The sequence below is a fragment of the Haemaphysalis longicornis genome, unplaced genomic scaffold, assembly GCF_048455015.1.
Source record: "Haemaphysalis longicornis isolate Haplotype H1 unplaced genomic scaffold, Haemaphysalis longicornis Haplotype H1 scaffold_10, whole genome shotgun sequence".
Lineage (NCBI taxonomy): Eukaryota > Metazoa > Arthropoda > Arachnida > Ixodida > Ixodidae > Haemaphysalis > Haemaphysalis longicornis.
This window is the reverse complement of record NW_027526204.1, coordinates 87268192-87554489: the sequence shown is the minus strand read 5'-3', so window position 1 is coordinate 87554489 and position 286298 is coordinate 87268192. Positions and strand designations below refer to the sequence as shown.

At 47.3% G+C, this 286298-nt stretch overlaps 9 protein-coding genes across 16 annotated transcripts in view; 3 read left to right on the top strand and 6 right to left on the bottom strand.

Annotated features, from left to right (window-relative positions):
- Foxp (forkhead box transcription factor P) overlaps positions 1 to 124960 on the top strand; it is a 440616-nt gene extending 315656 nt beyond the window's left edge. For 4 of the 7 annotated variants that reach the window (XM_077690065.1, XM_077690062.1, XM_077690059.1 and 1 more), the window contains 14 exons: positions 40877 to 41023; positions 96092 to 96409; positions 102257 to 102430; positions 102918 to 103086; positions 108223 to 108739; positions 109322 to 109505; positions 111058 to 111307; positions 112007 to 112084; positions 112205 to 112281; positions 112763 to 112864; positions 113504 to 113637; positions 116775 to 116880; positions 117999 to 118273; positions 118854 to 124960. In XM_077690065.1, the coding sequence (XP_077546191.1) occupies positions 40889 to 41023; positions 96092 to 96409; positions 102257 to 102430; positions 102918 to 103086; positions 108223 to 108739; positions 109322 to 109505; positions 111058 to 111307; positions 112007 to 112084; positions 112205 to 112281; positions 112763 to 112864; positions 113504 to 113637; positions 116775 to 116880; positions 117999 to 118273; positions 118854 to 119112 (2778 nt within the window). In that variant the 5' untranslated portion in view covers positions 40877 to 40888 and the 3' untranslated portion in view covers positions 119113 to 124960. Of the gene's footprint in view, positions 1 to 12446; positions 13141 to 40876; positions 41024 to 96091; positions 96410 to 102256; positions 102431 to 102917; positions 103087 to 108222; positions 108740 to 109321; positions 109506 to 111057; positions 111308 to 112006; positions 112085 to 112204; positions 112282 to 112762; positions 112865 to 113503; positions 113638 to 116774; positions 116881 to 117998; positions 118274 to 118853 lie in introns of those variants that run through there. The other 3 variants (XM_077690064.1, XM_077690060.1, XM_077690061.1) reach the window with 3 other exon arrangements.
- Positions 124961 to 129559: 4599 nt separating this feature from the next.
- Positions 129560 to 145447, bottom strand: LOC144158882 (glutathione S-transferase class-mu 26 kDa isozyme 47-like). The gene is made up of 6 exons (XM_077690057.1): positions 145321 to 145447; positions 143464 to 143545; positions 141790 to 141890; positions 136028 to 136123; positions 134658 to 134768; positions 129560 to 129716 (listed from the first exon to the last, which is right to left on the bottom strand). Exons 2-6 carry the CDS (start codon positions 143492 to 143494, stop codon positions 129612 to 129614), a joined length of 444 nt encoding a protein of 147 aa, XP_077546183.1. The 5' UTR covers positions 143495 to 143545; positions 145321 to 145447; the 3' UTR covers positions 129560 to 129611.
- Positions 145448 to 156671: 11224 nt separating this feature from the next.
- Tim9a (translocase of inner membrane 9) lies at positions 156672 to 157248 on the top strand. The gene has a single exon (XM_077690058.1). It carries the CDS (start codon positions 156704 to 156706, stop codon positions 156983 to 156985), a length of 282 nt encoding a protein of 93 aa, XP_077546184.1. The 5' UTR covers positions 156672 to 156703; the 3' UTR covers positions 156986 to 157248.
- Positions 157249 to 158419: 1171 nt separating this feature from the next.
- LOC144158881 (glutathione S-transferase Mu 1-like) lies at positions 158420 to 172073 on the bottom strand. The gene is made up of 7 exons (XM_077690056.1): positions 171906 to 172073; positions 167105 to 167245; positions 165580 to 165661; positions 163270 to 163370; positions 162868 to 162963; positions 160677 to 160787; positions 158420 to 158598 (listed from the first exon to the last, which is right to left on the bottom strand). Exons 1-7 carry the CDS (start codon positions 171939 to 171941, stop codon positions 158494 to 158496), a joined length of 672 nt encoding a protein of 223 aa, XP_077546182.1. The 5' UTR covers positions 171942 to 172073; the 3' UTR covers positions 158420 to 158493.
- Positions 172074 to 176420: 4347 nt separating this feature from the next.
- Positions 176421 to 186061, bottom strand: LOC144158880 (ethylmalonyl-CoA decarboxylase-like). Its single transcript, XM_077690055.1, has 4 exons — positions 185733 to 186061; positions 184387 to 184573; positions 180895 to 181079; positions 176421 to 177594 (listed from the first exon to the last, which is right to left on the bottom strand). Exons 1-4 carry the CDS (start codon positions 185884 to 185886, stop codon positions 177284 to 177286), a joined length of 837 nt encoding a protein of 278 aa, XP_077546181.1. The 5' UTR covers positions 185887 to 186061; the 3' UTR covers positions 176421 to 177283.
- Positions 186062 to 187924: 1863 nt separating this feature from the next.
- LOC144158878 (ethylmalonyl-CoA decarboxylase-like) lies at positions 187925 to 196104 on the bottom strand. The gene is made up of 5 exons (XM_077690053.1): positions 195750 to 196104; positions 194060 to 194302; positions 193076 to 193149; positions 191223 to 191447; positions 187925 to 188200 (listed from the first exon to the last, which is right to left on the bottom strand). Exons 1-5 carry the CDS (start codon positions 195946 to 195948, stop codon positions 188066 to 188068), a joined length of 876 nt encoding a protein of 291 aa, XP_077546179.1. The 5' UTR covers positions 195949 to 196104; the 3' UTR covers positions 187925 to 188065.
- An 85-nt stretch (positions 196105 to 196189) lies between these two features.
- Positions 196190 to 209172, top strand: Caly (ubiquitin carboxyl-terminal hydrolase calypso). Its single transcript, XM_077690052.1, has 9 exons — positions 196190 to 196390; positions 196452 to 196536; positions 196645 to 196774; positions 196842 to 196961; positions 197857 to 198105; positions 202495 to 202635; positions 205018 to 205249; positions 205845 to 206011; positions 206725 to 209172. Exons 1-9 carry the CDS (start codon positions 196333 to 196335, stop codon positions 206908 to 206910), a joined length of 1368 nt encoding a protein of 455 aa, XP_077546178.1. The 5' UTR covers positions 196190 to 196332; the 3' UTR covers positions 206911 to 209172.
- LOC144158879 (uncharacterized) lies at positions 208821 to 213138 on the bottom strand. 2 transcript variants are annotated; one of them, XR_013320193.1, is made up of 2 exons: positions 212674 to 213138; positions 208821 to 209123 (listed from the first exon to the last, which is right to left on the bottom strand). XR_013320193.1 is itself a non-coding variant. In XM_077690054.1 (2 exons), exons 1-2 carry the CDS (start codon positions 213123 to 213125, stop codon positions 209099 to 209101), a joined length of 423 nt encoding a protein of 140 aa, XP_077546180.1. In that variant the 5' UTR covers positions 213126 to 213138; the 3' UTR covers positions 208821 to 209098. The 2 variants fall into 2 exon arrangements, 1 of the variants encoding a protein (XP_077546180.1); XM_077690054.1 differs by having other exon boundaries at positions 212728 to 213138.
- Positions 213139 to 215313: 2175 nt separating this feature from the next.
- Stan (Protocadherin-like wing polarity protein stan) lies at positions 215314 to 279562 on the bottom strand. Its single transcript, XM_077691582.1, has 32 exons — positions 275734 to 279562; positions 272168 to 272393; positions 267630 to 267829; positions 266325 to 266468; positions 263567 to 263741; positions 262047 to 262172; positions 260895 to 261069; positions 260016 to 260220; positions 258898 to 259007; positions 257161 to 257325; positions 254765 to 254919; positions 252147 to 252313; positions 250502 to 250648; positions 249747 to 249848; positions 248357 to 248519; positions 247500 to 247762; positions 245751 to 245934; positions 243822 to 243923; positions 241534 to 242037; positions 240086 to 240265; positions 236083 to 236182; positions 235196 to 235363; positions 230483 to 230603; positions 222612 to 222830; positions 219614 to 219834; positions 218406 to 218472; positions 218183 to 218262; positions 216720 to 216888; positions 216532 to 216627; positions 216079 to 216238; positions 215790 to 215960; positions 215314 to 215336 (listed from the first exon to the last, which is right to left on the bottom strand). Exons 1-32 carry the CDS (start codon positions 278971 to 278973, stop codon positions 215314 to 215316), a joined length of 8328 nt encoding a protein of 2775 aa, XP_077547708.1. The 5' UTR covers positions 278974 to 279562.
- Between the last annotated feature and the right edge of the window lie 6736 nt (positions 279563 to 286298).

Here is a 286298-nt window from a genome sequence, read left to right as displayed (position 1 = left end):
CGGGTCTCCCCTTCCCTCCAATAAAAGCTTCAATCAATCAATCAATCAATCAATCAATCAATCAATCAACCAACCAATAATCAACCAATCAATCAATCCCCATTTCTGTCACCCCTTCCACCTCTACACTCCTACCATCACCAATCAATTCCCCTATAAGCAGGCGCACCAGTGACATTACTAGCTGATCCGACATTGGAGGGACAGACAGACGGACAGACATACGACAGTGAGTGAGTGAGTGAGTGAGTGAGTGAGTGAGTGAGTGAGTGAGTGAGTGAGTGAATAAATTCTGACAAACATTTACCCGTTTGGTAACCCAAGAAGGACTATCGCCGTTAAAATTGTGACTCCCCGTGGCGTTAATTATCCCACTTGTTTACTGCCGCGTCGTGTCTGGGTATTTCACTTCGCATTCCTCTCTACATCCACGTTGGTTACACCACACCATTCGGAACTGAGAACTCCGCTCTGAGACTAGTTACGAACATAAGTAGCCAGGCAATGCTCGAATCACTTCACAGGCATGCCGGCTGCACTTCGCTCCACTATTCCAGAGTCAGCGTTCTCCGTCACTTCGGTGCACCTCTTCTACTCACGTGTTGTCCCGAGCCGCGCGTGTTCGGTCAACAGCGGATTTTTTTTTTCTCATGGGACGTCTAGCGTTTCATACTGATGTATATATACTAGAGGGAAAATTGGCGCTGCAATCGCGGGCCGTCGTGGGCACCGCCATTGCAGCTAGCGACGTTCCTCGCCTGCTTGGCTTGGCTAGCTACATGGCTTCTTTTTTTGTATCGAAGCCAAAATCAACGTAAAAAGGTAGCACGTTTTTCTTGTTCATCTTGCATAAAGCTTGTAAATAATCACTGACAAATAAACCTTCTTATAGCTTCAATAATAACAAAACAGAGAATAATGTTTTGCAGTAATATTGTAGCTTTTTTGCAACCAGAGACAACTTCTAAGCCTGTTCATGAGCCATGCCAAGGACAAGTGGAACTGCCTGCCCAGTACATGACGGAACGGTCGCTGAAGCGTGGCTCCCCTAGAGAGTGGCGCGAGATTTCCCTCTAGTATATATTGTAGTATGAAACTCAATAATGGGGCATACAAGGCTGTTATCAAGCCACCCTTGTCCTAAGCCGTTCCAGCAGTATTCCAAAGCCATCGTGAAACTGGCAGCCCAAGTGTGTCTGTTTATTTAGAACTGGGTCCTTCACAGTTTCATTGAGCTAATTAGCCGAAAAGGACTCGGCTAAATCGGACATCACAAGCAAACGTATTTTTGCTTCTTGCATTCGTTTGGACTGCGCCCCGCGGTCAATCGAGTTGTGTGTCGAGCGCTCATTTTGAAACTTCGCGTATAGTCGAGTTCAACCACTTGTATTCGGGGCAGTTCATTTTTTTCCCCCTAGCGGTCTCGTAATTTATTGTTGACGTCGGCTGTATGTGCACAGCTCGAGCAACGTACCGATAAGAAGATAACAGTCGAAATTAGCTTTGCCTGAAAAAGGAGAAAAAATAACGAAAACAGGCTGCGCATTGTTTTATTTCTAGGAGGCTAACAATTTACGGGACGCTCAAGTTGCGTAGACCGAGCGATTCGCTGTTTGTTCGAGCCCGTTATCACAGTCGCTGCATCTGGTAAGTGCATCGTTGACCCGGTTGATAATTCCTTGCGCTTCGTTTCAATTACGTCGTATTGTTATTTTTATTTGTTACCTGTTGGATGAAAACCGTTTCTTAAAGGGGTCAACAAATCAAAATACGGCGTTCTCTATTTTGCAAGAATCAGCCTTTGGTAGTTCGCTAACCCGATTGCACCGGCACAAGGCAATTTTTACCCACAGAACAACAACTACAAATTTTCAAAATTCGCGCTACACGACGGCGCCAGTGACGTAATAGGATAAATACTAAAAACAGTTATCAGTCTGACAACTGCACGTTGACATTGAGTGACACAATCAAACGGAACTGCAGGTCCATTACAATCGTTGTCATCTTTCTTTGGGGTGACTGTGGTCGATGGCCGACGAACAAGATCCTGTGACGTCACTGTGACACGGCGAGAAAGGGGCTTGCGCGTCCCCATTGCTTCAGCGTCCCCATTGCTTCCCTAAGGACATTGACGAAAAGACTTCTAGCAATTTCAGAAAAAAAACAAAAAAAACAGCAGAGCTGGTTTTCTGTGAAATAGTTCTTCGAGGACTCAGTGCTTCTTCCGACTGATATCAACATTGCTCGTTTTTTGCTACAGCTTCTGAACGCTAAAAAGAGGCAGGCGTTGCAGTGAAGACCAGGACGACGTCGGGGTGACCCCAAGAACGGAAGTCCTAGTTTTATGATATGGTGTAAATCTAAATGTACTTGCACTACCAGCTTTATCCTTTGTATGTGGGATCAGTGCTTCCCAAAATTTAGGAAAACAAGCAAAACATTTTTTCTTCTGGAATTCAAAATTTTAATTACCTGATGACCTAATTAGATGCCATGCCTGTAAGTCACTAATACTTGCACCGCAAGCTCAGTTTTGTGTTTGTTGGCTCATAGGGTCCAAATATTGGGTTAAACAGACTGAAAAAAAAAGTTTTTGCTATGAATAAAAAAATCAGGGTTGAAAGGGATATTGCGTCACCGTTGCGCGAACCTTGAAAGCTTGTCAATATTTCTTCCGTTCTTTGTTAGTCAAGCAAGGTCTCGTGCGGCGGGATTGAGATTAAGAGTTGCCAAGGGCTAGTTCTTTCAAATTTAACCAAGTTAATATGTTGTCTTCATTGCCGATTTGACTGTTCTGTTAATCACTCTACACCGGGGAAGAAGATGCAGCAAACATTTCTCGGGCCTTCTAGAGCAAATGAATAAAAATCATAGATCCGTCCGTCCAGCGACGACGATAAGCTTTCTCGTGAGGGATTCTTTGGTTGTCGTCTGAGTTTGCACTTTAAATCGCAGACGGTTTGGACTTCCACTCGTTGAGCTTTGAATCTGACTCATACACACGCAGTTCGGACTTTTGATCGGAGGGGCTTTAAATTTGACACTTCGCCATTTGATTTTGCACGAAGGAAGCTTCGCGTTCAACCGTCGTCGTCGTTGGACGGAGAGCGCATGATTTCTCAGTCTAATTTTGCACGTCCATCATCATCATCATATTCAGCAGCAGCAGCAGCAGCCTATCAACGCCCACTACAGGGCAAATGCCTCTCCCATTGATATCCAATTACCCCGGTCCTGTGCTAACTGCGACCAATTTCTCCCCGCAAGCTTCTTGATCTCATCTGCCCATCTAAGTCTCTCCCGTCCCCTGCAACGCTTGTCTTCTCCATGGATCCACTTTGTTACCCTCAATGACCAACGATTGTCTTGCCTTCGCATTACATGCCCTGCCCACGTCCATTTCTTCTTCTTAATTTCTACTAATATATCCTTAACACGCGTTTATTCCCTGACCCACTCCGCTCTCTTCTTGTTTTTTAATGTTACACCTATCATCTTCCGTTCCATTGCCCGCTGAGTCGTCCTTAATTTAAGTTGAACCCTCTTAGTGAGCCTCCAAGTTTCTGCCCCGTATACGTGAGTAGGTGAGCACGTCCATGCACCCCTCTCCAGTTCCAAACCGCTTCGACCGTGTCGGAATGGCGCATTAGGATATACTTCTCATAGACGTCTCAGATAGACGTTTCATAGACGTCTCAGATAGACGCCTCAGAACGTGAGAGACCCAGGTTTGATTGCGACCACTGGAAGAAGCATTTTCGTCTTTCGCTTCACCCATGACCACCATCATCGTCCGAGAAAGTTGGCTTTTCTGCAGCGCGTTTTCGACGCGGCATACGCAACCAGTGATGCATAGAAAGATTCGCTCTAAAAAGACAGCTATGACGAGATGGACTATAGGGCAGAACCAGTCGGACAGACTCGTTTCCGAAGCAAAGACGTCACGTGTTTCATCCTTTACGTCAACTCTCCACGCTTCGCCAATGTCCGTTGTTGAGCAACGTTCCGCAGATAAGCAGTATTTTTCGTACGTCCTCACCCCACCGCGTTTCCCCTCGTTACGCGTTTCGAGAGGCTTAGTCAGTGCGTGCGCGATGCGTCGTAATCTTTTCCGAAAAACGCAGTCGCTTCCTGGTGATGTGACCCTGACCTATCCCGCTTGCCTTACTTCACCTTGGTAGCGCGGGCTCCGCCGTATGGTCGGTCACATGTCCTCATATCAAACACGGGGAGTATTCATCCTTATCGATTCCGCGCGATCCAGATAACTACATCTGCTCGAGGGAGCAACGCACCCTCGCGATATCGTCGAATGAAGGTCGATCGGAAAGCCTGAGGCCGTGTCGGAAATCTGGTCGTAGCTTGTGTGATTCTAAAGTGAGTCCCGTTAGAGATGTGCAGCTGGCGCTGTGCCGTTGAAGGCTCGCGACCTTTGAACTGTGATGGAAACACCTAATCGGCTCAATAAAGGACACCGGTCGGCTGTCGCTCTTTGCATACTTGCATGCGAATTTATGAACTCTATAACCGTTGTTTTAGGAATGGACATACAGTGCTCGTAATGGAATGATGCGCGCATATACGCATTTTCATCTAGACGAACCTCTTCTATTTCCGCATGTTAAAATTCTCAATGTAGTTTCTAAATTGGGTACTAGTGAGGCGGGTCGCATTGGTCTTCCGTGCAAGTTAACCGTATTGAAACAGTAACGAATTACACGCGAGCAAAAAATTAGCAGTGGCTTAGCTCGGCTATGCCAGGATATACGTAGATTGAGGTAACGTTCAGCAATCCATTCCATTTTTAATCCAATCCTTCCTTTGTGCAATCCTTCCTAATCCAATCCTTCCCGGAATCTTCCTTTGAGGTCACCCGGCACGACCGCAGCCCAGCTTAAACCACTCCCGCCCCGTTTCCCTCGGCCCTCTCGTAGTCTTCCCTTTCTCTCTGGCGGGGTCCTGTCGCAATAACCACACCTCCGCTTCTCTCTCACTATTTCGCTCCTTTCAACCGACCGTTGGCCCACTCTGCTTTCCTCCTTCCAGCCTCGCTCTAAACAACCTCTCCCCCCCCTCCTTCTCTCCAACTCAATCTCTATCTATAAAATAGTGTGCCAGAGATGAACCCTGATGCCTTGAAAAAGACAAGTCCCCTTGCCGAAACGTTGGCAGAGATCTGAGGCCGCTACCTTCTCCAAGGTATTATTTCTATCTGGCGACCATCTTCAAAGTCCCCTCGTTCCCTATATATATATATATATATATATATATATATATATATATATATATATATATATATTGCAGGAAAATATTTCTTGGACACCGGCAAGTCGTAGCAAAAAAAAGAGAAAGACACACGTCGAAAAAAAAAAAAGGTTTAACGTTTCGGCCGAGGGACCGGCCTTCTGACGAAGGCCGGTCCCTCGGCCGAAACGTTAAACCTTTTCTTTTTTCGACGTGTGTCTTTCTCTTTTTTTTTGCTATATATATATATATATATATATATATATATATATATATATATATATATATATATATATATATATATATATATATATATAGTAATAAGAGTTGGCAGGCAAGAAAACCTCGGAAAGCAAAGCGGAGGATGTTGTAGATCATTGAAACAGATAAAGAATTTGGAAAGAAAGAAAGAAAGCGGAGAAAAATGCCAGCCAGGTGGGATCCGAACCCACGAAGTGGTCGCATAGCTTTGAACCCTCTTAAGCTTCCTATGGCCATAGGAAGCTTAAGAGGGTTCAACGCTAAGAGGGTTCAACGCTAAGAACGCTTAAGAGGGTTCAACGGCGGTTTTTGCATTCTATCGGTGTCTCTACGTAATCATACACGCGATAGCGCGTGTAACCGATGACTACATGCTCTGGTACTGTTTCTGTGGCGAACACAATCTGCACATTCTCTGATGATTTTCCCAGTCTACAGGCGGATTTGGCAGGCGCTCTGACTCGTAAGGCACAAGGATTTCAGGGTCAGAGAGCTCCTTAGGTATACTCCCCTGATTACGCCCACTCCACAATTGCTCGGTCGTGGTTCATAGGCCTGACTGTCACGCCAGCAACGGAGGAGATTTTTAGGAGACGCCGTGTAGCGTCAGCGTTGCAACTGTCAATGGCGAGCGGGTTGAGGCGATAATTTGGAAGTACTGGTAGCACGCCATCCGGAGCCAGTCTCTAATCCTTCCTTGATAGTAATGGGTTTGTAGAGAGTGATATCGTTCGAGGAGTCGACAGGTTTAATCACCACAACAATACCATGCCTCAAGGGACTTGCGATTGTGCTGACATCAAGTGGCCTGTAGACACGCTGAGAGCCACGGCAGCGCTTTGAAGGAATCACACGCTCAAATGGCTTTGACTTATCTAGTGAAAGAACGGTTTCATTGCCGTATACAGATGAGCGTTGCAGATGATGAGTCGGAAAGACCAGACATGTCGTCTGCGTCATCTGGCAGAGGTTGTTCGGATGGTATCACCATCGGACGCACTTGTCCCGGCAGAAGCGAGGACACAGAGGACCCAAGGTCAGAACAGGGGTGACTGGTAGCTTGCGGTGGGCCTGACGTGGCTACAAACAGCGGTGCGGCCGGAGGTTCCGGCTCCATGACAGGGCCTGGCGGTTGATCAGGCGGTTGACCAATGCACGGCGTGGAGGGCGGCAAGCCCGGTGCCGTGCCCCTCGCGGGGAGCACATCTGACGCTCAAAACACTAGATAACCAGAGATCTGATTCGACTAAAACCCAGGAAGAAGAAAACACAGTAAGAGACGATCGATGTGAGCAAGGCGTTGCCTCTTCATCTTCTACTACGAAGGGCTACTGCAATGCTTATGTATGCGAAGTATACGCAGCATGCATTGGGGTCAAAACTTATGCAGAGGGCATGCTAACTTAAGTTAAAAGACAAGGTGGAGTTGAGCCGGATGTAAGATGCAGAAAACGAAAGCAGGTTCACCACCATAATAATAGATTGTCTGCATATAGCAGATTGCCTGCCTCCGCGGAAGGCACAGGAAGGTTGAAGCAAAGAACTCGGTGGAGGAATGACGCCAGAAAATTGTGAGTCAAAGAATGTATTGGCACGACATAGGATACCAAAGGCTATGCCAGTGAAGGGATGACGTCAGCACATTTGGAGACGATGAATTATTTCGTATGACGCAGGATATGAAAGACCGTGGGGGAGTGCTTCAACCTTACACTGAATTTTTATCGCTGATGTTGTTGTAGTTGATGATGGTGATGATTATAGTGACGATTATGATTATGGTAGTGAGACAATGACGATTACTATGATGATGTCATGATAAGGCAGCCTAGGTGGAGATGATGATGACGACCAGGGTGATGATGATGTGGGATGTAGACGAGATGCCTGCGGCCCAAACATCGAGGAATTGCGAAAAGTATCCACACAAAACTGCTCAGAGGAGCAAACGACCAACTCGACGCCGGTTCGCTGGAGCGCGCGAGTTTGAGAAATCCACTTGCTTTGTGGCCCGCATATCTTATACAACCAAATAAATATATAGGTGATTGATAATTAAACTTTTGGACGGAGTTCGCGCCGCGGGACACAGCGAAATGTAGAGTGAGGTACTGCTTCAACACGCGTGATTCGACAATTCGGCCGTTAGCTCAGGTCAGTTGTCTAGATGCAAGCATTCTGGGAAAAAATAGCGGATTAATCGGTCGCGTTCCTGCAAATGCCGTTAGAACAACCAACTCGTGACAATAATCAATCAATCAATCAATCAATCAATCAATCAATCAATCAATCAATCGTTTATTAACGTGTCCAGGAACAGCCGGAGGGCCTTTGTGCTGGCGCACGAAGAAAAAAAAAAGCCGGCAATATAAGATGCCCACACCACACAAGTAATGCAATTAAAGGACAGCGATGCTGACACACACGCACACAAAAATTACACACTGTCGTACACCAGAATATACATGCACCTACAGAAAACACAAACACACACACATACACACAAAAATAAGTACAGTGCCTTGCAGTAAGGCATGTGACACCACGCCTGTGGTCGTCATACACAGATAATTTCAAAATATACATAAATGTTAACAAAGTTTGGTTGCACGGAAACGGAGTGAATCAAGATAGCTTATGTGTAAGCAAAAGGAGCATAGAAGGAATATACATGTAGAGAAAACCAGACATTGAATAAGGGGAATATAATAATAATAATAATAATAATAATAATAATAATAATAATAATAATAATAATAATAATAATAATAATAATAATAATAATCAATCAATCAATCAATCAATCATGTTTATTTACGTGCCCAGGAACAGCCAGAGGCCTGAGTGCTGGCGCACGGATAGTTATATGAAAACAAAATACAAGAAACATATTGCAAGAAACAAACAAGCGACAAGACACACACATATTGAAGTAGCGAAAATTACAAAAATAAAGCACAGGCGGAGCCTGGGTACAGGTAAAAAAGAAAAAAGAAGATGCCTTTGTGGCTCAGCTTATTGTAATGAATACACAACAAGCAGAGAACAAAGTTTGACAGTAAGACGACAAAAACAATGACAAGAGTATTGAGACAAATGATAAGACAAGCATGATAAGTAAACAGTTTCAAAAACAGGCAACTATGTTGGTTAAACAGAACCGCAGAGAAACCAAATTTCAGCAATAAAAAAAAAGAAAAACGAACGACAGAGATATCATAGATGTTTAACATACTGTGTTCAACAGCGCAGTACGGTAAATTGTAAAGGAGCTTTGAAAGATGTCAAGGCGTTCAGAGAAGCGGTTGTAGCAATTCTGTATTCTGCGCACTGGAGAATGATTGGAGTTGCGCGCAGCGGTCAAGAAAGGGCGATGCGACCTGGTGGGCCTCTGTGGAACACTAAACTCTAAACAGTTAAGCAGGTCCGCGCAAGAAAGGTCACCATGAACAACTTTGTGAAGAAATGTAAGGTCTGCACGCATACGTCTGCAGGCCAACGAAGGAATGGAAGGAACTATGGGTAAGTCAGAATCAGGACCCCGACTGTGATTGTGATGACGGTGCTTAAATATGGATAAAAACTTCTTCTGAACACGTTCTATTAATTCACTACTAGATTTGGAAATGCCGTTCCAGGCAACAGAAGCATATTCTAACTGGGGGATACATATTGCATTGTATAGCATTAGAAATGGATCCGGAGAAGAGAATTCCTTTGTAATCCGACACACATTTCCAAGACTTCGGAGCGCTCGCCGGGTGATGAGCCTAATATGAGAAGAAAAAGAGAGGGTACTGTCGAAAAGAACTCCGAGGTCCCTAATCTCCTCAACCCTTTGCAAAGGAGCTCCCTCTATACTGTAGGAAAACAGTAGACGATGGGTTTTCCGGCTGTACGTGACAACCTTTGTTTTAGCTGGATTTAAAATTAGACAGTTTTTGCTGCACCAGACCGATAATTCCGACACATCCCTCTGCAAGGCACAGCAGTCCTGAAAACTGCTAATGTGCCTAAATAGTTTTACATCATCAGCATAGAGAAGAAATGAAGATTTTGTTAACACTGTTGACACATCATTGATAAAGATAGAATACAATAGTGGACCCAGCACAGAACCCTGAGGTACGCCACTCGTTGCAGTGTAAACACTAGACCTTTTGAAGTTTACATCTACGTAAAAGGACCGGTCAAGGAGATAGTTGGACAACAAGGCAACAAGGCTTGCATCAACACCGGACATAGTAAGCTTGTTAATTAATAATTTATGGTTCACTACATCAAACGCCTTACTGAGGTCAAAATAGATAACATCCAACTGGCCGTTTTCACAAACTGCCGCCGAAGCCTGAGTCATGAAGCTTGCAAGATTTGTAACCGTCGATCGACCCGAGAAAAAGCCGTGCTGATTTGGTATCAGAACGTTCTTGACGCAGGCAGCAAGAACGTTGTGCAGAGCTGACTCAAAGAGTTTTGAGGCGACACAAAGGAGTGAGATTGGGCGATAGTTGGTAACGGCTGACTTATCACCAGACTTAAATATTGGAAAAATTCGAGCAATCTTCCATGCACGAGGAAATTTGCCGAAAAGTAAACAGTTATTATAAATGGAAGTTAAGACAGGCACAAAAATGTTGCCATAAACCTTCAATAATAATAATAATAATGCTGCAGAGGTGGGATGTCAACAGGAACAACAAAATTCGGAATCAAGTAAAATATGCGATGCCTTGTGTTCATTTGGCACAAAAGCACAACGTCCAGTAATATAGTTAGTAGCTTAGGGTCCCACATTCCTAGTTAACTCAAACACTTCGTTACTGTGACAACAACCCTAATAACAGCGTAAGTGAGGGTGGTTAGCAGATGTTATAACTCGTCCTCTCGCACCTAGAGAAAAAGTTCCAGCGGATGGTTTATTCCTGCATGTTGCCAGTGCATGGATTCACTGGGTTGCCAGTGCCAAATGGATTGTCAGCGCCAAATGCACTGGGTTGTCGTGGCCGATGGCCTCCCTCAAAGCTCACAAGAGGCGCCATATTTAAGCCACAGCGTGTCGTCATTGCTAAAAGCGATGAAGCGATGAAAGTGGCTTACATGCAAACTGGCGGAGAGGAACCCTGAACAATGCGCTGTTCGTGCACTCCGTATGCAAAACGACAATCATACCTTACAATACTTTGGAGTGCATACATACAGCATCAAATCTCTGAAGTCAAGCTGTAGAAGCTTGAGTTTGCGTTACCTCCCGACTCACGCTTTGGCGATCCCAGTGTGCTCAATGTCGAGAACAATTGCGCTAAGTTATCAGGTATCGGGTATCAGGTATCGAATGTGCATTCAGCATTACTTTTACGTGTAGAAACGCCTCGATGAGATTCGGTAATGCTGCAGTCTCTGCCGCGCACGCGCGGTTATGTGATCCTGTCGACTGCGCCAGTTATGGCCCCGCCAACTTTATCCAATGATAAGATGGTGGCTGTGGGTACGAACTGCGTACAGAACGACGATTTAGCGTTGCCTGGGTAACATATACTGAAATTTCCGCTCAGTCCACAAACGAAGCTCTCTAGAGAGAGGTATTCTAAACCGCAGTGGATTTGACGAGTGACCTGTGTCCGAAAAGCGTCTTGAACTCTGCCTGTCGTCTGTTGGGAACTGTAGTATCTTCTCTCTCTCTCTCTCTCTCTCGTTCCATTTCTTTCACGCATTGTTGCAAGGAGGACCCGGCCAATGTCAGAGTGGTTTAATGTTATTATTATGTCATCCTGTGTACGTGGTGGGACATAGCTTTAAGGGATGCTCGGGGACGATTTAACTTCTGCGTTTTCCGGTCTTTGTGCGTGTGTGGTCTATATAGTGCGGTGATGGATATTCTTAGCGCTTTTATTGAGCGCTTGCTCCACGTCGCGGCCGTCGACTTCCATCACACCCCAGTCGGCTGCGTAGGCTCAGCGGGCCAACGACAGCCTTCGGCTGCCTAGTTGTTTACTCAGGCCGTGTCGAAAAGACACTGGAGGGGGTGGCCAGGGAGAGGAGGTGGGCGGCTGGGCGATGTTTGTGCGCGCTCGCGTCGGCCCGAGTGAGATACCGGCAGACACATAACAAGAAGAAATGAAATTGCTTTCGCTCACTTTTTTTTTCTCTCGGTTTGTGAGCGTTTCAGAGGGTCGGCCGGGCGAGCCAAAGCCGGAACGGACAGCGTCAGCGGCCATTTCTGCAATGTTCGTCTTTTGTTTCCGGTGTTGCGAGCGGCCTTTTCGCTTGCCCCCACCCCATCTATTCCTCTCACCATTGTTTGTCCAACCTCCTCGCAACGCAGCATATCGAGGTTGCCGCTTTTTCGAAGGGTGGAAGGAGACCTGTGTGTGCGAGGGCGTCGTTCCAGAGATGCAAAATAACAGAATCAGAGCCAGAAAAGGAGGGACGGGAGAGGTGGAAGCGGTGTGGGTACGAAGAGGGCGGTAATAGAGTTGGAACTGTACGTGAGAAGTTGCGGAGGGAACGGCCCGAGCAGGCGCGCCGGGTGCGAGGGAAGTTCAGCGCGTGTCCCAGCGTTGTGTGGCGCCTGCCGCGTCCGCCTGCGATCCCGCTAAATTTAGCGAGGTTGTTTACTAAACAGCTTCTCCTCGCCCATCGCTTGCCTCGACGGCTATCCCCTCTCGCCAACGGTGTTTCTCGGCCGCTGCTGTTGCCGCAGCTTGAGTGCCGTCTCTCCGCGCAACCTCCCTTCCCGTTCCCTTGTCCTCGCATTTTTTTTCTTCTTCCATCTCTCCTCCTCTCCGCTGCAGCCGCCGCCGCCGCCGGCGAAGCCATCCTCTCCTCTCGCTCGACGGTCGCGCGCGTGTGTTCCCTTCTTTCGCGCGGACGCTCGATTCTTCTGTCGTTCCACGCGCGGTTCTGTTTGTCTGTATGTGCACGTAAACAAGTTTCTCTCTGGCGAAGTGCATGCGCCGACGCGCTCCCTACAGACAGAGCTCGTTTGAACGCCCGTCTGCCCCGCATCGGTGTGCGAGTCGACGTCGCTTGCGGCGGTGTCGTCTGCTAGCAACGCCTGCCGTGCGTGCGTGCGATCGTCTGCGTGCGCCTGTTCGTGTCGTCTGCTACGGCGACCCGGGCCCGCTTCGCGCCGGCTCGGAGAAGACCCGCTGCCCGGCTGACATCGTTCTCTTCAGGCTGTGTCTTCGCTTGGCGGATGCAATGAACTGACTGGATTATTTTCTTCCGTCAACCGTGCATGAAGTTTCGCGGCGTTTGGCGGCTGCTTCGCGTTTCGTTTTCGCCTCATCGGGACCATCTGGGACTACGGTTGCTACGGGCAGTGGATTGTGCACACACCTCCTCCTCGCCCTCTGTTTCACAGCATCTGGTGTCACCTGTTCCGAGCATATGACTTCGGCTGGTACCGTTACTTCTGGCGCGTGTGTGTGATTACCGCCCGGTGTCTGCACCATTCTCCTGGTGGTTTTTCCCCTCTCTTTTTTTTTTTTTTTTTTTTGTCGTCTGCACCGCGTTGGATGCCCGTGACACATTTTTCATGAAGAAGAAGGATATCACCGGCTTGCGCTGGCAACCTTGGTGATTTTGAGGGCCCCTTTCGAGCCCTCGGCCTACCCAGCCAAAATGACTTTGGTGAGTGCGTTCGAAAAGTTCTGCTTCGTTTACGCGTTCGTGCTTTTTTTAGCGTTTTGCGATTAGATTTAGAGCGACCGCAAATAGCTAAGCGACAACCGGTGCGCTCGCTCTCAAGGCAAACAGTTTCTTTCTTTCGCTTTGCTCTTTTTGGTGTCCAACCGGCGTTTAAACTTTCCCCGTCTACGACGAGGTTAACAGTAACGATTTAGAAAATTTTATTTGAAGGAGGTCTGCCCCATCATGGCTTCGTGGAGCGCTCATTTCACCCCGTTCTACCCCATTTAGATAGCGACGAATCAGCCATGTTTAGCCTGGTAACCTCGTTAGCACGATGTCGGCGGCAGGTGCGGCCGTTTTGTTCGTATAAGAATAACCCCTGTAATCTGAAGTCATATTCAGATTCAGATCGTCTTCAGTTAATCCGTTAGGCGTGTACGTCCATGGCAAGAAAATCACTCGTAATTACTGTTCAAGGAGTGATATTTAGTTATATATTCATTTATTCATTTATTTATGTTAATTGACGTTGCAATGATCTCGTAACGATTCGTACACTCGTTTATCTTTTCCGCCATGCTAGTATGGATACCCTCGTACACTCTCGCTTCAGGTGCTCACCGTTCGCAATATCGAATTTATGTCCTCTAATCAGCGTTCCTGCCGAAGAAAAAAAAAAAGGTGGGGGGAGTAGTTTTTCACTCCTTTTGTTAGTCCACCTTTTAGACCAAAATTGCACCTTTCCTACTACCTTTTAACGTAGCGGGCTGATGCTTTCATTTTTGGGCAACTTCGGGGTGGTTGCGTTTGCTGAAAACGAGCCACCGAAACTGGCCCAACTCTGTCTTTGCTGTTCAGTTATCTCACCCACTGAAAATAATGCCACGGAAGAAAATGTTTAGCCGAATGTCGCATAGGTGAAAGGATATATAATGAAATTCGGTTAATTGGAACATTTCAAGGCGGATAATAGCTACGAGGTGTGGTCTTGTATTTTGCCGGGTACTTCGTGGCCGGTGTTATCCCAAACGAGAGAGTCGCGGGGCCGACGTTTGGCAGCATAAAGTTGCATCGCGAAACATTTTATTTCAAGGGATTACAATACACACTTCTTTGATTTGTGGACGGCCCTTGCACTATTCTTGTTTTTTTTTTCTCTTATACGAAGTTTGTTTGACCACATTACCCGACATAAAGACAGAATTTCATTAGGGCTAAATTTGGCGGACACAAATAGGTTCATGGTGATGGTTATAATCCAAAATCCATCCTACCCCTAACTTCATAATATATATATATATATATATATATATATATATATATATATATATATATATATATATATATATATATATATATATATATATAGGTGTAGTAATTTCAATAGTTAAGCTCGACCGCTTTCAGCTCGATGAGCACGTCAGCATAATCATACGTTGTTCTTCTAATTAAAATTGACCACTGTTGTCGATCTCGTATTAACGTGTCCGTTGTTAAAAAATCCGCCACAGGTTTCGGGAAATGTTGATGGCGCTATGCTTAATATCAATTTCCAACCGGGCAAACTCTCGACTGGTTATGCAGTGCATTTGTAATACAAGTTCTCTTTACTCCTGCTGCGAGACTGGCTTTGGAGCCGTTGGAAACTCGCACACAGCTACGAGTGTACAAGCCCTGAGATCGCCCTACCTCTAGATCGCCCATTGGTAACAATTGCGCAGAACAACACTCATGACGTTGCGTTTTTTTTTTAAATTTTTAAATCACGTTTTCCTATATTCCTATACGACATATGAACGCAGGTAAAAAAAGGAAAACACCGGTTCTTCTTTCGTCTTGCCTCGCATGAAACGTCTGAGCAGCCGACATAACCTATTCGCCATATTTCCTCGTGCAAGCAAAGCGCCGAAGGTGCAAGACTGCATAAATTTTGTCGCCTCACGGCGCGAGCAAAGCGAAACTTCAATGCACGTGTCGAGCACTGCTGTGGTGGTGAAACCGACACCTCAAGGTGAACTCGTTACGGTAGCTCTTCTTCATACAACTCTAAGCTACGCGCGAACTCTGTCGGCTTTCGACCTATTTCACTGAGCAACGCAAAAGGAACGTAAGCCAGGGGTGATGGTGGTGACGTCATCAGCGACTGAAGTCTAAATAGTTTTGGGCGTGCTTTTTCCCGTCGCCTATGGCCGTAGGATTGCCCAGTCTGCGGTTTCAAAGGTGAACATAGTGTATGCAGTTGTAAACGACTGTTTTTGAGCAAAAATGTCTCGTACTCTCGGCCGCGTGTCGCCCGCGTGTTGCTCACTAGCTGTTTAGAGCTACTAGTAACGTCCGTCGCACTATCTTGCTGGTGCAAAGTGTCCTGGTTGTTAGTCGGTACACCCTTACGAAACTTGGTGAATTCCTGCCCGGATTTGTGAGTCTAAAAAAATACAGAGGCTCCTTCGACTGGTTTTTTGTCTTTTTCTTTTTTTTGAAATTCCCGCCTCTTTGTGGCCGCCGGCATGACAGCGCCCTCTGTGAGAGCTCCGGCTTTGTTGGAACCAAAATGGCGCGCGTGAGGACTCGGGAGAAAGGTTGATCGATCTGATACTGTAACCGGGTTAGAATCGGCGCCATTCGGTAGGGATTAATCGATTGCGCTTTCTTTTTTTTTTTCGAGGAGAGGTTACAACCAGGTCATAACGCGCCGAAACTGCGCCTTGGGTTATGAGGCGCGACTTTCGGTTGGCTTGCCGGTTAATTTATGACAGATGGGAATCTTGCTCGAAAACTTTATACGCACGGAACATTTTGCTGCATTACACTCCATCGGTAGTGGAACTTCTTTAGCTACTGGGCCAGCGTGACCGGACTTTTTTTTCTTTGTTCTTTTTAATAGGGTGGCAACTAATTCGAATCCTTCCATTTCCGAGCACTGCTTGCACCGTGCACAGAGTGGCATGTCAATATAGGTGATGAGGGAACGGATGGTTGCTTTGCAAATTCGTAATGAGCTCAAGGAAAACTTGATTGAGGATGCGGGGAGGATTTAAACGGACGAACTGAAGCCCTCCCGGGTACTTCGTCTATCGATGTTGAAGCTTTGACACATGATCCGGGAGACCTTGTGGAACATTTCAGGATAAAGCGGCTATACTACTGGGGGCTGCAGCGGTACCTTGTGTATGATAATTTCGAATCGTTACCAGTCAGAATAAGCTTGGTAGGAGTAGCATGGGGTCAACACTGATTACATTTAGTTGCGCATTTCGTGATACGTACAGTCTTCGTCAGAAGTTTCTATAGGCCACGCCAAAAGTTTCCGGGCCACAAATAATTCCTTAATGTTTTAAGTGTGACTGAAATATTTTACAGCAGTAATTAAAGAAGGTGCCCTCGCCAAAAGGCTCGCGCAGCTAATTTCAGTTTCACCAAGGGGTAAGCTTTCGTATCAAAGTTTTGAAACGTTATAGTCCATGGGCTATAACGTTTGGAACGGCCTAGAAACTTTTAACAAAGATGGAACATGTGTATTTGAATTGCGGCAGAGCAGTCGTACCCACCCATTTCTGCTAACATGGTCGGCGTTTTTCGGGAGGCTTAATTTTGAAAACCGGCGTATCGTTCTCAGCGGAATATCTTAATTGTTTTCATGTACATGTAGTGATGCATTTTTTTGGTCCGCCTGCTTTTGCGGTTAAAAACTTTACTTGGTTGCGCATTTATTACTATTATTATTATTTTTTAGTGCTTCATAAACTGGTCCGTTGCGTAACTGCTTCCCACATGGAGTCTTTATCGTATTGCTGAACTGCCGATGCAGCTCTCTAGGAACAATACACCATATCTTTACCCGAAAACATTGATTGGTTTTTTGCTTCCGAGGTTAATTAAAACCGCATTCTTTCCACGTGATGGCGTGTACAAATGTTTGTCTTATCGCGGCATCATTCGGAGATACCTGTCGCATTTGAATGCAATCAGAGGTCTCTGTAGTCTGGCGTACGCTTGTTCCAAATATTTCATATATAGTTCTGCACAGGCCATTGCTGAAAAAACAGTTGTTGTTATCGGCGTTTTGTGGCTTTTACTTCGCTCGGAGCTAGCAAACATTTGACGGCTCACTAAGCGTACGTTTTTCCCCAGCACTGCAGGAACGGATATGGCCTCCCGGTATTAATATCCCAGCTGCATATATGTACTGCGTGGACATACTGCCCGCACTGTGCACAGATGTTCTACCAGGTTTCTTTTTTTTTTCTTTTCGCTGTTCCACCTTGTTGCGGATATGTGGCTGTTTGATTTTTTATAGCCTTCTTTTTTATCTAGTGTTACAAAAAATCCTCGCCAGCTGACACAGGCCGGCATCTGCTCGTAAACTGGGCCGGTTGGTCGCGTCGACTTCACGGGGAGTGATCAGGTTGACGCGCGGCCTTCTGATTGGCTGGTTTGATGTGACGTCGCTGGTCTCGGCACCTGAATGGTAGCAAACTATGCACTGGCAGCAGTGGTAGCGAGGGGGAAGAAGCCAACGGGCATGGTCGCGAATGCGAGCTGTACATCGTCCTAGTATACGGTGACCGCAGAACATATCTACGCTTAGTTGAGCATAAAAGAAAATAAGGCCGACTTGTGCCTGGGAAGGATTCGAACCAGGGGCTTCCGGAATACTACACGAGCGCGCATCCTAAACACCACCGCAGCTCGAAGTCTGTATAGCTGACGAAATAGAAGCCTGGTGACTGTTTTGTTGCCTTGGGCGTACAAACGTGTGTTCGAGACATGTTCTGAGGCCTACATGAGTAATTTCAGCAAGCTAATTACAGAGGTAGCAATTAGGGGAGTAGCAAAACACGTGCGCGGTAGTAGTCCTGTTTTGGCTGGTGATTTGAACGTGAGTATGGCCCGAATCAGTTACTAAAAGATGAATAAAAATACGCCAGGAAAAAAAAAAGGAGTGTTAATAATAAGATGACATGTTCGGGAATTGGACACTACGCTTTCCCGATCGCTGCACCACGAGGAACGCTTAGGAGGCCTGGTAATTTTGTTTTCGGTAAATTCGGATATAGAACGCGGCGGAAACATTACCGTTCCCCCCGTCCAAAGATTTCTTACACGCGGACTGTGCGACTTGAAATGCTATTAACCCTCAAGCTGGTACATATGTGACTCAAACGAAGTACTGTGACGTCAGGCCGTCTCGCATGAGCACTAAGCGCGCGAATTTTCCCCCCAAAGCTCGCGCTCTGACATGCTTTCTCTAGACTGACGACAAGGAAGCTGGAAGTTTGTATCTTTGAGTGATTCAAATGGAATAAAAAGAAGCTATACGCTTGCCTGACTGCCACGAAGCGAGTTTGGATAATAAATCTCTGTCGTATACAAAATACAATGTTCGTTTTCTTGCAAGGTTGCTTATTTTCCCAAAACAAACGATACAGGAGCTTGCTATACTTAACGCACCGAAGTTGGCGCTCACTTCGTGTTTCAAATTGACATCTGATTTGCAGGCACTTTCTGTGTTTTTTTTTTCTCTTGCATATAACACCGCGCCTATACTCTCGTCGCAGTAATTGGTTTTGTAGAGGGCGGTGCAAATAGCGCCGCCTCCGCCAAGTTGTGGCGTCGTCCCGGGAGAGGGGGAGAAAGCGGGAAAGTTGGCAATGTTTTGCAGATTTCTAACAGAGATTTCTAACCGGCTTTGGAATGGTTTCAAGTGGAAGTGTAACGTCGACGGGCAACCTAAATTAACGAAATGTTCATAATTATACCGGGCAAGGCGGCAGACATGAAGCCGTTGCATCGGTTCCACGCAAAACATTGCACAGCCTCACGTAGCTGCGACAGAGGGAGAGCCATTTTTTGTATATTCCGGACAACGCAGTAAAACGTCTGCACTACGTGTACGGGAAGGGCTTAGCAAACTTTCATAATTGTTTTTTTTTCATTAAATTTCACCACAAATCTGGTAACTCAGCTCCAAATTCTTTCTTCTGTGAGCCGAATCCGTCAGCGGTGTGCTTTGAGCCGTATACAAGCAGCGACGTACAGCACAGGGCGACGTCACTTGAATCGGTAGAGAAACAACACAAAACGAACAAACAAGAGTGCCTGTTTGTCGCGTAGGAGTTCGCTCTCATTTTCTCCCACTAGGCAAGGGGGCCGCACGCAGTCAAGAGAGACAGTTGACATTACGGAGTGGAAAGGTGAGATAGGACAAAGTGACTCCCATTCCATACCCGCTAGGTCCAATTAAATCCCCCACCTTGCAGTGTGCAGTCACCGTATGGTCTGAGAGCTCGGGAGTAGAGGTGTGAACGGTGGAAACTAAAACAACAAAAGCATTAAAAAACAGGTTTTATTCCTTTTTTTTTCCCTTTCAACCAGGATAACGTTGAAAAAAAATAAAAAAAACAGTTGCCGTTTCTACAGGGAAATTCGTTGTGATCCGACCAACCTGCAGTGAGGGAAACTCTATTTGAAATCAGTGCCTTGACGTGAAATTGTGCGCAGATTTTAAGTGCAGAGCACTTTAGGAGCTCGCCTTGTCGCCCTAGCTCGCTCGCTCGACCAAGGCGGCGTCCCGGGGTAACGCTGTTGTTCGCGGCGTACCCCAGAGGTTTCGAAAGCCAAGCGGTTTATATGGTCATAAGCGTTCGAAACTCGTGAAACGCTGGCGCTTGTCATACATCTTCCCGTTGTTTAGCGCAAAGAAAACTATAGATACATTTGAGAAAAAATATACGTAATTAACCGACAGCGCCCGCGTTCCTTTATAGTAAAGGACGCCCGTTGGGTTGATTTTTACGATGTTGCAGTGGAACGCCGGCACGTGCGGGGAGAAAAGCACAAAGAGAACAGAACTCCCGCTGGCGCAGTTTCAGGCAGGGGGCGCGCGACCACTGCGAAGGCGGGAAATTTGAAATGCAGCTGTGAGCGGGTAACGGCGCTGCAGCCCATTTTTGGAGTGGAAGCTCTGCTAGGGATTTTGTGATGCAGAGTGTTACAGTTGTATTCTTTTCAGTGTTAATGGGAAAATTTATAGGAAACTTAAGTCTCTTAAGGGATTTGAAGGTGAACGCCGCATATTATCGAACACTTCTTCACTGCTGCATCGTGTTTGCGGTGCCGTCACGTACGCCTGTCATGCGGCACGCAACCGGGTAATTCTTGTTCCATCCTGGCGCGGTATAGGGTTAGTGTTACAGTTACCACACCTGACTGCGGCTCTCGTCGACCCGGGTTCGAATCCCATTGGAGCCCAAATAAGTTTCGATGTGCATTTTACTTATTTTCTTTCTACAGCTAGGGCGCGTAATGTGGTTTTATTCGTGTGTATAGTCGTCAGCCACTACGGTCACTTTTCGCGTTTGATGAGACATCTAAGGCTTTCACCTTAAAGGGACCCTGCAACACTTTCGGTAAACGCTTTCACTCTTTCCTTCGCGTCTGGAAACACTGCGAAAGCTTTAGTTATCGCCAGCGCGGAGCCGCACTGCGTGATTTGCTCGTCGCACCAGATACGCCTTCCATGTCTGCTTTGCTTTTGTGGCTTTATTTTTAAAGCTGCTATCGAAAAGCGTCTATTGCTGCAACTGCAGGAAAACCGGCCAACAGCCGCTACATGGCATCAGTGGCGTAATTCTGGCCGTCGAAGAACGTCAAGACCGAGAAAGAGAGAAAAACCTTTTGAGCGAGTTTACAAGTTATATGATAGGCATAGAACAGTAATTTTTGGCTGAAGTACTTTGCGACCCCCCAATCTAAGTACTGGGTGTGTTGTGCGACTACGTTCTGCAAGCATTTAAGATTTCGAAAAAAAAAAAAAAACAAGTTGAAGAAAGTGTTGCAGGGTCCCTTTAAGCCACCGCCGAGATACACGACTCAACTATAACTATTGAGGGGGGCCTTCTAGTTTCGTTTGATCGTGTCACTTCAATGCTAACGGGCAGTTCACACTGATGCCTACGTTTTTAGTACGGACCCGTATTACGTAACTCGTGCCGAAATTACGACACGGTAGCGCGAAATTTGAACGTTTTCAACATTTCTTGCGTTTTTCTTCAGTGACAAAAAAGTCTTTCTCGGCTAGTCTGGAGCTGAGTGGGTTACCAAAGGCTGTGTTCTTTCAAACTGAACAAATTTGCATGGCCCCTTTAAATGAGAGGTGCCGCAGTGCGTGTAAACATAACCTCGGGCCATCTGGGTCTGTGCGAAGAAACAAGTGACATCAACCTCAGTGCAGTCATTACGGCTACAAAGGAAAGCTGTACAGCTTCCTCCGAAACTTCGCAGTTGAAGAAAAATTTGTCCTGGTCCAGGATGGCTGCATTAAGGTGGATGTCACGTTTTTCTTAGCAGATACTTACTCCACCTTGGGGACTCTGATCCATCTGGGTCTGTATACTATTTCTCCTTCATTGCCTGTTATCGTGTGACAGAGAAGACAGCGATACTGAGAAAGCCACGAGCCGAGGCCAACAAACAACGGTCGCGGAATAATATAGAAGATAGGCTGCGTCCTTGCATATAGGGAGTGTCACTGCACGTACATCTTGTTTTCCACAGTACATGCCGTGAACAATGCGCTTATATACTTTTTTTACGCGGCTACTGGACAAATCACGTTAGCCATGATTGTACGTGGAAATGGATTTTAATGCGGAGTCCCGATCCTTGCACGAGAATGGCTATTTGGTGGCACCGTGTTCATTGTCTTTTAAAGCGAAAGCTTTCTTAGTGGGGCCGGTGGCAAGACCTGTCGGAAAACTATTGCATTTCCCCATAGACCGGTTGGCCGACCGAAAAGCTCTGATAAGATCTCTGCACACACGGCGGGCGCGTGTCAGAACGGTTACTTAAAAATCGCTAAAAAGAAACGGTTCTAGATGAGACAATACAAGCATCGAGCATGAAGAAGGAGGAGTACAATATACCCCTATCTCATAAACCACGTACCTGTATACTTTTCGATCGTTCGTAGATGTACGAATTGCGCGAAAAATCGTCGCATGGTTTCGTTCCTCGTTTGCGATTTTTTGGGTCTTTGGAGGTTTACCGATCAATTGGACGCGCTTTCAGCGAAGTTTGGACGCATTTTTGACGCAGTTTTGATGTGAGAACGCACACACGCACGTACGCACGCATAAATATATATATATATATATATATATATATATATATATATATATATATATATATACCGTAGAGCGAACATATATATATATATATATATAAATAGGGAGCAATAAAACTTGGAAGGTGGTAGAAAGCAAACTTCGCACAAGGTAGAAACCACGATTGTTGCCCTGATGCCCTGATTGTTGCAAATTGTTGCCCTGACGAAGGCAAGTCTCGTTGCTGAAACGTTGGCAACACAATCGTGGTTTCTACCTTGTTCGAAGTTTTTCTTATATATATATATATATATATATATATATATATATATATATATATATATATATATATATATATATATATATATATATATATATATATATATATATACAGAAAGAAATGCCGGCAGTCTACAACGCCAAAGAAGGCATAGGGGAATGGTTAGCGTTATTGACGTTACATTATTATATTTTTTATTAATTACGGGAGAAAGAAAGAAAAACACGCGCCCAGAGTGGGGACCGAACCCACGCCTTTCGATTCGAAAGTAAGGTAAGTAGAGGCAGATACACACGAGAAAAACATTTAAAAAATAAAAGTTTACGGACGTTTCAGGAAGAGGACTTGCTTTCTTCAGAGTACTCTTGTTTAATGTATTTGTTTAATATATTCTATATGACGCAGTTTTGATGTGAGAACGCACGCGTGCATAAATATATAACGTATGTGTGTGCTCACTATGGTAGCAGCCAGGGGAGAGACACGAAGAAATAATGTAGGGTATACAGTGCATATGTTTTAAACGTGTGTAATGTTGTCACACAGCGGCACAATGCGGGCGTCTTCGCAGGAAGCGCAGGATGGCGCCGTGTCCGCCGCGGTAGCGCTAGCGCGAACTGATCACATCTCGTCTCAGGAGATGCCTCCGCCTTCATTTTTTTCCGCCGCCTTCGCAGCTGGCCGTACTACGTCTGGCGTCTTCCCATCTCTGAGCAGCAGCAGCACTTTGCTGTTCGCATTGTTTGAATCGCACCAGACATCCAGACGTCTCTCTCTCTCGCTCTCTCCGCTTCTCTGTCGACGTCCTTCGAGGTTCGCATCGCAGTCAGTTGACGCAGCCCCGGCTGCGTTTCTTGGTGGAGTGGGAGAAAAAAATTGCGTCCAAGATGGGGCGCGTCATTCAGTCTGTCGCATCGCGTTCATTGTAAGATTTGGCGTCGTTTTTCGCGGTTTGCGAAATATCCGTTACGTTCGTCTGCCGTCCCGTCGTCAACAGAGACTTAAGTGACAGCAAACGCCCGTAATATCCTTCTTGGCGGCAACAAGCTAAAAGCAAAAAAAAAAAAACCAGCGTGTAGCTCGTCTTACCCTTTTACGTGAATTCAGAAAAGGTGCGTTATGACCATGGTAGCGTTACGTTATTGTAGGGATCTTAACATTGCTATGCTTATTCGGGTAGGAAGAAGATAGAGAGGTGCTGACCAGCGTCTTGGGTGTGAGAGTCTTCTTTGCGGATTGCCCCAGCATCAGAGTCTTCGTTGTCCAAATGATCCTTTTTGATTGGCTTAGTCTGGCTGACGTCACTGAAAGGGCTGGGACTACCGATCGACCAGTGCGGATTGGCCGAGGCTGAGTGACGTCACTGAAAGGACCCGACGTTGGTACCGAACGAGCCATTCTGATTGGCGGAGGTTGACCTGACGTCACTAAAAAAGCTGCGAGGTTGCGACTGGCTGCGCAGGAATAACGGTAACTGGAAGCAAACTATACGGGGTCTTCGAAACAGAACAGCAAATAATATAACGCAGGAAGGAAAAAAAGAAACTTTTAAGAGATTCTACGCTTGTTTGCATTCCTGTGCGGTTACTGCGTGTGTTAAGTAAGTATGCCGAGGATAAAAAAGAAGGTAACTATAAGCGTCAATATACGGGTTATTGATAATACTTGCCCGACTTCTGTTATGGCAACTGTTTGTTACAAATCGATGGATGTTCTTGTTAATAACAACAGCAACAAAAAATAGAATCATACAAAGGCTATGCTGGGTATCTGAAAAAATCTACAATTTGCGGTGGAGTTTAACCCGAAATCAGGGTTTTCGCGTAAGCTGGAAGCCATGCGGAGCTCTCTTGACTCGTAGTTTCATCCTGCGAATTTCCAGCAGTGTTGCTTATGGTTATTATTTTTTTTTACTTTCCGGACGACGCTCGTCCGAATAACCGTTCTATCCCATGAATAGGTGACGTGGCCTTGCGACTTTTTGAGAGTGATCGCATTGCTGTACGCTCAAAGACAGTCCCGTGGTTCAACTTCACCACAGCGCACGTCAGTGACCAATCCGTGCCCAAAGCAAAGCAAACTGGGTGAATTACAGCAACGTACCGTCGACCGCAAAAGTTTACGGACCACGAAAGTAGCAACTCTGGGTTAGCCCGGGGCATTCTGCGCGGTATATTTGCAATACGTTAATAATTATACGACATCTCACTAGGATATCACGGTTTGTGGGCTGCTACCGAAAGAGATATAACCTGAAATTGCCATTGTCGTGGTCCGTAAACTTTTGCTCATGGCTGTACGAACCGTTTGACTTCAAAATGTGATCTGCGCTGCGGCACTGGGCAGTGCAATACGTCATGCTTGCATCGCGTACTGACGTGGTGCAGACCGAACCTTCTCGAGTCAAATCGTGTGATCGACCTCGTCGTTCACCGAAATTTCATCGTTGGCTGCATGCACGGATTGTTCGGTGAAGCTGAACCACGAAATTGTCTTACAGCGCACTGGTTGGCCGCCCATCGTTTGTGCGCACCGTCGAACCTTGTTTTCACGAACACAACCGGACATCGCGAATTCCGAGACATAACAAGCAAACTTGAATTTCCCTCCCCCCGCACGCATGGTCGCCTATATATGCTTTGTGGAATTTGCGATAACCGCATTTTACGAATTCCCCGGAGTAACGAACAAACTCGGATTCCCCCCTCACACATTCCTCCCTTACACTTACCACACACATATCCTAAGCACACCGGATTTCCCCCTACACACACCGTGTCTGCTTTCCTGATTTTGCGAGGTTCCCTACGCAACGAAAGGATTCGTTTCCGGCCGCGGCTTCCGCTTTTCTGATTGAGGCGAAAAGCGAAAGCGCCTCTGTGTTCGAGATTTAGGCGCACGTTAAAGATCCCCAGGTGGTCAAAATTAATCAGGAGCCCTCCACAACAGCGCGCCTCATCGCCTGAGTAGCGTCGGCGCGTTAAACCCCAAAACCAATCGATCAATCAATCCATCAATCAAATCAATCAATCAATCAATCAATCAATCAATCAATCAATCAATCAATCAATCAATCAATCAATCAATCAATCAATCAATCAATCAATCAATCAATCAATCAATCAATCAAAGAATTCGCGCCCCGGTGCCCCTTTTCAATGGAGGTTCAACTGTAGTACATAGATTGCCTGTCGTTGTGGGGATCCTGTATCGTCGACGCTTCAGTTGCCGCTTTGTGGACTTGCATCATTGTTTTACACCGACGTCCGTCCGTCTATACTCGTACGCGCGACACGAAAAGAGTTCTCCAGTTTATCACGAGTGCCCTGTAGCTTTCAATCTATAAATGTATAAATGTAGGTATCCTTTAAAAAAAATCATACTGCAATGGGCCGATAAGACGACTTTATGATTACGCTGAGTTTCATTTACTTGTCGTGATTAGCTACTTCACGGTGCAGTTGTAAACGTTACAGAATTTCCGTCTGCTGTCAATACACAGTCGTCGACGGAGGGGGTATGGTTACAGGAAACTGCCGTAACTCTTGATTTATCGAAGCTGTGCAAAAGCAAAGTGAAAGACAATTATCCGCTAAAACGACCCTATCGTTCGCCGAGTTTCACTTACTTGTAACTACTTGTTAGTTCAGAGTGTATAGTTTCAAACGTTACTAAAGTCCCGTCTGCTGTCAGTATGCATGGTAGTCTACGGTTGGTGTATGGTTAGAGAAAACGGCTGTAACTATTGTTTTTGGCAAAACTGCCACGAAACAAGTAATATCACAATTAGCGTCTCAGACGAGTCGTAACATTAGGCCGAGTTTCATTTATACTTCTCGCAATCACGTAGTTGACTGCGGAGTTGTAAATGTGGAATTCCTATCTGCTGCCCGTACATGAGCTTCTACGGGAAGGGAAACCGATAGTGCCGCGCTTGCCGCTGGAATAAAACCACTTTTTCCGAGTTTTATTCAGCTAATTAGTTAGGAAGTGCGCTCAGTCGGAAATTACAAGCAAACGTGTTTTGTTTCGTGCATAGATGCGTCGACCGAGGTGAAACACGCCACAGCTCGACTCCTCCTCCTCTTTCACAGAATGGGAGGGCTGATTAATTCCAGGGGCGAAACCCCTTCGGGGCTCGGGCTGTCGGCGTCTCATGTCGTCGTCGTCTCATGTCGCCGCAGTATCGTGTAGTCACGGTACTAAAAAAAAAACGGGACACTCGTTTTCCAACGCCTCGCGCTACAACGCTTCGTGCTTCAAAGACACGAGACTTGCAGCAAAGCTGTATACCTCCACCGCCCCAACGGTTTCATCTCCGTGGGCAAAAACGCCAAGGCGCCAAGAATACACTTATGCAGTGCATGCTTCGCCCCTGCCCAGGTTTCATGTTAGTGGAGATGGTCCGGAATTTCTTTTAGTAATAGCTGCAGGAGGCCCGTCGGGGTTGACCACGACAGTAAACGTGTAATCCTAGGGTGAGACCGCATTATCGCGTACTCGGCGCCTATTTTTTTATTATTAGATTTTTCACACGAATAAGGTATTGCGCTGTATGTCCGAACCAAGGAGGTTAAACTTTTTTTTTAACCTCCTTGGTCCGAACAGGTTATAAACGGCTGTTCTCTAACTAGCGCGCTTTCCGCGGCGTTTACCCTACTTCCGTGGTCAGTTAGTAATACGAATTCCGAGATGGTCACCACCGGAAGACAATCCTTCTGAAGAAAAAAAAAAAGTTTAGACCTTCCCCCTCTGTGAAGATCGAAGACCACCCAAGCTGTATTGAAGAATAACTAGGCTATATTGAGTTGTATGGTGACTTACAATATTGATAGTATAAAGACGCGTACAGGGAACTTCCTTGCAGTTAATTCTAAACTAATGCTCATGTAACTTGCGGATAGTTTTAATAAAATCAGAGTTACGGCGGCTTTCTGTAACAATGCTCTCTCCGTATACGGCGATGTATTGACAGCAGACGGGAATTCTGTCACGTCTATAACTTTGCTGTGATCTAACTGCGACAAATGAAGCTTGCGCAATGATACAGCACTCTTGGCGGTCGATTTTATTACGATTTCTTTCCAAAATAACCACATTAGGTTGACAGCTACGGAGCATTTTAGATGCGAAGGCATTTCATTCACTCCCCTTGTCCCTGCATCCATCCGGCGTTGTCGGCGTCCACCCTCCCCCATTCTCCTCGCCGCGCCAGCTGCGCTCTCCGCCGCTCACCCCCTCTCCTCTCCGATAGCGAACACTCTCTCGCGAGGGGCATTGGAGTGGATTCGATTGGATTGGCTTGGCTTGGCTTGGCTTGGCTTGGCTAAGCTTGGATTGGATTGGATTGGATTGGATTGGATTGGAACTCTGCGATGCTTCGCATCACCTCAGGGTTCCCCTCGGGAAGATGGTGTAATTTTTTACACAAGCTTCGGAACGAGCGCGTGCAATTTTCAGTCGACGCGAACCGAAAGACGCGGGCAATTTTTTGTCAGAACCTAGCGTGAGACAGCTTCGCTGTAAAGCGACTGCTTTTTCTCGGAAGGCGAGGTGATATTTTAAGACATTGTCGCGCGCAAATTGCTTGTCGTAGCGCAGCAAAGCGGATGATTTGCGTCACGTTCGCCTAAGCATACGAACTATTTCCTCGATTGCTTGGCAAGCGAAACCACTATCCTTTTCTTTAGCATCTCTAAGCGTTTGCGGTAGTTCGCGTGACGAAGCTTGGCGTTCGGGAAGAGCACGAGGAAATTTTCTGATGAGGCCGCTTGGACCCTGTAGAGTACAGTAGCGTGGCCGGAAGATTCAGCCGTTTGGATGCGTGTTCACTTTGTGCCCGGAAGGAACTTGTTCGCCTTATATGTTGAAAAATGTGGATGTGGTCGACCAAGTCGCTCCTACCCTTGTTGCAGCGTCAGTGCAGCTTTTCTTGATTCGAGCAGGAACGAGGAATATATTCGGCGACGTTGTGTGAACCTTTCACATGCATTGAATCAGCTCGCGTGCTGCCCTAATATCGAAAGATGCGGGACTTCTTAAGGTTGTTTCTTGGTAGGGTGACCGTTGTTTAAGCTAAGAGAGCTTTCCATTATTATTATTATTATTATTATTATTATTATTATTATTATTATTATTATTATTATTATTATTATTATTATTATTATTATAATATTAATAATTATTATTATTATTATTATTATTATTATTATTATTATTAAAGTTTTGGGGTATTACTTGCAGAAGATAAGCCGGAGAACTGCCTGGTAAGTGCCTGGAATTAGGAAATCGGGGAATATTGGCCCTTGGTCGAACATGAGAGAGGCAGTGTCGCATGCGATGTCGTCGGAGCAGCGACTATTGCTAGTTGAAAACTTTTTTTTATGCCGCAAAGGGTACCGGGATGCGTTGAACTTATTCGTTCACATTACAGTTCGTTAACTTGTTTGAAAAAAGAAAGCACTCGCTGACAAAAAATGAACAAAAAAAAAGGTAAGGTTTGATTCAAACACGTGAAAACACGGCGCGTTGAAGCTTTCGGCCGCCCAGGGCTTTCGGAAGCTAAAACCTTACGTTTCATCATTCTGTCCCTCCAGTTTTTATGCCCTGCTTATGCATGCATCGAGCAGCAACTGTTGACCGTCCTCGGCCAATTACAGCCCGCGAAACAGTACACTCAGTGCCGGTTTATCTGGGCCACCCACCTCCCTGCCTACGTTCGGCGATGGAGCGCCTTTTGAATCTCCGCCGAAGGAGTTAAACGTTCCCAGCCTGTTCCTCTGGCATCAGCCAGTCGCGAGGCAAGTTCGTAGAGAGAGGGACAAAGCGGCGGACACATGCGGAAACTGCATCGAGCTGCCGCCAGCGAGAGGCGATATTCCGGTAAGAAAAAAAAACGGAAAAGATCCCGCGCGATATCTTCTCACAGGCGTAGAGGGGTTGACGAGAGCGAGAGGGGGAGGAGAAATATATTCTCATAGGTGGCGAGGGTGAGGGAGAGAAGAGAGAGAGGGAGGGGTAGAGGAGAGATAAGTGTAAAGTCCGCCGTTGGCCCGCTTCCTCGTCTCTCCACTGCCGCTTCGCCTTCCCCCCGCCCTCCCGCTGTAAGATGGCGTCACCGCTGCCGCGCTCGGCCTGTGACGTCAATGAAGTCCCGTTTCGGATTGGAAGAGGAGAGGGTGACGGGAGGAGGATGAGGAGGAGAGGCCGGGGAGCACGCAGACGCGCGCGCTTTGAGGAAGTGCGACGGCGTCGTCGGCACGTGTGTATAGCTGGCTTCGCCGCTGCGCTCCCGAGCGCTGCGGCGAACACGACTTCTGCGTCCCAGTCCCGGCGTTCGGCGCCTTCTGACCTTCGCGGCTCACGGGCGCACGCGCTGCCCTTACTGTCGTGCTCTCCTCTCTCTTTTCTCTCTCTTGATTGGTCACGCCATCACTCCCCATGCTTAATAGATGCGTTTAAAATGTTGACGACGATGACGGGATCGCCGCACTGGGGTAGTCCTTTAGCGGGAGTAGCTAGCGTTCTTGCGTGTATTTTTAGCCTACGCCGTACACCATGCCTCGTGGGTGAAGAGGAGGAAGGGAAGCGCTACGGCTTTCTAGTCTATGCGGTGACGCCCTTACGAACTTTCTCTCGAACGCGCGCGCGAAGTCATCCACGTGCGCTTCCAAGGTGGAATGGGAAGGCTGGCATTGTGAGGACCGTGATCGGGCTTTGCGTTGAGAGAGTGGTATGGTAACAGGCGGTTTCAGGGACAGAAAATGGGTATTGGAGAAGTCTGTAGCTCTCAGCGTCTTCGCCTGTTGTCTGCGAATTGGCTGGAGCTAGAAATTACCAGTAGAAACAAAAGTTGGAGGTGCTATAGTTACTAGAGTGAATTTCCAGCCAGAATCTCTATTGCGTTTACAATGATGCCATAAGATATTTTAACCTGCTGGCTTGTCCTTGCTGGCTTGGCAGTGATTCTCGTTGTCTTGCCTCTGCTCGTGTGTAGCGTGTTTTTTCACTGTTTTTTTTTTCCCTCTAACATGATGACCCAACAGGCCCAGACTTCCACTTTGCTACGACCTGGTTTCTTGCTTACATCGCCAAAGGTTGCCTTGCCCACTTCGTGTTATGGTGGACTCGCCTGTTCACATTCCTGTGGGACTCGCATACTCGGCATATCGAGTAACTGAATCCGCGCAGCCTGCCGCAGGACGTGTGAAAGTGAACTTCGAGCGGCGCAAGCGCGTCTGACCGGTGCGCCGTTAGGTCGGCTCTTCGTGCTTCGGCAGGCTTTTCGAAGCATAGTTTTCTCAGTACAACTGTCCGTGGCGCCGATGGCAGACCGTCTTCTCCCTCAGTGGCACGCGCCGTGTGGCCAGGCCAACAGGCGGGGAACAGCATCGGGAAGCACGGAGGGGGATACGAGAGGCGCACATCCGAAGCCGCGGTGGTTCTCACGGCAAGGCTGGTGCTATGAAATCTTGGAGCTACCAATACAAAGCGTTCGTACATGAAACATGAAACAACGAGTCTGCTTGGCGCTCTCTTCCCACCCTCCGTGCACGGCGCGCAATGAATAAATAGCCTTGTATCTTGTAAGCCGACCTCGTAAGCGTCTCGCGGGAATGCGGCGCTAACCTGTCGACCGTCTGTCCGTGTGTCGCAGCGGCGCCCCGGGGTTCCAGCAAATCAAGACCAAGACAGCAAAAACAAAATGGTGGGTGGGTGATTTCCGCGCCCGGCGCCCGCCATAACCGTAAGAAGCAAGCTTCGGATATGTTACTGAGCTTTCTACCTTCACGCTCTGCTACGGAGGCTGCGGTGGTGGGCAGCTGGGATATACGATTACACTAGACGTTATATAAGATAACGCAGAACACACAGATGCCGAAAGGCGTTTGTTTCTAACAGTTCCCGCTCCAATACCGCCATTTTTGCGAGTTCTTCGACAGCTCTCAGCAGTGCGACACCGTGCTTTGCTTCGATCCGATCGTGCGGCCCATAGTTGTGCCAGCCTTCTTCGTGGTTCGCTTGCTGTGTTTCTCTGCACGTGGCATTTGCGCCTGGGTACTAAAGTACCTGATTTCTGAAGCCTTATTCGCCGGCTTGAAAGTTGGTGCGTCGCCACCATTCTGGTGAGAAGGACTCATTCCAAAATTTTGATCATTGCCTCGTGCATATTGGTTACGCGTTCACGGAAGCAAACTGCCTTTCCACACTTCTTTATTTTGGCAGGGCTCCCTTCACGATATCGTTCCGCCACTTTAAATTAGGTCGTCATCAATAATGTCATGTATTGAACGGATGTAACAAGCGCAATGGACGTCAACGGGAAGCGGTGGCGACTTTCCTACAGTGAATACAAATACTACTAACGGTGTTCCATGCCGCAGCCCTCCCGTCTTTCGCGTTGCTACAGTACTATTAGTGCTCAGTGCCCTAAATTCACTTGCAATCATTCAAGTAAGCATTTCGAATGCGTGTACATGTGAGCAAGCTTCGCGCGACATGCCTGTGAGTTATCCACAGCATGCCAATCACGCTGGTATGATGGTACGCAAAGACAATGGCAAGATAGCTCGCCACAAACTGGAACAAAACGGAAAGAGCAGACAACAACGTAATAGCTGCTTCATCTCACGTCGAGCAAGAACAAACTATTAAAACATGCTAACATACACATACTACAACAAATAATAGTATCCCTCTAATTATTGTGCAACAAGGGGCAGTGTGACTCTCTCTCTCTCTCTCTCTCTCTCTCTCTCTCTCTCTCTCTCTCTCTCTCTCTCTCTCTCTCTCTCTCTCTCTCTCTCTCTCTCTCTCTCGCTCTCAACGATCCCCAGTTAAAGATCCCCAGATGGTCAAAATTAATCCGGAGCCCTCCACTACGGCGCGCCTCATCGCCTGCGCTGCGTAAGTGCGTTAAACCCTACAATCAATCGATTACAGAAAATTCGACTTAAAAAATGGCGTCTTCTTTACCACCAGATTTTTTTTTTTGTCTTCTCGTGGACATCGAAACTGCACATGCATGGCGAAGGCCCAGAGAACGCTTTGGATCGCTGCGGGATCTTGTCCGTTTCTCGTTATGTTTCCGGAGATTTCATCCAAGGTCGTCTAGCAACGAGTTTGGGATGCTGGCGAGCCGACTGAGGCGTTCGCTTCTAAGCTCGGCGGTCTCAGTTCGATTCCTGCCGCGGTATTTCGGGCGGGCGCGTATATAGTGTAAATGCGCTCACCGGCACGGCGTTAGCCAGAGCAGCAGCAAATGACCGCCGCTCTTTAGGGACGCTGCAGCAAGAAGACGATCCAAACTCCGTGCACTTGCGTTCCCATTTTTCTTATTTTTTCCGCAGCCCTAACACTGCTACTGTTGTATTTTCGTTTCAAGTGCAATAACCGACATATCCACCGAGCCGGCAAAATACCCAGACAAATACGTCACTTATACACTGGGAACGCTGTTTTGACGGAGATGCAACAGATATACGCCTATATGTATACATTTTCCACGGTCAGGTGCTATCAGCGTAGCTGTCAGGCGTTGAAATTGTTCGAAGAGACAGCGGAGAGGCGGCAAAGCAGTCTAGCCACGCGTCTGAAGAGACAGGATCGCTTGCATTCTTCTCCTTTTCTTGTTTCTGTTTCTGTAAACTATTTATCTCTCTCTCTCTCATTCACACCCTCTTTTTTGTTTTTCTGCAACACATTTCATTTCGACCGTCTGCGTTTCGTGCGTCTAACAAGCGGAAAGAAAGAAAGAAAGAGAGCAGTCGACTGCTCTAAACAGCTATCTGTATATATATATATATATATATATATATATATATATATATATATATATATATATATATATATATATATATATATATATATATTGCAAATAAATACCACAACGAGCGGGGAGGCAACTTAACAAATGCAGATCGCAGACGCTCGTTCATCATAAAACGCGCATAAAATGCGCGTTTGTTTGTTCTCATTCTTTGGTTTGACGTTATTGCCTTTGTTGGCTGCTGGACGTCGCGAGACGCACAGCACGCCCGCCTTCGCGAGACCGCGTTCATGATCGAGATACACTGTATAAACTTCGCTGTTTGGGAAAAAGGCGTCGCGTCCCGTCTTGTGTAGGTAAGCGAAAATAGATTAACGTCTTGGATTGCGGCGCTGTTTGTGTCTTTTCCTGCCTACTGCCTGCCTGCGTTTGAACCCTTGCAGTGCTGTTCACTTGGATTAAAAGTCGTAGTTTGGAGCGGTTTGTTTTTGCGTGAAGCACAAGAGAACACGAAAAAAGGCGGGGAGATTTCGTTAGGATGATCCACTGATGACGTCACCTGAGGTTCTGAGGTCGTAGATGATGTTTTCTTGGCGAGCTGAAAGCGGTCGTGAAAATGTTGCAGGACCAGCCATGTACAGCCTTCGCTGTTTCTTTCAAATATTCAAATTTTGTGGTGTTTTTACGCGCCGTCGCTATATCCGCGCTATGAGGCTCGCTGTTTAAGGCTACGGATTAATTTAGACCGCCTGGTGGGATCTTTAACGTGCGCCGATGTCGCGACAAATTAGCGTTTACATTTTTAACAGAGGAGCTGTGTAAGCTTGTGCTTGGTCAGGTGGCGTTCGCAAAAAAAAAAAAATGCCAAGAGAAAACACCGAGCGCAAGTCAGCGAGCGCCTCGTGTAGAGGGACCGGCGTTGTCCGGGTTTGCGCGGGAGCTTGCGCCACGTGAGAAGCTCGTGAAAAATACAAAGAAAAAATACCGAGCCCATGTGAGCGTGCGGCTCGTGAGGAGCGCTCCCGGTGTCGTCCAACTCGACCTTCGGGAACACGCTGCCCAGCGGTCGTGGCGTGATCTCTCGCGTGCTGTTCTTCCTCGCCAGTTCACGTGCGTTCGCTCCTTAAGTGGGGAGCACAGGCGCCGAGTTCGCGAAGCCTGTTGCCGCGGGTTTTAGCGCGGGCTGACGCGGTCCACTTTGGGGGAGATGTGAAAGCTAACAAGTGAAGTGATCCGGGCCTTTCCGTCATGGAGAACTTTCAAGGGCAAGTCCGGAAATCCGTGTGAGGTGCTACATCCGGGTCTCCGACGAAGGGAGAGGGGCTGCCAGCTCTGCTCTTTCTCTTGCTTTGCACCGTGAGTGCAAGCTGGGCCAATTTTTTTTAATTGCAATAGCATGCGTGCAATATTTTTACCTCTACTCGGGAGCGTGACCAACAAAATCGTGCTCATCAGTAAGAAAGGCGCTATAATTTTAGAGCCGCGATAAATCTTCGAGTCAATCACGTTCAGCCGGTTCGGATTAACGCAGCCGCAAGTGTTCAGGCACTTGCTAATTCATTTTTCAGTGCAAATATTCGTTACTGAGCTTTATTTTGCTTTATTTTCTTATATATCACGCATCTTCTTTCGGCAAAGGCTTCAAGGGGTCATCTGAATAAATAGACCAATAAATGAATGTTGGCGTACTACCGGAAACTTATCTACGCCGTTGCTATTCAAAAATGTCGCAGTCCTAGAGGCACATCATAAGTGCACGTAAAGCATGCGGTAAACAGGTAGCTCTGAGAGCGGAAAATGGATTACCTCTGTAGGTCAAGGGATCCTGAAGACTTCAGTTAAATCAAAAGAGAACAGGCGCCAGAAAGAAACACGCGCGAAGCATCTCTAAATGTCATTTAACAGTGCGAAGAAATTTATTACGATGCATCGCATGACGACCGTACCAAGGTGCTCGCAGTGTCCGGGCATGACACCGCGTAAGGAGTTTTTGAAGAAACGCTACAAACACTACTTCTAGGAAGAACCAAGACTCCTGTTGCTTGTTTCGCTGTTTTGGCACGTGATGGCTTCTTAATTTCTTCGTGACTTTCGCTTAGCGGCGAAACCCCTTAGTGCCTCGGGCTGTCAGCGTCTCATGTCGTCGTAGTATCATGTAGTCACGGTACTAAAACACCGGGACATTCGTTTTCCAACGCCTCGCGCTAGAACGTAACGCGTACTTAAAAGAACACACCGGGACACTCGTTTTCCAATACCTCGCGCTAGAACGTTTCATCTCCGTGGCAAAAATGCGTACTTAAAAGAAGACAGCTATGCACTCATTTTCCAACGCCTCGCGCGAGGACGCTTCGTGCTTCAAAGACAGGAGACTTACAGCAAAGCTGTATACCTCCACCGCCCCAATGGTTTCATCTCCGTGGGCAAAAACGCCAAGGCGCCCAGAATACACGCACACACTGCATGTTTCGCCCCCTCCTCCGGTTTCACGTTAGTGGAGGTGGCCCGGGATTTTTCCTCCGCAGCATAAGTGAAGGGCTGTCTCAGGCACTGTTTTTTTTTTTGTGATTGAGGAAGAAATCAAAGCTTCTTTCCTCAGAGAAGGACGGTTCACACGTGAAGCTTTCCCCCACGCGAACCGAGTCAGAGTCCGAAATCCCAACTGCTTCGATCGTGTCGGAATGACGTAACCGGATAGACGTCGGCTTCGTAACTCGAGGGATACAGGCTCGATTCCTACCACAGGAACCGTTCTTTTTTTGTTGTTGTTGTTGAGGGTCATTTCTTTGTGAAGTGTCATTGTCATTTCTTTATGAAACGAACAGACAATCGAACGAACGAACGAACGAACGAACGAACAAGCAAGCAAGCAAGCAAGCAAGCAAGCAACGGTGTGGCGGTTGTTTAGCAGCACACGCGCCACTCGCAATCGGTCTCTGGCGACTTGAGGAGGAACGGCGCTTTCGCGTATCCCGCAGCTCTGCAGGATGCCTAGCGCTGGCTTCCTCAGGCAGGCACGTGACCCAATTCCTGCCCGTCAAGAGGCTCGCCGCCGCGGCGAGCAGATCGAGTGTTGCGAGTTGAAGCACAGTGTAGCCCCTCTCCGCCCGTGCGTCGCCGATATACGCGTGTGCCCAGATAAAGGGAAGGCGGTGCAGCACACCCTCTCCCTCTTCCCCCACCGACTATTCCGTCGCCGCGTGTACCTTTAACTTCCCCGTGCGTTTCGTATGTCCTGTTCTCCGCCTGCTCCGCTTCTCTCACGCGTCGTCTCTCTATTTTTTTTTTGTCTTCTCGTTGTTATCTTTCTCAATATCTTCTTTTTTTCCCACTGCGCCGGTCGCGTAGGGGACGTTTTTGTTTTTCTCCCTCTTCATTTTCCCCGCTCTCGCCGCTAAAACAGCCTCTGCTCTCGGCGTCGACAGCGTCGTCGGTCTTTTTTTCTCTCTTTCTTTTCGCTGCGCCCCCCTTTTTTTGCCGTTATTTTTGCGTTCGAAGGCACGTGTGGCCCGTTCTCAGCGTGAGCAGGCAAGTGTGCAGGCAGTTGTTGATGCCTCTCCTCCTCCTGCTCCTCCTCCTCCTCCCAAACTACCGCGCTGTCACATCGCGGCGCCGCGGTCGGGGTTTTGGCGTCGTCCACGGACTGTCTCGCTGGTTACACTGACGACGCTGGATATGCGTTAAGAGTTCTCCAACGTATTTGTTCTTCGGTTGTTGGTCGTCACACACGTGGCTTCCTTGTCGGAGTCGCCTGATTTGGCGTACCGTTGTGGCGGTGGCAGCGGTCACTGACCGTTATCTGCTTAGCCTTCTTCACGGCCGCCGGATGAGAGAGTGCGCCTTTCATCCAGCGGCCGTGCCTTCTTGTCCTGTTCCGGACTCCAGTCGGGGGATTGGGGTTTTGGGATATCGAAGCTGATTTGCCCACTGTCAAGAATTTGGTACGGGTTTGACGACTGTGCTTTGCAAATGCGACGCATAATCCAACTTGTAGCTGCGATTATGACAGAGCCGTGATGATATTGTGTTCCATGCTGATGATGAAGTTGCGTAGTAGAGATGATATGAGCGAGGAATGGTAAGAACACGGGTTCCGGTCCTAATGGACGAGTGATAACGGTGCTGTGCGAGACAAGCACGACGCGATTACTTTGAAGATTGCATATCGCGCCTGGTGGGAGGAGGTTATAATGGAAGAATGTTTCTGGCAGAGACGTTGTTGGAGGTGGACGTACTCCTTCACCCGCTATCACCGCACATTTATCGAGCCACAAATTAAAAAATTCCCCGCATTTCCCCGAGGGGAAGAATGTGAAAGTGCGAATGCACGAGTTGAATTTGCGCGGTTCGTTAATGTTCGCGAAAGAGAGATCACACACACACACACAACTACAAAGAAAGAAAGATGCATTTATTCACAGACACCTATTTGTGTTGTCGTTGTACTTGATTGCTAGAGCGGATCTCAGCTTTGAAATTTCGTGTCAGTACTCCTTTAAGCAGGTGCATTAGCCCTTCTCACGCCCGATTCTTGGCCAATCCCCCACGTGGGTATGTGCCATGTCAGCGGCCAGGCTGCGCGCGCCCATCTCCACGTGCGCGGACATCGCCGGTGGACGCAGGTTCAGGGTCGCTTAAGAAGTGCATTGCACTTAAAACATTTTTCGATGAAATCGGTCTCTTTTTAGTCTCTACGATCACGAGAAATCACCTTGGCGTTAATCTTCAGCATAGTTTACAGAAAACTAGCTCTCGGCACCGGGATCTTTCTTTTCGCAGCATCTAAGCAAAAAAATAGCAGTAAAACTGGTGTTATCTAATCCTGTATTTGATGTACAATTAAAAGAAAACGCCAGGAGTGTTTGGTAGTAGTTTTTATTTGAGCTAAACGAACAACAAGGGGTACAATCTTCCAAGAAGTAAAAGAGGAAGAAGGGATGTATACACGAATGAATTTGCCCTGTGGTTGCTCCACACTACCCAAATACCCGCGTGGCGCATTTTACATTTGTTGCTCAAGGTAGTTTACAATATATACAACGCTGTGTCTAAAGGTACGTCGGACGTACCCGCAAAATTTCTTAAAGATACGTCGGACGTACCCGCAATATTTCTTCAAGATACGTCGGACGTACCCGCAAAATTTCTTAAAGATACGTCGGACGTACCCGCAAGATTTTTTAAAGATACGTCGGACGTACAGGGCCCAGAGTGGCTCGAAAGCGGCGTTGCTCGAAACTATCGTGGTTATCTCGAACCATCGACGGCAAAACCATCACGCGTTTGATGTATATAAGCCGAGAATCTAACGATGCCTAACCTGACGCAGAATGTATTTTTTACCTCGTGTTCTCTAGTTGGACCTTGAAGGGGCGGTTAGAGCCTTCGCTGAGGTCAGAGATCGAATGCGGACCACTACGGGTTCTCGCAAGAGGGAAACAAAATCATGTGCGACGCGAGTATCTTTCTTTTTTTTTTCCCTCATATGTTTCTGTTTAAAGCCCTAACCACATTGGACGCGAAATCACGCGTCGCGCGAGCGTCGGCTTCGTTCGACGTCAGCGCGCGGGCCTGCAGGAGACCGGCGAGGTCGCGCGCCAGTCGCTGCGACGGCGGGCGTTGCTGGACACGTATGCCATCCTGTTGAAGTCGTTTATGAGCAGTTATTATCGCTTCTTGAACTGCAATTGTCAAGACTTTAGCTTTACCAAAAAAAAAAAAAATCCCTTGGCGTCTTTATTTATTGCTAGTTGGCGGGCAAATATTGAAATGCTGCGAAATGTATCTCGAGCCATCACGGTCAAATCAGAACAAAATAAGATAGAATGATAAACGAAGACGCACCTCGCACAACTGCTTTAGTTGCTACTTGATTTAACCTTCATGTTGCGTACCTAGTCCGACTGCACGTTCATGAATTCAAGTTGTAAGCAAAACAAATTTCAGAGCTGCCTTGATAGTGAGGTTACCGTCGATCGTCATTTGTAGGTTGAAAGGTAGGGTACTCTGGCACCCTGTCTGTACCATGTAAAAAAAAACTGATCAAACCCTCGCCGCAAAAAAAAAAAAAAAAAAAGCTTTTCCTTGGATTCGAACCATGGACTTTCAAAACAGGAGCCCGGCTCTTAACCGCTCGACCACGGGAGCAGACGAGGAGGTGAGAAGAATTCGGTGTACCAACTGAGGCTGCCCACGAATAGTGTCGGGTGTGCTTTCTTTTGGTCGTGTTTGAGAGATTTGAGCAGCGGTAACGCTTGCTTCTTGCGCACCGCTCTTGGAGCCGAGGACAGTAATGCTAGTGCTACAAGCGATGTAACCACAGCTCCCTTATTTGAGCCAAAAAAAGCTATCACACATCCCCGGTCTCCCCTGCGCAAGCCACGGGAGCTACGAATGGAATGGAATACGCCAGAATTCTGGCGTTGATAACGCTTGCTCGTCACGCACCGATCTTGCTGACAATTAAGCCACATTATGCTAATACTGGATGCGATGTAACCAGAGCTCCCTCATTTAACTCACACAAAGCTATCGCAGATCCCCGATCTCCCTGATGAAAGCCGAACAAGCCACAAATGGATGAGCGCTTGCGAACAGAAATAGTTTACAATTTGTCTCAAGGCAACCGATTACCGTAAGTTAAAAAGAAATTGATTGTTTTCTGCTGAAAGGAACGACCCCAAACCACGCGAAGACGGACGCTGCCGCTCGCTTTCCGATGCTCTCTCGCGCTGCGTCGACGCCGCTATCCGGCGAGCGTAGACATCGGCGTCGCTCGAGTTTCAGCTCGCGTCGCCATGCATTTCTGGCGACGCGACGTCGACGCGAGAAAACGCTGAACGTATGCTGCATGTTTGGGCCGAGTGAAACCGAATACACCGACGTACTTAAAAAAGTTTTTCCGGATACGTCCGAGGTATCTTTAAAAAATCTTGCGGGTACGTCCGACGTATCTTTAAGAAATCTTGCGGGTACGTCCGACGTATCTTTAAGAAATTTTGCGGGTACGTCCGACGTATCTTTAAGAAATGCTTCGGGTATGTCCGACGTATCTTTAAGAAATTTTGCGGGTACGTCCGACGTACCTTTAGACACAGCGTATATACAAACGTACCCCCCGAGGTGCCTTAATTTGCAGTCATATCTGCTCGGGCTGAGATATGTGAAGAACTTATCCGTGAGAATGCTGCGACGCAGTACAGATCCACGGCTACTCGGCATAAAATGGTTGAACGCCGCGGTACATAGCATTCTGTGGGTATTACAGCCTAATAAGGTACGGAACCTCAGCCAGTTTCGTTGTGAGTAGCAACGCCCTTGTCAGTGTACAGTAAACTCCCGCCATAACGAAATCACTTTACTCGAACTATCGCTTCATTGGAAGTTCCCAAGGTCTCACCTGCGCTGCGAGAAGTGAAAATTGTCGCCGCTTTTATCAAGGTGCCCCGCTTACAACGATGTCAGTTTCCCATCCCCATGAGTGTTCACTGTAAGTTGTCTCTGTGTGCCCGCCGTGCACGCCTGTCGTGCAATGAAGCCCACTTGCTGAGCAGCGCCCGTTCCGTTCTTTTGTTGCGTGTGCAGGAAGATGACCGCATGATGGACCATGAAGCAGAGCTCGAGGCAGCCATCAACCTCTCTACGGGCCAGGCGACGGCTGCTGTGCGCGCGGCCAGCGCCACGCCGACCACCAACGGCGTGCCTCACGAGGACGCCGACATCACTGCTCAGGTGAGGCCCTAGTGGCGGGAAATTTGAATACGACGGGCCGGGTGAAGGGCGATGGTTGGTAGCAGCGGAAGTGACGAGGACAGAGACAAGGCGAGGCAGACATCGTCGATTGGTTCTTTGTGGTCCTCGTGTCTGCGTCTTTGTCGTTTGCGGCTGGTTCCTGCAATGCGTCGAACGCTAACTAGCCCGATCATGTATACTCGGTTACAACTTAAGAACGACAACGAAAGTCGCCTCTGCGTCTCGTCAGCGCGCCGGATGTTTCTCTGCGAGGCGCAAAGACCGCCTTAACGCCAGTATTTTGAACGTGGCACGAGTCGTTTTCATGATTTTACGCCCTTATTCTGGTTATAAATTACTGCAGCGACAAAAAAAAAAAAAACTAGGCGAAAAAAAGTAGGCAATTACACGCGTTAACCGCAATCTCCTTTCAGAACGCCCGCGCGCGTTGTCGTCCGGGTCCGTCGCCTCCGCGCAGTGATACAACACCTGAGCTATTGCTGTTCTTAAACTTGCACACGAGTATACAAGGACAAGTTCGAATAGCAAGCTGGATTAGCTAGTGCATAACGCACAAACAAGAGGTCGCCCTGGCGAGTTGTGATGTTGTAGAGCAGTGGTTCTCAGTTATGTCTGCCCTGAGGACCCCTTTTGGGCTTGCGAAAGTGACGGGGGACCCCACGATGAAGCATATGGCGTTCGGTGTCATAATTCCAAACAATTTGTACTTGGCACCTTACGTCGCCCACACACTTATCCAATGCCCGGCTTTTCTGTTTGACGTTAATGACGCTGCGCCTCATAATGGTAAACAATTTGCTCTTACATTTAAAAATATTCGAAACACCGATATAGTGCCTTTTCCGTGTCTGTTCCCCCCCCCCCCCCCTCATAGCTGGTGTTTCGTGCAAAAAGTGGATGTTAAAATATGTGTTACTCAGAAAAACTAAGCGTACATGTAATGCGGCGAAGCCACGTTTTTGCAGTGCAAGAAAGTTCCGGCAAACTCGAGAAGAGAATGGAGGGGGAAAAGTTTTGAGGGAGGCTTGCGTACCCTCAAATGTTCTCACGGACCCCCTGACCCCCATTGGAGGTTCACAGTTGTAGAGGGGAAAAAAAGCTTACGAAAGGCTTGCAATCTCCGCCCGCAATGCCTGGGTCGCCAGGAACCGCGCATATACAGGTGAATTCGTGCTCGGTGGCCCACGCGACTATGATTTGTGGTTTGAGCGACAGTTTGAGCGATAGTGTGATAGTGCTGCTGAGTCGTTGGGCAAGCCGGGCAGTGGAATGGGACCGCCCTCTGCACTCTATCCGCACGCTCCGCACGGACCGCACTCTATCCGCACGGTCCGCACTCTATCCGCACGGTCCGCACGGACCGCACTCTATCCGCACGCAAAGAACGCTTCCTTTAGGCGCAGCTTTAATGCAGCGCTGCACCCGGCGAGGTCTAGTCATCCGTGAAGTCCGCGGGAAGAGCAGGATAGAGCGAAAAATGCAGCGCTGCCGTCGACGTCCGTCCGCATCCATTTTCTGGGTCGCCCGCCGAGCGAACGAGAGCGACGACGTAGAAGTCTTCCGCTTAGCGTCGCCCGACGCCGACGACGTCGGGGTTACTACGTGGACGCAGGTCTAGCACCCGTCACGGCTGTAGCGCCAGCGTTCGCCTTGCTCACAGCGGTCTCGCCGGAGCGGCCACGAGGAGCGGCGTTTCCAATCTCCCTCGCTGCGCATCCTCCTCTCTCATCTTCTTCTCTTTTCTCCGAAACGCCACCGTACCGTGAAGGCCTGACAGTCGCTCGATAAATGCGAGTTCGCGATTTAAAACTCTTCTTTGAATAGCTGAGAAACAGAGCTCACCAACAGAAAAAGAAGCGCGCGTTGTCTAAAAGGCTCGCCAAGCGAGCAAAGCGGATTAATGTGGCCAGCAGGCTTTCTCTGCTATGAGGTGTTGCCGTGCAGTCTGACGTCGCGCGGCTGCAACAACGTCGCCTCCTCCGTCGTGGCCGCCGCCGCCGCTGTCAGCTGAGGTATGAACGAGCCCCGGCGGCCGAGTAGGCTTGTCCGGCTGCTCGCAGCTAGCCTTGGACGCTCGACGAGAGGTGCGGTCCAAGGTCGCCTCCGCGCTTACGTCGGCCGACGGCAAGTCCGACGACGCCCAAGAACGTCGACGTCGCTCGCCTCCCAGGCCCACACCGCGCGCTTCTCCCTCTCTCCACTCCCTCTGCCCACGTGTGTTGCCTTTCATGAGCGCCGCCTCTTAACGCCGGCAACCCTTTTTTATTCTGGGTCACAACTCAAACGCTGTAGTATATTCTCGTATGAGCCACGTTACTTGCGAGAATACAGGGCCGGGGTTGCCTTTTGGGAAGCGGGAACGCGCAATGCGAACTTGAGTTGCGTCGCATTTCATCTTATTGCTTGGTTGCCCCTACAGGTTTCCGTGACTCGCTTTGCGAAGCTCGGTGGAGCTAATGCATTTGTGCACGTGTGATTCACGCAGGTCGCGGGGCAACACCTGCGAGATGAGAAGGCCGCAGGGCCAGGCTGTCGCGCCGCCAGCGAATAGTGACGCCACGTTATTGGCACACGCGCGGTCAGCGCCTTGATCTTCTAGTGCTTGACCGTTTGAAGCAGCGACAGTCTATTCCGGGAACGAAACAACGTTGTGTCTGCCTGTTTTCCTAGTTGGTGGTGTTGCGGAAAACCAGCGAGCAGTGAAACAAATTCAGTTTTCAGCAACAAATAGCTGTACGGTCCCACTTATCTCGATTCCGTGAGATGTTTGTGAAGTAACATCAGTATTAAAATTGCAGATCCATTCACTCCCCATGCATTAATAGCAGTGTCGTCCTGTGCGTGGTGACGTGTCATTTTACATCTAATTCCAATTAGGTCGGGCTCGGGAGTAGTACCAATGGCTGAAAGCAACTTTTTTTGTGGCATGTACTGTTTTAGAGTACACTCTAAAATGCGTACTGGGTGGTGGCTCATTTGGTGAAGTCATTGTTCGGTCGGCATTTTTCCAAAACTTGCCGAGAATAAATGGGCCCTGCGGAGGGGGGGAATGTTTTTCGGGTATGCATTTACTCCATCGTGAAGAGAACTTAATACAGGATGGACGAAATTTACTCTAAACGATGGCCGGACCTTTGGGAACAAAGTAGTCCCATTCTTTTTTTTGAGCTGATGAACGGCACTATTGCCTGACAAAATTGCTTAATTCACACCGGATACGTATAGAGAAATCTAAACGGAATAATGGATAGCCGAAGTTCGCAAACTACGATACCTCAAGCCGTTTTCCTGTGTGAAGACACAGGGCTTCCACCGAACGAAGCTGGTGCCGTCTTACGCCGAACAGGACGCAGAACAACTTCGGACGCGTGTTGCCTCATCATCCGCTGATTCATATTTTATCTCGCAGTTCCTTAGTCTAGCCTCAATTATGCAGTTACCCTTTCTTAATATAGCGTGTTCATTCGGTAAGCTGTGTTGGAACACCCTTTTTTTCTTTGCCGAACAGCTAACATAGTTTCCGAGCTCCGCGAACGCGTGTTCGAGACTGTGCGTGTATTCGTGTCATTTTTACACAGCAAGAGAACTTTCTTGGTGGGTCACACATGATACATGAGCGGAAAATCATACTGTCACAGACGTACTTCTTTTTCCAACCACAAAGTCTGGACGCTCGATCCATACAAAGGTCCTTGCAAAAAGATCACAGCGATTAACTTGACTGAAGAAAGTCGCGCTGCAGAATGCGTTAAAAGAAAATAATATGCGATCACGTGAACACCGTATGAACCTAGCAACGGTTGCAAGAAGTAGGTATGTTTGTAAAAGCGCGAAATTTTTTGGGCTGTCACTTATAAGACAGCAATATTTTGTAGCAGTTTACATTTCATGTCTACTTTACAATACGTGGAACATGATAATAAACATTTTAATTGGGTTTTTGTTTACGAGAAAAGGTCAGGTTATGGTAACTTTTAAGTAATGTGTTCACCTACGCTTTCTCTTTGGTGCAGCCGCTGCAAGCATTGTTTGCATTTCATTTAGAATTACGTTCGCGCTTGTTCAGCGAAATGTCATCGCTGAATAAAAACGCAAATTTTCAACACCCTTTTCCTATCCTCCTGGAAAAGTGCAAGAAATTGCGTTGGGGGCTAAATCTTGTGATGAACTAGAGCTGTTTTAAGCAAAAAATAAAAAGAAAACATGCTCAATGTTACCACCTGTACAAGGCGAAGTGAAATACACAAATCACGGTAGCTTTATGAGGCTTAACTGTTTTATTGCGAGAAATGAGTTCCGCAAATTGAGCCCCGCACCAAGAAAAGCGCTCCTGGGCGCAGTGTCCTGTGTCCTGTTTTGCTCGAAAGGAGATAAACTTTCCATCAAAACAGGACGCAGTACACACAGCCGTATCCTGTTTGCCATTCTTGGTTTGTTGTCGTCTGAGTGCGCTGTTATGCATTACCGGCTAAGCTAGACTCGGCCCTGCGGGGTGGCGAGACAGAATCACCGTAAACACACTGCCGGACAATTCCCTCAATTAAGACGCAATGCCGGTGGGTTTAAAAGCGGCATCGGAACCGAAAGCTCCATCTCTGGACGGTTTTTGTGTTCGTCGCGATAAATAGATGTGCGGTCGGCGTCTTAGTGGCCGTCACCTGTTTGGGCTGTTGATCCGCTGCTGCTTCTGCTAAGAATGATGATAATTATTATAATGATTATCATATGGTTGGCACTCGTATTAACACGGTGTCTCGAGCTATTTCTCATGTTTAGCTAATAGCTAACGGTGACATTTTTTCACGCTGAAGCGCTGACGGCGGCAGTGCCTTTAACGGCAGCCCGCAAGGCTTCGCACTCTCCCCAACTGAGTTCAAAACGTGGACGCCTTGGGCAGTCCCAGCATCCACCGGATAACCGCTGCAGACGTTGTTTCTTCACCCCTTCTCCTTACACACACAGCACGCGCCTCTGCGTACACCATCCCATAGAGTTTCTTAGTAAGTATTCTAGAGAGGAAACTGCTCCTGGTAATCCATGTCGTCTGGGGGTTTGTGGGAAGACCCCCCTTTTGGCTTGGGCTTGGCATGACAATTGGATTCTTAAGCGGTTTTGGGGATTTGTTTTATTCACTACGCATTAACACATCTACAAGCCACGAGGAAGCCGAAATCCTTCCTGTTCTGTGGTAGCGGTGTTCGGTGAAAAGGAAGGCAGTGCGGGATCGCACCTGACGTTGCTCATGCCGCAGTCGAATGACGTATGACTGAGCGGGTAATATGCCGCCGCGAAATCTGTAGCCGAAAAAAAAAAAGAAATAAAACGTGCTTCGGCGAACACAAGATACGACAGATACGGGGGCCTGTATCCGTCCTATCTTGTCATCGTCCACAACTGTTTAACGCCACGTTTCCTTTTTTTTTTCTTGTTAAACTGTAGCTGACGGTCGGTGCACCGGTTCACCACGAAGGCGACGCTCAAAAAACTTTCCAAACTCTTCAAACAAATTTTTTGTTTGAAATAATGGCACAATTAATAAAATGAGAGTCTCTGATGAGTCCCCCCCCCTCCCAAAAAAAAAAAAAAATTAACATTGTTCGTAACTACCACCTTGGCCTGCAGAATAGCAGGCACAACCGTTCCGGCAAAAAATACGTTTTACTTCCTTCTTCCTTAGTTCTAAAACAGCATCTTTTATTTTCCACTTACATAATTGTACACTACTCATTGCGTTTTTGTGGCACTTTGTTTAAATTTGCGGTCACTAAAACGTTTCAATCCAAGCCAGTGATGAAACTAAGGCGAGCGCATGATGTAATGGCGGTTCATGACGACACAGACGGCCTTGATGTGAGCCCATAGACGCTAGCGCCAGATTCCTGTCTAGTGTATACAGCAAGAAACACTGTGCACCATCCTGCCCCCTTCGGAGTTTTGTTATTTCCGCCGCCACTGGCTACTAATCAGCCCTTCCCTTCCGCTGCTTGTTTTCAAGCGCGACAAGCGCTTGCCACACACACACGCGCGTGCTCAGCCTGTGTATTCTGTGTGCCTTGTTTACCGAGCCATCGTTGCCGCCGCCGGAAGTGGGCAGGAAGTGCGATAACTACGCCCTCCTCCGCCTTCTTCCCCGCTCCCTCTTCCTGCATTGCCCTCACTAGGTTTTTTATTGTCTGCCACTCGACACGTGCTTTGCTTGAACGCTGCTGTAGCTTAGAAAAATTCATGTAATATGACGCATGCTGGCTCGAAGCGAGAACAAAAACCTCGTTATGATGAAGTACTTGGAACGTGAAATGGACTTGCGTCTGAATCGCAAAGATGGCGGTGGTTTTTAAGCTACGAAGAACTTTATTGCAAATAAATTCGGCCTATCCGAAACTGACGAATATTCGTCAATTTCGTTTATGTTCTTTGTAGTTTCGCTCGGGTTTCGTTTAGGCAGAGGTCCGTATACACATGCGTTTGTAGCCTCGCTTCGCCTTACGCGGACCAGAGTTGGGGGGAATTTCGGTGGTGGATGAGAGGGAGAGAGAGGAGGCAGAAAGAGGCGTTGACTGGCGGGGCGTGCCGAATGGCGGTCGTCATTCCACGTGATTTGATGCGAATCAAGCAAATACGCGGCCACTTCGGCGCAGAATTGTTACTGTAGCCCAGAAAAACGTCCTACTCTACAGGTATTTAGTCGAGACCTTGCACAATTCTATGCTAATTCAGGCCCTACCGTTCTAGACCCTCGCCCTCACGTAACATTTTCAAACACGTTTACCCAACCGACACTACGTCTTAAAAGGTGATGTAACGCTTATCTGTAGCACGCCGTCAGTGGGAACCGCGTAGAGGTCACTCGATTTGTATCCCGGAACCAAAGAAAGAAAGTTGGAAGAAAATGCAAGAATGAAGTAAACTTGGCCAGTAGGCAGACAGCGTCTTGGCAATCGCTCTCTGCATAACTCGTTCGCTTATGGGTCCGTTTCGCTCCACAATGGTTGGGGGGGCGCGGGTGCACTATGCATTCCCAAGTGCTCTTCTTTTACCTTTAGTTTTCTATCTGTCTTGTCTATCTGTCGCAATACGCGGGCTTTTCCCTTTTCGGCGAGTCTATCGTTTGCTACAACTCCGCTGCTACCCTGCGAGTCCGACACGTCGCGAATCTGCAACCAGTCTAAAAAAAAAGTAGGCTTAGCGCGAGCGAGCGCGCGTGTGTGTTGGCAGCGTTCCTCCGAAGAACCGCCGACCGGATTTGTAGTTCCGTTATCTACCGGCTCCGCTTTCACAACTTCATTTCTTCTCTGCGCTCATGCCTTTGTCCTCGAACCACTCGCCGGACGTGCGAATAGCGGCGTACCCGTCGCATTCGGCTTCCAGGAAAAAAGAATTAACATCGTCGTCTGCCGGCCGTCACGCTGCTTACACGACTTCTTCCTTCTTCCCCTCCGGCAAACAAGAAATTGACAAATGAATAGGAAAAGAAAGCGCTGCTAAGTCTCAAGGATGCTTACGCAAGTATTTATTAGACGCAAAACTCGCTCCACTTGGCATTCTGCGCTCTTTTTCTGTTTTTTTTTTCTTTTTTCTTCCCGACTATCGCGACGGGAGACGAACTATCGCTGTTGGGTTGTTCGTTCAGCTTGCTTCTTTTGTTTGTTCGCGCGCAACTCTCTTGGAACGCTTCCCAGTGGCAGAGGTCGACGGAAGTCTACGGGCGTGACTGTTGCGAAGGGGAAAAAAAAATTGCGGTTGCGTTACTTACTCGCACAAACGCACCACCAAGCGCAGACTGTCCATTGGCTGAATTAGAAATTAGTTGCCCCCCTTTTTTTTCCCGTTACTCGTTCGAATAATCCGAGCGTGGTTGCGCAACTTTTGGCTAACTTCGTTGCCTTTATTTCCCCGGTGGCGTGAATACGCTTATACTGCCCTAGTTTATGCACACAACGTGCGTTTGCCGGCCGCGGGTTCGTCCCAGTCGCGAGGTGTAGCGATAGTGCAACAAGCAGGTTAGCGTATTGATTAGTGCGCCGTCAGGTACAAGCAGGCCGTAACTAGAAACCAGCTCAACGAGATTTCAATGTCAGATGTGGGCACCGGCACTTTTTTGTTGTTTTTATGTTGTTCACATTTTGGGCTGCAGCGCCGCTGAATTTTGATCGCCACGTGCCACAGGGTGGGGAATTACTTTTCCGTTCCTGGTGATGTAGCTTCTCTTTAATCTCGCATACGTGCTTTGTTACCCGTTCTGTTACCTTTTATTATTAAAAGAAATAGGTGTGGATATCTCGAGTCGTAAACTTGGGGCATTTGAATCGGTTGAAAAGCGGTCCGTGCCACCCGGGGACAGACACAAAGTGGGAGAGAGAGAATGGTCTTTAATGAAGTCTGGAGATGTGAGCCAGGCTATAAGATGCCTAGCTCGCTAGGCCAAATGAATGTTGGGATAGTGATAATGATTATGGCGATGGTATTGAACAATTTTATGCGCACGGGTGCGTCAGAAACTTTACGGACGTTTCGTAACATTTTTTTCCCCGGTTTTAGCTTTTTTTTCTTCAAAAATTCAAATATTTTACTTTTTGTACCTGGGATATAAGCACGTCGTAGTGTTGGACGGCGGATTAATTTAGACCAGCCAGGAACTTCTTAACGTGCGCCAAAATCTCGACACACGGGCGTTGGGGGTTGGTTTCGGGAGCACTAACGAACACCGCAGGCTGGGACTGTGTGAAAGTGGAGCCCGAATGTCAACCTCCGACTCATACGACGTTGCAAAAACTAAGTCTACGCGTCCTACCAACGCCGCGGCGCACCAACGTGATCGATATGGTCACCGGCGAGCAACGGTGATTCCAGGGTGTCGTATAATTCTTGTTAGCGCGAAAAATTGTCGCATCGAATAATACGTCTTGAGCGAGGAAAGCCTAAAGGGGCGAGAAGGGCTGGTTCATTCGAACCTTCCCAGCAGAAACCACAACGACTAAAAATTAAGCCTTGTATCTGCTTGCGTCGCTGCAAATTTCGTCGGAAGACGATAGTTCCCCTTTCAAGTAACTGCCTCTCATCACCTTCCTCCCATCCCTCACGTCTTTCTCCTCCTCTCTCACTCTTCTTATGGTGAATGCAACGAACGTTTGTTCATTTAAATTCAAATTTCCCGCGCCTGGCACCTTTTTTTTCTGTTGCGCTTGGAGAGCTCGAGCCGACATGTTCTGGTGTAGAATTTGCTCTTATCCCTCCGCTCTTCGGCGATGTTTCTAACGCGCTTTCTTTGTCACATGCTGTCGTGAAAACCAATCCAACGGACACACTTACTTAAAAATAAAACGAGGGCACACTCTGTTATGGGCTTACATTTTGTCTGGAATATGAATGGGATTTCCTTTGCGCTGAATAATGTGGATATGTACGAGTCACGCAAGAGTTTCAGTAGCTTAAAAACGGTACCCGCCGCGCCGGCTCAGTGGCTAAGGCGTTGCGCTGCTGAACACGTGGACGCGAGTTCGATTCCCGGCCACGGCGGCCGCTTTTCTGATGGAGGCGAAAAAAAAAAAAAAAACGCCCTTGTGTGTTCGAGATTTCGGCGCACGCTAAAGAACCACAGGTAGTCAAAATTAATCCGGAGCCCTCCACTACGGTGCGCCTCGTAGACTGCGTTGTGTCGGCCCGTAAAACCCTACAATCAATCAATCGAAGCTTAAAATGACTCTGCCTATACATACTCCGTGTTGAAGCATTCTCTCACTTTGCCTGGCCGGATGAATCGAGACACATAGAGACGGACGGACGGACGGACGGACGGACGGACGGACAGACAGACAGACAGACAGACAGACAGACAGACAGACAGACAGACAGACAGACAGACAGACAGACAGACAGACGGACGGACGGACGGACAGACAGACAGACAGACAGACAGACAGACAGACAGACAGACAGACAGACAGACAGACAGACAGACAGACAGACAGACAGACAGACAGACGGACGGACGGACGGACGGACGGACGGACGGAAGGACGGACGGACGGACGGACGGACGGAGGCGACAATGTTTTCGCGTTTATGTGGCTGCAAGAAATATTTTCGTAAAGAAAAACGAAAAAGGAGTACTGTGCCGTGCACCGCAGTCGCCTGATATCGTCGTTGAAACTGACGGTACATTCTGCGAAACAGGCTTACGTTGCACTGATGACCTCTGTTTGGGCTACTTTGTCGTAAATTTGCAATTTTCGGCTGCCTCTGAGCAAAAAACAAAACAAAAACAAAACAAAAAACAATGAACACATGAAAATTCCGCGAAGAGTTAGTTGATCGCGGTGTTGGAACGCAGTCGTTTTCTGAGAGTCAACTTTGACGACAATGAACTTTTTCATCCGTTAATTTTTAATATGATCAGGACCTGTTCTGGGCTATGTGGCGCATGCGCAGTTGCATCTTCCTGTCGACTGCACCAATTATAGGGCCACTGATAAAATGGCAGCTAAGAAGTTTTAAAAGGTCTACAGGGAGCGAATTTTCTGCATACTTGCGCGATTCCGCTCGTCCAAGACGTCGACGGCATTAAATAAAGTCGCAAAAGCCATTTAACATTCAAAACACCGCGAGCGAGCGTCCATGCCTCCTGCAGTTTGGTTGGAAGCAGCTGCCCTTAAGGCAACCTTAGCCGTACGTTTAACCTGCGCATTATTTGTGTTTTAAAACGTTGCACCGTCTCACCCGTAGTTATCCGGCTGAAGAACGTTGCCATTTGGAGCGACGCGCGATGTCTCCCTGCTGTACTCTTTTTCTTTCCTGGTAATTGTTTGCGTGTTTTCCAAGAAGCGTGCTCCGAGAGTCGCGGTTCGACCAAGTTTTGCCGCTCTTTCTTTCGTGGCGCGTGAAACGTTTTTGCATCGGAGCTGCTTAGAAAATAGCACCCCAGCATTTTTGCGAGCTTCGACCGAGGCAAGCCTCAGCCCTCCTCTTCACTTCAGAGCATCCTCTCCTTTCGCCCTCCTGCTCGCCTCCGGCGATTCAGACTGATACCAGGTGGCGCATGTTGCCGCTGGAAAGCGGTGTATATAGTAATGCATATGTGTTTTGTAATGAAGCCGACTTAAAGAAGATTGGGGTAGGCTTGGTTTTTGTAAGCCGGCTTTTTCGCATTGTGTGTTGCACAGTGAAGCCTACTCATGTAGAAAAAAAAAAAAAAAAGCGGCAATGGGCGACAATGCAGAGGAAGGAGACCACCGACGAAGATCGGGCCAGGTAGGCCAAGCGTAAGCGAGATGGCCGTCGGGACCCCGGATGCCGCGAAGCGGGAAATTCAAAACGTCGGCGGGGCTACAAATGCTACACTTTCGCGATGGCGCGGTTTGAGCGGGAGTTTGTGGCCAATCAATAACCCACAAACAACTCCGCTGCTCATCCACCTTCTCAGAGTAGAGTGGCGCTAAATTCTTTCTCCATCTCCAAATATATTTTATTGTTGTAGTTGCCATTTTTTGCTTCACGTGTTGCACAGCTGATCGCCGCGGGGACGTGGAGCTGATGCCTTATCTTTCGATGAAAAATGAAAGTAGAAAGAAAAAGCGAGAACAGCGGAAAATAAGCCGAGAGTTGCGCTGGACTTTTTATAACAAAATGTACATAATCGTCATTTTTTCCTATTCGGGCACTCTGCCGGCCCGGATGCGTTCTCTTGTTGTAAGGCGACTGAGAGTTCTCTCAGGGTGTCAAAAATTTATCTACAGTTTCATGAAGTAGTATTTTGGGGTATGTCTCAATATATATTGTTTATTTGAGCAACAGTATAGCCGAGTGCTTCTGATAATGTCTTCCTCAGAAATACACTGAGAAAAACTAGGGTATGGCCTTTGCGCGCATTCGCTGCCGCTCTGCGTTTCATTTAACGCGAAGGAGAAAAGAAGAGCCGAACAAGTTTCGGAGTTCCGACCTTTCTCCCGTTTTGCATCGGCATAAATTTCAAGGTTGACTTCTCGGAAAAAAGAAGCCGAGGAGTAGATCACTCGCGGTCAGTAGCCACTTGATACAGCCCTATAACAGACAGTGGCTTTTGTGTTTTTAGTATGCGCTTCAGACGCGCGAGAAGTTGAAGCGCGACATCTGTGTCTGTGTATCAGGCCGTAAAGGAGCTTCGGACTTCTTTCGAAGCGCTGCGCGTTTTTCTGGGCGCCAGCTCATTAGTAGTCCGGTTTGAGCTTTGAGGCTGGCGCAACTGAGCTCGCCCTGGCGTGGGGCATGTGCATATTGTAGGCGTAATCGAATATAGGGCTGGAGCTGAATTTTTAGAACAGACCGCAACGTGCTCACAAGGCGTGGAGCGAGAAAGATATAGATGGAAAGGGATGGTGAAAGCTCGTAAAGCTAGTAGAGCCGTGAAGCTCGCGGAAATTGGGACGAAAACTCGGGAGAAGCATTTGGTTCCTTTCCGTTGCGGAGATGGAGGGGGTGGATTACATAATGTGAATATCGCGTATTGTTAACTCTGGGAGAATTATGACTCTTGTGGGGTAATGTCGGGTGCTCTGTCTTCCTAAGGCGTGAAGTTTGGACCTGAGGTTTAGAAACATGGCGCTATGCACGTGGATGGACGCTGCCTCGTGGGGGATTCGCTAGAAGGCACAAACTGGCCTATAAGGCGCGAGGTTTGAACAACGATATAAAAATATGGCGCTGTGCACGTGGTTGGGCGCTGGATCGCGAGTGCTTCACTGCAATACAAAAGCTTTCCTAAACTCAGCTGAGAGCGTTGTCGTCTTGCGTTGTCGCGACCTCATAAAATCACAAAATTACACTCGGAAATATTGCGCAGCAGCATTGAACTCAGCAACATTTTGCAGAAAACTTGGCAATAGAACTCAGAGAAAAATAATTCTCTCAGATTTACACATCACAAGAATCGCTCACGTTCCCCGAATGTTTTTTTTTTTTTCCTCGCCACCTTCGGCAGCTTTGCTCCTGAGACAGGCCTCGCGAATATAATCTACCCGGGGCATACCACTGCTACATGTGCAACCAAGAACCTATCCTTTGTTATCAGGATCTGCAAGATTTGTGTGCTCCTTCCCTGTAATAAAGGAACCGTGACACGCTTTTTTCAACATTTTTGAAATCCTAAATGCTTGCAGAACGTAGCTAAGCAACACATCCAGTACTTTGTTTAAGGGATCGCGAAGTACCTCAGCCAAAAATTACCGCTCTATGCCCATCAGATAACTTGGAAACGTGCTCAAAAGATTTTTCGCTATTTCCCAATCTTGACGTTCTTCGACCGCTTGAATTACGTCAATAGAGTGATGTAGCGGCTACTGGCCGGATTCATTTTAGCTGTAGCAATAAACAGATTTCATAACCACTTTAGAAAATACAGAGCAAAAACTGGAGGCGTGTCTGCTGTGACGACAAATCACGCAATGCCGCTCCGTGCTGGCGATAACTATAGCTTTCGCAGTGCTTCCTGACGCGAGGGAAAGAGTAAAAACGTTTATCGAAATGTTGCAGAGCCCTTTAACGGGAACACACCTTGTTTACGCGTAGTTGGAAGTCCTTAATGAAAGAAGATAAACGCAATTTCTTTCTCGAAGAAAAAAAAATTTCCCGTGTGAAGAATCTTTATCCACTTCACGGGCCGTTTTTATTTTCGCTTCTCGTGCGGGAGGGGCTGCTTTTCGGGAACTATTGTTTCTTTTTCGCGGAGCACCACCCCACAGTGACAGCAGGCATGACGGACAGCTCGCGGGAACCCGTTATTACTAGCACGCCGCAGCCCGCCTACGATATGAAGCTCGCGCGCAGGCGGCGCGTCGTGCGACAACCGAATCGGACTGGGAACTCTCCGTGGTCCCCGCCCTCTTCAGGGAGCGAGGACGCTTTGCTATGCGTCTCGTGTTCGACGTCAAACAGCGACGACAAACCTCGCCCGCTAGTGAAGCGCTGGCCCGTCGCGGAGTCCCTAGGCACGCTTAGGGAGACGTACGTGAAACAAGCCGGTGACGCTGCCGTGAGCGCTCATTTGTCCTTCCGATGGCGGTCACACGCGTGCCGGGTGGTTGTCGTTCTGTTGTTCACTGCCTTGTATACATGGGCGTTGTTTCGTTTGTCGGACACGCACGATTCGTCCGTCCGTCTTTTTACTCTTCCTATCTCTCTCTCTCTCTCTTTTTTTTCTTTATCTCTTTCTACCGAGCCCCCTTTTGCCCTCTTTTTTGGAGAGCTCTCTCTCTCTCTCTCTCTCTCTCTCTCTCTCTCTCTCTCTCTCTCTCTCTCTCTCTCTCTCTCTCTCTCTCTCTCTCTCTCTCTCTCTCTCTCTCTCTCTCTCTCTCTCTCTCTCTCTCTCTCTCTCTCTCTCTCTCTCTCTCTCTCTCTCGCCCGGACGGCGTATACTAACCGCGCCCATTCGTCTGCCGTCGGGATGCTCTTTGGCGGTCGAGGTTCGAACCTCCAAACTGCGCAATGCGCTTCTGTAGGTGGAAAGAGGCCGGAGGGTTTAAAACGCGGGCTTGATTAGTGGCCGACGTTGAATACAAAAAAGTCGTTTCTCTAGTCAAAAGTACGTCGAAGGAGACAGAATACAGTTTTGTTCAGTTTGAAAGAACTTGACTTTGGTAACTCGCTCGGCTCCATTTCCAGCCATAAAGGAGGTTCCTTTTTAACTGAAAAAAGGCAAGAAGTATTGAAAAACTGATTTCAAATTTCGTGCTGCAGTGACGTAATATGGGCAGGAGTGGCGTAATAGGGTCAGCACTAAAAGATAGTTATTGGTGTGCTAACGGCGCGTTAGTGTTCAAGTGGTGCGATCGAACGAAAGTAGAGGCCCCACTACAATCGCTCGGTCATGTTTCCTGGCGGTGGCTCGACTCGGCAGCAGCTAATCGCGCGAACACGACTCTGTGACGTCATAGAAAAGTGTCGGAAAGTGCCTGAGGGGTCGTTACTGCTTCATCCGTTTTCCGTAATACTATTTGTTCGAGGTTTGCCATAAAACTGGCAGCATTGTTATCGTGGCAAAGTACTCGTTTTTTTTTTAATGAACGGAACTTGTATTTTGTCTTCATGGCTGCTTTAAGGACCTAGCTTTAAGCCGACGATTAATACACGACGTGACGAGTCATATACCAGTCAGCTTTGGTTCGGCCAGTCGTCTCTCTCTCTCTCTCTCTCTCTCTCTCTCTCTCTCTCTCTCTCTCTCTCTCTCTCTCTCTCTCTCTCTCTCTCTCTCTCTCTCTCTCTCTCTCTCTCTCTGGTAAGTGACGCGACCGCTACGTACGCGACTAGGCAAAACACGGCATCAGAATACCGAATTTTGTTTTCATGCTCTCTCTCCCTGCCGCTTGTGTTCCCCCACGCTGCTGGCAAAAGCGAAGCAACGACGCGTTTTCGGGGCCCACCCATGCTCATTCGGCCGGTTTGGTCTGTTTCTTTTTCGTCCCGCGATGTTTTATTGTTCTACCCTTCTTTCGTTTGTGGCGCTTCTAACGTCGTATACCACCGTGTTTTTAACCGCGCCCGCCTCCACCCCCCCTCCTACTCGACAAAACCGGTGCCATTGCTCATTTCTGGACAGGACCATTCCGCCTCTGATTCATATGCACCCCGCTGTCCGCTGGGCGTACGTTGCGGCGTTCACGGTCGACACGTGGATGCGCTCAGCCGAGCGTCGCCTTACTTTGCTTTCGCTTTTGTTCTTACGTGACAAAAATAGAAGAGAAAATTCCTCTTGCCCACTGTCCGCTGCCTTTTTCTCTGCTATCATCTACAATTTAAACAAGATCAGTGGCACCATACCTTCAAGATATCCGCATTACTCGTTTTGCCCGCGTCGGATAGGTATTACCCCTTCCGCTTTCCGAAACGTTCCATCATAGTGTCTATGTCTCTTCTATTTGAATTTTCGCGAAAAATTCGTCAGCGACAACGCTGACGAATTTCTGATGGTTGCTGGTTACGTGATGAGATTTCGTTACGGCCTAAAATTTGCTTTGTAGCTTTCAAGTCCACTTGATCTGGCAGTGCAAGCATTCAAGCTTCACCGCAAGTGTCCTCTGCCGCTTCCGTAAAAATGAAGTCGTAAAACTAATATTCCTTGCCTATTAGAGCGAGATGTAGCCTTGTTCTTCGCGAACACTACAAGACATCAATGTGTGCTGGGGATTACTGCTTGTCGGGTCATCTTTCTTTAATTTGAGCCGGCATCTCTTTTATCTACGTATTTACGCACTCTTGTGCCCATTTCCCCGGCGTTAACTCGCTCCTGCGAAGCGTACTACCCCACAAGCAATGCTATAGTGCGGAGAAGCTAGATTTACAGGCCACGCTCGGGACAGAATTTTTCCGGCTGATATAAACTGGCTTGAAACTGTGTGGCCTAACCAGGAAAACCACACCATAACACTTGGAGACGACTGGTATACCGTCCGCTCGGAAATAAGGAAGAAAGTGCGATAGGAGGAGGGAGAAAAGGTATAGGGGGGACGTGAGTAACATTGTCGTTGCAAGAACGGAAACATTTGTTCTGCAAAGGGCTGACTGTGCTTCCCCCCTGCGTCGGCGTTTACACTGCGCTCCATTGTAAGCAGAACTTCATTGTTGCGTTTAGTTTTCGCGTTGCTGGCTCCTTCGTTTGTTTCGCGTGACTTTTTAAGCCGCGCCGCGCTGCGATTTATAAATGTATCCATTTGAATCGCCCCTAAGCATCTGCAAGAGAATGGCGTTTGCCGCAAGCGCCTTAGCCATTGTGTCTGCGTGCGTGTTTCCGTCGATGTGATCATTTCGTTGGTATTTAAGTTACGGTGGGCGAGTAGACTAACAGAATTAACTCCCGTGTGGAGGGGTAGGGTTGATGGATGGTAGCTGTATCGACGAATAACAAACGAGTAATGATAGTTGGTCTTACAGGGCAGCACGTCTTTTACAATTATCTGAAAATTTCCATGTTCAGCTGAAAAGAATGCGAAGCTCGCGCTTCTAAGGGCATAACTGCGCAAAAAAAAAAATGCCTGAACTCTCTGTTGTTTAACTCTCAGTGCCTGGGGCACCAAGGGAAGAATTCGAACTATACAAAAAAAAATGATGCTCGCGTAACGAACGAAAGGGAACGGCAACAACTGCCTGCGCGTTTAATATTGAGAGCATCGTGAATAAATTGGAATGGCTCTGAGCAAGTTAGGTTGCATAATTACCAAAGGAACGGGGGAGCTATTAAAGCAAAATATCCGTTCGGAGTACGTTGCGAATCCTACGATGTCATGAACTGGTTATTTAAATCCAGCAGTTATTGGTTAGTTCATGACTCGATCGATCGATTGATCGATCAATCAATCAATCAATCAATCAATCAATCAATCAATCAATCAATCAATCAATCAATCAATCAATCAATCAATCAATGGATGGATGGATGGAACTGAGGAGTCATTAAACCGAAATATCGGTTCGGACTCGGATGTCATGAATCATGAGTTGCTTAATTAAACCAAGCGGTCCTGGCTAATACATCAATCAATCTGCGAATCAATTGATAAACCGACCAAACTATTATAAATAAAGCAATCGTTGGATGGCTGAAGTGGTAGAATAATTATGGATCGATTAACTGAGTACTTGATTGATTGATTGATTGATTGATTGATTGATTGATTGATTGATTGATTGATTGATTGATTGATTGATTAAATGCTTGAAACAACCGACACACTAACGAATCGCGTGAACTCGATAAGTGGCTCAGACCATACCATCTTTAGAGCGCCCAATTCCGGTTGATGGCATCGCACGTGTACACGTCGGTTCCCCCTCCGGGGGGGGGGGGGGGGGGGGTTAGTCGTCGGGGTCGTCAACGGTACTCCGTTTGTTCAGCGCGCCGGCCGGCTTCTCCGCGTGCCGGCGACGACAACTGGGCCGCCGAGACTCCTCGGTGTTTGAATGATGCATCGGGCTCGTCCATCGGGAGCGCTGTTTGCATTGTCTACGCATACCTATCGATTGCACGCGCGAACCGTGCAGGCCCGCCACGCAGGCGAAGACACGTGTGCCCGCTGTGCACTACTTATCTTGTTTTCTACCTTCTCCTTTCTCTTTTTCTCCCTGGTTGCTGGGACGACTGTGTCTCTGTCCCGCTGTCCCAACTTTGCATTTTGTGCGCGCCTCTGTTCGTATTCCCTATTGCTTACGTCTTCCCTTCCTCCATACCTTCTTTTTTTTTTAATTGTTCATGCCGTTTTGTCGTAGGGAAGGGTACCAGCATTTGCTGCCTCTCGTGTGTTTACCCGCTCATTTGCTCAAGTTGAATTTTTTTTTTGTTTTTGACAGGTCTCTGGCATTTGTTGAAGGCCCCCTCAGGTTCTGCGATGTCTTTTGTCCATCGTTGAGACTGTGGCTGCCCGGAAAAAATAAGGCGAGAACGGAACTCGGCTACAAACACGATACAGTCGAACACGGATATATCGAACTCCAAGGGGATCGCGAAATAGTTCGATATATGAAAAATTCGATATAAAAAATATGGGCTCTGAGACCTCACCTATGGCGGGCGATCACTTACTGATCGTTGCATTCACGAATGATAACTAATTCCGCACTGACGACGGAACAGGACGCTTTATTTCCGTGAAAAAAAATCATTGATCTTGGCCTGCTTCTTCGTCCTGGAAATGAAATTAAAGACGCTGGTCTCGATCTTCTCGAGGCTGCACAACTAGAAAATTTCAGCAGTACGCTGCGCCTTCACACACCATGCACAACACGCACGCAAAAGAAGAACAGCGCGCACGTACCACAAGAACTTTGAAGGTAACAATTCCAAGGCTCTCTGAACGGACTCCAACAAAGCGCTCGTGATGGTCATCTCCGAGAGAAACAGTGATCTCCGAAAGGTGCAGGACAACTCGCCAAACAGCAGCAACAGCACCAAAATGCAAAAGTAGGAGGCCGCCAACGCCTTCGTTCCCTCTTCCCTTTCCCGAGACGACATCGGGGGAAGACAGACACAGAGAGAGAGAGAGAGAGAGAGAGAAAACCCCTTTTCGGCAAGCCGAGGAACGTACGCAGCCGCAAATAAATAAATAAATAAATAAATAAATAAATAAATAAATAAATAAATAAATAAATAAATAAATAAATAAATAAATAAATAAATAAATAAAGGACGTGCGCAGTCGGGGCACCCCTACCTCGCACTGTCACATTTTCCGAGCGTTCGGGCTTCTGTACCTACAGAGATTTAGCATACCGGGCTCCGTCCGCAAACGTACGGCAGCCGGTAGCGGGGCCCGACTGGGCAAGCGCAAATTCGTTCATGTAGGGGGGATTAGTTCTGCGAGCCAGTCTTCGCCATGCCCGCGCATTCCTCCACATCCTCCTCAACCTCAATCGGGGGTGCAGCGACCACCGAAGAGCAACTTCCAGCTCGCGCGGCGTTCGATATACCCAATGTCGGGAAAAATACGGTTCGATATAAACGAACGAATTCCTATACTTTTACACAGAATTTTCAAGGGGATAATTTATGAGTTCGATATAGACAATAATTCGATATACCCGTGTTCGATATATCCGTGTTCGACTGTATGCGTTTTCCCGCTGCGATTGGCTGGTGGAACGAGAAGACGAGGAATGGTTACTTTCACTTCAGCGGAGTAGGTTTGAATAGGGCGCTAAGTATATGGAGAGAGAGAGAAAATGACATTTATTGAAAATTTCCGGCGGGGAGGTGGGTCAGGCCACGCAGGGCTTCGCCACCCCCTGTCTATGTACTAAGCAGACACCGAAGCTATGCCTGGGCACCGGTTCAGGCTACTCGGCGAGTCCCCTCCCGAAGGAGGGTCTCCTTTTCGCCTTTGCCGGGCCAGAGCAGCCTCGAGCCGCTGGACTGCCAGCAGTTGCCGCTCGTATTCGGGCGAGCTCACGAGTCCTATAATGTCCGGTGGTAGCTCTTTTGGGCTCCCCACTGCACTGTGTCTTTCACATCCCCACATGATGTGGGCCAGATCTGCAGTCACCAACGCGCACACACTGCACACTGCACTTTCGTAAGTTCCAGGGCACACGTGGCGCGCGAGCGCTGGAGTCAGCACGGATCCAGTCTGTAGTTGACGGAGGAGGACGGCTTCGCCCCTCTTGAGCCTCGGGTGAGGTGGGGGCAGGGCGCGTCTTCCCGCACGATGCCAGTGAAGGATGTCCCCGTAGTTGGTCAGGGGCTCCATGATCTCCGCCGCAGACGATGGGCAGGGGGGCACCGCACGGTGCGCGAGCTCGCGTGCGATGGCGTCCGCCTCCTCGTTGCGGTTAACGGTGCCACCCGCAATGCCCCCCACGTGTGCGGGGAACCAACGGATGTGCGTTGTAGTCTCCTTGCGCTCGGGGAGCAGGCTCGCTGCAGTCCCGCACACGGCGTAAGTATATGGAAAGTTATTTGGCTGAATGACGAACCAGTCTTCTCGAACCGCATACTTTTGGCACGTGCGCCAGCAACCCTTTGATTTTTAATTCAATCTCCCTGTAAACCTTAAAACACGACTATCGGAAACTTCCCAATGTTTTTTAAAGATTACCCCCCCCCCCCTCCCCGCCTAAAGAAAAATGAGACCACGAAGGCTTAGTCGTGCCACCCCCTTCCACGTTTCCCGCTACGTACAGTCTTTGTCAGAATTTTCCAGGCCACGCCAAAGATACGGGCAATAAGAATTCAAAGCAAAACGCGAACGCGAACCTGTGACCGAATCTTTTGACGACAGTAAAAACGAAAGGTGTTTTCTCCATCTTTCTGGCATAAAACGTTTCTGCTTTGCACGAGAGGTAAACTTGTACACTGAAATTTTTGTGGCGTGTGCCCTTTTGACATGCCCTAAAAAATGTTAACACTGTACATCGTGATAGAACTGCTTTGTTAGTTTCATTTTGTCAAACGGCGAGGTCGCTTCCACGCATATTGTTAAAGGAAAACAGTATTTCCTGTCAACTTCTCCGCTTAAATAACACGGGACAGTGTTTTTTGCTGGGACGAGTACTCACGATCCTGTCGACAGTAGGGGAAACACTTGAGATGCAGGAAAGTGCGTACGAAAAGGGCATCGTTGGGACGAAGTTCTTTCCCGTGGTTCTTTCCCTTTAGGGAAGGAACCAACCACGCTGACAAAACGAATGCTTTGTCCATAAATTTGAGGGGGGGGGGGGGGGGCGGGAGCGACAAAAAGAAACATACATGGAGACGACCTGTATATAAGGAAGAAGCAAAAGGAAGTAAGACACGACGGAAAAACGCGGGCGTGGTTGAGGGAAAGCACAGCGCATCGTACTTAGACGCCGCGGGATTCGCTTCGGTCGCATTTCGAGACGCTGCCAACAGAGGGCGGGTTGTTTGCCTCTCTGCGAAAGGCGCGCCGTAGTTTGAAAGGCACGTGGTCGGAAAGCGTCGTTGACGGTGGCTGGTGCGTCTCAAGCCATTTCTTGGTTTGTCGTGAGCTTTTTCCCCGTGCGCGGGCTGAGTTCGGCCCGTCCCGTGTGCAGCGGTGCGTGTTACCGTGGACAATGTGTCGGGCAGTTCCTTCGACCGCCGATGTGACGTGGGCATACGCTTCCCAGAGTAGCCCAGAGACGGATACCGCTCGGGAGTGGCGGCGCCAAATTCAATTTTAGGATGAAACTTGCATCGACATCAGGAGGTCAGCGAGCGGTCGGACGCGACGACAACCAGATTACAGACAAGACGATGAACCATGCCGCCAACAGGACTTCGGTACACGTTGAACGCCGACGCGGAAGTTTGTCTTGCGTTGTTTGTGAAGACTGTGGTGGCCTGCGAGAAAACAGGACCTTCTTGATCTTGGATCGGATGGTTTGGTAGCAAGAGAAGCGTTACTGTTAGGCGGCTGTAGTAAGGTTTAAGAACGTCGTAAAGCGGAAGAAAGGCAGTTTGTGGGTGTCGTTTTTTTTTGTCAGTGACTCCGCGACGACTGTTTCAGAAGAGGAAATGACGCTCGCTACCGCCGTGGTTGCCTAGTCGATGTTTCGATTAGTGGGGTGGCCAGAAGGGAATTTAGTTATGCCAGCGAGACGTGCGAAGGGGCAGAGAACATTTCGGGACTTTTGGTGGATGCACCGTCCGCGTTGACCTGGGATCTGGGAAGTCGACTAGGACCTAACGTAAGTTGGTAATTTCTTCCCCTTCGGTGAGATGCGTTGCAATCCACGCTTGTACTGTGCCCTCTGGTTTGCTTATATTTAAACGCAGCCTCTTTGCCTTACGCCTGGAAAACAAGCGTTAAGGGGTACGTACACTTTCTCCCGCATTTTCTAGTATGTAATACAAATATAGTTTCTATATTGGTAATGGATGCCAGAAACGACGTTGCGCACATCACGCGCTATATGTACAGGAAAAAGTGTTCGCGCCTCTAACAAAACTACTGTAATATATATATATATATATATATGTACTTCGGAAAGAAAACCTCGGAAAGCAAAGGGGAGGATGTGGTAGGTCATTGAAACAGATAAAGAATTTGGAAAGTGGAGAAAAAATTCCCGCCAGGTAGGATATATATATATATATATATATATATATATATATATATATATATATATATATATATATATATATATATATATATATATATATATATATATATATATATATATATATATATATATATATATATATATATATGCAAACGTACACAGTTGCTGCAATATGTGTATCAGAGTGCAGCGAGCCCGCGCGCTCTTCGTCGCCCGGGAGTCGCGGCACGTGCGGAGGGCACAGCGTCCTTCAACTCCCCTATATACGGGCCAGAAGCCTGACAGCTAGATGACGCTTGCCAGTGTTTCCTGGCGTGCGCATCTAGCGCAGTATGATTTGTGCAACAAAAAAACAAAGGCAGTTGTATGTGAGGGCGAAATCTGTACATACCAACAGCTCACCCGCCGTGCGAAACCAAAAATAAGTCTGTTCTTTTTTGTTTTGTTTCTAACGAAAACTCGAGAAAAACATGTCGGTCGTCTTTCTATCGTATACCGATCGCTGTTGGCTACATTTCTGTACTTCTCTTTGTAAAGTGCGCAGGTAATCAAGCGTATCTGTCATTCGCTGCATCGTATACGTTTGGGTGTTACCTGGCGCTGGTCATCGAGAGGCGTTCACCCTAAGCAATCGCCGCATGGGGGCTTCACTGAAACGCCCTAGAACTGCCAATCAGCGTGGCTGAATGCACGGATTTGGCGAATCATGAGGCCCATCATGCGATTAGATTTATAAGTAGAACGTGCGCTGGGACAACAGCGCGAGGCGTGCATGTGCGCGGTTGTCCCAGCGCAGATTCTTTTTCACCGGTTAGTCGTCATGCACTTGTCATTATCAGAATTGAAGTAAAAGGCTGGTTAAAGATGAGGTGCCAATACGCACGTAAGTGCAGAGGTCACAAAGCATCGCCATAATGATGATGATGAAAAACCGCTTATCATACTCATCGTCATCGCTGTAAACCTGGTCTTTTCAGGGGGGTCGGCATGGGTAGTGTGAGAGGGTTTGATGTGTTTCTGGGTATCAACGAGGTCAGACAGATATCGTACAAGGAAAAGCGTTTCGGTACGATATACATGCAAAGGGATGCGATATATACACGGGGAGAGGGATATTAGCAACGTCAAACGTACTTTGGATTGCCAAAGCATCATCGAAAACTCAATTTCGCATCAGCTGTGCACGCCCTGCGCCTGTGCGCCATTAAGGGACTATGGCAGTAGGTTCCCGCGTGTCTTTCTTTTTACAGCGAAGCTGTATATTGCTAACGCCGGCGATGGTACATGTCCGTCTATGTGCGCGTCGCGTCGATATGAAAAAAAAATTGCCTACAGTCTCTCGCGAATACTCGATAGCTATCAATATACTGTGGGTATCTCGGGAAAAAATCATACTTAGTACTATACGGTTAAGCCTATACACTCACATACTTCAAGGACTCCAGTCTATCATTACGATGAGTTTCATCCACTTTTCATGATTCCGAATTTGACAGTGAAGTTGTAAATATTTTGGTATTCTCGTCTGCTGTCAATACGTGGGCTTCTACCGGAGGGAAACGGACACCTCATGTTTGTACGCTTGAATAAAACTCTACTCCTTCGAAATTTTATTCAGCCAATTAGCTGGGAAGTATGGTCAGTCGCAAGTTTAAAAGAAACGTGTTTTCTTTACACGTACATGTGTCGATTAAAGTAAAACACACCACAGTGTCGCTGCTCGTCCTTCCTCTAGGGTGGAAAAGGGTGATTATTTTTGAAAGTGACAGCTTTCTTAGTGGGGCCGATGGAGTCCCGTCAGAAAACTAATGCATTTCTCCATAGACCGGTTCGTCGACCGAAAAGCTTTGATAAGACTTCTGGGCTCCCGTCGCGTGCGTGAAACCTGGCTTCTAGTGTGTCAAAACGGCTACTTGAAAATCGCGAAAAGGGAACGGTTCTAGATAAGACAATACACGCGTCGATCATGAAAAAGCAGTTCAATTGTATACCTGTATCTAGCTTTCGCGCTTCTCCTAACGTTTTTAACACGAAAGAGTTTTATTCCGGGATTCACGAAGATTTCACTTACGTCATAGCCCTCGCGGTAGTGACGCCAGTACAACGAATCAAGCGGCCTGTAAAGCGTGCACCCCTGCACACAAGGTCTTCTTGCGGGGAAGCAACCTTTAGTGCTAAAGAGTACGTTATACTTCGGGTTGTTCGTTGTGGGGTTTTATCTTTTAACACGAAAGTATTTTATGCCGGGATACACCAAGATTTCGCTGACGTCATATCCCTCACGAAAAATATCGCCAGTGCACCTTTGCCGCAGCGACCCGCCAGCAGGAGGCCGCTAGTCAAGCACACACACAAGACAGCCGCCGACCCGCAAATCATGCTCAGCTGCACATTTCGCTGCACATTTTACTTTCGTGTTTTACCGATTCTTATGACAGAGGAATCAACAACAGTTTTTTTAGAAATGGATGGTAACGTTTTTTTTTTCCTGCGCTCTCTTGTGCGAGTAACCAGCCTCACCTTAAACTTTATCTCCCCTCGCAATATAAACGAAACAAAACAAAAACAGGTAGCATCCGGTGTCCTCAGTCAGACGGGGCAGCATATACACGAAATGGGCGGTGGAACTAAACGGCGTGCGTCCGTCGCAGCGTTTTGCGTTTCGCTTTGAAGAAGGCAGCATGTCTTTTCCCAAGCATGTTCGTCATATGGAAGTGCTGCCCAGCTCGCTGTCCTACGCAGCTTCTTACGAATAGATCGAGCAGGTGGCGCTTACGGGTTATTTCGATTCCAGTTCTCTACGTCGGAAGCCGGAGTTTTTATTCCGCAACTTCCACTCAAACATCACTTGCTGGGTGTGTTGTTCTGTCTAGCGCTTCGGCGCAGATCCAAACAATGACAAACTCATCTTCGCTTTTATTTTAGACACAGCGGCCGACAAATCCTGCGCATGCAAGCCGCCTTAATGTTGTATACACAAGAGGCGTTTCCTTTTGTTGGTCTGTGCCGATTGTGCGACACAGAAGGCGTTTTTCGGTTTTCTTTTTGTGCCGATTCGGCGGTGGCTTCTCCGGCATCGCCCTCGTAAAGGTTCAGTAGCAGAGGCGGAATTTCGTCGAATGTTTGGAGATACGCTGTCAAGTGACGTTGTTGCGCATTCATTTCGAGGGGCTTTGTATACCGGAGCAATATGTTTGCGCGAAGTAAGGTAACAGCCCCTCGTTGGCGTTGTCTTTTGTTGTTGTTTTTACTTTTCCTTCGTTTTTTTTTTGTTCGGGGGGGGGGGGGGGATCTTCAAGTTTCATGTAGACGTATGTTGTCTTGTTATTTCGAAGCGTACTTCGTTGCGCTCGGATTGAACATGGAATGGGCTGGCGTCCTTTGAATCCTCTTGAAAACTTCATTTGTAAAAGAACAACATAAAACAAACGCAGAGTATTGAATTGCAAAAAAAAAACGTAGCAAAAATTCAGAGAGAGACACTTACTGAACATTTTTCAGGTGTGTCTTAGGTGACGGACAGCCTCATATGGTGATATATGGTGATTTATCTTACTCACATGATGACGAGTATGTCCATACTAATCGGCCATGACCCTCTGACGGAATCTGTCATCGTCACTGACCAATACCGTCTGGTGGGCTTTTTGACGCCTCAGCCAATGGCTACAGGCTAATCGGTTTGTGTCTGAGTTGCTTATTCGTGTCTTATTCGTGTGAGGGCAGCGTAATAAATCATTTTCATTTCGTGAGCTCATTTTAGGTTTAGTTCTTTATTTCTAAAATATTTTCGTCTTCAACGAATTTTCTTTTACCAGTAAACTACATTTCAACTTCTAGCTCGGTTAACTGTGTTCACGTCTCTTCGCCAATTGCGCGTTTGCAGATACATTGCGTTGCACGGTTGGTGGTGCTCTGGGGTACTCGGCAGAGAGCGCTTGTGCATTGAGAGAGGAATCGACGAAGGCCAGTCCTGTTTCGCTCGCTGCCTACCGCGTGTCGTTGTTCTCTCTCTCCCTGCTTTAAACTTACGCCAAACTTCACAAACGCGCTCACAAAAAAGGAACTTTCGCGGCGGTCACTTAGGGGCCCTAATAAGTTTCCGGAGCCTTGTCAAGCTGTTTGCGTTCGCTCGAGGCTGCAGGAAAGTTTGAGGGGGGACAACGCATCGCCCGCAGAGAGGATACGAGATGAACAGTCCGAATGAGGGCGCGTTCCCTGGGCGGTAGTGACCTGGCGTGTATGGCAGCCAGTCCTCGGATATTCCCGCTCGTCCACCCCCACCTCCTCCTTCGTTCTCTTGCCTCTCCTTCGCTAGTGCAACTTTTCCCTGTGGAAATCAAAACTCGTTTCAATAAGCCACGGCGTTTGTCCCGCGCCTACAGCGCCCTGTCCGTCGCTTCGTTTTTGTTTTCCTTGTGTTCGTCCGACGTCTTCGTGGTTGTTCTGGAGGACATCGTTTTACGCTCCCAAGATGGCCTTCCTCGTTGTTTCTATTCTCCGCGAAATGTACGTTGAGAGTTTGGTTGTTTTGTCTCTCTAGTCGTCCTTGGCTTCTATAAGTGTTCTCGGTCTAAAAGCCGAAGAAATGAATGTGCGTCTGCGTTGGAAAACTCGCCGGTGACCGCTGCGAGGGAAACACTTCACTGCGGCTAGAACAAGTAAAATAAGCAAGAGTGAGTAGTTCACTCAAAAGGGAGTCTGCTACTATCGTCTCATTTCGACACAAACCAAACAGTGGGATTGGTGTAACGAAATAACAAGTTTAAAGGAGGGAGAAAGCTGTTTGTCGGTGTGTATGTGTGTGGCTTGGGGGGCGGTGGGCCTTGCGAAAACGGATGAACCGCCGCGGAAATCCACCTTGCGGTCAAGTAGTTTGCGCTCTTGCGCCCAGGGGGCGCCCCGGGTCTCCGATGTCGACGGTGATGACCGTCCGCCCATCGGAAAAAACCTCGAAAATAAACAAGAACGTTAAGGAAATTCAGCGACTGAACGCCGAAAGCGCGAGAAGTGAAGCGCAAGTTGGCGCGGGGGCCCTCACCGTTTTCCTTTTTTCCCTATTTTCTTCCCTGTTTTTCCCTCTCCTTGGAAGAAGAGCAACTGGAAGACGAGTGCCACCCGTCCTCCCGAGAAGTCCCTAGAGGCCGATTTGCAATCGACGTTGCACACACACGTACCTACAAACAGACGCACTCGCATTGAGTTACTGTAGGGAAGTTGGGGAGCAGTTTGGGAGAAGGAATGAAGGACTTTCCTGTACTTCAAAAGTGTTGGGCCAGCGGGCTGCCCCAGGGCCAGCCTGTGTCGATCATATACAAAGGGTCATCGGACAAACTGTCCGCCTTCTCACATAGCAACAGAACACTACGCTCCTCGATGTCAGTTCTCCCGAGTTCCCGAAGAACAGCCGAGATGAAAGGGTGTTCACAGAACTTGGAAGAAAATGGGAAAAAAAGGAAAAAACGGACACCCGTCGATTCATTTGTGATCAGCAGGCGGCCTAACCTAAAACAGCGGCTCCCTCTATCGTCAAGGGACGAACACTGCTGGGTAATGGCGGAATGTCCTCCAGGACGAAAGCTTTCGGGCGTTAGCGCCAGAAAGGTGCTGTTTCTGTTCGGCGTTCTTTTCTCGCGTTCACGGGCGTCTCGAAAGTAGACTGCGTTCATGATTATTGTGCGGGCTTATTTCTTCGCGATGGAACGACAGGAAGAGAAATATCGGGTTGCCAGGAAGGCGGGCAATCAAGGACGGCTGTTCCGTTTCTTCTTTCAATTTTCGCGCCAACATTTACCCTGCGGCGTGGGAGGGACCACGGGTGTCTTTTCCGAGATGAAATATGATTCTGGTTAAGCGTCAGCCTTGCGACCCGGGGCGGTTTAGCGCTTGTGGCGACCTTACTCTCAGTTGCGAGAAGTCTCACGATCGTAGATCATCGCGATAGCCTGACGCGTAAATGGCAGATTGCCCTTGCCACAACTTGCGGCGTTATCGCGCCTAATTAATAACGTGCGAAAGATATTTGAACGCGTAAAATGTAGCATGTTGTGAAGCGGAAAGCGATAAGATGCCAGTAGTTGAGTACGCAGTGATCTAACTAACTAGCGTTAAAGGGGCCGTGACGACAGGATATGACATTGTTCAGTTAGAAAGAACTGGCCTTTGGTAACTCACCCAGCTTCATCCCAGCCACAAAAGACGTTATTTACGAAAAAAAAAAAAGACGAAAGAAAAAGGAGAAATATTGAAGAAACCCCGGGCCATCTCCACTCAAGTGAAACTTGGGGAGGGGCGAAGCATACAATGTACAAGTGTATTCTTGGCGACTTGGCGTTTTTGCCAACCGAGATGAAACCGTTGGGGGAGGGGGGGGGGCGGTAGAGGTATACAGCTTTGCTGTAAACGTTTCTTTTCTGTGGAGCACCACGTTCTCCAGCGCGAGCTGTAAACGAGTGTCCCGGTGTTTTTTTTTTAATACGCATTACGCTCTAGCGCGAGGAGTAAGCGAGTTTCTCGGTGTTTTAGTACCGTGACTACATGAGGCGAACGACGATTACGACGACAACGACAGGAGACGCCAACAGCCCCAGCCCCTAAGGGGCTGCGCCCCTAAAACCTAAATTTCGCGCTACAGCGCAGTAATATCGGCAGGAGTGACGTGTTCCGGGGAGGCATTAAAACACAGTTATCGGTGTGGTCAGTGCACGTTAGCATTTGCGCGGTACAATCAAATGAAACTCCAATCGCCCAGTCGTGTTTCTTGGCGGCGGCTAAAGTTAACAGCTGCCAATCGCGCAAACAAAATGTGGCGACGTCATTAAAAATAGCCAGAAAGAAAGTGGCTTGGGAGTCTCCGCCGCTTCATCTGTTTTCCTTGGTGGATGGATTATTTGCTTGGAAAAGGGGTGCGCGTTGCTGGGCAACGCCTGGGAACACGGAGAGCCACGTGAAAAGTGGATAGGGTGGTAGCGGCAGCTGTTCGCCACTCCCGCCCACTCCGATCCTCTCACCCAGGGGCGCACCAGTCACCAGCTTGCCAGAGCTCTGTGGCTATCAATTCTTGCCCAGGAGGCGCAGCAGTTATTAGCGAGCAAGAGTTTTGGGTGTGAGCTTCTTTTCGCGCACGCGAAGGGGGGTTCACATTATGTGAGCACTCCTGTGTGAGGCGGTGAAATGGTACATGAATGTAGGTCGGTTTAACCCCACATTCAAGTGACTGATTACCAAAAACATTCTCACGTCACATTTGCTTTCTTCGTATAACCGCCTAAACCTCTAACTGGCCTAGGAACATCCGTCACATTACTGCCTCGATTTGATCTCCATTACGTATGAGAACGAAGTCGTAGTTCCCGGGTAAATTTCGTTATTAAAGAATTCAGGACATGTAAGACAAGGGCGTAGTCAGGGGAGATGTTTCTGTGTCAGAACACCCCCCGAAAGTTTATAAGTGGCGCATCCTCCCCCCTCCCTTTAGCCTTTTTTTTTTGCCCATGCTTTTTACTCATTTCATCTGTAAATTCAAATGTTAAGAGAATAATACGATAATAAAACGAGAAGTAGGTATTGTTTGTGTGCAGACTATCTTTTCTAATTTTTTTTACCGGCGGGGTATAAATACCCCCTAAAAATATTTCTGGTTACACCACCATCGTTCCCACGTGCTGTTTTTAAGTTGTTTTCAATCAAGCTACGCGAGTGCGTGAGCAGCACCGCACAGCTCACGGAACAACTGCACGCTCAGCGTTGTGGACGGCACAAGCCGCAAACTCGCTTGCCGTACGCTCCGCGTCACGTCACGGGTCCAGACAGGCAACACACGCTGTCTCACGCCACGAGCCACAAGCCACGCGAACGGGTTCCCAGTAGCCGAGGCCGCTTAACGTGCCGCTTAGGAACACCGCCTAGGTTAGAATGCTGCAGTCATCTTGACGGAACCTTACCTATGGGGCGTGGGAGGACTACTAAACTTTCTACTAAAAACGTAGAGGCTAGATTATTGCAGCGATTAGGCAGTGGGAGTTGTATAAGCGGCCTTCTTGCGGTGTTGGACTTGCGCGCGAAGGCCTGCTATGCCCCTCGCGTGATGCTGGTGCTCTCTGGCGGCGATGCGATGACTGGCCGCTGCCGCCGCCCACCCGTCGTTGGGAACGGAAGCCAAAATAACGCAGCGCCGCGCTTCTGTTTTTCGCATGCTTTGTCTGTGTGGACTTAGCTGTCTGTGCGTGGTTGTCAGTTTTTGTGTAAACAGATCGTTGCCTGTCTGCCTTTCCTGGCGCCCCTTCTCATTTTTAGTTGTTTTTTTAGCTTTACCTACTGGAGACAGGTTACGCCTACCGCAGCTAGATCACAAAGCACACGTGTCGTGTCCCTCTCACAATTTTTTTCTATATTTTTGCACATAAGCCTTGATCGCCATACGGGGACAATTCTAGATCAACACTGCGTGGAATGACGGAACCTATCACCAGGACGTGTAATATAATCGGCTGCTCCAGCTAACTGGCGCAAGAGTTTCTGAGGAGCGTATACTGGAACCGCCAGGGGCATAAATGTAACTTGCAAGGTTGCTCCTTTGCAGAGCTCCCGCTCGACTTCAGTTTGGTTCGCTGGGGAACTGCACTGACGTTGCCCACGGTCGTCCCGGACACGACCGCTGTGTTCTCTCGTGGGAATTCGCTCAAGTTTAGTACCGTAAGCTACACTGGCCGAGGTTGAGCAGTTTCGCGTGGACCCTGAAGGGCCGTGCTGCGCAAGCGCGAGGAGCATTGGATTGGATTGGATTGGCTTCGGATAGGATTAAATTCGATTGTATTGGATTGGAAAGCCAATACAATTGGAGTACGGGTGTGTAGAGAATTGGGTCTGCACGTTCCCCGGCCTGCGCATTCCAGAGGAGTGACGTCATAGCCGCGGCAGACGCACCGGCGCCGGCACGTGTCCAGCTGTGCGCCTCCGTTGCGCAGTAGCCAAGTCTGACGCTGCGCAGGAGCCGCTCGGTAGCCGTGTCGCGTGGCTCCTGGAGAGCCGTGCTGCGAATGCGCGAGGAGCAGTGACTGGACTGGGCTGGACCGGACTGGACTAGATTGGACTGCTGAACTTAAGCTCACGCTACGTATATCCTGGCATAGCCGAGCTAAGCCACTGCTAATTTTTTAACCACACCACTCGTTTAGGATAACCGTACCTTTTCAGTTCTGCAACATCTGACTGAACGTTACTCGGTTCTTTGCTTATATGTCGGTCCGGCGTTAGGTTTCTTCTCGCGACGTCGCTTGTCTTGTGCACATTCTTAAAAAACAAAAACAAAAAAGAAGCACGTGATGTACACTGTAATGGCTTCGATATTACGGTGTGCCGGAAATCCGATGCAGTTTTTGACGACTGCGAGTTCCAGATCTTCTGCAGGGCACGCGGGGCTTTGCTATAGCTGGTCACCGTGCGAAAAGTTGACATGGCAAAAATGGAACGGTTTTAGATTATCCTACAGGCCTTGCCGGCTCCCGAAAGAATATCAGCCCGCCGCAGCGACGTAGAAATGGTTTTCATGTAATATTGTTGCAATATGACTGTATCGCGTTTAACATTTTTCCTCCTTTTGCCTCATTCTCATTGGGCTGTTAATGTGAACCCTTCATCGTTTAATGCGTTTAAAGAAGGAAATAAGCCAGCGATCCTCCGACCATCCAAAAAATCGGGGAGCCTAAGAAGCCATCGAAGAATGTGGCAGCTGTCGGTTTTGAGAGCGCGGACAGATGCTGTGAACCGCGAAGAGCATAACCCAATAGAGAGATGACGTAGCACAGGGGAAAAAAAAAGCCCCTTCAAGGAAGAGAGGGTGGGGAAGAGGCACAAAGGCGTGCATCTGAAAAAAGGGAGCGCGGGGAAAAGGAGGCGTGGGGGACGAGGCGTGTTGCTCGCCCTAATGAAGGCTTCTAATTAGCCGCTGTATCAGATGGCGTTAATGGGCGATTAACCCTTGCTAATTGTCCCCATTAATGAGGCGTCCCGCTCTTCTCGATGAAACGCGAGACGGGCAGAGGCGGGGGCGTCAGGCGCCGCGCTCTTTTGCATTGTTCATAGCCCCCTTCTCTCCCTGCTTCTTCCTCGCTTTGCGTGAAGTCGCGCACCCGCTAAATTTGGCTTCCTTTTTTAGATTGCCGTTGTTCGCTGCCACGCTTTTTCTCTTAATCACCGTGTTTGCGCTGTCATGTTCCGCTGCGCTGCTGTTCTGTCTTGCTGCTCGACCGCAACAACCACGCTTGGCGGGAAAATTGATTTCGCGCGGATTTTTCCTAGCTGTTGTGTTTGTGTATCGGCCTGTTCGTCGCTTTAGCCTGCCTGCACTATGCCGCTCTTCGTTTTCACGTCGAGGTAAAGAGGAGACAAGCAGAGAGTGATGAACACGGAAATCGGATCTTCGCTTTCAGCACGGGTGATAGCATCTGAGCATTCGTCACCTGCCCGAAGCTTTTGTGTATATGGGACACACCAGTTCACTCACTCACTCACTCACTCACACACGCACTGACAGAATCACTCACTCACTCACTCACTCACTCACTCACTCACTCACTCACTCACTCACTCACTCACTCACTCACTCACTCACTCACTCACTCACTCACTCACTCACTCACTCACTCACTCACTCACTCAATAAATAATTAATTAGCTACTTGATTAATCCAGCTTTCGACTGAAAGATTGTTGGAGTGAGATTAGATGTGCGGCCGCTTCGGGCACTTGTGAGTCCGCTTGGATGTGAGTGCTGATTTTCGCTTCTCGGGCTGTCTTCAAGACTTAAGTTTCGCCCGCCCCAAAATCGCCAGCTCCGTGCTTTGCCCAGCGTAAGAAAGTAGCATCGATGTACTACGTTCTCTGGGTGGACTCGATCGATGCGCTCAATCGTTGGACCATGTTCCTTGCAAACCCGTTTTTTTTTTTTTCGATAGTCCAGTCGTAACCAAAATAGTGAACCCGTGGGAAGCAGAGAAAGCCCGCTGTTGCATTAATTGGACAGTATAAGAGAGGTTTAGCAGAGCGTGTAGCGTACGGCATACGCTGAGCCTTGAGATGGAGGTCCGAAGATCGGTTTGTTGTTTCCTTCGTAAGGGCACAGTATTGCACAATCCTCAATTCGCGCGCAATCCTTTGGCGGCAAATGCGCGCACCCAATCCCCCTTTCCGGCTAGACAGGTATTGCTACGCTAGAGGTGTTTATTGGCGGGAACTGCGGATATCGACCTCTTCCCGTCAAGGCGCTGTGGCCTAAGCAAATATTCTCCTGGGAGAAAAAAATGTAGCCGGGCCTTGCGGCCGAAATCAGCCCAATAATCGAGGTGTGACTTTGTGAAAGTCGAATGAGCTGTAAAGGCGAATGGTTTTGGCGAGAGTTGGATTCTGTTGACGGCGCCAAATTTAGCGCCGCTGCACCATCGTCACCGTCATCATCATAATCAGCATCATCATATTTGTGGCCATTATATGATACGAATATGATTTCCAACCACAGCTTGCTCGTTTAGGGCGGTTTCGGCCATGTACTACACCAGCATGGCGAGATTCTTTTCGGGTGACAGAACCCCGAAGCGCCCCACGGAAACCTACTAGTAACAGGTGCAATGCAGCGCCGCTAGTATTGTCAGAAATTCTGGTTGATTCCTCTGTCATAGGAATCAGCAAAGCAGGAAAGTGAAATGGGCTGCGAAATCTGCAGCTGAGCATGATTTGCGGGTCGGTGGCTCTCTTGTGGGTGTGCTTGGCGAGCGACGTCCTGCTGGCGGGTCGCTTCGGCAAAGGTGTACTGGCGTCATTTCCGTGGCGTATAGGACGTCAGTGAAATCTTGGGGTGTCGCGGCATAAAACACTCCGTGTTAAAATATGAAACCCGAAAACGAACAACCCTAAGCATAACGTACTCTTTAGTACTGAAGGTTGCTTACCCGCAAGAAGACCCTGTGTGCAGGGGTGCAGCCTTTACAGGCCACTTGCTTCGGTGTACTGGGGTCACTTTCGTGACGGATATGACGTCAGCGAAATCTTCGTGTATCCGGGAATAAAACACTTTCATGTTAAATTAGCTGTTTACAGGATGTATTTTAAAATAGCCGTTCGATGCCGCGACGTATCGTTCTGCTTCACATGCTTTGCTTTACCTCGGCATCGCAACTTTTCCACGCACGTGCCTGTCTCAGGCAACTCGACAAACAAAAAAAAAGGTCTTCACTGTCTTTTCTTTATCAACGGTCCAGGTTGCGTTCCGTACGCGTCTTAGTGATCTCGACGGTGTAGCCCCGGAGATTGCGAAATGCCAAAAGCTTGACACGTACGCTTCTCGTCTATATTCGCTTCCAGGCGTGGCGGCATCGCGCTTTCGGAGCTTTTCCCGCTTTCGTGCCCCTTTTTGTTCATCCTCGGACCGAGCTGCCCCGTATATTCGATTCACTTCACAGCAGCCACCGCGCGTCCACGCACACACACACTGGGCCTGCTGCGACCGTATCCTGCCCAAATCGTCTGGTGCGCGACTTTTTCGCGTTGCTTTCTCCGTTTGCTGGCTCTTGTTACGCTCTTCGACGCGTCCTGCATCGAAACTTGGCGAGTCGTCGTTGTGATGAAAAAACGTCGCGTCCCTTATCACGCCGCATGGCGGCGCAAGATCTCCGAGACGACCGAGCGGGTGGGGGGTCCCTTGAAATCTACACGCGCTTGCGATGCCAACTAGAAGAAATGTTTCGTCTTCCTCATAGCTTACCACCTGACTCCCTTTTGTGTTGGCCTTTCTGTATGCTAGTGACAATTCTTCATTCCACTATCGTTCTTTCCGTTAATTCTCCGGCTTGTAGCCGCTTGTCTAGCCTTTACAGTTGACCTCTTGCTGCAGTGTTGTCAACAGCGCCCCTTCTCTTTCCCGCTGGTCCTCCTCCCCCTCTCCAGCTATCTCTTACTTTCTTTCGCCTCGCTGAGTTGCTGCGTGCGAGCCCATGTCGTTTGAAAGTTGGCGCCGAAATGGCGACAACTGTGTACGGTTCTTCAAACGTCTGCGATAAAGACAACAGGATGGACGGCGACGGCCCTTGAAAAGTCACAAAGAAGAGGCGGCCGAGAAAGTGAAACAGATAGCAGTGAAGAGAGATCACGCACCCGGAAGGGGATCAGCGCGCCTCACCGTGGGAGTTTTGGTGTAACATCCGCTGAAGCGCGCTCAAAGCCGGACCAATCCGAGCGGAGACGAGAAATAAGCAAATGAAGACAACAGCGAGCATCGCGTCACATCGCTGCTCACGTTGACCGTGTGCCGCGCGTGGATTTCGTTTCACCTCTGCCCCCCCTCCCCCAACCTCTCGAGCCAGAAACGCGCGGGGGGATCTCTAGGATGGGGATATATTATCGCGCCCGGTCTGACCGTGTTTGGCATCTCACTAAAGGGGAGGTCCGAGCATGCGTTGTATGCAGCGGCATCCGTGTTCCTATTATTTTTGTATCCTCTCTTCCAAGCGTTATAAAGACACGCACTGTAGATATGAAACTCCCTTGCCTTTCGGGTCGGGGAAGTGTTGTGTGTGTGTGTATATATATATATATATATATATATATATATATATATATATATATATATATATATATATATATATATATATATATATATATATATATATATATATATATATATATATATATATATATATATATATATATATATATATTGCGAGAAGGGCTGTCTTGGGTTGCCGTAAAAAATAGTAAATAATGTATATAGAAGCTATACCCATTTTTTGCTATATATATATATATATATATATATATATATATATATAGAGAGAGAGAGAGAGAGAGAGAGAGAGAGAGACCGTGCGTGCGTGCAACGCTGGTCTCCTATTCGGGTTCGTAAACGCACTGTGCGGGGTAGTTGCTTTAAGTTTAGTTTTGCGATCTGAGGAAATATATTTGAAACTGCCAACAATAATAATAATTTAAGCACGTTTCTGCCATGATCTGTGCATTAGTTGTTTTTTTCTTTGCATGCCCAAGCAAAAAGAAAAACCAAGCAAGCAAAGTGCAGTACGAGACAAAAGAGAGAAGTAGTTTTTGACAGGCCCAAGAACAAAAATGGGCCCACAGGAAGGCCTTTGGGAGCGCCCGTTCTGTGGGAGGTGGCCAATTTGCATATTTTTAATTACGAAGTCCCCGGCGCTCGTGTCTGCTTATAAGATGAGAGCTGCCTATTTACGCCGCCGCACCTCGCGGAAGTTTTCAACGCCCTGCGCTTTTTTTTTATTTCCCCAGCGTAGCGAAACAAGAAACGAAAGTAGAAGTAAACAGAAAAAAAGAACGGAGTAAAAAGTGCGACCACCCTTCGCACTGAGAAAAAAATAAGTGCAGAGATATAAATGGAGCGCTCGTGCTGTATGAGTAGACTGTGCTTCTACGTTGAGCGTGGGTGTTTGTCTCATTTACAACCTGAAAAAAAAAGTTCTTGAAGTTTTTTTTCCGGGGCGCGGCACGAACCTTACGAGTGACGTTTTTACAGATTCGAAGGATAAGAAGCAAAAGCTGCGTGGGTTCAGCCTTATTCCTGATTCTACTTACTTAAGCAGTGGTCTACAACAACTACATTACGCCGAGGACTCCTAAACTTTTCTTTTGCGGGTTTTGTTGCGACCAGAGAGCGGAAGTACATTCTTTTGTTAAACCCCTCTTATTTCTTTTTATTCCCCCCCCCCCCCCCCCCCCCACGGAACGGTAAATAAGTGCGTTCAAAACCTACATTTCGCACGATAAACAGGGTTACAGAAGACGGCTTCGAAAAAATACGCACTTAGACGGAAAACACGGGTGAATTCTGGAATATCTTTAAAAATATACGGACGTCCGCGCATGTTTAAAAAGCCCCCTCCCCTCTCTTTGAAATACGCTCACCCATTTCTACGCCCGTTTTTTTCCCCCGCAGTTTTTGTCCTTTTGTTTTTGTTAATGTCGTCACCGTGTTTTTAGAACCACCAGCTCCTTCAATGAGATGCAAAATGGCAACACCGCGTTTCCGTGGGTGCGCTTCACCGCAGTGTCACGCCTGCCGGATACTTTGCGTGCTTGGCTTACGTACCAGCGCCTGTGCTCCGCTGACGTGAGGCATTAGTTTCTAATCTTTCTTTCTTCGATCGGTGCGCGAGAACCCGTATTATTAACCTAAAAATGCGCGTCGAAGGAAACGAAACTATGAATCTCACGGACGAGCAATTAAGCTCGTAGGAGTAGGAAGAGAAAAAAAAAGAAAAATGTCTTCGCGTCACTGTTTATTAAGGCAACGGGGCGAACACGGGATGAGAAGATTGGGTGGTGGAAAGAATTTAAATACAGAAAGTTCTGCTATTTGCGAGAGATGTGCTGCGCAAGGCGGGAAGAAACTAAGTTAGGTGCATGTACTTCTATTTTTGTGGTAGGGCTGTTTTGACGCTTCACACCTCAAGGGAACAAAAAAAAAAAAAAAAACTCGGAAGAAAGAAATGCTATACACAGACACCGAGTATGTATATGTTTCTTTAAGAGAGGCTAGTAAAAAGAAACAAAACGAAAATGAATGCAACCCCGCCCTTGAGAGCTGTTCGTCTAATCAATATGCTAATCCACGGCGTTCTTTTTTGTTGTTTTTGTTTTTGGCGTGGCATCAATCGTTTCGTGCGTTTTTTTTTGTGGTCTTTTTTTTTTGTTCCCCTAGTGCGTTCGCTGTAACTTTGTTCTTCGCAACGCCTTCCCGATCCGGTCGCTAAAGCTGTTGTTAAGGTTTTGGGTGTTCCCAGATTGTCGTGGACTTGCTTTTTTTTTTTTTTTTTGCTTTGATCGTAAGTGAAATCTGTCTAATCGGGGCGTCTTCGCAGAAGCTGAGTTTTTCGGCCAAAGTTTTTTGCGCCAACTTGCGCCGAATTTGTGTCGTATACTGTTCAATCTCGGCTGTAAGGAGAGGACCTAGGCTAGTTGTTACGTCATTTAGGATGAAACTTGGGCTTGAGATGACCAATCGACGAGCCGACTGGAACAAAAAAAGAAATGAACGAAGCGCGGACTACAGCCGCTTTCAATGCTGTTTCAGGATAAGCTGTTCTTGCATAGTAATTTCGTATGTCACACGTTAAGAGTGAGCACGGGAAAAACATGAAACCTCTTACAGAAATTCGACTGTACGAAGTTTACGTTTTAACGAATTCCTCGTTAGAGCGTATTTCCTCGAATTCCGGGAAGCAGATTTGCCGTTTTAACGAATTGGAACTTCTGCGAAATTTAAGTTTACCTAAATAATTTGCTGCTAGCGTCGATTTCGCGAAGTCGATTTTTAATGGCAATAAAGAACCTATACGAAAACAAAAAAAAAACGGGAGGAGTTTTCGAGCTGAGTAGCCTAGCTCGTCTTGTCAGAACGGCGCTTTTTGTTTACATTATTCGCAAAAAAAAAAAAGTGCACCAGCAAATACAAGGCTTATCTGAACCCTGCAGATCGGTTGGCCGCCAGGCAAGGGTACCAGCTCCTTTATTATGTCATCGAACGCTCAGGCGGTGCCAATTAATAGACACCGAAAAAGTACCCGGTGATCAAAGTCAAGTCGCGGTCAATACAGTCGAGCCCAACAAAAGGCCTACTGCGTCCTAGACGACCTCGCGCCGCGAACAGCGTGCTAACGGCTCATTATGCGTGCGGGATAAAAGCCGACCTCCTGCGGCGATAACGAGCAGGTCAACGCCGCCTTTGCTTTTCATGCCGGCCGAAGAAACAAAAAAGAGAGATACAGACACCCCTGCAAGAGAGCTTCCCCCAGAAACAAAGCGCTTCGGTGCCGTACGAAGAAGCCACCGATCTGCGAAGTCCTCCACCCTTTTGAGGTTCTCGCTTCAACGAGACAAGAGAGAGGGCTGCGCGATAAGAACACGCCCTTCGTTTTTCGCACCTTAGAGACGCCGCCTGTGTTCGGTGTCGCCGATAACCTTGTAGTCCCCGTCGTAATTTTCATAATTTCCTTTTGTCGCCGACCCGAAACGTCGCCTTTGGTATTTTGTACGCGGATACTCGACGGAACAAACACACGCATTACTCCGGTTCTCCGGCTGCGCGCGGCGCCCGCCGCCTCTCGAGCTTGTCATCGTATCCTTTCATATCGCGCGCTCGAAATTTTCCCTGGCTATTGTTGTTGGCCGCGAAGGCCGCGGTATAAATAGAGAGAAGGGAGCACAAGCGTTTGACCCCGGGCATTGTCTTGTTACGTCAATATTAATTACGCCCCCTCTCCCCCCCCCCCTTGCTTGTTAGTTCATCCCGCTGTACGACCGTTCGCTCGTTTGGTGATTTTACTGGTGGTGCGAGTTGACGCCGTGGAGCGTGGGTTTATTACGGGCAAATTAGGGTGGCGAAAAGTGGTGGAAGGACAAAAAGAAAAAAAAAAAGCAAATTTTGGGAGGCCATTTTTTTTTTTGCTCGTGTGCGGATTGGTCGGTATATTTTCCTGTCGAAGCTCTTCGGAGCCTTTTGGGACGGGCATGTTATCTTGGGCCGAAACAATGCTGAAGTGGTGAGTTGTGGTGCAAGGGGGGCACCGCAAGGGCTTCACCTGTCTCTTTTTATTTTTTGAGGGTTTCTTAGACGTCTCCTTTATTCGTTCTTCGAGCGCTTTCGTCACTCGAGTTTGGCAATTACTTAATGCGGTAATTATAAACCCGCCCATATCACGCAAGTCTCCTACCCTTTCCTGCTGCCCCTCCCCGTCGCTTTTTCCTTGTTTTTATTTGTTTGCTATAAATGCAGGAGTTCTGAGTACTTACAGTTTTGTTACCAGTTTTCGCGTTCCTTCCTGCCGTTATCGCGGTAACTTGGCGTCACGGTTATATCGGTGATAAATTCCCGCACTTCAAAAACAGAGACTAGGAGTTAATGAAAAAAAAAACCTTAGACCAGGGGTGGCGACCACCGGTGCAGTCATTGAACCTTTTGTTTTTTTCTCCAGCGCGTAATAATTTGCGCTGCGTTGTTTCCTTTGTTCATCGTCGCTTACGTCGTGGCGGGCTGCTGAGAAAAAGGTGCATTGACGTAGTGCTGGGCTCGTGCCGTGGCTTAAATGAGCAATAATTCCTCAATCTCCGTAACGTCCTGTGTGTCATCGCAGGTGTCGTCGGTCCTTTGTTTATCGACTGAGCAGTCAGTGCTCCAATCGCCGTGTTTGTGTGTTTCTTATTTTGTTTTTCTGGGCCAGCGACCCAAAACAAAGGGGACCAAAGGCAAACGTGCCAAGGATGGCTGATGCCTTTGTTTCTAATGAGTGATGACTGGTGCTGACTGATTATAGTCACTTATTATAGAGATGGTGATAATGATATGGTGATGATGTCGATGACGACGGAAATGCACTGTATTAAAGCGGGTGCGTGTCTACAAGGGGAGACGGGCCATGACAAAGCAAGCTGCTGCTAGTTCTGTTTATCTTCATGCGTATTCTTGTTTTGAAGTTTGCGCGCTTCTCAACGGTTCCTCCATCAGTTCTCGCTATGAACTGTAACAGTCAGTCAGGGCCTAATTTCGCGGTTTTGTTCCGTCCGTCCGTCCGTCCGCGCCTTCGGCCAATCATGATGCCGTATCCAGACCGCCTCTTCCTGTGCAAGGATAGCCGAGGAGGCAAGGGTGAGCGTAGGCGAGGGGACAAGTGTCGTCGTAAACACCATTACGATCGCCCCGCTACCCTAACCATCGCCACAGTCATAATCGGGTCATCCTTCTTTTCTCGAGGCGAGGAGTGTCGCCGTCTTCACAATCGTCACAATTGCCACAACAACTATCATCCCGATTGATTGTGTGGTTTAACGCGCCGACGCAACGCAGGCGATGAGGCGCGCCGTAGTGGAGGGCTCCGGATTAATTTTGACCACCTGGGGATCTTTAACGTGCGCCGAAATCTCGCACACAAGGGCGTTTTTGCTTTTCGCCACCACCAAGAAAGCGGGCAACTATCATCCCAATTTCTCGCCACTTCTCTCAACCTGTCACTTTCCGCAGACGAGTGTCGCCCGTCTCGTCTTTCCGTCTTGCTTCAGCGCCCCCAAAATTACGGTAGTGTGTGGCCACAGTCGGCTACCTAGTTGCTCAGGAAAAGTGCAGTCGGAAGGGAATTCACTCTCCGCATGTAAATGACCCCTTTCCACTTCCTCCGCCTAGTTCACTCGTATTTGCTTGCACTCTGTCTAAGGAAGGTATTTCCTCTAGCGCATTTCGCCCCATTCTCGCCATTGCGTGCGCGTTGCCACAACTCGCGACAGCCGCCGTCAAAACAGCGCCCGCCCCCGCCACGAGCCAGCGTTTCCTTGTTGACTTGGTGGCACTTTTATCTTTCCTGTGTGTTGTTCGCCTTCGCCGAACGCTATGTGGCGTGCGACGGCAACAACACGTGCGGTTGCAACCGGGGCGAACAATCTTTTTTTCGTCCTCTTTTACGTGGTTTTGCACCGACTTGGCTTGGATCCGTTAGTTTTTATTATCCTGAACATTTTTGTTCGTTTTCTTCCATGTTGTTTTGCACCGACTTGGCTTGGGTTCTTTCATTTTTATAATACTGTACATTTTTGTTCGTTCTTTGCTATCTTGTTTTGCACAGACTTGGCTTGGATTCTTTATATTTTATTATCCCGAACGTCTTCTTTTTCGTTCTTTTCTTTGTGGCTTTACACCGACTTGGCTTGGATTCTTTTTTTTTCTCATTATTTTCTTTTCTCCGGCCGCGTTACTTCGCGCTGCAAGGTGTGTTCGCGGGCGAAAACATCGGTCGTGTGATGACTTCCCGCTCTTAAAGCGTGCGCAATATCTTCTTTTTCTCTTCCTTTTCTCGACCGGCATTTTGCCTTAAATAGCAGGGCGGGAGTAAGGGCGTCAACTTGCCGCACGTGTTGGCAGTTTGATGACCGACAGAGGGTCGGACTTGGCGCCGAACTTGTTTTCGAACGCGACTGCCATCGTTTTTTTTTCTTTAAATTCTCCGATTGGTTTGTTATTGATGCGATAGCGTTGAGTGACTCGTTCGTCAAAAATAGACGGCGTCCCCACAACACTAGATATGAATTCCTGTTTACTGCGACGTCTCGCGTATCTCCATAGTGGCCGCCGTGCAAATACAACAAAAAACCTCCGTTGCCTTCACCCGGAGGCGCAGTAGTCACTAGCGAGACAGGGTTCTCACCCGTGACTTGGTTCTCAGCAGCACTGTGCCGCAGTTTCTGACCAAAAAAAAAAGTGATAGGTTTCTTTCACTATTGTGTTTCTTCGTGTTTAAGTTTCGCGCTTTTATTTTGCCACTCTCGAGATCAGTCACCAAGTTTGCACAAGCGCATCTTATGAAGTCACTGGCAATCTATTTGCGCCTGGACACCGCGCCTGCCTGCAGCATCGCAGTTCTAACCGTTTTTCAAGCCGGATAAGGCTGTGTCAAGTTCTGTGCCGTGCTTGCGTATAACGAGAGACTGTCATTGAGCGCGGAGATAGCGACAAAAAAGAAACCCTGATCGAACGGAGAAGAAAAAGAAAAGGGGGGCTTTTCCACTTCACTTTTGATGCAGAGTTCTTGTGAGCAGGCGCTGTAAGCTGCGAGAGATAATAGAACTTGGGCTCACTTGCTCATCGGGTCTTAACTTGTCAGCAGTCGCTCGAAGCGTTTCTTGCATCCCTGTATGATGCAGCCCGTTTTTATGGTGCCTTTCCTCGACGTAAGCCTCTGCTTGTGTACCTTTTTTTTTATGCCTGGAAGTTTGGCATTTTGTATTGGTGGGTTATAAAAAATGCCCCTGGAGGGTTTTTTCCCCGCAAACCTTGTTTTTTGTATATATTAATTCATATTTCTAGCTGTCGTTGGGAGTTTTCTGAGTTCTGTTTTCTCTCTCCCGCACCCCCCCTTAGGATTAGCGAGAATTTTCTCTTACGCCCCACCAGAAAGAAAACAGTTAATATTTTTTTCTTCAGAGAGCATTTGTGGCAGCGCATAATTCAGGCGAAAAGAAATGAACGCACCCTTTGTTTACACTTCCCGGAAAGGCGGTTCGCTGTAAGTAACGCTCTTTGTTTCCGCTACTCTCGCTTAGGCAACGCGCCACTTAAGCTCAGGACTGCGCTAGTTTGTGAACAGAAGCGATGCACGGGCGCATCAGGGCGTGAAAGGCTTTGTTCCGATTACTGCGTAGTGCTTTTAAGAAAGCGCTCTCTTTTAGTTCCCGGCCGTTTATAACCGTAACGCGTAGTTTAATTGAGCCTCCACTCATTACCGCGTGCATTCTTGGTCGCTGAACATTAAACGCGTCACGTAAAGCAGACATGGCCAGTCGATCAACAATATTGATGTAGGTCTCTCCTTCTCTATTGCTGCGTGTTTAAGACGAGGATGGGAAGCAAAGTAAACCCTACAGTTGGATCTGCGTTTTCACGCGTTGCGCGGAAGCATGCAGCTTTATCACGGCATGATGACAGCCTCTAGTATAAACGATCTCAGATTCTAAAAACTTAAGTCCCGGTTTTGCCGAGAGCTTCGTTTTCTTCGGGCTTCCGATAACTTCGGTTTTGAGCTCTGGGTACTGGTTAGAGATACCTTATCTTTGACAGACGCAACATTCTGTCCCGTTGGCAGTGGGTTGATTCACCCACAGGTTAACCGTGTCAGAGATGAAAAAAAAGAAAAGAAACGAACGTGGGCATGTGGGAGCCATCTTGTGGGTGTATTCAAGCAAACGCGTCTCGGCTTGTGCCTCTAAATGTGATTGCTTACGCCGATTATTTTCGTAAATAATCTCGGATGTGATTATGCACGAAGTACGCGGGGCCGTTGGTTTGTGTTAACAATTCACGTTTTTATGAATCCCTAAGAGAGCAGTTGATTGCTTCGGAAGCAGGAGTGTCCTTCCGAGTAACGGTTGCACTAACCACCTCGCTTTCAGAGAGAGGGGAGTACGGCCTCACGTAGGGTCGCCTCGTTCGGATGATCCTGGCGTCTGCTCTCCTGTTCGCCCCCTCGGGGGTATTGCAGCGAGGTTTCGTATCGTACTCAGGGGCCCGTGCGTGTATGTATATAAGCAGTCGCGATAGGAGGAACGCGGCCTTGAGAGCATGGCGAGGATCCAGCGGTTTGCCCCGGCAGGCAGCAACCCGGCTTGTTTTCCGACAACTTTCCGCCTCGCAAACGGACGGCTTGAGTGGGTGCCCCGAGACTGGTCGTAAGGGGGGGGGTGACTGCGAAACGGCGGGTTCACGCTTCGCCTGCGCTCTATGCACGAGCCCCCCTCTCAGGGATCGCGGAATCGGGACTCGAGAGCCCTCGTTAGGAGTCCAGCGCGACAGCGGGTATATTAAAGATCGCATGCCGGAATACAGGTGGCCAGGCCTAAAGTAAGGGTGGTCCACTCGACCTCCCAAATGACGGCACCACCTGAGCGTTGCGTATACACAAGCAGGGAAGACGCTCCTTACTAGACGAGAAGGCTTCTCTTTTCCCGCCGACTGGCTAACGGCGCTCCTTCGGAACCTGGTGTGGTCTTAGCGCTTACGCCGTGAGCAGAGAGCCTCGATGCCTCTTCATCCATGGACGGAAAGCAAGATGGAGGCTCGCAGCAGAGAGTGCGACAGTCGGAGACGCGCTTATTGATTTGGTGCGGCTGACCCAGCGGGGAGTGGGTGGACGAACCGTCCTGCGGCATCAGTCGCGCGGCTTACAGAATCCACACACGAATACCTCCTTCCCCGAGCCACCTCGATGGAACTGAAAACAGCGTCGGGAGGACTGCGCAAACGTATAAAAAAATAGCGGAGAGGCAGGCGCGTCACGGACCGTATATATAAGCTGCTCCTCGGAAGGGTCTAGAAATGACCAGACACCGTTTGGGAAAGCAGGGAGCGTTAGACGGGAAGAGGTTGAGCTGTCGCATCGCGATCCAGCCACGGCGCGGGCCCAATCCTCGATGCTTTCGCGGCGCGCGATCCCCAGGGAGCAAAAGAAGCTGCTCATCTTGCGCAAACCTCAGGAAAGAGACGGACGCGGGCAGGCTGCGACGCCCTTTGTCTTCCTCCCCATCCTCCTCCCGCGCTTCCAACGGAGCTGCGCCGGACAGTGAAGACGCAGCAGCCTCTACGCCGCCGCCGTCTTCTCAGACTCCTGGGGCTGCAGATCGCGCAGCGCACGCTCCGGGGCGGCCTGTCCGGACCGTGCACGGTGCGGGCCTTCTCGCGCCGTGTTTACACTGCCTGCCGAAGCTTGGTCGCTTGTTTACGCACCCGTCTATCGCGCGGGGCCCCCTCCGCCCTTTCCCTACGGCCGGCGCGCCGCTTGGTTCGTTGATGTGCGAAGGACGCTTGGCCGGGCAGGTCTTAAGCGCGCCACACACACACACGCACGCACGTACACGCCCAACTCTGGCGAAAAACCCCGGGCTCGGTGTTCTCTCCTGGCGTTGCCATGGAGACTGTTGTTGTTTCTTGGGCCCGGGAATTGTTTGTTTTCGGGAGCCGTGGTTGTTTAGCTTTGGCCGGCGCGCTAGGACCCGAAGGGTCCCTACGGGTGGGTGGGTCCGCGCTCCGGGCAGCAGAGTCCGGAGGTTTCGGATGACCCCCACGCGCCCTGCCTTCTCCTATTGCCGGCCATCCCGACCGTCGTCTACGCTTTGCTTGTTCACGGGAGGGGGTTAGGCGTCTCTCAAGACTGGACGCGCTGCTTGCAAAGCAGCGGCACGGACGCTGCTGCTGGGCCTGGATAACCGAGCTTGCTTGTCCTCTGGAGGCGGCCGAAGAGACTCTCTGTTGTCTCGCGTGCGGCCATTGTTTTTGCATCCCCGAGAGCGTTTCCTCTTCTTTTCTGCCTACCTCGGACGATGGAAGCGGGAGGGCGGGGGTGCGGGCGGTGTTCCCCTCTCTGCCGGCCCGCCGTGCTGTGTACGTGATTACTCTTTCAGGCGTTTTGCTCCGGGCTTGTTTGTCTTCGGGACCCCGTGGGCGAAGCTGGGATGCATCTCGCCATTCTCGCCCTCGCCTCTGTCTTTTGCTTTCGGCCTACGAAAACTGTTCGGGGTTTCGGAAGGCCTTCACGGACAGTGCATCGGTGCGGACATTGCAGGAACCTTTCTCATCCTCCACACTTGCCTGTTTTTCTTTTTTTTTTCGCCGCTTCTGTCGTTCTCCTGCTGTATTTTTTTGTGTTATTTGTCCACGCCGCTATCCGGTTGCCTGCTGCTGCCATTGCCGCAAGCTCGCCGGCCGGGGTGAACATATACGTACGCGCGTGGAGAGAGAGGAGAGTCGGAAATAGGAAGATAGCGATAAAGGAAGCAAAAAAACAGAGGAGGCTGGCGGCAACCTTGTTTACATGGGCCGTAGTCGTCCCCGTGCGATGCAAACATCCGTTCCGTTTCCTCCTCTCCCTTGACGCCTCTCTTTCTTCTACCTTCTCCCTCGCCGCGTCCCTTCTTCTTTTGTCTCCGGGTGGCGGGGCGTATTAGGTGCCGCGTATATTATATCGGCCTGCTGCCCGGGCTGTTTTCTTTCTCTCCACCCCTTCCCCCTCTCCATTCGTTTGTCGTTGATGTTCCAGACAGCGGTTATTCTGCTAGCTCGTCGTCGGCTCGGAGTTTCGACGCGTGCAGCTTTACAGGTTACCGCCTGGGGTCGGGGCGAAGTTGCGTTCCGAAATCTGCGGCGCGCGTGGAGTGAGATGTATACGAAGCTGCCGTCAACGTTGATGCTTGCTTTGCGCGAATTGGTTTTCAGTAGTCTTGGATTCACAGCGCGAAAAAAAGAAAACCCTACCATCCCTTTTTAAAGAAAGTTGAGGGAAGCGCGAAAGCTTGCTGACATCGGAACAGCTTCAAAAGGATCTCCAAACCTTCGCTCAAATTGCGTCCAATCGATCGTCACACCTTCGAGTACACAAATCGCCAAAGAAGAACGAACCCGCGCGACGATTTTTCGCGCACTAAGTAAACGCATCTACGAACGATCGAAATGTATAGCGATACGTGGTTTATGAGGTAAAGGTCTACTATTGCACTACTTCTTCATACCCGCCGCGGTGGCTCAGTGGCTAAGGCGTTGCGCTGCTGAGCACGAGGTCGCGGGTTCGATTCCCGGCCGCGGCCGCCGCTTTTCTGACGGAGGCGAAAAGCGAAAACGCCCGTGTGTACGAGATTTCGGCGCACGTTAAAGATCTCCAGGTGGTCAAAATTAATCCGGAGCCCTCCACTACGGCGCGCCTCATCGCCTGCGTTGCGTCGGCGCGTTAAACCCTACAATCAATCAATCAATCAGCACTACTTCTTCATGAATGATGCGTGTATTGTCTTATCTAGAACCGTTCCTTTTTCACGATGTTCAAGTTACCGTTTCGACACAGTGGCAGCCCGGTTTCACGCATGCGCTGTGTGTCCTAAGATCTTATCAGAACTTTCCGTTCGACCAACCGGTCTGTGGGGAAATGCATTAGTTTTTTAACACGGTGCCATCGCGGTCGCACTGAGAAAGCTTTCGCTTTAAAACACAGGCAGTAGGGACAGTGAGACACAGCGCAAAAAAAAAAGAAACAGGAAAACAAGGACAAAAGGGAGAGCGAGGCACAAAGGCGCTGCGTGTTTCGCTCTCCCTATGCATCTCGCTCTCCCTGTTGTTCTTGCTTTTGTTTTCGCGCCGCGAATTCAAGAATTCGACAATGCCGCCGAAACTCTTGCCCCTCCCCTCTCCCCCTCTTCTTTCTTTTCCTGCTTCCCGTTGTTGTTTCTCGCCGGAAGAAAACTTTTGTATCCTTGGATGCTGCTCGAAGGATAAGGTTTGTCTTGGTGGCTTGCCTCCCCCTGGCTTATTTGGATGCACTTGGCGACCGCGCGTGCGCTGCGAGTTTTTAAAACACGTTGTGATGACCACTGCACGGCGTAAGCAGTTTTCTTCTTTAGGCTTTCGACTATAGCAGTATGCGACACGCGTGGCATCGGGAGCCTCGCTAAAAATGTTTACTCTGCCGCGGCAGCAGCGACCGGGGTGACGCGCGCGTAGATGTTGACCTCTCGGTCATGGTTTTGCTCTGTGTCCGCTTGTGGATTTGCCGATGTGGTCTTCAGTTCGCGCGCCGCTGCTGTGGAGAACGGTTCCGGAAGTCATAGAACGCACCGAGCTTTGGGGGCGGAAGGGGGGGGGTTTGAGGTAGTCGCGAGCGAAAACTCAAAAATGAAAATATCTGTAAATGCAGATACTGTATTACCACGTTGAAAACAGTTGAGTTGAGCTGAGATAGATATTTTAAGAATGTTCTGACTCCATTGTGAGTTCGCCGATACCAGCAGAGTCCTTCAGCGCATTGAAGGGCTCTGATACCAGTAACTCACATTAGAGGTCTATTCGGACTGTGCATTTTACAGGACTTTTATGGCAAGGCTGTAGTGTCAGAGTTGGGCGTCTTTTCTTTTTTTCTTTTTTTTTTACGGGATATAGGGCTGCTCGCGAGCGTCTGATCGTAAAGCTGCTATTGTAAGGCAGAGGGAGTAATGTTCGGACGACGCAGATTGGCTCCAAATAGCCTCGGAGGAGGAGGAGGAGGAGGAGGAGAAGGAGGATGAGAGAAGAGGAGGAGGAAGAACAGGTGGAGGCAGGATAGAAGCGGGCTGGTAGGACACGACGAACGGAAATGGCGCGGGAGGGGAGGTAAAGGAACGAGTTGTAGGCGTGTCTGCAATGCGCGTGGAGCGTAAAATAAATGAAAAAAAGTAGACGCGCCATCCTCACCGCGAATGCGTCGCGAAAATTAAACGAAACTCGGAGAGGGCAGCCAGTGATTAATCGAGCCGCGATAGTCATTCCAACTCCGTTTTTTTCCGCCCTCAGATCGGTCTTTCTTGCGAGTTTTTAAAATTTTCATTGGCGACCACATCTTCCTTCTTCGTTTCTTTTTCTTTTCCGTTGGACTTACTCCTCCGTTACACCTTAGCGCGCCCGCGCGCCAAACTTTTCTCCTCCAAACCCCCCGAAATCTACGCTAATGTGCCCCGCGTGGGGAGTGATACGGAAAAGAACCGGATTGTGCAAGAAAAAAAAAGAGACAATTAACCGAGTGCCCGGAGCCAGGAATCGGGAGGCAGTCCTCCGGCAGAGATGGACAGCTTGGGAAAACGAATGGCTGGGTTGCGCACCTTTATCTATACCTTTTCGTTTCTCGACGTGTTGGGGCGAAGAAGCTCGAGCGTGCCTCCACGAGATAAGAAAGTCGTGAAGACGCGCAACGTGGGACCGTGTCAGTATACATATAGGAAGTAGCTGTTCGGCCCCGCTAGGAATAATTAAATGGGACAGTTAGAAGTCGTGGAGTTTGGCAAGAAGAGTGTAGACATTTATCCAGGCTTGAGTGCGAGATAGGGTGGAGGGCGAGTATGGGCAGTTCGTCTCGTAAAGACGCGTTGTAGGTGGCAGCGTGCCACTTTTTATTTGCTTTAAAGGGTTTCCATTTTGTTTTTGGGCGAGTGAGCTAAAAACGCTATTGATGGCTGTTTTTCGGTTCTTAGAGCTGCACGCGCATTATGCGTGTGTCCCTTGAGCGTGTTGAAGGGTGATTGGCGAAATCGTACGTCGCAGAAACTTCTGGCAGCAAGCGATACCGAGTGTTTAATTCCCTTTCCCCTTCTTTTTTGTTACTTACGTTGTAAGATTCGTTGCGTTCGAGCGAACATGAGAGACAGTGGTAGCGCGGAACATTCGTAGCTTGGAAACCTCTTTGAAAAATCTCGAATCACGAACAGAAGCTGCGAAGTCTCGGTAATAGCTGCGGCAATTACGCCCGAATTCCCCGAACCATTAGCTGTTTTTTTTTTACCTTTCTCCTTTCATTCGTCATATTATTCCGCCCTCCTTATTTTAAATGAAGCAGAAATTACTTAAGTGGTTGTGCCGTACAAGCGATCGAGGACGGGTAGACATGTTTGTACGGTAGGACGAGCTCGACTCCAAACGATCCCATAGCTTTCGTGTGCCTTTAACGTAACCGGCGTTTCTCCGCATCCCCCTAGCTGTCTTAGGCCTGCGTAGACGTTAAGGCCCACTATTGTCGCCGAGAAATAATCGGTCTACCTGTCACGTGTTTGGACGCCTAATGACCTTTGAGACGGTGACTGATGGAGTCTAAATATCGGTTCAAACCTTTCTCCCCGCTCTTCCCATTTTTTTCTCTTTGGCAATCGGCGATAATGGTCGCTTGAGGGGATCCGACCGTACAAGTGCGGTTCGAAAAAAGAGAGCGTGTATCTGTTTCTAACGAACAAAAAGAGGGTTGTGATTCCGCCTGCGCCTTTGCGCAGCACTGACCTTACTTTCTACGGGTGTATTCCCCGTGCCGTGTGTCTACCGTGCGTGTATTAGGGTAATTACACGCGCACGGAAAAGTGCGGAGTGGCCGCTGAAGCGAGGGCCGCGCCCGCTTTTCGCTTGGGCTGAACGTTTTGACTCTTGAATCGGTTATTGTTACTCTCTCTCTCTCTCTCTCTCTCTCTCTCTCTCTCTCTCTCTCTCTCTCTCTCTCTCTCTCTCTCTCATTTAGCTTTGTATGTATGACATTCTGCGTCCTTGAGGGTTTGGCTATAAAATAGTTATCCAGGTTGTTGTCAACCGGACAGATTTCTTTGCATGGCTTTAGCTCGCTCTGCCCAATGAAAAAGAATATTTTGAGAGAGAGAGAGAGAGAGAGAGAGAGAGAGAGAGAGAGAGAGAGAGAGAGAGAGAGAGAGAGAGAGAGAGAGAGAGAGAGAGAGAGAGAGAGAGAGAGAGAGAGAGAGAGAGAGAGAGAGAGAGAGAGAGAGAGAGAGAGAGAGAGAGACGCTCGTTCGTGTCTGAAAGCGTTGGCAGTGCTGCTTTTCTGCCCCTTCGAGTGGGAGAGTCGGCTTTGTTGCTCTACATTGTTGCGCCTCAGGGAAGCCAGCTTGGGGTTGCCGTGGCGCGTTACTGTACCGTGCTGCGAATTTCGAGCTTAACGAGAAATCGCACATAGGTTAGGCCTTTAAGCTCAACAGTAGCGGCTTGATCTACTTTTCCTAAGCACAGGAGCAGTCGCGACTAGGCAAGGGCTGAGCGGAGTGCCGTAACTCTGGTGCCTGCGAAAGACGCAGGTGGTCGCAGCGCGGAAAAATATATATAAAAAAAACAGTAAGATGAAATGGCTTCCAACGAGGCTCCGCGAAGTGTGGTGCAAATAGCCTTATAAACGTCTGCGTCGTCCACTGCCAAAACAATTCCTAGAGTAGTAGAGGAACCTTTAAAGGAAGCGGACCTCGACGCGCTGTTGTTTGACGTGTTGGGCGTACTCGGAGTTGGCGTACGGAGCGTGTCCAGGTATTAAAGCTCCAACGCCGCGCCCCTTTCACATTGTTTTCCTTCCGTGAACGTTTAAACGGCTACAAACAAAGAAAATACAAGCCGAAAACACCCCGCCACGATCGGTGTTTTTCTTTATCTCTGTACGTTGGCAACGTGCTGCTTGAAGTAGCGTTACCGGGAGCGACTCCTTCTTGGACACCAAGGTTGTTATCGTGCCACCTCACTACGTGACAATTACCCTATGAGAACCACGCCGTGAGGGATAGTCGTAAGAACGAAGATTTTGTTCTATATACCGAATTCAGGTGCCCTGAGATTCAGCGAAAACAGCAGAAACGACAATAGAGTGTTCTCCCGTTATAAGGAACGCAATCAGACCAGATTCGTAAGATTCTCAAGATTGAGAACAACGAAACCTTGGGTCACTTGACAGAGACGAACTTTCTGAATTAAAGTCAACCGACGTTGGTAAAAGCGTCAGTGGATTCTAGTTTGTCTCGTTATAGCCACTTTTTCTCTGTTATTCATCGTAACCTGGTCCTAGATTGCCGGCAGTCTTCGATTTGGCACTAAGAGCCTCTTAAGCTCAGGCGCTCTTTATTAACAGCGTAGCTGTTGTAGGCTGAGCCTTTTCGCCAGTCTGCTGAAGGTCCTGCGTCATGCAAAAGTGGGAGCAGGCTCCCACGCATGCTGGCGGCTTAGCAGAAACCGGTTCCCAGAACCACCGACAGATGGCGCAGTGGTCTCGCAGGGGCGAGTTCGTCTCCCTCCCGCTAGTCTCCCGCCGTTGACGTTTAGCTGTCGATTTGTTTACGCGAACCGCAGAATTTGCGCGGCGACGGCGCTGCAGTTCCCGGGCGAGCGTCCGTCCACGTTCGAGCCGACACAATAGAACCACAACTCCGTTGTTTCAGTAGATTTCGCAGTGGGTGGAGCTTGATTTAGTTTGCGCGCCCCGATCTGACGTTCTGGTCTAGCCTGGTGGCGCCTACCGTTCAGATTGGGGGGGAACTTTTGACTCGAGACACTGTTGACTTTGTGTACGCAACGTCGCTAAAGGCGACGTGATTCAGTCGTGGCTCAAGTAGGTGGCTTTCTACTACGGGCTTTCCAACATGGGCAACATCCCTAGCGGCTTCTAACCTTTTCCGTTCAGCAAGGAAAACCCGAGTTATCTACACGTTATGACAGCGACTGATACGCGGGCCGATCATAACGAAGCAACGATAGCGGAAGGTAAGGGAACGAAACGGCAGAAGTGTTCACGTGTGCGGCATTTGCGAGCGCGTGTAGTCGGTGGAAAGGAAGTGGCTAATCGTGCGAATAATTTATGTCTCGCGAAAAGGGCAGGCGACAACTGTGTTTCGCGACATGAGGAACACAGAACCGATCGCCCATTCTTGCTTGGTACGCTGGAAGAGCGGAGGACGTAGAGCAAGCAACCAGCCATCCGTCTCAATCGGGATGGAGCAGAGGTCTGGGTTGATATTATGTATAAGCATCCCTTATGTCTTCCACTGTTCGTTTTATGCGTATTTTTATTTCATTTTTGTCTTCTTTTTCCAGAGCCACCGCGCTTTCTCGTCCATTTCGTGAAATGATGGGGCTATTTGCGGCGCTGGTGGCAGGGAGAAAACATAGTTGAGTTGCCGATAAAGTCGTGCGGGTTTTTGAGGGGCCGTTGGCTTCAGAGTATGACTGAGTGGGCTGGTGAGGAATGACGGTCGGAGGGGCGATGCGTGTCGTTGGACATTTTGATACCGTTAGTTGACGTCGATTTCGGATACTGAAGTTGGGTACTCACGCCGAAGCAAAACGGTTTGAGTTTTGTGCATCTATCGTATGAAGCAACTTGCACTGGTCCCTATGCACACGCAGCCTCATCCTGCGTGCCTTTGAGGCGTCTAAAACGCGTATGCATCGTTCTGAACGGCAGGTTTTAAGGTTTCTTTGCGTTAATACGTGCGCGCATACTTTAGTTCTGTTTGTTCAAACGCAGTAAGGGTGTCTTTCTTCTGTGTGTGAATGAATCTGTTCACATGCACGAAATTTTCTCCGTCGGCTGCTGGCCAATATGAACTAAGTTATACTGGCTGGACATTGGTTCACACTTTTTACAATTTCACATATAGCCTTTAGGTCTATTCACCTTAAACCGGCTTCTCCCAGACTTGAAGCCTTATGGCCGCCTCCTCACACCGCCTGTTTGCTCAACACTTTTTGACGCGCAACAGCGGCATCTCCGCCTGCCTAAAGCAAACTATATCGACCTGAGACCCCCTCCACTTACTTGTAAATATGTTCCTCAACCTAACCTGCGGAGCCTTCCGACTAACCACGTCTAACTCTAAGCCTAACCTCTTCCCACCCTTCCTATGCCTCTTCCCACCCTTTAGCGCAGACAACGCAGGACTCATCCAAGACGTGACATCTGCATGTTATCTCGATACTTCCTCCTAAACATGTAGGGCCCTAATAGCACGTAGAGGGTTAGAACAAATAAAAGTTAACTTTGTCATCGTTAGAACAAAATGACTTCGTTTGAATTATCGCTTTATTCGAAGTTCTTTACGGTGCCAACTCCGGTGCATAGATAGCAGCAGATCGTCCCGCTTTTAGCGAATAACCGCTTATAAAAAAGCCAGCTCCTTGTCCACGGGGCCTTGTTATACCGAGAGTTTGCTTATACAGAAGTTTGTTTTCGCAATAAAGAAAAAAAAAAAGGCTTAGATGTAAGCCTAACGTTCCTCGCTCCTGTTGCTGTTTACGACGTGCATTTGCTGACGCTGACGTTCATTTTGTCGCACTGAACAGCGAAGAAAAAAGGCCTAACGCTAAGCCTGACGTGCCTCCCTCCTGTTGCTTCGTAATAACGTGGGTTTCCTTATACTGATGTTTATTTGGTAGCACTAAACAACGAAGACAAAAGGCCTAACGCTAAGCCTAACGTTCTTTCCTCTTGTTGCTTCGTTATAACGTGAGTTTGCTTGTGCTGAAGTTTAAGTTGTCGCACTAAACAACGAAGAAAAAAGGCCTAACGCTAAGCCTAACGTTCCTCCCTCTTCTTGCTTCGTTATAACGTGGGTTTTGCTTGTGCTGAAGTTTATGTTGTCGCACTAAACAGCGAAAAAACAGGCCTATAACGCTCAGCCTAACGTTCCTTCTTCTCCTTCGCTCTTTCTTGTCGTGCGCAGACCCCGCTGGGCTCGTCCAAGACGCAGCAGCTGCACCTCCAGCTGCAGCAGCGCGCCGCGGCGGCCGTGGCGGCGGCCTCGTCGGCGGGCGGCTGGCCCGGAGGCGGCGACGTCAAGGGCGGCGGCCTCCCCCAGAGCGCCACCGGCGGGGGAGTGGGCGGCGGCGGGGGCGCGAGCCCGGACCTGTCCCCGCTGCTGGTGATGAACAGCCTGGCCCAGCAGCAGGTCCAGCAGCTGCTGCAACAGCAGCTGCTCTCGCCCGCCCAGCTGCAGCAGATTCTGGCCACCCAGCAGCAGACCTTCCTCTTCCAGCAGCAGGCAAGCCTGGCTCGAAGCAGCCCCATTCGTTTACTCAGCAGCGCTGGGCTGCGCGTTGGGCATGTTTATTTGTGCGCGAAAAATTTGCGCCGTCGATCCGCGGACACGGAGTGGCAGAAGAACAGAGGACGAACAGAGAGCGCTCGGAAAAGTGACGTCAGCCAAGTCGACGCCGGCATTGACTGCTGGGGCGCTGCGGTCGCAGTTGCTGGGGAGACGTTAAGTCGAAGCGGTGATGGCAGGCGTAACCGCTCCGCGTAACCACTTGTACGCATTGTAAAATGGAGTACGACGTGAGTGCGGGGCCGAGTAGACAGCGAAAGAGGATGGAATAATGGGAAGGACGGCGACGAAATGCCATGACTGGTGGACAACGAAAGGTGCGACAGGCAGCCAATGCTAAAGCGGGGAAATCTGACCAGTGAGACGGTTAGAGCGCTAAGCACAGCTGGCACAGTATGAGAGGGGCGTGCGAGAAACGCCGTGCTGTGGGCTTCTACTTCCGTGCTGCAAAAAACTGTCCCTGGCGGAAGGGGTTCCGTAAGAAACGCTCCTTGAGCAAATCAGGCTTCTTTTCCGCATAACCGGTTTTCGGTAGCACGGTACCGCTTCCGTTCAGGTGCTTTTTTTTTTGGTTCACGGAAGGAGGAGAGAACCGCCTATACAGCTACAGGAGCGGTGAACACCTGACACGGTTCGATTGGAGGGGACCCCAACAGGAAAGAGCGAAAGCAACCTCCTGAAAAGAAAAAAAAAACTGAAAATCCCAGAGCGAAGAACACATCAAGAAGAGATGAAGGACGACTGGACAAGCGCTTGTCCTGTCGTGCCTCTTCTCTTGTGGTGTTCTTCGCAGACTGATTTTTATTACAGAGTGCACACACTCGCCCAACAAATTTGTTTTATTGAGAGAACAATAAGAAAAAGACAAGCCTCTAGCTACATTTGTTTCTTTTTCTAAAACAGCAGTTAAAAAGGGAGACAGCGATCCTGGCGACCTTTTTAATTTGCTTCTCATTTTTTAACCTCATTTCCGTCGCTCGCGCTCGGAATTGAGGAATTGAAAAGGGATCAACAGGCATTAGCCGCGCGAGGTCCGAAACCTCAGAGAAAAAAGGAACTAGAAGTGAAGGCGGAAGTCAGCGTTCGGACCTGATATCACTTCCGGTTCCTGGAGCAGCGTGTGCTCGTTAATGACGGGGAGGGGCTCGAACTTCGCGCCGTAAGCATTACGGTGACGTCATCCTTTGTCCGCCGTTGATTGGCTAGGTGAGCTGGGGGAGAACCGTACGTGCGGGGTACAGGCCGAAACGGGGCAGAGTAAAAAATGGCACAAAGGAGCCGATGGCGCACAAACGAATGTTTGAAGCGTTATCAAGACTGAAAGTGCTTACACCTCGGAATCGTCTAATTTGCTGCCGAACGCCGGAGTCCGCTAAAGTGGTCGTTAGACAAGTAGAAACAGAAAGCAATTAATATCTTCAGTTTCGAAATTCCGCGCTCATTCTGCAGATTGATTACTTTTTTTTTTTCTTTAAACATGGTTTGCTTTTTTTTATTGCTGAGGGGTTCGGCTCGTTTTTGGGTCGCTTGTTATTCATTGTTGCTTTCCCGACACGAAAGTTGTTCCCTGAGCTCTGCATCGCAGACGAATTTTTTTTTAGTATGAAGTAGAGAGTCTCTATTGTTGTAACTCGCCGCAATTGCTAAGGCTTAACTAAACGGAATGTGCCATCATGAACACGTCAGGACGCACGGAACTGGTTTTCCTTGTAAAGGGAGCACCTAGGAACTCTTGTTTCGTGCTGGAATATGAGTCAGCGTTTCGTGGTGACCTTTTTTTTTTTTTGCCTGATAATAATAAACGCAGAATTACGCGAATTAATCTCAGTGAAGCCTCTAGCCGGCACAGTGGCGATGGAGGTTGAGCCGAATTTCGTGATCTTTTCCTTCTCTTTTCTTCCGAAAATTGGCGCGTGTCCGGTACAGTCCGCGTCCAGGAAATAATCCATCCAGTCAATATCCGACCCACGCTGTGAAGCGTTCTTATTTAATTCGTTATTTTATTCGTTCTCAGTACATGTACGCTCTTTCTCCCCCTCTCCCTCTCAGCATCCTATTTTTTGTTACTGCTTCATGGCAACTTTTTTCTTAAATTTGTTTCGTTGTGTCCTGGCTCATTTCCAATCAATTTTGTTGCGCATTTTTAATGCTCCAGATACTACATTATCGTCGTCAGCTCGCACTGAACAGGGAAAAAAAAACTTTCTTTTTTGCACCCACACCCCCCGTCATCCTGTTATTTAATTCTAAAATCGGTCTTCTGCCGTTCGGCTGTCCTGCAATTAGTGATAATCGTGTCCCAGTGCATCTGCATAATGCGCGCGCGACAATTAGTGTCCCCCAGCCTCCTTCTCGTATATTTCCAATGCTTTCTCCGGACGAACCGGCGACGCTCTGCGCGCCCAGCCAATCATCAGCGAAGCGTCACGACGAAGGAACGAAAAAAAAAAAACAAAAAAAACATCAATGAACCTCTAAAGATATATCGTCCTGTCGGGGTGCATCGCCAATCGCGATTTACTAATGTCGCAAAGCAGCTGTCCGTTTTTTTTTTTTTTCTTGGCTGGTTATGGAAATTGGTGAAGTGTTTGTTTTAATTGATGAACTGTTTGCAGTATTTATCCCCGCATTATATTCTACTTCGGACGCCGCTGTGATGTCTGTGAACCTAAGCTAGCAGAACCGGAGTGCTGGTTGTGCGGTTAAAAAAAACGTGATTTCGTCGACAATTATCGCTTTGTTACGGTAGTTTATTCACATACTAACAAACCGTGCTCCGGGTTCATTCATTCTCTATTTAATACTTGGATGCACATGAGACGTATCGTTCAGACATACTTTGATGAAGGAACGGAAATGACAGTGTTGTATTTTCTTGTTTGTGGTAGGGACATGGCCTCACATTGCCAGATGTGTCTTTCTCGTATTATATGAAGCACAACTTTGATTGTTATTGTTTAATACACGCACCCCATTTATTACTATTAATATGTTTTGCTCATAGTGTAGGTACAGCCCTCATCATGATTTTCTGAGCATATTTACTCCCAGAAATAGCTGTAAGCAGCCTAGTACGCGAATATGTTTTTTTTTTTTCACATTCCAGCTCGCACTGCATGTATCAGATACGTTTCATTTGTGCAAGCTCGCGTCCCGACAAAAAACATCAGCAACAGCGGAGGCAATTTTTTTCTACTCCTTTCTATTTTTCTAACGATTTTCTACTACTTGTTTGTCACCAAAATCACAAAAAAAAAATAATGGACCGAGCAAACGAACACATTCGAAGCCTTTGGAGTTAGCTTCAGCACCAAACTCACAATAGCGCATCGACGCTTTCCTGGTGTCTGTTTGGATTATAACAAAAAGAAGAAAAGAACGCGAAAAAAAATAAATATAATTTTCGAGCGCAATGCGTCTTTACGCTTATTTTATTCCTTTTTCTCTCTCGCTATCTTCTTAATGACGTCTGTCGGTGCGTCGCTGGCATCAAAACTCGCGCACGCGAACGCTAAAGTAATAAAAAACAGCGGAAACAACCGCGCATAAAAACAAAAATTATCCGGCCCGTGTGTGAAAAAAAAAAAAAAAACACGAAAAGAAACAGCGCTCGTTTGTGGGCATTAAAAAGCGCGAGGGCTGGTTCGCGTGCTGGCATAATATTCGCGTGCTGGATGGGAAGGAGACAGCCCTTCCCTTTTTTTTTTTCCTTTTTATCCTTGTGAACTCTCCTGTTTTTTTTCCCTCCTGTTTTTCTTCCTGCGCCTTAAGAAAAGCACGTAAAAAACAAATATGGGTGGTGTACGTTGAGTCGTGTGGCACACGCGCAGTACATGTGTCGTACATGAACGCTGTCTTGCACACGTAGTCATCTTGCATGTGAGTGCGGATAGTGGGCGCTCGAGGGCGAGGGCGCCGGAGAGAGGCAGAATACTAACGACGCCATTTTTTATTTCCCCTTTGTTCGGGAGAAGCCGCATAAACGCGCGGGCATAGCGACGCATAGTCTGGCTCCAAGATATAGTGCCAGCGGAGGGGGGGGTGAGACCGCACCAAAATGCTGGGTGTGGTTGCTCCGATTTTAAAAAAAAACGCGCGCCCACGCCCTGGCCTTGTTTTGTTCAGCTATTGTTTCCTCTTACACTTTGTTATTTTAATCAAGATTTTTTCTTGAACCGGCTAGCGGTGTTGTTTTTGTGTCCATTCGGTCTACGCCTTCGCTGGTGGCGTGCGTGCAAAAAATACTTTCCGAGATACTTGGCGGGAGATTTAAAAAAGAAGAAATAACAGGGCGGTAACGGGCTGATGTGAAACGAAAGCGGAGATTGCTGCGGCGAGGCCTCTCGAATTCACGCGTTCGCGTTGTTGGGTGTCTTTTGTCGCCGCGAAACCCGATTACGGTACAGGCTCGTCGGGGAACTAAAAAGTTGTTCCGTTGCATCACCTAAGCGACCACATGCGTCGTAACCGATGGTGCCGGATTAATTAAGACCGCCTGGCGGGTCTGTAACGAGCGTCTGAATCTTGTACACTCAGAAGTTTTCTTTTTTCACCCTCACAAAAAAGGGAAAAAGTTAACCCCCCTTCTTAAAATAAAGGTGGTTAAAACGCGAATCCTTCTCCCATGCAACCTGAGTGAAATTCAGAAAATCAAGCTGCTTCGATCGTGTCGGAGTGGTGCCATCGGATAGACGTCGGCTTCATAACGCGAAGGACCGAGGTTCGATTCCGGCTACGGGAAACGTTTATCCCCCTTGAGGCCCTTGTGCAAGCTCACTTCGCGTATTATTATTATTATTATTATTATTATTATTATTATTATTATTATTATTATCGTCGTCGTCGTCGTTTTGTGAAGCCCATTGTCTAAAGTTGGCTTTCCTGCGGTGCGTTTTGTTCGGACGTCGACGCCATCAGTGACGCATGGAAAGATTCGCTTTTATAAGCAACCACTGCGATCGGGAATCGAACCAGCTACCATGTCCGGCACCCGTTGTGTTACAGTCCCTTCCGGAGCAGTGATACTGCTACAGAACGGAATTTCCTGCGTTACTTTGCTATTATAGCAAATTGTTACCCCGGATTCTCCATTCCGCCAAAGTTTCTCCCGGCTATCTTGAATCCCAGCTCGAATATGAACGCGTTCCCAGCGACCCTTCGTATACCGAGGGTTCGCGAAAACCGCAAGAAAGGGATTTCACGAGAAGCGGATGTTTTGTGGGATGCTGTGCGGTTCGTTATACGGGACGTTATGTGGGATGTACGATATAATGTTATATCATGCGGGATTTTAAGCGGGATGATAGGTAGGATGTTAAGCGGAATTTCAAGCCGGATTCTGAGCGTGTTTATGAGCGGGGCCGCTAACCTGTATGTTATGCATCATGTTAAGTGGGATGCTATGCTGGATATTAGCGGCATGTCATGCGGGATACTATGCAGGAGGTTAAGCGTGATGTTAAGCGAAGTTCTATGCGGCATATTATGCTGGATGGGATTCGAGATGCTGATCCCCGCTCGCCACGGGTACATCGGCCACGTAATCCCTCTTAATTGTTAAACTGAAGAAAGTTAGTGTCGGAATCTCTCTCCTCTCTATTGACGAGAGACGGAGACGAGCCCGCAGGCATGAGCACAAACTCGTCGACAGTGCTCTAACAATCCGCGTGGCGTTGTAAACTACCAGTGATTGAGGTCACGACGATGGCGGCCACTGGTTCATGTGTGTCCCGTAGAAGAGGAGAGGACGTAGTTCTGATCCCTCGGTCTCGTCTCTGCGCGCAGCAGCACCAACAGCAACAGCAGCAGCAGAAGCAGCTGGAGACGGTGATCCCGCACCTGCAAGAGCAGCTCCAGTTCATCATGGTCCAACAGAGCCAGGTCCTGCAGCAGCTTAACGGCCTCAACAGCGGCTCCTCCTCATCAGGGGCCCACGGAGGAGCTGCTATCGCCTCTCAGGTGCGCATGCGCATGCCTGATTCCTCGCTGCGCGCATGCGCCGAAACGCTGGCAGGAGGCGCTTCAGGAAGAGTACGCCTGCAGTTTCCTCCACGCTGTTAAGAAACGAAGTAGGTCGCTGGAACGAACACCCTCCAACGCCCTTGAAACACCTTTGTAACACCCTTGCTACACCCCTGCAACACCCCTGATACACTTTTGAAGCACCCCTGATGCACCCTTAATACACTCCTGCAACACCCATAAACACCCCTGATTGCCCCTTAATACACCTTTAAAACACCCCGGATGCACCCTTGAAAGCACCCTTGAAACATTACTGATACACCCTTAACACACCCTTGAAGCACCCTTGAAACACCCATGATAAACCCTTAACACACCCTTGAAGCACCCTTAAAACACCCTTGAAACACCCCTGATACACACTTAATGCGCCGTTGCAACACACCCCTGCAACAACACCGCCTTGGTCGCTTCTTCTCAGGACGCATCCCCCGGCGGCGGCAAGGGGTCGGCGAGCGGCAAACCGGGGCGACAGCAGCTCCAGCTGCAGCTCCAACAGCTGGCGCTCCAACAGCACCAGATCATGCAGCAGCTGCAGATTTCGCACAGGCAGTACCTGCTCGGACTGCCGCCGTTCCTCCTGCCGCAGGGTAAGACGTCCTCTTTGCGCATGCGCAGCAACGTCACATATTCTCGTAGGATAACGTGGTGCAGAAACAGAAAGCGCGCGAGAACAGCAAACAATCGCTATAGCGAGATCGCTTTATTCGAAGTGTTTATTGTCTCTATTACAGTGCGTTAAGGGTAAATTGTCTCTTCTTTCAACGAAGTATCGCCTATAACGAAGCCAGTGTTTTGTACCGAAGACTTAGTTATGACGAGGGTACAGCGTATATATTTATTTCGAAGGGTGTCAGAAACTAGTTTGATGTAACCAAAACATCGATAAACAAAGTACACAGTGTTTGCGAACCCGGGTGTTTCAAACTCGAAGGTATCGAAAATCCCCGTGGCGGGTTCAATAGTTCGGCATGAAAAATATGCATGCTAGACATGAGAAATATTTAGAAGGATATGTTCAGAGTGTTTGATATAGTAATACAGATTTTTTTCAAGTTTTTCATATTTTGGGGCCTTCACTTGTCACTGGCCTATGCGGCACGCCGTAGTGTTGGGCTCCCTATTAATGTAACAACGTAGGCATCTTTAACGTACGCCGAAATCTCGACACACTGCGTTTTTGCTTTCCGCTTCCGTACGAAGAGTAATACAAAATATTTCCTTTGGAAATAGTTAGACTGCGTTGACAAAATGTTATGCTGAAAGCGTTCGATGTAATGGATAATTCAAAACCCCCTATCATTTATATTCCCGCGTGACACCATAAAATAGTAACTAGCTTCTTGTAGCGGCATTCTTTTGGCGGTCTGCTTGCGAAATTCGGCTCGTGTTATTTTTTGTTTCTATATAAGGTGACGAAAGAGAGAAAGTATGTTGCTATAATCGATTTCTATCATGTCAACGGCAAGCAGCTGCGTAGCCTTTTCCTTAGTTTTTCTAGAAGCAAGAAAACGACAACGCGCCCGCGACCAGAACACGCAAAAGTACCAACCGTAGTGTCTATTTTTTTAACGAAGTTTAAGAAAGAAAGGTGAACGCACGTATGCGCAACCTACGAAGTCTTCGGAGATCGGACAGGGTGTGTCGAACTGAGCCCGTACCCAACGCGCCCTGATAATGCCGGGAAATGTGTTGCGTAACACACGTCGCCATTTTTACTCCACGGCTTTTAAGTACCATCTTGCAACCGACACACAATTTCCGTCGCTCAGAAGCACGCGCCTTTCGTTCGGGGGGAGGGGGACGAAGTGAATTTGGGTAGGTCATGCGTGAACGAACCGCGTTCGCCTCGAAACGCACGCGACGCGTCGACCACATCGCGTGTGCACCAAAGGGCTGGGTCGCCCCCCGCCATTCCGCGGTATCATTTTCTCTTCGACCCGTTCGTGCTGCGCGCAAACCGTTTTGAAATCTCGATTATGTCCCCATTCCCCCCCCCCCCCCCCCCCTCTTTCTGCCTCTCGTAGCGCAAGCGAATTACCAGTGCCGCGCGTGCAATCCTCCGTGCATTTAGGGAAGTATCTGTTCGTCGAGTCTTTGCCATCTCTGGGCATCTTACTAGGTCAGGAAGAAGAAAAAAAATCAGGACATTGGGAGGACGTCCAAATTATTATTCTCCCGTCGTCCCCTTTACTTTTTCACGGCGTGGTTTACCTCGTGTCGGACGCGTCGCCACGGTGTGTCGTAAAAGGGGGACGCATGTGCGGAGAGCGACGCGTCTCCGCGCGCGTTTTTTCCCTCTTTGAAAACCGGTCCTGCAGCCTTCAGGCGTGCTCGTGACCGCTGCAGGACCGGTTTCCAGGGTCGGAAAACGCGTGTGCGAATGCGTCGTTTTCCGCACGTGCGTTTCGCCCTTAAAGCAAAAACCGGGCACGCGCCGTTGCCCGTCTACGAAAGCCTCCCCAGGGCGGTGTACAAAAGAAGTAGATCAGTGATGGGCCCGACAGCGAGAGAGAGAGAGAGAGAGAGAGAGAGAGAGAGAGAGAGAGAGAGAGAGAGAGAGAGAGAGAGAGAGAGAGAGAGAGAGAGAGAGAGACGAAGAAAGAGGGGGCATGGTAAACGGACCGCATGGACGCACGTCCAAGTCTAGGGAGACCACACCCCAAGTGGGTGGACAGCAGAGACAACTAGGCGGAGAAAAAAAAAAAAAAAAGAAGTCGCGGCCGAGAACTAAGTATCGTCTCGCGCGAACGCGGAATAGAAAACAAGAAGGGTGTGTAGCCACAGAATGGTTGTCTACACGCACCACGACGCCGAGGATTGGAGCCCGGTCGGGCGGTGCATGCGATGCGTGCGTTTTCTTCCCTACGCGGGATGGAGTCGGGGCGAAAAAGGGAAGTGATCTCCCGACGGTGGTCATGGGCGCGGCGTATTTTTTTTTTTTTCGTTCTGTCATGTCGCCGCGTGCACGCCGCAATCGCTGCCAATCACGTACACACAATACGGCGCTGTTATGTGGCGTCCCCGTTTGTGGCGTGGCCTGTGTCGCGGAAGTGGGGAGAAAGCGGCGTCCGATGAGGAAAGAAATGGGGAAGAAAGGGTGGCGTGATCGACGGGGTGGGGAAAGATGGAACGGCGACGGAGCATCGGTGCGTCGTGGTGGCGAGCGTCGAGGAGTGGCGTCACGGAGCGAAAAGTGTTGTCGCGAGCGGGTTGGTTGTTTATTGTTTCCAAGAATTAATGAGTTCAGAAACTGAAAATAAAACGGCGAGCTTGCAGAAGGGAGGTAGTACGGAAGCATACACGTGCGTAGGAAGGGCCAGACAGCTATGGTTGGATTCTCGATTCCGGCTCACATTGAAAATTCCCAGATGATGTAAGCTGGTCCACGCTAAAGCTTCCAATATGGTGTAAGCTATCATGCGTTAAAGAGTCTAAGCTAGCCCACGTCAAATATTTCCATATGGTGTAAGCTAGTCCACGTCGGGATTCCCAGATGGTGTAAGCTTAGTCCACGTCAAAGAGGTCCGGATGATGTAAGACACCTCACGTTACAAGGTAGTCCACGTTAAAGAGTCCCAGATGGTGACAGCTAGTGCACGTTAAAGTTTCACAGGTGGTACAAGCTGGTCCACGTCAAAGAAGCCCAAATGGCGTAAAAGCCACCTCACGTTACAGATTCCCAAATGGAATAAGCTTGTCCAAGTTAAAGATTCACAGATGGTACAAAGCTGGTCCACGTTAGAGATTCCCGGGTGGTGTAAGCTGGTCCGTAGGTTTCCACCTGCGGTGCATCGCATAGGTGTCGTATGTAACTTCAGAGCGTAAAGCCACATTTAAAATATTAACCGGATAGCAATCAGCAACACAGACAGGGACAAGAACAATAAAGAAGAAAAAGCTGCATATTTTGTGGGGCGCCAGAACTTTTCCGTCAGGGTCGAAATCGCACGCGGTCTCCTGTGATTGGCTCTGCGCGCAGTTATAGTGACGTTGTTTGTGCTCACAGCCAATAGCGTGAGAGCGCGTGCGAATCCGGCTCTCCGGGAACGTTTCGGTGCCCCCGGAGGATGCGCTATGCCACCAGGCGCTTCGTAGCTATGGGCTTGCGATTATAGTTGGAATCCCGAGACAGCGTTCGCGTTCACAAAACTTCGAATCACTGCAACGGAATTTTTGTCATTTCACTTCTTTGAACATAGAGGCTGTATGGAAACGTCGACTTAATTGAGAGCTTGGAAATTTCGTCAGGCACTTCTCTATCTCGGCGGTTAAACAGATGGCATAGAAGTAGGCGGGTCAAGTGGGGCGGTTATGAATGTAAATTAAACAGCAATGACAAGAAAAAAAAACGGACTTTCCTAAACGCGAGAGACACCCTGCGCTGTAACGTCGCAACTTAATCAACTGCCTCGCTTCCCCCCGGGCAGTGACCGGGCACCCGATGAGAAAACGCAAGGAAAACTGACGTACCGCCTCGCAAAAATACATCCGCGCTGCGTTATAGTTCGCGTTATCTACGTTGTATGTGCGCATTGTTGCCCCATTGTTCGAAAACGCACTTCGCCCAGGCGACGCTACACGTACTGACGCCGATAAACAAACCAGCGAACCGTAGACGCCGACGGGAATCCGTATTGGGCGTCAGATAAGGAAGGCTTGTAAATAGCCTCGAGACAGACGCCGCCATGGTGAACACGCCCTGAGCTGTTGTCGCCGACGGCTCAAAGCCGCCTTCATCCCAAATGTTGTGAGTGGTTGGCATTGCAGCGTCACTGACTGGGCTACGAGTTACCCGGTGTATTGGGGAACTTGGGATTTTAGAGAGGTCGGGAGGTCTCCTAACATATTGGTGGTGTTGCACAAACCTGAGTGACGTTTGCGCCATGTGCGGAGCAGAAAGGAAGGAATAGCCGCGCATTTTGTTTGTGCGCGATATGTCGCTGTCGTGTACCGGATGCCGTGGAAGCCTTGTAATGGCGGTCTTGGCGGACGCACGTGTCGGAGCGGGGCCGCTGACAGGAGAGCGCGATCGCTATCTTTGGGTCGTGACTTGCGGCCGATGTTTACGTTTTGAAGCAGAAAAGGCGTTTGGGATCTTTACGTTTGTCGTTATGCTTGCCACGTATCTTGTCACTGACCTCGCCGTCAAATCAGCCAGTGCGGTTGTCACGCCGGCTTTTACTTTGTTGTCTATTTTAACGAAAGAAAAAAGCAAAGTCATCGTTGACGATCTGCGAAAAAAAGAGACAGAAAAAAGAGAAAGAAGGGGGCGCTGGACAAACGGTAGAGGGTAGCACTGTACTATAAGTTTCTCCTCATTTTGTGTCTCTTTTTTTGCCGTGATCATTAATTGTGAATATTCGCCAACTCGCCCAACTCATAGTCATTTTAAACTAAAAAGCAAAGTACTATATGTACTGTATATATATATATATATATATATATATATATATATATATATATATATATATATATATATATATATATATATATATATATATATATATATAGGTGCAGCAGTGAATTCGAGGATCTCTCCCTCGTGTGTTTGACTTGTTTTCGTTGCACATAGACCGGAACGTTTCGTGTCAAAGATAGCACTTGCATAGTTTCGGTTTACGGTGGCCCGGGTCAGGTCCGTGCCCTTCTTGTGTTCGACTAAGCCGATAGCCGAGTCAGCCCCGTCGGAATAGCGAGAGAAACGGTCCCCATGTGCGGCGCAGCCCTGAACACGGACCTCCAGGGGCTCTGGAAGGACGGCGTCACGTCCGGCCTCGACGTCGACGGCGGGCCGCTCAAGGGCCTCAACGGTCTCCTGGGTTCGGCCGCCGCCGCGGTCGCCGCGCAGCAGTCGCAGCAGCAGCAGCAGCACGCGCCCCCGCCCGCACCGCCCTCCCTCGGAGGCGGCGTGCAGGCCCCGCATCCGCCCACGTCGTCCTCGGCGGGCGCGCGGCTCGTGAACGGCAACAACACGGTGCTCCAGAGCGCCCTCCAGGGACTCCAGCAGTCCCACCAGCAGCAGCAGCAGCCGCAGCACTCGTCGGGCCTGCCGTTGCACGCGGGGGGCAACGAGCAGGGCTCGGCGTCCTCGTCACCGTCCACGTTCCAGCAGCAGCTGGGGAAGGAGGAGAGGTCTTCCGGTGCCAGTGGTGCCAGCAGCGGACACGCACTCTACGGCCACGGCGTGTGCAAGTGGCCCGGGTGCGACGCCGAGTGTGAAGACTACCAGGCCTTTGTAAAGTGAGTTCCTACTGCCTGGTGCCAAGAGCGGTCTGTGTCTTGCTTGTTCATGCTGCTTCTTGTCGGGGAGCATCGGGGCCAGATTAAGGCGGCTATCTTCCTTGTAGCGGAATGGTGTCCTACTTTATCTGGATCAAAGATACCTATACCGCAGTGTGTAAACATTGGAGGTTGGATATTTACCGTCTTACCGGAGACTTGCTGAGCTTGTTTAAAAACTGCGAAAGATCTGGGAATGTTCCCGGGCATGCCACAAATCTTCGCGAATAGTTTATTTCCAGTAGTAAGTGTGTGACCACAAAAGCCACACACCGACTACTATTACTACTACTACTACTACTACTACTACTACTACTAATACTTTCGTACTACTTCACTTCTTCAAGCTTTCCATTTTGTTTTCAGTTGGTAAACTCATAAGCGTTGCTCTTTGTAGAGTCAGGTTTCGTTTTACGTGTTAAACGAGCGTGCTCACGTGGACTCACGGGTGTTTATCTCAGAAGCTGCACCGTGTTCTCTTAATATACCTCCCTATCAAAGTGGTAGGATAGAGCTGACGTGTTGCCCGCCTCCTCTCCGCAGACACTTGAACACAGAACACCAGCTGGATGATCGAAGCACAGCGCAAGCCAGGGTTCAGATGCAGGTTGTGTCTCAGCTGGAACTGCAGCTCGACAAAGAGCGAGACCGGCTCCAGTCCATGATGGCACACCTCCACATGAAGCCGCCCAACGGCAGTTCCTCGGGCTCTGGCAACAAGGATTCGGTGAGCATTCTTGCATTCCTTTTCGTGTGCGCGCTAGTTCTCCGCCTGGGAAATTCCCCTTTGTTTGCATACTTTGATACGAACCACGTATAATTGCGGTAGTATTTAAGGTCCCATCGAATTGAAATTTCTTGGGTAATGCGAGCATATTTCAAAGGCACTGGTCTTATAGAAGGTTTTGGTGGGAGTATGTAATTAAAGTAACTCAGTGTCAGATTCGCAAGTCCAGCTGAGGGGCCCAATATTTTTATTGTACATTCTTCTAGTTTTCTTGTACTCTGAAGTTATAATTGTAAGTTCAGCATAATTATAAATTGCCGAACAATAGGTCCTTTGAAGCCTAAAACTCATTTCAAGAACTTAGTGTGTGATATATGTATTATTACAGTCTTTATGGGTCTGTTTTTTTACCTGTTTTTTATGTTGTGTTTGTGTTCCGTTATGCACTGTCGGGAACAAAATCCTGTGGGATGTGCTTTTAGCTGCTGTAAGCAGTGTTTCAGGATAAGCATTGGTGACTTACACCTGTGTGTACTGGGCTAAGGCAATTTTATCGACTAAAATAGAGCAATGTTGTTTTGATTTACGGTACTTCCATGGCTATCGTGTTTCAATTTACGACGCTTTTGTTTCTGATAGTAATTCCAACTTGGCAAGATAAGCTTTGTTTTACGTGACGCATTATCACCGTCATCAAGAAACACGTCCTCTGTCTTGTAACACAGATATAAAAAGCGTCATTCTGAATAGTTGCATGTCGCAACATAGTCGCGGAGGGCCTTGGTTGTAGGGGTGGCAGGTGTACTGAGCTCCGTAGTTGTAGGGGTGACAGGTGTACTGAACCCTTCGGTTTTATTGATCACTTTGGTTGTAAGCGTGGCAGGCATACCGAGTTCGCTTCAATATAGAGGTGGCGGGTGCGCTGAGTTCTATTGGCTGTAGAGGTGGCAGGTGTACTGATCTCCCTTTGTTGTAGTGGTGGTGGTGGCGGGGGTGTGCTGTTGCGTTTTTTGGTTGTAGTGGTGGAAGGTGTACTGAGCTCCTTGGTTGTAATGTACAAATCTTCTTTGATTGTAGGGGCAGCAGGTGTACTATTCTCTCTGTTATAATGGTGGTGGTGGTGGGGGTTGTGCTGATGTGCTCCCTTGGTTGTAGTGGTGGCAGATGTACTGAGCTCCTTTGTTGTAATGTACAGAGCTCCCTTGGTTATAGGGGTGGCAGGTTGACTGTTCTTTGTTGCAAAGGGTTGTGCTGATGTGCTCCCTTGGTTGTAGTGGTGCTAGGTGTAGTAAGCTCCTTGGTTGTAGGAGCAGCAGGTGTACTATTCTTTCTTTGTTGTAAAGGTGGTGGTGGCAGGCATTGTGCTGATGTGCTCCCTTTGTTGTAGTGGTGGCAGATGTACTGAGCTGCTTGGTTGTAATGTACAAAGCTTCCTTAGTTGTAGGGGTGGCAGGGGTGCTTAGCTCCTTCTGTTGTGTTTTGTGGTGGGGGCTGTGCTGATGTGCTCCCATGGTTGGCGACAGACGTACTGAGACGCGCAGTGTGCTGGCAGCATCCTTTTGCGAGCTGCTCTCCCCCTCCCCCTTCCGCCTCCGTGTGCCTGCAGCTGCTGTCGTCGACCCCCAAGCCAGCGACGTCCTCCCCTCAGGCGCTGCTGCCCATCAGCCCGAGCCCACCACCGCTCACCATGAGCAGCCCGCTCATGACCAGCCGGCTGCTCGGGCTGCCTTCTTCCACCCAGGCCCCCCCGCCGGGGCCCATTCGGCGCAGGCTGAGCGACAAGGGCGTGTCTCCGCTGTCGGGTGAGCACTCCGCTCCTGTCCACTGCTGCAGTTACCGCTCCGCCGTTAGCAGTGTCCACCGAAAATGCTACCCACGTGACTAAGCTCTTGTACCAGGGTATGCGTATGAGCTAGTTGGTACTCAGACTACCGTCAAGTACAGCAAAAACGACAAAGGACATATGAGACAGGGACTCGTGCTCCTTCTCCTTGTCTTGTACGTCCTTCGTCCTCTTTGCTGCATTTAACGGTCGGTGATCTTGTGCCAATATGGTACCAATCTTATACCAGTATGGTACCAGATTTGTACCGGCATGGTGTCAAAACTGGCACCACTACTACGGAACCAGTTTTCAAGAATGGTACCAGTATGGCACCTGCTTCATGATCGGCTTCTTTCTGCATTCGCACGCGGGCTCGTGCATGTGCAAAATGACCGGCACTGAAGTGAGTACTGTGCAAGGAGTGGTTTTCAGCGGTTTGTCATGCTTGTAACGTTTTCGTTTAACAATCGGCTTACTCATTCAAGGGTGAAATTTCCTTCACTGAAGGTCGTATTTTATGGGATATTGTTTGACGCCGAGATTGGTGACTGCTGTTATCTCGCAATTTGGTTTGCCGCTGAGCGAAATTTAATTTCCCCATATGGAAGCTGAAGCTGCTGCTTTTGCAGTGGCCATTCTTATGATCTCACCATCTTGTTTATCTTTTTTTATGCAGGCATGGAACTTGCATCATTACCCGACTCGCCGATCCGGCGTAGAGTTGCGGAGAGAGCTAACTTGGACATCACCGAAGGTGAGTCATTTTTTTGCGGGGAGAAGCGGTTTATTTGGCCCAGTTAAGTCAGTATGAATTGGGGTTTTAGGTTTCTGTCCTGATCAATGGCTTCATCACTTATCGCCAACACTTTTGCAGAGATCCAGCGAAATCGAGAGTTTTACAAGTCTGCAGACGTTCGGCCTCCCTTCACATATGCCTCTCTCATTCGGCAGGTGAGTGTAGTCGAATATATTAAATTAAATAAATATTCATTTAATTGATTTAGGGTGCACATTGTCGTGGTGTAGCATCAGCAAATTGAAAGCTGAACGGTCAATTCCGCACCAGTGTGTTAGATTATAGCTTTGACTTATCGGCCTTAATATCATAAGTAGTACTTCAAGTTTTTCCGTGGAGTTTGAACCACCTTGGAACTGGTCTGTGTCCAACATCATGTGGCTCGGACAAATGACAGACATTCGGATTACAGAAAACTGCTTGCAGCCTTTTAGCTGCAGCATTCGAACTGTTGACTTTTTTCTGTTGCGTGACAGTTCCGGAACCACTCTGTCTGCAGTGAAGGGCTTGATAATAAAATGGCTTACAGCAACAGATTAAGATGGGCTAATACGAAAGGCATACTCGCAGTGCCCATTCAGTCGGAACCAATAAACTAAGTCTAATGTGATCTTTTTTTTCCATCATTTGTTCCAGGCCATAATTGAATCTCCTGATAAGCAGTTAACGCTGAATGAGATCTACAACTGGTTCCAGAATACCTTCTGCTACTTCCGTAGGAATGCTGCAACTTGGAAGGTAATGGAGACTTGCTCGATCTGTGCACCTGTTCTTGCTGTGTGGTAGTAGGTTGACTGTTTACACTGTTTTGAATCTGCTCTAGTCTATTCCTTTGTGGCCCAGTTTGAGAACTTAATGATCCTTCATTTTAGATAGCAATCTTAGCTAACATTCGTGCATAGCTGCATGGTCATGCGATGAGATTTAGTAAGCAGGCGTAATTGAACTAACCTCTCAGGAATAAAACTCCTTGTTGTTCTAAAGTTGTACCACAAATAAACATACCTTGTGGTGTACATTTACCATATCACATTGTTAGCAACCTTACTGCAATATATGTGTAGTTTTATAATGCTTGCACTCTGAACAGTGCTTGCCCTCTGAAAGCTTTCAGGTCAAAGTTTAGCATTCGCTATAATTTTAGGTCATTGTTTCATAAGTTTTATTAGCTGCTTAAAAGAGTTCTATTTTCTGGCTGTTACCGGCATCTAGAAAAATATATCTCGCGATGGTTACGAGTGTCATCATTTTCTGTGTGATAGTTAAAGGTCTCTCTAAGGAACGCCCTTGCTATACCTGTGCAGCGAGGCTCAGTATGCAGTTCTCACTAACTACCAAAAACGTGTTGACGTTGCTTCTCTCCTCTGTTTTTCGTAGAATGCGGTGAGACACAACCTGAGCCTACACAAATGTTTTATGCGTGTTGAGAACGTTAAAGGGGCTGTGTGGACTGTGGACGAAATAGAATTCTACAAGCGTAGGCCCCAGCGACTCCAAGATCGGATAGCAGGGTAAATAATCAGCCTGAAAGACACGCCTAGCCACTGTGTGTGTTGCGCGGTTTGCCGCTGCTGTGTGTACTAACCCGTGCGATGATCACTTCGCTGTTTGCTCTTCCACGTCATGGTTGGTAACACAACTAGCTCACGGAGTTACTTCTAATTCAGAAGTAATGCATAGATTCTTATTTTTGGTGGAGAATGTTCTTTACCTACATATGGGAGAAGCCTCCGTCCTGGGAATCAGCTTGAGGATGATGATAATGATGGTGGTGGTGACGACCAGAGATGTGTACGAGCAAACAGATGTTTGCATATGTGATGCTTGCATTGCCCGTTTAACAAATTCTTCGCTCTCTCTTTCTTTCCTTCCCCACATTTTTGTTCCCCTAAACTTCCTTTCCGTTCCTCCTTTTCAACGAATTCCTGTTGAGTTCTGTCCCAATCTGCCTTGCAAACTTCACTCTATGCTTTCTGTTTTGTGTTACTCTTTTGTTCACATTTGTCGTCTCTCATTTCATTCTTATTTCTTTCGTTTCAAACTGTGTTATGTGCCTTTTCTGTTTGCCCTGCATGCGTTTGCCCGCTTTGTTTGCTGCATCGTGAAAAACAATGCGGCATCACCGACAAAACACAAAACTTGCATTGGTCTTTCTTAATCTTGTGTTTGCATGCATGTGTCGCCATTAAATGATCTTTGCGTGAATTTTTTGTTGACGCCTAATGGGTTGCTCATATACCATCGGTGACTACGTCAAAACTTGGATGCTCGCATTTTGCTTGCGCCGGCACATTATTTCATTCAATTGGTTTCCGTTACTTCTTTTTTTTTCTTCAAAATTTTATTTTCTGCTGGTTATTCATGCGTCATTTTCACCCGTGCGTTGCGATCTTGTTCGCATTTTTCGATCAACGTTATTTTGCAACATTTCTTTTTTCTTTCTTCTGTTTTCTCCAACCTGCCGTTTTGTTGTGCCAATTCTTCCTTCCAACAACTTTTCCATTTCGATTCCCCGACTGCCCCCCTTGCACCCCCACTTGACCCCCATTCCCAACCCCCTAACATCCTCTGCTATGGCGAGCGCAGAATGCTATCCGAACCAACTTGTCGCTGCATAAGTGCTTTGTTCGTTATGAGGATGACTATGGCTCGTTTTGGATGGTGGACGATCGCGAATTCGTTAAGCGGCGTCACCTCAGCCGTGGCCGTCCCCGAAAATTCGCCGACTTCCGGAACGCATCGCCGCGATTGGCCGAGTAAGCCGTAGGCTGGACCAATGAGAAGACAGTGTCCACTCGGACCCTCGGGACTGCCGACCGGAATGGTCGAAGCCTTAGACGGCGGCAGCGTGTACAGCGATGCACCATGCACTGTCAAAGGCGTGTTAAGCCGAGCCAGTAAAATTTAGCCTGGTAGGGTACAGCATTCTTTGCCAAGTGTAAAATAATAGAGGCTGAGCTCAAAATTATCTAGGTGAAAGGCAAATCACAGTTAAAATGTTACTCGGTTGTTTGGAACTTGGAAAAAGCAAGACTTGCAGACAACACCTGCCAACGTTACGGTCATCATTTTGAAAATAATTGGCAGCAATTACGTGCACATCGTATACTTCTTAAATAAATTGTATGCACAGTTTTGTTAGTATGACATTTTGCATTTGTAAAGCGCTTGTTTGTTGTTGTAATGAGATACCAAGATTACAAATCGGAAATTTTTTATCAGTCTAGCCAGTGTGGAGTTGTTACTACTTGACACCTTTGACAGTGCATCGTATATATCTATGCTGAAAAATGCATACTGGGTGCGTTGCGTGGAGATCTTTACATTTGAAGTAAAGCAATAGAATCAATTCATTAAGGAGCCGAGTGGAGCCGGTGGTAGATTTCGTTGGTTGTTCGTGCTTGTTTGAAGTAGACAGGCTCTCTGGCGTCCTTGCATGCGAAATCCGATGTCGGCATGAAAGAATGACTGCAGGCACATCTCCCCACCTCCTTTCGCCCTTCTCTCTCTCTCCTCTCATCCTTCCCCGCAAGTTTTGTTTGAGCAAGTTTTGCGTAGTCACTGATGCAACCCACCTAATTAATTATGTGTGTTTGGGAGTGCTATCATGACGGGGTGCAGCAGCATCATTGTAGACTCTCTTGAATTCTGTGTGTACGTACAAAATATAGAATTAAGAACAGAGGTCTTTGCTGCAAAAAAAGAACTTAAATGTGTGCAATAACGTTGCAACACCCTGTCCAGTTCGAAATTTATTTTTTCTAAACCTGATTTGACATGGTTTATTTTACCTAATGGATTTTAATTTTTGAACGATGAACCATTTTATTGGCTTCAGTGTTTCTTGACTTCACGAACCACTTGATTTTGGCATAAAAATTTCACTAACTTATACCTTCCTAAAATTGGGATTCATCTGTCAGCCTCTTCGAACTGCAAATTTAAACTGAAATTTGGGGAGCGCTAAGAATAGAAACAGGGACAAAAAACAGAAGGCAGCAACCAAAGTTCAGAGCATTGGTTTTGCACACTTGATCACAAGCCCAGGCACATTACAATGTGCTTAGGTGATCCCTCTGTGTTCAGTAGTGTCATGTAGAGTAGTGTAGCGCTGTCAAATTTTTATTAGAATGTAGAAATATGTCCTGTTTACATTAGAATTGTCGTAGAAAGATAGAATAGTGCATGAGTAGTAAGTGTTTGTTACTATCTCCTTGAAACCGGATTTTATTGTACAGTGTCAGCTTTTATTAATATATGTTCATGCTAAGTGCCTTTGCTAAGTGTGCGGAACTTTCAAAGTATAACATAAAATGTGCAAGTTTTGTTTTGTTTACAGGGAAAATGCCTCACAGGATCTTTGAAATGTTTTAATAATTGTACTTTACTATGTATTTAGGCTTATAGTCATCTTTGACAAATAGGCATCTCAAAATATTTGATGGCACTGATGCAGGAACTTGATGTGTATTATCAAAATTTATGTAATTCTCTGCATTCGTAGCTGTTCCAGTAGAGCAGACGTAATTGCAAAGATTAATAATATTATTTTTTCATCAGATGCTGCAAATGGACTTTTTGAATAACTGAAACTTCAACCTCATTGTGATCGGACACTAAGGACCAATTTCCTCTCCATTTCCTTTAGGGGCCTACCAGTGCCTTCCCAGCAAGTAGGACAGAGATCGGTCCGTAGTCCGACCCTCCAGCAAAGTCCGGGTCTGTACGGAGAGTCCCTTAACGCTTCACTGCAAGTGAGTGCTCTTCCGAAACTTGTGATATTTGGTGTGTGTGTGCGTGCGTGCATGTGTGTGTGTGTGTGTGTGACGTACATGCATGTTGGGATACTAGCGTACTGTGTATGAACAGCGATCGGTTCCTCACCAGCGGAGATCGCTTGAAGAAACTTTCTTGAGCATGCATTAGCAATGCTGTAAAAGGGTATTTCAGTGTGTTGCGTTCATGCCCTTAAGGTAACTTGAAGTTAAAATAATTGTTAATCTGCTAAGTTTGATCAGAAGCTATATATTGGTCAAAACATGCAAATCACTTGTGCCGAAATGCCAAGCAATCCTCTTGCTGAACTGCAGGTCACCTAGTACAGCTGCATGCCCATTAGAAAGAAAAGTTTGTAGATGTAGATATAAAAAAGTTTGTAGATATATCTACAAACGTTTCTTTTTATAGAGAGAGAAATAATTAGCGCTCCGTAGGCAAGTAAAATGAGTTAATCAGTGTAAGTTGCCACTTTTGATCTAAGAAGGCAATTTAAACACCGAAGTAACGGAGTCATCAAGCTGCCAGGGAAATTTTATTTTGGCGGGAAAATAACACTGGAAGGTGCAAACTGCATTCCCAGGATAATGTTAGTATATTCCTTGAGCCTATATGTGTGCATTTGTTGCATAAACATTATGGCACCATTTTGTGTCGATATTTCAAAAGTTTTTAGTATGCGAATTAACATTACAATTGTGCTGATTTCATGATTTTTTAAGGTATGGCTATTTCAGCCTATCTGCCATGCAACCTGAATGCCACTTGTAAAAAGTTCTTCACTCCAAGCTAGTGCATGATGTGGGAAATCCACTTTAGCGAAAGAAGGCAACTGTGAATGAAAAAGTAAAAGGGAAGAGAATGTGAGGGGTAGGAACATGAGGGACAGCATTGCTAATGGAGATGCACACCTAAAATTATTTCGCAATACTTCAATACTAGAGCGTGTTCTAGCTTCAGATTGCTATGTTCCAACCAATCCCCTTTGAAGGGCAGATAGCCATTTTCTTTTCATTTGTAGGCCGTGTTGCTTGTTATCTATTATGTCCATGGACTCTACAAAGCGTCCTAATGTTCTTCCCCCCTTCGATCGCAGGCAGCGCTGGCCGAGAGCAACCTGTCATTCCTCAGTGCAGCTATTTCTGGCACGGCGGTGAGCACGGCGGCGTCCATTGCGGGTGGCGTAGTCATGCCCGGGGGGGCCCGACCGCCGAGCGCGGGCAACGGACCCCTCAGCAGCCCCATCGTCTCCTCAGGAGGTCTTCTGTCCGTGCCCCCACCACTCCACGGAGGGGGCAACGTGGCAGACGCTGCGGAGCGATTCGTCGCTGGCATGCTTGGCCAGGGACTCCCGGGGGAGAGACTCACCAGGTACGCTTCATCCCCACAATCGCGCTTTCCTCCTCACTTGGTATGGAAGGTAATCTTTCCCCCCAATAAACCTTTAGCAGAAGCATTTAGGGTACAGTTTCACATGCAGTGTAAATAGCAGTAGCCATTTTCTAAGCATGGTACGGGCTATAAACATAAAGCATGGTACGGGCCCATTTGAATGAAATTCAGCTTGCTGCACCAGTGCTGCACTAGTGCACTAGTGCTTGATGCCCATCATGTTCTCCATTGGAAGTCACAGCTTTGAAGCTACATTCCACATCCAGCTCTCAGTGGATTTCCCTCAGCAGATAGCACAAGGGGTCCCACAGCTTTGAACGCTTGAGCTGATAGACGTCGCACCTGTTCTTGTTGATGATAATTAACGGGTGTAGCTAGCCTTGCAAGCTGTACCGGCAATTTCTCCATCTGATCAGCACGTTTTTAACTCTATGCATGGGAAATCACCAGGAAGCACCTAGGCTTGTGTCCTTCAGCAACCGGAGGACCAGGCATGAGATGTCTCTTATCGTGATCGTGACCCTCACATTTTTTTCTACTCCCCTGCTTTCTCGCACAGCAATGGCGTCCACATCAAGCAGGAACCAGTGGTAGAAGAGCCCAGCAGTGACCTGGAAGAGCCCATGGAGGCTACACCAGACCAGTTGGTCACGGGCTCCGTGCTCGAAGACGACCTTGGAAGCGATGAGGCGGCGCCCCGGCCGTCGGACGGCCGTGACTCGGCCACCGAGCGCGAAGACAACGAGGAAGCCGAGGACTTGTCTCTGTCTTCGTCCACGACAACACCCTGTGAGACGCCCGTCTCAAACTCGACGTAGGACACTGCCCCCACCGCACTTCTCCTCCCCAACTCAACACACGACGTCCCGCCGTTCTTCCCCACCCCACCGACTGACCCCCCCTACCCATCGCTCCCGGGAAACCGCGAGCACGGACACGTCCCAAGGCAAGAATTCCATTTCGTCTTCACGCGACAACAGCAGCAACGGCGGTGGCCATCGGCGACATCTCTCTCTCTCACGCCGTACCATACGAATACCTCAACGGGAACGGCGATGAGTTGTTTCTGGCAGAGACGAGTGTTTTAGCCCCTTTCTGTCTAGGCTGTGGTTGTTTTGCGGTGGACTGTTGACGCGGACTGCAGGCCTATTCGCGAGTGAGCGGCCAAGAAAAAAGATAGGACTGGTTCGGCTCTCTGCTTAAGGAGTGGCAATGGTATCTTTTTTGTGTGTGGAATATTGCGTTGATTGTTTGATGAAACTGAGTTTGCGCAACTGTCTGCAGAGCAGACCCTAGAGTGTTTGCGTCGGCTTGCTTGAGGCTTATGCCCGAAGCATTTAATGTGATCGGCCTTTACGACACTTCCCATTTAGTTTCCTTGCTTTCTTTCTAACACCTTGTGTTCAACATTGCCATTTTGTGTCCTCATCGAAAAGAAAAAGAAGCTTGGCTTACAAAGGAAGTGTCAGTGCGTCTTCCGCACAGGGTGTGCTGGTTTTCTAGCGTTTTCATTTGTGTAGGCGGTCATGAGACCCGGTAGCGAACAAAAAGCGGATGATAGTTACTACTTTGTCGGATTTTATCGGCAGCCAATAAGCCCTGACGAAGGGAAACCGGAAGGCTCCGTGCCTGTACAGCGAGCGTAAGAGTCCATCTGTTCTCCAGCCAGCAGTCTGCCAGAAAGAGTGGTGGCAGGTATTTGTGTGGACTCCGGAACTGAGTGTTGACGTGTCGTTGACCATCCCTCCAAGCTGCTCTCTCTCCAAGTAAGCCCTCCAAGTTGGCACGACATTCTTAAAGCAAGCAGGTCAGGACGAGTTAACTGGCCCAAATCACGGAAGGCAGTGACGAGGCCCTTAGGCCTAACGCGCACACACGCAGAAGGTGTGACGACGACTGAACAGAAGCATTGCGACGAACCGCGGCGTCTTAGCCGAACCTCGAGAGGTACGTTCCTGTGTGCATATCGTTCTTACACTGCGACCACGCAGTGGAGATTTTTTTCCTAGACAACAACGCGAAGCGCGAAAAGAAAAAACGCGATCGATGAACTGGAAAATGGGAAAAAAAAGCTGTAAAAGTTACCAAGTATGCTATAGTCGGTGTGTTAACCTTTTCCTCGACCCCTCACGTGTGCGTGTATTAAGGCATTATAGTGCTGCGTAAAAATACGTCACTTTTGCAGTCTTCGTACTAAATACCTAGAGCAGGCAGGTGGCAGTAATACCTCGTGTAGGTGGTAGCGGTACTCTTTGGTAGCGGCCTGTGTGGCATTCTCACCTTCCATGGAGGGGCAGTTGTGGTAAAGCTTTGGAGGATATTTCATCCCCAGATAAATAAATGCTGGGCTTCTCGTACGCTGTCAACACCGTCAAAAACTGCACTGTAGGAAATCCAAATTGATGTCTCGACCAAACTTTTCGTGCCAGACGATGTTTGTTCGCCATTTTTCATCCCCATTGTTTGTTCTGATGTCACCGAAAGTTGAGCTCGATTCAATGCGACATCATTTGTCCTGCCGTTAGCTTTTGTGTAAAATACAAAGGTTCATCGCATCTCGTTTTTGCTGGTGCGGGGTGTCACCGAAAGTTGGAAAACAACTTCCCATCCGATATGTGATTTTGGAATGGTGTTTGGGACTGTGTGTTACCCTTTGGGAGCTTTGTGTTGTGCTAAGAATGGTTGCAATTTTTCCCTTTTTGGCACCTCAATTCGCTGCTTTTCCCTGCGTGGGATGAGACTTGTTGCAAGCATCATTTGGCATCTAAATGAGTCGGTAAACAAATCTTCGTGACAGTTTCTCTTCCGTTATTTTTTTCCGTTTAGCTCATGTGTTTGTGTGTTCTTTTCAAGTGTACAAAAACCGTGGCGACGTGTAGGAATCATGGGGAAATAGTGTATTTGTTTCGTTCACCGTAACGCGCGTTATCGTTTCTTTCCCCGCGCGCGTTTGTAGTCGATTCACTGCACTAGGAAGATCCCCCCCATCGTACGACATGAACAATGACTTCTGCATTCCTTGATTCACGACCAAGCTGGCAGGCACGTTTAGACTGACGTGCAATGTGCGCCGGCGGTTTAATTCTCATCCTGCATTTGCTTCTTGCTCAATTTTTCCCCTCTCGTTTCGCACGATGTGTCTAGTTTCCTTTTTTCCAGTTTTTTCTAGTTTTCAGTGTCTGTTTCTAGCTGCTTATTTCTGTTGCGTTTACCTCACCACAGCCTGTATCTCTCAAAGGCTGTTTTGTTGTTAATTTTATTATTTTTCTCGTCCACTTTGTTTGTCTCACTTCGCAGTTTAGAGCACTATTCTTGTCCGAAATACCGAGTGACCATAGTTTGTGTTTCGTATTTACAAAGTAGAGTATACTATCTCCTGCGCTCGAAATACAAAGTCTAGTAACACTGCTAATCGTGGGAACGCTACCATACGTCGTTTAGCCTGTTGCCATTTCTTTTTTTAAAGTTTAGTGTCGCCCCATAACTTCATTTTCCCATTTCTCTAAACATTGAATTGAGAGCTGAGAAGTAAAAAATGATGCTGGTTGAGAGCCATTCTTTTTGAGTGCAGGTATTGTGTTTAAGGTATTTATTGATGACTGTATATATATAATAATTATTATGGAGTACGGTGGGCGCAGAGAAGGAAAAGTTTTTGAGAGCTGGTGTATGCTCTGTGTGGTACCATGTTCACCCCATTATATTTCGTGTGTTGTGTTGGCATTTGCATGGTCACCATTCCGGTGACTCACTAGTTTGCAAAAAAATCATGTTTTTTTTTCACCTGTCGCTTTTCTGATGGTTTAGCTAGCACTGCTAAAAGTCTACAACAGCGGGCTTTTCAAGTGAGTGGAACACTTGACGACACACGATTGGGTCACTCATTCACATCATAAGTATGCGAGAAAAAAAAGACGAAGACAGACAGTCGCGTCACTTCTTTCTGTGTACTGTGTTGATCCCGCCCTCTTTCTTTGCCCTTTTTGGAGTGGTGTAACGCAGGTTTTCTTTGTGTGCCCGTTTAATTTCAGTCATGCTTAGGAAGCTGTATGGTATAGTTTTCCCATGCAAAGTTCACTGTCATGCAAACCATACATATCACTCTATGCTTCCACGTACTTAAAAGAAAGAGAAAATAAGAAACTTGCATCGTCGCAAATCACATATCCACATTGTTGTCAATACAGTATTTTCTGCCCTGATTTCCGACTTTTGTTTCACTTTTTCCTTGGTTTGCCACGTGGACACAGGAATCTCACAAGATGGCTTGCCAAGCTCCTGAAGTGGCAATGGCTTTTGTTCTACTTGTTTATTGTTTTCAGCTATTATTATCCACCGACTCAAATTGGGGGGCTCTGGCATTAATTAAGAAAACTCACTTACAGGGGCTCAGAGAAAACCTTAGTGGCAAACTCCTTTGTAATTTGAGGAGTGCCGAAACAACACTTTGCGAGGATAGGTGTCTTTACAGTTAGTACATGGGTGTAAATTTACGCCCCATGAAAGCGGATAGGCCCCATGACAAGGATAGGTATCTTTACAGCCATCACAAGGGGGTTAATTTGTGCCCCATGAAAGAGGAAACGAGTCATTACAAGCAAAAAATTGGAACCAGCGACTACACACCTACACTTAAACACTTCTGTGTCCTGTCCATTAAAATTTTTATTATAAGCTCAGGGCAAGACGTCCCATGCGTGTTCCACCAGCAACGAGGTTTTGCCATTTCTTATTCCAAGGCTAACGTTGAAAATGAAATGTGTTCACCTAATTTTTTTCAACATGAGGTCAGATAAACAGCTAGTCAGGGGCACCGCAGTTAGAAACTGACTTCACGTTATTACTGACGTCTGGACGAAGAGTTTCAGTCTTCTAAAGACTGCCGGTCTGCAAGTCGCTGTAGTCTGTTCATACTAGTCTCAAGCATTTGAAGTTGTAATGTGCGTATGAGCGTACCCGTGTACATGGTACATGCACTAGGAAGTGCTTGCCAGCATTCACACGTCCCGTGAAGATCGTTTTCCATTGTAGTTATGACTTCATCTGTTCGTGGATCTTCATAGATTCAAGAGTAAGAAAACACGCAAAGAGTTCCTTGCAATGTGTCGGCTGCTACTGTCGTAATCGTAAATGCTGCTCAGTGTTTTCTGCACCTCAAAGCTCTGCACTCGGGGTTCCTTAACCATTCTATTAACCTCGCACTACCTGAATTCGTTTGTAATGCCGAAAGAGCTTACTTCTCAGGTGTTTAGTTTGTACTTGCTGACAAGTAGGACACTACAGTTCACAATTTTTGTCTAATTCCTATGCTAAAGTGGCATTTTTCTATTTAAAGCTTGTCACCGATTCGAGCCTTCTCCTGAGTTCTTCCAGCCGACACTAGACATTGTTACACTACACCATGTTCCTTGACCAATCCTAGCCAAGCCTCAAAAGGATGACGCTAGCTCCTTTGTACATAGCGTGTGTCATCCTAGTGTCGCATGTTCCTGATGTCTGGTCAACCTGTCTTTTCTGTAATGAAGCTGTGACGTCAGATTCCATTTACACCACTGGAGGGAGAGAGAGGTGGAACACGGTGTTTACAATGGAAAACGTATCCCCTCGACTTTTCCTGGTGACCTATATGCGTGACATCGTTCCTGTCCTCGGCAGCTGTTAGGTTTACCACGTACGGTGTGATACTCTATTATTTGTGGCCCCACTGTTGCATTACCCTGATAGCCCATCTATCCCTGACAGTCACGTTGCTTGCAATGTGATGTAGATAAAGACGCAGGAAAAAAGTTAGCTGAAGTTTTCTTTTGCTTCGAACATTGTATAGGCAGCAGCTCGAGATGTCAGACGTACAGTCTCTCGTGGGTAGTAACCTAGGCTCACAAACTGGCAGAATGGATAGTCTGTGAACCACACAACATATCACCTAGAGCACCTTAGTTCACTGTTCTGACGAGCATTTCCATTTGAACCAGAAGAACGTTGCAGTGGTGCATGCATGTGGGCTTTGTGGGTAGCAATACTTGCAAAGTCATGTCTCTGAAGCACCAAGCACTGCTTTATAAAAATTGGCACTTCAGAGATTTAATGATAAACAGGCTGCTGGGCCACGAAGAATTAAATTTGTTCAAGCATAGTTTTGAAAACAGCGACCTACTAAATTCCATTTCAAGCAACGTTCTAGTTCCGATTGTTTTCTTAGACAGTAGTAACAGTTTATGCAACTACAACTCCTCTGTCTTTATCAGTTGCTCTTCCTGAAAACTGTTCATGGTGACGGTTCCTAGCATGGGCAAAATTTCTGCGGCATTTCATCTTTCATGGAAAGCCGCAACCCTGACGATGTCACAGTAGGCAGACACATGATCGAAAAGCTCTACATATAGAGTTTCACAGAGTAGTGTATTGTGCCAGAGAAGACAGACACAGCGCAACAGCAGCTGCTTCAGATACGTACGTATGTCTCTCCGGATGGACTATATACTGAGGAGCAAAGTGTTTGTAAGAGAGTGCATCCCAGAGCAATAAAATAAAAAACAAAAACCTTGATTATTTGAGATGAAGCAACCCACGGCAGCTGTAGAGAAGTGTGTTTTGTCGGTTTATGTGTACATCCACACTAAAGAGGCGTGGACCAAGATTCTAATAAAAAACGAACTGCAACTGTGACTCCTTGGTGGCCCTTATTTCGCTTGGCTCCAACGAATGGACGTCAAATGGTATGGGTGTATAAATGTTTGTCTGGTTTTAAATCTATCCAAAGTGGAGTGACTATGTTTGAAGCTTCCGCAAAGGCTCACCGACGCTGCAATGCATGTGCAATGGGCATGCACATTGCAGGGTTAGTATCGCATGGCATGTCGGCTTTAATGAGTATGCACGGCACTAAACGCAGACTAGCCGGAAATGGACTTTTTGCAAGCGATGCGCCTTAGAAACTCTCTACCGAAAAAACTTTACGCCTTAGGTATGGCGTAAAAATATGGATAAACCGCATTTTTATTTTAATAGCCAACATAAAGAGTAGAGAAGAGAATTTAGAACTTATTTACCTCCCCTTCCTTAATGGAGTTCCTGGCTGGGTTTGCTCCCAAGCCAGCAAAAAAACTTCCCAGATGTGGTAATCGTGTGAAGCGGACAGGCGCCTTGTTAGTTCTTTCCGTGTATCATCACTAAATTTATCAGTGCTTCAACCGTAGCGTAATGCTAATTAGAACGAGTGAGCAGGACGCGACGGTCGCATGCAGCTACAAAACCGATACTGTATGTATATCCGGATAGATACTTCGGCCACCGCGATCACATGCAGATAGCGCGGCCGCTTCGTTTCAACCTGTTTATTTTGGTGATAGCTGTTGCCAGTCTCTGCTGCTAACAGAGGGACCGTGCTCGCCGTTGCAGCAATTGCAATGTTCATCTGCTCCGCTTGCTTGTGCACATATAGACGATTTAAATTCTCGTGCCAGAGCGTCAACGCACTCGACTGCAGCGACTCAAATTGCCCTGTCGGCGCGATCACGGCCGTGAAGCCCGGATGTAAACAACGGGCGCAGGTGCAAACAACGAAGAACGATCGGTGACTTGTATCTGCCGGGGCTTCGAACCTCGCCTTTGGCCATCTTTTTTTTCTTATTTGAGAAGGACGAGTAATTCCAATTGGTGGAAACATTTTCATGTGCCCCTGTCACATAAGGAACGGCCGCTAACAGCCTGCTCATGATGGCCCATGATGGCCCTGGGCCAACAACCTGCTTTGTGGGGAAGTATTCATGAAATGGTGGGGTATGCGTGGTTCGCGGAAAAGAAACAAACTATGCGGCACATAGTGTTCGAATGCGAGGGTATCCATCCAAATCTACATGAGGGAAATATTCGGCTTCCAGAAGCCTAGGATGTAAGGGTATCACAGAGGAAGTTAACTTCAGGGCCGTCGAGGCGACGAAAAGAAGATTAGAATGCTGGTGGAGGAAAAGCAGAGAGGGGAATATTGCCTAGTACAGTTACCACCTGTAACAGAAAAAAAGTATTTTGCGCCTAATAAGTTTTTTGTGCCTGCCCTAAGCAGCGCGAGTAATAAACCAAAAGTATAAAACAGGTATATTAGTCCTTTTTGGTAAGATGACACGTCACCACCCCGCTACAAACGGGAAACCAATTACAATCATCGATCATCATCATCGATTAGGGAGCCTACATGCGCCGCGCCTTCGTCGTTTGTCGCGGCGCGTGTAGGCTCCCTAGCCGGGATTGGAGCGGACCAATCTGAGCGCGCGGGGGGGAGGTGAGGGTATATCGCCGACACGCATCCTTTCGCCCCCTGCACTCTGCACAGTGTTAGCGGCAGCGCCGACGATGCGCAGCTCCCGTGTTTCGAGAGCGGGAAGCCACGCGTCAAAATTGAGTCGCGGCTACGATATTTAATGTTGCAGCAAAGACGGCTTCCCGATAAATTCCGTGTACAGCCATGAGCTTAAGTTTACGGACCATTCCCGGGAGTGGTGGCGAAGACTAACAGCTTCGCCGTCTGGTTGCGCGGTGCCTGCTCCCGAGACCCGCGCACTGCGCAGGCGCGGCCATTCAGTATTGCATGCATGCCACTATCACTTGCTTCTTGGCTACTGCCTCTTGCTTCAGTCAGCGTCAGGAGAACTGCGCTGGTTAGAGAAGCACTGCCGTGCACCGCCCTATCTCTGAAACCGATTTTCGTCTTCTTCAATATATGTTGCGGAGAAGTTAAAAAAAATTCCCGCGCCTTCCCGCGAGGGGAACACGAGTAAATGCAGAGCATTGGGGCCTCAGTACTGGTTGAAGGCAGTGTTGCTTCCATCGCTTCTTCCGTGATGCTGGAGTAGCAGACACGAGTAAACGTGGGGGCGAGCGTCAACCAAGGAAGGAAGGAGCAACGCAGTGACTGAAGCACGAGCGACCGCTAGACGCTTTATATTTGCAGCGCGCGCAGTAGAGGGAGAGCAGTACGGGGGGGAGAGCGCGCATGCGCAAGCAGCGCGTGCCCTTCCACGCCCCACTGCGCTGCTATCACGCACCTGTTACGCCGAGACCACGACAGAGCTAACGGGCTGACTACGACGCATGCGCGCGCCAGCTGCTGTTGAGAGAGAGGAGGGAAGGAGGAGAGGCGCACCTGCTGCGGACGCGGAGCTGTTGACACCGTCCGACGCAGGAAGAGGCGAGCCTAAGAAATGCTCTGCATTTAAAATTCGGAGAAGCTAGCACTCACGCGCGAGACTTGAATGGCGAAGCTGTAGGTGAGAATTGACGGACATACAGTTAAGTTTCAGTATTTTCCATAGAGCTAGTCGTCGTCGTCGTCGTCGTATGCGTCGAAAAAGTCGTATGTGTGTGGAGGTAAGCAATGCTGCGAGGAGACAAAGACGAGCCGAAGATCCCGATATCGAGCGCATGCGCACGACGGCACGGGGAGCGGCTCTCCTACGAGCTAACCGAGGAGCGCACGCCATGGCATGTCTTTCTCGTTCCAAGCAGGCGTTGCGATTGATTTGATTGATTGATTCTGGGGTTTAACGCGCCGACGCAACGCAGGCGATGAGGCGCGCCGTAGTGGAGGGCTCCGGATTAATTTTGACCACCTGGGGATCTTTATCGTGCGCCGAAATCTCGTACACACGGGCGTTTTTGCTTTTCGCCTCCATCAGAAAAGCGGCCGCCGGGGGCCGGGAATTGAACCCGCGACCTCGTGCTCAGCAGCGCAACGCCTTAGCCACAGGCGTTGCGATTACGGCGAAGAACGCTCCTCTCAAGTGCTGCGGCGGCCTCTATCATGTGTCTTTCCGTTGTCGAGTGGGTATCGCGACAGCTGCGCAATAGTGTTCCTCTCGGGGAGTTTTCTGCAGCGCCTAACTTGCGGCCGGTAACAACAGCTCCGCTGTTAAATAAGCTACGAACACGCTATAAGCACTATAGGGCGCCCCGCTTTGCTTGTGGAACAGCTGTACCGGCGAATCACGCGAACGTGCTGTTTCCGCAGAAGGTGGGTTGACCGGCAACCTTAATTAAAAGGCCAGCGAAAATCCCCTGGCGCCGATTTATCGGAACGTACAACAATCGCGAAAGAATGAGTGACAGTAGCATGGGTGCTGCACTGACAGGCTGCGCCTGCGCTGTGCCCGGTCTCGACAGCAGACGTCTCGCAACCAGACAGCGCAGGGATTAGTCTTGGCCACCGCTCGCATGGCCCGTAAACTGTACATATCAGCCTAATGTAGGCATATCGAAGGAATACTAAAATTACCCGCTAGGAGGACTCTCATCATAGTGAGTTTCTACTACGTGTTCGTTTTGTGCACTTCTTTGCGCCCAGCTCGGCTGGTCATCCTTCTTCACAGACGGGAGGGCACTGAAGTTTCTAACTTCGTCTATTCCGGACCCAGTTGTACATTATGCGAAGGAAAGTTTAACATCCACCCGAATGCAGCCATAAGGCTACAAAGGAAAGCTATACAGCTTCCTCAGAAACTTCGCAGTTGAAGCACAATTCATCCTGGTCCAGGATGTCCTGGACTAGGATTCGTCTGGTTAGCTCAGTTGGTAGAGCGACTGCTCCGGTTAAGCGGTGGTCGCGGGTTCGAATACTGGACCAGAACGAATTTTTCTTCAACTGTGAAGTTTCTGAGGAAGCTGTATAGCTTCCTATTGTAGCCGGCCGTATGGCTGCATTCAGGTGGATTTCAAACTTTCCTTCGCAGAAACTTACTCCACCTTGGGAATTTTGCCCAAAATCTGGTCGATTTACACCTGACGTCCTTTACATCGAGTTGTTGACCAATTCGTTCTCGCGCTACAGACGACTATCCTCCCAGTTAGCTCAGTTGGTAGAGCGACTACTCCGGCTAAGCGTTGGTCCCGGGTTCGAATCCTGGACCAGGATGATTTTTTCTTCAACTACGAAGTTTCTGATAAAGCTGTATAGCTTTCCTTTGTATCCGTATGGCTGCATTCAAGTGGATGTCAAACTTTCCCTCGCAGAAACTTACTCCACCTTGGGGAGTTCCCCTAAATCTGGTCGATTAGTTGAACATTATGTAGCAAACGAGCACGCATACGAATTGGTCGTGATAAAACTAGAGCGTCTCTTTATTCCAATACTTGGTGGTCAGTGCCGCAACTCGCAGTTTTTGGGAGAAATACAAAGTAGAAAAACCAAATGCTCACTGGGAATCAATACCCCCATATTCGATTAGCACATGTTCTCAGAAAATTTCTTCAGACTTTCGCAACACAGCACGGATTTCGCCGGCAAGTTCAGGAAAAAAAAACGAGGTTAGCAGCCGTCTCCCTCTTGTCAAGGCATCTTCTGCAGCCGGCTGCCAAAGCTTGCCATGTCTCCATTTAGAGGCCACTTCATATACTTGTCCGATTTCATGTAGGCAGCTATACGAGGCAGGGCCTGCGTGTAAAGCGACGACAATGATGGATGTAAAGAGACGACAACGACGACCCGTGTAAAATGAGAACAAAATGCGGCCAGCGTTTGCCTCTTTTCGAGCGAACAAAAAAAAAATATCCGCGCGTCCGCTCTCGTCGCTGAAAATGTCGTCGAAAGACGATAGCCTTCTTCCGCCCCTGCTTCTTCGCCTGTCTGCCCGGGCCACCTTTCACGTTGTTCCTCTCCTGTCTCGGTTCACCTAGCGTCACTAATGGCGAATTCCATTGGGCGAACAGGAGCAAGTGCAGCGAGCAGCCAGAGCAGCACACGGGAGTAACGGGGACGCTTTCGCTCCGCGAATGAAACATTCGCGCTGCTCCGGGAGCAGTGAAAAGAGGGGGAGGCCGAGATGTCAAGAGTCATGTGACCAAACGTTTCCCGCGCTCGCTTCCCGGAGCATTTCGCGCGCTCGCGATGTCCGCACGCAGTTATTTCTCGCTAGTTTTGCCAGATACGTGCCGGTGGTTTTGTGTCTGCCTTCCGCATGGCGACGAATGAAGAAGCCGAGCGGATGTTCATGTTCATGATAAAGGGGTCACCATCGTGTCCCCCAAAAATTAGCTGCGAACGATAACAGTGTCCACCGACTTTTCCAGATACGACTCTACCTTCGGTCGCTGCTCCGGCGGGGTGAACAGGTGCTCGAACATAAACTCATGCAATGTCAAATCGTCGTCGTCGTCGCAGCTGCTGCTGTCCGATGATGAGCTTGCGCTTGAATCTGTGGTGCTTTCATCATCTAAAAGTAGCAGCAATTCCTTGTCCAGACGGCCGCGCTTAGCTGCTGCCGTACGCACTGAGCGACTACCGCGGCTGCTGGATTCCGCCATTTTTCCTCCGCCACCCGGGGATAAAACCAGAAGTGACGCAAAAGAGGTCATGTGACTTCCTCGGCGTTCCCTGTTACTCCGCCGCTGGCGACGGAGCACCGAGAACTGCTCTCGGCTGCTCTCGGCGCCAAAAAAGTGCTCCTCATCTACCAATGAAACACAACGCCCCTGCTCCTGCCCGACCACTGGAAGACGCCAGAACTCACGAGAGCACATTTGGTGCAGTTAGAAGTGCTCCTGTTCACCCAATGGAAAGCGCTATAAATAAGCTACGCGAAGGCGGGAAATTTGACTTGCATGGGGTGGTAGCAGTAAGCGGATAACGGCGGTACAGCCTAGCGTCACTAATTAAGCTACGCTTAAGAGTACCGCCACTTCGTGCACCCGGAAGCGTCTGGGGGCCATTTTCTTTCTGGCTTGCAGTGTTGCCATCTCTCCTAACGAAACCGCCGCCGGTTGTGACGGGCAGAGTGCGACCGGCCGCTCTAGCGTCTTCGCAGCAGAGAGAGAGAGAGAGGAGGCGCCCATATGTAAACAAATATCACGTGGTGCCGACTGACCAATGAAAATCCTGCCGGCCCATAACAATGAGAGAAAAGAGTGCCGATACTCTAAAAACCTTACAAATGGGCGCAGCGCCCATATGTAAACAAATAACACGTGGTGCCGACTGAACAATGAAAATCCTGGCGGCACATAACAATGAGAGAAAAGGGTGTCGATACTCTAAAAACCTTTATATAGAGATGCTAGGCTCACCCATTGAAAGTATGCGGAGTGCAATTTTGCCGCGCTCGCCCTGATGCTCCATCTGTTGAGGCTGTTGGGGCTTAGCGCTCGAGCCACGAGCGCGAGGCTCCGGCGCCAGCCTTGATTGTATTTCATGGCTAAAACATTGTTTTCAAATAGTTGTTTTAAGAAATTGTTCTCGCAATAATCGAGCACACATCTTTAAATTAAAAGAACATCGCAAACACCAATTATGTATTTTCTGAGTGGAGCATCCCCCCTCTGTCCCCTCCGCATTTCTTCGGTCTTGTTTTGTCTCCGCTGTTCGCACCCCGCATCGGTACGTACTTTTAAAATTGAGAGGTGCACTGTAGAAGCGCCCGGACCGCATGGCCGGACCCTCTGATGCTTATTCTTTTGTTTTCTGTAATCTTCTGAAATTGACGAGCACGTGATATTTTTGGAAAGTAACGGTAGAAGTAAGCGCCTGAACAAAAAATGTGCACGCAATTTTTCATTCCCTAAATCCTCCAGAGCTAAAAACATCGGTAAAATAATGGCTGCACCATCCAAAAAATATCGCTTTTCTGTTCGCTATTTGTCTACTCGACAATTAATATGGTCTTACAGTATTTCAGTTCCACCTCCGTCAGTTATCTTTGAAAAAATGCAGCAAGTACGAAGCGAGGACACGTTGAACGAGATCCCCAGTGCGCTCTAGAACTATCACCCCGTCGCGGCTAAGATGAGAGCGAAACGGTTCTTGAAACCCAACAGGCAAGCTAACAGACACTCGTCGTAGAAGTGGGTGCAGCGTTTGCGACTCGCGAGCAGTGGCGTAAGGCTAGATGTCCGCCGGCGCGAGCCACATAGCGGATGAGAGCCTGAACTAAGCGTCCCTACCCTTCCCATTTAAAAGCGCGCCACGCGTTAGGCAATGTTTATACACGTGGCGTTGGGCAGACAGACCAGAATTTCAGCGTTTAAGTAGCCCAAGAAAGATGTCGCCTTTAAAACGCGTAGAGATAAATGCTCGCAGGGAAAATGCTGCGGCATACGTTTCCCCCGTCGCCTGGGCACGTCACTCGTTTGACTTCTCCTTCGCCGCTTGTATTTTCTTTTGAGTTTATTGCGGAGCACAAGATCGCTCCAACAAAGAATGTGTACCGAAAGAACCCTGCATCGTTCTTAGCTTCATGACAATATCGAAAATGTCAGGCGTCGGGGTGGGCGCGTAATTTAAACTGAGGTTCGAATCCTAAGAGTAGCTTTGCAATAAGTCAAAGTGAGGCATCCCATGGAACATCTTAATGCGAACAAGAGCGTGGTCAGCTGTGCTGGGATTATAGGCGAGGTTTTGAAAGTGCATAGGATTAAGATGCCCTTTACTTTGAAATTCCCTGCATTTGGAATAAACCCCAGCTTTTATACAAAATGCAACTTTACCGAAGTTTTTTTTTTACAGCACAAGTTCTATTCGCTTAAAAGTATCGCGCAGGTGAGACCATCTTTTGTTCTTGTAAAATCAAAAGTCGCTACCTTCCATGAGCCTTGGTGTAGTTAAGTGTAGTTTAATGTGCCTCTCCCATTTGTTGGATGATGTAATAGAAATTGCATGCATGTTATTAAAATGCATCGTGTATCGTATGTTAGGAATGGTGCCAGTAACGTATTGCTTTAACCATAAAGAATAGTTTAGGAATAAAAAATGCCGGTCATGACACTTTTTTCGGTACGCATTCTTTTAACGAAAATTTCCGAGCGCATTTCGTTGGGCTTGTTGGTTCACAAACAACACCGCTGGCGTTAATTGATTGATTGTAGAGTTTAACGCGCCGACGCAACGCAGGTGATGAGGCGCGCCGTAGTGGAGGGCTCCGGATTAATTTTGACCCCCTGGGGATCTTTAACGTGCGCTGAAATCTCGTACACACGGGCGTTTTTGCTTTTGGCCTCCATCAGAAAAGCGGCCGCCGTGGCCGGGAATCGAACCTGCGACATCGTACTCAGCAGCGCAACGCCTTAGCCACTGAGCCACAGCGGTGGGTAACACCGCTGATGTTGTTTGTGACCATAAGATAAGGCAGAAAAACAACACCGCTGGTGTTGTTTGTGTACCTTATGGTCCTGCGCTTTTTTGCTGTTACGTTTTAAGTACCGTGTGCACGTTTTCCGCATGAACATAGGCAAGACGCACTGGGCTACGAATCTATTATGGTGATATAGAATCATGCATATTTATAGACGCGAATAACGCCATAGAGGGGTACGTTTAATTTACCATAATCGCTGAAGCATTTGACAGTGGACGCATCTATTTCGTTTTGTCTTGCAGTACTATTTGCGTAAGCGAAGCTAATGCAACAAGACGCATGACCACGAAACAGCGGCTTTAAAGGGGCCATGAAGACAAAATGCAAGTTTGGTCCATTCGAAAGATTGCCTCGTTAGAATAACACTGAGCCCACTTTTAACACAAACTTTACTCAAATACGCTACATTATTAAGATAGAAGAGAATGGCCACGCCAACCAAAAACTCATTTCCCGCACTAGAACCAATCACGTATGGGCAGCTGTGCGATTGGCTGAGGCCGGCAAAAGCAAAAGCAGGTTAGGCAGGGGTTATAACTTAGCAGAACGATCTATTTGCGCTTAAATTTAATGCATATTCTTTTTTCTCGCAGTACAATACTGGGTTAAACAATGGAAGTTAAGGAAGTACACGTAAACATATATATATATAAGCGCCAGAGCGTATTGCGCTTTGGGGTTGTCTCACACTAAACTGGCCAATTGGCGCAAGCGATATTGCGTCGTGTGACCCTGTTTGTCGAGAATACCCAATATTTCGCGAAACGATTCCTATCAACTGTAGCACAAATAAGCCAAGTACAAATCAGGTCAAAAAACGAAGCGAGTACGGACAGCGGTCTTGGCCGGTATTGTGGCGCCATCTAGGAGGACTGACGCTAAACAAGGCGTTTCGCCGCTCGCTGCAGCTTGCCCTAGTCCGTATACTTACGTTCGCTTAAGTGCCTGCCCTGGATACGTTATCATAGACGTCAAGAAATACACGATTCAGCCGGACAATCAGAATGCTGGCTTAAAATGTTTCATTTCTCAGCGAATAAAGCGTCGTTTGCAGCTGGACAGTCGCTGGGGCTCTAAGAACACCAAATCTTTCGAATAAAACGAAGTTGTATTTGTCTTCATGGCCCCTTTAACTGTGTTTCACAAGTGCTCCATTCCATCTTTTGCTAAGCTGTCGGAAGCTGTAGCCTCAGACTACACCGTGCAAGCTGTGAGCCGCCAGTGGGTATCCATGAAAAACTCTCTCATACCTCGATGCGGTCCACAAAGGCTTTCAGGTTAGGGAATTCCTTCAAGCAATTGGGATCCAATAGCAAGTGTTGGTCCAACATCTCATAAGCTATGAAGTCGGCATGAGTTAGCTGAAAGAAAGAAGCCACAAAAGGCAATGTTGAACAATACGACGCTGTCACTATCCACACGCGATCACCTCAAAATGCAAATGGGGATAAAGTGTGAAGAAGATTTTATTCAAAGAAATTCGTGTTCTGGCGCCAAGATCTGTACAAATACATGTACAGCTTGTCTTTTTCTCAGCAACGTTGTGCAAGTAAAATGAATATAACTTATATTGAGCCTTGATAGCGTAACCATGGTGACGGGTGTCGTCACTGGAGCTTCATCGGCGATCGTACAGAAAAAGTTCACTAGATTAACATTTCAGCATGAAATCAACACATACGTTTTGGGGGTTGTCGCTAGAGCGCAATTATGCAGTTTATCATCAACATTCCCGCGAGAGGCGCTACGCGACATGTTGGCACTATCAAGCACTATAGTCACTATAGATACGCAGAGGTACTATAGACACACACTGGTGGAAGAGGTCCGTGTGTTTGTAATGACTGTATGAATGTGCAATAGTAGTTCAGAAAAAAAAAAACGTTCCTGGCTATAAGGTTGACTGCACGATTGAACCCTGTGTATTTTGTATTTGCATCCTATTTGTATTCCCGGAGCCGATGCGAGGTCCTTCTCCGAATTCTTAGATTTGTATTGTACAATTATTGTATGTCTATCGTATCGTACTTCTATTATATTGAATGTCTCTTTGTGCTGTGTTGTATTGGCACTGTAGATTTGTATTACATTGTATCTGTACTGTGTTTTTATTGTATCTTTATTGTAGAATTGTAGACGATTTGTATTTAGAATCTAGAATACAATACAAATACAACACAAATATTTCTGAGCTACTTCTATGTATTTTTGTACACGCACAATTGTACAGAAAATACAAAAATACAGTTACAATTAGTATACGTTAAACATTTATAATTGAAATTGTAATTGTACACCATATTAGATGATTGTAATTTGTATTGTATAGGAGTGTAATATGTATGCGATTGTTATTCTAGTTATTATTGTTTTCAGCAGTTATTAGCCACCGACTCAAATTCGAAGGCAGCGGAATAATTTAAGGAAACTAAATTTCGGATACTCGCAGATTACCTTAGCGGTACACTTTGTAGTTAGTTGCACGACAGACCGGTAGTAGTGTGTCGTAGCTTCTCCCCTCGGTCATGAGAAACGCTCACAGATTAAACGTAAAACCAGAGAAAAACGTAAAGCGTAACTGGGCCAATAAGAGCCATTTTGCGTCAACTAATGAACTCACGGTACTTCCGGCGAAGAACTGATGGGACCCCAAGAAGTCAGAAACAGCTTTGAGGGCGCGAGGCATGCTGTCGATGTAATCAGCCTTCAGCTTGTCCTAAAAGTGGCAAATATTCTCAAGGTGTAGGCAAGAATATGCAGTTACAGGATAAAGGTGGTGGTACCACAGTGATGGTACCACTTTTCGGCGTTTTTTGACCGTTTCGTCTGCTGGAGAATAAGGACACGTGTGATATATACACAGTGCAATGTAGAATCATTCAGTGCACGAATGTGGCGAAGCTAGTAGTCCACTGCAACGTGTTATGGTGAATCAGCCACACGAAGGAAGAAAAAAGTAAAAACTTTTGTGTAAAAAACTCGGCGAGAAATCTGCTGAAACAGCGGAGTTTCAGGTTTTCTTTACGAAGATTCGGTTTCCTCGTAAAGACACCGAATTCAGTACAGCTTCTTTCTTGTGCGTAATCTTAGAGTCACCTTAGCGGCTAATTTTCATACAATTTATTTACGGATAGTGCCCGTAAAATAACAGTTACAACCCTTTTCCGCATCCATACTCCCTCCGTAGAAGGCCATGCTTCACTGTGCAACACAAATGCATTGCTGGAAAAACATTTTTCCAGGGAGCAATATAAGCTGCCTTATATCACAATGTGAAGGACCTACGACCTTTTTTCGTTTTTTGTAGCGTAAAGCTACACGGCTATGCCAGGATAAACGTAGCGTAAGCTAAGGTTCAGTTGGTTATTCTTAGCTTTGTCTAGGATTAGCTGATTATCATGCTTACTGCTGCTTATCATCCAATCCAAATCCAATCCAATCCAAAACCAATCCAATCCAATCCAATGCATTCCAATCCAATCCAATCTTCGCGCTTGCGCAGCACGGCTCTCCAGGAGCTACGCGAAACTGGTCAACCTCGGCCAGTGTAGCCAATCCAATCAAATCCAATCCAAGCCAAGCCAACTAAACGTACGAAAATTACCAAAAGCAACATAAACACAAGATACTCACAAAAATAACAAGGGAAACACTGACGAATCCCTGCTCTGCACTTCCGACCGCTTTCCCGTTAAGTGGAACTACTTTAATTTTTTTTATTGCCAATCTCGGACACCAACACCAGGCACCAGGTACAATGACAAAGAAAAAAACACAGTAATGCCACCATGCCCGCTACGGCCGGTGTTGTCATTTAAAATTTCCCAAGCGTAGTTAGGGGTTCAATTTTTGACAACTACTCTGGTGGAGAGTTCTCTGAACTGCAACAAACTGTGACACACTTTCCCGAAAATATACTGTCGCGTTGGTCGCGTGTCTACATCACAATGACGCAAAGCCGTGTGGGCTAAGTGTAAAATGTTTCTGGAGTGACCATTGGAGGACATCCCAAAGGAACACTGCGGCCCAACAATGAAGAAAGACATGCTGCACAGTTTCGGGTTGTTTACAAATAGGACAGTCAGTTCCCCATAGGGTGCCTCGATGCCAGGGACGCGTGAATCTAGGCACCCTAGTTCTCCATGGCACTGAAAGCCCCCTTTCTTTCATCCACGTTGCGATTGAAAGTGTACCAGTGTGCAATTTAAAAAAAGAAAGTATTTGCCCCAGCAGGTGACACCTCCATTCGCTTCACTCGTTTTAACAGATCTTGTCCTGGACCATTGCTATACAGAGCTCTATACAGTGGCACTGGGAAGACTACGTCACATACATCCTTATATTTTTTCCCGGTTACATCGACCAGATTTTGGATTGAAAAACGGGTTGCCAAAAATCGTAATGACAAAACAATTTCTTTAAAATATTTATGAATACCACCTGGCATGCAACTTGAAGAAACAATAAATTCTGGCAAAGCACGCATTAACCGAATTTGCATTACAGTGCGCAGAAAAGGGTACTGTACATCGCGCAAAAACAAAAATCGGTTTAGGAGCTGCCGTACAAACAGGTGAGTCAGTCCTAAACCACCTTCACGGATTCGCCGAAACAAATACGTCCTACTGCTCCTCTCCCACATGGACCCCTACACAAAAACAGCAAATACGCGATGTAGCTTCTGGACATCAAAACGTGAACAATGCAGCACTTGCATAACAAACCAAAGCTTTGCCACCAAGAAAATATTACAAGTAGTGGCTGTCGCGAACACTGACAGCCCAGTTGCTTCCCCTTTTTCCGCTTTCTCTTTCAGTGTTTGCACCTGCCCCAGTAGGGCTCACTGTCGCGGTAGTATTCCAGAGGGGTTCCCAAGTACTTCACTAGGGTGGTTACCCAAGTTGCATAAGCAAAGATCGCTTGCGTTGACATCCAATTACGGTGCCAAAACCCCAGGCAGTTCCCCAAATTCACCAGACTCCCCGTGACCTCACCAAAATGCTTCCCTGTTTTCACGGCGAACATCACGCTTTCTTTGTTCGAACAAACAAGGGCAATGTCGCCAGCATAGGCGAGCAGTTTTACCTGTGTCTCCTGTAATTTAAATCCGCTTATTTCACTATTCAGAATGATGCTCCGGTACAGCGCCTCAATGTATACACAAAACAATAAAGGGCTGAGGGGGCAGCCCTGGCGCACCGAACGCTGCACCTCGATGACCGCTCCCAATTTCTTATTCACTATCAACCGTGCAGTGCAGTTCCTGTACGCCAGCGCCACTCACCGCCTAATGACAGAACCAAGGTTGATGTTCTCCAAAACATAAAACAGGATCTTGTGGGAGACGCAGTCAAAGTAGAGTGACCTAGAATGTCAAAGGCTTTCTCCAGGTCGAGCTGGAGAATCGCCACGCCCGTGCGCATTGCATTGCAAGATTACAGCCCGCACCCCACCTCGTGGATATCGTAAATATGTTACGACCCCTGATGCCACACGTCCGATGTGGACCTACAATTTGCTGGATTACCATTTGTAACCTTTTTACTAGAACCTTTGTAAAAATTTTGTAATCAACGTTTGTTATCGAGATTGGTCGGTATGCTTTAATATCTCGTAATTTTTGCTTGTCGTCTGTTGTTTTCGGAATTATTATTGTATGGGAGGTAGAAAAAGATGTAGGAAGCGCTTCAATTTCGTAGGCTTGATTGTACATGTCGGCAAGAACAGGAGACATCAAAGATTTCATATGTTTATAGAACGCCGCACTATAAGCCCGTCAGGACCAGGTGATTAGCCTGGAATCGGGTTTTCGATGGCACACTTAGCTTCCTCGGCCGAGAAGGGTTGTTCGAGCCATTCCTTTTTTTCGCCATCCAAGCGTGGCAACGCACCGATAAAATCTCGCTTCCATTACACTAAGTCAGTTTCCCTGAAAGCAAACAGTGCCTGAGAGTAACCAAAAATGCGCGCTCCACCTCTTCTTTTTCCGAAGTTACATAACCGCTGGTTTCTATTTCTTTAATCGTATTCCGCCGGGCTTGCGTATTTTCTGTTCCTAATACCCGTTTTGTGGGTGCCTCACCGACCGTCCAATGTTCCGCCGTCGCGCGTACTAGTGCTCCGCGATAGCTGTCTTGATCAATGACTTCGAGTTTGTGCTTAATCTCCCCTATGTCGTCTTTGAACATATGCCTGGATTTTGTTCTCTTGTGCAATAAACTTTTGTAAGTTCACTCGCAAAAATGTTTTCTTTTCCTTTTTCCTCGTATTTTATACAGCTAGACCTTTCTATGGCTTTTATTTTAACGTCTTGCTTACACATTTCCCATTTCTCCCGAATTTTACCATTATGATATTCAGCTATTTCCGTAATTTTTCTACTACAAAACCCATGAACATTTCTTCTCGTAACAGCTTTTCATTCAGTTTCCACAGATCCCAAGAGAAAGGTGTGTTCTGTTTTTTTCCTCCCCAGTCTGCGTTTAACCAAATAGTGGTCCGAGAAAGAAATCGGCTGTACATCATAGCCGTGACATTGTTGGATTAAATTTAGTAAAAAATAAAGCCTATCTAGCCGTGCGTGGCTGCACCCCCGAAAATGTGTGAATCTCACGTCTCGAGTACCCTCAAGGCATTCCCCGACGTCAATCAAGCCGAATTCTACTATCTCAGCCAGCAAACTGGGGGTAGCGTCTCCGTACGTGGTTTAGCTTGTTTTATCGCGGCTCGACAGTAGACAGTTAACATAAGCCGCCTTTCGGTGTTTAAGTGTTGCTTGAGGCTATCAAAAAATCTAACCTTTTCCAGCGAGCTAGCTACGGCGACAAGGCGAGCCCCTAATGCTCTGCACTTAATAAAACTATCTCGTATACGTTGACACGACGTCACAGTTGGTTTCATGGTGTAGCGATTCCCCACAAACTCCCAAGAAATACTAATGAAGTTCGGATTGGTCGAGGCCTAATTTATAAACAGACTCTTTCGAGCTTCAGTCAATCTTCGAAGTCAATGCAATCGGCTCACAGTCCATGTATGTGAATTTGATCACCATTTGAGACATTACACGTTGAATTTGATTACGCTTGAAAATTAATTTTGACACTTATAAGCTCTCTCAGCGTGGCAAAACGTATGCACTTTCAATGGCGAAAGATAGCCTAAAACACACGCTAGATGTAGTTCAAGTGGCCGCGTAGTCGTCAAGGCTCCGAAAACCATAAAATATTTACCAATACTTAAGGTGTTATTTTTAAGAAAGTATTCTTTTTTTAACAAAAGATCATAACATTCAGCAAGTTAGTACCACGATTTCATAAACCAGGCATTGCAAGCACAGAAAGCCTTACATGTAATAGTACCTATGCAGCACAACAGTAGAATTTTCTAAAAATTTTGGGATGAAAAGTGATGAAAGGTTGCCGCTATAGGGATTTACGCCTGGTGGATTCCACCAGCCAAGAACATTGGTGGGACAATGCACACAAGGCAACTATACCTCAATGCCACTTAACAAAAAAATACTGTGACGTGACCCGTCAAACCCCCGAGTTCTATTGTACCACATAAATAACTTTAAAGTGTAGTACACAGTAATATACACAGGCAATGAAGAAAAAAATTAAAGCCGTTCCACTCAATGTGAAAGCTGTGGGAAGTGCAGAGCAGTGATTCGCCATAATGGGCTGTACCGCCGTTCTCCGCTGTTACCACCAAATGCAATTCAAATTTCCCGCCTTCGCAGTGCTCGCGCGCCCCCTGCCTGAAACTGCGCCAGCGGGAGTTCTGTTCTTTTCGTGCTTTTCTCCCCGCACGTACCGGCGTTGCGCTGCCACGTTTTGCGTTTACTATCGTAAAAACCAACCCAACGGGCGTCCTTAACTAAAGGAACGCGGGCGCTACCTGTTAATTTCGTATATTTTCCCTCAAATCTACCTATAGTTTTCTTTGCGCTTGTAGGGCGCTATGTGCGGCGAGAGGAAGGAGCCTCAGGCAGGACGACCGTTCGTCGCAAGGCAAAACGAGATTCTATTTTGAGAGCACCGGCGAGACCCCCGTGTCCACGTGCGCCCACGCGGCCACGCGCAGCCTGTGACCATGTCGATCGGGCTGCTGCGCGAGGAGCGGCGCACGCTAAACAAAGGGAAGATGTATGACAAGCGCCAGCATTTCACGAGTTTCGAACGCTCATGACTATATAAACCGCTTGGCTTTTGAAGCCTCTGGGGTACGCCGCGAACAACAGCGTTACCCCGGGACGCCGCCTTGGTGCTCTATATACTTGGGTCGACCGAGCGAACTAGGGCGACAAGGCGAGCTCCTAAAGTGCTCTGCCTTAATATACCCTAACCCCCCTCTCAACAAACAAGCGTAGGGTTAACTCACAAACTTGGGGTTGTAGCAGAGCCGGGCCCAGTTTGTCCTGATGTCTACAAACTGCTGTTCCGTCATGTCAGCACGGATCTTCTCTGTTTCGTCCTTGCCTTCTGAAAAGCAGAACACACAGCGCATTCGCGCCACGGGCCACAAAACATTACGCGGGCGAGTCAACTAGTTAATGAAACTTGTGATTGATTGATTGATTGATTGATTGATTGATTGATTGATTGATTGATTGATTGATTGATTGATTGATTGATTGATTGATTGATTGATTGATTGATTGATTGATTGATTGATTGATTGATTGATTGATTGATTGATTGATCCTGTGACCAGCGCTGTGCCATATGCGTTCTCCAAATGCTGCGTTCTCGGTTTTTATGCCTGAAACCGGTAGTTTGAAGCTAGAAGTTGGGATCCAGAAGTTGGTAGAAGCTAATTTGAAGTCGGAAGTTTGAATCCAGAAATGATAAGCTGCAATTCGTAACGCAGAAAAATGGAAGTCTTCACTCGGAAGCGCGATTCCGCTCAAGATAAGGTCGTTTATGCAGAGCGGAATTGCACGACGTTGCGTCTTGTAAACAACGCAGGCCCACGCCTGCTACCTCATCTACATAGCTATCTTGGCAATGACAGAGGTGTACACGTATTTTTTCCCTAAAATTCAATGGTCTAGGCTGTACGACAAATTTTATGCGGCTTGCCCGTTAAGAACCTGGCCTGCCTGTTCCGTTCTCCTTGTTGTTTGCACGCGTAGTGCGCACGTGCAAATAGCAAGAGGGAAGATAATTTGGTATCACAAGGTCAGGGAAATGTGAGCTTTTGTATCAAGAGGACAACCATGGTTTTACATGATACCAAACTCAGTATTAAGTTACTCAATTATTAGCGAAGCTTTTTAGCGAAAAAACAAACAAAAAAAAACAAAACGCCAGTTTACGGGACCAAGACTTACAAAAGCGTTTTTTTTTTTGTTCGGAACTTACGATGACACCTGCATTTTGTCATGGTCCATTATGTAATCATATAAAACTCTTCCAAACTTGTTTAAACCTACAGTTCACGGCGGCTTGCGTTTCAACGGTTCTACAAAGGTGTCTTACGTACATTCAAGGTTTCCCTGAAGGATCATCGGGGACTTCAGAATCCGAAGCTAGTATCAACTTAAGGCAGCCAAATAAAAAAGTTAGTTCAAAAATCAAATATGTGCGAACAAAAATTTTCGATGAAAAGCGTACTGAGTCAATTTGACAGGTTTCACTCAAAATTCTTGGCACGCACTCAGCTCCGTTTCGCCTTATAAAGGCGGAGAAAAGAAGGATTTATATTCCAAAACTATGCCTGGAGTGACCTGTAATTTATTAATTATAAAAAAATGAGCTAATAGAGAGTTTTAACAGCTCGTCTGTTCCGTCATGTCGTTTTTACTGTGATTACCGGGACCCGACTGCGCATGCGCGCGCGGAAGGGCGAGGAGGAAGGGCAAGGAGGCTCACCCCACCGTGTCAAATGCACGGACATGGCGAAGTCCGGCCCGCGGAACCTACCGCGACGAACGCCCAAGTGCCCAGGCGAGTCCCGGTCAACAGAGTAACTACGTAGTGTACACGACGGAACAGACGGACTGCTAAAACTCTCTATTACTTCTAGAGAAAAAGTTGGAGAAAGTGAGCGTACCCATTCCGTGCTTCCTGGCAAGGTATCGCATTATGGCCAGACTTTGGGTGATCTTCACATTTCCGTCAATGTAATAAGGCAGCTAGAAACACATGCAAGTCACATTTTTAAATGATGCTCACACTTATGCTCACGTCACGTTGCTGGTATTTCGCCTGTCACAAGCGAAAAGAACACAGTCGTGTTTTTCGAAAATGCGCTTACAAAATGCTCACCTTGAACACTAATACTAACAAAAAATGCGGTCATGAAAAACAGCACAGCAATGTTCTGGCCGACTGGAGCGGCAAAGTACGCACTGAAAGAGGCCGTACAAAAAGATGTGACGGCCTCGGTGAGGTCTAGGGTAACGTCGATGAAAGATTTGAAAAGTGCGCTCACAGCGAATAAATCTGCAATTCCCGCTACTTAATAACCCACCAGGTCTATTTTTAAAATATTGTCTTGACTCCGCGTTATGTGTTGCTTCTTGCTGCTCATAGAAAATACAATGGTTAGACAAAAGCAAAAAAAAAACCATTTTACACGCGGGTCCTTTGCAGATTTCGCTGTTGTGAGAAAATGCCTCAACTCATCTTGTAATGACTAATGAATCTAATGTGTCTGAGCTCTTGACGGAGGGCCGGTGCTCGCGTTGCTGGATTGAGAGGGTGAATGAAAGTTGTGAGTCAAGTACGATGAATGTGTGAAGGCAAGTTAGGGTCTTAATTTGGAAATGAGGTCCGACCGCTACGAAATGGATGAGACAATAAATTTTATATTTTGAGTGTTTTTACCGCTTGGGGATCTTCAACGTGCGCCAAAATCTCCACACAGTTTTTGCCTCCATCAGATGAAACAATGAAGCATCACTTAATCTGCCACTGGTCCCATGCACGCGAACGTTTTGGTATTTTCACTTCAATGCGAATGCGGTAAACCCTTAGTTTTGTTGCGGATTTTAACAGTGGAGCTGTTGCGAGTCCAGCCTTTTGGTCCGTCTGCTGTAGGTCGTGCGTCACGCAGAGTTGGGGGCAGGTTCCCAGACCCACCGATAGAGGGCGCAGTGGTTTTGCAGGGGCGGGTTCCTCTCCCTCCCTCTAGATGAAGCAGAGGGTAGGGAGCCTCCCGCTGCGAACGTTTAGCTGCCGATTTCTTAGCGCGAACCGTAGAATTTGCGCGGTGATGGCGCTGCCATTCTCGGAAGAACGGCGGTTTGCATCCCGTTTAACATAAGAGATCCACAGCTCCACTGTTACTGCAGATGTTACACTGGGGGGAACTGTTTTAAATGCAGAGCATTTCTTTAACTCACATGTAGCGTCCGCCGTGCGTCCGCAACAGCTCAGCGCGCAGGCGCGCCCTCTCCCCCACTCCTCCTCTCCCGCATCACGCTACCCTCCTCGCTCTCAACAACAGGTCCGCACCCCTCCCCCTACACTATATAAAAAAATAATACTTACCGGCGCCTGGTTTCGATCCCACGACCCTGCGGGCGGAACGCAAGGTACATGGTGCTCTACCCACTGCGCCACAAAGCCGACACAGAATGGAAGGCTACGAACGCGACTTATATCCTTGACTCATTCAAACTACGTCAAGAAGCTGCTGATACAATGCCTTCACTACCTGTGGGCGGAACGCGAGGTACGTGGTGCTGTTCCCACTGCGCCACAAAACCGACACAGAATGAAAGGCTACGAACGCGCCTTATATCCTTGACTCATTCAAACTACGTCAAGAAGCTGCTGATACAACGCATTCACTACCACCAACTCCCCAAACACTAAACGTTAACGCAATACACCCACCCCCTATGCGACGCATTTACTCGAGTCCCCCTCGCGGGGAGATGGGCCCTTTTTTTAGGTTACTTACATTCGGAAACTCCAAGCCAAGAGCATACTTTTCATTGCCCCACAAGCCGAGGTCAAAGTTTGGCGGCGGTCCACATCGGTACCGTTTCTCCTCCACGTCGACACCCGCTTGCGCCAAAAGCAGCCGAATCGGCTGAGCAAGCTGTTATAACAAAAATATTTTTGTTGAAGCAAGGAACAAACACATGACAAACAAAATATTCGGCTCGTGACTCGAAGAACCCACTCATGAGCCATAGCTGTGAGTTAAGAAGTTCGACATTTTTGGGGGGGAACAAATTACGCGGAATGGTTCAGATGACATCTCGTTTCTTTTTATATAGATTAGGGGCAATAGTAATCAAAAATTAAAAAGGTGTGACATCGAGGACCAATGTTGATGCTATAAAATACGTGTTCGTTGCACTTGTTTGCCCTAACAGCGATGCTGAAAAAAAATCGAAGATAGCGACTGCATTCGGAAGGAAGGGAGGGAGGGAGAACGTTGTTTAAATAACCTACACACAGAACACAAATAAGCCGGAATGGGAGTAAATGGCTTGTGTCATAACTCAGTACCAATTCGGAGTTTTCAAAACTCCTTCTAATGGGAGTTTCGCCTTACTCCCATTAATTCTGCAGTTTTTTCAGTAGCATATGGGAGTTTCATTTTACTGCCACTACAATGGGAGTTTCCAGGGGTACCATTGGGAGTGTATTGTTTCCTCCAACTGGGAGTTTTCAGGGGGCGCGTTGGGAGCAGTGTTGACCTGCATTCGAGGTTTTTTTTTGTGTGTTTTTGTGCGCTTCATATATATGCGCTGCAGTGGAATTTATTACTGTATTTGGGAGTTCTTAATAAGGGCACAGGCCGCATTTTTATTTTTCGTTGGGGATCACGTTATTTGTAGTCTTTTTCCGCTTTAAACGTTGAATGGCGAAACGTGAAAAGTTTGTTTTCTGCACAGTCAATTTATTGCATAAAAATTACATGAATGCGATATACGTGTGAACACGTTAATAAGACAATGAAAACACTGAATCAACAAAACACCTAACACAAGGTATCTTGGTAAGAACTTTATCTACTACAACACTCCTCAACGAAAAAAAATTAAGTCATTTGCAAACAATGAGGTCAGCATGTCGTCGGTGCGCTGTTTGCTTGCACCTGCCTCCCAAACGCTGACGTTGCCGCACCCCCTGGCACGTTCCCCTGGAAGCCACAGCAGCACATTCATTAGAGCGATAGCAAAACGCTTTAAATCTGCGGTAGCAAATACAGAAGCATATTGGGCATCTGATCTAAAAAAAAAAAAAAAAAGAAACGGCACTGTAAAGACGCTGAACTTGTCACTCTTATGGCCAACTTTCCGTAATGTCTGAATGTTTATTTAAAGCTACACAAAATTGCACTTCTGTCCGAGACACCTGCGCTCACCAGTTCGTCAAAACGAAGTGCTCTGCTGTTCAAAAGGGTGCGCGACCCTTGTAGCGACCAACTTCTCAAAATGCTTCCTTTTCCTCTTTTCCTTGCGTGTAGTGTTCTGGGAACGAGCTTCAGGTTTTACATCCCGCACTGCCCCTCTCTCCCCTCACCGAAAGTTAAGGAAAAATTTCGGTCGGTGTGACGCCTGCGCCTGCCCCCCTTCAAAAAAAAAATAAAAAATAAGCAGTCGTCTGTCGACTCTACAGAATGCTCCCTCGAATGGTGTTTGCTGGTTATAGTTACACGCGCCTAGCGTACGGAGAGCTCCCACGGGGCCCCGACCTTCTCCCTTTCCAGTGAAAGCAATTAATCGCCGGCGGCACGCGGCAGTCACCCTCCTCGTAGCAGGCGCGGTTGGCACCACACCTACTTCTCAAGAAAAGCGGCCGCCCTGCGCCGTTTGACCGGCCAACTTCACCCTCGCCTGCCAGTAAGCCACAGACACAGCCTAACAAAAACACCTAACAGCCGTTCAGAGTTCGGACAGTTTTCATTCTGCTCGCGAGTGTGAATGAGTGAGTGTTCTGCTCGAGACCCGCGCAAATACGCATTGATTTCACACCGTTCGGCATCCCCAATGACGTTCCGGGCATGGCGGCGTCTTTCACGCACAACGCTCACCTCCAGTGGCGGAGAATCACCCGTGCAGTGGCGCGGGAAACATGTTGGGTTTATTTGACGCTAGAAGGGGCACAAGTCTCCCAAAATGTTGCGTACATAAAAAACGTGAAAATCTTACCTTCAACCACCTCGCAGAGGCACAACCGCGTTGTTTTTAACGAGCCACTCTCAGCGATCACTGCATTTAGGCCTCGCGTCGGCTCGCTGGCGTATTCCGTCGGCTCGAAGGTCGGTGACACGGAGGCGACGTTGCAGTCCGTCGCACGTCAGTCCAGGCTGGTTCCACAATGTTCGCAACGAGCTTCGGTTGTTGGGAAACACTTCACATCCGTTCGTGCGGCCGCAAGTTCACGCCGGCAATAAATTTTCGGGGACGCTGGAGCTCACACGACACACGACACCAACTGGCAGCCATTTTGTAAGGAGGCGTAGAGGAGGAAGGGGTGAAGGAGGAGGAGAAGGAAATGGAGGAAGCGTGGGAGTTTTTAATACTCCCATTAGGACAAACGCAGTAATCACAGCTAGATACTGCGTTTTGTGAAGAGGTACAATCGTGGTAAATGCGCTTATTTACTACGACTTGTAGCCCCCGGTGTAAACTGGCAGTTTTTCCACCATCATACTACCACACGTGGGAGCAGGCCGCCTGCCGTGAGGAGTTTAAAAGACGTATTCCAGCCAAGAAACTCCCATTCAGGCTAACTTGTGTTTTGTGTGTATGGTTGACACGCAATGTGTTTGACGATCTTCAGTCACAGTCTCGTGTGTTTGGGGAGCAGGTTTATGTGGTTGTAGCATTTCCTGGACGTCTATTAGGGGCGAAACTCCTAAATCCATGGGTCTGTCCATCCATTGTGTCTCGTGGTACGTGACCGCCGCATGCTTTCGGAGATGTCGCAAAGTGGGCCGCGTTGCACGCGCAAGAACCGGCTGCAACCGGCAGCGCAAACTCGGCACCGGGAGCGCGAGCTTGTCTGTGTTCGCGAGCGGAGGCGCAAGCGCACGTGCACTGCGAGGGGGAGATCACGCAAGAGATCACGCCACGAACGCAGGCAGTCGTTCTCGAAGATCGAACGAGACGCAAGGACCTTTGCTCGTTTCCTCTCGTCTTGTTCGGGCACAAGTTCGCCCTAAATAAAAGTTCTTTCTTTACCGTTGTGTCCCATCCTACGTGACAAATTGTGGTGGAGGTGCGGGGTAGTCCTCGATGGCGCGGGGTCTTTCCCCAGGTCTGGGCCTGGGAGCATTGACTCCGAAAATAAAAGTTGATTTGTACAATGTACGCACACAGTCTTACTTTCACGGGAGAGTTACGGTTACCGATGATCTCCCCCTCTCGAGCTTCGCCCCACTTATCATCATTCATTCCGTCGATATGGCGTGATTTTTTTTCTGTCTGAAGCGGTGTATCGGGTTTCGGGAAGCAAAAAATTACGAAAGGAAGTTCCGGCGGCGTTGGGATCAGGGGAATCTCAAATGCTGACCATGATTTGCGGGTAGCCACCAAACACGTGGTACCGATCACGCCTTGGAGGTTCCCAAAGTGGTAATCTGATTAATCTAATCTGTCGTCCCATATTGTCTGTCAAAATCTGCCAAAACATCACGCAACAAAAGGGCACGACATAATAGCATGGCGTCAAAAGGGCACACGACAAAAGGGCACGGCGACAAAAGAGCAAAGCGTCACAACAGCACAGTGACAAAAGAGGCCATTTTTATGGAGTGCCTCTACTGACGATTATTTAGATGTTTTAACGTGTATAGAAGCATTATACAGCGTGCAAAATGATCTGTATGAGTTTCTCTTCACATTACGTTGCACTTTCTTGAAAAAAAAAATGTTCCCATTTTGCGACCTTGGGAGAACACAGCTTATGCATGTTAAAACCGGGGCATGCAATGCCCTGCTTTTTAGATTGTTGTAGCCTCTATTGTCGGTGCTGTTTTGTCGCGTGCTCTTTGGTCACGGACCCTTTTGTCGAGGTATCATATTAAACAGTGTGTCTGTGCCTGCTTTATGGTACGCGGCATCTCATCTGGTGAGGTTAGGGGGAGGGAGTTCGCTCGCTGTGGCCGGTAAGGCACGCGGGGCACTTGCCATTCATCATGGTATAATTTCGTGTTCACTCGAAAGTTAGCTGGGCACCCTCCTTTCCACGGGATGGAAATAACTGTATTTCGCTGAGAGGTATTTCAATTGCCTTGTCTTGACCGCTTGAATGTTGGTACAGTCTTTGTCAAAGTTTTGTGGGCCACGGCGACCATGGCCGGAGCTGGTGCGCGGCCGAGCAGGGGACGATGCGCTTGCCGCTGTCGGCTGGTTACGCGGCTAAAGAGAGTGAGGGGAACTTTCGCGCTTCTTTTCGTAGTATGGCTGGCGCGATAAGTGCAGCGGAGCCGGCTTCTCAGAGCAGGCTCACTTCTCTTCAGCGCAGGTGCACTTTGCGCAGCACTTGTCGTGCCGGGGCCCTATTCTCGACTGCACAAATTGCCGGCAATTCGCCCATGTTTTTTTGCGTAAGCACGACGTAAGCAATCAGTGACGTGATGCAACTATAGCTGTGACGACATGCAGTGTAATTTGACGAGTCACTCATAAAGATCGCGACCAAGGTATCAAATCTTGTGCAAAAAAGATATAAAGACACTTGACGTGTACTATAAAAATTAAGTCGGTAGCTGAGGCTGATAAGAAAAACACAATTCTGGTGGTCAAATTTGGCGTCAACACCACAAGGCGATCGAGTAACGTTGATCCAAAAGCGAGCGAAAGGCGGATGTCGAGCTAAAGAACATCACACAATTTTTTTGCCGTATCTATTTATTTCTTTTAATCGCTTTTAGTAACATAGCTGGGCTCTTTGCTTCAATGCAAGCTTTGTTGCGTTATCACCTTCCCTGCCGCCACCGCCGCCACACCATCGTCTGCTGCTATGTTACAAGTTTATGGCGTGACCACAGAAAAAGGCGGCCGCGACCATCGCTTCTATGACACATGAGAGCAGCGAAGCGCTACGCCTGATAACCGCGGAGCGCACCGATGTCGCCGATTCACTCATTCGTCAAGCTCGACTTCAATCAGCGCTGTAATGAACCAAATAGTCACTTTTCTTTGTTATTTTTCTCTTGAGTTCGATCATGTGACCGAATAGCTTACTAGGACGTGAGTGGACAAATGCCATTCATTGGGTTCTCTTTGTCATGGAGAGGCTTGTACTGCCCTCTTGTGTTGCGGTTACCCCAAACAAATAATTTTTATTTTATTGCCAAATATAAAAGCAAAATACTGCACGTCATTTGTATGCTCCATGATCGCTGACTTGGAAGCAGTTGAAACTATAATTTGTTTCGGAAGGAAACATGCTTTAAACAGCGCGCATGCGAAACTGCGCCTGCTGCAAATTGCCGCACATTTCGCCGCGCTGTAAGCCGGGGCAATTTTTTGCCCTATTTTGCTTGTATTTTGCGACAAAAACAGCCGACATTTTTAGGCTGTTACGTAGCATTACGTCACTTTTACGCAGGCTGAAGTTGCCAATGCATGACGTAATCGTTCCCGCCAATTGTTTAAATTACGTCACGCCTTCTCAGCCAATCACACAGGGGGTGTGTATTAAAAGCAGTATTGTTGTTGAATAGCAAAGACAGGCTTACGTTGTCATGTCCGCTGCATTTAGTATGGTTTTTCATTGCCGGCCAAGAATTATGCGCTTTCAGTAAGGAGAAATAAGGCAAACTTTAGAACTGGTGCCCGTACACGTCATAAAACGTCAAAATGACGACAGCACACACAACCGCTTTGTCAACCGGAAGCACGTGACCAAAACTGAAAGCCAATCAGAAAAGACTTCCGGCAAATTGCCAGAATTGCCGGCAATTTGTGCAGTCGAGAATAGGGCCCCCGGACACACTACGGGTGCGTTCCAATTTCCCGTTTAGACGGCTTCGTTGCCGTCTTCGCGGACAGTCCGGCATGTTCAGCACGGTTCCAATTCGAACGAAGCTGTCAACGAAGACTGCTTCGAGGAGACGGCATCAAAGTCAGCAACGATGCAGGCTACCTTCCTGTCTAAACTAATATGTAACGCCAGCGCCACATTTTTGCGTATTAATGTTGATACAAAAGCGCTTGTTCTTTTATTGAAATATTCAGTATAATTTACTGGTGGTGAAGATTACTTTAATTTTTTAATTACGTTTGTAATTTATAAATTGTTTGTAATAATAACAGTAATATTATTTACGAAACCTGCGTCTTGCGTGTTTCAACATGTCTGGTACGAGGCTGTCGTCTGCGTTGGTGTTGCGTTTAGGACCGCGGCACCGTTTCAATTTTATTCCTTTCGGCGTCTAGTTAGACTGCTTCGTAAGCTGTCTACCAAACTGCTCGCGAATTGGAACGCAGCCTAAAAAAGCAAAAGCAAAAGTTCCCCTCGCTCTCTTTAGCCGCGCAACCAGCCGACAGCGGCAAGCGCAGCGCCCCGTGGCCCACAAAATTTTGACAAAGAATGAACGTTCTCGGTGATGACACTGTTGGCGAACTATGAAAGAATACTTTGGCGGGTGCAACAGCCAAATGCTAAAACGTGATATTGTAGGCAAGCGAGAAAACGTGACAGCCACTATTGGGAGAAAGAGCTGATCACTCCTGCTATCACCAACAACAAGACCACGGCATGCAAAATCAGTAAACTTGTCTTCAATTACAGCATGTTTCCGACATTGTTACCGCAGCTGCCAGCTACCGCGGCCACAAAAGATAGATCATTACTGTTCATTCAGGTGCAGCCCCTTTGAAAGGGAACGTTTCGTTCTTAGTCGATTAACTTTATGACAACGTTTATACTCACTCCACGTATGTCCCAGTAGCCAAGGATAGGAGCCATGGTACTCTTGCGACTACAAGCTGGATTTGCTTTGTGTTCCAAAACTGCTTGGTTGGCTGTCTACTGATGATGATGCACGCACACGTGGGAGACTGATCAAAGCCGCGGCACCAACATATCGACGGCTGTTTCGTTTTCATTCCGAGATAATAACGCATACCGGAACCGCAGCAGCAACAATGGCAAGACGAGGCCAGAGAATAACGAAACTTGCAGAGTGAACGGCCAATCATCCCAATTATCATCACCACAAACTACATCATTATCATCAGCAGCAAGAGCAACCTGTTCGTGTCCACTGATCACGGGATCGCCACAATCCAATCAGCAAGTCATATAGTGATTGATATCCTGCAACTCGCTAACGTCTTTGCTCCTCTTCTCTTGAAGTGGATAGCAATCATCGTTATCAACAACAGCCCACCTGACTTTATCGGTGGTATTCTTTGAAAAGTTTAGCTGTCAATTTCTTCGCTTGGCAACACTGAAAACGGCCACAGACATGGCCCATGCGCCACGGACATGGCGCGGCTTGTGCCACTGCGCCCGCACGCCGAAGAAAAAAATTCCCGCGCCTTCCCGCGAGGGGAACACGAGTAAATGCAGAGCATTGGGGCCTCAGTACTGATTGAAGGCAGTGTTGCTTCCATCGCTTCTTCCGTGATGCTGGAGTAGCAGACACGAGTAAACGTGGGCACGAGCGTCAGCCAAGGAAGGAAGGAGCAACGCAGTGACTGAAACACGAGCGACCGCTAGCCGCTATATTTGCAGGGCGCGCAGTAGAGGGCTAGCAGTACGGGGGGCAGAGCGCGCATGCGCAAGCAGCGCGCGCCCTTGCACGCCCCACCGCGCTGATATCACGCACCTGTTACGCCGAGACCGCGACGGAGCGAACGGGCTGACTACGACGCATGCGCGCGCCAGCTGCTGTTGAGAGAGAGGAGGGAAGGAGAGGCGCACCTGCTGCGGACGCGGAGCTGTTGACACCGTCCGACGCAGGAATAGGCCAGGCTAAGAAATGGTCTGCATTTAAAAAAAAAAACACCGGCGTGCGACGCGTCTGCTCCGTTCCAACCCGATTCTCAACGGTGCGTCAACAGAGATGTTATTAATCGCACTCACACTGGAGTCAGGGCATTACTTTGCGCTTGGCGATGTAGAGTTTGGAACGTCCAACCCACGTCATGTGCTTAGCAAGGACAAGTACCGCCAACCCGCGGAGCCCGACGTAACGAGTGACGGTGCACTCACATGGTTGCCTGCATGCGCGCCTCGTCAGTGAATGCAAGCAATAGCAAAACTAAAACTCCCACGGATATTCCCTACCCCTCCTTTCACGGGTTTTCCCCGAGTCAATTATTTTTCCCCTCGCCAATTTTGTTTGCCGTCCCTCGCGCGCCATTCCGCTAAGCAGACGACGCAGCGGTTGTCCGTCATTTTATTTGCATGGCGCGACCTACCAGACTGTATTTCTCACTGAGGAACTCCAGAGGAGAAAATGCGGGACCTCACCCACTCATTTCTTGAGGGGCAGTGCTGTGTCACCTTCTCCCCACTGACGAGAAGTAACCACGAGACCTCTGATGTCGAGGCTACTTTTCCCTCGTAACCATGAAAGAGTACACTGTAAAATAATTTACAACACCCTTAAATTTTATAACTAATACCGTTACACCCTGGCAAGAACGCAAGAAAACACCCTTTTCGGGTGTTTTGTCCTTTAAAGCATCATTTTAAACGGTGTTTTTTTGTGTTTCTGCTGGGTGTAAGAGTGTTAGTTATGGACAGTGAAAATTAGTGAGTCTAAGTTATTTTACAATGCAGGTCCAGCTGTGCATACCGACAGCCAGCTCTTCTGCAACGCTTGCATCATTTTTGGACTCCTGAAGCGCAGAGAGAGAGAGAGAGAGAGAGAGAGAGAGAGAGAGAGAGAGAGAGAGAGAGAGAGAGAGAGAGAGAGTCTTTAATGGTGCATTGAAGTCAGCCAAGCCGCGAACTTGGCTTCCTTCACCGTACGGAAATCGTGAAGGGCGACAAATAAACATCGACATGCAATCACACAAGAATGAGAACAAACACTAACAGCCACAGGAAGAAAAACACTAACAGGTGTCTTCAAACATGACAGTCGATACTTGCTTTGAAGCAAGTTTTCGTAGCGTGTTTCTGAAGCAGAAAGAATTTTCCAATGCCAGATAAATAACCGCAGTGGTATTTTTCGCCTTGATTAGGAATTACTGGACAGTTCTGTCTATTCTGTGTAATTCCAAATTTACGGAACGGTCTAGTTTTCCGCAACAGTTCACGACCAAAAATGCCTTCGTACGTGGCAAACTTCATTGATTGCAGGGTTTAACGCGCCGACGCAACGCAGGCGATGAGGCGCGCCGTAGTGGAGGGCTGCGGATCAATTTTGCCCACCTGGGGATCTTTAACGTGTGCCGAAATCCCGTACACACGGGCGTTTTCGCTTTTCGCCTCCATCAGAAAAGCGGCCGCCGCGCCCGGGAATCGAACCCGCGACCTCGTGCTCAGCAGCGCAACGCCTTAGCCACTGAGCCACCGCGACGGGTATAAGTGCACCTTCCATTCTACTGTTGCAAAATGAGATACGTTATTTGGGGTCTTTATAATTTTAGTTCACTGAAAAGGGCCACTTGTCTGTCATTGCCGCGTTGTTTTGTTCGTTTTTTTTTTTTACCACGGGTTTCTGATATGGCAATAGTAGCTGATATGATGTAACGTTTCCTTTCGTTGTGAATTCATGTTTAAGTACGTGTAGTTTCCCTTAAAGCTAGTTAGATGTAGCGCTTGTGTGTGTGTCTTCTTTCTTTGTCCGTTGTCGGTTTGTGCGCTGTGTAGCGATAAAAAAACAATTTTGCGTGTAGCTGCTGGTCTTGCTTGACTGTGCGCAACAATAAACCATGGGATAGGATATTTCGCTGACATTACAGTTTAAAAAAATATTCAAATAAATCTGCCCTCAGGTCCGCAACATGTGGGCCCATTTGCAGATGCGAATTCATTCTAATTTGTGCCTTGATCCTTTTATATTCCAATGACCCGCGACATTTCAAACCACCACACGCGCGTACCGCCACGAAGAGTTTATCCAGTATTCTTTATCGGAGCAATTGGTGTCAAAGCATCGCCTCCTGTATTTTGCAATGCCCAAACGCATCGCGCGCTCCCCAATTGGAGTGAGTGGTATGCCTGCAGTGTCCACCTGTCGTAAGGTGGCGCCCCGAGCTGAACCTCCATCACCCAACCTAGTGTCACTAAATAAACCTTATTTAGTGACTCTAACCCAACCCTAACTGAATTCGAGAGCGGCTTGTGCCTGGTTGCCAAGGCAAACGATCTTTGAGATTGCCAAAGTAATGGCGCTCGCGCCAGCGCTGGAAAATTCCGAGCCGCGGCGGAGCACATTTTGCCAGCGTTACCGCTTTCCACCACGCCTCACCCCGATATGAACCGGTCACGTGACTAAAGCGCTGGGAAGGCTACAGATTGGGGAGAGTGACCGGAGTAGAAGAAGAGGGTTTGGTTGGCCGGTCCGGGCTGATGCGTTTGGCATTGTAAAAATACAGGAGGCGATGGTCAAGGACAACGAAAGAGGCGCTAACACGAAGCAGCAGAAGTCTTGGATAATCGCTACGCTTTCGCCGTCAAAGCACATAAGCACGTTCCCCAGCAATTTTTCCTGCGGCTGGCAGAGAAATTAATGGCGCTAAAATTAGTGCCTGTCAGTGTCACGTTTATAGGAAATCCTGCAGCTTGTGTGCATAACTAGAAAGTGTTTGCCCCACCTCTCCCGGCTTCGCTGCCGCTGCATTGCATGCCCAGCCACTGCTTCAATACATAAATTTTCGCACACCAGGAATGTAACCAATAACGTCGTGAACCTGCATAGTCAACGTGAATTTAGAACAACACGCCCCTGTTAGCGTTCTGTTTGCGACGAAATGCTACATTACGAAGGGTTTGCACAGCCGGCCGATCTGACTTGTTAAATGCATCAATAGGGTAGGAGTCAGAGACCCTGCAGCCAAGCCCCTTACGGCTGCTTTAAAAATATACGCGACACGTTTCCTATGAAAATTTTTGCAAGCTCTACCAGCACGGTCTGACTTTTGTATAACGCGCGCACAAAAAAAAAAAAAAAAGACACGTGACTACGTCGAAATAATTTTTGCATTACTTGTGACTATTACGACGTCTTAACTTCGCATCATAAAAAAACATACACAATACCCTCAGCCTCTAAGATCTAAAACAAATTATACTTATAAATAATATTTATCAAGATTGAACAAATTGTGTGCCCTTCTGTTATTCAGAATTCAAAAGCCACGTTCGGCCAAAGCAAGTCGAAGAAGAATCCAGCGTCCGGCATAGCAGACAAAATGGCGACGACCACGGCGGCCCCGGCGAGCGACCCACAAGCCGAGCAAATCAAGCAGTTCAAGGACTTCCTGGTGTCCTACAACAAGCTCTCGGAGCTCTGCTTCTCGGACTGCGTGCACGACTTCACGGTGCGCCACGTGAGAGACAAGGAGGACAAGTGCGCCATGAACTGCATGGAGAAGTACATGAAGATGAACCAGCGCATCTCCCAGCGCTTCCAGGAGTTCCAGATGCAGACCAACGAAGCGGCGATGGCAGCAGCCCAGAAAGGACTTCACTGACAGCACTCGACAGAGTTTCGACAGAGTTTTCTTCCCGCTTGTGTGCCTCCCCTACCATCACACATCGGTCTTATTCGCTCGCATCATGCATCGTTAGGACGACGCCATTGCCCTCCATGTACAGCCAAACCGATTGCGAAGCCTCGCGAAATTTGCTGTGAACTCGTCATTATATGACGATCCCGTGCTTGTTTTGATAGGTGGCTTGTTGCAGTGACGCGGTTTCTTGACGGAGTAGTATTAAAAATCTAATTGCAAGTGTTCTTGGAGACTGTCTCGTTCGCTTGGCCGAATTCATCTAGTAGCATTGAACATTGTGTGCGGCATCGAGTGCTTATTGCGGGTGACGTAACGTTGCTCGAAATAATTGTACAAATGCAGTCTTTGATAATAGCCCAGACTGACGCTCGTACATACTAATGCAGCGTTGTCGCAAAGCCAGTTTGCCGCAGCGTACAAGGGACACCCTTCACTATTGCTGCTGTTGTGTACTTGTAACTTGTACTTGAACACCTGTAAAGTTTCTGTGCAACAGTGAAAAACCAAGGTGCTTTATTGTATGCACAACTTCGTACTTGTTAGAGGTCTAAGGGGATATGCTACCCTCACTACATCAGACGTCAGCATTGGAGTCTATAAGAGAAGATCCGCATCCATATTAAAGAGGAAATTACCTAGCCCGTGGGGTCACGATACGAACACTCCAAACTGCATACTTGCCCAATTACTGCCACACAAGTCGCAGTACCTACTCTATTCACGAGGGACAAGAACAAATGTGGTTTGCAGAACCCCTCACAGGGCCCTTCAGCATCTTGCCAGCTGGGTTGTCAAAATAGTTTAACACTCCAGCTGTGCAACTTAACGCAAAACTGAAGTCCTCATTTCCTGCCATGCGCAATTATCAAGCCATTTAATTGCTGTAGAGTTTTCAGGAGTTAGGCCACTATGCAAGGCTACTTCTGCAGCCAAATAGCATGTTGGCTCTATGGCTCCTGTAAACTCGTGATGCAGTGCAGAGCATCTTTTACATTCTCTCTGCACTGCCGGGAAGTTTTCAGAATTTGAGTAACGCTTTAGTGGCCCACGCCAACCTACATCCATCTAGTTCCAAGGTTAAGGGCAATTAATGACAAATATTCAAGGCTGTGTGTGGATTGTCAAGGACCACCTTGTCTGTAAACTAATAAGGCCTAAATAAGTATGAAGGCTTGAAATGACTAGAAGAAAAAAAATGGTAAAAACTGAGGACATCACTGATGCCGAGGTTTTAACGAGAGGACTTTCCTTCAGATAGTCTCCTTGTCGAAACTGTGGCTCCAGTCCATCTCCAGAGTGGGACGGTACTGATTTTTGATAAACCTCCACACACAAGCAGCAGCTTCAGTTACACAGATCGCTCTCCCTGGTACGAGCACATTGAAGCAACCTTGCTGGACCTGCACCACCGGAAAACTTTATTGGGGGGAACGCAAACGCCAAAGCGGACAGTGGGTATGAAGTGCTGTTCACGGCTTCTTCTGCAGCCTGCTGCCGAAGCTAGCCATGTCGCCGTTGAGGGGCCAGCTGATGCACTTGTCAGACTTCAGGTAGGCCGCCACGTGGGGGAGAGCCTGCACATGAGATGAACAGACACCGTGCGATTCAGTCACAGCCTGGAATGAGAACTTAATTGAAGGGGCCCCGAGATGGTTTTCAAAGTGGTTTCGTTTGTGTCAGAATCGGAAATCTACTCTAGTTCTTGTAGAGGCAAGTCCAAAAAATAGTAAGCATATTCGCTCGCGCTCACAAAAGCTATTACTCAGACAAAATAGGACTATTTGTTGCCTCGGTGACTTGCGATGATGTAATATCCGGAGGAGCACACATTTCATGGTTGCCTGCCTATATTCGCACCGATGTCCGTGATTTTTGACGGCAACACTCCTGCACACATTTGCACCGTTGTCGCCATTGCCATGGTTACTTCGCACACGGGGTGTCGACGCTTCGCAGCTTGAAATGCGTTCGCTCCCATTGCGTTGAGACGACCAGTTAGCTTCCCGGTTCTTACGGACTCAGCAGGCGGTATTGCATTTACCATGATCGGCAACTTGCCAGCACAAGTTTTACTTGGTTTTACAGTCGCAACGTAGCTCCCTGCACTGGCGAAGTGTACTGTTGCGATTACTGCAAATGCACTGTGCGCAGTGCTTCATACTTGGTACAGGCGATAAAAGTAATCGTAGTTGATGTTTGGCACATTCTGGCTAGAGTACAAGTCACGATTTTTTTTTTTTTTTTTTTTTTTTCCAGATGGGCGAGCCAAATGCCAAGTCTCACTTGTGCCAAGTCTCACTCACCTCAAACGGTTCAGATGCGTTAATGAAACTCGCAAAGCTCCCTTACATCTTTAAAATTGTGCTGGGCAAGGTAATTACATTGGAACCCCGATGATACGTACCCTGTCTTACGAGACGGATCACTGCGGTCCTGGCAAACTCCCCATAGAAACACTGCATAAGCCCCGGTTATACAATGCTTGGGCGGATGCGGACCACTTCATATGACAGACCCTGGCAAGGATGAACCAGCATTTTTCCTACCTTGTAAGCTGCTTCGCCGCCTCATGCCAACCTTTACTCTTAAGGGGGGACACTGGTCTTACAACAACTTTTTCATTTTTAAGTAAACTAAAACGTGTCGGACTTACAGCTTTTCCCCCACTGATTTCAAATATGCCATTATTTTTTTCAGCTGGTCAATTAGTTCCCAAGATAAGATAATTGGAGATAATTAGGCATTCTTGGTCAAACAATAAACAAAGCAGTGCTGGTCATAAAACTAAGATTTATATTTTCTAATACTATGAACCCTGGTGAATGCAATAATCGAAGCAGCTTTTTGATGCATCGCTTGGAACTAATCTTACAGCTCATTAAACTTTGGTGGCACCAGTGGCAAGGAACCATTTTGAGTGCCGATGCTGAAAGTTTTTCTGTAAGCACGCATTAATGTGGCTCCACAATGAACAGTGCAATTTTACAATCCTGGTACTGTTTCAAAGAGTTGTGATGCACTGCTGATGTACCCGTTCTCTACCAACAGGCTGCCATCTCATGATGTTATTGTGAGCAAACAGCCACGTTGCGCCTTTGGCCTCAAACACCTAATAGGGCGAGGTTGTACCAGTAACCTCCAAACTGGATTCCCAATATAGCCTTACAACTCTGCCTACTGCACTTACATACTTCATCATACGTAATACAACAGCGGGCTCTTAGCTGTTTGGCTGGTGCTTTCAAATGCAGCAGATGCAGTGTGCAAAATGCTGATCAGGTGGCGCCATCTCTGAGAGCACAGCCAAACTTTTACCAATTAGGAACACGTGGTACTGACACTGACAGCAGGTGAAAAAAGAACAGTTAAGTGAAGATCCCTCAGAATGCGTTATTCTTACACAGACGCACCTAAAAAATGAGGAATACGAATAGGGTAACACATCACCTGACGAGAAAAAAAAAAAAAAAAATGGTGCCAAGCTTTTCAGACTGGCTACCCAAGCACACCTGTTTTCATCTAAATACACCTGAATGCCTGCCCTACAGTCTGTCCATAAGAGCTATAAAAACAGTTCCCAGTGCCCACAGCAATACCCTGGCTGTGATGCTCCACCCTTCAAACCTCTGGCTCCCGCGACAACACCACTGACCTCAACGCGGTCCACAAAGGCCTTCAGGTTGGGGAAATCCTTCAGGCAGTCCGGAGCAAACAGGAGGTGCTGAGCCAGCATCTCGTAAGCGATGAAGTCAACGTAGGTGACCTGGAAAGAGCGGCAAAAATTGGCTACAATTAGCAAAATGATGCAACAACTTGACTCTTTAAAGGGACCCTGCAGCATTTACCATCGACTACTCGCAATGTACTTTGGGGTGAAGTCTATTGTCCCAGTAATCTCCTCCCGCAAGAATTATGAAAATCCGTTCACCATCGCCGAAACTACGCGCGTCGAGAAATCGCACACAATTGTTCCTTTTCAAATTGACCGCGGACAACACGACGAAACCTGCGTGCTCTCTAGTGGAGAGGGGGGCGGCTCCCGTCATTCTCTTCGGCAGCCATTGATATATCATAGGCTGGGAAGTTCTCCTTTTATCGGGAGCATTGAGGGGTGTATAGTTAAACATCGATGTAACAAAATCGGTAAAATTTGCAGTTTACCTCATTACATTGAAATTTGCGGCTAAAATGAAGTGTTAACCGCGTGAAGCGGTTTTTGCAAACGAAAACATGGCGTGCATGCACGGCTGGCGCACTGACATCGCTGCGGGTACCACCTGCACGATGCGGCAGCTGCGAAGCGCAGCAGGTAGCTCAAACTACTTACGCTCGCCAGAATGGAACTCCTCACTTAAAAAAAAAAAAAAAAGACTGGCAACGCGCCACTGGAGCTTAATCATCTACGCTGGCACCAGTGCGAACCGCACGGTGCGTTTTCTTCATGCAAAAATGCGCCGCGCAAGCCACAGGCACGCTGACGCAGCCGCAGAAACTACCCGCACGGTGCGAGTAGCTCCAGCGACTGCTAACCACTCGCTAAAACACAATAAGAGGGGCAAACGAAGTTGTTCATGCGGGAAAGAAGCTGATGATGTGGGCGAAAACTGCACTGCAAAATGTCATACGCGCCGCTTAGGAAAGCGCCCATCAAACATCCTCCACGGCGCTAGGCCTAATCCGTCTCTGGCATCCCTGAGCCGGCCGTGCCCGAGTGCTTCGAAGCTCCTACCATGCGGTGCATGCCTCCCCATTAGTGCAAGTAGTTTTTATGGCCGAGGCAGAATTTGCCGCTGGCGCGCAATCGCGATCACAAGCGTGGAAAAAAACTGCACAAGGTTTATCGTGAACCACAAATGCTTCACCGCAAACTTGTTGGAATGATGACACCCAACAAGCACGCATGAATACGAACGAAGGACAAAGCGGCGGCATGCGGCGGCGGCATGCGGCAGCCGCGCAGTTTGTAGGCAAGGAGCTTGTAGGCACTACGCTCGCTCACGACTCGCTGCATTGGGCGGCGCATTTCGCCGTTCGCGGGTTATTGAGACCGCGTTTCAGCGCTTGCGTCTCCCAAATATACTTTTACAACCAAAATTTCATGCCTAATTGTTCATGAAACTTCGTTACATTGAAATTTTGGCAAACGGGACTTTATTACACGGAGGTTAAAAATAGATGGTGTGCATACACTTGAACTTTCAAAAAATTACGTGGTTCGTTACATCGGGGGTTTCGTTACATTGAAGTTCATTACATTGAGGTTTGAATGTATTTCCGGTCTGGTGCCACCAAAAACCAGGCATGGCTGCCTGCACGCAAGCGCGCGCTCAGGCTGGTAGGGCGTTTTTGAAGCAATAAACATTTGCCGTTGAGAGGTCTCGTTGAAAGTGGAGTATTGAGTTCGTCACTCAAACTCCACGTGCACTTAAAGCACGAGAGAAATGCAAAAACTGCTCGTACAGGTTCAGGTACAGAAGAGCTTGGTACACGCGCCAGCGACAGCGGATCGTCACAGTAAATGCGCGAAATAAGCCGCGAAGTTGACCAGCGACAGCCAATAGGACAGCCATGGCCACAATGACGTCGTTTAGGCCATGCCAGGGGTGCATAATGCAGAAAATTGAAGAGAGCGTGGTTAGTTTTTCCGAGTCTTTCACAGAGATTTGCGTGCTCCCTACTTCACGTGCACGTGTAATTTTGGCTCAAGTATTCCTAGCAGTGTAATCTAAACGTCGCGCAGGTTTACCTACACTGCTCAAAGCGTGTTGCAGGTCCCTTTAAAAACTCCGCCAGTCGACCCGTGTGATGCCAACTGTATGGCAAGCGCTTTCCAGGACACTCACATGGTCGCCAGCGAAGAACTTGTGCTTTCCAAGGTACTCTGAGAAGCTCTTCAGTGCATCTGGCAAGTTCTTGAGGTAGTCGACCTTGAGCTTGTCCTGAATAAAAAAATAAGGAACATTCCAAGCATTCACAATGTCATAGCAGCCAAATTGTTTCACATAAATCAAAAATGCGACCGCAGCAGCGGAAAATTAAACCTAAGTCATGCTTAACACCAAAGCAATGTAGCCACAGTCCATCGTATCAATTTGTACCATTCAATCCTATTGCATGGAACAGGGGAAATAACCATGCTGATAATCTTACAAAGGTTTTTGTACTTGTTAAACTTGTTACGAGGCTTGCATTCTCTGCTGAACACTACGAATGTATCGGAAGAAGAACAGATGTCCAGCACTCACAAAGTCCGGGTTGTAGCACATGCGAACCCAGTTCATGCGGAAGTCGGCAAACTGCTGCTCCGTGACGTCGACCCGTTGCTTTTCGGCCTCTGTCTTGCCATCTGTGCGACGCAGACAGGAGTGACGAATTTAGCCTTTTTTTTCACTTTGTTCGAAGAAGCAAGAAGCCCGAAACGCATTTCAACAGCAAGGAGATGACAACGCACCAGTGAATAGACGGCCCTGGTAAAAGAACGCATGAAAGAACCCCACTGCCTCCAAGATATATGCCTCGTCACTGGAACTGCCAATAAAAAGCTGAAATTTGGAAGCAGACAATGCAACAATCTCTATCCTATTCACTGGCAGCATTCTTTAACTCTTTCGTGACCACGTCATAGGCCATCGTTCTTGGGCGAACGATGATTTTCAAACCTCCCGCAAAAAACTAAAAACGGCACTAGTCGGACAACTGATGCGTGTTCACTGGAAACCTTTTTTTCAGCTTCGTTGCCTTTGTTTACATTTCGCGTGGGTAGACGGCATCGCAAGTGAAATCTGAAACCAAGGTTCACCAACTTGCCCAGTTCACCGCACTCGTAAATGTCAATACTACATGGTCATCCATGGAGGGAGTATATTACAGAAAACGGCTGTAACACTCATTTTGTCGAAACTATCCCAAAACAGATTACATGGGAATTAATTGAGAATTAATTCTAAGGGAGTTTTGCGTATGCGTCTTTATTCGATCAATATAGTAATTCACCATACATAACTCGAGATAGTTACCCACCCAATACAGCATCACCGGTCTATTTGCGAGCAGTGAAAGGGCTCTATAAATTTTCTCAGTTAGGATTGTCTCCATGCTGTGGCCGTTCTCCCGAATTTTCAAAAAATCCTGTATGGTTCCCCACATCCCTGCTGTCATTAATGGACAGTCGAGAGTCTCATTCAAGGCTCCATCGTATGCTAAAAGTTTTTCCTTCAACATTGGTCCTGATGTATCCGTTACAGACTTCCTTGATCAGGTCGTCGACCATCCCATGTGGGCGTGCAGAATTGCACCTGCATAGTGTTTGTGCGCAATTTGTATCCGGGTTGTTTAGGTACCCACAGATAATCCAGGTTTTTGCAGATCCCGTCTGTAATAATACACCACTGCACATGCTGTGCCAGTTTTGGCACGACAGTTGGTTCCTGCAGTGCTCTATATCTTTTATTCGGAACAACCAGCTGTCTACATAGTGCTTAGTTTAGCCTTTGTTTACTTGGCCCTTTCCGCAAGAGTTGCTGCACTTCCCGAATACAGTCAAAGCTCATTTTAACAAAGTTGAGGGGACTAGCGAATCATTTCGTTAAATCGAGAACTTCGGTAAATCGAGTTAGGCATTTTTTGGTCACTTAGTTCGGTTCATTTGATTATATACTGTAGAGACATCCAGCAACGTCATGCGACGCAGTATTTGCGAAGTGTAAATGCCCAGAAAATAAAATTGCAGCCCGTGCGTATGAAAAGAGACCATGAAAATTGTTACCCGAACAAAAATGGCGCTCGGGGGACTACAAATTTATTTCTCACCAAACAAGTCGGTGTTTCTGGCTTGCGCGCGCTTTGTAAACAACGACCGTACGGATTTCTCGTACGTTTGTAATGCGTTTGTAGAACAGTGACGGTGACGTGCAAACGAAATTTTTTTTTTTTTTAACGATGGCTCCATCTGGTGAATTCAACTCAAAATTACAACCCCCGTTTTGTGCCGCACAGTTTTTTGAAAGCGAGATAAAGGTGCTCTGCGATGTTATCTTGGGCGCACAAAGAATCAATTTTAAGGGGCTCTCTACAAAATAGACCAAAAACTTGAGCTGCATTGTTTTAGAAAAGCTTCATTAAACCAGGACTGATCATGACATTGGCATCGCTATTTCGAGTTAGTCAAAGCATTGGGCTCTATGGGCATCTGAGGAGGGATCAGGATTTCTTTGTTGAATCAGGACTTTTGTTAAATCTGGTTTCGTAAAATTGAGTTTTCACTATGTAGAAGCTTAGCAACAAAGAAGGAATGAAAAAAGAGAATAGTGGGAAAATTCGAAATAAAGTCTGTATTTGTGTTCTGGCAATTCTTGTCAAACAGGCACAGTGGATACTTAGTTTGCCACTGAAGCAGAGCTTTCTATGCCCAGATGAGTCACTGCAGTGTTTTTTTGCCTTGCTTAGGAATTACGGCTCAGCTTCATCTATTCAGCACCACTCTAATTTCAAGGAGGAATTTAGTTTCAGGCAGCAATCCCATTTTGTGAGAATTGATATAAAAATACCACACTCACCCAGTCCATGCTTGCGGGCCAGGTAGCGCAGAATAGCCATGCTCTGGGTGAGCTTCACGTCCCCATCAATGTAGTAAGGCAGCTGCAAAGGAACAATACGTTACCTAAAGGGCAACCCTGAGGCACACCATTGTCCTGCACTGCAATTCAGTTAAGTTTTCCGAGTTATTAGAGCTGCACTACAGGCGAGCATTACATTTCGCGAGTCTGAAATCAGACTAAAGCGAAAAACTGAAAAACATTTGGACCCTCGATCTCCAACACCTGTGGATCGTTGGGTGGCATAGAGCACTCATGTATTGGAAGCGTGCCCCACCGAGACACTTCTGTAATGGTTATAGAAAAAAAAAAAAAAAAAAAAGCTTGTGCAGTGGGACCACACTACAAATCATTATGTGACAGAAAATGTCATGCAACGTACAAGCTCCTTTACAAGCACAAATAAATATTCTTGCCCCATGGTCTGGATGTTTACACACAAGACTGCACTCAGACACACCATTTCCCACACACTCCATTACAATATGACTGCCCATCACATGCACTCGAACAGTGATAGAGACTACCCACAGGGGAAGCTGAACATCAATGCTTTGTAGATTTGTTTACCTCGCAGGTCAGTTCTTTTTATGGCTCCAAACAGAGAAGTAACCTTTGACTGGCAAAAGGACAATCGTGCAAATAGGCGGCAACTTTGAACAGCCTTTCCTCTGATAAACATGCACAAAACATTAATCCAGGGTATCAAATGTTCGTAAGCGAATATATCTACTTAGGCCAAGTTGTGACCCCGGATCCCAACCATGAGGCAGAGATAATTCGAAGGATAAGAACGGGGTGGAGTGCATTCAGCAGGCATTTTCAGATAATGAATGGCAGCCTACCATTGTCCCTGAAGAAGAAAGTGTACGACAGCTGCATCTTACCGGTACTCACATACGGGGCAGAAACTTGGAGGCTCACTAAGAGGGTTCATTTTAAATTGAGAATGACTCAGCGGCAATGGAACGGAAGATGATAGGTGTAACATTAAGGGACAAGAGAGAGCGGAGTGGGTCAGGGAACGAACGGACGTGAGCAGGGCATGTAATGCGAAGGCAAGATAACCGTTGGTCATTGAGGGAAACAGTGGATCCCTAGAGGAGGCAAGCGTTGCAGGGGGTGGCAGAAAGTTAGATGCGCAGATGAGATCAAGTTTGCGGGGATAAATCGGTCGCAGTTAGCACAGGACCGGGGTAATTGGAGAATAATGGGAGAGGCCTTTGCCCTGCAGTGGGCGTAGATAGGCTGGTGATGATGATGATCTAAATGTTAAGATAACATGATGAGGCACTTCAATAAAACATGTTGGGCGCATTGGCTCATATTGAAAAAGAAGGCATGAGCAGCAGAAAGAAGGAAGGAAAGCATGAACACATGAACAAGACGAGACAAGCGCCTGTCTCATCTCGTCCCGCTAAGCCTTTCGTTTCAGGTGATAAGGCAATGTTCGGTGCTTTCATTAAAAAGAAGCGCAACAGCATACGTTGGGGAACTCCAGGCCCAGGGTGTGCTTCTCCTTGAGCCAGGCGCTGCGGTCAAAGTCCGGAGGGGGTCCGCACGAGTAGCGCTTGTCCTCCACCTTGACCTCGGCGTGGGCAAGCAGCAGGCGGATTGGCTGAGCCAGCTGCAGGGGTGCGACAGCCGAGTCAGATATGGGAGCAGTTTTTGGAGCAGCGAAAACTCGATTTTGGAGCGAAGGACCTTGATTTGGAGCAGAAGAACGACATTTATTATCTCACCTTAGGAGCCTAAAAAATCAAATTTTTGGCAACTCGGGGGGGGGGGGGGGGGGGGGGGGGTGAGGGAGTGTACTTTTTAATCGGTTTTGAACGTATGTAACACTGGAACAGCCTTTCAATAAAGTCTTTTCTACCAGAGTATCAGAAGGTATGAACTGCACCACCTTTTTACAAACCATTTTTAAATTCTTAGGCTCTATGCATCGATATGTGGAGTGCCGTTGCAAACATCGAATCGAAAAACTAAGCAATCGTGAGGCATTTTCATTATCATCTGAATGCCAAAATTATTATTTTTGTAATCCCAGACTCTGCTTTACACTCACGTGTAGAGGCATGGCAAAAGTTGCGCAAAGCGTGGTGGCAGTCGCGCACCCCACCAGCCCTTCCATTTCAATCCCCAAGGTGCGCGATCACTACGATCGCAATTTGAGTAACGTTGGTATGTTTAGCCACCTACGTCCCTCTTGGCATTAAATTTCTGTTCAGATAGGTAAACCATTATTACTAGCGTCCTATAATAGCCCATCCCGATATCAGGCACTGCTTGAACATTTTGCAACGATGTCGCCTGCGCCACCACTTCTGCAGTGTCAATCGTCGCCGTCCCGCGGCTCGCAAGCTCACTGTCAAAGGCAGCAATAACTCAGCGTTTTATTATAACACCGCAGTGAGTTCGAAATTTCAATTCCAAGCACGCACCACGCCTGGCACTTGAGGCCGAAACCCAACGAACTCGCAGGCCCCACGTTGTTTTTGATTAACTCCCATCCTTCGAGTCGTGCAACTTCCCTCAACAGATCAAACGACTAAATGTAAAGCCAGCCACCCCCATAACCAAAACCACGGTAGAATTTGGCGAAGAACATTGATTGATTGTGGGGTTTAACGTGCCGACGCAACGCAGGCGATGAGGCGCGCCGTAGTGGAGGGCTCCGGATTAATTTTGACCACCCGGGGATCTTTAACGTGCACCGAAATCTCGTACACACGGCCGTTTTTGCTTTTCGCCTCCATCAGAAAAGCAGCCGCCGCGGCCGGGAATCGAACCCGCGACTTCGTGCTCAGCAGCTTAACGCCTTAGCCACTGAGCCACCGCGGCGGGTAATTTGGTGAAGAACACTCTGCCTGAACCACAAGCAACTGCTTCGCCCGACGGCCATGTTTTCCAATATTCACCACACCAAGATGGCGGCGCCCAGTAATGTCGTTCCGGAGATACGGCGCACTGAAAATTGCCGTTTTTTCATCTATTTGAACCAGTCTGAGTACACATAAGCATTTTTACTACAGTACTTTGCAATTGTTTTCCATGGGAAAACTTAAAAAAAAAAAAAAAAACGCACAGAATATAACATGTGCAATTGGACATTGTGACTTTTAAAAAAACTATCTTGGGGCAATTTTATGCGGGTTTTTTATTGAATAGTCAATCAAATGTTTACAAACAGCATCACGAGAGGGGTGCTGGAAAATTATGCTGTCAGTAAGCATTTTTCCCCACTGAAACTGACGGGAGCGTTAAAATCCTTGGCTCTCAGACGGTTTCGGAACAGTTCGGCGCAATTTTTGCAATTTTCAAGCTTTCGGAGCAGCCTGGCGCAGGAAAACAAATTTGTATCAAAACTGCACAATATGCGCAGCTGTCTCACCCCTGCAGCTGGACCATAACAACGGGAAGGAATGGAACGCACATAATTAGAGTGGCAATAAAAATAGGGAGAAATTGTTACGACTTGCTGGGAGGCTAACATCGCTCGTTCATGCGTGAATTGACTAAAAGAGAGATAGAGAGAGAGAAAAAAAAAGGCAAATGAAGACATAATTTGATTCACTTACGTTGAACTTTTAAAAAATGTGCGCAGGAAAGTGTTAATGCTTAGCTGATGAATGGATATGCCGGTACTGAGGCTGCCGCCATGTTGCTTGGCATGCCGCACGAAGTGCCATGGCTTGTTGGCGACTGCTGCGCCACTGGGCAAGGCAGCGGCCTTAGTACAATGCTTGGTACGGAACATCACTTGCCACTTCATCATAACTTTCCTTTAAGTCTTTTCCTTCTCCCCGTGATGGAAATAAAATTGCAGTGTCGTCCCGGGACGTCCTTGTAGCAACAATTTTATTTCCATCATGTCAGATCAACTAGCCCGTCAGAATCGTTCTCCCCATTACAGCCACCGCCAATTTACCAGTCCTCAATAGTCCGTGGGCAGTCCAAGGTGTGCCTTTGTACTGGCAGTCCCATAGGAATAAACAAAAAAAGGGGTGCAGATTGAGTCCCAAATAGTTTACAGATGGTACAAGACTAATAATCAAGGAGACCGACTAAGCCTAGGCCAATCGTTCTTGTTAGGCCTAACACTAGGCTTAATGTTTGGTATCCTAAATTTGAGTCCCAAATAGTTTACAGATGGTCCAAGACTAATAATCAAAGAGACTGACGAAGCCTAGGCCAATCGTCCTTGTTAGGCCTAACATTAGGCTTAATGTTTGGTATCCTAAGCTTAACCACGTGCAAGCAACATCACACTTATTGTTCGTCAAGCCGAGGGTACCACTTGAAGACAGACCTCAAAGGGAAACATTAGGCCTAATGTCGGGTCTGTCAACACCTAGAAGGTTTTGCTGTTGTGCTTCCAGATTTGTTGTGGCGGCTTCAGCTACTGGAGCAGCTGGCGAGCCCGCCTGATTTAACGCAAAATCGAAGTAACGATTTTGCGTTAAACTAACCTAAGACGATACTTTTCGTAACGTTAGTCACTGATGCATTTTTCCATGGCGCCCCATGTTTGCCACGCGGCAAACCGCGCCCACCCCTTTGTTTTAGTAATGCGCCACGCGGCAACATTTTTTTGTTTTTAAGTGAATGAATATTTCCAGAATTATTCGCCGGGTGTTTGCGCAAAAAAGCGACGTAATAAATATGCCCCTATGAGCACATGCCACAGTTCGTGAGCAAGAGGAGAGCAGCCGCACATGCGCACAACTGCCAGCTGCGGCAGGCATCCAGATTGGCGTCATTGCTCACGTACGCTTGATGGTGTGCACAGGTGCGATTTGGAAGCGTGTCAGTGTTTTTTTTCCTGGCACCATTTGAGGCGGCGCGAAAAAAATATCAACTCCACTTGGCTCGTGGACGTAATTACACCGCCTTTGGACAGTGCAGAGAAATCTTAACGCGGAAATAATCTCGATTTAAAATGGAAAGCTTCGACCAAGTTAATTCGGTGTGCAGGCCAAAAACGAACGCAGCGAACAACAGAGCGCTGGAAGATAGCAGAAAGCGTTGAAAGAACAGAACGAGGAACAAAACTCTTATCGCGCCCGTGCATCCGTTTTGTTCCCCCAAGCTTCTCTGAAGAAAAGGCGCGCGCATTTCGCTACGCAGAAAACGCCCTGCCTTTTTCCGCGCCCATTTCTTCGGTGCGATTCCTAAGAGCTGCTTATCTCAGCGCAAGCAAGTGCGTGTACGGCGTCTCCGCACTGCTGTTTGCGGAGATAAAAAAAGAAGCCACGGAATTGCGTCCTTCGTTCTACAGCCTTCAACCATGCAAGCGGAACCGTTAGATAAGCTTGTTTGATGGCTCTATATAGCTGCGACCTCTTGACAGGAGTCGTTGAAGCGCGCCGAAATTTGTACAGGAGTGCTGCATGCAACAAATGAGCGCGCCTTTCCCTAGATCCTTCGCATTGCGATTTTCCAAGAATGCGTAAATTTATGGCCTATTTGTTAAAAAAAATAGACCACCAGGACCGCTGTGCCAGGCAGTACATGTAAGTACGTTTTTTTAGCAGTGGACGAAGCCAGTTTGCGGCTGCCCGAAAGGCGAACACTGCGAACGGACAAAGACAGGTTTTTCCAAAACTGCGAAAAAAAAATATAGCAACACGGTTGGTCAATTGTACTATCCCAGAAATAAAAAAAAAAAACAATCACAACGTGCAGCATTTGTGCAAAGTTTGGGCGCAATCAGGCGAGCCGTTTCTCTAAAATGCATTTTTTAAGAACTTTTTTTTTTTTTTTTTGCAACACGCAGCACTCGCAGTGCGCGAGTCGACGAGTTCAAACAGCTCGGAAATGCAGAAGTGGCATTCTTGCAATCTTACCAATGTGGGCGCAAGACCCCAAGGGTACGACGGTACGTGCATACGTTGCAAATTCTTTAGCCACACCCCCCACGGTCCCTTGAATGCTAGACGCCGGCACCGCATTTTCGATTAGAAGTTCAAGCGCGAGGCGACGAAGTTACCACCCGAACAAACGCAACCAGATTCAACTCTACAACATACCTAACCCGTGTACAAACAATCCAGAGCCTGTCAACCAGTAACAGCAAAACAAGCTTGCACGCTAACCCTTGAAAAACGACATTCTTTGCCTCGCCAATGCCTAAAAAAAAGAAAATGGCTGCTCGCCGGACAGGCGCGGCGGTTCAGCCGGTTGCGGCTTCTTGGCGGCTGCCAGACGACGTCGCCAAATGAGAAATGCTGAAAGAAGTGTTGCCCAGGATACTGGAGTTAAGGTTTGATAGGAGTTCGACTTACTCCACGAATGTCCCAGTAGCCGAGAATAGGAGCCATGGTTAACGCAGTTGAAAATGCAGCGACTGTTCACAACACCCGCCAAGATCCAAGAAGCGAATGCCGGTCCGTTGTCTGGCTTGCGTCTGGCAGCCGCGTGGGGAAAGAGCGCAAGCTGCCCAAGCCTGTTGCGCATAGGTTAGTGAAAAAAAAAAAAAAAAAGATACACGGCCACTTATGCACGTTGTAGCACGGCTTGCTTTATTTTCGAACATCTATAGTTCTAAAAGTCGCCGCTGCAATAAAACCAACGTATGTTGATAGCAAAATGGCGCTACATCTTACCTAAAAAAGTCTAAATAAAAACTAGGGGTGACTTACAGCGCCACAGTAAATGCTATTTGTTGCATGCAGCGGCTAACTGGAGAACTAACGGATTCACATTTGAGTAGTCTGGTCCTTCTTCATTGACCGCTTGTGGGTCGACCGGACGAGTAAGAGAGAAATAGGGAGAGAGAGAAAGATAAAGGACGACCTCGACGGGTCGTGCCGAGAGTGGACGCGGCGAAAAAGTAACGGTCAAAAATTAAGTTGCCGCGTGCAATAATGGACCCGTGGGCAGTGCCGGAAAAGGCAGCTGAAAGACGTCAATGGCACGACGGGGGCTGTAATTATGCTGCTGTCTTACCGCGAAGGCTGTCCTTATGCCGTCTGCGCGACACAACCACGGAATGTCCTTCGGAACGAGAATGAGTCATACCGACTGGCACGTTTCGCGCCACGCCGTTCCGTACATTTGACGGCGTCTATATTTAGGAGCATAATTATTAGAATAATCGTTATGCCACTTGCAAGGACAGGGAATTCTGCCACCATCCCCACCATTTTGTTTTCTTCCACTGCTGGATGCCACTTGCAATCTGAATTTCTGAACTATTTATGCCGTTTTGCACATTCCCGAATTTAGTTCATACAAAACTTAATCAGTGCTTGGTAAAAATTCCACTGATATGTGCGGTACTCAATCATGAAACATGTACTCTATTAAAAAAATTTATTAGTAGCATTTATGACACAGATAAAATTTATTACACATCAAGCATGAAATAGAATTGCAATATCTCTACCTTTATTTTCTCAGATCCAAACAATCTACACATCACAAAACTCTCAGCGAATGGCCTTCGTGCGTGACAAGTATATGCAAATTGTAACGTGTAAACCTGTTTTTCTTGCATGAAGGATTGCAAAGAGTGATTTTATCTAGTGAATATTGTGTAAAGTAGACAACCATATTTTACATTACTGACAAAGCCCCTACTCCAATTAAAATTTTGTTAAAAGATATATTTTAACCATGACAACATATTGCTCCCTCAGAAATTAAGACCAATGCAAAACATCACTCGAAATACCTAATATATTAATCGCTACATTTTGCACTCATCTGTTCACATAGATGCAACACATAGATTTGAATTGCTTACTCTAAAATGTAATGCATACAAGAAGTCAACTGCTTTGTGCTAAAACATCTAGTGTTACGACTCAAATTTTTAAAGCATTTCGCAACTTTCTTCTATTCATAAAAATGTATTGTAAGCTGCTATCATTGCATAAAACAGCAGGACCAATTAAAAATGCAATCGCTGACTAGCTACCAACAACATCACATCACAAGATGTGTAAACGATACAAAATGGCAGAGAGTATAGCCACATTCAACGCGATACTTCTCTATAATTCACCAGAGAATGGGCTCAAAACTGTAAGGCACATGTCCTCCAGTTGCTTCAAGCTCTACTTAGGAGTCTGCAAGATATGACTTCTTGCAAATGTTAGTAACTATAAAAAGTTTTTGGTCTCTTACATTTATGATAGTAACAAGAGCAAACAATATGTGCACACAGGAAAAAAATTGGGAAAAAAATTGTCAAGGTCTACAAAATGGCACTGATGTGGTTAGTCTGATATGGTTTATGACAATTGGATGTCACTTAATTGAAATGCAATTCCACAAAATTCTGATAAATTACTAGCTGCACTGTGTTAGGTTTCAATAAATGTCTGGATACGGTACGTCAAATACTTTTGCAGACAGAAAAAACACTGCAAGGTGCCGCAGTATTGGACTGCGCCTAAATGCAATTCAAATGTCCTATATGCGACACGAAAAACTCATTTCGCAAAAATTTCACGTTTGTTACGGAAAATGTTTTAGTTCATTAATAAAAAGAAATAAATGATGCTCACTCAATAATTTATATATCATTAAAGATGTCCTACTTCAATAATTCAGATTCAATTTTTCAGTGCACAAAGCAGCCGTTCACTGCTTACCACCCAATGTAATTCAAATTTCCCGCCTTTGCAGTGCTCGTGCGCACGCCCCGTACCTGAAACTGCACCAATGGGAGTTCTGTTCTTTTTGTGCTCGCTGTTCCTCCCACATGTGCCGGCATTGCGCGGCCACTTTTATTCGCTTACTATCGTAAAAACCAACCTAACGAGCATTCCTAACTAAATGAACGCAGGCACTGCCGGTGAATTATGCACATTTTGCCTCAAATGCGCCTGCAGTTTTCTTTGCGCTAAACAACGGGTAGATGTATGACAAGCGCCAGCAGTTCACAAGTTTCGAATGCTCTTGACTATATAAACCGCTTGGCTTTCGAAGCATCTGTGTTACACCGCGACAACAGCCGCTACGACAGAACGCCGCCTGGCTCTACTTCGGTCCAGTGAGCGAGCTACGACGACAAGGGAAGCCCCTAAAGTGCTCCGCACTTAAAACGAACTTAGATTAAGGTTTTACACGCCAAAGCTACACGTAGGCCATAGGGTTCCCCACAAAGTACTAACAAATAATTTACGATACCTGGGTACCTGTGATGTGAGCCGAAATCTCATTGCTAAGATGTTATTGTTTTCACCCTCCTTCAGAAAAATGGTTTCTGTCACCAGCCACCGTTTAATTAAGCCATCAAAAATGACATTCGACTTCTAGCTAAATTCCATCACATAGGTAGGCTACTGGTGCACCTTAGTGGAACTGTGATATGACTACATGCACAATGCCTAGAAAAGGCTCCACGTATTGTAAATAACTTGCTGGTCATTTTCGTATTGAATAAGCAGCGATTAACAAAGTGTATATACTGTATCACAATAAGGGGTTCAGACTCGCTATTCCCGCAGACACTTTCTCAACAGTCATGCCGAGAAAAGTACAGGTCAACTTAAGGTCAACTTTAGCAGGCTGACAGAAAGCGTGAGGCCCCAAGCTTAGTGGAGTCTGCCGAAGCATGATTACAGTATTCTTGTAACCTTTTACTGAAAAGTATTCGATTATGCACTGCCTAAACTGTCCTTCCACGTGCTATCTTTAAGAAGTGTACAAATCAATAAAAACTAAGGGAAAAAATAACAATAAATTATAAATCATTCTGGTGGTACCAAATTTTGATAACGCTCCTCTTGCTATGCTGCTCCTTCTGATCAAACTCAACGATACTCTAAAGTACAGGTGAACGGAGGTGGGGCTACAATGTGCCAAAACACAGAAATTGAGATCACAACAAACTGTCGTTTAAAAACTGCTCACTTATAATTACGTACGAGTCGAATCTAAGGAGGCCAATGCACCCGACAGGGGGAATAGAGGGAAGATTATAGGCTTAAAGGACTGCAAAGTAAAAAAAAAATATTTGAAGGGACAATTCGCTCTCTCTCCTTCCCCGCCAGGTTCTGAAAGTTTCACAGCGCTGTGATGTACGCGTAAACTATGATCCAGAGTTAGCAACACCCATTGGCAGGTTGGCATTTTTCTCCCACAAGATACAGGGTGTGTGAGGTATTTGAGAAAAGAACGTTGGCTTCAGGCATGCACAACAGAACATCTCCAGCAAATTTTCACCAAAACATGCGAAGTACTTCTCTTATGGCTTATTTCCATAAATACTCAATTAATCTACCATCGGCAGCAATAAATGACTCGATTCGTCCTCGGAAACGGCTGCATGCATGGATCTGGTGCTTTTTAGAGATGTTGGCCATTGAGTGAGTAATGGCGGCCTTCAGCGAGTGTTTTGTATTATGCGGCTTTTTGCTGGCCCCTCTCTCAACAACACCTTGCGCATAATAGTCGAGCGGAATTAAATCTCGAGAACTAGGAGGCCACGAGTTGAGAGTGACGTGGTCGTAGAAGTTGTGAGCCAGCCACTCTCGGGTGACGCAGGCAGTGTGGGTAGGAGCCGAATCTTGCTGAAAGACATATGGTCTTCCTTTCGAAACACACTTTTTACACGGCTTTCCAACAGTGGGAAGCATATCCACAAACGCGGCAGCATTAATGCAGAGTCCTGCAAAAACGTGTGGCGGCATGACGTCAGCCTCGTCGCTGATGACGGATAACACCATCACAGACGATGAAAATTTCGTGTGCATCGCTGTAGTCACCTCCTCAGTCCTTGCACAAAGCGACCTGTCGTTACGGTGGTTAACTTTTTGGTCTTCATCAAAATTCTTTTCATTTGAAAACAAAAAAAAAAAAAAAGCATTCCAGGCTTCTCAGGTTTTTTCAGCTTGTTTAGCAAGTGCTTGGACCAGACCAGACGATTCTCCAGAGTTTTACCGGACATGACTTTCCCCCTCCTCATGACATAGGAATGGTACCTCAGGTCCTCGTGCAAACTGAGACTGACAGTCCATTCTGCAACATGGAGCTCCTTCACAATGGCCCGCATTGACTACCCTGGGTCATCACTTACGATGACTTCCAGCCGCCAGAGAAAATCAGTTGTTCTGATGACGTCTTACCACTGACAGTGCTTTTTCCTTTACACCGCAGATTCCACGTCACCGCCACAACGCATCAGCTCTGTCCGTGCTTTGTAAACAAAAGAAATCTCTACGTTCAGAAAGATTGCAATTTCCAAGTCGCTGTGGTGCGCGGCCAAGGCGACGAGGACTGCACGGCGTTTCATTTCCTGCTTCAATTTTCAATTTGTACGCTTCCATCTTTGAACAAACTGCGCAGTATGAATGATAAGGGGTCGACGAACAAGAAGACGCACGCCTAGATATATATGATGAGCCTGTTGGTGTCTATAGAGATAAAGAATAGCATTCTCAAATACCTCACACACCCTGTATGTACGTTTACATCGATTACACACAAATAAGTTGATCCTGTAGCTGACCGCACTACTGGATAAAATATTCACAGCTCGTATCGTCGTCTTTCTAGTATTGTGTTTCACTTTATGCTATATATCTAGTTACGACCATAAAGTTTCACGGGGCAAGGGTACGCTCATGTGAGCATTTCAAGCACAAGTCCTAACTTTAAGGCAGTAACACGAATCTCAGCACACGAGAAAGCGGGGATGCAAGAACACAGATCAGTGCTTGATGTTGTCCTTCAGAGCGGCGCTGTGAGCGTCCCGGCTCCAGACCGAGGCGAACAGTTCGTTCTCTCGGCGGAGCGCCGTGTCAAGGGGCTGGGTCAACGATGCCACCATGCCCTGCTTGAGAGCGCGCACAAGCTCTACGGGCCACTTGGTCCGTTCATTCAGCCACTGCAGGGTCTCATCCATCGGACTCTGCTGCTGCGGGCCACCGCACAGCACGTGGCTCGCAAACCCCACGCGGAGCGCCTCGTCCGAGCGCAGCGGCCGACCCGAGGCAAACAGCTCCAGCGCCAATGTGGGGCCTGTGGGAGAGGGGAGGGAGGGAGGGAGGAAGAGAGAGAGTGAGACAGAAGGATGGGACAGAGAGAGAGGCGAGATGGCAGGGAGAGTGAGTGGGAAAGAGAAGGATAGGAGAAAAGACAAAGATAGCAGAGAGAGAGAGAGAGAGAGAGAGATAAGGTGGAAAGGAGAGTGAGTGGGAAATGGACGAGAGAGTGAGAGGAAGAGAGAGATTGGAGAGAAAGAAGATGGAAGGGAGAGTGAGAGGGAAATGGTAGAGAGAGTGAGAGGAAATGAGATACTGAGAGAGAGGGAGATCTGAGGCACATTCACATTTATGCATAACACTACGGGCAAATGGAGCTGTTGACCACACCATGATGTGATAGCGAAGACGATTTTGATAAGAATAAAGAATATTCTATATATACAACAGGCCTGTTGTGTTAATAAGCCGATTAATTCTCTTTAACGGCACCACCAGTGATCTCCCTACACCCCCCCTAGGGGGTGTGTTGACCCCCCCCAGTTTTTCTGGACACCCCCCCTTCCCTTGAATCCCCAAATTTCACTCTTGCCAGTCCTTGTATGGACCTTTTTCAGTATCGATCTGCGCAAGCGCGGGCTGCCCGTCTGCTATTCATGGCAGTAGCCTGAGAAATGGCCTGATAAATGGCGAGAAATTAAAAAAAAACTGAATACGGACCTTTCATGGTAAAAAATGAATTTCTCTAAATTTGTTTTTTTCTTAGATTGAATAGAAAGCACCGCCTCTCAGGTGTATATTGCCGCGAACTATGCATCGGGTTTGTTTATTTGTGTTGCCGGTCTGTGTTATCTCTGTGCCAAGGAAAGCGCGTGTTCCATTCTTTCTTTCTGTGCCGCATGTGTTATCTGTTCTGATAGGGAGAGCATTCCGATCTAACGTGAACAGCCCGGAATAATCTTCTTGGATCTACAATGTTCTCGATGCGAATCGACGGTTCGAGAACCACGCGCGCCGAAAGATAAAAAGCCGGCAGAGCAGACGCCGGGGTATTCAATTTCTGCAACGCTCGCCGACGCAAGTCACTTTGTTGACCGCTGCTTTGCCGCCTCTGTATTCTTTTGAGTTGTTAGGGGAGCACAAGTTCGCTCCAATAAACTTGTTTCTCCTTCAAGACAACTGCGTCGTCCTTGGCTTCGTGACAATATATATATATATAGAAAATAAAAAACGTACATCACGAAGAAGAGCGTTTGGTTAAAAGACGTCTATTATTTAACTAGTGGGATAAAAAAACAGCTTTTCTAGTTTATGACCCCCCCACCCCCGAGCCATTGAGACACCCCCCCTTGATTCGATGCCTGGGGAAACCCCTGGGCACCACTGCAATGGGGTGCCAAAAAGCAGCAACAGGATAAGCTAGTTTTGTACTAACCGCAGTTTCACTGCACTGCAGAGGCATCGTTGGTGACAGCTATGGAATATTTTTTTTGCCTACAAATTTATGAACATTTTTAGCAAGAAAAGTGTGTTCGAAAGTGCCCCATCGCTTACATCAGCCCCCACGCCGACTTTTGACTTATCAGCTAAGATGACACAAAAGTCCATGGGAATAAATTTATTGGATCGCTGGCATGCTTATGCAGTACAAGCTGTGCATGAACTAACAAAAGCTTGATATTAACCATGCGATGGGTTAATATTCTATGTTCTCGTTGATCCCTTCGAGACAGGAATTAGCCTTCGAAGCTCTAGCTGCGCCAATGAGCGCAGACAGTCTGCAGTAGCTGTGCGCTTTGATTTCTAATCACAGAGATTTGCACCAGGCACAACTGCTTACCACATTCGCACCCAATTTTGTGCTGAGTTTTGCTCAATTTCTTGTACGTGGTTTGTACCGGCATGCTGGTAGCGGAAAAACTGCATTCATCCACTCTTTACAGTCGTTTTAACACCTGTGCCGCAATTTTGACAGCACACCACAGAAATTGATGGGACAAGCAAGAAAATTCCACGGGCACCTAAGTCGGCTTACGTGGCTTCAAGGCGAATACATGATGTGTTTGCAGCTCTTCTTTTTCTACATCTTTTCACGCAAATTACTCCGACAGGCAGACTGGCTGCAATTGATGCTGCAGGTTTCCCAAGAGTCAGAGCTCTCCTCCGTGTGCACCCATTCAACGCACGTGCTGCCACGTGCACCTATCACAGCACACGCATCAGGCTACTTCTTGTTCGATTCTGGCAGGATGCCGGGTTACTGCAGGAGTTAAAGCACTTACCCACTGCTCTGGCAACTCCATTTCAAATCCCACACGAACTCGATTTACGTCCTCTTCACAGCAGTGGTCATTTTGGTACCATTTGTGTTGGCTCTGACTACGACTACGACTACAGACACCTTTCGCTACGACTACAGACACCAAGGCTTTTGGCTTAAAGGGGCCATGCAGAGAAAATAAAAGTTTGTTCTATTTGAAGGATTTTGTGTTTTATAGTGCTCCCAGCGCTTATTCGGCAGCAAACGAACCCGTATTCACTGAGAAATCAACAAATTTAGGTTAAAACTTTGATTCTCCCGCCAAGTCGTGTGTTTTCGTAACGTCTGCTACGAAGTCACAAGGGCGGGTATTGAAACGAACTTCCAGTGTGTCAATAAGCTCTGCAGCTTTGCTTACCGTCAGTCCTCCCAGATGGCGCTGCCATACTGAGCTGCGGACCGTTGTGCACCGTTGCTTTGTTTTTGACCGTATTTGCACCTGGCTTGTTTTTTGTTACAGTAGAAAGTAATCGTTTCGTAAAACATGGAGTATGCTCGACGAACAGGGTCACGTGAGACAACGCCGCTTACACCAATTGGCCAGTGTTGTGTAATACAACTCCAAAGCGGTGGATTGCTGTGTAGCTAAAACAAGCATAGTGCGCCCAGTACCCACAGCAGTGTGCATCGGTACTTATATGTTTACGGGCATTTTCGTAACTTTCATTGTTTAGCCCACCACTTTGACTGCTGCAAAATGAATGTGCATTACTTCAGCGCAATTCAGTTTACAAGCTTATAAGCCCTGCTTAAAAGCCCTGTTGGCTTTTGCCGGCCTCAGCCAATCGCACAGCTGGGCGTGATATCATAGGCTCTGTTGCGGGAAATGAGCTAGTGAGTCACACGGCCATTCCCTTTTTTTTGCTAATTATATAGCTTATTTGAGCGAAGTGTGCATTAACAGTGGTGTCAGTATGATGCTGACGAAGCAATCTTTCGAATGAACCAAAGTTGTGTTGGGTGTTGGGCCCCTTTTAAAAAATCGATCCCGGCTGTGAGTCGATCGCCGCCCCTTACCGACGAGGCGCGTCAGGCGAGCCATGCCGCCCCAGGCCGACGTTATGCCCATGCGCATGTGCACAAACTGGACCTCTGCGTCGGGGCTCATGACGCGGAAGTCCGTCGCTGTGGTCAGCTCCGCTCCACCGCCAAGCGCACGACCTTCGACCAGGGCGACCGTGATCATGGGCAGGTTGGCAAGCCTGGCGGGGCACACAAGTGGAAGAGGAGACAACACGCGGGTATGCCATAACATCATCATCATCATCACAACCATCATCACCAGCCTATATACACCCACTGCAGGGCAAAGGCCTCTCCCATCATTCTCCAATTACCCCGGTCCTGTGCTAACTGGGACCAATTTATGCCGTAACACCTGTCTTCAAAAACATTTGAGCGGCTCACATTCCACAATGACCTGGGTTCACTGTTGAATGAGCCCAGAATGGGCTTGTAGAATAGAATTGTAGAAGGGGCTCATTGTAGAATGTAGCCTCGATGCTGCCGTGCGCGGCACTGGGTGCTGTTGCAGCTTGCTTGTTGCAAGCTGCTGCTTCTTATCCGCTGCTGTCGCACACCAGCCACCCTTGACCACCCCTTCTCTCGACAATGATTAAGAACCGACTCCGACCACTTTTTATAAACTCTCGTGGTTGGAGACATTTTTAAGTTCTGTCACGCATTTTTCCGAGCAAACAGGATTCCATCACATGCTTGATTTGAATTCCTTCTCTCACACTTTTTCCTCCTCCTCAGTTGGCGCAGGGCAACAAACGGTGAGGCTTACAAAACATTCTGTGGGAGTGATCATATATCTTACTAATAGCTGCAGATTCTCTTTCAGAGATGACTGCCAGCTGCCAAATATCGGGCATGGCTTGCTGCACGGTTCTTTGGGCAACTACTAACACAAGGTACCACAGGATGTCTCTTTGAGCCGGTAATTAGCAATGGGAACTTGGAGGCAATGTGGGGATGTAGGGTATCAAGTTTGTGTTTTCCTTGCCTGTCCGTGGCATTTCGAAGATGTTTGCAAGGCTGAGATGAGCATCACACGAGAATTTGATTAGACTCTCCTTCACTTTCTAGGCTTGTCATAGCAATTGATCCCAATGGCATCTCGATGCTGGCTCTGAGCTAAGAGCTTGCTTTACCTCGCAGGTTCGTTCACGTGTCCCCTGACTGCAATATCGAGGAACGACTGAGAAATGTCTGCCCTGCAGCACAGGATGGCATAGAGTGAAAGCTGCGGCCCTCGTGCAGTCCTGCTTGCACCCACCTCACAGCAACACTTGACCAACCGTTGTGGTCTGTAAGGCAAAGCAATCCAATGACAAGACCCAGCATACCACTGAGTTGGCTCTGAGACATTACACAGCTTTCCTCCTCTGCGACCTTTCCACTGCCTTAAAAATCACTGCGGCGGCTCTTACAGTGGAGCACTGTACTGGCCCAGACCAAGCATGGCAGTTTTCTTGCTGGAGAGTTTTTCAGTTCCATTATCATCCCCCTGCCATCACTGTGTACAGCAGGCAGTAAATTAAGCTATGACTCTTGTCTCTGCATTAACCACTGTGAAGGGCTACATCTGTACCACTCTCTATGCTAGCTTTCCTCACTGCTTTACACCTCCTTTTGAACTCACATGACGACTATAATTGAGCACTCTGTTCCTTTTTCTAAATTACCAAAGCAAAAACCATGTGCAGGAGGTCATAAATTCCACCGCGTAAGCTACGAACTGCCTGGTTGAGCGTCAGAACTTTGGCCCGCGCAGTTTCATACTCGTTGCCACAGCAACTACCTCTGTTGCCATGGCAACCATCATACACCTTTGCGGTTTCTCACAACCTGCAAAGCAAATGGGTTTGCTGAAGGGCCAGTGGGTACATCGCACTAGAAAGAACAGGCGCTGTTTTCCTTTGTACTGCAAAGCAAAGAACAGGCGTAGCCTCCAGTATATGTTTCGTCTGAACCCCATGCAAGAAAGAAATTTAAGCCCTATTTTACTCACAGGCAAAAAACGATATAGCTGCAATTTCCCCAAACAGAGCTCCCAAAGACATTAGACACCCCCTTTACCGTTTTCTCCCCCACTGGAATGCAAAAAAACCAGCACAGAAATTTAAATATTTATATCTTTCATCGAAGCCAAAATTGGACTGCAGAACCTGTCGCCCCGTTTATTCATTTACTCGGCTGAGGTACACTGCACCATTTAGCATCCACACAGCTGCAAGGGTACAGTGACAACACTTATTCCATGTTACACATGCTATGTAACCAGCAAGTTGCACAACAGCAGTAAGAAGTCCGTTTTCCATTCTTTTGAAGCCATTTACGCTATAGTCTGTACAGCCTGCGATGCCAGCAGCGGATGTATGAAGCAACACCTGGCATCCATTCGGATCGCTTTCCTACCGACAGGAAGTTGTGGATAAAAAACTTTTGCAAAACAACAAAAAAAGAAGTTTGTGGCGACACGTCGCAGCCACATCTGGCCGACGGGATGTACTGTGTGGATGATTAAAGAGTTATGGGGTATTTCATCTACCTCTAGGTGCTTTTATCGAGTAACTTTAAAATCTGACACACGAAGGCGTTTTCACCCCCCCCCCATCAACAAGAGGTTGGCTATTGAGGATGGAAACAGAAGCCACGATCTTGAGTTCAGTGGAACAATGCCTGTGCAACAAAGCCACCACGGCGGGCGTAGATGTTGTTAATGATCACATGTTGATGCACTAACTAATGCTCACTTGTACACGAGCTCGACAGGGCCGAACCAGAAACGCGAATACACATGTTTGAACGACATGGTAACGTTCATGTAAGATTCATCATTTTGTGGCGTGCATTTCAATTTCACAGACCTTCCTGTCCTGGGTTTCATTCATGCTTTCGTCATCATTACCATCGTTCTATCTCCCATGGATCTGACTGATTGATTATGAGGTTTAACGCGCCGACTCAACGCAGGCGATGAGGCGCGCCGTAGTGCAGGGCTCCGGATTAATTTCGACCACCTGGGGATCTTTAACGTGCGCCGAAATCTCAAACACATTGGCGTTTTTGCTTTTTGCCTCCATCAGAAAAGTGGCCACCATGGCCGGGAATCAAACCCACGTCCTTGTGCTCAGCAGCACAACTCGTTAGCCACTGAGCCACCAATTTCCAACTACTCCTGTTCTGTGCTGCCCAACTCCATTTTTCGCCTCTGCATTTTCTTAATTCGTCCCTCCATTGAATTCCTTATTTATAGTTCCATCTCTCGATAGCCACCCTGTTACCCTGATGGCCCACCAGTCGTAATTTCGTTTATTATAAACAATTGCAGACTTTTTTTTTTTTCACATTACAATGCACAACCCATCCACTGTAAAACTTACAGAGCTGTCTTTGCACAATTTCACGCTCGAACAAGCCAGCAGTTCAGTCGTTGAACTGGAGAAATACATTTCAGCTGCAGTTACATTCCCCCTTCCCACGTGACAAGAGAACCGTTACCTTGTTAAGGTATCCTGCATCAGAGCTGACATCTGGCGGCCTTCGTCGGGGGTAGTAATGGATTTCATCGAAACCAGGTTGGCCCCAGAGCACAAGAACGAGTTTGCACCGCACAGGACAACCGCCTTGATGTGGGGCCGTTGCTCTAACGATCCGACAGCGTCGGCCAGTTGTAGCATCATCTCACCTGGAAATCAATAGTTGAAGGGCATATCGTCTGGTCAGGTAGCATAATACAAAATATAAAACGCAGGTCACTGACCAAGAAAAATATAAAAATTGACGTTCAGGGAGTGCTACGGCTCTCTAGTTCCCCGCGTTGCCCCTGAAACATCGCTGTTTATTTTTAAACATCAATTTTTATTTCTGACTTGGCCAGTGACCTGTGTTTCATCTTCTGTATCACCTGGAAACGAGAAAGAACGTCTATTAACAGGCGCCCATGTATGACAGCAGCTTTTTCCATCGACCAACTACTGATGAAGTTGGTGTTAAGCGAGGAATAGAACCTCGCTGTGTGGCAAAATGGGAGTTTTCTGAGAGAGAGAAACTGCACACGAGAAACTGAAACTGCTCAACTGGCCAATGTATACAAACAAATGTCCGAATCTGCAGTTTTCACAATTTAGTTGAGGATATATACGTGACTTTTATCGGTGAATTCTTGTTCTCAGTGTCAATGCATGAGCACGGAATGATTTATGAACGATTGCAAACTAGCTCGAACAATTAGGGAGCCAGAAAACCTATAGCTGTACTTTTTAGTGTAGTTGGGAATTACGTGAAGTTTTTAGTTGTATACGTCTTCGAACTTGATTCCTCTGTACTCACATTTCGGTGCACGAGACGTAATGCAAGAAAGCATTTTTTTTAAGAAAAGATTTGCGGCTCTTAGGCCACACACGCACTGCAAAGGGCACAGCTAACACATTAAAATTGATGGTCCCATCCTGTAAGCAAGACGTAAGCATCGTTTTTAAACCTGAACCTTGAAGTGCGCCGACAACCGGCTCCTAATGATACCACCCCTTCCGAAAATGTGTAGAAAATGAAGATAGACGACTCCCAATTCAGGGTCATCTTTTTCTGGCGTCCTTTTTTTTTTTTTTTTAATTTTCCAAGGTATCTCGAGGTCTAACATGCTCTAAATAAATTGAGAAACATTCCAGATCACAGACGTCCACCTGGAACTTTATCTTTCTTTTTCTGAGAATACCGTACACTGCTGAATACCGTACACCGTACACTGCTGAAATGTAAGAACCGACCATCCCAGTGTCGATGCAGATATGTACTGTTGGTGATAAACACTTGGGCGTTGTCTTACGCGCTCCGAGTACACTCACCCGAAAGGCAATTTCGCTTCGCCGGGTCATTGAAGACGATTTGCGCGACGCCAGTTGCAATATCTTCGACGAGATCGACTCTGCCTTGCGACCTGAGCGAGCTCAGTTTCAGGCGGAACTCCTCGGTGATGGCAGGCATGTTAATCGCGTTCATTTCAGTCTTAACACGCGCACTTTCCTCGTCGCCGGCGCACCGGCAATCAATGCGTTTCCGTCGCGTGACATATGCAGATGCGAGTAATGGGAGCTCGAACAGGCGCGTATCTCCTAGGCGCCCGTACAGCTGGGCTTACGGCGGCCGGTGAACGTCCGGCAGCAGTCGACTATGATACTCGCCTAATCAGCGGCAGGGGCAGCGCGGGCGACAAAAACTAAAATCTCGCAATTGAGGTTTAATTTTCTTTTTTTCGCATGAAATAAGGTTATATAACATTTTAGTACCATTAAAAATGTAAATTAAAATTTACCCGTTGGTTATTTACGACCATTAAAAGTGTAAATTAAGATTTACCCGTTGGTTATTTACGAAAGTGTCGCTAACGCCTCAACTGTACAGGCGACCATAGAGTTAATGAGATGTAAAATTAGTTCCAAGCGGTGCGTCGAAAAACCAAGTCTTTTATTGCACTCAACAGTGTTCCTAGTGTTAGTAAAGGCAGTAAAGGTTACACTTCTACGACCAACCCTGTTTTGTCGTCGTTCCTCGTTGTTCGTTCGTTCCTCCAAAAATGACTAATTATCTCTAATTGTCTTGGGAACTAATTGAGCAACTGAAGGAAATAATGCCATATTTGAAATCAGTGGGGCGACAGCAGCAAGACTGACAAGTGTCACAGAGTTTTACTTTAAAACTAAAAAAAAGTTTTTTTTAAGAGCAGTGTCCCCCCTTTAAGTTCCTAAGGCCTAGATTATCGGCCCAGGAGACTGATGTTCTCCCAGCAATGCACTTGCGTGAAGCAGTGGAGGTGACTTTACAGGAATTCGGTGCATTGCAGCCAAGCCCACTGCACAATGACTTGGAATTTGTAAAGTTGGCTTTTCTAAATTGCCTCTGTGTATTGCAGTGAAGTGTCAACACAGTATATGAGCCATATAAGAAAGCCTAAAAGGACTGCTTAAAAGCAACGGATATGGCCACACCGAGTGTTTACACACTACTAAGGACTCTTTAAAGAGGCCATGCAGACAAAACCCAAGTTTGGTTCATTCGAAAGATTGCCTAATTGGAATATCATACTGACTCCACTTTCAACATCAACTTCACTCAAATAAGCAATATAATTAGGAAAAAAGGAAATGGCCATGCGACTCACTAACTCAGTTCCCACATTAGAACCTATGGCATAATATGCACAGCTGTGCGATTGGCTGAGGCCGGCAAAAGCAAACACAAGTTAGGCAGGGCTTATAAGCTTGCCAAACGAGCTATTTGCAGTTAAATGTAATGCATATTCGTTTTATAGCAGTAAGAATAGTGCAGTAAACAATGTAAGTTATGAAAGCAGACGTAAACATAGAAGTACCAATGCGTACTGCTGCTGCACTGCACGCACTACACTTTATATAGCTGCATAGCAGTCCTGCGCTTTGGGGTTGTCTCAAACGACACTGGCTGATTGGCATAAGCGACATTGTCGTACGTGACCCTGTTTGTCAAGCGATGTTTCACGAAACGATTAGTTCCAACCATAACAAAAACATGCCAGGTTCAAACAGTTGGAAACAAAGCAAGGGTCAATTTCTTAGTGAATAAAGCATCGTTTGCTGCTGGAAAAGCTCTGTTGGCACTATAAAACACGAATTCAAATAAAACCAACTTGTATTTTCTCTGCACGGCCCCTTCATTGTCGCCATTGTACTTGCATATAGTGATGCCAAGATGTTACGACGCAGGTTTAAATTTCGCATCGTCATCTTTGTAAAACACATTGTGTTAGTCGTTAGTGACTAAAGCATCTTTTTTTCCTACACACAGGATTGATTAAATATTTTAATGTCCAAACACGCCTGCTGTATTTCTGAGGTTAAATACATAAACGGTTACCATGCAGCACATTTCAATGTGCGCAGAAAACCCGAGGCAGTGTGAAACTGTGTTCGAAGAGGAGCAGAGCTTTGGTCGAATCAAGTTGACCTTAAAATCTGCATGGGAACTCGATGCCAGTTTGAAAAATCAATAAATTCAGTCCAGGTATAATAAAAACTATTTTTATTTGCAACAAGTACTTGGCTGGGCTTATTGATCCCCCAGATGTTTATACATTCCGCGATACTCCTTTTTTTTTTCTTCCCACAGTCAATTCGTACACATGTGTACAGGAACGCATGTGCGATCAATGCTTTATATTTCGTTTTAGAGCTTCTCTGTTGGCAGGCCCACTCCACACTGTGGAGAAAAGCTTCAGTTCTTCTCGCAGGCTGTCGACCGTCGAGAGCTCCCTCGATCTCACAATTGTCTCCTTGAGAGTCTGCAACAGTTCAAGGGGCCACAACTTTGTTCAACTTGAACGTACTAGCCTTTTGCGATTCACCCAACTCTCCACTTCATTCAACCGCGAAAGACATTTCATATCACATGTATATGTATACAGTAGACTATCGATAAACGGAACTTCAAGGGACCAAAAAAATTAGTTCCGTTTAACAGGAATTCCGTTTACTGAGAGACATGTGCAAAGGTGCAAATTTATGTGCGTGCACACTCTTAATGGCATTTCATGGAACTCTAAGCACTAGAAGGTGAATGTAGCTGGTAGTTTTTCAGAAAGCAAGAAAACTACAAGAGGATTAGGTGGAGCATTCACAAAGTTGATTTGGCAACAATGAGTCGCTGTGCACTACAAAATGCATAAATTATTTTTGTTTGAGTCCTTGCAACTGCATTTTCACGGAGGCTAGAGGCCAGAACTTCGCGAGTGCTTACGAGCCACCAAATTTAGAAGACGGCAACGTCGTAATAAAGCGCGAATAGCACCACGATGGCACGAACGAGGTGGCAGGAGCTGAGCCCTTTAACCTCGGCGTCTTGAATCGAGACCGAACGACTGGAACAAGAACTGCGATGTTGCATTCGTTGCGCTAACATGGCTAACCACTTACGAGACGACGCTTACGAGGCCAACGACGCTAAAAAACAAAACACGGAGGAAGAAAAAACAAAAATGAAACAGCCGGAACCGTAAAAAGCGATTCTCATGCTGAGGGGTATCACAAGAAGTTCCGATTCTAGTTCCGTTTACACGGTGATGCAGAAATTTTAGTTCCGATTACCGGAAGTTTTTTTACGTTATCTGAATACAAAACCAACCAACTTACAGGCTACTGTTCCGTTTAAGAAGCAATTCCGTTTAATTAAGCGATTTCCGTTTATCGAGATTCTACTGTATATATATATATATATATATATATATATATATATATATATATATATATATATATATATATATATATATATATATATATATATATATATATATATATATATATATATATATATCTTATAGACAGTATATAAGGTTGGCAGTCAAGAAAACCTCGGAAAGCAAAGGTAGGTTGTGGTGAGTCATAGAAACAGATGAAGAATTTTTTCAGTCAGAAAGAAAGTGGTGAAAAAATGCCTGCGGGGTGGGATCCGAACCCACAACCTCCAGAATACTGGTCTGGTGCGGTAACCACTGCGCTACCGGCGGGGCTGTTTCCCCACCACTTTCTCGGGTATTTATGTTAAGGTATTTTTGGTTTCCTGCACTTGGGGGTGGTAGCCAGCACCACTCGGACTACTCGAGGTGAAGGACCTTCTTTTTAACCCCTGGGCCGGGTGGGTTTGGATCCCACCCGGCGGGCATTTTTTTTTCACCACTTTCTTTCTGACTGAAAAAATTATTCATCTGTTTCTATGACTCACCACAATCTACCCTTTGCTTTCCGAGGTTTTCTTGACTGCCAACCCTTATTTTCTGTCTTATTTTACTGAGCCCCTCATTCGCCGCGGTGGCTCAGTGGCTAAGGCGTTGCGCTGCTGAGCACGAGGTCGCGGGTTCGATTCCCGGCCGCGGCGGCCGCTTTTCTGATGGAGGCGAAAAGCAAAAACGCCCGTGTGAACGAGATTTCGGTGCACGTTAAAGATGCCCAGGAGGTCAAAATTAATCCGGAGCCCTCCACTACGGCGCGCCTCATCGCCTGCGTTGCGTCGGCGCGTTGAACCCTACAGTCATCACATCTATATATACATACATACCCATACACACACACACACACACACACACACACACACACACACACACATGTATATGCAGAAATAAGAATTGGCAGTCAAGAAAACCTCGGAAAGCAAAGGGGAGACAGACAGTGCTGTAAGTACTTATGGTACAGCTATAATATTTTGCAGGTACATTCTTTGGGACAGGTAGACTGCAAATAAAGTTTAGGTATACAGAAAAGTGATTTTTTGGCAAATTTTTGGTCCTCAAGACCAGTGTCTCTCCAAACCGAGAAAGCATAAGAGATACTATTGCAAAACCTTGAAATTTTGCGTTACACTCCCCTAATATGGGCAGGACCGACGCAGTATAGACCAGCACTAAAACCATACCGTATTTTCCAGTGTATAAGTCGCAGTTTTTTTCTGAAATTTTCGTTAATGCTTCTTATCTACCGGTGCGACTTATGTATGGAATTAATTTGGTACGTGGCAGCTGCACGTGGTCCCCGCTCAAAAAGGTGCCTGTACACTGTGTGATGTCAGCGCACGTTAAGAACACAGCTCTAGGGTCTAAATGGATGGATGATTTGTTAGCAAGTCGGAGGAAGAAGGCTTCGATGGTTTTGCCCAAACGCCGTCTGTAAGTACATGCCATCTGTGTGTATCAATAAACCATTTTTGAGAAGTTAGTTCTGTCTAGACTTTGGACGGTATATGCACATGTCTAGCACTGCTTACTGGGGGATGCATTCAGAGGTGGCGGCCACCGCAACCATGTACTTTCGCTGAACTTTCTAACGAACTTATCCTCTACGGGTTTACCTTATTAACAAGAGCATTTTGTACACACTTATGCACCGGTGCCATTTATATTCGTTTTTTTTTTCGGAAAAACTGCCGGCTTGAGGGGGGTGCGACTATACAAAAGTGTGACTTATAGACCAGAAAATACGGTAGTTATGTGTTCAGTGCATGTTAGCACTCAAGTAATTCGATCAAATCGCCCATTCATGTTCCTTAGTGGTGGCCTAGGTTGGCAGCGGCCAATCGCGCAAACAAGATTCTGTTATCTCACAGAGAAATCACTAGAAAGTGGCTGGAATCACACTCCATCTGTTTTCTTTAATATCTCGGTTATTGGTTTGAAGCCTGCAATACAAAACTGTCACCGTTGTTGTCGGAACAAAGCTTATTAAACCAGGCATGTATTTTGTATTCTTGGCCCCCTTAAACAACATGCAATTGCCATTTTGAAGAGGAAACACGTTACAACGCTCAAATCAACTTACCCGCACAACGTGAGCGTCACCGGCGATGTAGCGGCCGAGCCACTTCTTGGCCTCCAGTAGCGGGCTTTCGTAGCTCTGAAGGATGTCGTCCGCTAGTCCCAGTTCCAGGGCTTCCTCAGCGCTGATTTTCCGGCCCGAAGAGATGAGCTTGAGTGCTTCCGAAGGTCCCAGCAACCTCACCAGCCTCGTGATTCCACCCCAGCCCGGAATCAGGCCCATCCTGACCTGCGTGCATTGAATTTGTTTCTATCCAAGATATAACAAATATTCCTTGGGCAATTACCGTGTTTGAAGAATTGTAACGTGCCTTCGATTGTAACGCGAAGTAGAATGCAACACCCGGAAACTGCAAAAGGAACTTGGTGCTGATTCTACTCCGCACACGAAATAATGACGTTAAATGATGCTTCAAAATTGCACAAAACATTTTATTGCACATAAATCTGCACACACTGTGGGCAGCCAGAGCCCTTCTAAGAAACTTCGCACTTGAAAATGTGGTGCCTTTGTTTTCACCAACCGTTAGAATCATGTGCCTTAAAATCATGCAAATACGGTAAGTCGGTTTACGTGAATTGAAGTTGCAAGCTGATGATTATAAAATACTCCTGCATTGTGCTTGCGTTCTTCACTTTTGCTTCTTTGTCTATGGGGGTGAATTACCAACAAGAAAACTGGCCGCAATTTAGGTGGCGGCCTCCCCATAGTCACAGCTCTCCTCCATGTGCACCTGCCGTACGCACATGCTGTCGCATTAACCTTTCACTGGGCACGCATCAGGCTACCGTATCCTCGTATGTATAACCCACCCCTGCATACGTATAATACGCAGCCCTACTTTCAGCCCACCGGGTAAGAAAAAAAATCATCGCAAGTACAGGAAAGGCTGCACCAAAGCTACTGCTCAAGAAATATATCACATACGATGTAGACAGAAAAAGTGCATATTCAGCAAGTGGAATACACTGACTGCAAGGCGAAAGTCACAACTCACTAATGAAATTCAGTTGTGAGAGTGCGCTCATCCTTGTTTTTTCTTCCTTGCCCTTGTATGTTTTGTGCAATCGCTGCCATGGCAGGCTTAGTCAGTGTCACTGTGTAGGAGCTTCACGGCACAATGCGCATTGCTGTGAAGCTGCAATAAAGAAAAGAACCCCCACATATTATCTGCACCCCTGCTTTTCCACTGAAATTTTCGCATTTTTTGTGCAGTTATACGCGCAAAAATACGGTAATTCTCGCGCCATTCTTTCTTGCACGGCGCCAGTTTAGCCCAGTGGTAAAAATGCACTCACTTCCTCCTCCAGAGACATTGCTTCAAATCCCACAGGAACCCAAATCTGTTTTTAGTTATTTATTTTTCCTTTCCAGTGGCAGCCATTTCGGTACCATTCATGTTTGCGCCACCTAGGAGCTGCTTCGTTGTTACAGACACCGACTTATTTACTGAATGGCCATTCAATGCTTTCGCATTAAAAGCATTCAACAAGACCACATAAAAAGACTCAGCTCATGCTACTACTGGCATCTTGCACCATCTCTTAAAGGCAGCAGGCATGATCGCACACACAGCGGTCATGATGCGTATGCACACATGAATACAGAAATCTCTGCTTGTGGTGGTCAGAAAAGCGTTATCTCCTGCGATGAAATGTTACTGTTGGCTTGCAAGCACATCAGATCTGACACTAACACTGACTTGATTAACTGTAGTGGCCCTAGAAAATGAGCAGTTTATGCAGTTTCTTTGTATCTGATGTAACAAATAAATGAAGAAAGATACCCGACATTTCTACGCTTGCCATTTCCGACAACTGTTCCGCGTGTTTTGTGGTGAAATGAACGTGCGTTACCTGGACGAACTGAATCTCAGCCCCAGGCACCAAGATGCGAAAGTCGCAGGCAGTTGTAAGCTCTGCACCTCCACCTGAAAGATGGCGCCAAAAGAAAGGAGCTTATTAAGTAATCTTGTGTAGACAAATGGCATGCCCCTGAATTGATAAGGGAAGCAAGGAGGGAGGGAGGGGGGGTACTGAGGCCAACATTTGTGCTCAGTTCGAAAATATCCCACAGGTGAGATGGCTGACTGGGATATCTATGTATGGAACGAAGAAAGTATTTTAAGGAATACGAGTGCAGGAAGAGGTGAAGAATGGAGCAGCCCCTAAGATTCTCTGGCAGTGGTTTGTTCGTATGCATGAAAAATGGTTTGACAAGATTAATTTGTCTGTACATGTAGAGTAATAGTATTGTTTACCATCCTCTCTGCTCCAGCATAAGCAGCTTTGGGTCTTGACGCAGCCCGGCGTGGAAAGACTTGCCGATGTGCAAAATACAGCACCGAACCAGAAATCACCCCAGACGGTGGAATGACGTAATGCATAACTTCAAGCTGCGTGCACACCTCACAGCTCAAGTGCCGCTTGAGCAGTGCACCCCAAACTTTATGAATGGAGATTAGATGAATTCCTAAACTATGACTCCTACTGCAAAAAACTGGCCGATGACGTTGCTGCAATGACATTTGTTGAGCCAAATACTGCCTAGGCTTTAACACAATTGCATAGCACGTTACGTAGCCTCTGAAAGCTACTTTAGTTCAATGATGCAGTGCAAGCACTAAAAGAGTTAGCAACAAGAAGAGCGAATGCACCACTTCATTAACTTTGCTAATTACCAGGAAGATCTTTTTTTTCTGTTTTCGGAGAGTGCAGAACATAGCAGTTATTGCGACAGCAACGTGCTCGTTAACGCACCTAAAGCCCTGCCCTGCACCAGGGCTACACTGACGAGAAGCAGTGTCAACTACATAACATAACAGTGACTCCTCAACGCACCTAAAGCCCTGCCCTCCACCAGGGCTACACTGATCAGGGGCAAGTCGCGAAGACCCATGAGGGCTGCGTGCATGATGGTGGCCATTTGGGCCCCCTGCTCAGGCGTGTTCAGGGCCTTCATCATGTCCAGGTCACCACCGGAGCAGAAGACACTGCCACCGCCACTGTGGAAAACGAGGCCCTTGCCCTCCTTCCATGAGCGGAGCTCTGTGACGGCATCGTGCAGCTTCACCATCATCTCCCCTGGAAAGAAAAAAAGCAGGCAGTGGTACGTGGTTCGCACGGAAGCCATGAGAATCACTGTTCAAAATTTCTCACGGCAGCACAGCCTCTGACTGGCTAAGCACGCCACCCGGAGCTTCCCTAGGAAAAATGTTCCGCAAAAATTCCTTCCTAAGGCTGCTTCTGCGGTGCTGTGGCATAGTACCGGCTTTGAAACGGGAAGACTCAAAATTGAATCCAGCATAGGGCAGCTGTTTTGTCGCAGTTTTCATTCAATGGAATTTCATTAGCGATTTTTAAAGCGAAGCTGTGTATGCCTCACTGGTGCCGTCCATCGTTACACCCACAACGCACTGCACAAAGGCTAACTTACAGAATGGGTTTCCACAAAGGCACAACAATCAGAACACACATTTAGACAATGGGGGGGGGTCTATACACACAAAGCACAATACGGTATAGCACTGAAAGACAAATTCGCATTGCATCGATGATGACGAAACAGGTAGCTTGACACGCGCACGCATTCGGGTCGCTCAGCACTTCTTTTGGTTCGTTGCGTGGTCGCTGGCTTAAGCTTTGGTGGAGTGGCGTTCGACGTTGACTCTGGCAGTCTGGATTTTGGACTTTGACGTTGGCTCAGGTTGCATGGGAGAAAACATCACATTTTAATCACCCTTCTCTTATGAGCAAACTGGACAATTAGGAACTCAATTGAAGTGTTAATCCTCCCTTCCTGCTATTCCCATTTCCCCCCTCTGGCCAACCGGCCTTCCCTTCCCAATAAAGGACTTTACTACTACTACTTCTCTTTGATTTTTACACTCTGGTTGTTCCCATATTTTATCACACGATCGACGCAGATCTGGTTGAGTTGAGGACGGGTTGTGTTCGTGCAGTTGGGCTGCGTTAGTTGGCTGGGTTGGGTAGCGTTAGGTTAGGTTACGTTGGGTTACATCTAGACCTCACCTCGGACACCTGAGCGCGGTGCGGGAGTACCATGCATTGGTTACCCGTGCAAAATGGAGGTGAATTCAGGTTGATTGATTGATTGTAGGGTTTAACACGCCGACGCAACGCAGGCGATGAGGTGCGCCGTAGTGGAGGGCTCCGGATTAATTTTGACCACCTGGGGATCTTTAGCGTGCGCCGAAATCTCGTACACACGGGCGTTTTTGCTTTTCGCCTCCATCAGAAAAGCGGCTGCCGCGGCCGGGAATTGAACCCGCGACCTCGTGCTCAGCAGCGCAAGAGGTGAATTCAGGTCTGTTTACTTTACTTCAGGTGATATTATTAAGCAAATTTTATGCCTGCCAGGCTTTTGTGGAAACTGCCGTGAGAAATATCCGACGGTAATCTTCACGGCTGGCATGAGAATAGACACAGCCATGAGAAACAAAACAACCTTCCGCGTGGCAGCTGGAACGGAGCGCCAGTTACGATGCGTGTTCAGATAAACACTACGTACCTGAAAACGAGTTGCGCTTCGAGGGGTTGCTGAACTGTAGTTCGGCGATGCCGGTGTGGTCATCCTTCGTTAGTTGAATGGAGCCACCTTTCAATCCCAAAAACTTTGATCGCAAATCGTCCGGTAACGTTGCCAAAGGCCTCACGCCAAACGCATTTCTGGCACGCAACCGAGAAAAAAGCGCGATAGCGTACTTCATGACGGTTATATCTCCGTGCAAAAATTTAGTTCAAGCATTTATGACAACGTCTTTTTGCTGATAAAACTTTCAAAAGGCACGAAGAACCGGTAGAACCCGCATTCTATCTAGCAGCCGACACTCAATTTAATTGATGTCCTTGTATCCCACCACTGCGGCTGCTGGAAAACCACCGAGCGCCTTCTCCACTGAGCTGTCGCCAATGTTAGAGACGTGACGAACATTTCGTCTGTGACAATGTGCGCTGTTCGACGGTGAAGATGCACTCGCAGGCATGTGGCCGCACTGACGGACGCCGAGAGCTTTTTGAACACTTTCCCCGCTTGCTGGCTGCTTGTCAGCATGCATTTAATGAACTTAAATAACTAAATCGTCCCCGAGACAATGCCTGTGGACCTCAATCGTCTCGCCGATGGCTGGCTCGAACTCGAAAGTGATCCAGGTAATCCGTACGCGCGGCAGTCGCACCCGACATAAACACAGTTTCTTGTCGCGCCTTCCAGGTCTGTTTACGCTATTACTGGAGGATTTCGGCGTCAAAGGCGTGCAAGTAGACGAAATATACGACCTCCAGAAGTCCATAGAAGGGTGAGCTTCGCATTTTTATGCGGCAATCGGCGAGTCGAACGGCTGCGTAACAGCTGGTCGGTTGGACACGTCTCGCGTTCTATATTTCGTGTTTTTCCTCCTTCGCAGGCCGGTCTACGGCTTCATATTTCTCTTCAAATGGATCGAGGAGAGGAGATCACGGAGGAAGGTTGTCGTTCAAGAGGAGAAGTTTGTCGAGAAAGAAGAGATCGTCAACTCCATCTTTTTCGCGCACCAGGTAACACATCGCATCCCGTGCGTTGACTGGACCGCCGAGTGTGACACACTGACTTACTTATCCGCAGATCGTCCCGAATTCCTGTGCCACCCATTCGCTGCTGAGTATCCTGCTCAACTGTTCGAAAATATACCTGGGCTCGACGCTAACGAGGCTGAAAGAGTACACGCGGAACATGGATCCTGAGGTAATCAAATCGACGGATAATTCCAGATAGATCCCTAGACGCGGCTTCGCTGTGCATCCTGCATTTATATCCACCCGAAAGCAATCAACTTCACCAAACATCGTTTTGCTGCTAGATTTCGCTCATTGAACATTCTTGAACTGCGTGCACAGAGGTCTTTGTTTTCAGCTCGTAGTAACAGCAATATCACTGGATATCTAGTCTTTACACAGATTGTACTGATGCACCACTATGTTTTGCGACGGAATTCTGGCAAATACTTGCTTTGGCTGTCGTCTTATTCGACCTCCATTGGCGCAGTATCTATAAATGCAGTTTGGAGAATAGCATAGTGTAAAAAAAAAAAAAAAAACGTGTTTAGCAGCGTAAAAGTTAACCTCGCGCCAAAAATTGGTGAGAGTAGAGGACCATGAACAACTGGAGTAATCAGAACAACAGTGCCTAAACAACGAAGACTGAACTTTTGTTGACTTTGGATTTGGATTCTCCAGGAAAGCGGTAAACGCCAGGAATGCTGGCATAGCTGGGAAAACTTTCTGAGGATATACGAGGCACATTTTAATACCAAACTTCATCTGTGCCATGTAGGTGACGCTTCTATGTTTCTTTTCGTGAGTCAGTGGGCTAAGAAACACTGCAGTTACTTTCCAAGTGATTTTGGTGGCTGGAACAAGCGTTCAGATTAGCTCCCTCGCACTGAATCTCTTGCTGCTGCGAGCATTTTGCTCTATCATGACCCATTGACTATAACAAGGTTTTACTGTCCCAACTGCTTTGCCCGTACTCTGTGGTAGGAAAATGTAGAGCCATACATCAAAGTTGATTCATTGTGTGAGGTTTTAATGTCCTAACTACATTGCTCCAACGTAAGAGTTTGTTGATTCTTTGCATACAGAACAAGGGCCATGCTATTGGCAACACACCAGAACTGGCGAGGGCCCACAACACGCACGCCAAGCCAGAACCCCGCCAGCCCCAGGAGAAGCCGCATGGCGTCCCCATGGGCCGAACGATGGAGGCATTCCACTTTGTCAGCTACGTGCCCATCGATGGCCGCCTGTATGAGCTGGACGGCCTGAAACCATTCCCCATCGACCACGGGCCTTGGCAACCCGGGCAGGACTGGACAGACAAGTTCCGCATGGTGATGCATCCTTTTCAGTGCAGAGCACTTGTGGGGCTCACCTTTTTGTCGTAGCTCGCTCGCTGGACCCAAGTAGAGCCATACGGCGTTCCATCGTCACGGCGTCCCACAGAGGCTTCGAAAGCCAAGCGGTTTATGCAGTCATAAGCGTTCGAAAACTGCTGGCGCTTGTCATACACCTCCCCGTTGTTTAGCGCAAAGAAAACTGCAGGTACATTTGAGGTGAAATACACGTAATTAACCAGCAGTGCCCGTGTTCCTTTAGTTATGAATGCTCGTTGGGTTGGTTTTTACGATAGTAAGTGAAAAAAAGTGGCCGTGCACCGCCGGCACGTGCGAGAGGAAAAGCAAGCACAAAGAGAACAGAACTCCCGCTAGCGCAGTTTCAGGCAGGGGGTGCGCAAGCACTGCAAAGGCGGCAAATTTGAATTGCATTGGGTGGTAGCAGCGAGTGGATAACAGCGCTACAGCCCATTATGGCGAATCACTGCTCTGAACTTCCGATAGCTTTCCCACTGAGTGGAATGGCCTTAGTTTTTTTCCCCTTGCAGCGTGACCATTATGAACGAAGACGTGTTTTCCACCGTCATTTGCGTAACGTACGCCGAATAGTCGTCTGCAGAACGTGTGACGTAGCTCCCTCCTCCTATCCTCCTCCCAACGCTCTTGCTCCTCATATGATGAATGCAATGGAGGTGTTTCCGTTATGCTAGCAAGTTTGCTAAATTCAATTTTTTCATGTTCTCAGTGCTCATGCGCAAACTTTTGGGGCACCGCATGTATTTTAAAACATCATTTCTTTTTATTTGCTATCGTAAGAACCGATGCAACACTACTCTCAGTTATGTGCTTATATTTGCCTCAAATATGCCAGAGGTTTCCTCTGTTCTGAATAATGTGGACATCTATGAGCTGTAGCAGCAGTTTAGTAGTTTGGAACACTTTTGCTTATATATCGTATTTTTGCACGTATAACCCGCACCAGAAATGCGGAAATTTCACGGGTGAAGTAGAGGTGCGGATTATATGCGAGGTATTTCCTTTGGTGCAGCTACACCACAATGCGTGTTGGGCCGTGATGCCCCTACAACAGTAATGGTGACTAAGCCACTGTTATCCCATTGACAGTGCTTATTTTGCACACACAGCTCAACAATATACCAACCTGAAAAAATGTAGGCGGCAAGTTATCTAGTTATACGTAGTCAATTAGGCAAGTTCTTTCGCATAAACAAATGTGCAATGTTGCTTGAGTAGTAGCCTTGGTCCATCCATTTATGTACAAGGTATGCGGACAGTACGCGGGGATATATTTTTTTTATTGGTCGATGGAAAGTGGGGGTGCAGGTTATAGTATGCGGGGGTGGGTTATACACGCGAAAATATGGTATACTTCGTGTTCGAGCATGCTTTTGCCTGTATTTTGTCCAGGTGGTTGAATGACGTGACAGAGACAGTTTTGGCATTTAGGTGGCCCAGGAAGGACTATTGACTTTAAAAAGCAAATTTTTTGCTTGCAGACAAGTGTTTAGATGTTCTATTTCACGGTCAAGTGTGTCACGTACCGTAACTTGGCTGTAGCACGTGCCAAATCGTCGTGCAGAAGATAGCTGCTTTGTATTGAAGCTACAGAAGGACCCGTTACAGTGGTTCAGTGGTCAAGGCCGTTGTGTTGCTGAGCCCGAGGATGTGGGTGCAATGGACCTTTTTCCAGTAGCGCTCTGCGCATGCGCTATTCTCGCTCCCAGCGACCGATCCGCCATTCTGAGGGGGGGGGGGGGCACAATGTAAACAAAAAGACACCATATTGGTTAGCCAGTTACGAATGCCGAGCCAGCCAAGTGCTTCTCCGTTTTCTGAGCCCTGAAAGTGGCCGACAGGTAGGCACTGCAGCTATCACCAAAAAATTTCTCTGCCACCAAAACCATACGTTGCGTCAGGGACGGCTTCCTCACCTGCGGAGGGCAGGCGTAAAAAAGGGGGCATGTTCTTCTATAATCGCCCAAGTGTGGTTCGGGTGGTCGCTGCAACAGGGCTGCGCTACTGGAAAATGGTTCATCCCCAATCACGGGGGCCGATTATTTGGTGGAGGCGAAAAGCAAAAACGCCTGTGTGTTCAAGATTTTGGCACACGTTAAAAGAGCCGTGAAGACAAAATACAAGTTGGGTTTATTAGAAAGACTGCTTAGTCCCGATAACAATGATACCAATATCATCGCAATCTTCGAACAAACAACGGAGAGAAAATGTGTGGAGCAGTCGCGACCCCCTAGCCAATTTCCCGCAACTTTTCTGTGGCGTCACGGAAGCTTGTTTGTGCGATTAGCGGCCGCCTAACTGACCTGTCGCGACGACACATGACGGGACGCCTCTAATGGGGCCTCTAGTTCCATTTGACCGCATCACTTGAATGCTAACGTGCAGTTAACGCACTGAAAATTATGTTTTATTGTTGGCCCGTATGACGTCATTCTTGCTCATAACACGTCACTGTGGCGCAAAATTTGAAAGTTTTTAAATACTCCTTGCTTTTTTTTTTCGTTAAAAAACACCTTTTGTGGCTGTAATGAAGCTGAGTGAGATACTGAATCCTAGTTCTTTTAAAGTAAACGAAGTTGTATTTTCTCTTCATGGCTCCTTTAAAGATCCCCAGGTGGTCAAAATTAATCTGGAGCCCTCCAGTACGGCGCGCCTCATTGCCTGTGAAGTGTTGGCACGTTAAACCCCACAATCAATCAGTCATCAATCAAACGCGTTATAGCCCAGTTTTAGCTTTGACACATTGAAGGGGACTCACCTGATAACAATCCTGTGGGACTTGCTAATTCACGACCCACAGGCCTGAAAACCATCGTAGACCAATATGAAAAGTTTCAATAATGTGCGAAAAAAAATGTTCCTAACAGACTAGCTTGCTTATTTTTGAAATATATCGCTTCCCCACTGAAATGATAACATAAACAAGAAACACATTTTAGTTTTTCTAGTTTGCATTAAATGGCACTGGCTGTCTAGCAAGCGAGCCTTATTTCTTTATTTCTCTACAGAAGTGACGTATTGCTAAAATAAGTAGTCGTTAGGAACGTTTCGATGGCTCTGTAAAACTTTTTTTACTGGTGCACAGTGGTCTCTAAGCATGTGGGTCAGAAACGTGGTCAGGTATACCCGTGCTACACGAGCCTTTCGCAGGCCTTTGAATCGAATGTCATTTGGCTCAAATGACACCTTTGAGCTGCTACATGATGTTTTTCAAAGGCATTTGGTTGAAATGCCATTTGAGTCAAAGGAGCACAACAACCGACCTTTGGACAGCCTGAAAGGCCTTTGAAACGCAAACGCTCGCACTCTTTCATGCAGTTTCTTTGTACCGTATTTGCAAAAATAATTATTTACAAGTAAAACTTGGTTTTAAAGTGCACGATTTTCATATTTCTTTACTTGTTTTTGTTCTCTATCACTCGATCTACAATTACAAGACAAACTTGGCACTCTCAGAACCGGCAGTGCAAAAAAGAAAAAAAAAAACTGCCTGTTTTGTGCATGTTCTGCGTGCGTTTGGAAGTTGTTATCTATTTTATTGCTAATAATTGTGTTGTTTTGGCCCAGTTCAACTCTAAAATTAAATTTTATGTCAAGTTACAAGAACAACCTGGACAGCAGTGGTGACATCGAAATATTGTGGGTGAACGCGGAAACTTTCAACTGCCTTTCAACGTGTAGGTTGAGAACTCCTTCCAGTTCAAATGGCATTTGAAATTTCGAAGGACATTTGATTCAAATGCCCTTTCAAATGCTTGTGTAGCACAGGTATTACCATACTTCTGTGCGTATAACCCGCCCCTGCATATAATCCGCTACCACACTATCATCCCTCCGGAAAAAAAAAAAAAAGTCCTCGCGTATTGCCTGCAGATTTGATACAGGAAAGGCTGCACCAAAGCTACTGCTCAAGCAACACATCACATACTATGCAGACAGAAAAAGCGTATGTTTAGCAAGTAGAATACACTGACTGCAAAACGAAAATCATAATTCACTAATAAAATTCAGTTGTTAGAGTGCGCTCGTCCTTGTTTTTTCTTCCTTGTCCTTGTATGTTTTGCACAATCACTGCCATAGAAGGCTTAGTCCGAGTTTCTGCATAGGAGCTTCACGGCACAACGCGCACTGCCGTGAAGCTGCACTAAAGGAAAAACCCCGCGTATTATCCGCACCCCTACTTTTCCACTGAAATTTCCGCATTTTTTGTGCGAGTTATACGCGCGAAAATACTGTAAACCACCAAAATTTGGATTTTGAATTTTTTGAAGTTACAGAGGGAGAGGATGAAATGCATGAAGGTTCGGTTGCTAGGTGGCGTATTTGACTGCAACTGAGATGCGTGCGCAGGTCATCACGGAGAGGCTGGGTGGCGGTGACATCCGGTTTAATCTGATGGCCGTGGTTCCCGACCGAAGACAGGCGTACGAGCAGAAGCTGAGGACGCTGAAAACGAATCGTGGCATTGTGCTGGAAGCACTTCAGCAAATGGTGAGCACTTCTCAGACTTCGACTCGCTGCACTCATCTTGTGTTTTTCAGATGGTTGCGCAGAAATGTTGGTCAGTGAAAAAATCCCAGGCCATCTCCACTAACATGAAACCTGGCGAGGGATGAAGCATGCAGTGTATAATTGTATTTCTTGGTGCCTTGGCATTTTTGCCAACGGAGATGAAACAGTTCGGAAGTGGACGTGTACAGCTTTGCTTGAAAAGCCTCTTGTCTTTGAAGCACGAAGCTCTGTGCCGCGAGGCGTACACGAATGTCCCGGTGTTTTTTCTTTTTTTTTTAGTATGCATTATGTTCTAGCACTAGGCGTAAACGAGTTTCCCGGTGTTTTAGTACCGTGACTACATGAAACAACTATTACGACGACAGGAGACGCCAGCAGCCCCAGTTCCCGAGGGTCTTCGCCCCTAAAACAGCAGAAGTAAGCAACAATAGGTCTTTGCAGTTTTGGGTTCGAGGAGTTGGGAATCCACTGTCATTTGATGCTGTTGCTGTTATCACGCTTGCAGCAGATTCTCACAAACTTTTCGTAAATCCTGTTTAAACCCCATTTATTGTCACAAATCTGTTTTTCCGACGGGTCTTTTGTAAATTAATACATTTGAGGTCAATCTTTTGCTCTAAGCGAGCAGAAAAAGGCACTTTACTTTGAAGCGGGCTTCTCTTGCGCCCGCTTTGTTTGCTTTACTAATGTCACTGTCAGAACTTTTCAAAGCAATCGTGAGCTCGCAAACACCCATCAACCACTGCAGTACGGTTTTCTTTTTAACACTTTAGCGCTACCTTGTTTTCTTTTTCTCTCAATGACTGTAAAATGTCATTCGTATCTCTGCATTCTTTCTTTCTTTTTTGCAGCGTGTGCAGATTAGCGGACATGCTATTGGTTCGCCAACACATGAGGCTGGGATAGTTTGTGAACTTACAGAAGACATCACTGCAGAGATGTTGCAGAATGAATTGGAATTCTAGAGGAAGTGAAAAAAAATTGCACGTAGGTGCATTGTGTGAACGTGTAACCTTTTCTTTATCGCTAGTGATAGGTACTGCACCGAAAAACACATTGACAGCAAGGGGTGAATCGTGGTGGAAAGAAAATTGCAATTACACTGTGGTTTGAAACATACTGACATTCATCATCATGAGCATTCAACATTCATCATCAATTGCATGTGATAGCGATGAATATCAGTGTGCTTTACTCATGCATAATTGCAACTTTCATGCTGCTGCTGCTGATGATGATCAATATCAGTATGTTTCATACCACAGTGTACAGTCTAGTCTACTTATAACAATATCCAAGTGCAAAGGAAATCTCATTGTTATAACCGATAGTCGTTATAAGCGGGTTGTGGAATAAAAAGACGAAACAGAGCTCAAAACATTTTATTTGCACGCAAGCATGGTCGAAACTACTGCTTATTAGCGGAAAAGAAGCCATAGTCAGTCAGCTTTGCTTGCTGCACGTGAAGCTGGCGCACATCTTTTCCAAGGGCATCTATAAGTGCTTCACCTAGCTGAGTGAAAGCGGTGAAAGGCCCTTGGCGGAAACGAAGTCCGGACTGTATCATGCATTGGGCCTCCGGCAAAGACAGTACCTGAGTAGGCTGCTCAACCGCGTCATGTCACCGCGGTCCGCAGCACGTGTCCGCGCGACGATCGAATGATGCACTCGGACGTTTCCGAAACATTGCCCCTAACGTCCCTTCCACGGAAAGAATGAAGGCGGTTGAAGAGGCACCCAGTCAGATTTAAAACAGCACGCACTTGACACAACAAGCGAACGTGCGAGCTGGCGTGGGGGCAATGTCAAAGTGGCGGCACTGGGAGGGGGTTTGGCGCTGTCGACTCATTTTTTGAGGTGTGGGAGGGATGCGAGACGCATCACAGTGATTGCGGCGCATGCCGCTGGCGCGGTCGGCGCGAGAGGCAGTGGCAGCTCGCATTTTCGGTGCATGGTGTAACCGGATTCAATCGTTATATCCGATATCGCGGCACTGATGCATTGTAATATGCGTTTTATTTTACCACAGAAAGCATACAAAAGTGGACGGTGCCGTAGTTGTGCACCGTTATATCCGATGTGTTGTTATAAACGGTATCGTTACAAGTGGACTCCGCTGTAATTGCAGCTTTCAGATTGACGATGGTAATGATTAATACCAACACGTTTTGCACCATGTGTAGGAGTAATTTTCGGGCTGGTGATGGTGAAGAACCCCAGTATGTTTCGTACCACACTGTAATTGCCATTTTCTCTCGAGTAGGATTCGCCCCTTGCTGTCAGTGTGTTTTCCGGCGCCCTGTCTCCGCCGCCACCCCTGCCTTGTCGACCCGTGATGGAGTGGTGACGCATCTTGCGTAGGTGCGCGATCAGCCAGCGCTGGACGGCCACAACTACGCCAAGAGCCCCCTGATGGAGGCGCACTCTCCCGCGCCCAGTTCGGGCTCTTCCAGCACGGACACGGCCTCCGAGGTGGGCAGTGCGTTCAATTCGCCGGTGAGAGCGTCGCCACCAGGCGCGTCGCCTCCGCCGCCACCGGGGACCACTCCTTCGTCGCAGCAGCAGAACCAGCAGGCTGCGCAGCAGTCGTCAGGTGAGGACTGTCGCTTACAACTTCCCCCCCGCGAGTGAGTTCAGCTGGAGTTGTTGAATAATGCCCGGAACAGTGAAAAGATGTTGTTACGATCCAAAGCGGTGCGATAGGATTATTTACAGTGAAGAGCGTTGATCAGACCGACAGTTGAGCAGAACCAAACTGGCTGATCCTCACCGCCCCAGCATCCTCTAGTCACAGTAGATAGTCCACCGAGAGAACATACGTACTTCTTCTTCCATCAATGCTTGCATTGTGCCACTAGCACCGAGCTGCATTGAGTGGGCAATTCAAAGTCCTCCTTTGAGCATTTCAGTAGTGGTGCAAGTCTGTTCCAATTGCCAGAAGTTGTACTTAGTAGTGAGGGTTATTTTATAGCCTGCTTTTTTTTTTGCAATACAGGGCTTGCCGACTGCTTCCTTTGAATTTATTTAACGACAGCCTCGTAGTGATTGGTTTAGTGTTACAGGTGAACCAAGCCAGACCAACAAAAGCTGGCAAATGCAGTCCATCCTCGGCAAGGAAGTTGAGCGCTAGTGAAGCAGCACTCAAAACCATTTTTGTCTTCCTTTTTTGCTTTTCACTTGGAATGCAGGTGCTTCGGCGAGCGGCGAAATCGACCGCCTTGTGGTTGTCCGGCTTGGCGAAGAGCACCCGTTCGCACCGCACGATCTGCTGGCGTTGTTGAAGACCGTTGAGGCAGAGATCAACGCTTGCGAGAGCGCGCTCAAGGACGAAGTCGACAAGCGCCGCAAATATGTGGTAAGCGCTTCTGCGGAGCGCGGTACTCTCTTTATTATTTGTCTAGTTTGATGTACTGGTTCGGAATATGCAGTCGGCGGCTTTTCAAAGCTGCGTGAAGCGCGGCAACAGCTGCGAATTAAAATTAGGTTAATAAAATTTTATGGCTGTCATACTAGCGTTTACATATCATGCTGACATATCATAAGGCGTAGATCACCTCTGCTTTGAAGGCTTTCCGCCCCAAACTTAGTTTGTTTGTCTTCTACAAAAACGCTTCTCAATAACTTCTGAACGTGTACTACAAACTCAAAGCGTGCTGTTTAATTCTGCAAACTTATCATTCTGAAAATCGTTATCAAAAGCTTAATCGTAGTGTTTCATGAATCGCCTTCTACTACAACACAGTGAATGCCAATCTTAGACACTCTACTTTGAATTTGATACTCATTTGCTACTGAGAAAGACGCACACGATCTGGCAGTTTTTTCAAGAAAGTAATGCAACCATCACATTATTCATTAGCTACGAAAAAGGTCTGCACTTATAAACGACATTCCGGCAGTAATGTATTGATTCCGCACGGAAGCCCATTTTCGTTTTAAGGCGAGTTGACTTCTACAGGGTCTTAACCGATTAGTAACCGCACCTCAGGATTTCCTGGAAAGAAATGGCAGCTCCGAACGAAAAAAAGCCGTTTTTGGCATTTACCGATGACGATGCGGCGCTCGCAGGTGGATGACTGTCGACGGACGCACAACTACGACCAGTTCATCTGCACGTTCCTCTCCATGCTTGCGGAGCAGGGAAAGCTGGCCGATCTGGTGGAACAGCAGCTGCAGCCCAAACGACGCCTGCTGCCCAAGCAGACGCCCCCCGACCGCAAGCGGCAACCGCCCAAACCCAAACGACGGCGCTGATTCTTCAGCGCGCTCGTTTTATGTGTCGTTGCCGTCGGCCCTTTTGGCTATCGCGATTTATTTTTCGCTCCTACAATTAGCTGGAGAGGGAAAGGGTTAGCTGTATGTCACCTTGGCCTATCGGGCAATCGACTTTGCAAGTCCGTCGGAGTGTTTGTAGGCCAACCTAACGGAAGGGTTTTACACGCTATCCAAGTACGTTGCGTAGTTGATTCGCTTTAAAATTAGCTTGGATAATCCTATTTCGTTACTCAATTGAACCGAACGTTGTGGTTCACCGGAGTCTGAGACTCCATATTCCGACATCACTTATCAATTATTCTGCTTAATTCGACCAAATTCTGCCATTTTTTCGCTGGAGTTGAGTAACTTTGAGTCAAGTGCAGTATCTGCGATTGTCAACTTTTGCTGTTACTGTAACAGCAATAGCCCATTCTCGAATTTGAAAAGGTATATAGTCGATGGGCCACAGAAATTTTAATTTGGTGACCTACATCGCTGGTGTGGGTGTTAAAAATAAAAAGAAGTGTAATGCCAGATTAGCGTCTTTGGCAGTCTAGAACTGGTAATTGAAACTGCCCAATGGCACAAAATGAAAACAGCATAAATTGTGGCAATTTTGGTGAGTGTGAAAGTTACTGATAGTCCAGTTATTAACCTTTATCCTTAACGTAACAGCATACCACAGGTGACTTTAGCCGTTCTACAGTAATAATAACGCTATAAGAGTGACGCAAATTATAATGCTATTATTGCATAATAATATTATATTGTATTGATAATAGGCTGTTCTCTCCAGCTAATTGTTGGAGACATCCATGTTCTTTATAGGCCGTCTTGATTGTTTATGACTGGAAGCATTTCCCAAGGTGTGGTCTCGAAGGGTGCATTTTTTTTCTCCAAGGCAGCTTATAGGCAAGACTTGTGAAAAAACAAAAGCTAGAAACACGCAACATGTGATGTTAGAGTTATTTTGTGAGTTTGTTATCGAGAGCTCAGCTTGCAGCTGCAATAAAGCAAGAAATGCGTTTTATGGAATTTTTGTTGCGGCTTTTGTTTTTTGAAGAATTAATAATACCGCTCTTAAAAATGCTATTTGAAGTGCCATTTATTCTTGTAGGAGTTTGAATTTTTTTTTTTTGGTAATGCAGATTAAAGACTAAAGTTATAAATCTAGAAACATTTAAGAAACATTTCTAAACCAATTTCAGAGAGTCTAAAAAAGAAAGGTAGAGCTTTTTTTGGGGGGGGGGGGGGGGTGCTGAAAACAGTTGCCCGTTACCATAGTGCATAAACAAACTCCTGCATGAGATTAGATACTGCAGCCATTTTCAAACCACCCAATGAAAAAAAGTCACAAAATTTTTGTCAGGCTAAAATTCTAGCTGACGGCGTGAACCTAGGAAATAGTTTGTAGCATTCGACACAGAAATGTGTATTACGGGCACGTACTCAATGCTGCAGAAGGAATTTGAGCGTGGTAATTACACCAGTAGCAATAATGTGAGTAGCAAAGCAGCCCCCCCCCCCCCCCCCCCCCCTTAAGTTAAGTAGAAATGTCGTGACCAACACGTCATAAAATTTTCTGCCTACCAATACTTTTAAAACAAACTTCTATCAATGAGATGGAGCTCACAACTTGGGGAGCAAAGCTTACAAGCACTGGCACAAAACATCTTTTTTGCAAAAACTCAACGCCGCACCTTTTTTTAAAAAAATTTTTATGTCCTACTTGATGTAAACTTTGCAACGCAGTGAAGTCAGCATTCTCTTCCCAGAACAAGACTTGCATTTAAAAGCCAACTTCATTTTCGAAACAAAAACTGCACTTTGAGCATTTCTCCGATGTTTCCGTCTCCCCGCAAAGTTCACATGTGGCATAGCAGAGGGGGACAATGATGTCAACGTGGTTACCGTTTGGCGCACTCTTTATTGGCATGTCCGGGCAGTTATACAAGGCCCTCGAGTCTGTTTATGTGTGTGTGTTTATGCGTGCATTTTATTTGTGAAAGCGTTGATTGGTCCCAGAGTGGATGGAATGTGAAAGTTGTTCGCTCCCTTTGTTCCCTCCTTGCAAGGTCGCGATGTGTTGCAACGTCCTTGCAACGAGCTTGTTCTTGTTGTTGGCGTCTCTATGTACAGAGTTGGCAGACGACGGCTGCGCTGATGCTGCTGCCTTGAGATCTTTCTAGACCGACGTCTCGTTGCTGTCTCTGAAACGAGTGGCAGTGGATGAGAATAAGAGAGATTCATTGTTGAGAACACACCTGCTGTCTGTCTTTTCTGAGGCCTCTGCTTCGGCTGAAGCCGCTCATGGGAAGAATTTGGATGTGGGAAAATTCGTCTGCTTCAAGGGACACTGCTCTTAAAACAGCTCCTTTTAATTGTTAAGTGAAGTCTGTGAAACTTGTCAGTTTTGCTGGTTTTTTCCCTCTCATTTCAAATATGCCATTATTTTCAGGGTCAGTCAATTAGTTCCCCAGTAATTAGAGATAATTAGCCATTTTTAGAAGAACAATAGACAAAATAGTGTTAGTCATAAAACTATAATCTGTATTTTCCAATACTATGAACCCTGGTGAGTGCAATAAGAGAAGCGGGACTAATTTTACAGCTCATTATACTTTGGTGGCACCAGTAGCAAGGAACCACTTCCAAATGGCCATTTCAAACGCCAAGGTTTAATGAGCTGTAAAATGAGTTCCGAGCAGTGCATCAAGAAACCGCTTCTCTTATTGCATTCACTGGGGTTCATAGTATTGGAAAATGTAAAGATTACAGTTGTATGACTAACACTGTTTTGTCTACTGTTCCTCCAAAAATGGCTAATTATCTCTAGTTATCTTGGGAAGTAATTGGCTGACTAAAAAAATAATGGCATATTTGAACTCAGTCAGGAAAAAGCAGCAAGACTGGCAAGTTTCACGGAATTTACTTAAAAACTTAAAAGAGCTGTTATAAAGTGTCCCCCTAAAGGGGCCGTGATGACAAAACACAAGTTTGGCGCAATATTCCAAAGATTGCCTCGTTAAAATCATAGTGACATCACTTTTAACGTAAACTTCGCTCAAATAAGCTATACAATTAGGAAAAAAATGGAATGGCCATGCGGCCCACTAGCTCATTTCCCGCAACAGAACCTATGATGTCATACCAGCCAGCTCTGCGATTGGTGGAGGCTGGCAAAAGAAAACGCAAATCAGGGAGAGTTTATAAGCTTGCTGAACGAGCTATTTGCACTTAATTTCAGGGCACATTCTTTTTAAAGCATTAAGAATGGTGGGACAAACAGTGTAAGTTACGAAAGCACACATAAACATAGAAGTACCGATGCGTACTGCTGTTGGTACTGCATGCACTATGCTTGATTTAGCTGCGCAGGATTGCGGGGCTTCGGGGTTGTCTCGGACGACACTGGCCGAATGACGCAAGCAACGGTGTCTTACGTGACCATATTTGTCGAGCGAGCACCATGTTTGACGAAACGATTATTTTCTCCCAGAACAAAAACAAGCCAGGTTTAAATACGGTCAAAAACAAACCAAAGGCAGAAAACAGCTTGCCACGGTATGGTGGCGCCATCTAGGTCCACTAACGGTAAACGAGGTTTCGCAATCGGCTGCAGAGCAGTCGGTTCCTGTGATGTCATTGCATACCACGAAAACGCACAATTTAGCGGTAAAATCAAAATTTTGACTTAAATTTATCAATTTCTCGGTGAATAAAGCATCATTTGCATTTGGACAAGCGCTGAGGTCACTATAAAACACGAAATCTTTCGAATAAAACAAGCTTGTATTTTGTCTTAATGGCCCCTCTAAGTTTGAGACACTTATTGCCGTAACAACACCAAGTTTCACAAATTTTGAGACACTGCTTGGAATTCACCTTAAAGCCACACTATTAAGCATGCTTTTGGAACAGTGGCCCATAGTTGTGAGTTCATGAATAGCTCTTTCAAAAAAGTGCTTGAGCTAATAGAATTTTTAAATCCCCCAAGCTTTTGATGTTCCATACCATGTGACACAAACATCACATATACAAACAAGAAGGGGGTTTACAGTTCTGCTGACGAGTGAACTGACTCTATGTGCGAAACTGTGTGAAGTACATCAACAAACCTCCGAATATTTCTTCTCTTATCCCGCTTATTCCGCTACGCACTCCACTAAAGCTTAACTCGGCCGAACGTCTCAGTCAAGGTTTTCCGACATTCCCTGCCTAAATATTGTATAACAACTCTTAGTTCAACAAAGTCTCACTTGAACAACTTTTTTCTTCGATTCCGTGAAGCTGTTCCAATGGTGTTACACAGAGTGAACAGGTTAATGGAAGCCCCCCAGGTTTTATTGCGTGGACGGACAGGTCAAAAAACTAACGCATCTCCCCATAGACCGGTTGGTCGACCGAAAAGCTCTGATGAGATCTCTGGACAAACAGCGTGTGCGCGAGACCGGGCTTCCATTGTGAGTGAAACAGTTACTTGAAAACCACGAAAAATGAACGTTTCCAGGTAAGACAATACATGCACGCATCGATCATGAAGGAGTGCAATTTAGTACACCTTTCACTCGCAAACAGCGTATCAGTATACATTTACGTCATTTGTAGAAGCGTTTACTTAGTGCACAAAAAATCATCGCATCGGTTCGTTCTTTGTCTGCAATTTGTGTCTTTGAAGGTTTGATAATCGATTGGGCACAGTTTTGACGCAGTTTTGATGCCGGAAAGGTTTCGCACTTCTTTCAATTTTTTTTAGGAAAGGGCAGTATAGTTTTTGAGGTAAGGTTCCTGCCTGGTTTGCTGCTGCGTTTCATGTGTTGAAGAGCTAGACACGCGCCCTAACAATACCAAAGTAGCTTTCAATGTGAAAGCTTTCAAAGGTAGAGCAGACAGGTAGATATCGGGGGAGAGGGAGACGCAAGTTAGCCAGTGTTCCATCCTCCCTGGTGATTGCATACTCGAGAATAGCAGCACACAGGAAACTCGAGAAGGGTGGTTCAAATGCACGTTGACGTAAGAACAAGGCACACCACAGAGAAGGCTGGTCAAGAGAGAACTGCATATGAACTGGCTTGTCCAGTGGAAGCATGGTACGTAAAGAGCATACGCAATGACAGAGTCGGGTAGACAGCTCATGATGCACAGATTCGATGCTGCGTGTCATGAACCGTTTTCCCGATGAGCGCATTCCATGTACGCGTCACGTTGCACATTCTGAGCGATAGTCTGCGTGCATTTGCGTTCTTTCAGTCCGTCCTTTGCTTGCGGTGTACAATGTTCACACGTCAACCTGTACCCAAGGGGTGACACATTCCGTTCTCATGTCAGTACAGGGTGGGCACTTCCGGTGCGATGCAGAACTTTAAGCACAATGCTGAAACGCTGCTCACCAGACCTAACCCGACCTAAAAGGTACTAAAAGCACCCTTATTTATAAAACGAATGCATGTAACTGATCTAAGGAAGCATTTTTTTCAATAAAGAAATCCTTCCAATAATAAAATGAAATAATACCCAGGACGTGAGCATTAGAAGCAGCAACGCTACCCACTAGGCCAAGAGGACGACAGCTAGCTCGTTCTTGAGCAAAAAGATTGCTGCAGCGTTCAAAGCTGACCACTAGACGGCGCTAGGTGTAACAGGAAGTGCCCGGCCTGCATTGACTTGGAATCTGAATGTCGCAACCATGGGTGACTGACCCCACAAATGCGTTCGAGCCATCTACGGAGCGTGCACACTCTCTTTGGTGGTGGAGCTTACACAGAAAGGTGCGCCTGAATCCAGCGTGACGAAGAAGTGCTGCCCGGCACTCACTCGGAATCGGACGCCGCAAGCGGGGGCATGTTGGGCTTGTGGCAGAGGCCCTCCTTGCCCCTGGTCGGCTGGTCGAGGTTGTTGCGGAACTCCCCGTCTTCGTCGGCCCACTGCACGTTCGACAGGATCCCCTGCGGCGAAGGCAGCGGCGGCGGGTTGTTGCTGTAGGGGGAGGTCACTCCGGCCGTCGTTGTCGCGTAGCCGCCGTGCGGAGAGGTCAACGACCCCAGCGGGGACGAGGTCATGACCCCCAGCTGTGGTGGGGGCGAGCTCAACTGGTGCTGTCCAAACTGCAAGGGCAGTCCACAGTCCCAAAGACTGCCGCCGTTGTAGATGGAGGGCGCGACCACGTCGGTCGGACCGGCCGGAGCGAGCGAGACGGGCGGCAGCGCTGTCATGACTGGAAGTGGTGGATCTGAAAACGAAACAGGTCAAAGACAGTTGGACCTTTTCGTTCCTTCAATGTCAGTTGCATGCGTCGGACTGCACATCTCTGAACATTCAAATTTTAATTTTCTTCTGTCTTAGCCAACAAATTATTTTCAGCCTGCACCGCAATAGCTGGCGCCATCTGTTGTAGTATAGTTAAACCTGGATCTAAAGAACCTCTATGTAACGAATTCCTGGATGTAACGAAGCTTTTCAATTCCTCATTGTCAGGCCCATTGAAATCTGCGTGTTTGCGACCTCGAAGGTGTTGCGACGGTTAGCCTTGATACTATAACGAATTCGCTACGTTGATGAGCTGCTGTTTTTTGCAGTTTTTCTGAAAAATCGGCACGATAAATGCACTAATTTAGCGAACTTTGCCCGCACCGCAAACTACTATGCGCGTACAGTGTAAGTACGGTGTCAGTTAGGTGCTAGGCCTGCCTGCCGGCATGTAGTCGCACGTCTCCACTGCTATCTGTGGTGTTGGTTCGTCGGTGATGAGTTCGGCTGCCAAAAAATGAAAATTTTTGTCTTTTCAAGACAAGCTCACAATTTTAAGTGCCATCTCCACCGGCAACTAAGAACGTCGCCACCCGATACAGTATCCCAGCTAGAACCCTCTTACCAATTTTGAGCGCGGAAAAGAGCATCAAGTTCACGAAAAGGCGTCCTTCTGCATAACTCTGGTCCTTAAACAGGTTGAGCCATTGAAAAGAGTCAAAGGCAAAAGGGTCATTCTACGCCAAACGTCCCAGAGAGCTGAGGTAATGGATCTAACAAAATCAGCAAAGTGATAGCAGGAATCGGCAGAAAAATGTTCTCTAAATGAAGTCGAATTAACGTGATTCACAGTGTGACGGGTACAAAAAAAAAAAAAAAAAAAAACTCAAGGATGTTTGATTTGACAATATCTTTGAAAGGTTCGCGCACCTCGCACCTTTCATCACTTGGTACCATAACCGCTGTCAATGCTGGGCTTATGTCTTACTCCACCACTGAGACTTTCCAAGTGGGGATAGAACCCACGTCGGCGACCGCGAGGAAAAGCGCAGACTCTTAAATGCATCGAGACCGGACCTGCAGCCAATCTCCTGCTACATCTGTACCATGTCCATGAACGCAGCGTTTCGGTATGTATGAGCTCCAACAACTAATCACCTGCCGATGACGCCTTTCCGAAATCCAGTACCAGCCTGCCGCCCTCCTTTAGAGCAGGTAACCGCGTGAAAACTCAAAACGCGCTGGACCTCTCCATTGCCGCGCAGGAAGTGTCGTTGCAGTGAAGCGGACTTCCAGCCCGCCGTCTGGGGCCGTGGTTGGTGCTCAATATAAAAATCACTTTCTCGCTTAAAACGAAAAGTACTCCGATTAAACTTTCTGAAATAAATCCCCTTTGTACACACTTTCAAGTGAGCCTAAGCCTGTATTTTTACATTGACCACCACACAGCGTGATGAACGTCTGAACATGGACAATTCCGCAAATTTTTCAAAGTTTACATCTTTATCGCACTGAAGCTACCCGCTTCCCCGCTCCCATATTTTTCTTCCGCACTTATCGTCAACAATATAAACAAAGTATGCAGCTGCATTGCCTCTACAAAAGTTTCAATAGCTGTAAAAAAAGTGTGTAAAAATTGCTCAGAAAAGTCACTTTGCTTCCAAACAGAACCTATTTTGAAACACACTAGAAACTGCAAATGCATTGTAGCAAGGAAACGTGCTTGCTTTTCTATCACCTGGAATTTTTTCACTGCGCTCCGTATATTATTTTATTTTTGGCAATTTTTTTTCGCAACGTAGGTTTTTGTCTCCGCCGCGGTTTTCAAATGGCTGTAAAAGACAGAAAAAATTTTTCCCGCCAAAAATCGGCTAGGAGAATTAATAGGGTGAAGAAGTGATCAACCACGAATTTTTATAGTGTAATCGAAGACGGTCGAGCGAACTCTCTGGGACGTTTGGCGTGAAATGACCCAAAAGTGACACTTAAGTTACATTTGTGAACATGGGGCTGACATTGCTTTTTTGAGCGCCATGTAATGACTAAGTTCGTGGGAAAGCAGCAGGCACAAATCACGCAACTTTTCGCTGTGAAATAAATCCTTTAAATTCACCCCCACTAATGTCTAGCATTTTGGTCCCGTTTCTGCTTCATTCATGCGAGCCTGAACTCGAAACCTGCATCCAACGAAAAATTGTGAATTTTTGTCAACTTTGTTTATCAGGTTTAACTGCATTCGAAGCGGCAAAGCGTTCTTGGCTCTGGTGGTCGAGTTGCAGCCGCTCAAAACATTTACACGTAATTTGAGTTTTGCCCACATAAACCATGCATTTTCAGCTGTGAGATAGGTAATTGGATGGCTCACAATTTGACTTCAACCAATCCATCAGGCTGGGTCTGCAGTGGTCAGGTTAATTCAACCACATTGCTTTATTATTCTGCAGGAAATGATTCCATCTATAACCAATTGACTCTGAAAGGTCGAAGCAACCCGTGGAACTAGAATCCCCAATGACCTCCAGCTTTTTTCAAACCATGAAGAAGGTTTCCGATCTAAAATCTCATCCTGAGAAGTCTCCACTCTAGGACTCTGCGCTCGGACGCCAGACAAAGTGGGAATTTCAACTTGCCTTCCTCGCGAACAGTCGGAAGACCGGCAGTGTCTCTCCATGATGGCTTGGTCTCCTCCTCATCCGAGGAATGGCTTGAGGCAAGGTCAAGCGAGGCATGGTCCAAGGACATTTCTGAATCTGAGTCTGACGTCGTGCGACGTTTGCGCACCACCTCCCCGGCATCTGGATCTGTCGTTGAATTGGTCGCATGTTAATTACAGTAACCTCGTGTTTCACACCTCAACTGCACTCTAAAGATGGACCGTTGGCGGTCCGAGTCCTCAATAAGCGACGGGGGGTTGCTTACCGGTATGTATGTGGCTCCTCCGATGATGAATCCTTCCGTTACTGTTCCAGGGGCTACTTGATGTCTTTGCTGTCGAACGGCTCGTCGTCGACGACGTCGAGATTCCAACATTGCGGTGAAGGATGTCAAACGACGAGTTATGGTATGCCAGTGCTGATCTCTAAAAATCCATTAGAGAGAGAGGAAAAAGGTTAGCTTCAACTGAAAGTTTTTACTGTGCAAATAGCAGCAGCTACAAATCATAGTAAACAAGGAGTGAGTGAATGCGTATGTGCGAATAATCTTTTTGTGAATCTTGCTCCTTAACTCGCAGCATTGGGAAGTGGATCGATCCACTTCACCACTTTGGAGGTACTTTTTAATCCCAAGCTTCATGCCGAGACACACAACGCCCAATGTCGAATATGTGAAAACGCATTGTAACAGCACAAAAGAAAAAGAACAGTCACTAACCGAAATCATGGATGCCCTGGTCCCACTCAGACTTTCGTCGTAAGGAACCTTCTTGCCTCGCAACCTCGCCCAAACGTAGCAGAGGTGTTGGCGAACCTAAAGGGCGGAAAATGAGCGTCGCAACACCGCATGTAAGACAGAGCCTCGAAAGAAACAGCAAGAAGTCGCGGAATCGGCTCCAAACTAACCCTTCGGTTCAGGATGCAGTATCCGAGGAAGATGTAGATGCCCGTCACGAGACACATTGTCGGGAACGCGAGACGAAGCGCCGGCGGTTCATCGCTGACCGACAGGAGTGCAAGCGTCCAACAGCTTCCGACAAGAGGCAGGAGCAACACGCTCACCCATAGCAGCACCCTGGAAGAATGAACAGCCCCAGTAACAATTAGATTGGTATAAATGTGACGCCACCGACATCATGGTGTAAGGTAAAACACACCGCCTAGTGCCACTATGCTTTATTACCAAGTATAACAAGACTGACTAGCACAAGCCAAATGTGCACTTGGTGCAATCCCCTTCCATTTCCATCAACCTCCAACCTACCGTATTTGCACAATTCTAACGCAGACCTTGTGTTGCTAAAATTAGCTTCCAAATTCGTGTGCACGTTACAATCGGGTTCAAAGTGGCCAGCAGCATTGACATGGACACTAAATACTCCCAAATCCCAGTTCTAAATCTGCGCGATAGAATCGGCGTGAAATAATTTTTTTTTTTTATCTTCCTACACAAACTTACCTGCACATTACAATCGTGCAAATACAGTATTTCCCTTCTGGCTAGGCTCTACAACCTGGCTTGCAATGCAAGTCAACTTGGCGAGAAGGGTAGTAAGCACGTCAGACATATGATGCAAGTGAGCTTAAAGAAGTACAAACTAACGCATTTCGGATCTTTCGCTGAGAAAGCCGCCCTGCTGCTTGCTACACTGCTGAAATCGTCTCTTCTTTCTTCTGTAAACAAGCTCGTTACAATTTCCAGTTACAACAGCGATCTTTCCTTGGTATTCCAACAGGTTTGACCACACACAGCTGCAAGGCTGCTCTGTATTCTCCCAGTGCACTGAATTCACCAAAGCTGAATCCTCTGATCACTGAAACAAACAGACTAGTTTGCGATAGCTGTAATGTTACAAACTGACTCAACTCTTCCGAAGTTTATGCAGAGTTTCAAAATGTGACGAAATTTGTCACCTCAGTAGAGTGGCACAGCACTCGTACGGGAAGAGGCAGAGATCCCCTCTCCATCCTCTCCCTTCATACCTATCAAATTACAGACAGAATGACAGTCAGACACGGCAATGACCATGAATATGCTATTGCATTCAAAGAATGCTTCAGCTTCGGATCAACTCCCGACGAACGAAATCTAATGCAAGTTCAATGCAATGACAGATTAGTAGCCCATGTGGCAGCCAGGAACTGAACGCAGAGGAACAGCAGCTGAATCCTCAAAAATAAGAATGCAGAAAGAATGAAGTCTTGGCTCCTCTGAGGATTGAACACAGTCTTTCACTTTTGGTAAAGGCGGTGATTTAAACAGGCTCCAGTTCCTTCAAAGCTTCCAGAGAATGATATCGGTCAACCGAGGTTATCATAAAGAACGTCTTCCCAATGTTTGCACCAACTCGATCTCTCAGTGTACTGACCTCAAGTTCCCAAAGTCCATCACAGTGTCCTTGATCTGGACGCTTGCTCGAATCGAAAATGAGAAGATGATGAGAGTTGCCTGCGTGAAAGAAAGAAAGGAAAGAAGGAGAAAAAAAAAATGGCTGTGACTGCGAGGTGAACGTACGGGTTGTTCTCTATTTGGCACTTTAACAACCATCGCGAAGTACCAGGGTTCAAACTATGCATGTTAGTGGTACGTACCAGCACCATGACACAGATAGGTCCCACCATGCTCCACACAATGTTCTCGTACATGGAAAGCCAGCAGCTGCAAAAGTGGAGTACACACACAACAGAGTGATCAAGCTCACAGACGTCACTAAACACGTGCACTAACCTGACAGTAACCACCTGTTACCGAAGGCATGTTACCTGTTACCTAAGGGTTACCTAATGGTTAGAAACGCCGAACAAATTCTCCCAGTGCCTTGATGCGGCTGACTATCAGGAGTCATGTTATAGCACATCAAGGGATTCAAGTGACAGGGGTATCCCAAACATCACTAAACCAACCTTCACGTCAAGTTCTCTTGTTCACCGCATTTGCGGAACAAATGATGATTACAAAAGCAAGGTACGGGTGGTATATATTTTTTTCTTCTTTCTGATTTAACTCTGCTGTCCAACTACCAAATCACGACTTGTGTTTCCAAGTCACTACAATAGCACAAGTGCAGCAAGCAACTCTCACAGCCCTTTTCAGAGCACTATTTGACTGAACTGAGCCCAAGACAGCCTCTAGGCATTTTTAAGGAGCTACAGAAATGATAAGAGATTAAACACCAGGAGGGGGAGGCAGGTCTGATTTAAACTAACGATTATGATTTACAATACATTTATTACAATGCCATAAATTTATTAATTCTGCTGCTCACTGATGAGAAGATGAACTGCTTTTCACGTAAGTGTAGATGTCCTCCTCACACAAGACAGCAGCAGAGATAGAAGACCCATGAATAAGATTGCAACACGTCTCCTCATAAGAGACAATAAAGTGCATCGAGGATGTACCCATCATCTTTTATCGCGAGTGATTTTATCGTAAGAGGAGGCAACTCTGTGAGGCTAACCTAGTTTTCTGGACATAGATCGGACTCGCTTAATGTCTAGTGAGCCCTGAGGCTATTAAATAGTAAAACATCGTTACAAGAGACACTCAAGGGAGCCGGAAAATGTGTCTCTTGTACACAATGTTGCTAACATGGCAAACGTAGGAAAAACCGACCAGACTGTCTTCATTCAAATGTCTCCTATAACCAAGTGTCTCTTGTGACAGTGTCTCTTGTAACGAGGTTTTACTGTAAACGTAAACACAACAACAACTCTGAATCTTTCTATACATCATACTTTAGCCCCACACGATGCATTATTACAGCGTTGTGGCACTGGTGTGTTGTAGCGGTACTCACAAGTTGTGGGTGGCGTAGTGGTCGGCTCGGACGCCGACGGCCAGGCCAACGACCACGGCGGGCGCGCCGTACCCGAGGGAGTAGTAGAAGCGCATGTGGCCGTGGTTGACGTCCTTCATCTCGGTCAGCATGCGGTACAGGTGCACCGCGTCCAGCGACAGCCACGCAAACACGCACAGGAAGCCGTAGTGCAGCGAGATGGCCAGCAACTTGCACGGGAACTGGAACCAGGAACCACGACATGGCAGACAAAGAGGGAGAGGGGGGCACGTGACTCCGTTATTGTCCTCCTCCCATTGTCATGTAGCGCGGGACGACACAGGACTGTTTAAAGGGGCCCTGCAACACTTCCGATAAACACTTTCACTCTTCCCATCGTATGCGGAAGCACTGCGAAGGCTGTGGTTACTGCCAGCTGACGTAGCGCGGGACGACACACGTAGCGCGAGACGAAACGTAGCGTGGGATGACACAGGACTGTTTAAAGGGGCCCTGCAACACTTCCGATAAACAGTTTCCCTCTTTCCGTTGTATGCGGAAGCACTGCGAAGGCTGTGGTTATTGCTAGCTGACGTAGCGCGGGACGACACGTAGCGTGGGATGACACAGGACTGTTTAAAGGGGCCCTGCAACACTTCTGTATCATATGGTATCGTATCGTACGTATCGTATCGTAGGGCATTGTATGCGGAAGCACTGCGAAGGCTGTGGTTATTGCCAGCTGACAGCGGCACAGCACGATTTCCAAATCCCAGCGGATGCGCCTTGTAGTTTCTGCTTTTCTTTTGCTGCGGTTTTTCTTTTAGGCGACTATCGAACACATTCATTGCTGCGACTGAAACGGAGCTGGACAATAGCCACGACATAACTTTAATTACGTCATTCGGGCTTTCAAACTATGCCATGACAGGGAAAGACAGAAAAATCTTTTGAGAAGGTTTCTAAAGTTCCCCGATTGCATAGAGCACTAATTTTTGGCTGAGATACTTCGTGGCCTCCAATTATAAGTAGTATGTACCTGTTGACTATATTTTCAAAGCATTTGAGATTCAGAAAAAAGTCAAGCAATGTGTTGCAGGGTCCCTTGGAGAAATAAAGCTTATTGGAGCAGACTCATGCTCCGCAATAAACTCGGAGAATGCACAAATGCTAAAGAAGCAGTCGATAAAGTGACGTGCAGAGACGATCATAGGCGAATAGAATGTCGCCGTGTTCGCTCTCCATGAATTTATCTCAAGTGCTTTTGTTTCTGGAGGCATTGAATTTGATTGGCTATGTTGTTGATTAAACAGGAACATTCTACGACAGTGACCGCAAAGCTGTACCTTTTCCCTATCAAACCAGACTGCCAGTGTGGCATGAAAAACGAGGAAATGAGAGCTTCCCTTGAAACATGGGATATGATAGCCAAATGCGGCCAGGCGCTACTAAAAAATCATAAAACGAATTAGAAGATGCAGTTCACAGCGATATATACACCACAGCCTGTGTATTTTGTTGGGGTGTGCTTGTAAATGTTTAAAATATTTAGTACAAACTAATATTTTTTTATTCAGTTCAAGAATTCAATATCTCCGAATATTCAGTTTTGATCGAATCGCTTGAGTGCTTCCCGAGAACTTTTTTCTTTTGTACTGCATGGAATCTTTAATGGCCGGCGGAAGCCCGAAACGCAGAAGTGCACGAATACTCAAATATATAACTACAAATGGAGTAGTTCACGTCCAAAAATTCAATTCACACGTCAAAGAGCTAATATTCGGTATATTCTGCGCATATCCTCACAAGAGTGCGACACATGCCTCATTTCTAACATGACAGGTTAAAATCTTATGCACAAGTCGTGAAAGCTATTACTGAGCACCACATTTGCCAGTTACATCCAGTTTCGTCTGACTCAGACTGATAAAAACAGGACGCTTTGTCGGGACATCCCCGGAAGGTAACTCTTAAAAATGAGACTTGTACCAGCTAAAAATTTACAGCCGTTCCCCTAATGTGAAGGTGGAAAGCTAGAAGACCGGTGAAGCTGTACTGGTGAATAACTATATAGAACTATGCATGGCGACTTCTTGATTGATCGAATAAGGACATATATGCATAAATTCCACAGAATTAATCCCAAATTAGTTCTTACGTAATTTGTTTTGGGATGGTGTTGATAAAACAAAAGCTGCAGCCATTCTATGTGACCACACTCCCTCCATATACAGATGGCCATGCGCTGACAGCAGCCAGGAATTCTGTAATGTTTAAAACTTCACTATGTACCAACTATGACAAGTAAATGAAACCCGGCGTAATCACAGAGTCATCACAGTGGTGAATTTCAGTATAATTTTTCCCAAGATACCTACAATAGACTGAGAGCTCAGGGTTGCCACCTGGCCGGTTTTTGACCGGCCTGACCAGTTTTTTTAAACAGCGGGCCGGTTGCCGGTCGATACTTAAAACCGGCCATCGTTTGCCGGTTTTTTGGCCACCAGGCCACGATCATGATCGTTTTGGCATTTTATAAGCGTCAATTCAGCAACTACGACGATAAACATGTGCTGACAAGCTGTGCAAAGACACCTGAGCAAAAAAAATACGTAACGTGTTTCCAGAAACTCACGTTCACATTTTTGCACAAATTTTATGCTGATTTTTTTACTAGGAAAGCGCTAAAATAACCGACATTGCATAGCAAAAAAAAAAAAAGAAAGAAAAGTGGCGTCTGAATTTTAACACAAATTCAATTTTCTATATACCCCCCCTTCCCCCCCTCCCCCCGGAAGACCAGTTTTCTTTTGAAGGAAAGGTGGCAACCCTATGAGAGCTACAGGACATTTTATTATGATTTTAAACTAGCTCTTTTCCAAGCGCGTGCGATTCCTTGTCGCCACGACTCGATAGACGCATGCAATTTCATTCAGAACCTTGTGGAAGACAGCTTCGAGAGAAGACATCTTCGAGGAGAGAGAAAACGTTTTAATGAGCTCGGAAGCAGCAGCGTTACCTCCTGGTAGAGCAGTGTACGGCGTAGCTTGAGGGCGACCAGGAAGAGGAGCAGGGAGACAAACAGGCAGCCGACTAGGTTCCGGTGGATGGCGTTGGAGTTGGTGCAGGTGCCCCTCAGCAGGCTGAGCACCAGCCAGGTGAGCAGCAGCATGCACAGGGCGCCCACCAGGCCCGACCAGGCCACTGCCCCTTCCGCCGTCGACACCTCCGCCAGGTGCTGTGACGGCCAAGAACGGGAGGAAGAGGCACGGCCGTAAGACTGGCCCTTGGGGGCTGCCACGAGAGTGGGAGCATATGCGCAAGTATGCCACATTTATTTGATTCTAATGCTGTATTCGGGTGGTCGCTCTGATACTCCGACTCGGAGTACGCCGATGCGCCGCTTCCCCCAATCTGAGCAAGAGTCACCGCTCCCCAACCGAACGCGTACCCGATCTTGGAGTATCACGCGACTGTGGCACCGCGGCGCGGCCAAAACGGCAATTGCAAACAGCCAGGCCGGCCAAGGTACCATAGCCAAGGCAGCCAAGGTGTCTCAACAAATGACGGCCTCCGTATCGGACGCATTAGCTCCAAGCCAAAGTTCCCCGACATCAGCCGAGCGCCTGTTATTCGCAATGATTGAAGGTAAGAATAGGTGTGCACAACCTTGGGAACGTATTCCCGCACTTTGAACACTGGAAGTGGTTCGGCGAACTTCGCAGCGTAAACGTGCGAGTCGTCGTCGTCTGAGCTGCTGTCCTCCTCGGCGTCGATTTCGAGCTGCAGAAGTAGCGGAGACGGCTCCCCTACACTCAACAGGCGTCTCCGTTTCGACATGATGCGGAGAATAGCACGAGAAGCAAAATCGTCGAAACACTCCCACAACTAACCGCTGTCGAGGCCTCAGCACAGAAAGGGAGGATTCAGCGAACGCCACCGACTGGGCAGGCGAGCGGGGCGAGCCAGAGGCGAGCCGCGGCGGCCGGGGTCACGTGACCCAATCGCCTCCGGATTTCGGCGGCACTCCAACTTCGGAGTCAGAGCAGTCGGAGGTGCTCGGAGTGGAGTACGACGCTCTGAGACGACCAACCGAACATACGTCGAGCGCTCGATTTCGACCACCCGAACACGGAGTCGCTTTTCGGAGTGCTCTAGAGCGCTCTAAAACGACCACCCGAATACAGCATTACTAAACGTTCCCCTTTTCGTTTTTTTATTTTATTTGGGGGGGTAGCCATGCTTAAAGCAGGAAGACGTGCTTTAACTATGGGGTGGTTAGAATAGAGAAAATATGGTGCAGCCACTCTACCCCTCGAAATTTGTATGATTTTGAAGTGTACGGGGGCATTTTGTCACCACCGTATATTGTCCCGGTTTATGAAACAGGGCAAAAACTACAAGCAGAGATGGAGAGGATTTTCCCTATCTCATCTTGGCACACAAATACGTAAATAGCAGGTCAAAGGTGAGGGGATGAGACGGGGGGCACTAGAGAGACTTTCCCTGACGTTCCGGAACTGGCTAGCTTCCTTCTCCAGAGGTGACTTGGGTCACACTGCAGCGGCGCTTTAAAGGGGCCCTAAATAGGCATCCAAAGGTCGCCATTTCAATTGCGCAATTGCTAGAGTACCCCTTTACGACAACCTATACCAAATATTATACCTCCGCGTAAGGCAGGGGCCGCACAAACATGCAAAAAAGATCCCTTCTTTTTTTCCTTGTTTACCAACCACTTCCTCGCCGCCATACTGCCGCGCTCTGACTGGCGGCTATACGCCTCGAGCGCGGCCTGTAGGGGCGCCACTGAAATCCCCCTAGCGGCCCGTTTCGAAAGCAGGCGCGGGAGTCCACGCCCCGCTCCCCAGGGCCGCCGCTGCTTTTGCGGCGCGTTCACGACTGATATTTACCGTTTGTGGGAGTTTGAAATTCATGTTTGTGTGGAGCAGTCACTCTATTCGCAAATGGGGTGTGTTTACGAGAGTGTAACTGTTTTCGACGCGACCTTAGTGTGGTATTTTCGGTCTGTATAAGCGCCATGTGTGTGTCACAGGCCAGCGTCGCGGAACCGGCGTATGATGGAGCCGATTGTAGTTACACTGACCTGAATTTACTAGCCGTATCTCCGTAACCACCGGTTCCTCAGATGTTCATGCTACGGCTATACACTACGATTTAAATCGGTTTTTTGCGCTTACATAATCAGCGGAGCACTCATACCTGACAGCACACCAGTTACGTTTACCAATATTATACCTCAGATATTGATCACCACCATTTACAAGCCAGTCTGCGTTAATTTCAGGAACATTCAACAAAAGTACGATGGACAATGCATAATTATACTCGGGGATCAGCACACGACAGAGTCGTCTTGTCGTGAGGTGCGCGCCCGCAGACCTTCATCTGTTGCATATATCCTATGCGAGCAGCGCGGAGACGGGCTTACAATATAATCCGCGTCCGCGACTAAATGCTTCTTCGAAATATCGTCATATGGCACAGGGAGCCTGCAGAATAAACCAGAAACTGAAATCAGAGGGCCTTATCACATACCACACTCTTCCAATGATACATTTCATCACTTGTTGAACAGCCTACCCTGTATACTTCCAAAATGCGTCCGCCGTACGATCAGCTCTTCGTTGAAGTAGAAAAACAAAAGGAAAGTGAACGCGAGATTTATGTGTGGGATTACTAAAACGTTCATTGCTTGATTCCGCTCCGCATTTGTACACGGCGTCCCCCTCCTCCTCCCCCCCCCCCTCCCACCACCGATTTCTCGCGAAATAGCAGTGCATTTCGCGTATAGTTGGTCTAGTGAGACCTACCTGGCTTAAGTTTAGACGAACGTCTTTAGCATGCCAGAAGCTGCACTGTTTTTTTTTCATTTCCGTTAGAGCTATTATGTTTCTAAATTCCGCATTGGCACAGCATTTATTTTTCTGTTATTTCATTTCCTTGGTTCTTGCTATATGGCGTGTGAGGGCACATATTTAACGACGCACAGGCTTGGAATATATTTTACATTTTCGCATGATTTATATTCTTATAAAAGGCATAAGTTATTGTCCGGGATTGGGTAATCACATCCCCGAAACATATTTTTCTGCGGCGTATATATGCGAAACGAAGCCGTTTCATTGTCCACGCTGCAAAATGAAGCCAACCTCTCATTGTGCCACTAGGTCTAAACGAGGCGTCAGTAGAATTCATTTGTGCCTGATGTTTTGGAGGTGACACGGGTGACATGGGTGATATGTTGCTGCCGTCGCCGACGCCCGGAAGAGCGGCGACGAAGCGCTCAGAACCGCATCCCCGGGTAGCTCTTGCAGGCGATCGCGTACTCTTCGAAGACGCAGCTATTTTTAAGTGACCTAAACGTACTCTTTGCCTATAGCCGTCACCATAACTAGTTTTTTGGGGCGGGGAAAGGCGAAAAGAAGCAAAATAGAATCAAAACACTGCACGAGCCCCTATCAGTCACGCAGCGCAAATCCCGTCAACGCCGCGGAGAAGTGGCGGCAGGCGGCGCAGCAATCGCGAAGCTCGAGGCGTATATGCTCTGACGCAGCCTCTACGACGCACGAAGCACTGAACAGTACGGCGCCGCTATTGGTGGCCAATAGCAATGGCCATAAATGCTGTAGCCAATCAGCGTTCTTGGCTCTGGGGAAAACGCGGGTGCGCGCGGCGCTCCTGAAACGGCGGCACGGCGTATCTCAGTAGAAACGAATGTTGATCGTTGCTATCTGTCACACAAGCTTAGCTGAGTTTGTAGATATATATAGCGCGTCGTTTACAAGCTATGAATAACGCTGAAAAACATGAAGGGCCTCTGCAGGCTGAAACTCCGCTACATGCGCGACTGCGTCAAGCATCTGCCTGCACGGTCGACAAGGAGCCCACTGTGCGGTGTATGCACGATCTGGCGTACGCCGCAGCAGCTAAAACTTGCCGCCACCTGCCACAGCGGGACTATTGCTTGATTGATTGTAGGGTATAACGCGCCGACGCAACGCAGGCGATGAGGCGCGCCGTAGTGGAGGGCTCCGGGTTAATTTTGACCACCTGGGGATCTTTAACGTGCGCCGAAATCTCGCACACACAAGCGTTTTTGCTTTTGCCGCCATCAGAAAAGCGGCCGCCGTGGCCGGGAATCGAAAGCGGGACTATTGCTGAAAATCAGTTTATAAATGCGTGAGAGGGGGTGATAATGCACTGAAAGATTGCGCTTGTGATCGTCGTCAGCGTGGCTTTGTAAAGCAATGACTGTATAACTGCGGCAATGCTAAGCCTTTTCTGAGCGTGGGCTTCGGAGGGACCTGTTCGCTGCGACAGCGCCGCATACGGAAACGCTAATGTTTCGCTAGTCGTCGGTGTAAATCTTCAATTACTGTCATAAGCGAGCCTGTTGTGTTTGGGACCCTCCTGTCTGGCCTTCAAATGCCCGATCCTGCCTTGCCGACGCGACCACGGCCTTCGCGAGGAGCACAGGAGCCTGCGCATCGGCTGCTAAAAAAATAAGCATGACATACCGCCGAGCGGAGCCAATGGCTGCGTGCATCTCGAACCTTGCCCTGTTTCTCTAGGTGGTCGGTGACGGTGACATCACAGCTTCCATTTTGGAGGCGCTATGAGAGTGCAAGAGCTGCAGGCCTTATTTCTGGCCATTTTTGATGAACGATAACTCAGCTAATAATGCTCAACGCTTTTAAACCACTTTTGCGGTAGAGCGTTCCTTGGATGGTACTCCAGCGATTGCGCACGTAAAATCACAACTTTTGGAACCCTGTTTAGGGCTCTTTGAAGTCTTTCAGCGCAGTCGGCCTCTCACAAAGCTTTTCACCGTGGAGCGCAGCCCGTCTGTGTACAGAAACGGGAGAGTTTTACTGGAGTGATTAAAGGGGCACTGACACAAAATTTTGAAGGCGAGATAACTTCGCAGATCGATTGGTGGGAACACATATACATCATCTGCAAAATATCAGCGGTGAATACAGCCTAGAACATATTTAAAATCAATTTTGAAGTGTGCGAAACGCAACCGAGCGGCCAGCAGAGGACCACGCGCAAGTGTAAATAAACAACATCCAAACACGTCACGAGTTTGTGTTTGCCGCTTCCGCACTGCCGGCTCGCCGCTCCAATCGGAGGGCCGGAGGGCGGAGCTTCTGCTCTTGAGAACGAACGACCCGATCGTTGGCGGCGGAGGCGCCGTGATTTCGTCAGCTCATCGGGCAGCTGGCCGCGACCAAAGTTCTACAGCGATTCCAGGCACTCTGTTTCTATTACTGTTTATTACCATTGGATGCGGAAACGCGCCGGAGGCACGAAAAGCCCACTGAGCAAGCCGCACGGTCGCTGTGCAGGCGGCGGCCACGGCCGCGAAGTGGCCCACGCCGGCGCAGGTAGCTCGAGTGATAGCTTGTTACCGCTGCACGAAATTGTCCCCAATCCCGACCATGGTGGCTTACATGAGAAAGGAGTTAATGATGCCATGGCGGGTTGCATTAAAAATTGTCATCTGCACCGCTTACGAGAGTGGCACTCGAATATCCGCCGCAGTGCTAAGCCGAACACATCTGTAGGCGGACCTGTAGGCAGACCGGCTGGCTGCTCCCAGCGCGCGTCTTGCCACCCACCGTCTCGAGCGTCGCGCGTCGTTCGTTAGCCGCGGTAGCACATGCACTCGCAGCGCCTGCGTCACATCCACGGTCGCTTTTTAATTAGGCGCCTCACGAGATCAGTACGGGGGGGCATTCGCAGAAACTGCGGTCGATGCGGATTCGACAGTGCTACGGCGGCTCTGCTCTGTAACTGTGATATCCCTTCGACGGTCACGTGGTCAGCTTTGTTCACACAAAATCCACAAAATCCATCGTTTCGCGGCACTCGCTGAAACCGAAACTGCGATTGGCCGCATGAAAATGCCTCTAATTAAACAACCGTCGCACGCTGAAGCAAATGAGGTTTCTACAGGTTATAAGTAGGTCACTAGCTACTTATCGCAACAAAAAAAACAAGATGCAAAATTTTTGTGTCAGTGCCCCTTTAAGGTTTCGTGGACTTTGATGAATGAGCCACGACTCAAATAGAAGTCTTTTTCTCCAGTTCGTTTCATTTCATCCTTGGGGATGGACCACAGGAACACAGTGACTATCAGAAAAGATTTTTAGTTGGACTTCGGATAGAACAAAGATAGCAAGATGCCGCGGAATACAGGAAAACTTACAAAGCACACCTGCTGTCTTGTCTAGATGCATTTACAATAATGAAGTTGCTTGTATAAGAAAACAGCTTTGCATTAGTTGCTCGAGCTCTTTGACTACCAGCCTTGAACTCACCGCACATACCGTATTTACTCGCGTAATGAACGCTGCTTATTTTTCCCGTACAACCGAAGTGAAGTTGGGAATGCGTTTATTACGTGGGGGAAAAAAAAACAATTTTGACGACTAAAGTTGGGGGTGTGTTCATTATGCGAGTGTGTTCATTACGCCAGTAAATACGGTAGTCTGTGGTGAATGCGATTACTTTTCCTCCCCATCAGAATACACGTGATAAATGAATACCCGATACCGTCTCAAACAGTCAGCGGTGAATTTGTGACCGATAATCAAAAAACCTCACTGACTCATTACTTGCCTTGAATATGAGCATCACCTCAAGTATGTTCCAAACATGAGAGCCATCATGAATATGACACTCGTACGCCACATTTTCAACTAATCATTACAACCTGCTCCAAACACTAGTTTAATTATTTCAAATACAGTAGAACCTCGTTATAAGAGACACTGTTACAAGAGACACTTGGTTATAAGAGACATTTGAAAATGGTTTGGTAGGTTTTCTCATGTTCACCATGTTAGCAACATTGCATACAAGAGACATGGTTACAAGAGACACTCTGTTACTACGGTCAACTTTTTTAAGTCCCTAGAGTAAACTCTTCACTATTTAGACGAGACACGATGAAAGGGCGGCCTTATATAAAGGACCTTGTGGAAAACTGCCCTGAAGATGAAACTTGGGCCTGCATCCAAGAGATCGCAGAGGCTCCAGAAACTTTTGAGGAGTTCGTGTCTGCCAATGTGGACCTTGTGTGCTCGAGGAGCCTACAGATCATGCGATCCTCGCTCACATAAATGGTGCCCTAGAGGATGAACCAGAGGAGTAGGATGATGAGGATATTGTAGGACAGAAAGTGTCAGCAGTTAAAGCTGACAATTGTCTAAGAGCACTTTAACGGTACTGCGAGAACAGGAATGCTTGCGAAAAGAAGTGCCTTACCTACAAAGTTGGGAAGGAAACTAATACAGTCTGCAGTCCCTACCTACTACTACTACAACAATGAATGACTTTCTTAGGTCATAGTGAAAATTTTCTCGCCGACCTGTCTGAATACGCTTTGATATTGATTTATGACAAAGTGGTCAGGTTCGACTCCGCACTGTTTTCAGAATTTTGGTTACAGGAGACCTTGGTTATTAGAGATATGCTTCCTGGGTCCCTCGAGTGTCTCTTGTAACGAGTTTTTTACTGTACCCATGTGCGTTTCACATCAATATTTTTTGCAGTATTCCCTGTTTCCCGACGAGACTACATGATATGCAATGAAACTGCAGTACAAAATATTCCACTGAAATAATTAAAACAGAATTACTACCTCCCACTACAATTCAACCCTAAAAACTTAAATTGTGCTGCTACAGTCTACAGGTGGAAAAAAATTATCAGAAAAAAAATTTCTATAACTCAATGGTGGTCATAACTAGAGCCAACTAACAACATCATTAAGGGGTTGGAATAAAGTGTACAACAAAAAAAAAGCCACAATTCAGATAAGTGAAAAACGTAACGAAGGCCAGCCCAGCTGTTACTTACCTCGCGGCTGACAATGTCCGACAAAACAGCGAAACTACTCAGGTGGTCACACGAGCAGTTCACGTACGCTGCGTCGAATCCTTCGACCTTGCATCCCCGGGTTGACCACTTGCCACGACCACTGGAGAATAAAACAAACGCAAGCGTGCATAAGCGGGAAGAAATTTTCAAGAAACGAAATTCAGGGAAGCTTGCCCTCAGGCGCAAGACTTGAATGGCGAAGCTGTTGTGGGTGATCATTGACAGACACAAAGTTGGGTTTTACTGTCGTCGTGGTGTTGTGATTGACGTCGGCGGCATGCCATTTCAATGACCTTATGCTGAGCAAGGCCGGAATGCACTCGTCGTTTTGGTCGACGTTTTCATACACCACTCTGCAAACACGGCTTATTGTCTCTAGCAGATGCTTTGCAGGCCGAGCCTCTCGAAGTTGAGCGGCTTCTTTCCCTCCGCCATGCGAACTATCCACGGCTGGGCCGTGTAGAGTCAATGGTCACCGACAGCAGCTTCGACATTCGAGTCGCGGCTCTTCCACAGTACCGACCGATAGTTGAAGAAACTGGTTATCACCGACCAAAGGTGTAGCTAAAAAAGGCTAAAAAGACGTTTCGGCTTCCATACAGAAGCCTTGCTCACTGCGCGGAGAGGCGCGAAGCTCGAAGCTTTTAAAGGGACACTGAAGTGAATTTGTCAAGCTCCCGTTTTTGCTTGCACTGCGTAGACTGGCTCAAATTAGCACACTTTTCATCGTTTATCCGGTTGACAAATCGGTAATTATTTTACAAAGCGCGAAAGAAGAAAAACTACCATGCGCGGTTTGCGGCGGCCGCACCAACTAAGGCTGTGACATTGGGAGGAGGGGCGCCGTGATTGGACGATGCCCAAGGTTAGCAATCAAACAAGTTTCGGTTTCGGTTTCGGTTCTGTAAAACATAACCAATGGCGTTGTTGGATGGTCATTCTCAATATCTCAGTAATCATCGTACCGCGCTTCTGCCATGTTGTCGGCTGTAAAATGCACAAGATAATCCTCCCAGGACGGCTTGTAGTCGTAGCATTCACTAGCCGAGACCTACGCAGTGCATGAACGCCCTCCGCATACCCGCAGACACCCAAATGTCATGCGCTTTTCCCCCATATTTGGAGCTTGCCTCCCTCATGCCTGTATCGTAAAACGCGTGTTCGCACCAGGCCAAGGGTCTGTTCATTCTGGCCTGTGCCCACTGCCTGCAAGCAGTCGGTGCTTATGGCAACAGCACGCCAACGAGAACTCGCTAGCGCGCCAGTGCCAGCCTGCGCGCGTTTTGTGAACTAGTTCGTGTAGCCATGAACGTTGCGGCCCAAAAAAAGGTGAACTCAATATAGAAAACATCGGCGGAAAACAAAAAAGTTAACTTGCAAAAAAAAAAAGCACGTACCCGCGGGGATTCGAACTCGTGACTTGCAAAATAATTGCGGTGACATACCCAGCGCCCCAGACAACTGGGCCACGGAGCGGTATGCGAAAGCCGTGCTAATATAAGGTATATATTGTACAACCGGTTTACACTTTTATTTAGTTTTGGCATTTCAAGCAGCTTAGGTGACTATTTGTTGTACTGCGCTCGTGCAGTAAGCGTCGCCCGAGTTTCCACAGTAGCTCACGTCTAGCAATTGCATTTCGTAGACGGAAAAGCGTTCGCAGATGCGTAGTCGTGCTGCTGACCGCTGTGCTTGTTCGCCCAGCGCAAAAAAGTGCTTCCCGCGCCCTAGTTTTACGCTGTACGGTAAAAATATCAGTTGGTTTTATTTCCTTAGTACCTATATTGACTTCGCTGACTCTTCTCCCGCCTTCAAGAGGCCTTATATTTTCCTACTGGCGTACCAGTCAGCGAAGCGTCGCATGTGCGCTTGTGCAGCGCCTGTGTGAAGCGACCTTGACTTGGAGCTAGATACAGTGTACAAAGTAACGAAGTAAAGAAAGGCACATTCTTCCATTCCCAAACGTGTTGTGGCTTAGTTTCAACTGATCGAGCGAATTGCGACGACCCGTCGGCGGCCGGCGGACTAAACGCTGGGCCGACTGACTCGGTCGCGGAAGGTCGGCGAGCCGTGCAGTAGCGCAGCCAATTGCCAGCTCATCCCCTCCTGACGGCACACGAAAACGCCACAGAAAATGGGCGAGTGTAAAGAGAGGAGGACAGCATTTTCGAATTAGTTTTTCTACTAAATAAAATCGCGTAAACGCGCCTCGAGTGGTCGAAACATGGCCTGGGGACTCCGGACTACAATTTGTGCTAGTAATCCCGCAATGTTTACATATCACTTCAGTGTCCCTTTAAGAAGTGCGTCGAAGTAATCGCCCCAGGCATCTTGCATAAGTAGGCGGGAGATTGCCTACACTGTGGTTCAGGGTTTTTTCCGTAGTTTGAATCATCAGGGACTCAAGATTTAAACTATGAATCTTTCACCCGACCAGACGAGATTTCATCAAACCTTAGATTTCATTACGGTACAGACCGCATGCGCACAACGACACAAGGACAAACGAACGAAGGGCGTAAGCTTTGATGAGTCTTTCTCGTTCGGAGCGAGTGTTGCCACGATACGGCGAACGCTGGAGTTTCTTTGTGGCCAATGTTGGCCAGTCTTCCTAAGTGGGTATGCTTGGCTTGATGAATGTGCGCTAGAGGCATGTGGCGAATGCTAAAGTTTCTTTTTTTTTTTTTTTTTTGTCACTATTGGCCAATCTTACTAGGTGGGTATGATTAGCTTGATGAATGTGTGCGCGAGGCACGTGTGCACGTGTGCTTGGCCTTTTCTTGGAATTTCTAACTGCGGACACCATACACAAATGATTTGCTCAACAGCTTCGCTCGATAAAAAAAGCACGGGGCAAGAGCCATGGCTCAAGTGAGGGCACAGGTGTGAGTGCGAGAGCTGACGCGATTTGCAACTTTTCGTGGAAGATGAAAGTGATGTGAGAGTAGGAGAAGGCAGTAACGGAATGGCCAATGTGAATACGAGTAAGCACCCGTTCCTCAAAACTTATCATTCTTCAGCCTCTGTTAAGCTTTACAGTGGTGTAAAGTTACACTTTCAATGCACAGCACCAACAAGGCCAGGTATGCCAGCTTTCTGAAACCTACAACTCTCGGCTGAAGTAATCGCCGAAAGCATCAGATTGCATCGACCCCTTCAATTGATAGAACCATAAACATTTGAGATTTAAAGGGACCCTGCCACACTCTTTGAGTAGTGCAAGTAAACCTGCCCAAGGTTTAGATTACACTGCCAGGAATACCCGAGCCAAATATTACACGTGCACGTGAAGCGGTGAGTGCACAAATCGCTGTAAAAGACGCAGAAAAACCAACCGCGCTCCTTTCAATTTTCCTCATTATGCACCCCTGGCATGGCCTAAACGACGTCATTGCGACCATGGCTGTCCAATCAGCTGTCACTGGTCAACTTCGTGGCTTATTTCTCGCATCTCCTGTGACGATCTGCCGTCGTCGGCGCTGTGTACCAACCTCTTCTATGCCTGAACCTGTACGCACAGTTTTGGCGTTTCTTTTGTGCTTTGAGTGCACATGGAGTTTGAAGGACAAACTCAATACTCTTCTTTCAATGAGACCACTCGACAACAAATGTTTATTGCTTCAAAAACCCCCTAACAGCCTGAGCACGCGCTTGCGAGCAGGCAGTCATGCCTGTTCTTTTGCGGCACCAGACCGGAAATAGACCCCTCCACGCTGCAGAGAAAAGGAGAAAACTCCCCGGCCTGTGATATATCGAAGGCCGCCAAAGAGAATGCCGCCAAAGAGAATGCTGCGAGCTACGCCCCTCTCCCGGAGAGAGTGCTCAGTTTTCGCCGCATTGTCCAGGGTCAAGTTAAGTTGAGAAGAAACAATCACGCGCGATTTCTCATCACGAGTAGTTTTGGTGATAGTGAATGGATTTTCATAATTCTTGGGGGAGGAGATTGCTGGGACAATAGACTTTGCCCCAAAGTACATTCCGAGCAGTTGATGATAAGTACTGCAGGGTCCCTTTAAAGGGGGAACACTGCTCTTAAATCAGCTTCCTTTAATTGTTAAGCAAACCCTGTGAAATTTGTCAGTCTTGCTGCTTTTTTCCCACCGATTTCAAATGCGGCATTATTTTTTGAGTCAGCCAATTAGTTACAAGGATAATTAGAAATAATTAGCTATTTTTGGAGGAATAGACAAAACAGTGTTGGTCATAAAACCGTAATCTTCATATTTTCCAATACTCTGAGGCCTGCTGACTGCAATTAGAGAATCAGTTTTGGAACTAATTTGGAACTAATTTGGAACCCTTGGAATTAATTTTACAGCTCATTAAACTTTGGTGTTTGAAATGGGCATTTGAAATGGTTCCTTGCCACTGGTTCCACCAAAATTTAATGAGCTGCTAATTTATGACTTATTATCTCTAATTATCTTGGTAAATAACTGACCAACTCAAAATATAAAGCCACATTTGAAATCAGTGGGAAAAAAGCAACAAGACTGACAAGTTTCACAGAGTTTATTTAACAATTAAAGGAAGCTGTTTTAAGAGCAGTGTCCCCCTTGAAGGCAGATGGCATAGAGCTGGATCAGACTTGACACACAAATTTCTGCCGCCAATTTCTGTCATTACAGCATGTCATAACGATATCGTGAATACGCACCTATCATCGCCACTGTGAATCGATGCGAGCATTACCTGGAAGAGAACATCCAGAAGACGCATTGGGGCTGCTCGCCGCGTGATTGGATCCTCGGAAATCGGAAGCGGACCTTGATCTGTCCGACGGGCGTGCCCGCATTGGCTGGCTGCACCACCAGTGTCGTCACGGGGCTGCCCAGGGCCAGCTCGACGCCAAACTTCTGCCTGGGGAACGCGTTCCGAGTGGCATCAGACCACGGCAGGGCAAGCACCGATAAAATAAAGCAAGAACAGGTTCATTATAACGATTGGAAGCATTGTTTGAGTGTTTATTGAGGGAAGAAACGATGCTCTCTGGTCTGCTCGCATTCACATTCAATCTGCCCCCTTCCTAAAATGACGGGAGGAATGATATAAGAGCCCATGGTGGGTTATTTAAAACCACATTCGAGACAAAAATCTGCACGCACTGATCAAAATATCCTGCAAAGTACTTTTAGTAATGCTCTGGCATTTAAAAATAAAGGGGATAAACAAAGATAAAAACTAAGAGAATAATACATCTTCAACTGAAAGATAAAAATATCTTCATATTTATAATAAAATATATAAAAATAAATCCTTATTTTCATAAATAAACATAAAAAGGAAAAAGGATAAGTAATGATAAGACAGAAAATAAAAAAAGGATGCAGCCAAAAAGACTGTGCTGATGCGCTATCTTCAACACTGGTGTGTGTAGTAAGCATGCCAGCTCTCATCAGAGGCTCTTGCATGGAGCAAAATCAAGACCGGAGGGGAATTCTCACTCCGTGGGCTGACGCTACAGGAGTGTACTAGTCCACTTTTCGAAGCCATCAAAAAACACTTTGCGGTGTGTCTTATCCTTTTAATTGAACCCTGAACATGGCTCAGTGAGAAGAAACAGAATGCTTTGCACTCACCTGATGGTTTGATCGTACGATGCTGGGAACAGGCCGTCCAAATTAGGGTACGTCGTGTACACGACGACTGCCTTCTTTCCCAGGGCACGCGAAGGCGATTCTGGAAAAAGGAACAAGCAGGCAAGTTGGCAGTATTCGTTGACCTTCAAAAAATAATTCGCCAGGGCATGTGTCCTGAGCACCTCATCCTTTTCTTGAACTAAGCATTCAGCAACGTCTTCAATACTTGGAAGTGCAAGGTCTCAGAAAGCAGTCTGAAATTTTTCTCCCTGCTTTATATGATGTACTGGGTTGTGATGTGCTCTTACGCATCATTATTTCCAAGCACTGAATGACTGAGAGCCACAGCTTTTGTGTGGAATGTTGTTTTTAAAGCTTTGTGTCGGAGAAAATAAAGTAAAAATTGCATTTCAAAATTAAGGGGACACGTCGGTCGAAAAATCGCCATTTTTTTTTTCAAAATATGTCGATTTTTTGTTTTCACTTGCATTATCATCTTTGACTATCCTTCTTCCATGGGAACACAAAAATAAAAACGAAATACGAATTAGAACTTAGTGAAAAACGTTTCTCAATGGCTCGTGGTTACCCAAGAAATTGTGCAATCAAGCTGAATTTTGGCCATCTTTGGGAGTTTTTGCTGCACGGCAGCGCAGCTGGCCACCATTTCGGTCACTTGGGACAGGTAAACAAAGCCTTCTCTCAATCGAACCATTCGCCAGCTCCGTATCTCTGCGTAAAAATTAAAAAAAAAATATGTCTTCCTTATTGTTTTGAGAGCTCTTATGGGGTATTTAAAGGGACAAGAAACCGATTTTTGTCGAGTATATGTTCTCTATCCGAAATTAAAGGGCATCCCTTAAAGCACCTTAACAAGAAACAGTTCTGCTGATAACGCCCCAGAACTTTTTAAACCGAAATTTTTAGATCTACGAGCCGTATGTGCCCTCCCAAAAATAATGCTGGCAACTATGACATACAGTAGCGCGGCAACATACTTTTGTCTGTATGCGAGATAAAGAGTGATATTTCAAATCTTGTCCCCAGATAAAAAAAATGTGAATCGCCGGCTTTCTTATTCCTTTGTGTGCATTTTTTAAATCACCAGTCTATTTTTCACGAGGGCGCCATCTGTTGGGATGGACGATAGGTAGAATCTGGCTTCACTTTGTAGGGGTCAGAAGTTCGATTCTCCCCGGGCACATCCCTTTTTTTTTTTTAAAGCTGCCGTTGGCGTATTTAAAAACTGAAATCAAATATTTCGGCAGAAGAAGCGCCCCTGGCGCAGGCAGAATTGTCAAAGCTCCTTCACTGGGTCTGTTCACTGGACGCTGTCATTGGTACTGGGCATGGAGGCTCAGTTAGCCACGCTGAGAGCAACCCAGCGGCGGCGGGCGGCGTGTCTCAAAAATTTTCAAGATAATGTTTAAAAATACATATGCAATTTAAACTTATACATATACTTGTGTTAAAAGGTATTCAGAAAGTGAATAAATGTTTCTCCAGTTACAGTAGCTGCTAGGTTTGCAGGTCACGTTTCTACACTACGAACTGCCACCCTTCCGATTTCAGAAAGTTTGCTGCCAAATTAAAATTATTTCTGCTAATTTGTTCATAAATTGCTTGCGGTTACCAGGCTATATAAATTGCTGGCTTTCGTATCAGCTAGAGAACATATGCGCGACAAAAATCAGTTGTCTGTCCCTTTAAATCGCATGACACGAAATCTGGACCACCATTGGCTCTCGCAACTTGTGAGCTTCCATCGTCTCCATCCTTCCGTTCGCTAGACTTCGCGCTATCTTTTCTATTCCCTTATCGTGTGTTTTTAATCATAAACGGTGAGGAGAAGCATGACTTTCGTCGCTGCAAGTCCTGGACTTCACGCCCATACAAGGGAAAGCACAAGCGGCACAGCATTGCGACGACCATGGCCAACACCGGCACGACTGGCATGGCGAGGCCTAACGGCGACGTGCCTTCAAGAGTTGCGAGCACGGCTCAACCAGGCAAGGCTGATTTTATCAGTGATACTATCAGCTTTGCAAGCTCATTGGAGGAGAAGCTACAGCTTTCCAAGGCGGAGAGACAGCCGGCAACGGGGGCAGTTATCTGCGAAGTTGACGGTCTGACTGACCTTGCGAGCGGCGCCGTGTGCGTGATGTGCAGTAAGTGCGAACTCATTATAGTTGAGGTCGGGAACAAGCGGGAGGGCCTCGCATCGGTACTGGAACTCAATTGCAAAAACGAGGAGTGCCCTGCAGGAGTGACTTCTTCTGTCTACTCATTGCGCTGCCGCCATCTGCCGCAGAGGCCCCAACCTTCAACTCTGCACTGGAAGTCCCCGTGATAGCTTCGCCTTCATTGTGAAAGCGGTACTCGCTGCACGAGCGGTTACCATTGGACACGATCGTCTGTCCAGGTTTTGTGCCATTCTCCAAAAACTGGGAATCTTCCCTTAAAAAAAACTGGTCAGACTAAGCAGTGCAAGTGACCAGCAGAGGTTCAAGCTGACCGCTAAGGCTAGATCCCACCGCCGCATTCTGGTGAAGTGTGTCCGTACCGAGGATTCCACCCGCTAAAACCGTGAGGGCGCAACTTATGCGGCACGAGAATTCTAGCTTAGGACCTCAATGTGGACATTTCAGACTATATTGCCACCAAGTTTCACAATGTTTGAGCAAGAATTTAAGAATCTGCCAAAGAAATAAACTTTCAGTTGCGTTTTTCCCAGTTTGCGTTTTTGTCAGTTTTCTGAGTTTGTGCACACTATTTTTCCCACTTAGAAATATCATATTGCAATGAAAGTTTTCACAGATGTTCATTATAACACGTAGAGTGCCAAAATCTTGTTCATTAAGCAATTTGTGTCCTTAGGCATTTCTGACGGTCATAAAAAAATATATACAAGCAAGAAAAAGCCCACTACAAGTTTTTTTTTCGTGGTGAGGAAATTGAATATAAGGCTTTTTCAGGTAGATTGGCGCACTCTGAAGTTCATAACAGACCACCTAGGCTATTTTAAAGTTTCAGTAAAAATTTTTACAATAAGAAATAGTGTGCACAAAAAGAGCCATTTTTCTGCATGTCATGCTGCGTAAAATTTCATCCGGAGCAGATATTTGAAATTTGATTGCATAAATGACAAGAGGAGCTCAACCTTCACAGCCTGTGAAAGTTTGAGCCTCGTAACTTCATTATTAAAAAAAGTTTCAAGGAGCACGTCCTCTTTTAAGGTGGCGCTGCCTAGCTAATCGAGCTGGTCTCTCTCTCTCTCTCTGTGCGTGTGTGCGTGCGTGCGCGTGTGTGCGTGCGTGCAGTCTTAATTTCGATATCCGTTCCTTTTTCCCTTCACGAGGCGATTATCACTCAGCTAGTCACAATAACAGCACAGGCAACAAATAGTTTATTATAGCAAATGATTCTATAAGTTCTTTCTCTTTTTTCGCAATAAAGAAAAGTTTTCCTTTTAAAGTGCTAAGTTGTTTTTTTAAGCAATAAAGCATGGCAGTCACTAACAACTTCTGTAAGCTAAAACCATGAAATGAGTCTGTTGAAAATTCTACACAGAATGAAACAGATATGAAAGCGAATATGTTGATTGAAGGGTTTAACGCGCCGACGCAACGCAGGCGATGAGTCGCGCCGTAGTGGAGGGCTCCGGATTAATTTTGACCACCTGGGGATCTTTGACGTGCGCCGAAATCTTGTACACACAACCGTTTTTGCTTTCCGTCTCCATCTGAAAAGCGGCGGCGGCGGCCGGGAATTGAACTCGCGACCTCGTGCTCAGCAGCGCAATGCTTTAGCCACTGAGCCACCGCGGCGGATCAGAGCGAATATGTTGAGCTGATCTGCAAGCTGCACTAGCTATTCTGAAGGTTTTAAAATTCAGTGCTGGCGGGTAATCAGAATTTCAGAGAAAACTCATCTGACTGAGATGACATTTGGTCAGCTTCATGAGACGAGTGAATACAAAAATGAAACATTGCTCAGGACCCACCCGATGTTCCAGTGATGCCAAGAGATGCCAGTGAAAGAGAGATGGAAGTGATTTCGGGGTTCGGCTTGCGGAGCACATAGTTGTTGTACTTTGGAAGCCAGACCGATGGTCCGTCAGGCGCTCCATGCTCGATAAAGGAGCCTTTCATCTCGGCTGGAGATACCGTGTCCATTCCAAGCACTGAGAGAAAGAAAGAAAAAAAGCAAGCAAGCAAGAATGAATGAATAAACAAACGAATGAATGAATAAAGTGGTACCAGTTTTAGTTTGAGAACTGTGGAGTGCCACATTGAAAATTTTTTTCACTAACAACTTATAAGTAAGGGAGTGTGAATACCAAACAGTAACTTTCGAATTGAATGTCAAATTGAATTCTGAAAAAAAAAGATATCGAATATCGAATATCAATTTTTTTTTACAGGCCTCAATTTTTCATAGGTTTTTGTGCAAAAAACCAGAGGCTTCTTCGCATGTTCGGAAGTTATATGACGATCTTTTTCAACACGAAGAATGCACTTTTCAGCTCTCATTCGCAGCAGCCCACTCGCCGAACCACTATGAGGCGGTAGTTCTGGAATACGGAATGGGCGCGAAACGCATTTGAAAAAAAAAGAGACTTGCACTGGGGCTGCTGTACCGCAATCGTAGGCAACGACTAAACAGTGCCTCGCTTTCCAGGCATGAACAATCTGACGTGAAAACATGGGACAACTACAATCACGGACAACAATGAGGCACTTTGAATAACAAAAACAAATTTTATATCTAAAACCAGAATGAAAAACTACATATGCCGTCCAATTTTTATCATCATAACTGTAAAAATAAAGTTTTTGATCAAAGAGCCGTGTGCCCTCTTAAAGGAGCACAGACACCAATTTTCGGCGTTAATATTGCACAGTTCGCTTCCTTCACTCAACACAATACCCTGGCTAAAATATGAGTAGGCTGCGACGCGAAGAACATAGTTCAATTGGATCTCATCTATCGCGCAGACAGAGCAGTGTGCGGAGTGGCACTCAGCCAATGGACACCAGCGTGACATCACCCCGTGAAGCCAAAAGAAGTGACGCGACAGCACTCGCCAAAAACTCGTGACGTCACTTCACGCGCGCGGCCCCACGAGCAGTGAGCGGGCGCAACACCCTCTCAAGCAGGCGCCGGTGACGTCCGCACAAAGCGGTGAGGTCAGGCCGAGATTCTGTCATATGCGCCGTTCGGGATGAAAGTGCGGGAATTCGAAACAAACGATTTTCAGGCCGTTCAATGTAATTACCTATCGCGCGCTGAAGTATTTCAAGTGCTGTTTCAGGTTCGCCAGACCATTAAGCATCGATAAAAGCAATAAAAGCGCAACATAAAATTTTCGTGTCAGTGCTCCTTTAAGACACGATAGCGACTAACCCACGTATGTATCAACATCAATCGCCACACCAACTGCTCACTCACCCACGTTCGGCGCCGATATCTCAAACGGGTCGGTGTACGTATCCTGGCGGCTCGACGCCAGAGTGTGGCCGTACTTCTCGAACATCTTGAGCAGATGGGCCGGCCCCTGGCCCGTGATCCCCGCAACACGCTCCCAGTGGGGGGCGTAGCGCGGGTCCAGGATGACGCTCGCCGCGCTCACGAGATTCCGGATGAAGTTGCGGTCTTGCCGGTGGGTTAGGTTCAGCCCCGCCTGGTGGTTCTCGTACGAGAGGACGTGGTGGAGGATCCGGGAGGCCAGGAGGACGTCGGTGCCGTACAGGCCCGTGGGATCGGAGTGGGTCGCGTTGGTGGCCGCGCGCAGTTGTTTGGCCACACGCACGGCGCTGTAGGTGTTAAGGGGAAGCTTGTCACGCTCGAGCACGCGGAGTTGTTCCGACAGCGGTGCGAACGCGTCCGAGACGCAGTTGAAGGTGTCTGGGTCAAGCCAGCCGGCCTCCTGGTCGCAGACGCGGTTCGCCTTGCCTGCGTAGGAGACAGAGCGATGAAGGAGGAGGTTTACCTTACGTGTCATTCCATTTCGTATGCGATACAGATGATGATGATGATGCTGATGATGCTTAGTGGCTTCCCCTTTGTAACGGGGTGGCGTTGCACAGCGGCCTTAGTCGCAACGCCACTGTACAATCACCTCGCCAAAAAATACAAACAAAATAAATTAAAAAAATAATGTCAAAATAAAAAGAAAATACTTTTACGAAATTTTTGTGCTAGTCTGACTTCTTTGTTCGCATGTCTTCCCAGATTGTTCTCTGCTCTTTTCCCACCAACATTCTAACCTTCTTTTACTAACCTCTACTGCTGTCCAGTTCACTTTTCCGCTAACCTTAAAGCTAAGGGCCTCCGGAAGCTGGATGGCTCCATCACTGAGGACTGGACGGATACTTTTGCACTCCGTTACAATATGTCGCATGGTTTCTGGCTCATTTCCGCAGCCTGCGCATAGTTCTTCCTGCACCGGCTCGCGGATAAGCGTTTTTGTCCGCAAGCAACCCGCTCGGGCTTCAAAAAGCAATGCACTCCCTTTGGTACTATCGAATAATTTTTCCCTTGTGATCTCCTGCTTCCCGATTCTGTAGATATCTAAGGACTTCTTCGCATCCATCCTCTTTTTCCAGGTCGTTGTTTCTGTTTCTTTCACTTCATTTTTTAATGCCTTGGTCGTTTCCCCTGCACTTCCAGGTTTCATATACTTGTCCTGAGCCTTCTGGTTCTTTTCCTCCATTGTGTGTCCACGCTTCTCATGTAAAGATACCGTAACACTTTCGCCGCCCATCTCTGATCATCCATATTTCTAAGTCGTTCTTCAAAACATATTTTGCTCTGTGCTTCTCTCACTTCGAAGGATGCCCATCCCATATCTCCCTGCACTGCCTCATTTGTTGTTTTGCTGTGTGCTCCTAATGCCAATCGACCCACGGCCCACTGATTTACTTCTAGCCCTGATTGAATCTCTGATTTGACACACACTACTGCGTTTGAAGTAAGAGCTCCTGGCGCCATCTACTGGCTCCCCTTCAATACAAGCAACATCCTTCTGGCTAACTGCTAAAGAGGGTCCGCTGTTCAATCTTTGTGGCTTTGAGGTTATGTCTTTGGTTCTGAGAGTAACGGCCTGAGTTCGTGCCACCGCAATCCTGCATTTTTCTTTCCTGTCGAGAAATTTTTGTGTAAGAAATGTTCGAAATCAATACCTGCACTCATTTTTCTGTAAAATAACAGTGGTTAGTTATGTTTTAGGGTGTGTTATGCAGTGTGCAGTCTATCACCGTTCTTAATTGATGTTTCGCACCACGCAAGAAGAGCTGCTTCTCTACAAGAGACAAAATGGGAAGTTGCTGACCTTAGGTGCTGTAAAGGTCGTCGGGCATGTGAAATTGAAAACTGTACTTTACAAGTTGGACGCAAAGTATAGCCTGACACACGACTGCGTAAACAAATGACAGCTTTATCAATCGTCAAAGAAAAATGTCTAGAAACAGTCGCCTGTTCTTAGTACAGAAGTTAAAAATGAATCTCACTCGTGCATTGGCTTGCTTGTGAAAGGAGTACCATATTTTCGTAGATATAACCTGCTTTTGCACGTATCCTACACCCCAATCTTGCGTTCTAAGAGAAAAACAAGGAATTTATGTGCAATTAGCATAATAAACTTATTTAGCATGAGATTAAATTAACCTAATTGACATAAACCTAGGTGGCTAAACAAATGACTCGCCAGGGGGGAAGATGGTAGTAGCAGCACACACCTTGGGATCCCTTGGGGCAACTCCGTGTTACTTCTTGGTTGAAAAGGGCTCGTTCCCACCACACTCGTTCGCTGAAGGACCTTGGGCACCCATCGTAGATGACTGCCAAATTGTAAAAACACGAGACTCGTTAAATCTGCACGATACATTTTTCCCCCCTTGATATCACTACCATACTGATTAAAGGGGGGACATGGGTCTTAAAACAGCTCCTTTTAATTTTCATGTAAACTCCGTGAAACTTGCCAATCTTGCTGCATTTTTTTTTTTCCACTGATTTCAAATATGCCATTATTTTTTGAGTAAGTCAACTAGTTACCAAGATAATTAGAGATAATTAGCCATTTTTCGAGGAACAATAGACAAAGATGTTGGTCATAAAACTGTAATCTTCAGATTCTCTAACACTATGAACAATGGTGAATGCACTGTAGGAGGCAGTTTTTTGATACATAGCTTCCCACCTTCCACCTTCCCAGCTTTGATGGAAGGTTCCCAACCTTCCAAGCCCAAACTTCAAATGGTCGTAACTTCTGCTACAGACAAGATAGAATCAAGGGCGTCCGCAGAACTTTTTGCAAGGGGAGCATCCATTAACGGGGGAGGGGGGGGTATGGTTGGATAACACCAAAAAGGCGCTATTTGTGGTTACAAAAAGTACAAACAGCGAATTAGAACCAGACCTGGAGGATACACATTGGATTTCATTACCTAACAAAGAAATAAAGTTAATAAAGAAAATGCGAAAAGTTACTGTCACTTTGTAAAGAGTGGCCAGTCTCGCTGCGTGAGGGTTCTCGACTCACGCCAACTGATCACCAGCACACAGTACAATACATTCACATACATAGAACTGCACTCCGTCAATCTTCCTTGGATAGCAGCTGCAGACGCCTCAGGTTTTTCTGGGCAAATTGCGAGATGACATGCGTGATGAAGTCTGTTGAAATGGCTCACGCAATAAAGATACACTTGCCTCCCTGGATTTCAATGCAGTACAGGCGTACAAGCGTTTTGAGGGGCTGATTTATAGGTTTTGTTTCGGGGCTTGGGTGGTGCCGACATTTCGCAATTTCGAAGGAAAGGGTGTACAAGGTGATGGGATGGCACGGGAGGATGTTACACTCTCCCTACTAGGTGTAGCGGTGAAGATTTTTTGCTAGATATAGCTGCAACTTTGTCCGAAAACTGAAGTTCTTGCGGTAAGACTGCACAAATCTAGAGTTTATAAAAACAAAAAAAAAACGTCAAACCTTTCAGAATTGTTCGCTATCTTCAATAGCCAGCACAGGCAGTCTGTTTCACTGCCGTCACATGACCGGCAATGTTAGTCAGTGTCTAAAGTGCAATGTTGACCGCAGTCCTGAAGGGCGTTTCATACAGATACGCAGGACCTCAGTGTGCTAATCATTTGAGTAGCGTGGATTGTTGCGCTAGTTGGTTCACGTACATCATTCAAAAAACTTTGCGCTAAAGGACGGGACAAAGGAGAGAACGTCGGTGTCGTCCTCTCCTCTCTTCTGTCCTTCAGGGCAAAGTTATTTTAATTATGGGCCAACCAAGATGTGCACCTTTTTTGTAGTGCATAAAAATATCCGAACTTCAGTTGCCCCCCCTTGCCCCCCTTCCGGACGCCCATGGATAGAATGATGCTGTAAGTCTTATTGAACTCCTTGTTTTATGCACAGTTCGCTGGCACCTTGTCCAGCTGCATCACTCTGACAGTTTTTTTACAAAATCTGTCAGAAAATCAAATATAAAAATTTGAATCAGTTTGAATATATTCGTTTTACACAAAAACAAATTTTATATATATAACCAGAATGAATACCTACATATGTCCTCCAATTTTTATCACCATAACTGTAAAAATAAAGTTTTTGATCAAAGACCCATGATTATGACCTTAATAAAACAGAGGGAACTAACCTTCACAGCCTCGTAGCGTGACCTCGGCGAACCTGTTGGAACAGGCGTCGCACTGGCGACCTATGACCCCTGGCCGACACCGACACTGGCCGGTCACGGGGTGACACCGGTTGCTGTACGATCCGTTTGCGTAGCAGTCGCACGGGTAGCACACATCGCTGTCTTCCGGCTGGTAGTGGTTCTCCTGCCAAAGGACACCACGCCAAAAAATGAAGTCGGTACGAAAGTTCCACACACGTACACTTCGAAGACCGTGAAGCTACGAATCATTGATTTCATGCCTTCTCCAGATCCGCAGTGGTGCCTGGTACCGTCCTAGGGGTACCACAAACGGTAGTCATCTGCACAGTGTACTGTACCAGTACCGGGTGCTGCACTGGTATCGGGTGGGACGTAGCAGGTAAGACACTGGGGCAAGCAGTGGGTACCATAACTAGCGGGTATTGTACTAAGCTGTACCGGTACCAAATGCGGCATACAGGCACAACACTGGAGTAAGCAATGGGTAACTTAATTAGGGGGCACTGCACTATGGTCGATTTTCTGTTCTGCTACGCTCGGCGACGATGTCACCGACCACATACGCACGCATTCAGTGTCGGCTACACGAACACCCTCAGAAATGCAGATTGTTGAAGAATTAAGCGTCATTCCACTATGCGAAGGGGGATGAACAGTGGAGCTGTTTTGGGGTTATTGGCTGGCCACAAATTCCCGCTCAAACTGCGCCGTTGCTCTGGCGGCAAAATGTTCAGCGGGATTGCACTCCCACCGACATCGTGCACCTTCCACCTCGCCGTAATCGGGGCCCTCGACGGGCATCACGCTTGCGCTTGGCGTCCACACCCCGACCGTTGTCAATGATCTCCTTCCGCCGCCTTCGTGCCCATTGCCGCCTACCTCTTATGAGTGGGCTTCACTGTGCAACCCACAATGTGGGAAAGCCAGATTACAGAGGCCAAACTTGCTCCAATCTTTTAAGGGGGGGACGTGGCTCTTAAAACTATTTCTTTTAATTTTTAAGTAAACTCTGTGAAACTTGTCAGACTTGCTGCTTTTTCCCCACTGATTCCAAATATGGCATTACTTTTTTAGTTGGTCAATTATTTCCCGAAATAATTTCCCGGGGTGTTTGAATACAGCTCATTGAACTTTGGTGTTTGAAATGGGCATTTGAAATGGTTCCTTGCCACTGGTGCCACCGAAGTTTAACGAGCTGTAAAATTAGTTCCAAGCGATGCATCGAAAAATGGATTCTCTTATTGCACTCACCCTGGTTCATAGTGTTGGAAAATGAGTAAGATAACAGTTTTATGACCAACCCTGTTTTGTCTATTGTTCCTCCAAAAATGACTAATGATCTCTAATTATCTTGGGAACTAACTGACCGACTCAGAAAATAATGTCACATTTGAAATCAGTGGGAGGAAAGCAGCAAGACTGGCAAGTTTCACAGAGTTTATTTAAAAATTAACAAAGTTTTTTTAAGAGCAGCGTCCCACCTTAAGACAGCTTCACTTCTAAATACAGATGCACTGCTGGGAAGGAATTTTCTCAGGGGCAATAAATGCCACTTTAGTTCACAATATGAAGTGCCGGAGGCAAGAAGGTGGCCGAAAGGAGTGGCTGCCGGGCTAAAGTGGCAAAAGGGGAACGGCTTTTTTCAGTCTGCGCACAGAAGAAACTGGGCGCATCAGCCTATAGCAGCTCCGCTGCAAAAACGGCAGCGCGAGAGGCGAGGGTGCACACCTCGCAGTAGCACTCTCCGGTGGTCTTGTTGCAGTCGGCGTGGTAGCCCCGCTCGACGGGGCAGTGGCAGGGTCCGCACACGGGGTAGCCCCACCAGTTGAAGGGGCAGGGCTGCGCGCTGGCCTCGGTGCAGTACCGACCCCACCGGTTTTCGCCACACTGGCACCGGAAGCCGCCGGGGTCCTTTTCCGAGACGAGGCACTTGGACTCTGGGTCACACGGGTCCAGACTGCACGCCGCCGTGCACTGCTCGCCCACATAGCCTGCACGAGGGGGGGGGGGGGGGGGGGGGGGAGTCAAAATGACTAATTATCTCTAATTATCTTGGGAACTAATTGACTTATTCAAAAAATAACGGCATATTTGACATCAGTGGGAAAAAACAGCAAGACTGACGAGTTTCACAGAGCTTGCTTAAAAATTCGAAAAATTTGTTTTAGAGCCATGTCTCGTCTTAAAAAAAAAAGTGAGGAAGAAACGTACAATCCAGGGGCGGTATTCTCGAGTTTTGTCCCTTTTGCGTCCCTTTCAAAAGTGTCCCTTTTGGCGAGCCCTGATTGGCTAAAAGCAAACAACCGGAAGTGACGTAATGCAAGCACGGCAAACCTACTGCCAACACTTACTGCTTAACCGGAAGTACGTCACGATGAAAAGGACACAAAAGGGACGTTTTCAAAAGGGACAGTTACGAGAATCCCGCCCCAGGAAAGCATACTATCCAGTAAGAAACACACTATGGGGAATTTGCAGTGTGCAGAATTGAGAGCAAAGTAACTGGGAAATTGTATGAACCGAGAACATATCAGCGAAGGGTTCTACTGCATACGGAAAGAAATAACAGGAGACAGCTGCCTCACCGGCGTCACATCGGCACTCAAACTCCTCCCAGGCATCGACACACGTGCTGTGCTGGGGGCAAGGGCTCGAAAGGCACGGGTCTGACACGTGACAGCCGTCTCGGACGTTTTGCTCCATCACGGGACGTAGCCAGGCCTCCTTGCTGGTGCCGATGCGAACGTCCTGCGCGTTGTTCCAAGATGGGCTGCCGTTACCAAAAACCCTCGCCGCTGGAAGCCTGAACCAGCAATGACCAAACACTTTCCATGTTGAAGCAGTCCGAGCTGACAATTAGTGACCACTCCTTTAGGTAGATGTTCACCTTCCATTAAAAATAAAATACGTTGAAGATGGGCATGGATTTCATCTGCTTGAACTAGGACAGTACAGGGGAGAGGTCATTAAAACGATTTGCCGGCAGCAATGAGATGTGTGCCCTGGTGGTCAATGAAACGTGTTGAACTCCAAGCGTAGAGCTGTAAGTGCAACTTGACTGACAGCATGCATGCAGCCGTAAGCTATGAAGCAAAACGTGGAAACAGTGCTAAGGTTACTCCCTGATTCTGCCGCCCACGTGCGATGCGATGCACACATCCACCATATCTAAAATGCTCACATTCACACCAGGCTTGCAAACAGGTTCATTGCGATTGCGGTAACAAAGTAACGATAAGAGTAAAAACAAAACAATTAGAAAGGAGTGAGCAGTGACAATTAGTTGACTTTGGAAAGTTTTTCTTGACTGTTGATTGATTGTAGTGTTTAACGCGCCGACGCTACACAGGCGATAAGGAGCGCCGTAGTGGAGGGGCTCCGGATTAGTTTTGACCGCCTGGGGATCTTTAACGCGCGCCGAAATCTCGAACACAGGAGCGTTTTTGCTTTTCGCCTCCATCAGAAAAGCAGCCGCCGCTGCCGGGAAGCGTATCTCAAAACGCTTCGCTGCACAGAGCATCCACGTGACATGCCTGTTCGCGAGATGGAGAACAGTAATTCAACGCAGTCATTGGCTGCACCCCAAACCTAAAGCGACCTAAAACATACCAAATCCCCATCACTAACAAAAACGACGCCTAGATTTGAGTTTAGAAAAAATTAAATTTAGAAAAAAAAAAAAGGCAATGAACAAGAACTAAGAGATAGACCTGCTGGAACTCGAACCCAAGCCGTCAGCACAAATACTCAATGCTCTACGTTGAGGCTACGAGAGCCAGAACTGTGGGTTCCTTTTAGCAGGCGCTCAAACGAATAGCGCATGCAGTGACATCGCACATGTCACGTGGATGCTCTGTGCAGCGAAGCGTTAGGAAACACGCGGCCTGGAATTGAACCCGCGTCCGAATAGTTTTTCTTGTTTCATATACTAACAAGGGGGCGGTTGGGGGTGGAATTTAGTGGTGATGTGGTTACCTGAATGCAGCCGTAGAAGTTGGCACCGCCTTCCTCAAGCCCTCCGAGCGAAACCTTGCCCACATACAATCCCTGGATTGCCGCCGCAAACTCCTTGGACACCTGCAAGCGTTGAGTAAGCAAAAAGGAAACGTGGTGGCGGGTTTATTTGCAGTGATTGTCACTGGCGAAGCTTTACATGGATTCGGGCGAAAGAGAAATTATGCCCTCTGACGTAGATCCCGTGACGTCCTTTGGTGCCGATCATATGAACCAAGTGTGAGGATGTTATGACAAGCATAACCAAGATCCCGTGTCTCTTTTGTAAAAATTGTGACGTGGCATATCATCCCGATTTTCGGAGAACGACAGAATGCCAATGAACGAGGGTATTTCGTTTGATGATCATAACGAGGAAGAGGACTTTGGTCGAGCCACACTACTGCAACATAGACATGCATGCTAACCCCTGTAAAGCCTCAAGCACTAAAACCATGTAGCATGGACATATTTGTTCCGCTCAGACTATTATATGAGAAGAAATAAGCTAAAGCAGCTGAGTAGAGCTAAGCTTTGCCTTTCTTGTGACAAGTCAACAAAGCGCTGTGAAAAAAATTGATAGAAAGCCATACACCGCAGGGCTACTTTTTTTTTTTTTTTTGACGTGCAAAACAAGCTATGGAAAGTTTTGCAACAGGTGTATATTGAGTAACTCGGGTATATGCTACTATGAAACTCTCTTTTGCGCGCATTTGAAGACGGAAACACGCACGCACCTCGTACTGGCCGTAATCCAAGCTGAGCCACACGTCGCCCACCATCCATTTGACGGCCACGTTGTGCCAGCGGCCGTCGTTGACCCGAATGTCCTCCAGGGTGACGCTCTCTCCATCGATGGTGTACCTCAGCTGGCCTTGCTCAACCTGAGACAGAGTGTCACACGATGTGGGCACTTACCGTATTTTCGTGCGTATAACCCACACCAAAAATGCGGAAATTTCTGTGGCAAAGTAGGGGCGCGGATAATACACGGGGTTTTTCTTTAGTGCAGCTTCCCGGCACAACTAGACATTAACACTGACTAAGCCTTCCATGGCAGCGATTGCGCAAAACACAAGAAAAAACAAGAACAGCCGCACTCTTACAACTGAATTTTATTAGCGAATTGTGACTTTCGCCTTGCAGTCAGTCTATTCTACTTGCTAAATATGCGCTTTTTCTGTTTACATAGTACGGGATGTGTTGCTTGAGCAGTAGCTTTGGTGTAGCCTTTCCTGTATCAAATGTGCGGGCAATACGCGATTTTTTTTTTTTTTTCTGGCGAGCTGAAAGTGAGGGTGCAGATTATATGCAGGGGCGGGTTATGCGCGCGAGAATAGGTATCACGTGCGCAACTCGTTGTCACGGTCAGCCCATCGACAAAGGCTTCTCCCACAGAGTATTCCACCCACTTCTGTCGCATAGCATCTGAATCCATTTCCTTTGCGTCTAAGTTATCTCATCCCGTCATTGAGTTTTCCGCCTGCAAGTGCGATCAAATGTCAAGTCCCGCTGAAAATTGACGGCTTATAAGCTTTACTTCGAAATACTCATGGAAGTAGCCACAGCCTTTCTCTGGGGCAGTCATAGCACGACCAACAACGTGCCGCTGACTTTAACACGTTTTGGTGGGTGAAGCTTCCTGAGGATGAGTGTAGTTTATAATTAAGCTCTACTGAGCGACATCTGTGGCGGCCACAACCTTTTTTTGCATACCTGAGCTCAGAAATTAGCGATTCAATAACCTGCTCCCCTGCTAGAGCCCCTCTGTGCTATGCCAACGTTGTACCTTCAAACCTACATCACAACGCATTGTCATCACAACCACGACTGGCTACTCGTACCACGAGTACAATCATAGTCCCATAGGGATAATGGCATGTCATGCCTCTTCACCTTATTAGGGAGATGACAGCAGAGGAGCACGTGTTGGCAAGTAATAAAGCGGAAGCGTTATGTGTCTCATGGGGAGGTACGTTTAAGCACCCTTGAAAAGATTGAGCAGAGAGTCGACTCAAAACTTGAGGATGCGATATGTACCAAAAATACCGCGTGCCCACAGGAGGCCTGGAAGTGTGAACGAAGACCAGCCATGTCATTAACCAGTGGTTGGGCCCAGATGCCTGCTCCTAGCTGACGGGACACCCATAGGTATCTTCCAAATCTTGAATAATTGCTGAAATGACAGTTTTGCTAGTGTCTCCCTGCTAGTGGGTCACGCGCATGACCCCGCTCTGACCTCAACTGCCCCAAAGACGCCACGCAGTGTGTACATGTCAAGGCTTTCGCCTTCGCGTCTCTTTGGTGATAGCTAAAAACACCTTGGAGTTTTTCAACATCTCATTACTGCATTAGTGTCTTCCGAGTGATGGATGTACGCACGTGCAGGGACATCTGTGAGCTCTGTCCAACGTGGACGTGAATGAGAAGACCGGCGGTGGCTCGTGTGCGAAACGTAAGCCCCAGGGACCAGGGGAACTGGATGGGGCGCAGCAGGGGGTTGAAGACCAGGTAGCCATCGCCATCAAAGCGACGTACGGGTTCCACACCTGCCACAAAAAGGGGAGTTGGGAGTTAGAACAGCCTCGCAAGTGAAGGACACTTCTGAGTGCCGAGCACTTTAGGCGCTCGCCTTGTCGTCGTAGCTCACTGGCTGGACCCACGTAGGGCTACACAGCGTTCTGTAGTAGCGGCTGCCATCGCGGCGTAACCCAGAGGCTTCGAAAGCCAAGCAGTTTATACAGTCACGAGCATTCGAAACTCGTGAACCGCTGGCACTTGTCATACATCTCCCCGTTCCTTAGCACAAAGAAAACTGCAGGTACATTTGCGGCAAAATATATGCAATTAACCGGCAGCACCCACGTTCAGTTACGAATGCTCGTTGGGTTGGTTTTTACGATAGTAAGCGAAAAGAAGTGGCAGTGCTGCGCCGGCACGTGCAGGAGGAAAAGCAAGCACAAAAGAAACAGAACTCGTGCTGGTGCAGTTTCAGGCAGGGAGCACGTGAGCACTGAGAAGGCGGGAAATTTGAAGTGCATTGGGTGGTAGCTGTGAGCGAATAACGGCACACAGCCCACTATGGCGAATCACTGCTCTGCACTTCCGACAGCTTTCACATTGAGTGGAACGGCTTTTTTTTTTTTTTTCTTAATTAAGCTGATCACGTTAGCATCCCTCCTCTTTTCTGTTTTTTTTTTCTAGTAACTGACACACTGCTCGGCTGTTAATCTTTCCCGCCATACTGATAAAAGCTATGAACTACATAGAATGCGACTCTTAACTTACTAAATTATGGTATAAAATGGAATGTAGGTAGAGATTTTTCCCATAAAAATTTGCAGAAAAAAGAAAAAGTCCCCCCTCGTCTCACATGGCAGTCATTGGCCAATGTTTTTCCGTTCACCTGAAATTATTAAAGAGACCCCGCAACACTTTTTACAACTCTTTTATCTAAATCCTGAATGCTTTGAGAACGTGGTCAACAAGCACAGCCAGTGCTTAGAATATGAGGCCATAAAGTACCTCAGCCGAAAATTGCTGCTTATGCCCATCAGATAACTTAGAAACTTGCTCAAAAGATTTTTCTCTCTTTCCCGAGCCTTGACATCCTTTGAGCGCTCGGATTACGTCGGCAATTGGCTGGCTTCATTCCAGTTGCAGCATTAAATGGATGCGGTAGCCACTTTAAAAAAATCACCAAAAAAAGGAAACCAGAAATGGAAGGCGTATCTGCTGCGACAAGGAAATCTCACAGTGTTGCTTCATGCTGGCGATAATTATACCTTCCACAATGCTTCCAGATGTGAAGGAAACGGTTAAAGTGTTTATCGAAAGTGTTGCAGGGCCCCTTTAATTTTAAGTGGTCAACCTATACTCCCCCTTGACTTAAAATTTGGTTCATATGGTAGGATCTTACACTGCTTCTGCTTTGTGCTGCCAAACTACAATTATGCTTCCGCACTAGAAATGAACAACGAAACCAACCAACCAACCAACTGAATCGACCAACTGAAGATTGAGCGTTGACAAGTGTGCAACCTGCATCAGGTTGCGAGAGATAGTCTCACGTTGCAAATTGGGTGTGTTGGCACATAATTTAAGAGGCTACGTGGGTCTTTGACCAAAAGCTTTATTTTTACAGTTATAACAGTAAAAACTGGGGGGTATATTAGTTTTTCATTCTGATTGTAGATATAAAATTAGTTTGTGTAAAACAACTATATTCAAATTTATTTCGATTTTTATGTTTCAATTTTGACAGCCTTTGTAAAAAAAACTGCTGGAGGGATGCAGCTGAACAAGGTACCAGTAAACTGTGCACAAATCAAGGAGTGCAGTAAGACTAACATTCTCATTCTATCTGGTCTGCAGCAGAAGTTACAACTGTTTGAAGTTTGGGCCTGGAAGGCAAAACCGGTTTTTCTGGTTTCCACCAAGAAAAAAAGACTTGGTTCCAAAAAAAGCCCCTTAACAATATGCAAAAAAAAAAAAAAAAAAAACGGGGACAGAGACAAGACGACAAGGACTGCCAAGCACATTTCTTGTCCTGTTGTCTCCGTACCTGTCTTTTGTAGCGTAAGCTACACTGGTCGAGGTTGAGCAGTTTCGCGTGGACCTTGAAGGGCCATGCTGCGCAAGTGCGAAGAGCATTGGATTGGATTAAATTGGATTATACAATCACATCCAATTGGAGTACGTTAGTGCAGAGAATTGGGTCTGCACATTCGCCAGTCTGCGCATTCCAGAGGAGTGACGTCATAGCCGCGGCAGACGCACTGGCGCCGGCGCGTGCCCAGCTGCGTGCCTCTGTTGCGCAGTAGCCGAGTCTGGCAGTGCGCAAGAGCCGCTTGATAGCCGTTTTGCGTGGCTCCTGGAGAGCCATGCTGCGCATGCGCGAGGAGCAGTGACTGGGCTGGACCAGATTGGATTGGACTGGATTGGATTGGATTGGATTGCTGAACCTTTTTTGTGCTACTTCCTTTGAAATGTAGTCTCACCTTCGCTGCAGTCGCGTCCGCCGAATCCCAGTGGACAGTTGCAGACAAAGGTGTTCCAGCCCTCCGAGCAGGTTCCCCCGTTCTGACATGGCCGGGTGTGGCAGAAGCCGCGCCGCTCGTGACAGCCAGCGGTCGTCGCGTTGTTGGCAACAAACCTGCAGGTCGCGAAACGTGACGACACGCAGCGGTGGTGAACCCCAGCAAAACTGAAGCCGATGTAAGGGAACAAGAGTACTATAAATGGAGAAGACTGCAGTTTGAAAGATGGCAAAACGGGGTTTAGCGCAAGTGTCTGTATATTATGCGCCACAACCTTTCACATACATTTAGTGTGTTTGTATTTTTTTACTAGTAAGCTGTTTATCACCTTCAGCAACTGTCCATTTGTAGCCCTATCGTGTAGCTGTAGATGTAGTGTGTAGATGTAGTATCGTGTAGATGTAGCAAAGTTCATTTGTAGCCCTATCGTGTCCTGTATGGTACTGTTTACTTTTGGTCAAACAAAATTTCTGCTAACGCCACTTGACATTTCGAGGCTTGCGCATATGTTCGACGATTGCGTGCGTGCGCGCGTGCATGCGTGTGCGTGTGTGTGTGTTTGATACAGTTGGCTTATTATTTGTTAGTTTTGCCTAGCGGTGTCTATTATTTTTGCGTTCCTTCCATTGACATTATGTGCTCCCCCTTACTCTATGCCCCCCCTGGGCCTATAACATATCTCGAATAAATAAATAAATAAAAGTGTGCCAGACACCTTGAGGCTCAGAGGTGTATTTGTTTGAAATTACCTTAGCCCCAGGATGGATATTCTGTTCCATCAAAATCTCATGCAAAGACAAATTTTAAAGAGAATCTTTAGTGTTCTCGCTGACGGCGTCTGTAACGCAAAAACGAATGAAGTGGAAAAAAAAAAAAAAAACGCTTTCCGTGGCAAGAACTGAACTTGAGTCCCTTGCGTTATGAAGCGAGCGTCTATCCAGCTGGTCCGTTTCGACGTGGTCAAAGTAGTTTGGATTTGGAGAGGGGAGCATGGACGTGCAAAATTAGACAGAAAAATCCTGCACCTCACGGTGTAAAGGTGATGATAATCCATCACGAAACAGCTTGGCGTTCAACCATCGCCGTCGTTAGACAGAGGGGTGCCTGATTTTTTTTTTTTCCTTCACCCGTTGGAAATCAAAATTTACGCCTTGCGCATGGCAGTAAAATTCCTTGGGGACTACGCCAGCATGGAAGATAAATGGAAGTTCCACCCACGACGCCGCTACAAGAAATTTGTTTTCCTGCATCCAAAATGTCACCACCACAGTCTTAGCACTGAAGTGATACGATCAAATGGAACTAGAGGCCCCCTATAGAATTACATAGCCATGTTTCTTGGTGGTGGATTTGATAAGGGGCTGCCAATCACATTAACAATGTTCGGTGACATCAGAAAGACCTCGCTAGAAAGTGGCTGGGAGTCACCACTGTTTATCTGTTTTCTTCAATGTTTCGATTATATCAATTTGAAGTTTGAAGATAATATGGTATCATTGCTACAGGAACAAAGCAGTCTGTCTAATAAACATCTTAAGACCAGTGTCCCCACTTTATTTATTTATTTATTTATTTATTTATTTATTTATTTATTTATTTATTTTACCATCAAGGCCAAGGGCATTACAGAGGGGAGTGGGGACTCATGTAGGGGGAGCAATACAACGAAGAAATAAAACAAAGTGCAGCAGCAACAACAATTATACGTGTTCGCTTAACACCTGTTACATTGTTAATAATGCAGCGCGGAAGCGTTCGTTATCTTGGATGCCAGTAATTTGACCGGGAAAGTGGTTCCATTCATTCAATGTGCGAGGAATGAATGACTGACAACAAGTGTTAGTTAGGCATGTCATAATGCCTACTCTGTGAGGGAGGTCAGTGCGGGACAAAACATACGAAGGTGGGGAAATGAGGGCTGTGCGTAAAAAGGAGTTGCGGCAATAAATTTTATGAAACAAGCAAAGTCTACTGTATTTGCGGCAAGTAGTCAGATGAGGTAGCTGTAAGGAATTTTTCATGGATATAGCACTAGCTGTTCTGCTGTAATTGTGAAGACTGAAACGAGCGGCGTTGTTCTGGACAAGTTCTAATGATTTAATGAGAGTTTCAGAGCTGGGGTCCCAAATAGAAGGTGCGTATTCAAGTTTTGACCCAACGAAAGTGTTGCACAACAGTGTTTTTAAAGAGACCGGTGCGGAACGAAAATTGCGGCGTACGTAGCCTAACATGCGATTAGAGCTGTTAATTAAATTCTCAACATGCAAAAACCAGGTTAGATGATCAGAAATATGTGCACAATGGCCCCCCTTTAGGGCCCGATGATGCCATTTCCCAAAAAGGCAAAGAAGCCTCACTTGTTAAGATCGACAAGCTGGTGATCAACGTAGAGGTCACGTATGCATCCCACAAAGTGCATCTGCGAGACGGGGAAATGCGTCGGCAGGTCAGGCAGGCCACCAATTTGCAGAGGGCCGGTCAAGTCCAGGAAGCGATAACACGTCTGCATCACGTCTGCGCATCTGCGGGGGAGAACGTTCGGAAAAACAGTAAACGCGCAGTCCACAGCCACAGTTATGACAAGAGGTTTCAATATAACGACTACCTTTCTGACAAGCTTTGCAATGTCATCATCTTTGTCATTTATTTATTTATTTCATTTATTTTACCCTCAGGGCATACAAGCATTGTAGACGGGAGGGGCTCACATAAAACAGCAAAAATGATGTCAGAAGCACGCGACAAGTGCTTAACCATTATACACACACAAAAAAATACAGTAAAGAAAGTAGAGCAAATGCACTAATTGCAGCCGTACACGCAATCACTTTGGAGCAAAAGAAAAGCAAATGGTAAACGTACATCATTCTCCGTAAAAGAACACAGAAACAGCCGATCGACACAAGCATACAATACACTAATAAAGAAAGAAACATTACACAACGAAAACAAAAAAGCACTCCTTACTAGGAATAGAAGACAAAAAAAAAAAACTTACAACAAATTTGAATTTGACAATGCTTCCTGGAAATGGTCAGGGTTAGTAATGCAAGCTAATGAAGCAATGAAATTATTACCAACATCACGCACTCTTCATTATTTATGAGCAGTTTAGTTTGAACTGCCTGTAAGTCTTCACTACAAAACCAACTTCTCTAAATTTTGACCCCAACAATTTTTCACCTTGACAACCATCCGCAACCTCCTATTCTATCTCTCTGATCTAACCTTCTTAATCTAAAAAAACAAACTTTTGGGTAATGCCGTACGCTGACTGGTCACAGAATATGCTCCTGTTAGGATAAAGCCAACCAGCACATTGCAATTTTGCGCAGTCTATTCCAAGCTAACACCAAATAACATCAAGTGCTTTCCTCCTTTTTTCCCTTTAGTGCACGTAAAGAACACCAACCGAATTTCATGACCATGTTTCCGTCAGCCAAAATTTCGTATTAACTGAGCTCACTTTGCAGAAGCCTACCAGTCTTGCAAGACAAGTCTTGCCAGGGACAAGAAGAAAGCAGAGTGAATCAGGGAACAAACGTGTGTTAAGGACATATTAGTAGAAATTAAGAAGAAGAAATGGACATGGGCAGGGCATGTAATGCGAAGGCAAGATAACCGCTGGTCATTAAGGGTAACAGAGTGGATCCCTAGAGAAGGCAAGCGTGGCAGGGGGCGACAGAAAGTTAGATAGGCAGATGAGATCAAGAAGTTTGCAGGGATGAATTGGTCGCAGTTAGCACAGGATCAGGATAATTGAAGATCTATGGGAAAGGCCTTTGCCCTGCAGTGGGCGTAGATATGATGATGATGATGATGATTATTATGATGATGGCGGCGGCAACGATGATGACGACAACCAGTTTTGTATACTTTTTTTGTTCCAGAATCTGTCCGCGCTCAGCTTACACCACTCGCGTTAAACCAAACATACTGCTGGAACAAAACACACGAACATTCTGCAAGTCTGCGGAACCACTTTACGCAAACATCTCATGCAGCATCCATTTAGACGGAAGCAATTTGGAGCCCAAGCACCCTTCTCTAAAGTGCACAGTACACAAACACGACCTTCTAAGCAACGTCCTTACCTGTCTTCGAGATAATGCGTCGTCCTGTTGGCACAGTTGTAGTTGCCTAGGCGGTTTTGGAAGCGGGTGGCCAGCACGGAGTCGCAGCCATCGACAGAGAGTGTCACCGTCTGCAAAAAAAGGCATGTTAAAATATTTGAACTAAAAAAGGAAGTGGTGAGACACAAAATCAACTTGTACGAAAAATTCAAGGCTTTTTCAGTTGACAAAGTGTTGCAAATAAACAGCCTTCTTTATACCACAAACACACAGAAAAAAATGGCAAGACAAAAAACATAGTAAAACAAACCCAGGCCTAGTAAAAACTTTGTAACACCTTCACGGGGGACAATGTAGAGAAAATGCAGTATTCGAACATCTTTGAAAGTATAGACATTGCGGTCAAACAGTGCTCTCTTTTTGTAACTGTATCTTAAGCAAAACAGAAAGGACCAAGTTCATGGCCTCTGCTGTATATGAGGGACACGTGCAAGCTAAGAGCTTCGTAGCATGGCCATCGCAGTCGCAAGAAAAGAATTTTAAAGTTAAGAATGGTGTAATTAGTCCATTCCCATCGTTAATAATGCCTTCCTACTACGGTCAAAAGAAAAGCTAAATTTAGCAGTGCCATTTTTAAATGACAGTAGTAATATTGCTGAAACATGTAGGCATTCACTACAGGGCAATGAATAACCAGCTATGTTCACTTGGTGAGATTTTACATGTATCGCTTCCATTCGGTGCCTTCGTGCTCACATGCTTTGGGAGGTCCCAAATAAACAGCTGTGCTTTGGCACTACTGTCTACTGCCTTCTCATATCTGCAAACCTCGCTGGGCTGCCGTGCATGCCGGGGCCCATGTGGTTGACACGCCGGGAGGTAGCGCGGTGGCTTGCGCCGGAGCGCTGGCCCTAGGAACCCAACATTTCCGCAATGTTTCTTGACAGTTATCGCATGCCACTCTTATTTTATGATTTTTGAAATCAGTGGGAAGAAAGCAGCAAGCACGACTGGCAAGTTTCACAGAGCTTACCTAGAAATTAAAAGGAGCTGTTTTAAGAGCAGGGTCCCCCCTTAAATAGATAAACAATAAAAAGAAAGGGGCCGGGAAGAGGTCGAAGCGAAGGCGGACTACTTGCCCGGTTGTAGTAGCTGACTTCCACCTGGTGCCACTGGCCGTTGCTGACCTCGGTGGGCATGGCGACCGACACCTGGCTCATGTTGACACCCGTCGAGAAGGAGAACACCACCCTGCCTCGCACCACCTCCAAGGCCACGAAGTCGTGCATGTCGTTGTAGCGGCCATTGTACAGTAGCAGGCCATCGCGCTTCTGGGTGGCAAAGCTTCACGGCCGTGGAAGAAGAAAGAACACAGACTGTGCTGTTAAATAGCTTCCTCAACTGATTTTTGGGGAAGCCACTAGCAACTTAGCTCAACCACATAATTACAATGCTGTATTAAAATAAAGTGCCATAGCCGTCCCAACTCGAAAGCCTTGCTTCACCAAGAACCAAGTGAATTATCGCTTCCACGGAATCACTGCCAAGCACAGGAATTATTCACAGGGGTGTGAAAGAGGAGAGCTCCCAACTAAATTTCACCGGATGTTCTGAATTTCTAAAAAAAAATTAAAATTTTCAGGGTTTAACACGCCAATGCTACAACACCTGGGCTTAATCCCAACTTTAGAATTAGATACATTAATTCTAGAATTCAATTAATTCTAAATTCGCAGAGATCTTCAATGTGCACCAAAATCTTGGCACGCGGGTGATTTCGGTTTCCGCCTTTACCGGAAAAGCAGCCATCGCGGCTGGGAATCAAAGCCACGACGTTGGCCCAGCTCAGCAGCACAATGCCAGAGCCACTGCGTCATAGCAGCGGGTTGGACGTTCAGAATCAATGCAGATATCTAGCTTCACATTTTTCTTCTTTCCCAAAACCGTTGGAAAATTCGATCGAAGCAGCCTCCCCATGCGCTGTTTCCACGTCCGTCTACGTGATGGTTCGCACTTACCTGAGACGCAGGTGCATGCGGTGACGCTGCTTGAGCGACGGAAAGGTCACGTAAGAGCCACGGTTGAAGGAGCGCGCCCGCAGCTGGCACTGGCTGTTCGTCCAGAGAGGGTCTTCCGTGCAGTTGCCGCAGTCTTGGCCGGTACAGTTCTTGATCTTGGTCTCGCAGTTTGTCCCTATTGGGAGTAGCAACAGAGGCGAAGCAAAGAAACAAATGAAAGAGAACAGAGAAAGAAGGGCAGGAGGAGGAGGCAGGAAGAATGAAAGAAAGGATGGAAGGATTATAGAGAAAGAAGGAAGGAAGGAAGGAAGGAAGGAAGAGAAAGAAGGAACACAGGGAGAGATGTAGAGAGAGAGAGAGAGAGAGAGAGGGGAGGGAGGGCATTTTATTTAAGTTTCCAGTGCACACACCCTGCTTCGCGGAAAAAAGCGACAACTTTTTCGAGGCCTGTTTGCTTTCGATTTAATTTAATTTTGTTGGTAAAAGAAAAGCACAGAAGCTAAGAGTAGATAAGTTTGGCCCACTCCAGCTGAGTTTAAGCTGTACAGCTGTTGCTGAGAAAAGAGGTGCTCTACGGAATGCTTGAATGTAACCTATCAAATGCCATGAAGCACAGCTGTAACGTCCACAGCTATAACGAACATTTACTTACGACACAAACTACCGCATCATGCATTAGGGCGGCAAAAATACGGTTGCAATGAACACCTGTTCTGATGAACAAGTGTTGGGTGACCATCACCTCCTTTTCCTAACAACTGAGGCCACTCAAAGAACCGTAAGCTTCAGACAAACCGTAATCTTGCAGAGTGTTCCACTCATTGCTTCACTACACCATGTTTTAAATTTTGCTGCCCACTAAGCCAGCGTTAAATCAGATTTTAAGTCGCCGCACCTGTGTCACGAAATCATACCTCTCTGCACTTGACACATACCGTGTTGTAGCTGCACCTGTAACTTCATGCAGATGGGTTTAGCGAGACATTTAGCACATGGCATAGTCTGACGCACTACTCATCCTGTTCAGGCCGAATAATGGAATGTTCCCTGTTAGTTGCTCATGTATCAAAGGCATGCCGCGTTGGTTTCTACTTGTCAGTACCAAAAAATGGGCACTTCGTGGCGGTTGTGGTGAAATGAACGGTTTGGTACCTGCAAAGCCGTCCTGGCAGACGCAAGTGTATCCGGATTCTCGCCGAATGCATGTCCCGTTCTGGCCACAAGGATTCGAATAGCACAGGTTGATCTCAATGTCGCAGTCGTACTTCCTTTTCATACCTGCAACAAAAAGCAGGGGTTGTCGTCGGGGTCGTCGTCGTCATCATCATCATCATTGTGTCCGTTGCCGGAGAAAGGCCTCTCTATATCTCCCCAACTATTCCGGTCTTGAAATGCCCGAGTCCATTCTTTGCCTTCACATTTTTCTACTTCACGGCAAGGCACAAAACGGGTCATAAATAAATAATAAATTCTAATAATAGCAAATCAAATAATAATAATAATTAAATTAAATAATAAAAAATAAAATTCGTAAAATCTCCAAAAAGTCATAAAATATTTGAAACAGGTAAAAAAAAAACACGATACAATGGAATAAAGAACAACCTTGGCACTAGAGGGACCTACACCGTCTTCTAGGTACGCCTCCACAAATGGTAGCACACAATATCCCCATTGGAAATCCAATTTTCTCACGAGACGAGGCGAACATTTCAAAAGCGGCCACAACATGAATGAAACGCTTGGGTTCTGGTAACAATAATAGGAACAATTTGGGATAACAAACGCGCCTCCAAAGGGCAGAGCATACAAGATACAGCTAAACTAGCAAAGTCTCGTTTTCTAATCTTGAGTAGCTCATTAGAACGCAAGACTTTTAACGCAGCCAAAAATACATATAAGCAATTTTCTGGAACTACCATGGACAACATGATACACTTTTTCCTTGTAGCGTCAGTTCTAGTCTCCTTTTTACCTCTCAAAAATTTCTTAACGATTCCCTGATTATTGCTCTCCTTTCCCCACTCAAAACTCTCTAATGTTTTAAAGCGAAAGCTTTATTACAGGGTCCGATGGCCTTCTGTCGAAAAACTAATGCATTTCCCCATAGACCGGTTGGTAGACAGAAAAGCTCTGATAAGATCTCCGGACACACGGCGCGTGCGTGAAACCAGGCTTCCATTGTGTCAAAATGGTTACTCGAAAACCGCGAGAAAGGAACAGTCCTAGATAAGACAATACATGCATCGATCATGAAGAAGGAGTGTAATAGTAGACCTTTATCTCATAAACCACGTACTGGAATACACTTAGGTCGTTCGTAGATGCGTTTACTAAGTGCGCGAAAAATCGTCGCATGGGTTCGTTGTTCATTTGCGATTTGGGTCTTTGAACGTTTGACGATTGATTGGGCGCACTTTTAGCGAATGTTTGAAGCACTTTTGACATAGTTTTGATATCAGAAGCTTTTGCGCTTCTCTGAACTTTCTTTAGGAAGTTTTCTTCACTCTTCTTTTTTCCACAAAGTTTTTCACTCTTTCAGATTCCTTTAACTTGCTCTACAAGGAGGGGGTTGGAGATCTATGGGAGAGGCCTACATCCTGCTGTAGACCTAGATAGGCTGGTATTGACGATGATTAAGTGAAAAGAGACAACAGTGCGTTCCAGCCTACCCGTGAAGCCTATGGGGCAGCGGCAGGCGAACGTGTTGACTGGGTAGATGGGCCGGAAAAGGACTGTGTCCGACGCAACGAACGAGGACGCGTTTCCAAACTTGAGCACCGACAGGCATTCTTCGAAGTTGATGCATGGCTCACGAACGCACAGGTTGTCGTCAAACGGCAGCACCTGTAAGAGAGATAGGCACGAGGTGCTGAAAACTTCCCCGAAAGCGGAATGGCCACTTCCAACGTAAATAAACACTTTCTAGCTCCTTGGCCAATTCTCTGTAAGGGTAGTTCGCTTCTGACGTGGATAAACCCACCCCAGCTGATTCAGAAAAAACACCTCTTCCGATATGAGTTAACCTTTTACAGCTTCTTGGCCAATCCCCCTGTAGGAACACCCCACTTTCGCTACGTTGAAAAAAATTAAAGTCGTTCCACTCAATGTGAAAGCTATCGGAAGTGCAGAGCAGCGATTCGCCATAGTGGGCTGTGACACCGTTATCCACTCACTACTACCACTCATCACGCTCTTCGCCGCCTTGTCTCATTCCTCTCCTGATGAATTCAACGGGGGTTTGTTCAACGCATTTCAAATTTCCCGCCTTCGCAGTGCTAACACGCCCCCTGCCTGAAACTGCGCCAGCGGGAGTTGTGTTGTGTGGCAGTGCAATGTCGGCACGCCGCACGTGCCGGCGTTGCACTGCCACTTTTTTTCGTGTACTATCGTAAAAACCAATCCAATGAGCGTTCTTAACTAAATGAATGCGGGCGCTGCTGGATAGTTACGTATACTTTGCCTTAAATGTACCTGCAGTTTCCTTTGCACTAAAAAACGGGGAGATGTATGACAAGCGCCAGCGGTTCACGAGTTTTGAATGGCTATGACTATTTAAACCACTTGGCTTTCAAAGCCTCTGTGGGACGCCACAACGAAAGCTGCTACGACGGAACGTCATGGGGCTCTACTTGGGTCCAGCGAGTGAGCTACGACGACAAGGCGAGCCCCTAAAGTGTTCTGCACTTAAAAACATTGAGCTTTCTGGCCAACCGCCATGTAGGATACATTTATACTTCTGGTATATCCTCCTGAGACCCAAGACATGACGTAGTAAAAACCAGTGAATTTTTTTAAATAATTGAATTTATTAGAGTAAAGAAATAATTCTGATGTCATTCTTTATTTGCTATGACGTTTCGTTGAAAAGTTATCAGATGTGCAATATATTGCACACGGGGACTAAGTTGTCAAAAAAACATGAAACATGACGACCTAGACAGTGTGTGTGTCTCTGTTGTGTGTGTTATGTGTGCGTGTGTTATGCGTATGTGTGTGCGTTGTGCGTGAGTTGAGTTGTGTGTGTGTGTATGTGTGTGTTCGTGTGCTGTTGTGTTGTGTGGGTTTTGTGTGCTGTTGTGTGTGTGTGTGTGTGTGTGTGTGTGTGTGCGTGTGTGCGTGCGTGTGTGTGCGCGCGCACGCATGTGTGTGTGCCTCGGTGTTTCCAATGAAGATAGAGAAGCCGATTGGCTATGGAAAGGTTCATTATCTTCTTGAAATCATTAGAAACGGTTGCCTCACTCTGCCATGCTCACCAAACATCTGCGTTGACGAGCAAATTATTCCCTTCACTGGTAAGTGCCCAATTAAGTAGTTCATTCCTGGTTAGTCCAACTGGACCGGGCTGAAGAACTTTATCTCGGCCAGCCCATAAGGACTTGTGTTAGATTCTGAAATCTTTCAGGGGAAGGAAGCCTAGCACAAAAGAAACAACATGTTAACGATGCTGCTTGTCCCTATTTACCATAGTCCTCTAAATAATTTCGAGGGCAGAGGCATCGGCGCCATCTCAAGAGATTTTTTTATTATTTATTTACAATAAAAAAATCCTGGGCCATCTCCACTAACGTGAAACCTGTGGAGGGGCTAAGCAGGCAGTGTATAAGTGTATTCTTGGCGGCTTGGCGTTTTTGCCAATGGAGATGAAACCGTTGGGAGGTAGAGGTATACAGCTTTGCTGTAGGAGTCCCTTGTCTTTGAAGCACGAAGCTCCCCAGCGCAAGAAGCAAACGAATTCCCCGGTGTTTTTTTAGTACATGTTACGAAGCGCTCCAGCGCAAGGTGTAAACGAGTGTCCCGGCGTTTTTTTTAGTAGGCGCTACGTTCTAGCGCGAGGGGTAAACGCGTTTTTCAGTGTTTTAGTACTGTGACTACATGAGAAGCCGACTACAACAATGACAGGAGACGCCAACAGCCCCAGCCCCGAAGGGGATTCGCCCCTAAAATGTAAGATACGAGAGCAGCTAAACTAGTGATCCTTCAGCTTCCAACAAAGAAGCAAGCACATAAGGACCATGCAATGAACACAAAATAAATCGCACGTAAATACACAAGGGAAATAAATACATGACGTAGAAGCTTATTTTGTAGAAACATGTACTTAGAAACATGTATTATTAAATAAATACATGACACGCGACTTATTTCTGCAATTTCTATTTTTGTCCGCGCAACTTTTACAATTTCTATACAATAATTGTATCATTTGTAACACTTGCATTACGTTTGTTTTTTCATAGCCTGAAAGAGCTACCTTTTTTAGTTTTGTTGTTTGTTGTTTTCTTGTACATTGTTGTTGTTATCTATGACGGCTCTTGGGCCTAGACAAGCTGCAGCTAGCTCACAGCTTATAGCCCAGGAGACCGTCCAGCGGTTGTTCTGGAAAATAAAGGAAATAAAGGAAAAGAAGGGGCCATGGGGTGAACGCACCTGCACGTTAGTGAGCTTGGCAAGTATGGCACGGTTGAGGTAGACCCTCTCCTGGAGGTACTGCGGCTGGAAGTAGTCGTCCTCACTCCCTCTCAGCGCCGAGAAGCTGATGTTGAGCACCGTGCTGTCGACGTCAGTGTCGTCCTGAAATCGAGCCAACATTTCAACAACGCCGATAGAAAAGCAGAGGAGATAACATATTATTATTATATCATAGCCCTTTGTATAAAAAGCAGGACACTGACCAATGTTGCCACAAAATTGACGTTTCGGGATCCATACGGATCCCTTGTTCACAATCTTATTATAGTCCTTATTATATTATAGCCCATAGCTAAGCAGAAACAGTATGCGATAAGGCCCAGTGAGGAACAAAGAGCTCTTGATATACCGTATTTTCGCACGTATAACCTGCCTCTGCATATAATCTGCACCACCACTTTCAACCCGCCGGAAAAGAAAAAAGGAAATCCTCGCGTATTGCCCACTACTGCTCAAGCAACACATCACATATTTTGTAGACAGAAAAGTCGCATATTTAGCAAGTAGAATACAGTGACTGCAAGGCGGAAGTCACAATTGATTCAGTGTCACTGCTCTCGCCACAGCTATCACTTGAGCCGCAGTCCTCACTGCTGTACACAAGGTCATCTTCACGGCACAACGCGCATTGCCGTGAAGCTGCACTAAAGGCAAAACCCCGCGTATTATCCGCACCCCTACTTTGCCACTGATGTTTGGTGTGGGTTATACGCACGAAAATGCGGTACCTCGTAATCATGTAGGACGATGTACCAAAATAGCTAATCTCTATAAAACCCTGCACATCAAATTTGGCAGCAATTGTTAGCTGTGTAATAAACGGCCACCTGGTTGGTGCCATGTGTGCTGCGGCGCTTATGCCTGCGCAAGGGAATACGTGACTCATCGCAGGGCATTATCCATGCTTCAATAAAGGGAAAACCCACATATTATTCGCACTCCTACTTTGCCACTGAAGTTTTTGCATTTTTGGTGCGGGTTATACGCGCGAAAATACGGTACCTTGTATTCATGTGGGAGAATGTACCAGAATAATCTGTGCCCTTCCCATTGCGGTCATGGGGCACAGTCCCCAAAAGCTAACAGCAATAGGCAAAGGTTGCAGCATAATTATTTCAGTCTATTTTGCACATCTCTCATTCTGCTCGTTACATTTAGTTTTTTTCCTTAATAGAGGCGGCAAAATTGCTGCTAATCACCATCGTTGGGTCGGTACCTAGGAAACTTCGATATCTGTACTGTCCAGGAGCTCCGAGCCCTCACCTGGACGCTGAAGATGAAGACGCTCTCCTTGGCGCAAGGCACAATGGCTGCGAGGCCGCTGACGAACTGCTCGTAGAGCGGCGAGAGGAACTGCTCCTTGGTGATGCCTCCGAGGCGTACGGTGACACTGTTGAACAGCATGGCCTCCGAGACAAGTCTCACCGAGAGGTGGCACATGGCCGACACTTCGTTGATGCCATCTGCATGCAAAAGGGAGATGAAGTGTTGTGGGGGAAACCTATGGTGCTTGGATGAAATCTCCTTTCTTCAATCTTTCATACTGCCAAAGCTTCACTTAGTAGTGCAGCAAAATGACTTCAGCAGTTCCGTTACGGTCGGGTTCATTATAACGATTCCACTCCTAAAACACCCACAGGTTATGAAAGAGATAGGTAAATTATTAGCTTTAGGGCAATGAAAGCTTGCTTGTTCAAGCATCAGTTCTTACAAAACACATTTGAACAGATTTCTAAGTGGTACCTTAATTACATTCCAAATTTACAGCTTTGCTACAAGGTCAACCATAGTGGAAAGCTAAAGATTTATTCACACCACCAGAGCTCTATAACACGCCCTTAGGCAGCAACCACATGGAGTGTTTTGCTTGCGTCTGGCAGCTGTCGGCGTCTCCTGGTGGTGACGTAAAAAATGTTAGAGAGCACAATTTACCCCAGCAACCTCTGCCAGATTGCTTTGTTAGCTAAAAACTGCCTAATTGGCCATATTGGCTCTTTCATTTTTTGAATTTTGTCCTCTCCAACATCCGTTTTACGTCACCGCTGCAAAACGCTTCATGTGGTTGCAGACGCAAGCGAAACGCTTCACGTGGTTGCCACTTTAATTTTGTACATATGGCCATTACGTTTGCAACTAACAAATGCCATGGGACAGCCTGGTTCGGTGCCACATTGGGCTCAAACATTAAAAGCGTCTTGTGTTTTCTACTAGGCAGTTAAAATCGTGGCGCTTAATTACAGTTTATGCTCACGTTGCAGTAGAACCAACTGCAAAAACCAGTCCATTCCGGCAACAAATCGTCCCAACAAGTTTACCAGAATGTGGCCTTCGGTAAAGTTAAAACTCGATCCAGCAAAAGCTGATTCACTTCAAGTTTTGCGTACACAACATGATTGTTAATTTTCAGAAACATCGCTAAGTGACCTCGCGTTGCAGCATCATTTCAGGCGTAACAAAATAGCTAACGGCATCCACAAGTATGGTTCAGACTACTGTCCTCATGTTGCAAACCAACTTTTCTTTGCAGCTAAACAAACAGTCACGCATAAACCAGAACACACTGAACTTTCCAATACCCAATTCGCACACAGCAAGACACTCCAAGGATGCATTGTGTCAGCAGGACCAAGCACTGGACAATGAAACTTCTTTTTTTTTAAGAGTCCTGCGTTTAACTCTTTGTGGAAGTTCACCTTGCTAATTCACTATTTCAGAACAAGCGGCAAAATATATACTAGTACAACACCAGTAATTAGGACCGAATCATGGTTCATGCAAAACTGTCACGACAAATGGCGCGGAAGAAGAAAACAAAACCAGGTATGAATGAAACGGGACGTCCACACACAAGGTGCCGACATTAAACTAGTTGCACTGCAAAGGCGTCCCCACACGTAGGTCAATTTCTGTAATCGCGAGCCTAACTAAAAGAAGCAATGTACACTCACGCTCAGTATTACCAGAGTCCTTCAATGCTTTACTGGTCACGAAACTTCGGCGCTCGCTTCATATAGGGACCGCGCGCGCCACTAGAGGCGCCACCGCCGCACGAAGGTCATCCAGCCGCCGCGCGTGCGGCGTATTGGCCAGCTCTTGGCGTGCAAACGCTCGCTGCTTTTGGTGTCTTCGCGCTGATTAAGTGTTTTTTTTTTCGTAGTAGTTAGCGATGAATAGTCCAGTTATTGTGTTTATCACCTGCCTTCAATGGGGTTTTATTTTTCGAAGAAAGTTACCGTAGACTTCGGCCGCGAACGGCAACGGCTTCTGTGTGTTCTGGCACAAGCGCTGCGCCGTCGTGTTTACGAATTTTTAAATCTATATTGCTTCTTTTCTTAAAGCAAAGTTGTAAATACTACACACACGGTAGCTGTGTAGTCACGGACTGCTGCGGGCCTATCGATAATACAATAAAAAATCTGAAAGAAACCAAGTACGCGTGGTTCAGACTACGCTTAATGAATCCGTTGATTGCTCTGGAATGCACAGAACGCTAAAAGTGATAGCCCAATAGTGCTGTCGTTTCGATGAGTGGGTACATACTTGAGAATATCTAAAAACGCTGCAGAAACGCGAAGGATCAAAACACGAAGAGATATATGTTGCACCATGTGTCTTTCTGCTTCCACGCTTTGCAATCCTTGCAAAAACAGGAAGCAAAAAAAGAACAATTAAACTGATTTTATCACACGCAACAAAAAATTTCAATGTTACGAAGGGAGACAAAAGAGCGTGGTCCAGCGCACAAAAATTTATTTTTTCTCGCTGCGATGTGCAGCACACGGAGGAAACAGAATATTGCCACGTAGCCAAGAACGACGCAAAGCTTTTCTGAACGCAGTGACCTAGGGATCTCCTGCACTACAAAAGACTAGAAGTAAACATACGTTGAAGAAGCAGTCCGCAGTGTGACTTGAACAGATAAACGTCGATAAAGTGAGTTGTAAGGCATTTGCTATGCATGCATTACTCTTGGAACGTTATTAATTTCAGTGGAAACATGATCGAGAACAGTGTCGAAGAAACAAAAAATCAAGTTAGCGACAAGGTGGCACCCTTTCCATATCAAACAATATTGCCCGACGGGACGTACGACAAAAAGAGAAAACGGGCGCTCCGGTTGAAACACCAGATAAGAAAATTAATTTCAGATCCATGGAAACAGGATCGAGAACAGTGTCGAAGAAACAAAAAATCAAGTTACCGACAAGGTGGCACCCTTTCCATATCAAACAATACAGTCAAACCCGTTTATAGCGAACTGCAATATGCACCGCGATTAGTTCGATATATCCAATAGTTCGATATAGCCGAACGCGCCTATAACGAGCTTATCGTTACGAGTTCGCAATTCGCGGGAGCCCACCGCCCCCTCCCCAACTCCGCCATCCGCGTATGCAGAAACGAACACAGTAGAGTAGCCATTACCGGCCATTCTAGGCGCCCAGAGTTCGATATATCGGATGTGAACTTCGTTATAAGGAATATGTTTCCCATGTATTTCCGTAACTGAATTATTTTTGTTCGATATATAGCATAATTCGCTCTATCCGGGTTCGTTATAGCCGGGTTTGACTGTATTGCCCGACGGGACGTACGACAAAAAGAGAAAACGGGCGCTCCGGTTGAAGCGCCAGATAAGAAACCGGAATCGGCCACGCGCGATTACAAAACAAACAAAACGAACCCTAAGGGATAATTCGCGGAAATATGACAATTAAAAGCACAAGGACGTCCCAAAGCTTTTTTTACACGCGAGCCTGAGCGCAAGGTAATACAAGTCTGCAAACAGGTAATGAAGCACCGCTACAAACTGACTGATATGGCAAAAATCCGGATTTAAGATAGCCTTGTACAATTCTAGGTCCACGATGCTCTCAAAAGGGTACATTGCTTTTTCCATTCTCACACACAGTGCATTTCCACACTGCGGCACACTTATAATCGAAGCTGAAATCTCCCGTTGCTTGCCTTGGAATGGCGCCCCTCCATTTATCACACAGCTGCCCGTCGCTCGGTCAACAGAGCAAGGAAACATTTTCTGTGGTATCGTTGTACAAGGAACGACATCCCGGGACGCAACACATGTTCGGCATCGTCGTTGCACTACTTAAGTCGCATCGCAAGAGCGCGATATGCACGATACATTTTTTCCCCGCACAAAACAAACACAACTCGCCGCGGCTCCGCCGTTCGAGCCAGCGCAACGCCGCCCGAGGAGTGACCTCAGTGAGAGGGTGGCGCCACGGCGCGGCGGCCAAACGCAGCATATGAAGCTCTCCCATTGAGTTACGGGGGAGTTTCGTGACCAGTAAAGCATTGAAGGACTCTGGTATTACCAACAACACTGTAAACCCGGTGACCCTTGAAAAAACAAATAGGACAAAGTTTGGTGAATTAGGAAGTTACCGACATGATGCCCAGTACCAAGTCTGATGCATTAGGAAGTTATCTACGCAACGAGTACTAGCTTTTAAGCCCCGAATCCTAAACAAAACATGTACAAGGGTGTGACTAATAATGGGCATTCCACATCATACTGAGCGCAACTGTACCTCAACAATGCCTGACGATATTTCCAATACACAAGCACACACCAATTTTTGCTCGTTTGTTCAAAAACCAAATTGCGCGTACAATTCGAACCAAAACTAGCTAAAACTGCGTGCCCTGATTACACATCACCTTTTCATCATCCATTTTTTCGTGTCACCTGTCATGATTCTGTGGTACGACAAACACAGGCGGGGGAATACAACACATCAAACAATACCACAAACGGGTCAAAACTGGCCACAACTCACCGAAGACACTGACTTCCATGTCGGCATTTATGTGGACGTTGGAGTTAAGGCTCGGACTGAGTCGGATTTCCCCCGATGTTTCGTTGAGCATCAACAGGTTTGCATTGTTGCCGGAGACAAAGCGATAGCGCAATTGGTCCGCAACATCGGCATCCCAAGCTGGGACGCGGCCTATCGAGCCCACGGGGAAGTGATGCTGGTAGTTGTTGAACACGATGCTGAAGTCCTGCACAAAGCAACAGTACCCGATTGAGTTAATTGTTTCGCATTCGCCTATAACGTACTGTGAGAACAATGTACAATTGGGCCTTGTTAGTTCTAACCCCAAGGGGAGAGAAAATTTATTTGAATTAAGGGGGGGAGACTGGTCTTGAAACAACTTTCTTTTAATTTTCATGTAAACTTAGTGAAATGTGTCAGTCTTGCTGATTTTCCCCCACTGATTTCAAATATGTCATTATTTTTCCAGTTGGTTAATTAGTCCCCGAGATAATTAGAGATAATTAGCCATTTTTGGTCAAACAATAGACAAAAAAGTGTTGGTTATAAAACTGTAATCTTTGTTTTCCAATAATATGAACCCTGGTCAATGCAATAATTGAAGCAGCTTTTTGATGCATCACTTGGAACTAATGTTGCAGCTCATTAAAATCCACTCATGAAACCGGTACTCACCTATGGGGAAGAAACTTGGAGGCTCACTAAAAGGGTTCAACTTAAATTGAGGACGACTCAGCAAGCAATGGAACGGAAGATGATAGGTGTAACATCAAGGGACAAGAAGAGAGCGGAGTGGGTCAGGGAACAAACGAGTGTTAAGGACATATTAGTCGAAATTAAGACGAAAAAATGGATGTGGGCAGGGCATGTAATGGGAAGGCAAGATAACCGTTGGTCATTAAGGGTAACAGAGTGGATCCCTAGAGAAGGCAAGCGTGGCAGGGGGCGGCAGAAAGTTAGATGGGCAGATGAGATCAAGAAGTTTGCAGGGATAAATTAGTCGCAGTTAGCATAGGACCGGGGTAATTGGAGATTAATGGGAGAGGCCTTTGCCCTGCAGTGGGCGTAGATAGGCTGGTGATGATGATGATAAAAATTCTGTGTTTGAAACGGGCATTCAAAATGGTTGCTTGCCACTGGTGCCACCAAGGTTTAATGAGCTGTAAAATTAGTTCCAAGTGATGCATCAAAAAGCCGCTTCAATTATTGCATTCACCAGGGTTCATTATTAGAAAATATAAAGATTACAGTTTTATGACCAACACTGTTTTGCCTATTGTTTGACCAAAAATGACTAATTATCTCTAATTATCTTGGGAACTAATCGACCAACTGAAAAAATAATGGCACATTTGAAATCAGTGGGGGAAAAGCAGCAAGACTAACAAGTTTCACAAAGTTAAGATGCAAATTAAAAGAAGTTGTTTGAAGACCAGTGTCCCCAGTAAGACAGTGTCAATTCATACGAGCGGGGGGTCTATTTCATTAGTATACAGTGCACAACACCAACACTAGAAACACGTGTGTGATAAAGTAGGCTCTATTGTGTGTTCTTGTGAGTGCAATGTCAATAATCACGTACTACACAAGGTACACGCACAGAATGAACAGTTTAAGGTGGGAGGCATGCACTTAATATACAGGTAAACAAAAAGACATGATTGTACCTTCAGAACAGCAAGAATTCTTACAGGCTTAGATGTCTGCGAGGCTGTTAATGTTAGTCGTGCTTCGAACTTTGGCATTCTACTTGGGACTGCTGCACAAAAGGTAGTTTGTGCCGATGGACAATCTTGTTCGAATTAACAGGGACACGTGTTTCAGGTTCGAATTAAGGAGAGTTTTTTCCCATTCCAATACACACCCCGTTGCCAGGACCAATAAGCCAGTTCGAGTTATCTATCCGTTGGTTCAAATTATGTGACTTCAAATTAAAGAAGTCCAACTGCACAACTTTGTTTTATTCAAAACACTTTGTTTTACAATAGCCTTAGCACTTGTCTGGAAATAAACGACCCTTTATTCCTTGAGAAATTTATCAATTAAAAACAAATTTTGCAATTCTACAGCTGGATATCATGTTTCATGACATCGGCAATGATGTTATAAAGAAAGGTACCTAAAACATGTAGTTAGTACGTTGAATGCAAACACTGCAATTTAACCCGAACTGGAAGTTCTGGTTCACTACTTATGTCTTCAGTTCCGGTTCAGTTCCATGGGTTTTCCCATGAGCCTAGGCTTGACTTTGAAAATTTTAGCCTACGTGGCAGGTATATTGGAGCCAGGTTTAGTGATGACTCTTTCTCAACATGACGCGGTAGAGGCCAAAGTATAGAATTAGGGAGATTTTTCTTTATTCTGACTCAGAAAGATTTTCATCCCCTTTAGTGAGAAGTTTCGGATATAAGTTACACTGCACAAGAGAGGAACAGAACTGCGAATGTGATGAACGGAATGCAAATGTTTACAAAACAACCTATTCTTTTGTGTGCTTCTCTTAATTTTGAAGCCAACGAAATGCTACCACACAGCAGACATTTTAAAGTGAAAGTTAGAAATCAAAACATTTACGCACGTACAGTTCTATAAACATTAAAAATTGCCATTTTCTAAGATTTTTTTTTTGTGCGGTCTCCATTCTGGGTCCTGCTTTAAAAAAAAATAACGTGGTAGTATCGATTGCCTGGAGAATATGAGACATTGTTACTTAAGGTATTTTAATTAATGCATATGGCAAGGTTGCCAAAAACGTGCTGGTAAGTTACTCCTATTTCTTTAGTTTTCTCAGAAAAGCGAAAACGAACACTAACTTTTACGGCTAGCTAAACATCGCTCAGTTCTTGCCTAAATCGGCAGGAGCGCTTGACTGGTGTAAAGAACCTAACCCAACGATTTCTTCTTGCGTTATCACTGATTAACTATGCATCTATACAAAATGTGGTTACCAAAACTCGTCAAGTCGAGCATACCTGGTGTACCATCATGACTCATTTGTGCGCAAATTGAGGATGACTAAATATGGCAAACACATCCCCCTGTTTTGATTACACTGAAACTATGTCATCGTTAAGAAAAAAAGAAATATACCATTCCTTCTACTATCCCTCCTAATTAGATTTACCAGGAAATACAAGTCCCAGCACACTGAAGTTGCTTCAAGGAATAGCTGCCTAAACAGAAAAGGCAGCATCAGAGCTTATGGATTACAAGTACAAGACATTTGCAACAATCAGCCCTACCAGACAATTGCAACATTCAGCCCCAGATCTTGCAAGCCTTCTCAGGTGGTTTTTAAGTTTTTTTAAAGGTGTTTTTACTGTGATGACGATCAGGACAAAAAACTAAAAACCTTTTTTTACCAATAAAGACAGCTTATAAGACTGATATTAAAAATAATTAACTCAATTCTTACCTAGGTGTGTAAATATGGCTTGTGGCTGGGATGACTTTACAGGAGTTGATACAGAAACTGATTAGTAACAGGGCGTTTGTGCATTTGTGCTAAGTTTTAGATCAACACATCCTTCAATCAAAGGTGTAATAATGCTTGAAAGGACACTTACTTTAAGAACTGGAGCATTGTCATTGACATCCGTGACCCACACCTCAACTTCGACGTCGTTTCGAAGCGGAGGCGACGCCGCACGCACCACCAGCACGTACTTCTTGTGAGGAGACTCGTAATCCAGGTCTGTTCTTGTAACGATCTCAGCCGGTTCTCCCGGTCGCGCAACAAGTGAAAAGGCATCCGCATCAGGCCCTCCGACAATGGCGTACTGGATGATGGCGTTCGGTCCTTCGTCAGGGTCGTGAGCCTCTATTTCGCCCGCAACCGAGCCGATCGGACTGTTTTCCGGAACAAACAGCCGAATTCGGTCGGCCGAGAAACGCGGAGGACTGTCGTTGACGTCTTCAATGTAAACGGTCACCGGCACAGAAGCCGAGAGCGAAGGCGATCCGCGGTCAACGGCAAAGACGACAAGGTGGTACACAGCGAGCGTTTCGCGGTCGAGCACTCTGTTTGTCCGAATGATGCCGGACGTCGGGTCGACTCCGAAGGCGCCGCTTCCATCATTGCCACCTAGAAAGGTGTAACGAATTTGGCCGTTTAAGCCTAAGTCGCTGTCGGTCGCCGAAATGTGCACAACACTCGTTCCAATGAGGGCGTCCTCACTAACTGTGCTCGTGTAGCCAGCGGTGGGGAATGCGGGGGCATTGTCGTTGACGTCGGCAACTTCCAATTCTACGTTGGTCGTGTCCGACAAAGGCGGGTTCCCGTTATCTTGCGCCATGACGACGAGTGTGTAGCCGCTCGTTTTCTCGCGGTCAAGGGGTCTTGTGGTCACAATGGCGCCGGTTGTCGAGTCGATTCGGAACTCCGGGACATCGTCTTCCATTGTGTATGTGATGAGTGCGTTACGGCCCACGTCACCATCGTGCGCCTCGACTACAAGAACGGTTGTTCCGACCGGTACGTCCTCGGGAACGGTCGCAGTGTACGGAGTCCGCTCAAAGATTGGCCGGTGGGTGTTGGCGTCGCTGACGTTGAGGTAGATCGTAGCCGTGTCCGAGCGCCCGCCAGTATCTGTGGCACTGATGGTCAGCACGAACCTCTTCTCCAATTTGTAGTCGAGAGGCTGGGCTATGGACACCACCGCCTGCCTGTTGTGGCTGACGATGCCAAAGCGATCCCTCGTATTTCCGCTCGTGATGTGGTAAACGAGGCGGGAGTTCTCGTCTCGGTCCGAAGCCGTCACGCTCATCACGGGAGTGCCCGGAGGATCGGCTTCGGACACCGTCCCCTCGTATATCCGCGGTTCAAACACCGGATCGTTGTCGTTCACATCCTGGACCCTGAGGAGAATCGTTGCAGTTGCGGATCGTGCCGGAGAGCCGTGATCTCGAGCAATGACCTGGAAGTTGTAGTTTGCGCTCTCCTCCCGGTCCAGCTCGCGTGTCGTCACGACCCAACCGGTGATGTCGTCGATCCTCATCGGCAGGTCGGGGTGCTCTGCAGACGACAGAGTGTAGGAAATCTCTGCATTCGCTCCGTCGTCTGCGTCGTACGCTTGGACCCGAACGATACTGTGGCCAATGGGGACGTTTTCGGGCACCGTTTCGTGGAAGAGGGAGGTGTAGAATTTTGGATCGTTATCGTTGATGTCGAGGACATTTACTAGAAGCTGAGTTGTGTTCGAGCGTGAGGGAGTGCCCCCGTCCTGGACTCTGACTACAAGACGATAGCTGCGTGCCGACTCGTAATCCAGGGGCGACAGTACGGTCACCGAACCTGTGAAGCTGTCCATGGCAAAGTGACCTTGCGTGTTGCCGCCGATGAGACTGTACCTCAAAGCGGCGTTGGCCCCTTCATCAGCGTCCACTGCACGGATCCGCGCAATTTCGGGGTGGTTCAACCAGTTGATGTCTTCAGAAACCTTGACAGTGTAGGAACGCTCCGAAAACTGAGGGTAATTGTCATTGTCGTCGAGGACAGTAATTTCAACGGTGGTTGACGCCGACTTTCGGTCAGTGACGGGACCCGAATCGCTTGCCTGGACTACCAGGGAGTAGAACGAAATCAATTCCCTGTCGAGCGATGTCTGCGTCGTGATGATGCCACTCTTCGAATCTATGCCGAAAGCACTGTTTGTGCCGTCGGGATTAAGGATTGAGTAGTCGATGTTGGCGTTGGAGCCCGCATCCTGATCTGTCGCCCTGACAGTGACAACGGTGTAACCTATTGGTACAGACTCCCTAATCGAGGCTTCGTAGGTTGATTGCTCAAACATTGGCGCATGGTCGTTTTCATCCAGAACATTAACTTGCAAAGTGCTGCTAGCAGACACAGGAGGGCGTGCGCTACCGTCAACTGCAATTACTCTTAAATAGTGAACATCCATAAATTCCCTGTCTAGGACAGTTGTGGTGGTTACAACACCGGACAATGGGTCAATGTTAAACATCGCTTGGCTTCTCGCATCAAGAACAGCATGAAGAGAGTACGACAAATCTGACGACGAAGTTCGACCGGATGACGCCGTCATGGTTTCAACAACGTAACCACGATCCTTGCCCTCCGGCACCGAAGCAATATAAAGATTTTTTTCGAAATGAAGTGTATGACGCTTAGTCCGACGCCGCTCGAAAGCCACAATCAAATCGTAGCTACGGTTCCCGCAAGGTGACGTCAACCTCGTTGTGACAGTGTCCGCCACGGGTCCGCAGAAGTCTCTGTGGGCGACCAAGTCTCCTCCGACCCTTTCTATGGCACAGCATTGGCTGGTTGATGGGTATCCGTACGACAGGCTGCAGTTCCCCAGGCGGGGAAGGAGACTCGCCAATCGCACGATCGGCTCGCTCCGCACGAAGCACGCGTCTTGCAACTGATGTAACGTAACGCGCACCGTGTCTGTGGTATCCGGGGAGGAGTCGGTGACGGCACATTCTACGAAACGCACCCATACCGTCCACTCGGTCGAACAACACGGCCGTCTAGCACGCACTGTCACCGGCAACGGGTTCTGCGAGACGGAGCCGCAGGCCACTGAGTTCTGCAACGTGACGTCGCCACTGTGACGGTCGATGCCGAAGAAGTGATCGTCAGCGGTGGCAGATTCCAAAACGCGGAGATCGTACGTCCACGGCGGCGGTTCATCGGGATCCCGGAGCGCCGCGCGGAAGACCGCAAAGTCACGCCGGTTGTCCGCGGGGCTCACCGAGGTCACCAGCGAGTCGGCGACCGCGAAAAGGCACGCCAAGCAGAACAGCGACCGTCGCAACGACGGCGCGACCCCCTCGCCCATGTCACAACAACTCCGCGTCGGCTGCTGCCGGCGACGATGACAGCACGACGAGCGCGCACGCCGAAACCACAACAAACGCGGAGTCTCCGAAGCACGGTCGCAACATCACGGCGTCGCACCGAGAATCGGGCACCCTGGACGACTTCTTCACCGACATGGCGCGGTATCCACGGCGGCGGCTGGCTTTAATTATTGCGCTCGTTTCTGCGGTCGCACAGCGCGCGCACACACCTTGCATCGATCGGTGTTGGGGTGAAGCCGCACTCCGGGAACAAAGCGTCGTGCGTGGTGCTGAACGCGCAGGGGCATATCGCACGCGCCGGGATTGTCAAGCACCGCTGCACTTACTGGGTCCAGTCGCTTGGACGCGAGTCGGCGGCCCGAGCACGGAATGCAACGACGACATCTCGAAGGATCCAGTGGCCTCATCGGCCCTCATTGTCCGAAAACCGGTCTTTCCCATCGCCGCGCCGCCGACTTCTCGGAGGAGGAGGAGCTCTCGGAGAGCAGCTCCGGCTTCGGGGCGGGCAAAAAAATTGCAAAAGCGAAAAGGCCGCGCTCAGTGCGGCACGTACATGGACAGACGCGCCGCAAGCGCGACTCGGTTTCACGCGAATGGCGCTAGGCGTTTGTGTGGCGCTGCGGTCGCCATGCGCAGTCCGGAAACAAGCCATTACGGCTCGCGGGCACTTCGTGCCGCTCGAGCGTTGTATTTTTTGCCTTTCTCTGCCCGCCCTGCTTTCGCGGTGGGTCTTCCCTTGTTTCTGCCGCCCGCGGTGTAGCCGCGGACAAAAGGGCATTAGGCAAAAAGGCCGCGCTAAGGGGAATCGTTTCTGGAGCAAATGTAGAGCACGCGGTGTAGTCGGGGCTCTTTAGAAGTGATCGCGGACACAGGGACTGTTGTGAGCGCTGTGCTTTATTTTTATCGTCCTTTTTCTTTTCGTGCGCTCTCTACTGCAAGCCTGCCATAAGGGCAGACCGGCATCTATTCTGTGGCGGTAACCTTGCGAGTGCATTTGCTTTCTCCGATGGGAAGTGACTTGGCCAAGCTCAGTCGTCGTCCACAGGAAATGGTCGAGCGGTGAGGTCGCGTGCCTCCACTAAGACTGGGCATAAACTCTGGCGGAGCGGTGCACCTAACTCAACGTGTGCACAAATAACTGACTCACACGGCAGCTATACGGCGCTACGAAGCGAACGCGCAGCCGCAGTATATAGGGCATGAATTTGGTGATGAGTGCCGGCAAACCAGCTGGCTGGCGTGACGCGCCCTAATCACACAAGCGCGTCACGCGAGGGCCAATGAGAAGCCCTTTTGGAACAGACCGCGGCCGGGTCGATCTCGTATATCGTGACGCGTAATGGCCGCCAATCACACGCTCTACAGCTGCCTTGTTTGGCGCTGTCGTGCGGCTTGGTTTACCCTGCAGTACTTTTTCTCTTTCAAGAGCGGTGCACGACTTCCCAGAGGCCGCTTATCGGTACACCGCTGAAATATGTGCGTCAGGTTGTTTTCCGGGACCCAAATAAGCCCAACGATATGAGAGAAATCAAATTGCAACTATAAATCAAGCTGTAAATTTGAAATTATAGAAGTGAGTTAAGCAAAGGCATACGCTTCTCAAAATTATTAAGTCTGATTGTGTATATCGAACTGCTAGTTACGTCGAACTTTCGTTCTTCTTGGCTGGCTTGGTACAAAGAGGCCCTACTTTCCCAAGCTCCTCTACCCTCATGGACCTCGAGTACAGTGAACTTGAAGTTACCTGTGCTTCGGAATAAGTCTCCGGCAGAGAAGTTCTAGATTTGTTTTCAGTGCCATAGCAAAGGGTATTCTTCAAGCAGCAGGCTCGAGCATAGAGGCGACCGATGAAAAAAAGCCCTGAAATGTCTGGTTTAGCCCGCCGAAGCTACACGTGTGCAAAAGGCGCATCGGGGTGTACAGTCGAACCCGCTTATAACGAACCTGGCGTCACGCGGCCCCGTTCGTTATATCCCGAAGTTCGTAGTAAATGGACCACAGTAAAAAAAATGTCAACACTGTTTTTTTGCAAGCAAGTCCGTGATGGCTGTTTGTTTCTGCAGTGGAGACTTGATTAGGGCGGTCTCCAGTTTATTTAGAGCAGCCGCGTGACCTTCACCAAGGCCCTCGGCGTAAACAAGTTGTTTAAGGTCCTCTATGTAGCCCATTGAAACAGGCACGCTTATAGGCGCAGGCTAAGACGTTTCGTCGTCGTTCGCGTGCGATTCCTCCGCATCGCTTCATTAACGATTAACATTAACGATTCCTCCGCACTCCATTAACGATACCCTCGTCCGTGCACGGTTCCGCAGTGTCAGCATCTTCATCGGCACAAACGAAATCGTCCCAGGCGAGGTCATGGCCACCATGTCGGAGTCGATGACTCGCTGCCACAAATCACCGCCGGACTGACCATCGGAAGCATCAGGCTCGGCTTCAGGTTGTGGGTCGACGAAGCCGGCCTTGCGGAAACAATTCCGCACGCAAGTGGCTGTCCCCTTCGACCAGGCAGCCTTCACTGCCTTCACCATCTCTACAGCTAAATACAGCGAACCTCGAAGCGGCAAGTTGGCTGACGGGCGGTCAACAGCTATGACCATGCGCTCCACAACGCGGGGCCTATACGGTGCCTTAAAGGCACGTATTATTCCCAAATCCAGCGGCTGCACTTTCGACGTGGTATTGGGTGGCAAGAAAAGCAGGGAAACTGCCGGGAGGGAAGTTTGCACGTGGTGCGCAGAGCAGTTATCCATCCCGAGCAGCACGCGCCTGCCTTGCCTCTGCATGTCACGGTCGAACTCGCTCAGCCAATCCGCGAATAAATCGTGCATCATCCAAGCCTTACCCTTGTGCCTGTAGAGCACGGGCACATCGCTCCTAAAGCAACGCAGCCTTTTCGACTTTCCGATGGCGAAGGGCACGCGGCGGTCGCTGCCATCCATGTTAGTGCACAGAAGAGCTTTGATGTGCACTTTGCTATGCTTCCCGCCAGTGCATGTGTCGCCTTTCATAGCGTGCGTTTTATCCGGCTGCATCTGATAAAATAACGCAGTTTCCTCTGCGTTGTAGACGCAGTAACTTCTCCGTTTTTTCCAAGCCACGCTGCAACATCTTGGTTAGAGTTCCTGTCTATGCTCCCTAAGCATATACAGGAACTCTAATCTTGGTCACTTGCGGGCGCCGCCTCGCCGACAATAAACTAAAAAACAATGCCGTGCCGCACCTTGAAGCGATGTAGGCAGCCATTGTCTGTAAAGAAGTCGGGAAAATCCAGATTCGCCCGTTTTGCCTACGATGAGGTTTGCGAAATTGACCTGCGCCGGTAGAGCTGGGGAGAGGCCGTCATTTCAACCCACATCGCGGCGCCGGCCGGCCGTTCGCTGTAACCGGTCAGCAGAGCTCAAAGACTTTCGTTGTGCGTGGGATTTTATGCCATTGAAATAACGTACATTTTGACGGTCACACGCGTTTTGTTCGTTGTAAGCGAAAGTTCGTTTTAAGTGGAACCGTTACATGTGGGCTCGACTGTATTGCTACGATATAATTAATATGCTTCTTCACAGATGTCCAAATATCGCCTCCATCGTAGCAAGCGCCTCCGTGGCCGTGCGGCTGTGCACGGGGCGGGGCTTAGCCACGCTGCATTTCCACAGTGGTGGGGAGGGTGCGATTTCCTGTATTCTCGGTATACTGTATTCTGTCAGCTATTCTACGCGCAAGGTCAATAATTATGATTGCCGTGAGTCTTCAAGTACGCGCGCAAAGCATTATGAAATTGCATGAATGCTTCAAATGGCAAATAAATACTGGCTTGTCGAGTTGCTGTGTATGTTGCCCCATTGCGCCTGCCAAGGCAGTGCATTCTTCAAGGTGTAAGTAAACGCAGCGGCGGCGACGAGCGATGCGAAAATCGTAACTGAATGTGTGCAGAAAACGGATAGTGTGGGCTAGCGTAGCTTAATTTGTGGCTGTAGTGTGGGCGGCGGCGGCGGCAAGCGGTATATGCGGTATATAGGCCGCTGGGACCCTCGCTCGCTTTTTGCTGGCCGGAAGCAGCCCACAAGCGAGCGGCAGCGGTGATACAGTGAACTGTAGCGACGAGCGACGACGACAGAGTACATTGGCGGCAGTGTATTAATTATTTTTCGCTTGTCGCTGTCACCTAGAACACTCTGCTGTTGTACCTTTTGAGTTACGTTTTCGGCGTCGCTTGTCGCCGTCACTGCATGTGGTCACCCCTTCATCTTAAGAAACTCGCCGCTAACGCGAGCACATGCGTTAAGTGCTAATCCCGCTGTTATTTAGACATATGTGTGATAGCCATTGAATGCCAGAAAGTGGCATCCCGAAAACCATAAAGCATACCGAAAACAGAACTAAAAAGCACTTCCGAGCCGAGAAGCCTAATCCATAGCCCTTTGTACTAACCACTTGCTGCCAATCTGATTCGATTCCCATGTCGGCGTGCGACCGCAGCGACACTTTCCGCTCTAGGTAATATTGAGAAACTCTATGCCTCACGCTAACGCGTAAGACTTGAAGGTAGCGAAGCTGTACGCAACCTCCATGACCATCACGAAAGCTTACGATTGCAGCCTATTTGCTTCTTCTTCGATCGCTGCCGCAACGAACTTTACTCCATCATTCTTGGTGTAAGTGTGAGCTTCCTTCATTTTTTTTAAGTGATAGTCACTGGACATCACCTTGGAGGGGTGTATGCTATCACGTGCCTTTCCCGTTCCGAACAAGTGCTGCCACGATTACGGCTAGAGTTTTTTTTTTTTTTTTTTTGGTCCACCTCGGCAAATCTCCCTAAGTGGGTATGCTTGGCTTGACAAACGTCCGCAGAGGATGCTTGGGCGGTCGCCGCGAGGCACGCACATAGGAGCGCTCGGAATTATCTTGGTTTGTTAACTGGCGGGCGGTCGCCGCTATCGTTACCAGTCTCCCTGAGTATGTATGCTTGGCTTGACGAACGTGCGCAGGGGACGCTGGGTGGTTGTCGCGAGGCCCGCACACACGAGCGCTAGGCATTTTCTTTGTTTTGTTAAATGCCCAGCGGTCGCCGGGAGGCCCGCGCTCACTTGCGCGTGCTCGGCAATTGGTATTTTTAACTGCGGACACGCAAAATTACGATTTGCCAAACAGCTTCGCTGTGAAAACATGTCATAAGTACACTTACGCTTAGCTTACCCCAACTTCCTCTTTCTGTCCTACATGTGGAACGTGCCACAACGTGCCACACACTCATCGAGGCGTGCATCAGGGACGCGGCGAGGCAAAGCAGCACCCGCCTATTCCCTCAATGCTACAAAGTGACCAATGTCCGAAAAATACATTTTTTTCTTTGGCCCGACCCACTGCTTTTCGCATCTGTCCTCTCAGAAGTGGGGCGGAGCGTTGCATCGTCGACTAATAGCGTCCTGTGCTCACAAGGTCCTGTCTCGTACCAGGCATACCTGTGTGTAGCCGGCCATGGGAATACATGTCGCAAGGCCATTTCTCCAGCCGCGACCGTAAAATAGAAGGCATTGTGCACTCAACAATGCATGGCGCACGGGACAGCGTCTGATTGAAAATGGGCCGACATCGATTTGGCTTTAGCGAACAAGGCCAAGAGCTTGCAGACTTTTATTAGCCCTGGTAGGCGGCCCGTGCCGGCGGCTCGGACATTTCAGTTCGTGCCGTGTTTACCCAGACCGTTCGTTTAATCGGTTGTAAAGATCTGAGACGCCCGTGCGCGCGACGGTCGCATTGAAAAGACCGTGCCCATTCCCTCTGGCAATAAATGTTATCTCTTGACGGTAATGATGATTAAACGAGGAAAGTCATTACACTTTATTGGCTGAGGTGTGAGGGAGATAACGGTGGCGGGCAGAAGTGAAGGGATGTGGGCTCTTTGTACGGACTGCTTAAATTACTGACGTATGTGTTACTGTTTGAAACATTGTTTTTAATTGGCAAGGCTTAACGCTAAACTTTTGCACCTGTCCCAACTGGAACGCCCCGAACAGGCACACTGCAGCGTAAAAGTTTGCGCGTATCAGCTTGCTTCGTTGCAAATATCGTCAAAAGAAAATCGTCTGCCGCCCCTGTTCCGTACCGTAACTGTCCCTCTTTCCGCCTCCGCCCGCCAATCACGCTGTTCCCCTCCTCTCTCAATCCTCCCATGATAAACGCAATAGAGGTTTGCTGAAATTAATTCAATTTTCCCGCGTTCTTACTGCTGGCACCCATCTGTTTTTTTTTTTTTTGTTCTGCTTAGTGTTCGTTTTTATCTCGCCTCTCCTGAACACCGTTTTTTTTTTAACGCGCAGTTTTGTTCTTTGTTCATGTGCTATTGTGTGCATTCTTAATAATTAAAAGGGCAGTGGAACTCTCAGTCAAGTATTTAAATTGAAGCGAAACGGAGAGTCGAGCTAGTTGGTGAACATACATCGTTGAAAATTAAGCGCGAACTATAAAACACAGACAAGAAAGAAGGACGACACCGGTGTCCTCCTTCTTTCTTGTCCGTGTTTTATAGTTCGCGCTTAATTTTCAACGATTCATTTAAATTTGCCTCAAATACACCAGATGCTTTCTTTCCGCTGAATAATGTGGACATGTATGGGACATGCCAGCAATTTTAGAAGTATTGAGCGGTCCTGTTTATATATACATTGTGTTCAAGCATTCATTCGCTTTGGCCGTGAGGTTGAATCGAGTGACAGACTGACAGACAGACAGACAGACAGACAGACAGACAGACAGACAGACAGACAGACTACGAAATTTTAACGTTAAACTCGACAGAGACATTACGTAACAAAAGCCTGACCAGAACATGGCCTCCGAGATTCCCCGTTGTTCAGCGCCTCAAATTATTCAGTCGATAGAGACTTCAAAATTCGACCAAAACTGCTGCCCCCGCACAGCGACCTAGACCCACACATATCGTAGGGCCCTTGAAGCAAGCAACGATGTCAAGGCCAACGAGGAGATGGCGAGCGTTTGCATAAATGCCCGTGCATCGGAATCCCGGCCCTCCCTCCGCCTCCACTCACGGTTGAACAAAAGAGGGAGAAAAGAGAAACTAATTCACGTGGGGCGGCGTGAATAATTGTCGCTGATTGTTGTGGCTGCGGCTCTTTTGATTGCAATTTGGCGCACAAATGCCGCCAACGACACGCGAGCGAGAGCCTCTACTATGTGTCTCTCGCAGCGTCTGACGTCACTCGCCCCATTCACGCATGGCCTGACGGTTTAAGAGCTTGAAAAGAGGGAGAAGAGGCTCCCAAGTGAAAACGTGCTCCGCTCACGA

Bases quoted from the DNA above. Each gene is read 5' to 3' on its own strand.
- LOC144158878 (XM_077690053.1), bottom strand. From the start codon at position 195,948: ATGAAGTACGCTATCGCGCTTTTTTCTCGGTTGCGTGCCAGAAATGCG. The intron at 194,303-195,749 runs GTACGTAGTGTT...TTTTCTTTCCAG, and splicing joins GAAGCGCAACTCGTTTTCAG to GGGAGATGATGGTGAAGCTG. The intron at 193,150-194,059 runs GTGCGTTGAGGA...GCCATCTTTCAG, and splicing joins GGTGGAGGGCAGGGCTTTAG to GTGGAGGTGCAGAGCTTACA.
- LOC144158881 (XM_077690056.1), bottom strand. From the start codon at position 171,941: ATGGCTCCTATTCTCGGCTACTGGGACATTCGTGGA. The intron at 163,371-165,579 runs GTGAGTGTGGTA...TGCGTCGCACAG, and splicing joins GGCCCGCAAGCATGGACTGG to ATGGCAAGACAGAGGCCGAA. The intron at 160,788-162,867 runs GTGAGTGTCCTG...CGCTCTTTCCAG, and splicing joins AGTTCTTCGCTGGCGACCAT to GTCACCTACGTTGACTTCAT.
- LOC144158879 (XM_077690054.1), bottom strand. From the start codon at position 213,125: ATGACAGCGCTGCCGCCCGTCTCGCTCGCTCCGGCCGGTCCGACCGAC. The intron at 209,124-212,727 runs GTGAGTGCCGGG...CACTCGTTTCAG, and splicing joins CTTGCGGCGTCCGATTCCGA to AGACAGCAACGAGACGTCGG.
- LOC144158880 (XM_077690055.1), bottom strand. From the start codon at position 185,886: ATGAACGCGATTAACATGCCTGCCATCACCGAGGAGTTCCGCCTGAAA. The intron at 184,574-185,732 runs GTGAGTGTACTC...ATTGATTTCCAG, and splicing joins GAAGCGAAATTGCCTTTCGG to GTGAGATGATGCTACAACTG. The intron at 177,595-180,894 runs GTAAGGGGCGGC...CCTCTCCCACAG, and splicing joins TCGCCTGACGCGCCTCGTCG to GCCCCACATTGGCGCTGGAG.
- Caly (XM_077690052.1), top strand. From the start codon at position 196,333: ATGCCTGTGGACCTCAATCGTCTCGCCGATGGCTGGCTCGAACTCGAA. The intron at 202,636-205,017 runs GTGAGCACTTCT...CATCTTGCGTAG, and splicing joins TGGAAGCACTTCAGCAAATG to GTGCGCGATCAGCCAGCGCT. The intron at 205,250-205,844 runs GTGAGGACTGTC...CTTGGAATGCAG, and splicing joins GGCTGCGCAGCAGTCGTCAG to GTGCTTCGGCGAGCGGCGAA.
- LOC144158882 (XM_077690057.1), bottom strand. From the start codon at position 143,494: ATGCGATACCTTGCCAGGAAGCACGGAATGG. The intron at 141,891-143,463 runs GTACGCTCACTT...TCTGCTTTTCAG, and splicing joins TGCCAGGAAGCACGGAATGG to AAGGCAAGGACGAAACAGAG. The intron at 129,717-134,657 runs GTATGAGAGAGT...CTTTACACGCAG, and splicing joins CCTTTGTGGACCGCATCGAG to GCCCTGCCTCGTATAGCTGC.
- Tim9a (XM_077690058.1), top strand. From the start codon at position 156,704: ATGGCGACGACCACGGCGGCCCCGGCGAGCGACCCACAAGCCGAGCAA.
- Stan (XM_077691582.1), bottom strand. From the start codon at position 278,973: ATGGGCGAGGGGGTCGCGCCGTCGTTGCGACGGTCGCTGTTCTGCTTG. The intron at 242,038-243,821 runs GTGTGTGCTGCT...TCTCCTACGCAG, and splicing joins TTGCCCCAAGGGATCCCAAG to GCAAGGCGAACCGCGTCTGC. The intron at 235,364-236,082 runs GTGAGTGCAAAG...CGCGTTCCCCAG, and splicing joins TCGTACGATCAAACCATCAG to GCAGAAGTTTGGCGTCGAGC.